Here is a 275,694-nt window from a genome sequence, read left to right on the forward strand (position 1 = left end):
TGTGCCTTCTTCTAGATGAATCCTGCTATTTCTATGCCACCTAGTCCAGTATTGTCCAGTTAGTTAGTCAGTCAGTTCAGTCACTCAGTTGTGTCCGACTCTTTGCGACCCCATGAATCGCAGCGTGCCAGGCCTCCCTGTCCATCACAAACTCCCGGAGTTTACTCAAACTCATGCCCATCGAGTCGGTGATGCCATCCAGCCGTCTCATCCTCTGTCGTCCCCTTCTCCTCCTACCCCCAACCCCTCCCAGCATCAGGGTCTTTTCTAATGAGTCAACTCTTCGCATGAGGTGGCCAGAGTACCGGAGCCCAAAAAAATAAAGTCTGATACTGTTTCCCCATCTATTTCCCATGAGGTGATGGGACCAGATGCCATAATCTTAGTTTTCTGAATGTTAAGCTTTAAGCCAACTTTTTCACTCTCCTCTTTCATTTTCATCAAGAGGCTTTTTAGTTCCTCTTCACTCTCTGCCATAAGGGTGGCGTCATCTGCATATCTGAGGTTATTGATATTTCTCTCGGCAATCTTGATTCCAGCTTGTGCTTCTTCCAGCCCAGCGTTTCTCATGATGTACTCTGCATATAAGTTAAATAAGCAGGGTGACAATATACAGCTTTGATGTACACCTTTTCCTATTTGGAACCAGTCTGTTGTTCCATGTCCAGTTCTAACTGATGCCTCCTGACCTGCATACAGGTTTCTCAAGAGGCAGGTCAGGTGGTCTGGTATTCCCATCTCTTTCAGAATTTCCCACAGTTTATTGTGATCCACACAGTCAAAGGCTTTCGCATGGTCAATAAAGCAGAAATAGATGTTTTTCTGGAACTCTCTTGCTTTTTCAATGATCCAGCGGATATTGGCAATTTGATCTCTGGTTCCTCTGCCTTGTCGAAAACCAGCTTGAACATCTGGAAGTTCATGGTTCACGTATTGCTGAAGCCTGGCTTGGAGAATTTTGAATATTACTTTACTCGCGTGTGAGATGAGTGCAATTGTGTGGTAGTTTGAACATTCTTTGGCATTGCCTTTCTTTGGGATTGGAATGAAAACGGACCTATTCCAGTCCTGTGGCCACTGCTGAGTTTTCCAAATTTGCTGGCATATTGAGTGCAGCACTTCCACAGCATCATCTTTCAGGATTTGAAATAGCTCAACTGGAATTCCACCACCTCCACTAGCTTTGTTCGTAGTGATGCTTTCTAAGGCCCACTTGACTTCACATTCCAGGATGTCTGGCTCTAGGTGAGTGATCACACCATTGTGATTATCTGGGTCATGAAGATCTTTTTTGTACAGTTCTTCTGTGTATTCTTGCCACCTCTTCTTAATATCTTCTGCCTCTGTTAGGTCCATACCATTTCTGTCTTTTATCGAACCCATCTTTGCATGAAATGTTCCCTTGATATCTCTGATTTTCTTGAGGAGATCTCTAGTCTTTCCCATTCTGTTGTTTTCCTCTATTTCTTTGCATGGATCGCTGAGGAAGGCTTTCTTATCTTTCTTGGCTATTCTTTGGAAGTCTGCATTCAAATGGGAATATCTTTCCTTTTCTCCTTTGCTTTTCGCTTCTCTTTGTTTCACAGCTATTTGTAAGGCCTCCTCAGACATTTTGCCTTTTTGCATTTCTTTTCCATGGGGATGGTCTTGATCCTTGTCTCCTGTACAATGTCACGAACCTCCGTCCATAGTTCATCAGGCTCTCTGTCTACCAGATCTAGTCCCTTAAATCTATTTCTCACTTCCCCTGTATAGTCATAAGGGATTTGATTTAGGTCATACCTGAATGGTCTAGTGGTTTTCCCTACTTTCTTCAATTTAAGTCTGAATTTGGCAATAAGGAGTTCATGATCTGAGCCACAGTCAGCTCCTGGTCTTGTTTTTGCTGACTGTATAGAGCTTCTCCATCTTTGGCTGCAAAGAATATAATCAATTTGATTTAGGTGTTGACCATCTGGTTATGTCCATGTGTAGAGTCTTCTCTTGTGTTGTTGGAAGAGGGTGTTTGCTATGACCAGTGCATTCTCTTGGCAAAACTTTATTAGCCTTTGCCCTGCTTCATTCCATACTCCAAGGCCAAATTTGCCTGTTACTCCAGGTGTTTCTTGACATCCTACTTTTGCATTTCAGTCCCCTATAATGAAAAGGACATCTTTTTGGGGTGTTAGTTCTAAAAGGTCTTGTAGGTCTTCATAGAACCACTCAACTTCAGCTTCTTCAGCATTACTGGTTGGGGCATAGACTTGGATTACCATGATATTGAATGGTTTGCCTTATAAACAAACGGAGATCTTTCTGTCATTTTTGAGATTGCATCCAAGTACTGCATTTCGGACTCTTTTGCTGACTATGATGGCTACTCCATTTCTTCTAAGGGATTTCTGCCCACAGTAGTAGATATAATGGTCATCTGAGTTAAATTCACCCATTCCAGTCCATTTTAGTTCGCTGATTCTTAGAAGGTCGACATTCACTTTTGCCATCTCCCGTTTGACCACTTCCAATTTGCCTTGATTCATGGACCTAACATTCCAGGTTCCTATGCAATATTGCTCTTTACAGCATCAGACCTTGCTTCTATCACCAGTCACATCCACAACTGGGCATTGTTTTTGCTTTGGCCCCATCCCTTCTTTCTTTCTGGAGTTATTTCTCCGCTGATCTCCAGTAGCATTTTGGGCACCTACTGACCTGGGGAGTTCCTCTTTCAGTATCCTATCATTTTGCCTTTTCATACTGTTCATGGGGTTCTCAAGGCAAGAATACTGAAGTGGTTTCCCATTCCCTTCTCCAGTGGACCACATTCTGTCAGTCCAAGGAGCTGCAAAAAACCTTACAGATCGAGCCTCATGAATCCGCCAGAGATTAACCAACTCCTGGCAGTCATGGTTAACAGATTGGAATTGGATGTATTGTTTTACCCCTTCTCGGACTATTCATTTTTATCATCCTCCTACTCACCTTTGGGTCATGTTTGCTTAATCTTTTTCGGGGATTCCTCCAAGACCAAATCCAAGCCATTTCACAAGACCAAATCAAGAGTGTTCTTTTGCTTTAGACCCTGATGGTTAGAATAGAAAATCAACACTACAGGCCTTAGACTTCCTTCCTCCCAGACCACAAACCCCTGACCCTCATTTATCAGCAGGAAGAAGCCCTGAACATTACTGATGCTTGCTCTCTCTTTCTCTTTTTATATATATTCCTTAGGGTCTAGAATGAAAGAAAGTTACAAGTCTCAAAATAGCTTGGAGTTTAAACTCCCCTCCAGGTCCTCCCCACCATTCTATGCAAAACAAAGAACTCTCTCACCTGAAGAAAAAAATGGACACTAAGTTTGATTACGCCCAGTTCCCTGCCAGTCCCAGCCTCTGGCCAATCTCCGGAATTCCTTACCCCAGCCTTTTAAGAGATAAACTAATCCAAACAACCTTGGAGAAGAAAAGGCCCCCTTAAGACAGTAGATTTCCGCATATATGCCTGTATGTACTTCCTCTTTTCTTGGGTTAGTGCAGCAGCTCACTAATCTGACTGCTGCCTCTTCTCGCCTCATTAAAGGTGATCTGTTCCTGTAAAGTGCTGGTCTCATTCTTTTTCGGAACCTCACCTTCTCTAACTCCCTTACCCTATACTTCCTGAGTGCTCTTCTAGGGCAATTTTCTACGTGCATAGTACTGTTCTTTCCTGGGCCTTCAATTACTGCAGCTACATGGACTCTGTGACTGGTGTGGGTCGCCATTTCCTTCTCCCTGTATTCAGACAGCTGCACTCAAACCCATAGATCTTTGTCTAATGGTCTATTACATCACAGCATCCCTTGGGCAATCTAAATTTAGGTTTCCAAGTCTGAATCCATCATCTGTCTTTAAAAGCTTGTTCTTGACATAATCCCCATCGGGAGAAAACCATCCTCTCTCTCAACCCCATTAATCACTTCCCAAATCCTATCGTCTTCACCTCTTAAACTAGTGAAACTTTGGGGTCTCCAAATCCTTTTAACCTCTTAAAAAAATCATCAAGGAGCCCCAAAAGTCCTATATATATGAGCTGTATTTAGAGATATTTACTGTGTTAGAAATGAAAACTAAGAAATTTCAAAATATTTATTTAAAATAATAGTAGACCCATAACATTTTAACATGAATAAAACATTTTTATGAAAATAACTCCATTTTCTGAAACAAACAATAAAACAATGAGAAGAGTTGTATTGTTTTAAATTCTTGCAAAACTCTTTAACGTCTGGCTTAACAGAAGACAGCTGGATTCTCATATCTGTTTCTGTTTTTGATCCATTGCAATATGTTATTTTGGCTGAAGTATGTGGGAAAATCTAGCTTCACACTGATAGGTAGTTGGAAAAACGAGGGGTGTTTTAACAGCTTTTTTCAGATAATTGTAAATAATTTTTTTTGATATGATGCCAAAGCATAAGTATTATTTTCTTTTTTAAAAATTAAAAAGATTTTAAAAATTTGTTAATTCAACTGTACCACGTGGCATGTGGGATCTTAGTTCCTCAACCAAGGAATGAACTCACAGTACCTGCATTGGAAGCTCGGGAATCAGCTACTGTACCATCAGGCAAGTCCCAGTATTAGTTCCTTAAAGATTAGCTGCAATGTGGATTCTGAAAACTTATAATGAACTTTTTGCTTTGTTTTATATGAAAATCTATTGGTTATTTTATACTTTGTGTGGATCTTCTGCCCATCCATGATTTTGTGACACTATACATCAGATTTTAGGAAATATTCCTTCACTGAACTATGCACATCTTTCAAATGTTGATACTTTTCCTCCACAATATCAAATAATCACACGTGATGTTATCACCATTGTGTTAGTTTCCTAGGGCTGCTGTAACAAAGTATGGCAAACTGGCAGCATAACAGACATTTCTCAGTTGGTTGTTGCATCATTTTAATCTCTCCTTCCATCTTCACATGTCCTATTTTCATGTGTGTATCTGTCTATTTATCCCAATCTCTATTAACTTAAGGATGCCAGTCATTGGATTTAGGGCTCATCTTAATCCAGTATGACTTCTTAACTTGATGACATGTGCAAGGTCCCTCTTTCCAAATAAGGTCATGTTCACAGTTACCAGGAGTTAGAACTTCAATGTGTATTTTTTGGGGGGAAACAATTCAACCCAGAGCAACCACCTCATCAGAAAAATCTTTAAGGGCTTCTGTGGTGTCTCAGTGGTAAAGAGTCAGTCTGCCAGTGCAGGAGACATGGGTTTGATCCCTGGTTTGGGAAGATTCCACGGGCTGTGGAGCAACTAAGTCTGTGTACCACAACTACTGAGCCTGTGTTCTAGAGCTCGGGAGCTGCAACTAATGAAGCCCCCATGCCCTAGAGCCCATGTGTGGCAACAGAGAAGCCATACAATGAGAAGCTACTCCACAACCGGAGAGTAGCCCTTGCTTGCCACTACTAAAGGAAAAAAAAAACAAAAAAACATGCAACAATGAAGACTCAGCACAGCCAAAAATAAATAAATAAATGTTATTTAAAAAAAGAGAAAAATCTTTAAGAATTGGGAGGCTGTCACTTTCGCAGATGTGGAAGCAAGTTTTCCAAAATTCTAAATTTTGTTCAAAAACTCAAATTTCTCCATCAGTGACAAGTACACATAGTAATGAAAACCACAACAAAACAAGGAAAAGTTGTTTTCCCTGAAGTGGTAGGTTCATTTTATTCATTTTTAAGAAAATGTCTCCCAAATTCTCAAGTCTGAATAACCTGAGTTTGTTGGTCTTTTTTTTTTTTCAGGTGAAACTGGCGTCCCAGGAAAAAAGCAATCAGTCCACCTCCCAATTAATTTGTCAGAGTATTTTTCTTTGAGAAAATTATTGTATTTCTCTCTGCAACTGAAGTGCTTTATGTGTCTTTCCTCTTGCATCATACAGAGTATTAGTTAAAAAGGGGTATAGTGAAGATGAAGAATTAATGAAATGGATAATTTTTATTGCTTCATCAAGGATACTGAAAAGAGAAATTGACTTGTTTTTCTCTGTGACTGCATGGTGGTGAAGAATGCAGGACTCTTACTAGACTTCAGTGCCTTCTTGATGGTGTGAAGACACCAGCAGTTTTATCCATAATTGTTATATCAGTGCAAACATAAGCACAGAGAACAAGGCAAATATTGCCTTAATATTATTGTGAAAATAGTTTTGACCTTACAGCTCCCCATTTGAAAGGGTTTCAGGGACTCCTACTGGTCTGTGGATCACATTCAGGAAGCACTGTCTTGGCTAGCTCTCTGACTCTGCCCCTTCATTAGGGCCAATTAGTTCTGAAGGGGACTATTGCCATAACCATAACTAGTTTCCATCTCTAGTAGTGTATCTTGTCTCCACATGGCAGCCAGTGAACTCTTAGAAAGGCGCGTGTCATTGGGACATTCTTCTCCTTCGAGCCTTTCAGTGGGTTTCCGTGTATTTTAAGTTCAAATTCCTTAGCACAGCATGGCCTAGAAGGTCATCTCTGGTCTAACAACGACTTACCTTTCTCAGCTCTTCTCCAGCTGCATTTCCACATGCTGTTCAACCTAGTCCCAGTGGTTATTTTAAGGTATCATGCTGTTTCCCTGCCTGGAATGCCCTATTCTTCTCACTTCTTACCTGGCTAAGTCTTGCTCTTTAAAAGTCATCTTCTGGGGACTTCCCTGGTAGCCCAGTGATTAAGAATCTGCCTTGCATTACAGAGGACATGGGTTTGATCCCTGGATTGGGGAGCTAAGATCCCACATGCCTCAGAACAACTAAGCCTGTGAGCTGCAACTAGTGAAGCCTGTGCACCACAACTAGAGTCAGTGCACCACAACTAAAGATCGCATGCACCACAGCTAAGACCCAATGCAGCCAAATTTAAAAAAAGTCACCTTCTGTAACCTTTTCTAGGAAGCGTTCCTTGACTACCTTTTTGGATTAGCAGGTTTTTCTCCCCTGTTTACCTGCTATCACATACTCATTCGATTACAGCATTTCTAATAACGTACTTGACTGAAGTGACTTAGCATGTGCATCAGTGAATAATAATATTATAGTTAATGTTATCATAACCATGAACATTTAATTACTACTTATTATTTGCTGGACATGTTACCAAGCACTTCAAAAATGTGCCATCAATTCTAGCATATTTATCTATTACTTGCATTAAAACTTCAAGTTCCACAGCAGAAGCTAACACAACATTATAAAGCAATTAGATGTGTGTGTGTGTGTGCGCTCAGTCGCTTCTGCTGTGTCCGACTCTGTGCGACCCTGTGCGTTGTAGCCTGCCAGGCTCCTCTGTCCTTGGGATTCTCCAGGCAAGAATACTGGAATCGGTTGGCATGCCCTCCTCTAGGGGATCTTCCCAACAGAGGGATCAAACCTGCGACTCTTATGTATCCTGCATTGGCAGACTAATTCTTTACCACTAGTGTCACCTGGGAAGCCCAAAGCAATTATACTCACAATTTAAAAAAAATTATGTAAAGGGTTAAAAAAAGAAAGACTTCAAGTTCCTTAACTCCACGGTGCAGGAGGTAGGATAAAATGATTAAGTGCATGGTTCTTAAAGTCTAGGAGACCACTAGTGATCTCCTAAACCACTGTATTTTAATTTTGGCTATCACCAACTGATGGCCTACTAGAAAATATGAGACCAGCACTATTATACTTCTTACCACTTCTTACTCCCCTCCTACTGTTTTTCACTGGTCAGTATTATTTCTTTGTAATAGTTATGACAATTTCAGTTCATTCTGTCTCATGACTTCCTCTGTTACTCAAATTTACTTTGATATTTACATGGATTTGGTGCTCGATACTATGGTTTTTGCCCCAGCATTTCTATTTCTGGGTGTGTTATTCTGATTCAACTCTTGATCAGGTAGAGCTTATGTTTTCAAGAAGGGTTCATGTGTGCATGCTCTATTTCTTGCATATATGAGAATGTGTGCCTTTTGATTTATACTTGAATGACATTTTGATAGGATGTAATATTTTGGGGTCACTTTTTCTTACCCTTGGAACTTTGTGAACATTGCTGCACTATCCTCTGTGCTGAACATTGCAACAGAAAATCTGATTTTCTTCATCTTTACAGGTGATTGGAATTTTCTTCCTGAATACCTAAAGAAATCTTTTTAAAAAATCCCTTAATATAATGTCTCTTTTTTCCTATTATTGGAAAACAGTATATATTTTGGATTAAAAGTTTGAATTCTTACATTTTAGAGAAATTTTCCTCTATTACATTTCTACACAGTTTCTCAACTTAATTACTATAGCGTTTCATTTCCAGAACAACAAAAATTCTTATGTTAGATAGTCCTTGTCATCTATTCTTTACCTGTTTACTTTTCTAAGTTATTTGTCTGATCTGAAGTAAGATTTTGCTATACTTTGTCCCTTTGACATTTTAATCACCCTCTTTATTTTGTGCTATTTGATTATTTTGTCTTTGGGATCTCATCTTATTGAAGTCATATTTCTTATTTGAATATGTATGTCCTAAGAGTGATGTATTCATGATGAATATTCTTCTCTTTCCTGGTTTGGGCTATATTTTCTGAATTGATTTTTTTTTTTCTCTATACAGAGCACTTAAAGTTTTTACTCATGATTAACATGGATTACTTAGTTTTATATAGAATCTAGGTGACTTCTTGAAACTCATCCTATCTTATCTAAAACTCAATTGTCTTCCCATCAGAACTATACCTTGAGAATGTGAGTTGCTTATTGTCCACTTTTCTGTGGTTTTAGGGCATGGGAAAGGCTAGGGCTGCATGCAGTCTTTCCCGGAACCTGTACTTTTCTGAGATCCTATTAAAATGCATAGTTCTAGGCCCCATGCCACCCAGCTGGGTGTGTATACCACTCCTGTGGGTTTGCCCCACCCACCACAGTGATCCAGAAACTGTCAAACCCTCCTTCACCACAGTCCCTGGTGTTCAGTGCTGCTGCTTCCAAGGGTATTCTCTTAACTTCTTCCAACTTGCCTTTTCACCTTCTCAATCATATTCTTTCCCAATTGGAATAGGGAGTGTTGCAATTCCTGAAAATTATCAAGCATTTTCCATTTCACCTATTTTCTTCTACACTGCTTCTCAGAAAGGTAAGTACGAGATTATGAAGTATGGCCTTTCCACTGTGAGATATATAATTTTCCCCATCTCTGGCTGCTTTCAAAACTTTTCCTTATTATAGTTTCCAACAGTTTGACTGTGATACGCCCATGTGTGTCTTTATATTTATGCTGCTTGGGGTTCACTAAACTTCTTGAATCTATAAATTTATGCTGTGTTGTGCTAAGTTGCTTCAGTCCTGTCCGACTCTTTGCAACCGTATGGACTGTAGCCCTCCAGGCTCCTCTGTCCATGGGATTCTCTAGGCAAGAATACTGGAGTGGGTTATTGTGTCCTCCTCCAGGGGATCTTCCCGATCCAGGGATTGAACCCAGGTCTCTTACGTCTCCTAAATTGGCAGGTGGGTTCTTCACCACTAGCACCACCTGGGAAGCCCCTATACATTTATATCTTTCAATAAATTGGGAAAAATTAAGCCATTATTTCTTCAAAAACAATTTTTGGCTTCATTTTCTCTTTTTTCCACAGTTAGGATTCAAATTACATGCATGTAGGTGTTTTTATATTGTCCCACAGGTTCCTGAGATTCTATTCATATTTTCAATGTTTCTTTTCCATTCTGTTTTTCAGGTAGAAAAATCTGTCTTCAACTTTTTTGACTTTTTTTTTTTTGGTCAAGTCCATCCAGAGAATTTTAAATATCAGATAGTTTGTTTTCTTATTCTAGAATTTCCATCCATTCTTTAAAAAAATATAATTTATACTTCTCATTTGAGATTTCCTGCCTTTCATTCATTTAAAGTATTTTTTCTTTGACTTCCTTAAACATAATTGTAATAGCCACTTGGCAGTCCTTGGGTTAATTCCAACATCTGGATTATCTTGGGCTTGGACTCTTGATAGTTTTTTCTCTTAAGCCTGGCTCATATCCTCTGATTCTCTGTAGGTTCAGTAGTTATGAATTACATTTTAGACCTTAAGCATTTGATGTTATGGAGATTCTCCATTCTATTACAGTCCTTTGCAGTGTTTGGTTTTAGCAAGTAAATGCACTTGGTCTGGATTCAGACTCAACACTGCCTTTTGGGGAGCAGCTCAGGTCTCTGGTCATTTCCTCTACCTTCAGCTCTGCTGTTTTGAGTCTGCCTTATGGTTCAGAATCCAAAAGAACCTCAGTCAGTTTATACGCAGAATTTGTGGGCTTTCTCTTTAATTATTTAAATTTACTTTTTTCTTTTGAAATTTTTGTTTCCTCTGCTTTTTTTTTTTTTTTTTTTCATTCATTCTTTCTTTTCTCCCTCTGTTTTTATTTTGGGCTTTCTCTTTAGATCATTCCTTTGCAATATCTTCCCTCTTCCCCTACTTTCCAGCATACTCTGTTCTTTGGTTCTTTAGACAAGAAGGACTATGAATCTTTTAGCAGAGTTTTAGCTGCTGCACATGGTGCTGACCTCAGCCTGTTCCTAGGCTAAAAACTACAAAAGTAGGTAAATCACTACTTGTCATTATCTTCTTTCAGGATGTGACTGCCCTCCAGATTCTGTCTGCTTTTATTTATTCTCAGTGAGCCTGCAGACTGCTGGTTTTTGGTTCTGTCTAGAGTTTATAGCTATATTCTGCTGGCCGCGCAGGATCTGGTAGGTGCTCATTTGTCCATGCCAAGAGTGGAAATTGCTGGTAGGTTTTTTTTTTTTTTTTTTCTGTTTTGTTGTTTTTTCTTTTACCATTTATTGTGTAAAGTCTTGGGTGTTGAGTGAGACAGACTCTCTGATGTAGAGACGCTTTGTCATTTTTACCCAGAAGCTCTCTTCTGAGAATGCCTTATCTCTCTTGAACCTCAGCCTTGTAATCTATAAAATGGAGGAGACAGTTCCTTCTTTGTAGAGTTTTGTGTTAAGTGAAATAGTGTAGAGGGAGCTTTTTAGCACAGTGCTGGAAGTTAATAGATTATTTCTGTTATTTTTGGTGTCTATATCTCATTCCTAACATACTGCCTGGGGTATAAGTGAAAGTCACTCAGTTGTGTCTGACTCTTTGTGACCCCATGGACTGTATAGCCCATGGAATTCTCCAGGCCAGAATACTGGAGTGGGTAGCCTTTCTATTCTCCAGGGGATCTTCCCAACCCAGGGATCGAACCCAGGTCTTCCGTACTGCAGGTGGATTCTTTACCAGCCCAGCCACAAGGGAAGCCCAAGAATACTGGAGTGGGAAGCCTATCCCTTCTCCAGGGGATCTTCCTGATCCATGAATAGAACCAGGATCTTCTGCATTGCAGGCAGAGTCTTTACCAACTGAGCTATGAGGGAAGCCTGCCTAGGTATAGTAAGAGGTAAATAACGATTGTTGAATACATGAATCATAATGTAAACATGGAGAAGGAAGAGAATGGATATAAGAAATGGTGTAATCACAGGTAAACGGAGGAGCACTGCAAGCCCGGCACTTTTCCCTTGGATCTGGGCACATAGCAGACACACAGGCCTGTGGCTAGGCTACTCTGCCTTCTGGCCAGGCTTCTGTCACACCAAGTGTTCTCTCGATCTTATGTGTTGATTCATTGTGTAAGCTGCAGCACGAGGCCAAGCTGTCAGACTAGGTAAAGAGTCTCCACATTCCTGCTTTTTACACTTTTAGCAGGTACAAGGGAATTCTGGAGCCAGAGGGGGACCCCCTGCCCTGGATTGGTCAGCATTGGAGGCAATGCCTGAAAATCGCATTTGTGTGGAGCACAATCAGAGACAAAATGAAAAAGCTTAGTGATGGGGGAGGCCCGGCATTGCCCAGACACGACAAGCCTGACTTTAGGGAGGAATTATCCCCCACGCTGGAAGGCTGAAGTGCCAACTCTAAGCAGGCAGTTACATGCTCCAAAATCGTAATGGTGTTCAGCCGGGCAGAGGGGTAGGGGCATTTGGGTGCTAGCAGTGGCCATGCTTCCATTCAGAAATGGCTTGGGCCATCCTGAAAACATGGCAGTGTCAACCCTGTTCTGAGTCTGGGAACCTTTATCTGAGAAAAACACAAAAAGACTTTAAAGAGTATTATTAATTGAACTGTATACTTGAACAAACAAAAAAATAGGGCTTCCAAAGTGGCTCAGTGGTAAAGAGTCTATCTGCCAATGCAGGAGACGAAGGAGATGAAGGTTTGATCCCTGGGTCAGGAAGATCCCGTGAAGGAAGAAATGGCAACCCACTCCAGTATTGTAGCCTGAAAAATTTTGTGGACAGAGGAGCCTGGCAGGCTACAGTCCATGGGATCCCAAACAGTTGGACATGACTGAGCAACTGAGCACACCTAAAAATGGTCAAAATGGAAGATTTTATGTTATATATTACCACAGTTAGAAACAAACAAAATTATTAAAATAATATATGCCCTTTATAGATAATTTGAAAAATTAAGAAAGATTGAAAGAAACAAAATGATCCCTAGTCCTTCCTTCTAACATTTTGGTAATTTCCTTTTCTTCTTTTTACATACAAATTGTCTATAATGAGTGCATTTTTTGGGTAATTTATTATAATCTGAGCATATTTGTCATTAAGTATTGCTTGAAAATATCACTTTAATTGATTTAAAGTAATTCATTGTATAAATTCATCAAGCTATTTGATTGTCTCAGTGCTATGTAGGCTATCAACAGTATTTGCAGAAAAAATAACAAACACTACAATTGTCATCTTTCAACATGAGTCTGCAGTAGATCCTTTGAAAGTGTAAAAAATTTTCTTTTCTCCCTCTTTCACCTACTCACATTCTACAATTCCTTAAATGCCCAGCTCAGGTTTGGCCTCTATAAGGAAACTCCCTGAACACTTCAGCCTGCAAAACTTCCTTCCTTCTCTGACGCCAGTTGCATTTATTAATTCATCAAATATCATTTGATGGCATACAAATGTTCATCAAATACTTAATTTTTCCTCTAATAATGTGATTAGTTACATAATAATTATGGCTAAGGTCCATTGGGCTTTCCTTGTGGCTCAGACAGTGAAGAATCCACCTGCAGTGCAGGAAACCCAGGTTTGATCCCTGGGTCAGGGAGATCCCCTAGAGGAGGAAATGGCGCACACTCCAGTATTCTTGCCTGGAGAATTCCATGGACAGAGGAGCCTCAGGGGCTACAGTCCACGGGATACGACTGAACACACATGCACACTAGTGGTTATTGAGTACTTACTTTGTGCAGATATTTTTAAAAATCACTTTCCCTTGGATTATCTCATGTCCTCTTTACAATACTATCTATGCTTTACCTATGGGAAAGTTGAGGCACAGAGAGACTGAGTAACTTGCCCAAGGTTGTTCAGCTATTCCTTGGTGATGCGGAATTCAACTCCAGCCACTCTGGCACCAGAGTCCATAACTGCATTAATAATTACATGCGCTGCTGCAGCTGGACTGCTTTAGGGACCGTCAGTGAACAAAGCAAGTATACCCCCGGCAGTGTGGACATGCTTAGAGCTTGGGTGACCCACTGAGCTCTGGATTGTGAAGATTTGGAGCTGTTCCTTCATGGCTGTCTGTGGGTAACTCTTAATTCTGCAACCTGTGAACTCTTGTAGGACTGGGGCCCTGTTTCCTCCTGCCTTCCACCTGCAAGAAGCCCACAGCTAGTGCCCAAGGGTCACCTCAGTAATGTCTTTAGACCAATGGATGGGAGGCGGCAGACAGAGATCTAAGCAGCTGGAGTCTAGGTTTTGCTTTGGGCTCCATCATCATGCAGGCAGCATTTCTCTACCCACCTGGTGTCTATTTCTTCATGAGGGACATGAGATAATCTTCGACATCTTATGAGTGTAGAAAAGTCTCCCAGGAATGCCTTGTGCTTTTCTCACATGGTGATGAGCAACCACTAGCAAAAGACCCTCCTGTGGTCTCCAGCTCTCTGATTTAGTCCGAGGCTTATCATTTCAGAGTTAAACATGAGGAAGTTGTCTCCATGTTGCTTCTTTTTCAATATGCCTCAATGTGAATAGGCATCTTTGGAAGCCAAAAAGCAGTGCTAATTTTCTCATGGACATTTGTCTATTTCATGAAGTAGACATCTTAGTCTGTTTGGGTTCCTTAACAAAATGCCATAAATTGGGTGACTTATTAAGAGTAAAGGCTTATTTTTCTAGTTCTGGGGGCTAAGTCCACAATGAAGATACCGGCAGATTCAGTGTCTGGTGGAGGGCTTGCTTCCTGCTCATCTTTTCTCTGTGTCCTCACATGGTGGAAAGGGGTAAGGGGATTTTCCCAGGCAGTTTTTATAAGGGCCCTAATCCCTTTCACGAGGGTTCTACCTTCATGACCTAATCACCTCCCAAAGACCCCACTTCGTAATACCATTGCCTTGGGTGTTAGTTTCTTTTCTCCTTTTTTTTTGGCCACACTGTGCAACATGCAGCATCTTAGTTCTTCAGCCTAGGGATCGAAACTGTGCCCCCTGCACTGGAAGAGTAGAATCTTAACCACTGGGCCACCAGGGGATTTCCCAGGTTTTTTCTTAACATAAGAATTTTAGAGCAACATAAGCATTCAGTCTACAATAGTGGATGACCATAATTACAATGTTTACTTTTTAATGGGATTAAAAGAAGAAAGAAAAAAAAATGAAAAGGAGTAGAAGGCTTCTTACACAAGGGCATTTACATTTGTGTGTGTGTGTGACTGGCCAGTTAGTTTTCACCTTTTTTTTTTTTTTCAATCCGGTTCGTATCTGATAGTTGTAATAACTTCCACTTCTGAGTACCTTTTAGATGCCTAGTACAGCACATAACAGCATTATTGCTGATACCTACTGTGGACCTTCAAGGACTACAGTACCCCCATTTCATAGGCTCAGAGGGTTTAATGGCCTTTCTCAAAGGCACCTGCCTAGCAAAAATCGAGGCAGCAATCAAATTCTGTTTTGCTGGAACTTAAAGCCTACCAGTCAGCCATTACAACAAAGTTAGCTCCCATCTCATTAGTTATTTAGTGAGCAAGCTGTGTTACCAACATGATGGAGAGGCACACCGCAGAGGTATGATCTTTTTGGAATTTTATGAAAGACCTTGGAGGGGATCAGAGAGGAAACTGTCAGCTAAGAGGAGCAAGTCTGTTTCCTGGCCATGGATGGAGTCATGAGGGACTCCCACTTCTTTTACCCCTGTGATCCAAGTTTGCAGAATGGCTGAGGAGACAAAATCCTGAACTTATTTGAATCACCTCTCTGAATCTGTTACAGAAAAATTTGTCCTGATTTGTGGATTTATTCATATAAGACAAAGAGTGCTTCTGTGAAATATCTAACGCATTTTATTTGAAAGTACTAAGTTATACATTTAATGAATTAAAAAAAAATGGCTTCAGGAAATTCTGCAGGTGTTAATAAGACTTTGGAGAATGAATATTCCCTTTTGGATTCAAGGCTTCCAGGAGAAGCTTTAAGGTTGAACTAGACCTCAGAGGACAGGTTGTATTCTTGCAGGCAGGGTGAGATGAAGAGGGGTATGTCAGAGGAATGAAAAGTAGAAGCAAGTCCTAGTGGAAAGATAATAGGGAGACGTGTCAGGTCATCCTCACAACACTTTGCCTCCAAGGGAAAACTGATGAACAGAGTGGTTCAAGAGCAGCTTTGAAGTCATACACATGTTGGCTCAGTCCCCAGCTCTGCCAATTACAAGATGGGGCCTCTGGCCAATTACTTAAACTCCCGAAGCCTCAGTTATCTTGCCTCCAAATGCAGTTAATGACACACCAGGCTCAGGGGCTTTGTGAAGGTTCACTACCACAGAGTTTAGTTCCTGGTTCAGTAACTGGAGGAAGTTATTATCTCTCAGATCATGCTGGAATATGCAGATCCTTATCTTAACATGTTCTATTTCACCTCAGTAATCAATAACTACAAATTACGATTTTGTCTGTTCCCTGAGGTCTAAGAAACAGTAAAGCCGTCTCCCTCTCTGTGCCAAAATCCTGCATGAAGGAAATGTATTGTCAGAGGTTCAGCTTCACACAAAGCTATCTTAGCTCAGGAACTTGCTTCTTCCCAGCAACGACAACAGCATTCCACCAGGCTTCTGGCCATTTCCTACAATCTCTGCTTATCACTTTCTATGTTTTCTTAGCTCTTTGAAGAGACAGGCTGAAAAGCCAGCCTGATGATTTCTGACCACTAAGAAAAGTCGGAAGAAAATGAGCAGGTTTCCGATTCCTCTCAGGGACCTCATTGAAGAAGGGTGGCCCACAGTGATTTCTGCCTTTTCTCAAGTCTTTGGTTCTCTCTCTATTTTCTGGGCTGCCCAGTGGCCCCTTATTAGCATCTACAAAGCGTCAGATATGACCCTAGTCCAGCCTCTGCCTTTTATTAGCTAGGTGTTCTTTGACAAGTCATGTGAGTCTTGTGACCTCAGTTAATTTACCTATAAAACAGAGATCAACTGAAAGGTGTATTGGAATGCTATTGCATATCAACTGTTTTGGGGGAAGAGACATGTAAAATACATATGGGTGAAGTGCAATAAACATGGCATAATCCTTTGAATGTCAAAGTCACCAGAACATAACACTGGCTATTAACTTACTGTAAGGAATCAAATGCCTCAATTAAGAATACAGCTTCACCACTTATTGCTTAGATGACTTGGTTAAGTCACTTAACCTCTTAGTTTCCTCATCTACAAATATGAATAATCACGTCAATAGTGTCTACCTAATTGGGTTGCCACAAGGGTTCAGTGACAGAATGTCTGAAAAGTGCTTGACATCAGGCACGTGGGAAGTGTTCAGTAGCTGTTAGCTTTATTTTTTAGCATTTACTATGTGCCAACACTGGACTAAGAGCTTGTTGGCTGCTGCTATTCTCAAGGTCCAACCCTTCTGTGAAACTGGCATTCTCCATCAAGCCTTCCTTTATCAACTGTGTCAACTGGGAAGCTCTCCATCAAGTCTTCCTGATGAGCAGATGGTGCGGTGGGGGACTGATTGAGCTTCATTGGTCATTTGAAATCCGGCATATGGTACTGGCGCAAAGACAGAAATATAGATCAATGGAACAAAATAGAAAGCCCAGAGATGAATCCACGCACCTATGGACACCTTATCTTCGACAAAGGAGGCAAGAATATACAATGGAGAAAAGACAATCTCTTTAACAAGTGGTGCTGGGAAAACTGGTCAACCACTTGTAAAAGAATGAAACTAGAACAATTTCTAACACCATACACAAAAATAAACTCAAAATGGGTTAAAAATCTAAATGTAAGACCAGAAACTAGAAAACTCCTAGAAGAAAACATAGGCAAAACACTCTCCAACATAAACCACAGCAGGATCCTCTATGACCCACCTCCCAGAATATTGGAAGTAAAAGCAAAAATAAACAAATGGACATAATTAAAATTAAAAGCTTCTGCACAACAAAGGAAACTATAAGCAAGGTGAAAAGACAGCCCTCAGATTGGGAGAAAATAATAGCAAATGAAGCAATGGACAAAGAATTAATCTCAAAAGTAAACAAGCAACTCCTGCAGCTCAATTCCAGAAAAATAAATGACCCAATCAAAAAGTGGGCCAAAGAACTAAACAGACATTTCTCCAAAGAAGACATACAGATGGCTAACAAACACATGAAAAGATGCTCAACATCACTCATTATCAGAGAAATGCAAATCAAAACCACAATGAGGTACCATTTCACGTCAGTCAGAATGGCCGCTATCCAAAAGTCTACAAGCAATAAATGCTGGAGAGGGTGTGGAGAAAAGGGAACCTTCTTACACTGTTGGTGGGAATGCAAACTAGTACAGCCGCTATGGAAAACAGTGTGGAGATTTCTTAAAAAACTGGAAACAGAACTGCCATACGACCCAGCAATCCCACTGCTGGGCAAACACACTGAGGAAACCAGATCTGAAAGAGACACGTGCATCCCAATGTTCATTGCAGCACTGTTTATAATAGCCAGGACATGGAAGCAACCTAGATGCCCATCAGCAGATGAATGGATAAGGAAGCTGTGGTACATATACACCATGGAATATTACTCAGCCATTAAAAAGAATTCATTTGAATCAGTTCTAATGAGGTGGATGAAACTGGAGCCTATTATACAGTGTGAAGTAAGTCAGAAAGAAAAACACCAATACAGTATACTAACGTATATATATGGAATTTAGAAAGATGGTAACGATAACCCTGTATGCGAGACAGCAAAAGAGACACAGATGTACAGAACAGTCTTTTGGACTCTGTGGGAGAGGGCGAGGGTGGGATGATTTGGGAGAATGGCACTGAAACATGTATATTATCATATGTGAAACGAATTGCCAGTCCAGGTTCGATGCATGATACAGGGTGCTCGGGGCTGGTGCACTGGGATGACCCAGAGGGATGGGATGGGGAGGGAGGTGGGAGGAGGGTTCAGGATGGGGAACACATGTACACCCGTGGCTGAATCATGTTAATGTATGGCAAAACCAATACAATATTGTAAAGTAAAAAAAAAAAAAAAAAAGAAAGAAAGCCGGCATTCTTAATCTTTGTCCACGTAGGTGATACATAGAAATATGTCATGGTGAAAATATCCTCTTGGGGGTAACAATTGTGAAATTTTTGTAACTCTGACTAAAGCTCTTTGAGGATGGAGCCTGTCCTTTGTTCACTTTGGTATCTTCTATTTATCTTTTCTTTAAAAAATAATTTATTTATTTTTGGCTCTGCTGAGTCTTTGTTGCTGCACAAGTTTTGTCTAGTTGCAGTGAGTGGGGGCTACTCTCTAGTTGGGGTTTGAAGGCTTATCCTTGTGGTGGTTTCTCTTGTTACGGAGCATGGGCTCTAGAGCACCTGGGCTTCAGTAGTTGTGGTGCATGGGCTTGGTTGTTCTAGGGCATTTGGGACCCTCTGGGACCAGGGATCAAACCCACATCTCCTGCATTGGCAGGCAGATTCTTCACCACTGAGCCACCAAGGAAGCCCCTCTTCTATTCATCTTAATGTTCCCTGACCTAGTCTATACCCTTTGTTGGCCATAGTGCTCAATAAATATTTGTCAAGTAGAATTAATTATCATCCCTTCAAGTTAATCAGATGCCACCTCCCAAGGAATATTCTTCTCCTGGGTCATTTATCCTGACTTTAATTCTCATGCCTTATCTTGGCATGCCTTCACAATGGACATTCAATCCACTTTTCTTCCTGTCATGCATGCTGTAAATGGTTTATTGCAGAACTATTTATAATAGTGGAAAATTGAAAATGACCTAATGTCCAGCTGCAGGAAAATGGTTTAATAATTTATGATGCACTTATATATTGATAATAGCTATCACTTATCTGTGCTTATGATGCCATGTATTGTTCTAAGTGCTTTTCATATAATTAACTCTTTTAATCTTTAGAACCACTTTGTGAGGTAGATATTATTATTCTTATTTTACAGGTAAGGAAATAGAGCTAGAGAAGTTAATTAATTTGTCCAAGGTCACACAGTTAGGAAGTAGCAGTCAGGATTCAAACTCAGGCAGCCTGAATTCAGAGTCAGTATTCTCAGTCACTAAGCTAAACTGTCCCTCATACAGACAACAAACAGAGCAATAAACCACTAATAACTTGCCTAAGAATATTTGCCTTTCATCTACTAAGGGCTGATATGAGTGAATACATTTATTGCTCAATATACAAAGGAGATATACTCTAAGTGGGGTAGAAAAGCAGCATATTGCTTATACGCATGATGATCTCAGCTATGGAAAGAACGCTATACAGGAAATACCTGGGAGAAAATAGTTCTAAAGTTTCATTCTGCTTGTGGTTGATGGGATTATGATTTTCCCCACTTGCTTCTTATATATATATATATATATATATAATTTTATTTATTTTTTATGGCTGTGCTGGGTCGTCGTTGCTGTGCATGGGCCTTCTCTACTTGCAGTGAGCGGGGACTACTCTGTAGTTGCAGCACATGGGATTCTCATTTGGTGGCTTCTCTTGTTGCTGAGCATCAATTCTAGGGGTACAGGGGCTTCAGTAGTTGCATCTCCTGGGCTCTCGAGCACAGGCTCAATAGTTGTGGTGCATGGACTTAGTTGCTCCCAAAGTGAGGGATCTTCCTGATCCAGGGATTGACCCATGTCTCTTGCATTGGCAGGCAGATTCTTTACCACTGAGCTGCCAGGGAAGCCCCCTTCCTGCTTGCTTCTTTACACTTGTCTCACTTTTCTAAATTTCCGAAAGCAAATTTATCTGTAAAATGAGGGGGAAAATACTACTAAAAATCAGTGTTTAAAAACATGAGGCCATATAGAGGCAGCTTTGGGACGGATCACCAATAGGTATCAAACACTTGCTTTTCTTTTTCTCACCAAAACCATTTGTTAATTTCAAAAAAAAAAAAAAAGTTTCATTAACCCCCACACAAGCTCCCTTCTTCAAAGCCTGCCCATTCCTGCAGGCTATCCTGACAGTCATCCTCGAGTCATAAATACACAGGAGGCAGCTTCCACTTTGGGGCTGGTAGAAGTCTCTTGGGAAAAGCCAATTTCCTTAATCTTTTTGAGGGAATTTATTACAAGCATCTGTGATTCTTTACCGCTCCTTTGCCCCTATATTTCCTGCCATTGCTGGTGCATCTAGTCTCCTGGGCATAGCTTTTGTATCTTGCCCCCAGGGCAGCAGGGCAACGGTTTGGGCTGCTGCAGCCAGTGACATGTCAGTAGTGGTTTGCTGGGTTTGTCTGGTCTTTGGTCTTTTGCAGCTCTGGGGACAGATGCAATATGAAGGACAGAGGCTTTACTCTCAAGGCACAGCTCAATACTCACTAGCGGGCTTTAACAACTCACTTTATTCCAGAGCCTCAGTGTTCTCATCTCTAAATGGGGACGATAAAGAGGCAAGTCTCTCTCACAGGTTACTGTGAATCTGAAGAGGGCTCAAGTGCGAGAATGTCTATGAAAGCCATTTGCAAATATAGTGGTTCATAGTCATGTGAATTTTTCTTTTTTCCTTCTTTCCTTCCCTGCCTCCTAAGGTCATGGAGCCACTAAGCCACTGCTGGCTCTACCAGCCATTTCCCTGTCTTGTGGCTGCAGTCTTCCCATGAGGCTTGTCTCTGGTGTTCAGCCTTTGCTCTCTAGTGTTCTCCCCCGGCCCACTCCATGTTCCACTAACCCTTTCCTGTAGGGACAGTAGGAAGTCCCTGGGAGATTAGAGTGCTGTTACTCTATTTGTGATTGGGTTTCGGAGACTTAGCTGTGTCTGGGTATCTTCATCTTTGAAGCTGGTAGCACCGAGGCTCAAGGTAGGGGGTGCAGACAGACCACAGAGCAGTTCTTTGGCCTTGAGCCTACCTTTATAATGGACAATAGGTGCTGAAAGCATTGAGGAGGGAGGACTATGTAAGAGTCTTGATGAGCATCTACAGCAGGGTGAGGAAGAAGGGTTTAGAAGGGCATTTTGAGGTGCCCGTGTCTCCTCCCCTCACAAGTCTTTGTAATAACATCAACCCCCAGTTGAAGAGTGCTATGAGAATACTGTGTGTGAGTGGATCATTGTAGATGAATGTTAAAAGCAGGGGATGCATTATTTACATTAGCCAGTAAGTTGCCTAAACTTAATGACTGAGAAAGGCATGACCTAAAATATTATTCATGAGCAAAGGCTGACATCAGTAGGGGGCAGGGAGCTGAGATGGTGTCCAGACAGAAAGTAGGTATTTATACTTCTAAGGAATACACTTCCAAGAAAAAAGAAGGCAGAACGCCAAAGAATTGATGCTGTTGAACTGTGGTGCTGGAGAAGACTCCTGAAAGTCCCTTGGACAACAAGGAGATCAATTTTAAGAGAGATCAACCCTGAATATTCACTGAAAGGACTGATCCTGAAGCTGAAGTTCCAGTATTTTGGTCATCTGATGCACACAGATGACTCATTGGAAAAGTCCCTGATGCTGGGAAAGATTGAGGGCAGAAGGAGAAGAGGGTGTCATAGGATGAGATGGCTGGATGGTATCACCAGTGCAATAAGCATGAACTTGGGCAAACTCTGGGAGATGGTGAGGGACAGGGAGGCCTGGCATGCTGCAGGCCCTGGAGTTGCAAAGAGTTGGACACGAATGGGCGACTGAACAACAACAACAAAGGAAAACACATTGTCAAAACAGGAGCCCCAGAGACAATGAGTGGGAAAGCCTCATAACTAGATTGGGGAGGACTGGATCACCTCCCATCCAATGGTCCAGCCTCTTGCCTCTCACTTCTGGGTGTGAAGGTCCCAAGTGAAGACACAGCAACCTTGAGAGAGCAGTTCCCAAAGGGAATAACCAACTGCTCGCAGTCTAGAAATTTGTCAGAGTACTCCTTCTTGCCTGCTCATCTGCTCAGAGTTCCAGGATCTTCTTGGGCTTCTTATGTCATCTGTGGTCATTCCAGTCCTGCAAACCAAGAAGCCAGAGTGAGTCTGTCCCTTGATTTTTTGATAACTTGGCTAGAGTTCTTCTGGTGAAGAGAACTTTCTGGAAAAGTCTCTCACCTGTTTCTTGTTCTTGGTTTCTAAATAGTATTGACAAAAAAGTGATGCTGAGGACAGAAATGGTGAAGGCTTTCAATGAGTTTGGAAGAGGGTTCAAATTCTGGCTCTGCCATTTCCAAGTGACTTCAATTTCCTTATCCATAAAATAGGGCTAAGGCCACCACATATCTTACGATGAGGAGAGATAATCTAGTAAGCAGAGTGCTTTTGCTCCCCAAATGGTAGCTATTGTTTGCGTATCTTTTTCTCATTCCCTCTGTCATTGCCCTTATGGCAGAAAGCAAAGAGGAACTAAAGAGCCTTTGGATGAAAGTGAAAGAGGAGAGTGAAAAAGCTGGTTTAAAACTCAGCATTCAAAAAAACGATCATGGCATCTGGTCCTGTCACTTCATGGCAAATAGATGGGGAAACAATGGGAACAGTGAGAGACTTTATTTTCTTGGGCTCCAAAATCACTGCAGATGGTGATTGCAGCCATGAAATTAACAGACACTTGCTCCTTGGAAGAAAAGCTATGACAAACCTAGTTGTTGTTCAGTTGCCCAGTTGTGTCCAACTCTTTGCAATCCCATGAATTGCAGTATCCCAGGTCTCTTTGTCCCTCAACATCTCTGGAAGTTTGCCCAAGTTCACATCCACTGTATCAGTGATGCCATCCAGCCATCTCATCCTGACTCCCTCTTCTCCTTCTGCCCTCAATCTTAGATAGCGTATTAAACCTAGACACCATATTAAATACCTAGACAGTGTATTAAAGAGCAGTGACATTACCTTGCTGACAAAGGTCCATATAGTCAAAGCTATGGTTTTTCCAGTAGAGACGGATGGATGTGAGTTGGACCATAAAGAAGGCTGAGTGCCGAAGAATGCTCAGATGCTTTCAAATGTGTTGGAGAAGACCCTTGGACTGCAGGGAGATCAAACCAGTCAATCCTAAAGGAAATGAGTCCTGAATATTCATTGGAAGGACTAATGCTGAAGCTGTAATACTTTGGTCATTTGATTCGAAGAGCCAACTCATTGGAAAAGACCCCGATGCTGGGAAAGATAGAAGGCAGGAGGAGAAGGGGACAACCAAGGACGAGATGATTGAATGGCATCACTGACTCAATGGACATGAGTTTGAGCAAGCTTCGGGAATGGTGGAAGGACAGGGAAGCCTGGCACGCTGCAGTCCACGTGCTCTCAAAGAGTCGGACACGACCGAGTGACTGAACAATAACTGTCATTGTCACAGCTCCTATTATATCTCCAGCATCCAAGCTGGTCTCCATGCTCCACACTTTCGTCTCTGATCCTGCCATCCATTTTCCAGGATGTTCACTGGGAGAGAAATCAGTGTAAAATACAAAGAGGTATGTCATCCTCCTGCACAAAAATTTCAGGTTTCCAATTATTTCAGAATAAAGTCAAATGTAGCAGCCTTCCAGATATAGGTGTAAGAGTTTCTCTGTTTCTACTCATTAACTCATACTATGATGAGTATCTTCTCAATGCCAGATGAAAACAGACTAAGGTGCTTACTCAAGAGTGCTGGCTAGTTGGTCATAGAGATTTGAATTCACTCTGCTTGTCATCCCCTCCAACTGGAGCTCTTTGTACTGAGCAATATTGCATCCTTGGCAGATGGGAAGGGACGGCAGTGATAGCAGAAGGGGTCCAGTATCTGGGCTGGGAAAAGTAGTGTTTGGAAGGATGCTGGGGATGAGATGACTACCCCCTCTTTCCCAGGATGGTGGTGGGGAGAGGACCACCGATTTGGAGAGAAGGTTCTGGGCCTGGGCTTCAAGCACTCTAGTGTGTACCTGACTTCTTTTCCCCAGAGGACAGGGACTACCTTCCACGATCTGTCTCCCCTCCCCCTCCACACTCCTTCCCTCCCCATACAGAGCCTGGAGCCAAGTGGGACCTCCATAGACCCTGGGGAGATATTAAAAAAAAAATTATTTTATATTGGAGTAAGTGTCTGCACAGGACTAAGCAACTAACACTTTCACTATAGCCGATTAGCAATGTTGTGATAGTTTCAGGCAGCCAGCAAGGGACAGCATCCATACACACCGATGTATCCATTCGATGGGGAGATTATGGCCTCTGGTAGTCACATCTTTTCTATGGGGACTGCAGTGGTGGCCGCAGGCCGCTTCTGCCCTTCTACAGGGCGGAGTTCTGTTTTAGGCAAGTGGGCCCCTGGGGTGGTCAGTGTGGGGCAACGACATTTGCTCAACAAGTGGTCTTCTCTCGCCTTCTCCCAGCAGCCCCAGCTCAGCTCCAGTGCAGGAAGGATCCTCACTCCCTTTTCCACCCTACTGGAGTCCTCCTGCCCACCAGCCTGCAGACGGCTTGACGTGGATATGGCCAGGGGCAGGGACTCACCGACCCTCCTGTTCTGTACCTGCAGTGAGTGGGAGGTTCTTGCCATACCCTGTGAAATAGATTTTGTTGTTTCATATTCTACATGAGGCTTCAGAGCAGTTGAAGGACTTGCTCAGGGTAACACAACCTGTCAGTAGCAGAGGCGGGATTTATAGTCTCTGCCTGCTCGGAGAGTGCTGGCTTCAACCATGCAGGACCAGACTTTTGGGGACCTTGCTCCTCCGCGTTGCCCCTCCCCCTCGGCCCGCCCTTGCCGTGGGAGGGGGAGGGGAGCAGGATCCCAGCATCACTCCGGGGTTCGGTGCACCACCTAACCAAGCACCCCTAATCCCGCAGCCCGCTCGCTAGCGACCTCTGAAGGGCTTGGCGGATTTGGGGCGCGGTGTGGCGAGGGGCCCACCCCGTCTTCCCGACTATTTGCATAACGGAGACTGCTCGTTTCCCCCGCCCCTTCGCCGCACTCTTCTTCCCTCCTTCCCGCGTACCCGCCACCCCTCATCTCCCGGCCCCCCTCTACTCCTCCCCAACAGACCCTCCTTCAGGGACTCCCAGCTCCCGGGCTCTCAGGCCGCCGCCGAGCGCGGAGTCCGGAGGCATCCCAGGGAGGGGGGGTCCTAGGCAGGGCCGGGCTGGGGAAGCCGCCTGGGGCACTACGCGGTGCTAACAAAAGGAACCAGCTGCCTACCGGCTGGGGCGCAGAGCGGGCGGAGCAACCGCAGCTTCCGCGGCTGAGAACGCAGCGAGTGAGTAAGACTGCTGCGGGGCGGTGGCGGGACCCAAGCCCCCCGGGAGGAGTGGAGCGAAGGGGCGCAGGAGGGGAGCGGAGCGGCGGGGCCCGTGGCGAGCCGAGGGCGCAGGGAATCGATGTTCAGCACTCCTCAGTCATCTTCACTGCGCGGACCCGCCGCCTTTTGCTGGGGGTGTCTGTGGATTAATCAAGGCCGAGGGGGCAGCCCTGGCTTTTCTCCCCGGCTCCGCGAGACTGCGGACCCACAACAAACCCACGTGCACGCGGCCCCAGGGAGCCCCGCTTTCTCCACTGCACCGGCAACATGGGAGGGAGAAGTAAAGTCCAGGTTCCTTTGGATCTCGCCTGCCGGATGTACGGGAGGAGAAACCCGGGCTCTCAGCAGGGGTGGGGGCGCAGGTACCATAACAAACGCACGTGCGTCCTGCCCAGGGTGCGGGGTGCACCGCCAGCCCTCCGGAGCCGCCCTGCGGAACCCGGCCTTTGTCTCAGCTATCGGGAGGGAACGGCGCTGGGGGCGCCACTTGCTGGAGGGGAAAGACTGACACATTTAAAAGGAACCGCTTGGGTATCAGACCAAACCACCAGATTTAAAAAATAGGAAACACGAAGGGAGAAAGAAGCAAAGAAAAGATTACTCCAGGCCGAGAGTGTGTTCCCGGCCGTGGTGCAGACTTGAGATGACCCAGGCCACCCCTCACTTTCACCTCACGGTGGTTTCTTAGAGACAGGGGGGTGAATTAAGGGTCTGCGAGTCCCCCTTCCCCCAGAAAAGACTGTGCCTAGCGCACCATTGTCCTTGCACTCTCTGTAGGGGACGGTGCAGACTTGAGATGACCCAGGCCACCCCTCACTTTCACCTCACGGTGGTTTCTTAGAGACAGGGGGATGAATTAAGGGTCTGCGAGTCCCCCTTCCCCCAGAAAAGACTGTGCCTAGCGCACCATTGTCCTTGCACTCTCTGTAGGGGACGGCGAGCGCCGCCTCAGTCCGATTTAAACTACGCCCAGCACTGTCTTGGCTTTCGCTTGCGCTTTGCCGTGTAGGTCCCTGCGTCTAGCCAGCCCCATTGTCATTGGCCTCTTTCGGCTTGTCGTGTCTCTTTATAAGGAAGGCTAGCCGAGGTCTCTTGTTCTAGGTGGGGACGCCCTTATTTTCAGTTCTATCCGAGTTTATTTGCGAGAAATTCCGAGGTCGGGAAGGAGAGGCCTCTTGTTTGTTTTGCTTTTTCTTTGCCTATGAATGCTCAGCTCAGCTTTGCGGATTTTAGTTCAATAGACCTGTTCTGGCAGCAGTGGGATGGTTTAGGGGATGCACTGGCCTCGTAGGTAATGGTGTGGGTGCAGAAGGCAGCCAGACAGGTTGTGGAGTGGGTGGTGTGTGCGCCAACCTCTTCTTGCTGAGGTCGGGCAGCGGCTTCACCTGGCCAGCAGCGCTGGAGATTAACTTGTCCCTCGGGGACTGGCGGGCCTCCAGCCCTGCGCCACGGTCTCGGGGAGTCTAGAGAGCATCCAGCGAACCCTCCTATTTTACAGGAGGGGAAACGGAAGCCGGTAGAGTTCAGTTCCTTGTACCAAGTTTCAACCCAAGTGAAGTTGGCCACCTAGAGAGGACAAGAGCCTGAGTCTCCTGACTCCCTCGTGGCGCATTGCCGAGCAGCGACTGAAGACGGAACCCTGGAATCTGTGGTTGGCTGAAAAGGCAGTGGCCTTAGGCACAACAGAGTTAAACAAAGAACGTAATTCAGATTGAAAGCTGCGCCCTTCCATTATGCCTTTGAAGAGTTCTATCCATTTGAGAGAAGATAGATTTAGTAATTCCTCACTCTCCTTCTAGCCTTTCATAAGCCTAGTTAGTTTTCTCTTCTGGCTGCCCCTTCTCCTCACGCTGGAGCCCAGCCTGCTGTGGAGACTTAGATGTTTTGCCTCTCATTCTTGTGCCAGGAGGCCTTTGTTTGGGCATAAGCACACAGGGTAGAAATGTGTCCTAGGGCGCTACTCCTGAGTCACTTGTGGGAGAACAAAGCCTTGTTTTCACTGCTTTTATTTAATTAAGTTTTTACAGATGAGAGTCTCATGGAAGTAGCTACTTAGTTTTGTATTTGGCAGGGGAAACATTGGAAAACCAAAGACATCACTTTGAGTCTGGATTTCCCCAGAGTGCTGTTTCCCCCTGTTCCTCTTACCTCCTAACCACACTGGTTTCTCTTCTTAAGATTTCCAGGGTGTTTCATTTTTGTGGTCATTCCACTTGACACTTGAGTATAGTTCGCATCAGAACGCTCACCCTGTAAGGAACTTAGAAATCAGCTGGCCTGTTTTTCTAAATGAAAAAACTGAAGCTCAGTGAGACATCCCTTGCCCAGGGACACACAGCAATGTGTCTGCTCTTAGTTAGCCCTTTTTGCACTTTAGCGAAACTTGTGTTGAGTGAGTTTTTTGTTGGTACCCCAGTGTACAAAGTTATGATTGTTGTTATAACAACACCTTTTAAGTCAGAGAGTGGATTCCTTAAGGACTTCCATAGGTTTTGGTTATGAAACAAAACCATGGATCCCAGTGGTAGATACAGTGAGGAGTATTATATTAATAGTTTTCATTGGGGATTGGTTTTCTTTAGTGTTTACTAAGTGTTTCTCTTTACTCTTGCCCTGGGTTTCCCCACATTCCTCTGCCTCCTGTTCCTCCAGTAGGGAAGTGCTTTAAAGTATGATCACAGAATGAAAGGCAGCAGGAAGTCAGAAGAGAGACCCTCCTTAGCTCTTCATGCTACTTAACTTCTTGGGTTCCAGTGTTCCTTGTGCAGTGAGAGTCCTTCCTGCCCATTCAGTCTCTGCACAGGCTGTTTGGATGGATTGGAAGTTGCTCAGCCTTTAGAGGTAGAGGGTCCAGTTGGGTCAACCCTCCGCTCCTGTGTTCCTTGTGGACTGCATCCACACAGTGTCAAGGGAAGAACACGTCTGCATCTCCTAGGGGTGTGGTGGGTACTAAATCTTGTGATGCATGCTTATTCAGACCTTCCAGCAGGGTTGAGTGCTCATCAGCTTTTTAGTGGTAGAGAATGATAATGGGAAGATAACCCCATTGGGTGAGCCCTGTGCTCAAATGAAGAGGCCCAGCCCCGTCACAAACAAGGGGGATTGTCTGCCAGACTGTTTAAAGGGCCTTTGGGTGGTTGTGAAGTGTGTGTGACTTTAATGTAAATAAACCTAGTTAAAAAAAAAAAAATTCAGCAATTTCATGCCCAGGTGAGTGCAATCTTGTCTTTCCATCCATTTGTCCCATACTTATTGACAAGCAGGCAGGTGGAGGCAGGGGTGGTTCCTATGCTGGGCCTGGAGTTACAAAGAACCAGATCTACTTGTTGGCCCCCCACCATCCTTGCTTGGAATGCATTTGGAAAACTGCCCTCAGGAACCCACAGAAAATAAATCTAATTTATCTCAAAATTGACCTCTGCAGGGGTGAGATTGTCTCTTTTCATCATAGTCAAACCAAGAGCAGTTGGTAAATGAGAGAGTGGAAAAGGGAAGGCTTCCAAGAGAAGGTGGATCTCCACAAGTATGGGGACGTGGTTGCATTACAGAGTGTCGGGAAATTAGTGAAATTTGCAATAAGCTTCTGGAACATAGACTCTTGAGAATTTGCTTAGGTTTGGTGTCAGTGACTTATTCAGTAAGAACCAAATTGGGGAAAAGATACATTTTTCTTGCTTGTCTGCATTGTATACTGCAGTATCCTGACTTGAATAGATGTGCTTTGTATAGTTGTACATGAAACAGTAACATAGTAAGCAATGGAGTGTCATCACATTGGAATACTGGGCTGATTTTCTGAGTCATGACTAGAAGGGTCAGGTTAGCCTTTAGAATCAGTTTAGTGATTAAATTTTGTTTATCATGCTGATTATAAAAATACAGCATGTCCATTGAGGACAATTTGGAAACTACAAAAATGTATAGAGAAATAGAAAAAAAATTCCATTATTCAAAGGCAACCACTGTTAACGTTTGGCAACTTTCCTTCTTGTCTGTTTTTTTTTGTTTTTTTTTTTTTAGTGGATTTGTTTTCTCTAAATGGTAGAGAACTTACTGCTTGTACAGTTACTCTTGGCTTTTTTGCTTAGTCTTTTCATATACCCATGTCACAGTTTATATTCACATTAAACCTGCACCTTTTCATTCATCAACATATCAGCATCTCCAAGGTCATGTGGTCCTATGGGCTCCAATCACTCCAGTGATCATCTCAGTGAAGGCCTGCAGAGGAAAGAGTCTCCAGCTTCTTCTTTTCTAAGCTGTGCCTCAAGCATCCAGATACCAGCTGTTTAAAAAATACATATCTTTTTCATGTAAGAAGACAGCTAAAGTCTAGTGAAGAGAGAAGGACCCTGTGTATGGCCTTGGGTTCTAGTCTTGCCCTTGTGACAACTTGCTTTAACAGCTTAGTTTTCTGTTTCTGTATGCATTAAAATAAGCAACCCCAGGGTCATTTGTTAACTCATTCCTTACATCTTTGAGTGCCCATTCTAAACCAAAGCTGTATAAGAAGAGCTCAGATCCAGCAGAGGAGTTGGAGTAACAAGACACCAGTGCAAGGTGCCCTGGGAATGCAGAAGAGGGGCAGCCACCCCAGACTGGAACGGTGGGGAGGCTTCCTGGATAAGGGCTGTCATGGGCTTGTTCAACTACTTCAGATCCTTTATTGAGTTACCACTGAGATTAACATGTTTGTGATAAATCTCTGTCCACATTCCAGATAATTCCCATAGGATACAATCCTAAACTTGGAATTACTGGGTCATACTTAAGACTATCATCATTTTAAAAAACTTCGTAGATTCAGTCCCAGTTGCCTACGAAGTCTTAAAGTACCTAAGTATTTTGTATTGTGGAAACGGTAGAAATTGAGAGCAAGTAACTCAGGATTTGAATTCTTGTTTACCAATTATCACCAATATAGACTTCTACAAGCTACTTAAGCTCATGAAGCTTGAATTTCCTTCTCTGTAAAATGGACATAACTGCCCTTACCTCACTGGATCATTGTAAGGATTTTTAGAAAGAATTTTATTTATTTTTTTATATTTTAATTTTTATTTGCTTATTTTTTAAATGTTTATTTTTTTATTTTTGGCTGTGCTGAGTCTTTGTTGCTGCATGGACTTTTTTCTAGTTGCGGCGAGTGTGGGCTACTCTCTAGTCGCAGTGCACAGGCTTCTCACTGCGGTGGCTTCTTCTTGCTGAGTGGGGCTTTAGATGTATGTTGCGGCTCCCAGGCTCGAGAGCACAACAGTTGAGGTGCACAGCCTTAGTTATCCCAAAGCATGTGGGATCGTCCTAGATCAGAGATCGAACCTGTGTCTCCTGCATTGGCAGGTGGATTCGTTACCTCTGAGCCACTAGGGAAGCCCCCATTATAAATCCTAGATAAAGGGTCCAGGTTTACAGGAAGCACTCCATAAGTGATGTCTGTTATTGTTATAATTGAAATTTTTGCAAGCTGCAGAGACTGTGGTCCTAATATTTTTTCTTACCATGATAGCAGGTACGAAATTAATTAAGGTGGCATCTCCTACCAGGTGACAAATCGAGAGAGAAATGATCACTTGTGTGATGCATTACAAGTCTTCTTATGGAAAAGTTCAAATACACAAACATAGAAAGAATGGTGTAATTACCCCCCTTCCCCCATTTATAATCACTTATCTTGAATACTTATCAAAACTCATAGGGTCTTCAACCTCTTATTTAACCCTACATGACTTTGAAATAAGTCCCAGACATTTTTTTCAGCTCAGCCATAAATATTTCACTGAGTTGCATGATGCATATTTGAGGCGTTGGGTGAAATGCCATATTTGAGGCTCTTGAAGCCTGTGTCTGCTGTCCGTGTTACAGATGGAACCCTGTGTGTGTGAGAGAGAGAGTGAGGAAGAGAGAGAGAAAGTTTTAGTGCTCAAGTGAATTTTCCTGCCATGTCCTGTGTCTCAAAGTGAAAGTTGCTCAGCCATGTCCGACTCTTTGCGACCCCATGGACTAGACAGTCCATGGAATTCCCCAGGTCAGACTACAGGAGTGGGTAGACTTTCCTTTCTCCAGGGGGACAAAGACACAGGGTAAAAGGAGCGCTGAATTTAGTCAGGAGACCTGATTTTGCATAAGGGCACCACCCTTTACCGGTTGTATATTTTGTCAAGTGACTTCTGAGTTTCTTTGAATACATTTATAAAAATTTGATGAGTAGCAAATGAGGTAATCCACATACAGCTCTAGCAACTCAGTACCCAGCCTTACGGTTCCCGAGAGGCAGAGTTTTCATATGGAATGAAGATCAGAGCCTGATGGCCTGACAGTACTGGGGTTTCTTCAAGTAGAGTTGCTTCCTGTCTCATTCTGAAGATGTGGTCGTTGCTCAGATGAGCACCTGGCACACTATGCTTGTGAATCTCCCGTCTAACACTCAACCCCTTCCCTCTGATTTGTGAATGAGGTCAGGAAGCCTAGGGAAGGTAGGGCCCTGCCACTGTGCCTGAGAAACAGGTCTTCTCTGATGCCTCCTTTTCTCTATGGGAAGACACCCGGATCCCTTTTTCCCTCCAATTTTGCTGAGAGTCTTGGTCTTTCCTAAGTCACTGTTGCTCCCAAGTAGGAATTTTTGACTCAACTAAAAGGGGAAAATTGATTTGATATTGTCATTCAAGTCCTGTCTTTAATCCACTGGGACTCCCATTATGTTCGGGCCTGCCCTGTGACTTGTGGTCTCTGGCTGTCTCGAGCTTGCTGTGTGGCCTTAGCTGAGATAAATGCCACCTTGGGCATGTCACCACAGGATTCAACTCCCAGCTCTCTAGGCCCCTTCCAGCTCTGAGATCATCAGTTGGGGAACAGGTATAAAAATGGGGAAACTACACATAGAGTTAGGGGCTTCTTCACACAAATAATAAATGTAATATGTTTTCTTTTCAAATGTTCAAATAGGGTAAGCAATTAACTCCCTTACCTTTGCTCACTTACCCCAATTCCACTTTTCTGCAAAGTGACTACTGTTTGCAGTTTGTTTTGGGTCCTTAAGCTCTGTCTAGTCAAGGCTATGGTTTTTCCAGTGGTCATGTATGGATGTGAGAGTTGGACTGTAAAGAAAGCTGAGCGCAGAAGAATTGATGCTTTTGAACTGTGGTGTTGGAGAAGACTCTTGAGAGTCCCTTGGACTGCAAGGAGATCCAACCAGTCCATCCTAAAGGAGATCATTTCTGGATGTTCATTGGAAGGACTGATGTTGAAGCTGAAACTCCAATACTTTGGCCACCTGATGTGAAGAGCTGACTCATTTGAAAAGACCCTGATGCTGGGAAAGATTAGGGCAGGACGAGAAGGGGACGACAGAGGATGGGATGGCTGGATGGCATCACTGACTCAATGGACATGGGTTTGGGTGAACTCCGGGAGTTGGTGATGGACAGGGGGGCCTGGCCTGCTGCGGTTCATGGGGTCACAGAGAATCGGACACAACTGAGTGACTGAACTGAACTGAATTGAACTGAAGCTCCCTTTGGATCTATATATGTATGTATTCATGGGTATATGCAGATACATTTTAAAAGCTCAGTAAATAGATTACATTATAACTACAACTTTACAGGCTTGCCCTTTTCACTTTTTGTATTGGTGGTCTTTCCATATCAGCATATACAGATTATTTTTTCATGGCTGCATCACATCCTATATCATGGATGTGTTTATTTAACCAGTCCTCTGTTGATGGATATTTATTTCCATTAAAATATATTTCTAAGTGTATTTGGGGAATCCCCAGTGTCACAGTGGTAGAGAATCCACCTGCCAGTGCAAAAGTTGCTGGTTCAATGCCTGGGTCGGGAAGATCCCCTCGAGGAGGAAATGGCAACCCACTCCAGTATCCTTGCCTGGGAGATCTAATGGGCAGAGGAGCCTGGTAGGCTTTATAATTCATGGGGTCACAAGAGAGTTGGACATGACTTAGTGACTAAACAGTAACAACACAACAACATATGGAACGTTGGTTGTAAATGTCTCGGTTAAATGAGGTCAGCCGATTGAGCTCTGGAAAGGGTGGCTAGAGAATGGGCACAGGGACCCTGAGAACCACGCCCTAGAAAGCTGGAGTGAAGAGCTCCCTGGAAGTTACAAGGAGCTGACTGTTTGGATGGAAGGTTATTTTGGGAGATGGCCTGCCTGGTTGGGTGCCCTAGGCTGCAAGTGCAAGAAACGGAGCTGCCTCATCACCTTCTCTTCCTCATTCCACCATCACTGGCTCTTCCAAATTTATTTCTGTTTTCAGAGTCAGTGGCATCTGATGGCAGGACTTCAGCTTGAGTGATGGGAGGGAGGAGAAAGAAGTGAAGAAGAGGAGGGATTGATATCATTCTCCGGAGGAGGGAACGTGCCAGTTCTGTCTACTCTTCCTTGTTGTTGTTCAGACCCATCGGAATGCTGTGTTCCCCTGGGTTCTCTACAAATCATGATAAAATGAAACAAGCCCAGAGTTGCACTTACTTGGAAGATGGAGGTTAAGGATGCTGTCTTGGAGGGAGAATAAATGTGGAAACTGAGGTGTTCTAACCTGCAGAAGCTAAAATAAGAAGCACTTTCTTCACGTGAAAGAATGATTAGACTTATACTGTGTGGATGCTGGAAAGAGGCAAAACAATACAGAGTCGCATAATGGCAGACAAGGAAGAACTTACTTAGCAGAACTGCCCAACCACGAGAGAGGCTGCTGGGTCACATGGCAGAGAACTCCCTGTCATGGGAGTCTCTATGCAAAAGATCCAAGTGAACGTGTTTGCCATCAAAGGATTTCTGCTTGCCAGAGAGGTTGATTTAAATGCCTGGTAAGGCCCCTTCCAACTCTAAAAGTCTGTGAATGTGGGGCAAGAAGCAGAAAGATGCAAAATAGGACTCAGGGGATGGGACAAGTTACAGACAACCTTCCTGGAACTGTTTTCACCTGCTCTCAAAAGATGGAGTAAAATGGAAGCCTTCAAAATGTGACTTAGACAGTTGTTTCCCTCTGGATCTTGGCAACCCTCCTCCTGTTCTGTCCTTGGCTCCAGCTCTGCTTGACTTTATATTCATAAATTATTTCTACAGGAATAAATATATCACATACACTTTAGATGACCAGGAAATCTGGCAACCAGAAAAGAACTACATGTCCCAGGAGGATGATTGTAATTTTTTTTTTTTTATTACAGTCTTTCTAAATTTGCATCCATCTCTTGGTTTCCCTAGCACAGGCCTGAGACATCATTCAGCTTTAATTTTAGAACATTATGCCCTTTGCAACCTCTCAAAGGTCCTCTGAGCTGGAGTTAACAGCACTCGCCAGGTTTCATGCTTATTCCTTTCCTGCAGTTGAGGAAGAACCTCTTGAACTTACGTCTTAGCCGAATTCTTAGTGAGGGAAACATGGCAAGTTTACCATCATCTGGGCTCTTGCTCTGCTCCTGACCTCGATGAGGCACTATTTATTCCCTTATCTAGTCCCCATAGCCTTGGTGTCTTGGTGTCACAAGCTCCTTTGCAGGTGAGAAAGCTGACCTTCAGAGAGGGCTAGAGAACCACCCCCAGATTCACTGCTATTAAGTAGCGATGCTGGCATTGGTTGTAGTTGTTTCCCTACATCATGTTACAGGTTTTTCCACTGCTAATCATTCCCAGTCCTTTGGGGCTGAGAAGTGCTTCGTCCTTGTGTTTCACTGGGAGCTTGGCTGAATTTATTCCTATGGGGCTGTTGAAAGCTTTCTGCCATTCCCCTAAGAACAGATGAATGAAAGAACTCATGGGACAGTTATGTGTGAATAGCTTGATATTTGGATTCAACATACATTTGCTTTTTCCCCTTTTTGGTAAGAGTTGTTTTCATCAAGCCTGGTTTGCCTTTCCCCCCTGTCTTGCCTGCCATTTAAAGTACCTGCCCTCATTTTCTGATCATGACTGGAATAAACACACTTATGGTGGAGCATGGCTGTAGATTAATGGGTACCATTGCTCAGCCAACTTCGATATCTTTAGGTGGTGAAAAGAACTCATTATTGGGATTGTTAAGGGCTTGTTTTGCAGCTGTGCTTGTAGGCTCTTGAATAATTTCTTCTCTTGTAAAGTTTATTCAATATTATTTTGTTCATCAAATATTTGAGTGCCTATTGTGTGGTAGCCATTGTGGGAGGCATTGGGAGTTTCTACCTAAAGAACATGCATTGTAGATAGGCACACATAAATTCAGTGTAACTAGTAGGGCCTTAGAAGTTGGTGGCAGACAAACTTTCTGTATCACCCTCTTCCTCTTTTCTCAGAGTCTTTGCTTTGTCCATTCATTCATTAGGTGCCTGCTGTAGCCCATGCACAATGCTCATTTTTAGAACAGAGACCCAAATGGTCCCATAGTTCTCTTCCTTTAAAAGCTTAGTTGGAGGTGAACATGCAGATATTAATATAATGTGATATATGGCTTCCCTGGTGGCTCAGTGGTAAAAAAAATCTCCCTGCATTGCAGGCGATGCAACAGATGGGTTGGGAAGATCCCCTGGAGGAGAGCATGGCAACCCATCCCAATGTTCTTGCCTGGAGAATTCCATGGACAGGGGAGCCTGCAGGCTACAGTCCATAGGGCTGCAAAAGAATCAGACATGACTGAAGTGACTGGGCACGCACCAGGTGATAAATATTATGATTTTCAAGTATATCAGTTCAGTTCAGTTCAGTCACTCAGTTGTGTCCGACTCTTTGTGACCCCATGAACTGCAGCACACCAGGCTCCCCTGTCCATCACCAACTCCCGAAGTTTACCCAAACTCATGTCATTGAGTCCGTGATGCCATCCAACCATCTCATGCTCTGTCATCCCCTTCTCTTCCAGCCTTCAATCTTTCCCAGCATCAGGGTCTTTTCAAATGAGTCAGTTCTTCTCATCAGGTGGCCAAAGTATTGGAGTTTCAGCCTCAACATCAGTCCTTCCAGTGAACACTCAGGACTGATCTCCTTTAGGATGGACTGGTCGGATCTCCTTGCTGTCGAAGGGACCCTCAAGAGTCTTCTCCAACACCACAGTTCAAAAGCATCAATTCTTCAGCGCTCAGCTTTCTCTCACATACATACATGACTACTGGAAAAACCATAGCTTTAATTCGACAGACTTTTGTTGGCAAAGTAATGTCTCTGCTTTTTAATATGCTGTCTAGATTGGTCATAACTTTCCTTCCAAGGAGTAAGTGTCTTTTAATTTCATGGCTGCAATCACTATCTGCAGTGATTTTGGAGCCCTCCAAAATAAAGTCTGCCACTGTTTCCCCATCTATTTGCCATGAAGTGATGGGACCGGATGCCATGATCTTAGTTTTCTGAATGTTGAGCTTTAAGCCAACTTTTTCTCCCTCCTCTTTCACTTTCATCAAGAGGCTCTTTAGTTCTTCTTTGCTTTCTGCCATAAGGGTGGTGTCATCTGCATATCTGAGGTTATTGATATTTCTCCTGGCAATCTTGATTCCAGCTTGTGCTTCATCCAGTCCACCATTTCTCATGATGTACTCTGCATATAAGTTAAATAAGCAGGGTGACAATATATAGCCTTGACGTACTCCTTTCCTGATTTGGAACCAGTCTGTTGTTCCATGTCCAGTTCTAACTGTTGCTTCCTGACCAGCATGCAGATTTCTCAAGAGGCAGGTCAGGTGGTCTGGTATTCCCATCTCTTTCAGAATTTTCCACAGTTTATTGTGATCCACACAGTCGAAAGCTTTGGCCTAGTCAATAAAGCAGAAATAGATGTTTTTCTGGAACTCTTTTGCCTTTTCAATGATCCAGCGGATGTTGGCAGTTTGATCTCTGGTTCCTCTGCCTTTTCGAAAACCAGCTTGAACATCTGGAAGTTCATGCTTCAGGTATTGTTGAAGCCTGGCTTGGAGAATTTTGAGCGTTACTTTACTAGTGTGTGAGATAAGTGCAACTGTGTGGTAGTTTGAGCATTCTTTGGCATTGCCTTTCTTAGGGACTGGAATGAAAACTGACCTTTTCCAGTCCTGTGGCCACTGCTGAATTTTCCAAATTTGCTGGCATATTGAGTGCAGCACTTTCACAGCGTCATCTTTTAGGATTTGAAATAGCTCAACTGGAATTCCACCACCTCCACTAGCTTTGTTCATAGTGTTGCTTCCTAAGGCCCACTTTTCACATTCAAGGATGTCTGGCTCTAGGTGAGTGATCACCTAGATTATCACCTAGATAATCATCGTGATTATCTGGGTTGTGAAGATCTTTTTTGTACAGTTCTTCTGTGTATTCTTGCCACCTCTTCTTAATATCTTCTGCTTCTGTTAGGTCCATACCATTTCTGTCCTTTATTGAGCCCATCATTGCATGAAATGTTCCCTTGGTATCTCTAATTTTCTTGAAGAGATCTCTAGTCTTTCCCATTCTATTGTTTTCCTCTGTTTCTTTGCATTGATCACTGAGGAAGGCTTTCTTATCTCTCCTTGCTATTCTTTGGAACTCTGCATTCAAATGGGTATATCTTATAGAGGTTGGGAAAATTGTATAGCGTGTTTGGGAAAGCTTTCTGGAGGACCTGTGACTTACCAAGACTGAATTGTAGAGGGGAGTAGCTGTGAGCCTCTGGGAAAAGAGTATTTGAAGAAGAAAAGGGAGTGTAGGAGCAATGGTGTGGGGTGAAGAATGGTTTGTTGCTGGTGTGGGGGAGCTGTTAGAGGTTGATGTTCCCAAAAGGGAACCTCTGAGGCAGGAAGTGCAGGGAGATGAAGCTAGAACTTTACACCCATTATCAAACATAACTTTCATAACTTCCTTACTGTGGCATATACTATTATCATCTCTTCTTAATAGATGAGAAAACAAATGCTGGGGGAGATTTGGTGACTTGTTCAAAGTCAGAAGTAGGTGAGTTGAAGTACTTGAACTTGAATGCAGGCCTTCTCGGCCCTCATAGCATTGCCTGCACGGGCAGGCTAAGAAGGTCTGCCTTGAAAACTAAGGTGCTTATTTCCTCTCTATTAATCTTTCAAAGGTCATACCCTTGGTGAATCCTCTTTCTCCACTCACCTCATGACGTTCCTAACTTGTAACTGAGCTGGGACTAGTGAATCAAGATTACAGGGAGAAATATCAATAACCTCAGATATGCAGATGACACCACCCTTATGGCAGAGAGTGAAGAGGAAATAAAAAGCCTCTTGATGAAAGTGAAAGAGGAGAGTGAAAAAGTTGGCTTAAAACTCAACATTCAGAAAACTAAGATCATGGCATCTGGTCCCATCACTTCATGGGAAATAGATGGGGAAACAGTGGAAACAGAGTCAGACTTTTTTTTTTTGGCTCCAGAATCACTGCAGATGGTGATTGCAGCCATGAAATTACTTACTCTTTGCAAGGAAAGTTATGACCAAACTAGATAGCATATTAAAAAGCAGAGACATTACTTTGCCAACAAAGGTCCGTCTAGTCAAGGCTATGGTTTTTCCAGTGGTCATGTATGGATGTGAGAGTTGGACTGTGAAGAAAGCTGAGCACCGAAAAATTGATGCTTTTGAACTGTGGTGTTGGAGAAGCCTTTTGAGAGTCCCTTGGACTGCAAGGAGATCCAACCAGTCCATCCTAAAGGAGATCAATCCTGGGTGTTCATTGGAAGGACTGATGCTGAAGCTGAAACTCCAATACTTTGGCCACCTGATGTGAAGAGCTGACTCATTGGAAAAGACCCTGATGCTGGGAGGGATTGGGGGCAGGAGGAGAAGGGGACAACAGAGGATGAGATGGCTGGATGGCATCACCAGCTCGATGGTCATGAGTTTGAGTAGACTCTGGGAGCTGGTGATGGACAGGGAGGCCTGGCGTGATGTGATTCATGGGGTCGCAAAGAGTCAGACACGGCTGAGTGACTAAACTGAACTGAAGTGAGTGAATCTGATGTTGAGCCCTCTTCTGAGTCTTCGTTATAATTTTTGTCTTCCCTTTCATTCAGAGAATCAGTAGCCCAGAAATCTTCAAAGAAAATCTCTATTTGCCCAACCAGATGTTACAAGGGAGAAGGAGAAGCTTTATCCCTTTTCTAAAAAGGTCCAAGTTCATTAAGTAGCCCAGGTATTACCTTTAATTCAGGGAAGCCCTCTGGGTCTGGAGAGGGAGCAATCTATGTGGGCTGGAAAAGTCTAGAGCAGATGAGCTTTGAGCTCTCCCTTGAGGATGGGTAGGATCAGGAAGGTGGAAGGTATGGCATGTGAGTAATATTATTCTGCCTTACTCAGTCATAAATGGGCTATTCCTCCCATCCACCAAGATAATTTCTGGGTTGGAGCTGGCTTTTGGGCTGAAAACGCAGAAGTGGGATTCATTCATTTATTCATTCAAAATAAAGCTTATTGAAAACTAATCAGTTGAGAGTTCAAAGACAAGATGATGAAACTATGTAATGAAATGAAAAGCACAATTACAGAGCTAAGGAAAAAATTGAGGCTACAAACAACATCATTAGAGGGAAGGTTAGTAAAGGAACAAAGTTTATTTATTTTTATTTTATTTTATTTTTTTTATTAGTTGGAGGCTAATTACTTCACAACATTTCAGTGGGTTTTGTCATACATTGATATGAATCAGCCATAGATTTACACGTATTCCCTATCCTGATCCCCCCTCCCACCTCCCTCTCCACCCAATTCCTCTGGGTCTTCCCAGTGCACCAGGCCCGAGCACTTGTCTCATGCATCCCACCTGGGCTGGTGATCTGTTTCACCATAGATAATATACATACTGTTCTTTCGAATAATCCCACCCTCACCTTCTCCCACAGAGTTCAAAAGTCTGTTCTGTACTTCTGTGTCTCTTTTTCTGTTTGGCATATAGGGTTATCGTTACCATCTTTCTAAATTCCATATATATGTGTTAGTATGCTGTAATGTTCTTTATCTTTCTGGCTTACTTCACTGTGTATAATGGGCTCCAGTTTCATCCATCTTATTAGAACTGACTCGAATGAATTCTTTTTAACGGCTGAGTAATATTCCATGGTGTATATGTACCACAGCTTCCTTATCCATTCATCTGCTGATAGGCATCTAGGTTGCTTCCATGTCCTGGCTATTAGAATCCGCTGAAAACTAAATTACTAACAGAGAGGGAAGGGTTAGGAAAACCACAGTATGTGCTTAGAAAAGAGAAACGAATCAGAGAAATTCAGAGATCTAAAGTTTGTAAAAAGATGATCTCTCAGAAGGGTAATTGGGCTATCTGGAGTCACAGCTTACTTCTCATGCTGCCTTGACCAAAACATAGTCACATGGACATGCCTGGCTGCAAAGGAGCCCCAGAAAACATCTCTATCTGGGTGGCTGTGTACCCTCTTAAAACTCAGATTTGGAGAAGGCCTTTTATTACCCAAAGTGGGATGAGGGAAATGGATATTGGGAGCAATTCATCTCTGCCTCATGGAAGAAGTCATGTTAGTCTTAGACTTGATTTGCAGCAGAAGGAAAACTTGAGAACATGGAGAGGAAATATTTACAGAGTTCTGAGGGAAAGATCATAAAACTGAAGATTTTTACATTCAGATCACTCCTCAAGGATAAGACAGGTAGGCATTATCTCCTGTGTGCAAAGACTCAGGGAATACAAGCCCCTCTTGAGAAAACCTGCTTGATGATGAAAATGATTAGTTAATAGCACCCTTTGTAAGAAGTGGTGAAAGGCCATTTGGTGAGCCTCTCATCCACTCAAATAGAGAAAACCTTGGCAAGGGTGGGCTATAAAGATAAGGAAAGAAGTGAGAGGAAGTAAAAAGAAAGAATGTAATGGAAATGGAGAGCTGGGGGACAGGGTGGAGGACGGTAAGTGCTAACTTTCCCTCTCTCACACGGCCTTTGGAGGGTATTAGTGTCATGGCTCCAACCTTTCAATTAATTTTTTTAACCCTTTATTTAAATTTTTTTTATTTTATTGGAGAAAAGAGTCTAAAATAGAATGACTGTATGTACACGTATAACTGAATCACTTTGTTATATACCCGAAACTGATACAACATTATAAGTCAATTAATGTTTTTCTTTTAAACTTGGGGGGATTTTTAAGGAAATAATAGCTATTTTGATGTAGAAACTTTTGTTAAAATTTTATCTTTCCTTCTGTTTTACTTTTATGTAGAATTAAATTTAAATCTAAAAAGTTAAAAAATAACTATTTTATTAAGCAGTCCTGTCTATTCTTCTTTCATGTATTCTTCCATCCTCCACACTCTGTCCAAATATAAATGTAGAGACATGTGATGAAGGGTGTTAATTTATTAATTTATTTATTTTTCTTGGGTGGAGAGATCTTGGATGACTTTTAGTTCTATAAATTTATACATTGATTTAAAGAATAATGAGCTGGTATTACTTGTTTTCAGTTTTTTTTACTTCTTTAATTTTTTTTCTTTTCTTAATACAAGTATAGTTGATTTACAATGTTTCAGGTATACAGCAAAGTGATTCAGTTATATATATATACACATATATATATTTACATATATTCTTTTTCAGATTCTTTTCCACTGTAGGCTATAATCAGGTACTGAATATAGTTCCCTATGTTATACAGGAGGACCTTGTTCATCTATTTTCTGTATAGTAATGTGTATCTGTTAATCCCAAATTTCTAATTTATCCCACCCTCTGAGCTGGTCTTATTTGAATCAAACCACTCAAGCTAATTTAAGAGGCATCATTAAATACTAATGCTTAAGGTGTGGGGAGTGGGATGGGAGATACAAAGAGATGAACAAGACCTTGTCTTTTCATGGAGAAGGTGGTGAATCAGTTATGTGAACACCAGGCTCTAGGCATAACAAAACCCTTTGTAAATCAGGCGGACTATTGGGGTGTTGAGGCCCGAGGACAATGGGGAAGGTTTCATGAAGGAGACAGCATTTGAACTGGATGTTGAGGGAAGAGCAGAGTCCTGATGGGTGGAGAATGGGAGGCAGGGCATTTCCAGCCTGGAGGCAGCAGGAGAACCAGCCCAGAGGAGTGAGAGTCCGAGGTGTGTCTGAATAACCCTGAGTAATCTGTTGTGGCTAGAGAACAAAGGATGAATGAACAAAGCTGTTCATTAAGTGCCCACAGTGTTTCAGGTGTGACACACAGCTCTCTACAGGCTGCCTGACAGCCCATACAGAGTGGCTTTAATTATCCCTACTGTGCAGATGGGGGCTTCCCTGGTGGCTCAGTGGTAAACAATCTGCCCGCCAATGCAGGAGACATGAGTTTGATCCCTGGGTTGGGGAGATCTCCTGGAGAAGGAAACTTAGGCTTTTATACTTACCTAAAAGCTTACATGCAAAATATATGAATATGTCACGGGTCTATGTGTATATAAATATATAAAATATATTTACCTGTACAAATTTTTTGATATTTATTTATACCTGTATGTTATGTTTCACAAACGTGGCTACTTCAGGCCTTCTGAGCGCTGCAGATCACAAGCACAGGAGAGAGAGAGTGGACTTTGAGGTATAGACACTCCAGTATTCTTGCCTGGGAAATCCCATGGACAGAGGTACCTGGCGGGCTGCAGTCCCTGGGGTGGCAAAAGAGTCAGACACGCCTTAGCGACTAAATAACAACTGTGCAGATGAAGACACTGAAGCTGAGGGAGACTTATCTGCCAAGTCGTTTAGTGGTGAAACTGGTTGACTCCCCTGAGCTGTCTGTACTCAAAGCCCACCATCTCTCTCCTGTGCTGTGATCTGCAGTGCTCAGAAGGCCTGAATTAGCCACCTTTGTGAAACATAACATATACAGGTACAAATAAATATCAAAACATTTTTACAGGTAGATGTATTTTATATATTTATATGCACACAGACTCATGACACATCCATATATTTTGCATGTAAATTTCTAGGTAAGTATAAAAGCCTAAATTACGGTTTGGACTCTGCCATCCAGCGGCTGTGTGGCCCTGGGCAATTCAGTTTGAACTCTAATTTCCTTATCCATAAAAGGGGATGATTCTGATGCTGCCTGCCTGCAGATTTGTTTTTGTGTTCCAATTAGCTCATAGATGTGAAAAGATGAGAAAGTATAAAAGAGCCACACAGAAGGGCTTGTTATTGCTGACACACCCCTTACTCTTCTGAGAGCTTACAGACATCTGTTAGAGAACCTACAGGTGTCTGTAAAAACTCCCACAGTCACGGACACGGCCCCTCAGGCTTGCAACGACCAGTCAGAGGCTGTGCTCTCCTGGCTCAGGTAACCAACTGGGGGCTATGGTGGGAGATGTGGGGGTGATGAGGGGTGGGGGTGTCAGGGAGGGAGGCATGCAGTTCGTCTGGCTGTCCCACTGCAGGGCAGGGGAAGACTCTGGCCTCCCTTCCTGTTCGCTGAGAAAGTCTGGGCCAGAGAGTGGAGGCTGGATGGCTGTTGACAGCTTGGTGATTTATACGGGGCAGAGGAGGGTGTTTCAGACATGCCAGGCTGCAGGAAGGCATATCGGAGCTGCCAGGCGAGCAGGCCTCCGCCACGTCTGTCCGGTAGAGGCTCGTGGTCTGGACAAGGGACTCTGGAGCAGTCTATAGGAGTCGTAGGAGTATTGATCAGGATGAAGCAGGGCCCTGGCCCCAGAGAAACTGGGCCCTGATGCAGCACATCAGAGTGGACGGGCAGCAGCCCTTGGCATGGGACCGGAGGGGCCCAAGGCAGCTTACACCTGCTCCAGGAAGGGTTGGGAGTGTTCCAGGGTCTACACTGGGGCCTGGCATGCCCCTGGGGGTCCAAAAGTCCTGTTGTGTGTTATGTGTGGGGCGGTGGTCATGGTGGTTTCAGAGACATAGTCAAGCTGCTCCTTACTGACAAAGAGATCGGTTCCTTGCTCACCCCACTGGTCTCTGCTCTGCCCAGACAGGTGTTATAGCTCAGCCTAAGCTCTGGGTGAGTCCTTCAAATTCAGGGCACCCAAAGTGAAGAGAAGACCTTTGATCACCTACACTGTACGTACTGTGTTATGTGAAGTTAGTTACGTTAGACAGTGTCTTCCAGAGGGCAGGGACACTGAGGGGATTCTCTGCATAGTACCCTGCCCTCAGGAGGCCGAGTGGACTGGGCTCAGCCCTCCCTAAGCTCCCCGCCCCCACCCCTTTGCTGAAGCCAGGATGTGTCTGCCCCCAGTGGGCATGCGCAGGTGCTCTCTAGGTAAGGCCAACGTCTGAGAGCACATAGCAGCTGCAGGAGCCTTTTTTGGGGAGCATCCTGGGGCTCTGGTGGGCCCTCCTGCCCCACCAAACAATCCTTTTTCTGCCTGTCACCCCTGGTCATGGGAGTGAGAGACAAACAACAAGATAAAATGGGGAATGCTTTCTGGGCTGATCCTTGGAGCTGAGCCCTGGCAGGGAATCAGGTGTGGGACCTTGCTCTTCTTTTTCTTATGCTGTTGGGAACCAGGGTCATAGGAGTGTATCCCAGGGGAGAGAGGGAGGAAGGCGGCAAGAGGGCTCTGACAAAGGCACCAAGGCGAATCATCTTGTATCTGAGCGGCCAGCAGGATTGCCTTTGTCAATTGTGTGCTGTTGGGAGGATGCTGGCCCAGGGCTGGAGCCGGGGGTGGTTAATGATGGTGTCAGGAATAAATCCTCAGAAGATGCTTCCTGCTGGAGGGCTTGTGGCGGTTCCTTTTTTTTTTTTTTCTCTACACAATGAACAGCTTATTCTGGCCTGGAGATTTGGAAAAGGGGAAATAACAGGTAGGAAAAAAACAGATGAAAGCTGCCTCCCAGGGAAATGCTCTTGGGCTCGGAGGGTCCCACCCTTGTCTCCCAGCCAGTCCCGGGGACTCATAGTGGGAGGGCTGAGAGGCCACTCCATCACCATCCTTAGGGTCACCTTTCCCGGAAAACCCTGATGTTGGGAAAAAATCTCAGGCTCTGCAGCCAGGCAGACTTGGGTTTAACTCCAGATGTGCCACTTCTCAGCTGTGTAAACTTGGGAACTTAACTTCTCCGACCCTCAGTTTCTCATCTGTAATCTGTGTTCTTCATTCCTGCCTTATAGCGTCGATGTGAGTACTGTGTAGTGCTTAACCTAGGGCAGCATGTGATTAGTGATAAATACATGGTGTGCTCAGCCGCTCAGTCATGACTGACTCTGCAGCCCCATGAACTGTAGACCACCAGGCTCCTCTCCCCATGGAATTTTGCAGGCAAGAATACTGGAGTTGGATGCCATTTCCTACTCTAGAGGATCTCCCTGACCCAGGGATTGAACCTGCATCTCTTTCGTCTTCTGCACTGGGAGGCAGGTTTTTTTTTTTTTTTTGCCACCAGTGCCGCCTGGAAAGCCCTGAATACATTGTAGCTCTTTTTAATATCGTGGCACTTATTAATAGTTAGTCTCAGTTATTGATCACTTAATAGGCAATTAAATGATCAGGCACTCTACTAGGCCCTGTGGATATGGGGATACATGAGACCCAGTCTCTCCCTGGAGGAGCCTCCAGGTAGGAGAACAGAGCACATGGGATCAGGGATTAGATGAATGGGAACAGCATGATGTGCTGTACCAGCAGGAGGCAGGATGGGGAAAAGGAGGAAGAGGCGAGACCCCAGCAGCAGGAGTTTGCTGGGCAATTAGAATGTTCTCCCCAGAATAGCAGACAGAGGGAGGTTTACAACTGGGATTTGGTGGTAGATCCACCCATAAGTGGGCTTCCCTGGTGGCTTAGATAGTAAAGAATCTGCCTGCAATTCAGGAGACCAAGGTTTGATCGTTGCGTTCGGAATATTCCCTGGAGAAGGGAATGGCAACCCACTCCAGTATTCTTGCCTGGGAAATCCCAGGACAGAGGAGCCTGACGGGCTACAGTCCATGGGGTCACAAAGAGTCAGACACGACTGAGTGACTAACAATTTCACTTTCACATTTTCACCAATATGTGGGGGACAGGAGCCCACAGTATGGTCTCCCTTAGCCCACAATAGGGTCTCCCCACAGGGCTTCTGCCCTCTGTTGACATTCGAGACCATGCAGTTTGACTCAGGATAGAGTCTGAAGTCTTTGTTTTCCGGTGGTGGGGTGAACATGGACAGGGACCCCGCCAGGTTGGACTGGGGTAGACAGTGTTGAGTGACAGCTGTCATCAGAGAGATTTCTCCAGGCTCAGAGCTAGGATCAAGGGTGGACGTCCCTGGAGGGAGAAGAGCAGCTTACCAGATAGAAAATTGCAAATGTGCAACCCTCTAAAATATAGGTTCCAGGTGGTATGGACTGGAGGGGTTTCATGAAACTGTTGTTATCAACAGTGGGTCATTGGAGGATGGGGAGGAGGGGTGACCTGGAATTTTTGTAGTTGTTGGAAAGCCCATTCACCCCATGTGCAGTGCTCAATGTCACATAGAAAGAACCAGAGGACACCTCCTTGAATTTCAATGGTGTACATTTGTGGTTTTAGTTATTTACAAATGTCTTCAAAACCCTATGATGTATACCAGTTGGGTGAATCATTTGGATGAGATAAAAGCTAAATTATATTTGCTATGAGGATGGTTATATCACTTGGCCAGTGATATAATAAACACAGCAGCTTTCATATACTGAACTCATACCACCATCCCGACTGGTCCCACTCTAATTCACAACGATGACCCTTAAGTAGACTTTGGTGTTGTCAGGTCATCTTACTCTGTCCAGTGGGTCTCAACGCTGGCTGCCATTAGTACTACCTGGGGAAGGTTATAAAGAGTACTGCTGCCTGACTTCCACCCCACACTAATGAAATCTAATTTTTTATGGGGTGGATCTGGGCATGAGTATCCTGTTTTAAAGCTCTGCATTTATTCCAGTGGGCAGCCTTGGATGCAACCCATTGCAATTCTCTCCAATCTCCATGACTGTTTCATGCTTTTCTCCCTCTCTTTAAACCTTTAACAACTCCTTTCCATTCCCTATTTTCAGTCGAGAAACTTACTTCTCACTTACCTGAGAAAATAATGGCAAAGGATCACTTTCACACTTTTCCATCACCAGATTGATGCCTGTATATTGTACTTTCTGCCTGTTGCTATGGATGATGAAGTGTTTCTGTTCCTTTTTAAGACCAACCCCTCCACTTGTGTATTGCATCCTGTTCCTTTCCTTAGCTACTGGACAGGGCTCCAGCAATTCTTCCTTCTCTTTGCATTGTTCCTCTATTTATAGACCACTCCCACCTGCCCCTCCCCCTGCCCCATCTGTCTGTCTGTGGCTGTTTCTCCCACTGAAAACCACATAAGCACATACATATCTTCCCCTGACCACACCTACTCTAGCTACTGCCTCATTTCTCTGCTCCTTGAAAGTCACCTGTACTCACTCCCTGAAGTTTCTCTTTTCTCATTTTCATTCAAACCCAGTCCAACCAGTGTTTTGCCTCCATTAGTCCACAAAAACTACACCTATCAGGTTCTCCAGTGACCTCTGGAGACGTCAGTTCGGTCAATTCAGTATTGCTGAATCCAATGGTCAAGTCTCAGTCCTCATCTTGTCAGAGGTGTTTTGTATAGTTGATCACTCTGCCCCCTGGAGTTTCTTCTCTTAGTTCTGGAACATCACTCTCTTTGGTTCTCCTTTTCTGTCACTGACTTCTCCTTCTCAGTTCCTTGTGTTGGTATATCTTTGCTTGTTCACTTTGGAGCGCTCCAGGGAGCAGCCCTTGAACTTGGCCTCTTCTCTGTCCCCTCAATCCCTGGGAATCTCTTAGCATCCAAATGCAGACAACTCTCAATGTATAGCTTCATCCCGGACTTCATCCCGCCTGGAATTCCACACTCACATTTAACTGTCTACTCAACAAGGCCTTCCTCTGATGTCAGCGATGACAAGTCCATGACCCAACTGCTGCCATTCTCTTCCCCACTTCAGTAAATGATGGCTCCATCTTTGCAGTTGCTACAGCTTAAAACTCAGGAGTTGCCCTTGACTCTGATACTCTTATACTGCACCCCGTCTGTCAGTAAACCACGTAACCATATTTGCAAAATACGTCAAGAAACTAACTGCTTATTTGATCCACCAAATTCATGTTGGTTCAGGACAGATCAATCTCTACTTCTAAATTTCAGAACAGTTTCATAACTGGGCTGCCAGAGGCAGTGTGTCATTTTCCATTTAAAACCAGCAAAGGCTTCCCATTGCACTTCGCAAGCCAAAGCTCCTAGAAGGGCCTCCAGGGTTCTGCATGAGCCAGCCCTCAAGTCCTCCCAGACTTCATTTCCTGCTTTTTTCCACCTCTTCATTCCACTTCAGTTCACTGACCTGGTTCCTTAAACATAAAGCACATTTTTACCTCAGAGCCTGTTCCCTCCAGTTGGAACACCATTCCTTCATACAGGACTTCCCTCGTGGCTTAGAAGGCAAAGAATCCGCCTGCAATTCAGGAGACCTGCGTTCGATCCCTGGGTTGGGAAGATCCCTTGGAGAAGGGAATGGCAACCCACTCCAGTATTCTTGCCTGGAGAATCCCATGGAGAGAGGAGCCTGGTGGGCTACAGTCATGGGGTTGCAGAGAGTCCGACACGACTAAGTGACTAAAACTTTCACTTTTTTCCCCCATTTATTCCCATTGTTTTCTCTGTCTCTTTCTTTAGGTTCTCTTTAAATGTCACCTCACTAGAAAGGTTATTCTGATCACCTTACATAAGATAGTAATCTGGGTGTCTCCTCCCCCATCATACTTGGTTCTTTTTTTCCCTTTTATCTTTCTTTGTGGTTCTTCTATGGCATAGATGATCATCTGACTTATTTATTCTGTGTCTCTTCTCACTAGGAAGTTGTTTTTGTGAGGGCAGGGACTTATCTCTTTTGGTTATTCCCCTAGGACCTAGAGCAGATGCCTCAGGAATTATAGACACAAGAGATAACTGTTGTCTGAATTCAACTAAATTCACACAACAGCACTTCAAAATTAGTTGGAATAACCCACAACTTATAAATGAGGAAACTGAAGCTCAGACAGGTTAAGTAACTTTTTCAAAATAACACAGCTTGCCAACATGTTTTGAGTTAAGACTCAAGTGCCTTTGTCATCAGACTGTCTCCCAGCATCCACATCTCAGCTTGCCTTATTTTTTCCACATCTCACTGCAAGCAGGCAGCCCTGCAGAGTGATAGAATCCCTGTGAAAATGCCCCAAATGTGTCTGGAGGTGTAGGAGGTGTATAGGAAATGCATACACAATCCCTTATTTGCAATTCCCAAATCCCAAATCTGTGAAAAACCACATTTTATTCTTAACTCAGTTGGTGGCAAAACCTGATCCAGAGTAATGTGAGGCTATTTATAAATTCTTATTTAACCTCCTTAGTTAAAATATTTATTTGTTTTGTTGCAGAAATATTAATCCATATAATTATGGAGAGTTACAGTGCCCCTACTGCTGGTGTTCCGTTGTTGGTCCTTTATTGGACCGGAACCTGGTGGTCTGGAGTCGACGATGAGAGAGTGAAAGAAGGAGAGAGGCTAATATTCCCTGGGTTATGCAGCCGGCTTTCGCGCTCCAGGGAGTCAGCCAGAAAGAGAGAGAGAGAGAGAAAGAAAGAAAAAGACACGGGGATCCAAGCTCTGATGGAGCAAAGGTGTTTTAATCAACATGGTGTGGGCATATATACTGTCTTACAAGGTAGTTTTTCTCAGCAAAGATAAAGATTAAAATTCCAGACTTACAAAACATAAGGCGATCCTTATCAAAGACAGAGTCGTAAACAATCACTTTTACCGTATGGTTCATAAGAAGGAAGAGGGTACTTATCACCATATTGAAAAACTAAAGAAGGAAATGCCTGGATTCCTCAGCCCTGGGAAAGGCGTGCCTCTCCTCTTAATTCCTGAATATTCAGGAATTAATAAGGACCAGAGGATTCCTGACAGATCCAAAACAGCACACAGGAAGCCTCCTGTTAAATGCTTCCTGACAATTCCCCTTATTTTATTATATTTGTAAAAAAGGTCCTGACCAAATGAGTTTGGTTAGTATTAACCAACCTTATAGAAAGGCAATGATAAACAACAAATACAATTATCAAGACAATCACCAAAGTTACAGTTCCAGACCCGATGCTGTGGGTAATACTTTGAAACCATCCTCGTGGGTCTAGCCCGGATAATTTGTTCAGCTAAAGTTTCCAAATTAGTGGAAAAGGGGAGACGTTTAGAAAAAGTTTTAAAGATTTCCTTTTGCAGTAATTGTACATTCAGAGAGGCATTATCAAGTAAATGAAATTTGATTTGTTCCCGGTTTTAGGTAATATGATAGAAATGAACAGGAATAACACAAAATTGGCAATTAATACAAGTTACAGAATGTAAAGTCTTATTAAATTGTAAATTTCTTATGGCTATAACAAAATGAAGTGGGATACAGGCCTGTATAAAATATGACTGATTATAGTGAAAGAAATAATTACTATGACCATGACTGGTCCTGTGAAATGTCCAGTCTAAGTCCCAAGTTCTTCTGTGCTGGCAGCAAGTTTCCATATGTCCCATTGTTTAGGCCCAATTTGTTTATCAAGGATGATTCGAAGAGGAGGAGGGGATGCCATTCCACTGTCAAGCCAGCCAAGAAGTCCTTTGTCATAGTAATATTTTAACATAGTGTTAGTAACCTTTTACATGTTTTTTGTTCTTTCTCTAACTCTTTCCCTAAAGTTTCAGTAGTAAACATGGTTCACAGACAGAGAAAGGGCAGCAATGTCCAAAAGTCTTTTGGAGGCAGGACGAAAGCCCAAGTTTGTCGGCTGATGTTTATGCATAATTTTCCTGGGCCTAGGCAAGAAGGAATTCATAGCCTAAAGAAATGTTAATTAGTTTCCCCTTTTCCCCAGGGTGTGAGGGTTCCAGGGAGGGGGCATATGGGTGGAGCCATTGGTTGATATGATCGGTCTTTTCTCCATCTATTTTATGACCTATAATAAAGGGGGGTTGGGTAAGAAAGCCCAGTTAAGTTTGGGAGGCACAGGCTAGCAGGAAAATGTATTGAAGACTCCGAGGCATTCCCTGTTGAGAGACCAAATTTTTAGCTTTATTAGTAAGGGTTTTTATCTGTCCCCAAGAGGGGAGGTCATAGGGTTGATGCTGGCGAGGGCGGTGCTTTCTGAAGATCTTTAGAGCCTCCATGGCCCATATTGGAATTTCTTTCTCCTGGGGTTCTTGTTGTTTCGTCTCCATTTTGAATGCTGGGGGCCCCCTTGGGTAGAATTTTCTGAGGAAAAAGTTTGTTGGATCCATCTGGGGAAATACAAGCATATCCCTTTCCTGTAAGATTAATTTCCCAGATTTCTATTGTTTATAGAACCCGTCTTGGTACCAAATGGGCAGAGGAAGAGAAATGTCCTTCAGTTCCTCGAAATGTCTTTCTGCTCTTGTTAAAATATTTCCCTGTGGTAAGTTTAAAAAATTTAAAACAAATAAAGCTGTATTAACAATAGTTATAGGTTTAGAAAATATCTTATGTTGGAATCTAGTAAAGTCTGCTTTAGATAAGGAAGACAGTCGTGTACCTGTGTATCCCCCCTTCTTTCATTTTTTTATTTGTAACTTTAGTGTGTGATGTGTTCATTTGACTATGTCTTGTGTCTGTGGATTATAAGGAATACCTGTAATATGTTTAATAGAAAAAGGTTGTAAAAATTGTTTAAAGTGTCTAGAAATATAGGCAGGCCCATTGTCTGTTTTAATAGAACTGGGAGTTTATGGTGGAGGTTTTTTATTAACTTTCTTAGGGCAGTCCCTTTTTAAATGGTTTTTATCTCCACATGTAAAGCATCCTTTATATTCTTTCCTTAAGGCAGCAACCATTGTTTCAGCTAGCATTTACATCTTTTGAGTTTCTGATTTTATATGGCTACAAGCCTTCAAATAATCAAAATTAGTCCCTATCTCAAGAATTGGAGCTATAGCTTTTTGACATACTTGATTTGCATTTTCATAAGCAAGTAATTTTTTTAGTTGTCTTTTAGCTTTTTTTCTCTTTTTTCCTTATCTTTTTTTTTCAAATACAGTATGGGAAATACCAGTTTCTAGAGACTTTGGGATTTGGGCCCACTGGCAGGGGAGGAGCGCTTGGAGCAACCGGGGCAGGGTTACTAGGAAAATTCTGAAATATCTTATGTTGTTCTAATTGGGCCTTTTGTAAGGCTTCATTGCCTAATTCATATTCACGTAATAAGTGTTCTGCGTGTCGCTGAATATCAGGAGGGCTAGAATTACCTTGAAATGGCAGAATCACAGCTTCAATGAGAGCCCATAGGGGCCAGAAATCTATTGGGATATTTTTTCCCTGTCTGATGGCTCATTCAACATTCTCTTTGACCTGATGCCAAATTTCTAAATCAAAACTACCTTCATCAGGGAACCAAGGGTTACATTCAACCACTGTCTGAAGGCAAGCCTCTATTCGCTGGCATGAAACCGAAAATCCCTGAACTTTAAATAAGTGGTAAAGTAAAGTAGAAAAGTGAGGGGGCTTTCCAGCTGATTGACCTATGTCTTAGTACTTACTGGCCTCAACAGGCCCTCTGGGGTCACTCCGTTCGAATCTGCCATGTGTACCAGGCCCTGTTCTGGGCGCCACTTGTTGGTCCTTTATTGGACCGGAACCTGGTGGTCCGGAGTCAACGATAAGAAAGTGAAAGAAGGAGTGAGGCTAATATTCCCTGGGTTATGCAGCCGGCTTTCGCACTCCAGGGAGTCAGCCAGAAATAGAGAGATAGAGGAAAAAAAAAATAAAGAAAAGAAAAGAGAAAGAGAGAGAGAGAAAGAAAGAAAGAAAGACACGGGACCCAAGCTCTGATGGAGCAAAGGGGTCTTAATCAACATGGTGTGGGCATATATACTGTCTTACAAGGTAGTTATTCTCAGCAAAGATAAAGATTAAAATTCCAGACTTACAAAACATAAGGCGATCCTTATCAAAGACAGAGTCGTAAACAATCACTTTTACCGTATGGTTCATAAGAAGGAAGAGGGTACTTATCACCGTATTGAAAAACTAAGAAGGAAATGCCTGGATTCCTCAGCCCGGGGAAAGGCGTACCTCTCCTCTTAATTCCTGAATATTCAGGAATTAATAAGGACCAGAGGATTCCTGACAGATCCAAAACAGTACACAGGAAGCCTCCTGTTAAATGCTTCCTGACATTCTGTAATATATGGGTGAGGCAACATATTGCTTTTCTGAAATATGAAGAATTCTGAATTCTGACGCTTATTAGGCCCCCCGAATTCCTGATATGTGGTTGTGAACCTGTGTTCATGGTTTCCTAAATGTCTGGCATTTGAAATTATGTCTTAAAAATTTTCTTTTTTTCTTAATAACCACAGTTTCTTTTAAGGATTTTACAAAGAACAGACTCAATTTTACAATCTGATTAAGATCAAGCACAGCAGGCCAAGCTGAGCGGGAGCATGCATGAGATGCCATTCTAAAACAGGGTATGAATAAAAGTCTACATACTGAATAGTGGGACCACCTCTTCCCCAGCCTTCTGGTTTTTTGTTGTTTCCAACAGTGCTGGCAATTTCCAGTTTAGTCATGAGATTAGTTTCTCTGATTAAATTTAACAGCTTAAGAGAAAATATTGATATTTATGTTTCTTTAGATAAGATGGACAGATTATTTTCAATCTCCCTTTGGTAAGACCCACCAGTTCAGTAGCCTTGCCCATGTACACAGAGCTTCTTAATAACTTTTTAGTGTTTCACTTTTCTTTCTCTTTTGGCCACATGGCTTGTGAGATCTTAGTTCCCTGACTGGGGATTAAACCCAGTGCTCTTGCCAGTGAAAGTGTGGAGTCCTAATCATGGGACTGCCAGGGAGTTCCCAGTGTCTCACTGTTAAATTTAAGCTAAAAGATCACCCAAATATTTGAGAAAGCTTGAAACATGAAAGAAACCAAAAGAGACAAATAAAAACAACAAGAACATAAAAAGACTTATAAGAAACAGTGTAGGGAGTAGAAGAAAACTTCACAAAAATAATTATGAGTATTACAGAGGCAGGTGAAGCTATCCCATTAATAAAAATAAAGACTAAAAAAAAAAGGGAGTATTCAGAGAATAAGAAGGAACTCTTGGAAACTAAAAGTATGGTAGCAGAAATAAATGAATTGAGACAGGGTTTGGAATATAAAGTTGAAGAAATCTTGTAAGAAGTAAGAAGAAAGGCTGTGAAGTGAAAAATAAGAAAGGATCATTCTAAGAAGTTCAACATCTGAACAGTAGGACTTATACAAAAAGAGAATAGAGCTAATAGAAGGGAAGAGTCATCAAAGAAACAATGGGGAAAAAAAATTCCCAGAACTGAAGGGCATGGGCTTCTCGATTAAAAAACTCATTTGAGTATCCAGAGCTAAGAATGAAAAAGGACACATACCCAAAGCATATCATTGTTGTGGGGGTGGGGGAAAGAAGAAAAGCCTGTTGGCACAGGAAAACAAAAATAAAACCAACCTCAAACTGATTATAAGAATATATATAAGTATCTTAGTCTATGCTAGAAGCCAGAAGAGAATGAAGCCGCACCTTTAAAATTCTGAGATGAATTTGTTTCCAACTGAGGATTTACATCCAGACAAATTATCAATCAAATGTAAGGGTGGGACAATGGCATTTTCATGTATGAGAAGTCTCAATTATTTTACTTCCCTTTCTGAAGGAAGCTATTATGGATATGTTCCTTCACATTTAGAGAGTAAATTAAGACAGAAATAAATGAATTCTTCCTTTCAGCTCCAAGAGCAACCAGCTCAGGTTGGAGTAGGAGAACAGAAATTTCCAGAGGGGAGAGCTTCAAGAAACTAAAAAACAACAAAAAAAGAATTGTTGAAAAGTCGAGGCCTAAATTAGTCATAGCTATCCAGAAAATTCAGCAAATTAACAGAAGAGACAATAGTGGCCTCCAGGAATGACAACTAAGAAATGTACACAAAAGGGATTAATCATAACATACCACATGACTCCATGGCTCGGCTTGGCTGTGAACAATCATTTATCTGGTCATAATGATGAAGCTTCTAGTGCTGACTTAATTAATAAAAAAAAAAAAAAACATGGCATAAAGCTGTTAGGAGAATGTGGGAAGGAGAAGAGGTCTGTAGGATGTGGTTAAAAGAAGAGCTAAATCCTCATTTTCTGTAGTAGGAAGTCAGTGGAGAATATCTAACACTGAAAAAAAAAAATACAGCCATATAAGCAGGCTATTTAGATACACGGATGTAACCAGAAGTAAATAAAAGGGTTGGAAAAAAAAAAATAAAAGGGTTGAGAGTCGTTGTGTTTGGGCAGCAGAAATTAGGGGTGTGTAGGAGTGGGGCAAGGCCTGAAATCATGTATTTGGAGGGCTTAGTGTCCCGTCATGTATCCAGATTGGCACCTGAAATAAGCAGAGAATACCGTAACAACACAGTCGAAGTTCTGAGCAGGAGCACCCTCCTTTGGATAGTGTGCATATGGCACTAGCAGAAGAGCTTCCCTTTGCTGGTTCTTGGAAAATCACTTTTCACTCCATTTCTCTTTTTATTGGGGCCTGTATATGCTGTGCTCAACTCAATTTTCATTTCAGCTCTTTTACTGAAAGAGCTTGGCCTTGCTCTCCCCAAATGCTGGAGGGGAAGGCAGGCCCTGGTTTAGTCACTCACCAGCTTTTGCCTGGGCTAGATCCTTAAGCTCTGACTCCTCATTTGAAAATAGAGAAAACATTCCTTGTCTCATAGGAGTGTGTGAGGAATAAAGGAATAATTTAGTACATACAGTGTCTGGTACATAGTCATTGCTGATATATTTAAACAAAAGAAGAGGCACACTGGATAACCCTTAGTCTAGGGCGGGCACCCCATAATGTAGGGGCCAGGCCCCAAAGATGAACCATCCAGTAGGGGCAAGAGCTCTGGGAGGGGGTAGTTTGGGGTGGTGGTGGTGCAAATAATCCACTGTTTGCTGATTGTAGCAAGAGTTCTTACTGTATTTTTCTGAGTGTAGTGTCTTTTGATTAGACTGCAGGGTTCAGCAACCTTGTGGAGACCCAGATCCTGGAATGTTTTAGGCCTAAGGATCGATAAAGTGCTTAGCTTGCTGAGCTTCCAAGTCTAAACACAGAACAATTGCTCCCATCCCAGATAATGTGGAATAATGAATCCAGGGTCAATAGGATTATCTTTCATCCCAAGGCTCCTTCGTGCCTTGTGGTGATTGTTCATTTAAGCCAGGGACCTGGGATCAGGGCTCTAACTCTGTGACTAACTCTCATTCTCTGACTCAAAACTGAGCTCTTTACTAATGATCTTGCCAGGAGGATGCTCACCTGTGGGGATGCTGGGGTGTGAATTTCTTAGGCTGTATTCTTGGCTCATTTTATGAACTTCTTTAGTTCTGGTTGGGATCTCTAAATCCTGGAGTTGGCCTGGAGTCAGGGCCTCATACAGTGAGGGTTACATTTGCCTCACACTTACTGGGAGCATGTGGGAGTTCATGAGGTCTAGGCAGACTCTCATTTGCTAGAGTTTTTGTTAGAGTTTGGTTTGAGTGCTTCTGTGTCTGACTTTGCACAGAGGAGCAAGGGGATTAGTTGCCAGAGACTATAAGGTATGGGGCCTGGGCGGGCAGGAATGATGGCAGAAAGAGATCATGTGGAGAACAGACCCTGAGGAAGAGGAAGGAGGTGGGTTGGCTCGGGAAGAGAAGTGAAACTACGTCTTGATGTCAAGCCAATGACCCTTGTGGGCTAGGAGGGGGTTCCAGGAGCAGAAGATGCAGATCACAGTGGTGTCCTGCTTTAAATGGGCACTGTACTGAAACTGCAGGGAAGCACATAAGTATACAGGGGGCTCAGGGACAAGGGGGCTGCAAGGAGACCCTGGGATCAGCTGAATGTATGATACTCATAGGGTGATAGGAAGAGTTGGTTTAAGCCACTTAATAGAAAATTCTTATAAAGAAAAATCCAAAGTCTCTATTGTTGTTTATAAACAACAAGCTCTGTTGTTTATTTTTCATGTTTCTGCAAAGTACACTTGCAATCCAGAGCTGTCCTTTCCCATTGCCTCATCTGTCAAAAGCCCAGTCACAGTCACAGTGTTTGGAAGGAAGTTAAAAAAAAAAAAGGCTTCTGAGCAGCCACAGTGGATGGCTACAGCCCTATCACACAGCTGAGGCCCTCTGGTCTCACAGCCCTGTAAGGCTGTAGTAGGTCAGAGGCAGCTGGGATCCCTAGGGCCGGTCTAAACCGAGCTCTTCAGGGGTCCATTGAAGGGATTACAGGAAGGAAAATAGAAAGTACAGACGAGCCTTGCAGCCACTAAAAAGTTTCCAAGCATCTACCTTCTCTGGGAATGCAGGGTTTCCTGTCTCTCTCTGTGGGCCTCTGCCCTCTTCTCTTTGTCATCCAGCTTCCTTTCCCTCTGCAGGGCCCCACAGGCCTGTCACCTGATCTCATGCATGGCATTTGCTTCTCATCTTGTGCTCACTACCTTTCCTTTAAGCTCTGAGTCTACCACCAACTGACTGTAGTCTTTTTTCATAGTTGCAATGTTGAAAGCATCTGATTGATCCAACTCCCTTGTTTATGGGAGAGTTGCTTTTGTTTGTTTATTAATTAATTAATTTATATTGGTGTATAGTTGCTTTACGATTTTGTGTTGTTTCTGGTATATTGCAAAGTGATTCATATATATATATATATATATATATATATATATTTTCCTTTTTCATATTCTTTTCCATTATGGTTTCTTAGAGGATACTGAATATAGTCTTCAGTGCTACACAGTAGGACCTTGTTATTTATCCATTTTATTTATAGTAATTTGTGTCTGCCAATCCCAAACTCCTAATTTATCCCTCCCTCCCTCACCCCTTTTTCCTCTTTGTTAACAATTTTGTTTGCCTTTGTGTCTGTGAGTCTTTCTCTATTTTGTAAATAAGTTCATTTGTATCATGTTTTTAGATACCACATGTAAGTGATATCATGTGATATTTGTCTTTCTCTGTCTGACTTACTTTACTTGGTATGATAACCTCTGGGTCTATCCATGTTGCTACAGATGGCATTATTTCATTCTTTTTGATGGCTGAGTAACATAGTGTTGTTTTGAACACTGGGGTGCCTATATTTTTTCAAATTAGATATATGACTAGGAATGGGATTGCTGGATTATATGGTAACTCTACTTCTAGATTTTCAAGGAACCTTCATACTTCTTTCTATAGTGGCTCCACCAGTTTACATTCCTGTAATAGGGAAGAACCTTTGTATTCCATTACAAGTTAGTTATTAAAGGGATGTTGCCTATAGGCTTAAATTATGCACAATGGCTCATCTCAGGGAACCTTGCCTCCCAGATAATGAGTCTTAGGCTAAAATACTTTTGTCTAGCTCATAGGATACATTCTGATGAGGCCCATCTGTGAATGACTTCAGGAAGGAAGAAATGAACACATTCCCTTTGGAGGCTGACTGGGATCCAGAAGTGACCAGGAAATGATTGACTTTACTCTCTCCCCTTTTAGTGTAAAAGAAGCCTAAATTCTAACTCAGGCAAGATGGTTCTTTGGGACATGAGTCTACCATCTTCTCTGTCTGCTAGCTTTCTGAATGAAGTTGTTATTCTTTGCCACAACAACTTATCTCTTGATTAATTGGCCTGTCCTGTGGTGAGCAGCATGAGCTTGGATTCAGTAACATTCCCACCCACTCGCAGAGTAGGAGGGCTCCCTTTTCTCCACAGTCTCTCCAGCATTCGTTATTTGTGGACTTTTTGATGATGGCCATTTTGACTCGTGTAGGTGATACCTCATTGTAGTTTTGATTTGCATTTCTCTAATAATTAGCAGTGTTGAACATCTTTTCATGTGCCCATTGGCCACCTGTATATCTTCTTTAGAGAAATGTCTGTTTGGGTCTTCTGCCTTTTCGATTGGGTTGTGTGTTTGTTTTTTTATTTTGTTTTGTTATTGAGTTGTATGAACTGTTTGTATATTTTGGAAATTAAGCCCTTGTTGGTTACATCATTAGCAAATATTTTCTCCCTGAAGGTTGTTTTTTCCTTTCATTTATGGTTTTCTTTGCTGTACAAAAGTATATAAGTTTGATTAGGTCCCATATGTTTATCTTTGCTTTTTTTTTTTTTTTTCTATTGCTTTGGAAGACTGACCTCAGAAAACACTGGTACTATGTATATCAGAGAATGTTTTGCCTGTGTTCTCTTCTAGGAGTTTTATAGTGTCATGTCTTACGTTTAAGTCTTTAAGCCATTTTGAGTTTATTTTTGTGTATGGTGTGAGGGTTTGTCTAACTTCATTGATTTATATCAATGTGGCTGTCCAACATCCCCAGTGCCACTTGTTGAAGAGACTTATCTTTGCTCCATAGTATAGTGAGCTGCTTTAAAGTCAAAGTTCTACCCTTTGTCCATAAGCAGAGGCCCAAGTGTTGTAAGTGGGTAGCAGTAGGGTAGGCAGATAGAATGACTTGCCTATTTGAGTAACACGGGAGGTCTGCAAGCCATCTTCCAAAGGATTTAAAAAACAATAAAGGGACCTCACATTTCCTCACTAGTCTGCAGAATGCTGTGGCCAGAGTGCACCGTGCATGGGGTGGAAAGACAGCAAGGCTGGTCTTTGCCTGGGTCACGGGGACACAGAAACCCATTCAGTCTCTTTAGACAGATTACTTGGTGTATTAACCATTCATCATGGAAGGTTTGGCCTAGAGCAAAAGACAAGTTATGAGAGGCTGGCCAGAGAGAGGTGGAGAGTAGGGGCCTCCTTCATGTAAATTAGGCAGGTGGGTAAGCAGTTCCATGGTTCTCTGGCCCTGGGGGCACTTCGCTCCTCTTTCCTGGAGAAGGTTCCTTATTGGCAGGCTCCCAGATAGCCACCAGCTCAGCTGTGTTTGCAGGCAGTAACTCTTCCTGGCTTGGCTCACTTTCCCCACAGTGACTCTGGCTCTTGGTGTTTTGTTGGTATTAATTATAGACAGCAGCAAAGTGCACAGATGCCACAAGTGATTTTTTGTTTTTCTATCTTGCCTGATTCCTTTGTTGTTTGCTCTGTTCTGTCATGAATGTTTGTGAGATTTTGACATTTGTACCCCCTCAAATGGCCTCACTTCAACTTCAGTTTCATCTGATGTCAGTTCCCAGCATCTGTGCTTCCATCTGTGCTTCCTCTTATTTCTCTTAGCATCTCAGTGTCTCTTTCTTCTGGACAATATCCTTGTGTACTACCATTCCTCTCTTCATTGGGTTTTTCACTTTCCCCCTTTTTACCAACTCTTATTCACGTATCTCCCCCCTCCCCAAAGCTTGATTAGGGGAACTCATTTTCTCATCCTGGTTCTTGTTTTAGCCTTGGCCTGAGCTGAGTGTGAATATGAAATGTGAAAAACCTGAGTGCCCCAAACTCTCCACTTCTTACCACTAGAAATGTTACATGTGATGAACAAGAATGTGGGTGAGGGAAGGACTGGGGTAGGAGAGGAGTGTTAGAGGAATGGGCAGAGTTCTCCACTCCTGGGAGTTTGTGTGGTATGATAGTTCTGCAGAGAGCCCGCCAAGACTGTTCAAAAGCCTGAGAAATTTGGAAACTCTTTGACTCTACAATTTGACTTCTAAGACTGTGTCTTATGGAAATAACTGGATTTCCCCCATAGTTTTAAGGAGATGGGAATACCAGCTTAGTGGTAAGCTTACGTGCCTCCTGAGAAACCTGTATGCAGATCAAGAAGCAACAGTTAGAACCAGACGTGGAACAACAGACTGGTTCAAAATTGGGAAAGGAGTATGTCAAAGCTGTATATTGTCACCCTGCTTATTTAACTTCTATGCCGAGTACACTGTGCGAAATGCTGGACTGGATGAAGCACAAGCTGGAATCAAGATTGTAGGGAGAAATATCAATAACCTCAGATATGAAGATGATACCACCCTTATGACTGAAAGGGAAGAGGAACTAAAGAGCCTCTTGATGAAGGTGAAAGAGGAGAGTGAAAAAGGTGGCTTAAAACTCAAAAAATTAAAAAAATGAAGATCATGGCATCTGGTCCCATCACTTCATGGCAAATAGATGGGAAACAATGGAAACAGTGACAGACTTCATTTTCCTGGGCTTCAAAATCACTGCAGATGGTGACTGCAGCCACGAAATACGCTTGCTCCTTGGAAGAAAAGCTATGACAAAACTAGACAGCGTATTAAAAAGCAGAGACATTACTTTGCTGACAAAGGTCAATATAGTCAAAGCTATGGTTTTTCCAGTGGTCATGTATGGATGTAAGAGTTGAACCAAAAAGAAGGATGAACGCTGAAGAATTGATGCTTTTGAGCTGTGGTGTTGAAGAAGACTCTTGAGAGTCCTTTGGACTGCAAGGAGATCAAACCAGTTAATCCTAAAGGAAATCAACCCTGAATATTCATTGGAAGGACTGATGCTGAAGCTGAAGCTCCAATACTTTGGCTACCTAATGTGAAGAGCTGACTCATTGGAAAAGACCCTGATGCTGGGAAAGATTGAAGGCAGGAGGAGAAGGGGACAATAGAGGATGAGATGGTTGGATGGCATCACCGACTCAATGGATGTGAGTTTGAGCATACTCTGGGAGTTGGTGAAGGACAGGGAAGCCTGGTGTGCTGCAGTCCATGGGGACACAAAGAGTCGGACATGACTGAGCGACTGAACAACAACAAATCTGTAATTTGCAAAAAAAAGAGTTGAAGATGACTTAATTGTTTAGCTTTTGGGTACAGAGGCATATACTTTTAATATGATTGCTAAACCATGACTTTATTGGATCTTTGTAAAAAATCCAGATAACAAAATAAAATCAGGAAGGGTGTGTTATCTGTAGTTATCTTGGCTGGAGAAGAGAGGGTAACTTTTTTCCCTTCTTTTGACAGCTATATCTTCTAAAATTTCAAGGTTAAACATACATTTCTTTGGCACTAAGAAAAACAACAGTTACTTTAAAAAACAAACACTATCCACCCAGACACAATAATAACATACAGGTTGAAACTTTAGATTCAGTTAAAAATGTTCCCCAATAAGTTTAGGAATTGAATTCACATTTGTAACATCATAAAGAATTTGCTATAGGTCAAAGGGAGACTGTGAGCCAATTGGATGTATTTGTTGATGGAACTCGGTTGTCCACAAACCTTAGCTAAACATAAGACTCGGGGCCAGAACTAATGCTTTCTTACTCTTGCTTTTCTTACCAATAATAGCAAGTAGCATGAGGATTAAGTGATTGTAGAAGAGTTTGCTTTGCTTAATCTGCAGCTCACTCTGAAATTGCTCAGCTCCAGAAGGGGTAGGTCTGGGTGAACAGATGGCCAGGTTGAACCCTGGGAAGGAGGCTGGAGTTCTGGAACGGGCTCTGAAGTGGCCGGAGTGATTGGCGGTGGGAGGAGCAAGGGTGTTTCTCCTCCTGTGTGTATTAACATGTGTGCCTCTGATGCTCAGCCACTAACTTGGCTTTGTTTTTTTCCCCTTCCTGCAGGCAGTGTAGAGTGAATTGTGCTGAGATCTGCAGAGAGCAGCCCAGAGAGAAGCAGTGAAGTAGACTGCAGCTGAAATGAATTGGCCCACGTGAGCCTGCCCAAGCTCCGGGGCAAGGCCTGTGTCCCATTGCTGAGGTAAGAGCCCTCGAATCCTAGCCTGGGGACCAAGAAGGTAAAATACCTCTTGCGGTGCTGGGGTGGGCTGTTGGACACTTCATCCTTGCAAGCCCAGGAGATAAAGGCCACTTATTTCTGGTTCAAACCATCAGCTTCTATTTCAGCCCAACCGGGGGCAAGGTCATTTGGTGGTCTAAGAGGTTTTGATTTTTTAAGGCAGGTCTTCTGGACTCTTAACAGAAAGTTGTGTTTTCTCAATTGCGGGTGAAATTTGAACTCCCAAGGGAATGAATTTATCCTTCAGGTAAGACTGCACCAAGCTCAGGGAATGCTTAACATTGGTGCACCAGCTCTGTTCTGCTTGGGGAAGTGGAGTTTTTAGGAAAGAACTCCCTCACTCCCCCCAAGGAATATAGTGACAGAAATTACCTGGGGAGGTTATTGCAAAACAGTCCACTAAGCTTACTAAAAAATGACTTAAATTACCTAGATATGTTCTGATTATTAAAGTAAAATGGAGAAATAATGACGAGGAAGAAAAGAAAACACACCTGAAATCTTACCCCTGTTAACGGACCTTCAGGTAGTTTTCATTAAAATTACTCTTCAGGCCTCCAGCGCATGTTGGCTCCTCCTGCTTGGAGGCAGAGAGCCTGCCTGGAGGCAGAGAGGGGAGGCAGAGGGAATACTCAGGAGCTAGGAGAACTCACCTCTCTTCTGGAGGCTATCCTGAGCTGATTTTAAATATTCAGGAATTTTGCAAATTGGTTGTTAAAAATTGTTGGCGACTTGAAATGGTCTGTAGTGGGAAAACGGACACCACTGAAATTAGCCAGGGCTGCAAACCGGGGATGTTTTGCTTTGGAGAGTCTGATGGGCCTCCCCCGCCCCCACTCCTGCCCCCCACGCTGGGAGGCACAGGACAGGTCACTTCACTTGTGTGTCCCTCCGCTTCCTCCCCTGTGAACTCTAAGTGCTCTATAATCATTAATTGAATAAATGAATGAGTTTCTGTTCTTATTATCCCATAAAGTGAGTCCCGTTAAGAGTGAAAATGCAATGTTTTGCATGTTGTAAATTTTTCTGCTCGTGGAGGGGAGGGGCTTTAATTGATTGGTAAGCCTTTGGTTTATTGATGCAGACAAACTGGCTGGCACTTCTCCGTTTGGCTCTTGGTTTGGGGGAAATCTGTGAATTACTGACACCCTTTCATAAGGGCCGATGAAAGCTCTCCATTTATGGACCGACATCTGGGGGAGATTTCCTTCCTGGAAAAATCAAGAAATCAAGAGAAGTGTGAAAAGGAAGCCCGGGCGCTGCTGGACGTGAGAGCCAGGGTTGAAATCAGAGCTTTGGACTCACAAGCTCTGATTGGGGGGGAGGATGGGGGGTTGGGGTTAGAGAGGAGCAGGGGCACTTCCTGCCAAATGTGAAATTTAAACAAAAGCTCTTTCTTCCAGGCCCTGCTGTCGGCAGATTAGAACTAATTAAATTAGCATAATGGAACCCCAACCTCTGCCCTCTCCCTCACTTTCTGAACCTTCTGGCTGCTTTTCGCCACCTCCTTTAAGTAGCCTGCAAGAGGGGATGGGGAGAAAGAAGGCAGGGCATCAGGGGACTGTGTAGAACTATAGTTTGGAAAATTACAAAAGTGGAAAGGACTATAGAGGTCATCTGGTCCCACGCTTTCATTTTAAGAAGCCTGGTCCCACAGCTGCGGTTAGCAGTTGCAGTTGCTGAGGAGAAGGTGTGTGCTCCAGGGAAGGGAGGGATATGGCTGGGGAGAGGGTACTGCTCCGGAGGCCATGTGCTGGCTGAGCCTTGTCTGCGCCTGGCAAGGGCACAGGCGGGTGTCCTCCAGGTGCCAGCCCTGCCTCCCCCACCCCCCAGCCCCTCCTCTGTATCTGACATGCCCTTCTGGTATGCTTGGAGTTAAGTCCTCTTCCTTCATCAGGAGCTTGGCTTTCTAGGTCAGTGAAACAAGCTGAGAAGATATCTGAGGACCTTTAAAGGTACATGTATATGCTTGGAAGGATAGAGAAGGGCGTTGATTGAGCTCATGGTGGCTTCAGGTGCCCTGCTTCCGCTTTGGAGACACTTGATTTGGGTTTGAGCCAGGCTTCACAGTAAAGCTGCATGATTACCTTGTCTTTCTGACTCAGTTTCCTCATTTGTAAACTGGGCTGAATAATACCTACCCTGAGTGAAGGTTAATAATTATAATTTTTTTCCCCTTTTGCTTGCTTAGTCTCTATGCCATGTCTGATTCCTCTGAGATCCCGTGGACTGTAGTCTGCCAAGCTTCTCTGTCCGTGGGTTTTCCCAGGTAAGAAGACTGGAGGGGGTTGCCATTTCCTTCTCCAGGGGATCTTCCCAACCCAGGGATGGAACCTGGGTCTCCTGCATTGCAGGCAGATTCTTCACCACTGAGCCACCAGGGAAGCCCAGATTAATGATTATTTTTATAATGTTCTGCCCACAAGGTAGCTGCTTATTAGATGATATCCACCACTTTTTTCCCATGCAACTTTATTGAGATATAATTGAGAGACAAAAACCTGCATATATTTAAGTCACAAGACTTAGTGAGTTTTGACATATGCATAAACCTATGAAATTTTCAACGCAAATCAATGAACATAACCGTTATCCTCCCAAGTTTCTTCCTTCACCTAATTCTTCCCTTCTGCTCCCTCTGTCTTCTGCCTCCCATCTCTAGGCAACCACTAATCTGCTTTATTGCTATAGATTGGTTTGCATTTTCTAGAACTTTACATAAATTGCATAATACAGCATATTTTCATCTTTCACTCAGCATAATTATTTTGATATTCATCTGTGTTTGTGCATCAGTAGTTCATTCCTTTATTGCTGAATAGTGTCCCAAGGTATGGAAATGCCAAGATTTGTTTATCCATTCATCTGTTGACAGAGTTTTGGGGTTGTTATCAATTTTGGGCTGTTAAAATAAAGCCAATATATTTGCAGTGACATGGATGGATCTGGAGATTATCATACTAAGTGAAATAAGTCAAGCAGAGAAAGAAATATCATATGATATCCCCCCAAAAATGATACAAATGAACTAATTTACAAAATAGACTCACAGACTTAGGAAACAAACTTATGGTTACCAAAGGGAAAAGGGTGTAGGCAGGGATTAAATAGGAATTTGAGATTAGCAGATACAAACTACTGTATATATAATAGATAAACAGTAAGGACCTATATTCAATATATTGTAATAACCTATAATGGAAAAGAACCTGAAGAAGAAGATATGTATATATATAACTGAATCACTTTGCTGGACACCTGAAACTAATACAACATTGTAAATCAACTATATTTCAATAACAAGTTGTTTTGGGAAAAAAAGCCACTATAAGCATTTGTGAAACAAGTTTTGTGGAGGTTTATGCATTCTTTTTGGGTAAATACCTAGGAGTAATATGTCTGGATCATATGGTAGGTGTATATTTAACTTAAGGAGCTGCCAAATTTTCAACTAGTTGTACTAGTTTATATGCCCACGAGCAATGTATGAACGTTCCAAGTCTCCACTTTGTCAACACTTGGTGTGGTCAGTCTTTTTAATTTTAGTTATTCTAATAGGTTGGTGGTGATATTGTTGCAGGAAGGAGGACCCCCTTCCAGGGCCCGAAACTGGGCTCTTGTCTAACACTCGGAAATGAATTGTCCAGGGAGACACATGTGCTGACAAAGCAAGAGATTTTATTGGAAAGGGCACCCGGGTGGAGAGCAGGAGGGTAAGGGAACCCCGGAGAACTGCTCACAGTCTTGGGTTTTATGGTCATGGGGTTAGTTTCTGGGTGGTCTTTGGTCAATCATTCTAATTCAGTCTTTCCTGGTGGTGCACGCATCGCTTGGCCAAGATGAATGCTAGCAAGAGGGATTCTGGGAAGTGGATGGACACGCAGTGTCTCCTTTTGACCTTTCCCGAACTCTTCCTGTTGGTGGTGGTTTATTAGTTCTGTGTTCCTTATCAGGATCTCCTGTCATAAAACAACTCATGCAAATAGTTACTGTGATGCCTGGCCAGGGTGGGCGGTTTCAATCAGTGTGCTTCCCCTAACAATATCTCATGGTTTTATGTGCATTTCTTTGAAGATTAATGATGTTGACTATTTTTTCATGTGCTTATTTAGCATCTGCATATTTCCTTTGGTGAAATGTCTATTCATATCTTTTGTTCGTTAAATGAAATTGAACTGTCTTCTTATGGTTGGATCATAAAAGTTCTTTATATATTCTACAGACCAGTTTTTTTTAATTAGAGACTGCAAATCTATTTTCTAATTCTGTGACTTGCTTTTGGTGGGAAACAGTAACACATTAGCAATTACAATTCAGATGAATGAATGGTGCTGTGCTCGGGGAGTACAAACGAAGATCAGTAATCTTAGGATGCGAAGTTCAGGGAATCTTTCAGGAGGTAAAGGGATCTGAACTGGGGCTTAAAGGAAATGATATGTTAGCTAGGCAGGGGAAGGGCAGTGTAGGTAGGAATTTGTATGTGCAAAGGCATGGAAATATGTAACATCATGGTGCATGCCCAATTGTAAGTCATTTGATTGGAGCCCTGGGATTTGGGGAGTGGAAGGATGTGGTGTGGGCTGGAATCCCAGATGCTCAGCTACTGGCTGTATTTATTTTTAACTTTTAATTTTGAAACAATTATAGATTCAGTTGTAGTTGCAAAGAGTACAGAGAGGTCTAGTGTATCCTTTAGTTTCTTCCCCTGGTTTCATCTTACACAATTATAGTACAGTATCAAAACCAGGAACTTGAGTTTGGGTACAGCTGTGCGTGGAACTCTGTCTCATTTTCTCACATGTTTAGATTAGTGGAGCCACCACTGCAATCAAGGTATAGAACTATTCCTCCACACAGAGGTCTCCCTCACGCCACCCATTCATTGTCATGCTGGATTGGCCCTTTCTCATCCCTATAATTTTGTCATTTTCAGAGTGTTCTGTAAATAGACTCATATAATATGCAACCTTCTGAGACTGGTTTGTTTTCACTCATCAGAATGTACTTCAGGTCCCTCCAGGTTGTTGAGAGTACCAATAGTTAGCTCTTTTTTTTTTTTTGAACTGATGGGTGTTATTCCATTGTATGAATGTATCAGTTTCACTGTTGACTCATTGAAGGACATTTGGGTTGTTTCTAGTTGTTGACTATAACAGATTCAACTGCTGTGAGCAATTTTGCACAAGTTTTTATGTGAACATCAAATTTTATTTTTCAAAAAAAAGAAGCCCCCCCAATTTTTTTTTTGTGTGTATTTTTCCAGGATAAATGCTCAGGAGGGCAATTGCTGAGTTGTATGGCAAGTATGTTTTTAATTTTTTAAGAAACTGCCTAAGTATTTTCTAGAGTGACTGTATGGTTTTCTGTCTCCGCCAGCAATGTAGGGAAGATCTACTTTTCCACCTCCTCATCAGCATTTGCAGCATCCTCTGATTTATTTTATTTTTCATTGGAAAAAAGCACTCTAATTTACCAATTTGAACACAAACATTTCTTCAAAAACTAAGGAAAAAAAGCTTTTTATTTTACATTGGAGTATAACCAATTAACAATGTGACAGTTTCAGGTGAACGGCAAAGGTACTCAGTCATAGATGTATGCATTCTCTCTCCAAGTCCCCTCCCATCCAGGCTGCCACATAATATCGAGCAGAGTTCCATGCATGATACAGTAAATCCTTGTTGATTATCTATTTTAAATATAGCAGTGTGTACTTGTCCATCCCAAACTCCCTACTGAATGAAGTAAATCAGACAGAGAAAGAGCAGTATCATATGACAGCCCTTATATGTGGAATCTAAAAAGAAATGATACAAATGAACTTAGAGGAGATTCTCAGGCTTCAAGAATGAACTTATGATTGCCAAGGGAGGGAGTGGCAGGGAAGGATGGGAGAAGGATAGTTAGTGGTGTCTTCTTTTTAATATCATTGTTCTAATAGATGTGCAGTGGTAGTTCATTGTGGTCTTCATCTGCATTTCTCTAGTGGCTCTCTTTCCCTTTCTGCTCTCTGGTTGGCTGTGTTAATCTCGACCTCAGCCTGTATTTTTTAAATGTGAGAAGCAAAAGGAAGCTGACGGTCCCCTCCCACCGTTTCTAGAGCTGCCCTGGAAGTCTGGCTTTGCTTGTTTTCTGATCCAGTTAGCTGGCTATAGGATCTTTCTTCATTGTCCTGGGTGGCTCCAGGAAAGTGGTAGTTTATAGACTTGGGTGTTTTTTTCAGGAGAGGTTTTTTTTTTTTTTTTTTCTTGTTTCCCACAGATGAGCAAACAATTTGTGTTGATTTTTTAATAGGCTCTGGGGTAAGGTCTCCTCCACCCCTTCCTTCCCTGGTCCGCATGTGCCAGAATATGTACTTCCTGGCAGCAGGGATGAAGAAACCTCTGGGGTCTGACTCTGGGTGGCTTATCTCAGTGCTTGGAGGTCTGAGGTGCCAAGGGAGGCTGCCCTGGCCTCAGGCCCTTCCTGTGCTCGGGGTCGTCTCTGCTTTTTACTTAAGGGTGGGGAGGCAGCTTCAATGTGCTGGGAAAAATAATAATGGTAGCTAAGCATTATATAGCACTCATACTGGATAACAAGTGCTTTGTGTATATTTTCTGATTTAATTCCCATGACAAACTGACAGATGCAGAGCCTCGGATTCCTTACCTGTAAATAGGGCAGTAACCATACCTAGTGGGTAGATTGGGAAGGATAAGTAGGGGTGGTGTAGTGACTTACCCTAGAGAATGCTGGTTCCCTCTCCTCTATAGAAGCCCTTAAGAATTATGAATACCCAGCTGCACTGCAGTAATGCCCTGAAAGAAAATGAGGTGTCTGTATACCTTGTCCCGCTTTAATCAAAGATGAGTGTCCACTCACTCACTCAGCGTCCAATCAACTTTAAGAATGTAAGGTGTGCTTGCTTCTGTACTAGGCACCGTGAGCCCTAGAGCTACAGTCCTTGACCTCATACAGCATGTGGTCTACAGAGAGAAATATGAATTAATTAATAACACAACCAAGTGTACACTCATGGACTCTGGATTTCTGTAAAGGAAATTCTGTTGGTGCTGGGTGAGTTAACCAGTCTGAGGTCGGAGGATGCCTCCTTGGGGGAGTGATTCTGCTTGGAGTCTGATATCTTAGCCTTGATCTACTGCAGAGGACCTTGTGGAACATTCTACAAGATCAGTTTACTTTCTGCTGCATCCTGACTATAGACTGACCCAATGCATGGTCATCCTAGTGCTCTCCCCACCCCAACAACCCAGGCTGTTTTGTGAGGTTACTCATCCCTAACCATTTACAGCTGCTGCTGCTGATTCCATGGGGATGGAGACTACGCTCAGGGTCACACCTCACAGGACTGGGTCATCATTTTTTGTTGTTTCTTTGTTTTTGAATGTTCTCATGACTCAACCAACTTATTACTCAACCAAACACAGTGAGCCACCATGGTAGATTTATTTATCACACAGGCTTCTTAAAAAGCATCTTTATTGAGATAGGATTTGTATTTCATGAAATTAACTTGCTTTAAGTATAAATTCAGTGATTTTTAGTAAATTTACTGGGTTGCACAACCATCACTAAAATCCACTTTTAGAACATTTCCATCATTGGTTGGGTCATCTTCAAATGGAAAGATCATTTGATCATTTTTCATGGAAAGATCATTTTTCATGGAAACAGCTCCGTAATTATTTTGTATGGAATTAATTCTGTGCTCCCAGTAGAAGGATCTCATTAATTAATTCAATTAGTATTTACTGAGAGCCTGCTGGAGACCACAACTGGGTTAGGTGCAAAAGGCAATAAAGAGAGAAACAAGTGGAGACGGAGGCTGACAAGCTTCCTGTTGAAGATACATTGTTAAATGTAATTTACCTGCGGGTTGGGCTTCCTTGGCAACTCAGACAGTAAAGAATCTGCCTGACAATGCAGGAGATACAGGTTTGATTGCTGGTTCAGGAAGACCCCCTGGAGAAGGAAATGGCAACCCACTCCAGTATTCTTGTCTGGGAAATCCTGTAGCCAGGGGAGCTGGTGGGCTCCAGTCCATGGGGTCGCACAGAGTTGGACAGGACTTAGCGACTAAACAATAGCCTGCAGGTTATAGATGGCTGCTGCGGGGCAGGTGATAGTTTTCTATCTTGTGACTCCTAATTGATGAGGCAAGGGCCATGCTTTTGCAAAACCTGCTGATTGCACTGAAATTACTGGCCAAGCTGGAGGGAAGCATACTCTCCAATATCTGCACACAGCTGTAAGCTTTGGCAAGAGTGGTTGCAGGATCTGGGAAGGGAGGAGATTGGGGGTGCTGTTTGCAGTGTGAAGATTCCACAGGTGGACTTGGGGTGAGTGGTGAGGTGTACTGAAGGAGGAAAAGAGTGCCAGGAAAGTCAGGGATGCTTGGCTCTTCAGGTGGCCAACAGCCTAGGGGCGCATCTGCATACAGTGCGGTGGTGATGGGGGCAAGGTGGGAGGTTTGGATGCTAGACTGAGGAATTTGGACTGGCTGGAGCAAACAGGGAAGTTGCTGTTTCAAGTCTCCAAGGTAGGGGCGTGACTATTCAGAGCTGGGCTTGGGAGAATAAACTCGTGTGATATGAGGGATGAGAAGTGGGCACGGGTTAGGTGATGTGGACTTGGTGTGAACAGGGGAAGTGGGGAAAGGAAGGAAGAAGTGGATGGGAGAGAAGATTCTGCCAGGTAGGGGAGAAAACCTCTCTATCCCAACTTCTTCTCTTAGGGTCCATACCTGACTTACCCATCTGCCTGTTGTACTTCAACCAACCCCTCAGATTCAGCCTGTCCAGAGCCAGGCTCCACAGCCTCCTCCCCGTCAGGCTTTCCCCTTGCCTGATATGCTTTCCCCTCCATTGCCTCTCCTTGTCCTCCTCCTCTCACCCAGGAGGAAGGAGAGGAACCAGAAAGAAGTGGAACACTTATCCTGGTGGAAGGTAGAGCCACTGAAGGTAGTAGTGAGAGATTTCCAGGGAGGGAAGTGCCAGAAGTCAATGAGGTGAGTGAGTGCAGACTCTGAAGAAGAGCTGGGGACTCAGGGCTGGTAGTCGAGGTGAGTGAGGTCCCTTGGGCGCAAAATTTAAGGAGGCCCTGACAGTGAACCCTGTGTTGCATAACCCTAAGAGCCAGGGTCCTAGACTAGATTCCTGCAGAGAACTGGTGGTTGGGAGGATGCCAGCAATTTTGCAGAAAGCATTAGCTTTCAGAAAGTTAAGGACCAAGGGTGGAACTGTTTCTTCAGAAGATCACCTTTGGTAGGAAGCTTCCTGAAGCTGCTGGGGGCCTGCCTGTCTACTTCCTCCTTACTGGAAGATAGCCCCTTAGGGTCTCCACAGATTCTCTAGGCTTCCTGGAGCACAATGTGAAGACCACTGCTTAGATCTAGCCCCCCTTCTTATCAGAGAATTCTGAGAGCCAGAGAAATATGTGACTTGTCTAGGGCCACACATGGAGGGGTGACCACAGGGGTCTTCTTTATCTTCCTTTGATGTGTGACCTTTAGTTGGTTTATCTTCTCTTTTCACTGTTCCTCCCAATCTTCTTCTCCCTCCTCCACCAATGAGAATTGGTAACAGCTGATACTCAAGGCTGTGAAAAGAAGAGGAGCAAAAAGCAAAGGAGAAGAGGAAAGATATACCCATTTGAATGCAGAGTTCCAAAGAATAGCAAGGAGAGTTAAGAAAGCCTTCCTCAGCGATCAATGCAAAGAAATAGAGGAAAACAGTAGAACAGGAAAGACTAGAGATCTCTTCAAGAAAATTAGAGATACCAAGGAAACATTTCATGCAATGATGGGCTCAATAAAGGACAGAAATGGTCTGGACATAGCAGAAGATATTAAGAAGAGGTGGCAAGAATATACAGAAAAACTGTACAAAAAAGATCTTCACGACCCAGATAATCACGATGGTGTGATTACTCACCTAGAGCCAGACATCCTGGAATGTGGAGTCAAGTGGGCCTTAGAAAGCATCACTATGAACAAAGCTAGTGGAGGTGATGGAATTCCAGTTGAGCTATTTCAAATCCTGAAAGATGATGCTGTGAAAGTGCTGCACTCAATATGCCAGCAAATTTGGAAAACTCAGCAATGGCCACAGGACTGGAAAAGGTCCGTTTTTATTCCAATCCCAAAGAAAGGCAATGCCAAAGAATGCTCAAACTACCACACAATTGCACTCATCTCACCTGCTAGTAAAGTAGTGCTCAAAATTCTCCAAGCCAGGCTTCAGCAATACGTGAACCGAGAACTTCCAGATGTTCAAACTGGTTTTTGAAAAGGCAGAGGAACGAGAGATCATTGTCAACATCCTCTGGATCATCAAAAAAGCAAGAGAGTTCCAGAAAAACATCTATTTCAGCTTTATTGACCATGCGAAAGCCTTTGACTGTGTGGATCACAATAAACTGTGGAAAATTCTGAAAGAGATGGGAATACCAGACCACCTGACCTGCCTCTCGAGAAACCTGTATGCAGGTCAGGAAGCAACAGTTAGAACTGGACATAGAACAACAGACTGGTTCCAGATAGGAAAAGGAGTATGTCAAGGCTGTATATTGTCACCCTGCTTATTTAACTTACATGCAGAGGACATCATGAGAAACGCTCGGCTGGAGGAAGCACAAGCTGGAATCAAGATTGCCGGGAGAAATATCAATAACCTCAGATATGCAGATGACATTGCCTGTATGGCAGAGAGTGAAGAGGAACTAAAGAGCCTCTTGATGAAAGTGAAAGAGGAGAGTGAAAATGTTGGCTTAAAGCCCAACATTCAGAAAACTAAGATCACGGCATCTGGTCCCATCACTTCATGGCAAATAGATGGGGAAACAGTGTCAGACTTTATTTTTCTGGGCTCCAAAATCACTGCAGATGGTGATTGCAGCCATGAAATTAAAAGACGCTTACTCCTTGGAAGGTAAGTTATGACCAACCTAGACAGCATAGTAAAAAGCAGAGACTTTACTTTGCCAACAAAGGTCCGTCTGGTCAAGGCTATGGTTTTTCCAGTAATCAGGTATGGATGTGAGAGTTGGACTATAAAGAAAGCTGAGCACTGTAAGAATTGATGCTTTTGAACTGTGGTGTTGGAGAAGACTCTTGAGAGTCCCTTGGACTGCAAGGAGATCCAACCAGTCCATCCTAAAGGAGATCAGTCCTGGGTGTTCATTAGAAGGACTGATGCTGAAGCTGAAACTCCAATACTTTGGCCACCTGATGCGAAGAGCTGACTCATTTGAAAAGACTCGGATGCTGGGAAAGATCGAAGGCGGGAGGAGAAGGGGACGACAGAGGATGAGATGGTTGGATGATATCATCGATTCAGTGGACATGGGTTTGGGTGGACTCTGGGAGTTGGTGATGGACAGGGAGGCCTGGCGTGCTGCAGTTCAAGAGTTGGACACGCCTTAGCAGCTGAACTGAACTGATACTCAAGGACTCTGTTGGAAGACCAAGAGCTAATTCTAAGGAGTTAATTTCTAGAGTGCCTGCTACTTAGCATTCTTTTTAGGGCTATTCCATTCATTATTCTTATAAGAACCTTTCAAAGTAGTTGTCATTGTCCCATTTTTTTGATGAGAAGTCTGAGGTTCAGAGAGGATAAAGGGCTGGCTTAGATTTGCATGGTTACTAGCTCATGCTGCCTGATCCCCACTATGTATTTCTTTATTCATACAACTGAGTGCCTGGAAGCCAGGCGCTGGTATGGTGCTGATATGGTACAACCAAGGGCTTCCCTGGTGGCTCAGTGGTAAAGAATCTGCCTGTGATGTGGGAGACAAAGGTGCGATCCCTGAGTCAGAAAGATCTCCTGGAGAAGGAAATGGCATGCTGCTTCAGTATTCTTGCCTGGAAATTTCCATGGACAGAGGAGCCTGGTGGGCTACAGTCCATGGGGTTACAAAAGAGTCAGACGCAACTTAACAACTGAACAATAACAACAGCAAAGCAATGGTACACACAAGGAGACAAAAATCCTGCTGAAACCTACTCTGCTTGTCCTCCTGCTCCTGGAGGAAATTAGCTTGAGCTTCCTCAGTTCTCCTACCTCAGGCTCTCTGGGCCGCCTGTGGTAGCTGCTATGTTTTGGGCTGTTGCTGAGATGCTGTCCACAGCTAAATTCATTCCTCAACCAATACGTCTCACGGCCTCCTTTCTCTGTGCCTCTGGGTCGAGGAAACTTTCCACTTGAATCATTCAGAGGCAAGGCAGGCAGTTTATTCCTCAAGGAACACGGTTTTGCTTCAATTCTTAGCTTTATCATCAGCCATTTCATTTGGCCACCACCCCTGCACAGAACTGTGACTCAGCCCCATGATTTAGCCCTGATAGGCAAGTTATTTTGGCCTCCTCAGCCCCCGTGAGAATTTGGACTCAATGTTTTCACTTGTCACTGTAGACTGTTTGCCAGAGTTTGTGGAAAAAGGCGTGTATTATTAATGCCTTTGCTGGGAATGGCTGCGCCTTGCCAGGTTGTCATGTGAGCCCTCTGAAAAGTCATGGGCTGCAAGGCCCCCAGCTCTCCTAGGCCCAGGGGCTCAGGTGGGAAATGTGATCCTGTCCTACAGAAACTGCAAACAGCCACGGAGGGCGGAGAGAAACTTGGAAGGGGTGGATCAGGGTCTCACCTAGGAGTTCACAACTGCCTAGTGAGTGTCTCAGGGGGCTGACTCCATTCTGGTGCTTCAGGGGGACCTGCCGTTCTTTGAACACCCTTTAGTCTGGTGGCCTCCTCCCCCTGGGACAAAAATGAGCGTATTAAAATCAGTTTAGTATTATTTAGAGAACCATTTTACAGTGGACGCTATGCTGGCTACTTGAAATAAGTGATGTAGTTTTAATCTTTAGAACAAATCTTTGAGGTAGAGCTTGTTAGCTCTGTGTAAAGGATGAGAAAACAGCCTCTGAGAGGTGGAGTGAATTACACAAGGTTGTGTAAGTAGTAAAGAGTGGAGATGGGATTCTAATCCAGAGTCATCTGGCTTTGAGGATGCCTTTGAGGACACCATGAGCCACTGGACACAAAATAATTCCTCCTCTTCCCTTTGGTTTGTTCCTACAGTTGGTCCCAGCTCCTCTGTGTCTCATTTTGTGACTTCTTATCACTCTGTAAACGGGGACTTGACTAGAGTTCAGTGTCAGCTGGGTCAAGGTTTGGTGGAGTAGATGGTGGGCCTGCAGACCAGCCTAGGGCTGAGGATAAGTGGTCTCTGGCTTCTTCCCCTCTGTCAGCTGAAATGACCCCTCTTCATGCTCTACCAAAGCTCCTTTTTAGTGCCAGGAGCTCAACTCTGAGTTTAGAGAAAATAATCTAGCAACATCACTTGCTTGCTTGGAAAGCCTCCTTAATGTCTGCACAGATAATCCTGTTGAACCCCGTTTCTCATCTCTGCAGCTCTCATACCTTTACCCTTCACAGCTTAATATTTCTTAAGTACAACAGGCCCACTTTCGTGACTGTTTCACTTTCGTAAACTAAAGATTAAACTTTGCACTGTGTTTCCCCGCTGCTGTTGGACATACCTTTTGCTGCCTCGTAAACTCCTATTCATCCTTCAAAACCCAGAGTGAACATTACCTTTTCTGACTTCTGACTTCTGAGTTGACACCACCCCCAGCCCTTAGTTCTTGATACCTTACATGGTCTTTCCACCTATCAGTTTATGGATCTTCCCCTTTCTCTAAGGCCTCAGGAATAGGGACTGAACCCTATTTATTTCTATATCACCTGTACTTGGGTGATATATTTATGTGAACAAATGAATGAGGGCTTATAGGTTAAACTATTAAATATGAGTCACAGGTGGCCCCACTAACTGAAAATCCAAGGGACTTTAGAGAAAGAGAAGTGATAGGCTGAAGCAGTGGGGCTCTTGATTCATTGACAGGTGAACCAGATTGTGTGCTAGGAGCATTCCTGCAAATGGGCCTCACTGCAGAAAGAGAGGGTCCCAGAGGAATGAAGCGAAGCCTCACAGTTAGGGAGCAAAGCACCCAGCCTGCAGCCTGCAGTCTCAAACTCTCCCCAGCCTGCCTCCCAGGAAAGCTGGGTGCACACCGGGAGATAAATTGGGCATTCTGAATATTCCCTAAAGGAAGGGGAGGTAGGTGACATGTAGGGGAGGAACAGAAGCAGAGGCAGGAGGAAGTTCAGGGTAACCTTTCTTTCCTTAACTGTGGTGCTGGGGGTGTCCTGCTGGCCAGGGTTTCTGCCCCATGGTGGCGCCTGAGGATGCAATATGAGCTGAGTCTGAGTGAATTTGGAGCTAGGACCTGGATATGTAGGCCATTCTGTGCCACTGGGCCTCCTGTGCATTTAATTCCGCCTTCTCCTACTGTTGCAAGTAGGCACTTAGACTTTAGACGTGGTCAGGATCAGGATGTCAGGATCAGTGATCACTATCTACAGGCTTTCTGCTAAGTGGTTTAGTTTAAAGTTTAGTTGCTCAGTCGTGTCCAACTCTTTGCGACCCCATGGACTGTAGCCTACCAGGCTCCTCTGTCCGTGGGATTTTCCAAGCAAGAGTAATGGAGCGGGTTGCCATTTCCTTTTCCAGAGGGTCTTCCTGACCCAGGAATCGAACCCAGGTCTCCACATTGTAGGCAGACGCTTTACCATCTGAGCCCACCAGGGAAGTATAAGGGGTTTATGGCGTACTCTAAAGATAGGTGCTGTCATCATTCTGACGTCACACATGCATGACTAAGGTTCAGAGAGGCTAAATACGTTGCCTAAGGTCATGCAGTGAGTAAATGATACAATTGGGTAGTGGACCCATGTTTGCCACACTTGATCCACTGGGCCACCAGCCTCTAGGTTGTGTGATCTTAGTCACCTGGGGCTCACTGATTCAGTCCGGTTGGGGTGGGGTCTGGGGAGCAATGTGTATAGCAGGTACTCCAGATGGTATTAAGATCTAGAAAGTTCAGGAAATACTGTATGGTACTTTCCTGCCTGTAAGGTGTGACTCATGGCTGGCCTGCAATAAATATTAGCTGTGACTGTTGTGACATGAATTAACTGAAAGGATATTTTATCATAGGGGCTTCCTGGGTGGCTCAGTGGTAAAGTCTGTCTGCCATGCAGGAGATGCAGGTTCGATCCCTGAGTTGGGAAGATCCCCTGGAGGAGGGCATGGCAACCCACTCCAGTGGGTTGCCTGGAGAATTCCATGGATAGAGGAGTCTGGCAGGCTGTTGTCCGTAGGGTCTCAAAGAGTCGGGTACGACTGAAGCAACTTAGCGTGCAGTGTATTTTATCATGCAAAGACTTTCATCTTTTAAAAATTCATTGGTCTTAGAACTAGAACTTAGAAGTCAAGAGAAGTAGATACTGGATTGTGAATCTACAATCTAAAACTGTATACTCAGAACTATCTGTACATGAAATGAGCTGCCTTCAGAGATCGCTGTTCCTCCGGTTCAAGAAATCGGCCATCCCACAAAGCCGGTGTGCTTTAAGGACCTCGGGCCAGGTTGGTGACTGCCCTCTGCACGCACATGCTGGGGAGGATTTGGGTGTGTGAAGGTTCCAACAGAGGTGAAAGTTGAGGAGCTATGCAAAGTCAGAACGGATTCCAACCCTGGGAGGGAAAGCAGGAAGGAGGAGTGGCAGAAGCCAAAGCGAGTAGATATTCTGGGGCCATTGCTTCCTGCAATGTGTCCTGGGCAACCTGCACTGTCTCTTCCATAGCTTCTGGGTTGCCAGAACCCCAGTCCTGCCATCAGGGCTCTGAGCACTTCATGTTTCACAGGGAATGCTGGTGGGCACATGTCTTTCTATCTCTCCCCAGGATTCCCAGGTCTTCCTGTCTTTGTTTTTAAGTTCTCTAGGCCTATCCTGTGAGCACAAACGTTACAGATCATACTCAGGAAATCTTGTCTCATCAGAGCCTGAAGGAAGGCTCGACCCCCTACCCTGGCCATTGACCTTTTGTTTCCAACCCCAACCTTGATGATAAAACTCAGCATAGGGATTCCTCTGGTAGTCCAGTGGCTAAGACTTCACCTTCCAATGCAGGAGGGTGCAGGTTCAATTCCTGATCAGGGAGCTAAGATCCCACATGCCTCGTGGCCAAGAAACCAAAACATAAAGCAGGAGCAATTAAAACACAAAGAAACTCAGCATAAGCTTTCTCACAGACTAAGAGCAGTCATTAAGACCCTGCTAGAAGGAAACCAGTTGAATGATTGCCTACACTAGATTCTAAGATCCATGACGTTATTAATAGCTGCCACCTTGAACACTGTTTGTGTGCTGGGTGTTTCTTTTGTCATTTAATTCTCCCCACAACACGATGATAGAGGTAGCACTACCCATGTTGTACCAATGAATAAACTGAGGCCCAAAAATTCAGCTAAATTGCCCTAGGTGACAGAGCTAGTAAGCAATGGACTTGAACTTCAAACCTATCTCTCTGTGAATCACAAGTTAGAACTCATTATGCATATATAATTTTGCCTTACTGGAGTAATAGGAAGTTTTGCTTCTCTTGATGAGGAAGCTTAGGGATTGGTTACCCTGACAACTGATAGAAAGCAAAGCTGTGTAAAGAGTGTATCACAGGGATGGCAGATCCTTATACTCACATTTGAACTCCTCTCTAACCTTTATTAATATGGACAGCCATGACCTTCCCAAAGACATCTTTTGATGACTTTGGCAGACAGAGATTTCTGGTTGCTAGTGACTCTCAGTGAGGCACTATTAATGCTAAGGATGGTGGCTGACTATGTTGGGGACTGTTGGGCTCTGAGGCAACTATGTTGAGGGCCAGGAATTTGTTCATGAGGAATGAAAACAGGTGGGGAAGATTCAGTGAGAGGAAGGGAGTGTGAGATGTGCATCATTTCATCAACCTTGAAATAAAAGGGCACCTGTGTGTATTAACTTTGAAAAGGAGACCATCTGGCCCCATCTTGGTTGGCCAACACAAAGAGATTGTCTTCTGATACATAGATCTGTTCTGTTAGAGGAACAAAAATCATCCAAGAGAGGTAAAGAAGTTTGAGGGCTTTCTCCAACTCAAACTTTATTTTCTGTAACTGTGAACAGATCTTGTTTTTGGTTTAACATTATTTGAGTACTCAAGATGGCGGGTCATCACCATCCTCTCCTTTCTGATTGCCTGTCTGCCATCTTTTCTTCCAGAAGCTCCTTTGGGCTCCAATTTGAGCTGGGTGCTCTTACATACCACCATTTCTCCTTTTCAGGGGAAAGGAGAGAAGCAGGGAAAGAAAGGGAAAAAGTGGGTAGCAGCACCTTTCTTCATTTCTAACTCTAGCCACAGTATCTTTCTTGGGACTCTTTGTGTAAATATGGCCAATATTATACATTTTACTCTGTTGTCAATTTCATTACGTTTGTTCAGCTATTTTGTTTTCTGCCTTAGGTGCTAAGTTTGTCTCTCAGAACTCTTTGAGGGCAGGAAATGTAGTTTATGTGGAGGTGGTGATGACTGTATTTTAATTTCGGTGTCTAGCAGGTAGCCAATAAAAACTTTTTACAGTTTGTTTCACTGATGTTTATTGGATGCTTTCCTTGGTGTGGGCACTGGACACAGAGGCACTAGAGTTACGGAGCTAATTATTACTTGATTGAGATGCTTAATTTTAAGGGAAGACAGACATGTAAGCAAATTAAAATTTTAATTTTATTTGAGCTATAATTGAGGTTTGAGTAAATTTATTGGGCGCTCAGATGAGAAATGATGAGACAAGAGAGATGGAGACAGATGTAAGAAATGTTTTGAGAGCAGTAATAATAGAACTTTGTTTCCTGTTGCGTTTGATTCAATACCTTTATGGGCTTGTGTTAGGGGCAGTGGGGTACCAGGATGAATATGCAATCTAGGAGCACCCTGAGTGAAGGGAGGGTTGAATATGGGATAAGAAAGAAGGAAAATTGTTTAACATGATATTAAGTGATGGAGAGACTGAGGGAGAGGATTATAATTCCGAACACATTCTGAATGCTTATTACCATGTGCGAGGTAATTAACATGAACTGCCTCCTTTCCCCTTCATTATATCTTATGAGGTAGGTACTGTTTTCTCCATCTTTACAGATGAGGACACATCTTGAGAGTAGTCAAGTAGCCTCTTAAGATCACATAGTTGAGAAGTGGTAAAGTCAGGTTTAAACCCAGGAACTCTTGTTCCAGAGTAAACACCCATGTGATTGGGTAGAGAAAAACTCCACCAGCTGATGAGGTATCTCCAGAGGGCCCTCAGTGCTGATACATGCTGTGTGCTCTGCCTTGTTGCTGAGTGGTGTCTGACTCTTTGCGATCCCATAGACTGTAACCCACCAGGCTCCTCTGTCCATGGGGATTCTCCAGGCAAGAATACTGGAGTGCTGATAACCCCCACATTAATACCTGTGGCCCGGACCTTCCTACCACCCTCTGTAATCTTCTATCAGACTTCCTGGTCGCACTCCACTTGAGAATCTGATCTCAAACTCAGGATACCCAGAGCTGAACTGATGTGCTCTTGCCTAAGCTTCTCTTCCCTCATCTTCTTCTGTTCTGTTGAAAGCAGCACCATTCCCAGATACTAAGTAATTCACTCATTACACTTATGGTTTTCTGTGTCTCACTCTGCTAGAATGTAAAGCTCTAAGGGCAGTGATCTTCATCTGGTTAAGCATCTTAAGCCTTCAGAATTATGCTGAGCACATAGTTAGTGGTTAATACATTTAAAAATGAGTAAATGAAGGTGTAAATTTCCGGTACAGGTGTCTGGTTTAAATTTTGTTTTTAAATGTGGTCTGGAGTCTAGTGGAGAGGTCCATGGGTGTGTGTAAGGGGGTACAGAGTGAGGGGAGCCCATGAGGTTGAGGCTGGACTCCTGGGATTGTGGACACTAAAGGGCCAGCAGGAATCTAGTCACCAGAGGAGGTTGGCATGGGGAGGGAGGAGGGAAGCTGGGAGGATGCCTGTTAGAGGGAGGGAGTTTGAAGAAAAGGAACCAGAGAGGCCTCACTGAGGAGGGTGCTGAGGAGATTTTGCAATTAGAGACACAATTTCAGTGGAATGATGTGGGCTGACTCCAGTTATTTGGGGAACAAGTGGAAAGTGGAGAAGTGTAAGCATCTCAAGAGGCCCTGCTGTGAGGAAGGAGAGGTTAGGTTGTTCTTTGAGGAAGTGATTTGTTTGAGGATTAAAAAAAATTGTTTATTTTTTAATTGAAGGCTAATTGCTTTACAGAATTTTGTTTTCTGTTAAACATCAACAGGAATCAGCCGTAGGTACACATATGTCCCCTCTGAGGGTTTTTTTTTTTTTTTTTAAATCTGTTAAAAAAAGAAACCCCAACCTTTTGGGTATGGGTGGGTGAAGAGGAGTGAGGAAGTGACACAAGAGGGGGTTGGGAGGTGACAAGTAAGCTAATAACATCCAGATTGGCAAAGGAGACATTGAGCAAATTCTGTCTGGTCCTTGCCAAAGAATTGCTGCTGAGTCCAAGCCTGTAGCTCAATGCCTGGCACATAGTGGGTCCATAGTATTTATTGAGTACAATGTAAAATACTATAGAATTGAGTGACAGGTCACTATCAACTACAATACAGTAACATGTCTGATGTAGGGAGTTTGCTTTTCAAACCACTGACTGTAGGCGAGTGGCATTTATCTCCCCTTAGCAGCATATTCGTGAGTGTTTTGAGCAATTGAATGTGGTTATAATTTGGTTTCCTCTTTTCTGCACCATGGTTATGCTTTTAGAAGATAAATTTGCAGCTGACCCACTTGGGTGACTAGAATGACTTGTTACCCAAGAGTTCTGTGTGCATATAATGGTGACTTAGTCAGTCTGGGCTGCTTATGAGCAACAGACATTTATTTCTCACTGTTTAGGAGGCTGGAAAGTCTTAGGTCAAGGAGCCAGTGTACTGGCATTCTGGTGACGGCCCACTTCCTGGTTCATACCTGGCACCTTTTGCTGTGTCCTCACACAGTGGAAGCAGTGATGGGGCTTTCTTTCTTTTTTTTTTTTAATAAGAGTGCTTTTTTTAATAAGAGGACTCCATCCTCATGACCTAATCATGTCCCAAAGGTTCCACCTCATACCTTCATGTCTGGGGATTAGGATATCAATACTTGAATTTTCAGGGGACACAAACAGTCAGCCCATAGCAAGTGGTAAGTCCAAGGAAACAAAAGTGTTGGCCAAGGGTGGCAGAAAGACCATTTGACTCTCAATTATAGCCTGGCACTGAACCAGTTCCATTTCATACCAAGTGGTACCACCTCTGGGAGTTGGATTTAGATGATCTAAGTTTGTTTTCTTTGGATTTTATAAATAGAATAGTGTCAGGAAAGGGAAGAAATAAAAGGAACTATGATTTATAAAATGTATTAAGAACTACAGTCTATCTGTTTCCTTCTTTAAAAAATGACATGCAAAGAATGCAGGTTTAATTCCCTGATGGTGGCAAATGACAAAGTTTACAGATGTCCAGGGAGAAGGCAGAAGATTAGACTCCTATTTTAATCCCACCTTTTCTGGGAAGACATTGGCAGACTGCATAGGAAAGAATGAAAGAAAAAAACCCTTACTATTTATGAAATATCCTGTGTGCCTGAAATAATGCAAATGCACATGATACTCATCCACACTAGGGAAAGGGCAGTTTATCAGTGTTCAGTGTAACCTACCCAAGGCCACACAGCCAACAAAGGGGAGAGGGGATTGACCCCCATGGCTAAAGAAGGACGCATCTAAGAAATGTAGCTACTTGAAGTCAGCCAGATTCCTTAGCACCTAGCACAGTGCCTTTTAATCAGGAAAATCTTGAGAAATATTTATCAAAGGAATAGTGTGTTAATTGAATGAATTACCAGAGCCCTGGGAAAACTTGCAAATAGGTTTGCTGAAGTGGTGTTGGAGGTCTTTACACTTTCTAGAGAGTGAGAGAAACCCAGGGAGAGAAACACATTTAAATTTTCGAAAGGAGTAATTACAAACCATCAGCATCAGGTCATCACTAAGATGACTTATGTAAATTGCCTGCACATGGTAGCTCTCAGTAAGTAATAACTAATGCATAAGGTAATTATTAAATCAATACATCCCCATTGCTTCTCCTCACTCTGGGACACAAGATATAGGGTTCCATGACCTGACACTTTTGGGGTTCGTATTGGAAAACACTATAGCTTTTCTCTATCCCTGATGTCTCATTATATAATATATCTTTCCCTGTTGGCAGTCCTAGCCTCTTGCCCCTCGGTTTAGCAACTCTTTGTGGTTTCTGCACAAGGGATCTTGTATGCTGTCTCAGCTCCTATATTTTAAAGACCATCCCAAGTATTCCCTCAATGGCCAGACATTTTTGTGTGATACCAAAGCATAGAGACACTTTATGTTGATTATGATAATAGTGAATTTAAAACTCTTCTGTCAGTCAATGAACATATTTGTATCCTTAATAACTGAGGCCTCAGTTGGTAAAGAATCTGCCTGCTGTTTGGGAGACCTGGGTTCGATCCCTGGGTCACGAAGATCCCCTGGAGAAGGGAGTGGCAACCCATTCCAGTATTCTTGCCTGGAGAAGTCCATGGACAGAGGAGCCTGGCAGGCTACAGTCTGGGATCACAAAGAGTCGGACACAACTGAGTACCTAACACTTTCACTTTCAAATAAGTTGGAAAATGGGGACTGGATGGTGGTTGGTTCACTACTTCAATGTAGTGCTTTTATAACTATCACTAAAGGATACTAATTTGTGTCTTTTGGGAAGATAGCACTTATTTAACCCATGATTTCGAGCAGTATATATGTTGCAGGAAGGGGGACCCCTTCCAGGGCCCGAAACTGGGCTCTTGTCTAACACTCGGAAATGAATTGTCCGAGGAAACACATGTGCTGACAAAGCAAGAGATTTTACTGGGAAGGGCACCCGGGTGGAGAGCAGTAGGGCAAGGGAACCCGGGAGAACTGCTCTGCAGTTTTATGGTGATGGGATTAGTTTCCGGGTGGTCTTTGGCCAATCATTCTGATTCAGTCTTTCCTGGTGGTGCACGCATCGCTCAGCCAAGATGAATGCTAGCAAGAGGGATTCTGGGAAGTGGACGGACACGCGGGTGTCTCCTTTTGACCTTTCCCAAACTCTTCCTGTTAGTGGTGGCTTATTAGTTCTGTATTCCTCATCAGGATCTCCTGTCATAAAGCAACTCATGCAAATGGTTACTATGGTGCCTGGCCAGGGTGGATGGTTTTAATCAGCGTGCTTCCCCTAACATATAGACAGGGCTTGCTGATCCCATTTATGGATTATTTAAAGATAGGAAGGGTAGTGAATGTTGTGTGTGCCAGGGTCAAAGTTCTCTGTAAGCTTCACAGGCTAGAAGAGGAACAGAGTGTAGAAAGATAAAGTGTAGCACCAGGATAAATAGAGGATAAAAGGTGAGCTCCAAATACCAATGGCACACTCAGACAGCCCAGCCGGGAGGTGTAGTTAGGGAGAAAGGCTTATAAGAAAGGCTAGTAAACTTGAGTTCAGTTAACGCTTGACTAACTGAGGATCATTAGCATGAGGCTGCTAAAAACTAACCAGAAACTCTCCATATTTGCATGGTAGGAGTGTAGTTGGTCTCCTGTTCCCTACTAGTCAGGTCACACCTGGACCCTGTGGAGTTCAGAAAATGTGTTATTTAAGGAATGGCTCAAACAATGAGAATGTTTAGCTTGAAAAAGAGAAGGTTTGAGGTGGGATGTGTCTAATAGTTTTGGGCTTCCCAGGTGGTACTTCCCAGTGGTAAAGAAGATACCTGCAAACACAGGAGACATAAGAGACATGGGTTTGATTCCTGGGTTGGAAAGATCCCCTGGAGGAGAGCATGGCAACCCACTCCAGTATTCTTGCCTGGAGAATCCCATGGACAGAGGAGCCGGGTGGGCCACAGTCCATGGGGTTGCAAAGAGTAAGACATGACTGAAACGACTTAGCATGCACATAATAGTTTTAAAGGATTGTTTCATGGAAAAAAGAATAGATGTTTGTTTTCTTCTAGAGGGTGATCTTAGAACCAGCAGGTACAAGCTAAAGGGTTTGGGAGGAGATGAGTCCAATGTTTTGGGTTGACCTAAAAGTTCATTTGGGTTTTTCTATAACATCTTGCAGAAAAACCGGAATGAACTTTTTGGCCTACCCAATAAATAAAAGGCTTTTCAGAACTAATATTTAGCTGTCTGCAGATGGGCTGCCTTGGAAGGAGAGTTATCATTATTACAGGTGTGAAAGCAGATGCTGGCAGGGTGGCCATTTTTTTGTTGCTGTTGAATGGGGAATTCATTCATCAGGTGGTTAGGTTGACCACCTGACTGTGCCCTGAGGTCATTTCTAACTGTGATGGGGCTGCCAGGCCTCAGAGAGCACCCAGGCCCCCCACTTCACGTACAAGGGGACCCAATAACCAGATACCCGATGGAGAGGCTGATGTGGAAGGCTTGGGCTTTGGATAAAGAGCTGATGATGGAAATCTTCCTCTGTTTGACTTTTTCTGCAATTAATGAATGATTTGAAGTCTAAAGCTCCCACAGGTAGCATTTGTTATTTAAAAAACAGAGGTATAACAATAGGGCACTGGGATTTGAGTCTCCCATAGGATTCCATAGGACCTCAGGGACCTTCAGGACCTCCTCATGTTCTTCCAGCCCTGTTCAGCTGCCCACATCCTACACAGCCTCCTAGGTCTAGGACCTGGTCCAGGTCAAATCTATTTCTTCACTGGAAGCCTCCCTTACCCACCCTTATCTGCAGGGCTGGTCTTAGCTCTGGGTATGGTAGACATGGGCTTTGGAGAGTTAGTTCATTGGGTTTGAATCCTGGCACTGTCCTAACTGCATGACCTTGAACAAGGGACTTCGCTCTCCATGTAAAGCATACTCGTCTTTATCTATAAAATGTAGGTGAGTTGTATCTACCTTGCAATGTTATTAAGATAACTGGAGAGAGATAAAATGTTTATTAGCACAGTGCCTGGCCCATGTTTCATGTTCAGCCAATAGGATTCATCTTTTTTTTTTTTTTTTAATTTTTTTATTAGTTGGAGGCTAATTACTTCACAACATTTCAGTGGGTTTTGTCATACATTGATATGAATCAGCCATAGATTTACACGTATTCCCCATCCCGATCATGATGCTAACTGATAGGCATTAGCCTTGACATCTGTATTCAACCTATCCCCAGGATGGTTACCTGCCAAGAAGAATTCCCTGGCTGGAAACTGCTGCCGCTGGGGTGAGGTTTTTCCAGCATTACCCTTTCCGGTCCCTCTCTCATAGACCATTGCAGTCCTTTTCCACAGCTTGGTCTTTTTTGATTTCCTCTGAAAAATTTCAGTAAATAATGTAAACTAGATGCTGGTGTTATTCAGGTTCAGCTAACTCAGATACTAGTTTCGGTCAGTTCTCCATCATTGGTTGTCATGGTTGCCTGCCTCCTGCCTCCTCCACCCATTTCCAGATCACTTGCAAATAGCTACGCAGAGTTTCCAGTAAAGGCATCATCTTGCCAAATTCCTACCCTGTGTGCCTGCTGGTAACTAATGAACTGGTTCTTTTTCATTTTTATTTTTTATTGAAGTATGGGTTGATTTGCAATGTGGTATTAGTTTCAGATGTACAGCAAAGTAATACATATACATATGTCTACTCTTTTTAAGATTATTTTCCCATATAGGTCATTGCAGAGTATTGAGTAGAGTTCCCTGTGTTATACAGTATGTTCTTATTAGTTTTCTATTTTCTGTACAGTGGTGTGTATATGTCAATCCCAGTCTTTCCGTGTATCCCTCCCCTCCCCTTATACTCTGGTAACCATAAGCTTGTTTTCTAAATCTGTAACCCTATTTCTGTTTTGTGGATAAGTTCATTTGTACCCCTACTTTAGATTCCACATATAACGATATATGATGTTTGTCTTTCTCTGACTTACTTCACTCAGCTGACTGATTCTTATTTTTCCTTTCGTGGGGAGGACCTTTCCATTGAAGCTTTTAGTTTATACTATGGGGGAGGCAGGTAGGACTTAACCAGTTGCTTTCTTGTGGACTTTGCTGACTGGACTCTTCAGGGAGGCCAGGCGTTTCTTTTCTCTTGGGTGGAGTGTGATTCTCGTACAGGCATCTCATTCATGACTCTTTCCTTCAGGGCATGCAGAAGTCTTGGCTGAGGACCCAGTCCTAGATAGACCTAGCAGGCCTCAGAGAGACTGGAATGCTTTCTGCAGTCTGGAAGGTCACCCCCTCGTAGAGAGACAGACATAGACACTGTGAAAGGGTGCTCTGGGAGCACAGCTGAGGAGCTCCTAGCTCTGACTGGGGGGGCAGAGAGACTTGGGCTCCTATGCTGATTTACCTCCCAGTCAACACACTCTTAAGAACCAATCAGACCCACTGGTTCCCTCCACATGTTCAGTCAAAGGATGCCTGTGACCCCTCCCTGGATGGCCCCATGTAGACTGTTCACAGTTGTCCCAAGTGAAGACTCTCTCCTCCAGCCTCCCCAGGCTTCCCTGGTGAAGCCTGTGCTTTTGTGACCTGAGTTCATTGGAAACCTGGGTTAGTCGTCTGCTGGTCTCATGCCAAACTGGGAGTGGGAGGAGGTATGAGATGCTGTGGTGCCCTCTGTGATCATCCGTATTCATTTTGCTTTCTTTGTTCCTATAAATCCACTGCTGGGGGTGAGGAGGGCCTTGAGCACGTGGGCAGAGGCGGGGTCCACCGAGTTACAGAGCGAGTTACAGAGCTTGGCCTCTGCTCACCTTCCCATAGTAGCAGTCAGCATGGGCTTGTGTTCCCCAGCCACCTCCCTCCTTTCTGAGGACAGAGGGTCATCTACCTAAAATCTTTTGGGCTATCAATTTGAGAGGCTTCTCTGTACCATTGTGCCATTTCCTTCCTCTCCATCTGACCTCCCATTTGGCCAAATGGGGTCTGAGGACAGGAATTCAGTTCCTCAAACTGAGCCTTTCAGATACTCCTGTGGCCCCTGAGAGTGGTTTCGGTATTCAACCATAAATATCTTTTAAAAGTGTAAATTTAGTACATGACCACGACCAAAAATACCCACAACAAATATCTCAGGCCTACTGTTCTGGGAATACAAAAACAAATTAGATATGGTCTTTGCCCTCAAGGCATTCACAGCCCACTGTCCTATCCAGATCAGATGGGCACCATTACTGGTCAGCACTTAGGAGGAGAACTGTTTACTGACTCCTCCACCACCACCTGTGTCCTCAAATCCTTCTGGGGATGGTAGGGTTTGAGGAGATGGGCTCGTGTGACAGAAGGTGGCTCTTTTCCCCTGTACCCCTCCCATGATGCTTGGAGCTACCTATGGACTGGGATTCTGATTTGAGTGTCCTTGTCCCCACAGCACCCAGCCTAGAATGGGGGCTTCTTTTGTAGGCACTTGATAAACACTTGAGTGAAGAGTTGAAACATCAAGTTCATAAAGGAATCTCTTTCAAGGTCATGCTCCTTGTGGGGTCCCTGTGGTCACTGCTTGGCTGGCTCTTGCCTGAACACATCCTTTGTCCGTTCTCTTTCATGAATGGCCAGTCTGAGTCAGTTATTAAGTTGCCATAAATAACCCAGTGGACTTGAGATTTAAAGGAAAAAAAATGTCTTACAGGGCCTGTTTTATTTTTGGGGGGATTTTACGAGGTCACCAAGACTTTTGTCATTCCAAACAAAAAAAAGGTCATATCCTGTTCTGTTCTTTCAAGTATGTCAGATGGAACCAAGAGGTGCTGAAATAGCAAAAGGAATGCCAGGGGAATTGGAAGTAAAGCTCAACAGGCTCGCAGTCTTGCAGAAGTCACCCTGTGGAATCATGGAGTGGGGTTTTTGTCTGCTTTTCAGTTAGGCAACTCAACATTTTTTTTTTTTTAATTTTTAGATTTATTATTTTAAAAATGTTTTTTAAAAAATCAAGGGGCCTTGTTAAATAACTGTGCCTTAAAGACCTCATTTGTAGGCATGGGTAGCTGTGTGCTAGACTTGGGGAGTGAGATCTGAATCTTGGTTTTGTCCCTTTCTAGCTGGGTGGCCTTTGGAAAATCACTCAGTTACTCTGAACTTCAGCTTTCTCACCTGTAAAATAACCCACTGAATTGTTCAGAAGACTTAAAAACAGAGAGTGCCTAAGAACAGGGACTCAGGAAGTGAACCTTATAATAATGCTGATGCGTCTAGGTAGACATAGCGATGCTTCCTCATCAAAGATGGTCTCTGTGACCTGAACCACTCTGCAGGCTCCTTATCACCCATATATTCCTATGTGTTAAGATGTGATTATCTTTTTCTCCTAAATATCAACTCTAATACTAGAAGCTTGGTATAGCTTCCTCTCAGGCAAGGCAGCAAATGAGCACACAATGGCATGTCAGTTCTACTCGGCACATTTTTTAAAAGGGAGGCCTTGGGGAAGAAAGAGTAATGGAAATAGTGCACACAGTTCTGACAGCCAGTCAGCTTAATTTAAGGCTTGACCAAGTGCAGGTGGGGGACATGAACCAGGGGTTTCCCAGTCTCTGTAGGCTGAGCATATTATGCCGGATATGATCCCAATGTCAAAATAGTTGTCTTTTTCATGCTGCTGCTGCTGCTAAGTCGCTTCAGTCGTGTCTGACTCTGTGCGACCCCATAGACGGCAGCCCACCAGGCTCCCTGGTCCCTGGGACTCTCCAGGCAAGAACACTGGAGTGGGTTGCCAGTTCCTTCTCCAATGCGTGAAAGTGAAAAGTGAAAGTGAAGTTGATCAGTCGTGTCCGACTCTTAGCGACCCCATGGACTGCAGCCTACCAGGCTCCTCCGTCCATGGGATTTTCCAGGCAAGAGTACTGGAGTGGGTTGCCATTGCCTTCTCCTCAAGATAATTATTTCTTCAGGTCCCCAGAAGAAGAAATCATAATCTCCTCTTGGATTGGAGGATAGCCCATTCCATGCTGGATTCACTGAGTGAACTTGTTTATATGAGTGTTCCAGGGTTGTATAAACAGACTATGTATTCTGTATTTTATGAGTGATTTAAGGTAGGGCTTTTTTGGCTGTTTCTTTACTGCACATGAACATCCTTTTGAAATAAGGATTTATTTTAATTGACTTCTACTTCTGATTTATTAACTTAAGTTTATTTTTTCATTTTATCTATAAATATTTCAATATGTACTTTTAAAAGATAAAGCTACTTAATAGGCTGTTATCACATTTAAATAATGAACAAATTCCTTTGTATCATCAGATATGGAGTCAATATGCAAATTTCTCCAACTGTTGTATGTATGTGGATGTGTGTGTACTCAGATGTATGTATTAGTATGTTTGTATGTGTGTATATGTACATATATGTAATTTTAAAAACTATTTATTCAAATCAGGATCCAAATAAATTTACGACATTGCAGTAGGTTAATATGACTTTTAAAATTCCTAACATGCTTTTAATCAAAAGTTTCCCAGGAGAGAGGGATTTTCGAGCCCCAGCACTGATTTTGCAACTAACTGTTGGGTGAGGTGTGGCTCCATATCTGTGGACAAGGGCCCACAGACGACATCTCTGCTTAGCTGCCTATTTACTTGTACTGCTCAGCGGTCCCTTTCAGAAACACCCACTTCCTGATCTTTTATTCATACTTAAAAGATCTTCCTGATCTTTTATTCATACTTAAAAGACAATCTTCTTCTCTAAACATTTTAATACCGATCCAAAGGACAATTTAGCTGCCAAAATTGCAGCTTCCAGATCTTCACCCAAGAAGCTTTGTATATTTGCTTTTCCTGGCCATGCAGGTAAAACACTGAGTTTTTGATGAAATGAAATTTTGCAATTTAACTAGAAATAATCTGGATCTCACCTTGGAATTGGGAAGAGGCATGTTATGACGTAGAGAGGTCAGCTTGACCTCCCAAACGATGGTGTATCTTTGTGCTTTTGACACTTGTTGACCTCTGAAGGAAGTATTTTCTGGGTTAAAAATAAGAACAAGATGTTTTGAAATAGGGCTCCTGTTAAAATAGCTGGGGTTTATGCATTTGCCACAGGTGAAACTTAAGCTCCTAAGATCATGGCACACCTTCCTGAGTGGCCTGTGGGGTGAGCTGGGTGAGCCTGAAGGAGCTGAGTAAGGAGGGCAATCGTGTTTCCACCTGTAGGCAGGACCTGTCAGCCTCATGTGGTTAGGGGGCCCATTGTACACTCTATGTTGACCTTTGCTTTGGATTAAATGCTGTAGCTTTCCATGCTTATTCATATCTTTATGCCCTTCTGTTTTGCTAAATGCCTTTAAGAGTCCTTCCTAATGGCCATTTTATACAACTTTCCCACCCCCACTCTTCTCTGTTTCTCTCAAGTAAAGTGCACCCCACTCTTGGTACCTAGTGCCCTTACACTTATTCGATTCCTCCATTTCACGCACGTCCCATGTTGTGTTGCCAGTTTCTTTCTCTGCCAGGCCATCTGCACCGTTGCGCTCTGAGTGCCCTAAGCTTATTGCCCAGTACACAGGATGTGCTCAGCTTTTGTGGGGTTTTGAGGTGGGAGGGGGTTTGTCTGCCTGTAGCACTCTGCTTGGGTTGTGTTGGGGGCATGTGAGAAGGAGGAGTTGTGTTCTTGGGGAAATTGGTTTGCAGAGATATGAGACAAAAAATGTTTAATAATTGTACAGAATGGAAGGCAGAGAATATCAGAGTGGCCAGACAGGACTGCCCAACTTCCTTCCTGTGTGAATTATCCTACTTATTCCTGGCCTCTGCAGTCCTTTACAGTTTATCCAGCACCTTCACGTGCGTTTTCTCATGCCATGAACAGGAGATTGTTGCCCTTTGTTTTATGATTCCAAAACTGTGACTCAGAGGAGTGAGATGATGTGCTGAGGGCCACCCAGTTAGTAAAGGTAGAACCAGAACTGGAGCCCAGTCTTCTGATTCTAAATCAGGTTTCCTTTCTACTCCTGGTCTCTGGTAAATTGGAGCCTAGAAAGGAGAGGGGACTCACCTGGTACTGTAGTTGTGATGCAAGACTTTAGACAGTGAGATGCCAAGCGCTCTATGCGGTCAATGAATGGGGAGGGAAACATAGGGAAAGAACATTGAGCAGTTACCGTGTTCAGTGAAAATCAAGTCACAGATGTGGGCCACATAGGTAATTTTAACTTTTATAATAATCACACCAAAAAATACACAGGTGAAATTAATTTTAATAGTGTATTATATGTAACCCAGTATATGCCCCAAATATGTACTTTATCATGTAATCTATATACAAATTACTAATCCAACATCTTGCATTCTTTTTTTCCCCATGTGAGGTCTTCAGATTCTGCTATGTATTTTACATTTATCACTCATCTCCACTGGGATTAACCATACTTCCAGGGCTCAGTAGACACATGTGGCTTAGGACTGCTATATTGGGCAGGTCAGTATTTTTTACATATTTCAAGCATTTCAGGAATCACATGAAGAATTTATTGTAGTCCTGCATAAGAACTGAGGAAATGAAACCAGGAGAGACTAGGGAGCTTTCCTGGGGTAACAAAGCTGGAGAGTGATAAAGCTGACCCAGGTCTGTCCCTTGGTTTCCAGCTCTGGCTGGTGGCCTATCAATCCTCAGGCAAGGAGGAAAGGAGGGATTCTTGACCCCTGGTCTGGAAGGATGGTGGAATTGAATAGGTGGAAGTGAGCAGTGTTTTCCGTGTTGTAATGTTATCCCCAAATGTTTGAGCTGCTGCTGGTGTGGATGGTGATGAGTGTGGGGGGAAGGGGCCCCAGGTGCAGAGGCAGAAGTAGCCCATTTCCAAACCATTGTTAAATAAGCTTCTGTGGAGGTGGCTGAGAGAGCCCAGGGAAGTGAAGGGAACCATTGTCTTCAAGTATATTTGCTGGAGTTAAGGGAGTCCTTTCAGTAGGTGGAGTGTCTCTCTCTCAGGACAAGGGGGTCATTAAGGACACTTACCTTTCAAAGTTATATGAAGAGTCTGTTATAACACACAGAGAGAGCTCAGCTAGCCAGGGCTGGGTCATCAGGTGCTAAGTGAATGTATTTGCCCTGCTCTGTGCTAAGGTAGGTGTTTCTGTGAAGTCCCAGTTTTATCTTTTTTCAGGAAGACTGTGATATCCCAATGTGGGAGAAACTGAATTGGGAGGGTCACGAGCTTCTCCTGTGGGCAACCAAGTTGGTGCTAAGCTTTTCTTGTTTTATTCACAAAGATTGCAACCGCAGTGAAGATACACTTTGAAAACCCTGGCATCCTGACATATTACTATTCATTTTGCACTATTCCCTTGCAATCATTGTCCTTTTGTGGAAAAATAAGTTTTTAATATAATTTTAATGTTGACAAGGTTTATTTCTCCTGTTCTCATAAACATTTTCCCTATCTTTATAATGCATGTAGTATGTTAATGGCTTCAAAGAATATCACTCAATTCTACATCACAGTTTGCTTGTTCCTTTGGTTAGATATTTGGGTTGTTTAAAAATTTCTTGACATTATATTTGATGCTACTGCCTGCAGCCTCATGCTTATTTTCTTTTATATCTTTTATAATTAATTATAAAATTATAAATTTATAGTTGTCATTATATCTTATTTATAAACATAATTATAAATTTAAAACTATTTGTAAGAAATTACTCGGCCTTTGAATTCCAAGCTAGAAGGGTTAGAAACATTTTAAAATGTATTGGTTGTTCTGGCACAACACTTCTGTTTTCTTGAAGTGTGGCTTCTGTCCCCACCTCCATTGTATTGAAATGTAATTGACATATAGCACTGGGTAAGTTTTCCATCATAAGCTTTGTTTTCTCAACAGTGGGTGACATGTGAGCTCACCAGTTTCGCCACAAAATGACCAAGACTGGATACAAAAATTTGCCCAAAGTTTTGCTAAATTTCAGAAAGGTCAAAATGTGTCAAGTGTTTGTCTGTCCTTCCCCACATGCCTCTTAGAATACCACTGATGTAAGTGACCAGAGGAACAGGTGACCACTATGTTCCTAGGGTGCTTCCCTGGGGAAACTTTTTAAAATTTGTTTGCAGACTGATGGTGAGGGCTAAACCCAAATACCCACGGCACTTCCCCAGAGCTCAGCCTCAGCCTTTCACAGCAGCACAGATGCATGGAGTACAGAGTCTGCAGGAAAGGGATGACCTTCATGTTTCCTTCCACATCCTCATTGCACTTGGATCTGTCACAGGCTTTGGAGCAGGAAGATGTGTACAGCTGGGCGTGTTATTTAATCCCTCTTTCATGTAAAGGGGACGACAGCAGTAGTTCCCTATAAGTTTTCTGGGAGGATCAAGTACCAAGAACATAATTAGTACTCAATAAAATGTTGTAAATGTGGGTTTGAATCTTACTTTCAATATATTCTAGATGCCTTCTTCAGGCAAATTACTTAACCTTTCTGGCCTTGTGCATTCTCATCTGTAAAATGGGATTATAGCATCAGCCTCACAAAGACATGAAGGGATTTTAATGAGATAACATATAGAGAACATTTTGCTGAGTCCTGCACATAAATGCTCTCCATAAGTGTAATGAAAAGAAAAACTGCTTTTTAGTTTTATTTTCTGCCCTTATATTGATCTAAGCAGCAGTTCTATTGTAATTAGCTCAGATTTTGACATATTTGTCCTCACTGTGTGTTTTTACTGTCCACATTGTTTGGAATCATCCTGAAGCAAATGGGAGGCAAATCGACATTGTCATGTCCCTGAAGCTTTTAACAGGTTTTAATGAAATCTTGTTTTTAAGGTTAGAGCATAATTTTACAGAGAAAGGATGATACTTCATATACTTATTAATTTTGTGGCTTTACCCTATGGTTGGCATCAAAGGAAACTGTCAGGTTTATGGAAAGGTATCCAGTGTTTCTTTATGCTCAGCAACACAAATCAAGTCTGTCTAAATGATAAGGTAAAAACCCAGTCTTAGGGAATGCAAAAAATGACCAATGAAGTGCTTGAACATAGCTCATCTCACACCCCCTCCTCTCATCTGTTCTGACTCCTCCTCCTCTTCATGTTTCAGTTCAGTTCAGTCAGTTCAGTTGCTCAATCATGTCTGACTCTTTGTGACCCCATGGACTGCAGCACGCCAGGTTTCTCTGTCCATCACCAGCTCCCAGAGCTTGCTGAAACTCATGTTCATCATCTCATTCTCTGTCGCCTCCTTGTCCTCCTCCTTTCAATCTTTCCCAGCATCAGAGTCAGCTCTTCACATTAGGTGGCCCAAGTATTGGAGCTTCAACGTCGTCCTTTCAGTGAATAGTCAGGACTGATTTCCTTTATGATCGACTGGTTTAATCTCCTTGCAGTCCATCTGCAGTGATTTTGGAGTCCAAGAAAATAAAATTTCTCACTGTTTCCATTATTTTCCTACCTATTTGCCACGAAGTGATGAAACCAGATGCCATGACCTTAGTTTTTTGAATGTCGAGTTTTAAGCCAGCTTTTTCATTCTCCTCTTTCACTTTCATCAGGAAACTCATTAGTTCATGTTTGAGTTACTCAAGTGTGTTGATCCCTAAGCTCCTCAAACCATACACACTGGGTGACTGACTTCTCCACATGGCACACGCTCTGTGGCTGATATTCCTTCTTACCTGTTTCTCTCCCTCTGGAGGCAGAGTCCTCCACAGTCACCCTCATGTTCTCATTGCCTAGCTCTGGTCCTGAGCAACATAGCACTCCATCAGTATATATTGGCTGAATGGAGAAACTTGCAAAAATCTGCATGTGAAGTTAGAAGGTGTGAGTAGAGTAAAGACAGGTGCATCTGCAAAGTGAAGCAAGTGGGCTGAGAAAAAGAAAGACAATAATATTTATGTTTGGAAAATGCAAAGACTTTCCTTTGCCTCTACTTTCTTGGGCCCTGTGAGGCATCGGTGTTCCCTCATCCCAGCTGCTTCTTGCCCCTAAGCCATGTTTCTCTATTAACATCTTGCCATCTCCCATCTGTTCCATTCACCCTTGCCGAGGGTTTGGGGTGAGGATAGTCCTGTGGTGTGTTCATGTCCAGTTTGTAGCCTTCTGATTTTGGGAGTAAAACCTGGACTCTGGGCATATCAGCAGGAAGGAGGAGTGTTTTCTTTTTCAATCCTCATGCCCTATAGGTTTGAGAAGGGCCAGGGTCTCTCTGGCCTTCCTTGGATGGTAGTCACTGGTGGCATGGGGTGCTAGGCAGGTGGAGGAATAATCTTGGTATGAAATGAGTCTTTGCCATTCAAATGTTGGCTTCAGGGCCTTCTGCATTATCACTGCTCATCTGGGAAGTTGAATCTAACTCAGTAATAGTATTCTTGACTGAGCACCTACAGTATGTTGGACAGTATACTGAGAGCTTCACAAATGCTGGCTCAGGTACTTACATCTGTAGTACGATTGTGAGACATCTTCTGAGAAACCTGGCCAGACCCTGAAGCCAGGAGCATAATAACAACTTGGTGATAGAAGGAGAATGTGTCAGGGAGCCAAGAAATCTGAGTTCCACTTTGGCTCTGTCATAAAGTGATCATGTAGTGCTCTCTGTGGCAGTGGACCTCAGGTTTTCCATCTATGAAAATGGGATGAGGAGAGTTTGATCAGATGCTTTTAAATTTCCTTCTGTTTCTTGCCATCATTGTGTTGAATACTGTCCAGCCTGCTCTCTTCTTTGCCTGAGTGACTTTTTGGATTGCAGGTCGGAACTATGTATTCTGAGCAGACTGAGTGAATCTATCTCCTGGTGATACTCTGACCTCCTGGTGATACTCTGACCTCCCAGTGACAAAAATCTTGTTTTCTTAGATGCTTCCTAACCCTGGGCCTACCATGTTGGTGAGATAAGAGGCAACATTGTGTAAGGTCCTGAAACATCTTGACTGTATGTGTTTATTCTGGGACACTTGCTGCCAAGCCTGAACGTAGTGTTTCTCACACTAAAAACTGAAATGAGTTGTTAGGACTGCTTTTAAATAACTTGGCCTTTAAATGTGTTGAAGTTCCTGTTATTTTCTCTTTTATTATTAGTGCCTTTTGTGTCTGGTCTAAGAATCTTCTCCTACCCCAAGATCATGAAGATACTTGAATATGTTTTCTCCTAGAAAGTCTGTAGCTTGATTTTTCACATATAGGTCTAGGATCTGCTTCACATTAATTATTTAGATAGAGTGTGAAAAACAATTCAAGATTCATTTTTTTCCCTATATAGATGTCCAGATACTCCAGAGCAATTTATTAAGAAGACCTTTTGTTCTCCACTGAATTTCACTGATACCACTGTAAAAAAAAATATTACTGTTAAAAAAAATTAAGTTACTGTTACTTTTGGATTCTGTTCTTTTTCATTGATCTATTTGTCCCTGCTTAATCACTGTCTTGATTACTGTGGTTTTATAACAAGTCTGGTAATTTACCTTTTTAAAAAACTTTTTATTTTGTGTTGGGGTGACGCCTATTAACAATGTTGTGATAGTTTCAGATGAACAGTGAAGGGACTCAGCCACATATAGTAATTTATGTTTTTTTTTTTAATTCTGTTTTTTAAGTCCTCTGTATTTTTTTAAAATAAATTTTTAGTTATCTTGTTAATTTCTACAAATTGCCTGTTGGAATTTTGATTGAGAATGGACTGGAGTTATAGATCAATGTAACAGTCAAGATTCTTCAGAGAAACAGAACTAATAGAACATGTGCATGTTTATCTTATCAATACTCTTACAGAATTACCTGGAGTAATGTTTGACCAAATATCCGGGCACCTGTGGTTCCAACTGACACATTAAATTTATCATCATAGTCTGTTTGGGGGAAAATGAACATTTTAACAAAACTAAACCTTTCAATTCATAAACATGATATATGTTCCCATTTCTTTAAGTCTTCCTTAACTTCTCTCAGTAAGAACAATTTTATAGTTTTTCAATAAGAAGTCTTGGCTATCTTTAATTTGCTTCTTGGCATTTGATGTTTTGTTATTATAAATTGTATCTAAGGTGTATTTTCCAATTATTTGTGTGTTCATACTTTTAAAGAATGCAGAGTGTTTTGCAAGAAATGTAATTCCCAATTTGTCAGAGAGCAGTGATGTTTAGGAACTACTGTTCTGGAGGTAACCATAAATCATCACTAAAACATCCTTTTCATCTGTGTGCTACTTTACCATTGCTAAAGCATTTCCTTTCTTTGGACCTGACAAGGGCTCTCAGAGACAGGGGAGCTATTATTATTCCTAATATCATATAAGAAAATTTGGCCTCAGAGATATTATGTGAAAGTCCTGTGACTGGCAAGTGACCATGGCAGTCCCAGGTGGTCAGAACTCAGGGCTTTCCTAAGACAGACGGTCTGCTTCTGATACCACAGTCTGTGTTTATCAAGGTGGACTTTTATTGAGAACGCACAGCAAAGACATCTGGCTTTATGGTGAATGTTCAGCCTCTGGCCTCTGTGGTCAGCATAGAAGGCAGGGAAGAACGCAGCAGAGGGAGAAAGGCGGACCGAGGTAACTACAAGTCGCCGGAGCGCAGAGGAAGGACCGGCTCACCGTCAGCCCATTAAGCGTACTGTCTGTTGGGAAAGATCCCCGCGCCCCACCGAAGCTCGAATGTGAGCACTGTACGCAGTGCATACCTTGCATAATCATGTGCCGCATCCCAGAGGGAAAACAGCAAGCACAGAATCCTTAATTACTCAAGAATCATTTAAAGTTGAGGAACTTAATTTACTGAGTGTTTTGTTTCTTTTTCTTTTGAGAACTTCAGTAGAAGTTGATTCAAATCTAAAAGACTTGATTTAAAGGAAGAGACTCTCTTCCTGTAAGTTTCCTTCTCCAGCCTTTTCAGTTTCCATCCTTTCTCTCTTCTCCTTTTCCCTCTATTACTGAGCACTGCGTGCCAGGTCCTGCAAATGTAGAGATAAATGAGGGGACTTTTCCCCTGGGAAACTTAAAGTCTTACAAACTTTTTGGACTGTCACCAACAATAAGGAATGTAGTTTACGGTATTATAGTTGCGTTTTAAAAAAGTTTTTATTTTTTAGAAATACATACTGAAATATTTACAAATGAATGTCATGCTATTTGCTATTTGTTTAAAAATTACCTAGGGGGGTACAGGAGTAGGTAGAAATATAAACAAATTAAGATTGGACATTGTTAATGATTACTGAATCTGAGTCATGGGTCCATGAGAGTTCATTATTTGTCATCCATCTATAGCCACCTTGCTAATGATCTATTTCAGATAAAAGTTTCATGAAGCACGGTTATTACATGCAGTGAATTTTGATACTTTCAAATCTAGTTTGCTCTGTTTTATAAGCCGGTAGTGATGTTTTAAATTGTTTTTGACTCATTAATGTAAAATAATACGTATTTTTAAAAACACTGGTATAGTGTGGGAGAGAAGGACCTGTAAAATAAGTGATTAACACCCACCCCAAAGTGCTACTCAGGTGTGAGCTGAGGGACACAAAGGAGAGAGAGGGACTGAGCAAACAGAGTCCCGGAGAGTCTGGAAGAGCCTCACAGATGTCCTTGAGCAGTTTGGGTGGAAGAAGAAACATTTACGTGTTGGCAAGATGGTAAGGAGGGATATTTGAGCTCAAGGATGAAGGCTCTGGTGCAACTGGGAATCAGTGAGGTGGACTAGGTGAGCCTTCGTTAGGTCAGTGCAGCTAGAATCTCAGAGATGAGATTACAGATAGCAGCAAAAACCACAAAAGGTCTGCAAGACAGCTCAAGAAATTGGGAATTTTTTCTCTGTGTTTCAGGAATGCATTTTGATGGTAAACCTAGAAATGACCCTATAACATTTGCTTTTTCTCAAGATTGCTATCAGCTACAAGGAGGTAGATGAGCTTATTCTATGCAGCAATGGTTTATAACAGAAAACACAGACCCAGAGGAGACCTGATCTTGGAACTCAGATCCCCCAACCCATCTCATCTCCCACCCTGCCACATGCTTCTCTGAAGACCCACATAGATACACATATTGAGCTCCTACAATTTTTACTAAAGCAAAAATTACAGTCATTTCAGGACATAGTAAGAGCAGAGAATAGAGTAAGCCCTGTCCTTTCTTCTTCCTGCTGCAGGGTTCTCTCATCTGCAGAGTGAAGTTATGGTAACTATGAGAAATTGATAATAATCACTTACACTTACAACATGGTATTTCTTTAGGTGCTTTACAACTATTATCTCACTTAATGTTCACAACAATTCTATGTGGTAATTATTTTTTCCATTTCACAGATGAGAAAACTGATGGATATACATAAAAGTAAGTGATGTGCCTAAGGTCCCATATCTAGCAGTTAGCAGAGCTTGAATTTAGGTGAAGTCCAGTCTCTTAACCACCATGATGCTTCTTAGTTAGGTTTGATTTCATTGAATCCAGATGTTTGAACAAAGATAGTCAATGAAAAGACTTGGCTCTCAGCTTGATTCTCAATATTGCTGAATCTGAATCTTCCCTAATTCAGAGGAAGGAGAATGTTTTTCCAGCTAAGAGAGGAAGGATGACTTCTTGCAAGGAAGTGGTATTTTAACAGAGCTTTGAGAGATGGGTAAAATTTTGAGAAGTAAAAATTGCTGAGAACAAGGGGCAGAGTACCAGCCAAAATGAAATAATCCAGCTACAGCTTCTCCTCACCAGTATTTATAACAAAAAATTGGATAGAATGCAAAAACCAACTACATGAAAACTTGGAAAAGGCAGATAGGATACTGTAGTCAAAACTTTGAATAATGACCCTTGCCATGTGGAATTGTGCAGTTGTTTGGGAGGCTAGAACTCTGAGATAACCCCATCTTTCCAGCCAGAGGAACCAGGAAAATGAGCCAGTGAAAGCCAGAGACTCCAAGGAAATTCCTGAGAAGAAAGAGTTGAAAGGGGGACTATGTGTATACCACTATGTGTATGGTTTGGCACAAGTCCTGGGCATTGTACAAGGTGTGCTACAAGATGTGGGATGGATCCTATGACACATAGCAAAAGTTTTGAGAACTTAATCTGTGGTATTAACCACTATCTGAGTCCCAGATAAACCCTTGAGTTGCCTATGTGACTGGCACACCCAGTTGGCACAGAAGAGTCTTTGAAAATTGAATTGACGTCAGAGATACTAGTCATAAAAGATGAGGGAGAATTTTCTATTTGAACCAAAGTGGGCTAAATGCCTGCTAAAGCAAATAAACAGAAGTATCAACATTTTTTTCAGAAGAATTTAACAGAGTTTAGAGTCCCATGACCCAACATTCAAAAGTCCAGGATGCAATCCAAATTTACTCACTATGAAAAGGACCAGGAAAAGCTGAACTCAAAGGGAAAGATTTTCAACAGGTGCTAACCCTATGATATCTTAGCTGGGAGAATTCTCAAAGATATAAAGTAGCTGTTAAAACCATACTCCACTCTTAAAAGACATTAAAAGAGAGAGGTTTTCAGCAGAAAAATGCAAACTATACAGAATAACCAGATGGAAATTTTAGAACTGTTGAAGAGACAACATCTGAGGGAATGAATCCACTAGATGGGCTCAGTGGCAAAATAGAGATGACAGAGAAAGGAGTCAATGCACTTGAATATAGAGCAATAGAAATTATATAACACTTTAAATATATTTGTAAATTTTTTTTATTGGAAAAAAATGGATAGAGTCTTATGATACTGTGTGTGTATGTATGTGCTCGGTTGCTCAGTCATGTCCAACTCTTTGTAGTCCCATGGACTGTAGCTCATCAGATTCCTCTGTCCATTGGATTCTCCAGGCAAGAATACTGGAGTGGGTTGCCATTTCCTCCTCCCGCAGATATTCCTGACCCAGAGATTGAACCTGTGTCTCCTGCATAGGCAAGTGGATTCATTACCACTGAGCCACCAGGGAATTATCTAGCCACAAATGTCAGTGGTGCCAAGTTTGAGAAACCATGCTCCAGACTAATCTAAGTTTTCTCCCTAATGATATTTCCAGCATTTTCTTTGTGTTCTAATTCTGAACATATACTTATCTTGCATCCGGTTTTGTATTGTTCTCTTTTTTGTTTCCATCATTGAGTGAATGTGAATTTTGATACCAGCTTTTTCGTTTATCCAGTTGTGTAATTTTGGTCAGGTCACTAAACTATGCTATGCTTCAACATCCGTATCTGTAACATGAGATCAAAGTCAATACGCATAGATAACGCACTGATTGACATTTTCTGTGTTTGTCATGGGCCAAGGACCATGCTAAGTGCCTTAGGTTTGTTATGTTTCACTTCTGCAAAACAGCTCTGTATGGTTAGTGTAGGGGCTTCCCTGGTGGCTCAGCAGTAAAGACTCTGCCTGCAATGCAGAAGACGCAGGTTTGATTCCTGGGTGGGGAAGATCCCCTGGAGAAGGAAATGGCAACACACCACCAGTATTCTTGCCTGGGAAATCCTCTGGACAGAGGAGCCTGGCGGGCTACAGTTTATGGGGTCGCAAAGAGTTGGGTGTAACTGAGCACGCAGCACACATGGAATCACAGTGAATCCCAGAGTAAACCCAAATGACAGCCACTCAGTCACATCACAATCAAACTGCTGAAAAACAAAATAAAAAGAAAATATTGAGAGCAGCCAGAGATGATACATTATATGAAAGGGAAACCTATTCAAGTACTGCAGACTTCTCATCTAAATCCATGTAGATCAAAGACAGTGGAACAACACCTTTGAAACAGTAGAAAAACAAAACTGTCAACCCAGAATTTTTTGTGTAGAAAAAAATCCTTCATGATTGAAGACAAAATATTCTCAGATGTAGGAGATCTAGGAAACCCATTTTAAATCATATTGGAGGGAAACTTTGAATGTGAGCAATAAAAGAAGAGCAGGAGAAATAATAACTATCCAACACAGTAGATTCCCCAGTAGTGAAGATACACTCAAAAATACAAAAGTGAGCAAAAATAATCTACTCCCATGACACAAGGGTAATTATAGATTACTGGCAATATTTTGAATTTATTTCTTGCAAGTCATTTTCCTTTGTGAATAATTTTTCCCTTTTCTTCCTCCCCCTCTTTTTCTCTCTTTCAACTTTTTTTTATAGTTTTATAATATTCTTTATCAGTTTGCATTAAATTATGAATCCATTGCTATTTTGTTGAGAGACCTAATCTAAATTTTTTTGTTTGATAATGCTGATTTGGTTATATTTATAAAAAGAGTGCTTTTTAGAGATCCATAGTGACATGATGGATGCAATGATACAATGTCTGAGATTTACTTAAAATAGTCAAGATGGAGGATTGTGTTCTTATGTCAAAGAAATGAAAGTTGCCTTAAATCAGTAATTGTTGATGCTGGGTAGGGAGTACATGGTGACTCATTCTATTACTTTCTCAGCCGTGTCTGACTCTTCTGTGATCCCATGGATTGTAGACTGCCAGCCTCCTCTGCCCATAGGGTTTTCCAGGCAAGAATACTGGAGTGGGTAGCCATTCCCTCCTCCAGGGGATCTTCCCAACCCAGGGGTTGAACCCTCCAGGTCTTTTGCATTGTAGGTAGATTCTTTACTATCTGAGCCACCAAGGAAGCCCATACTACTTTCTATAGTTTTCTAAATGTGTTTTTTAAATTAGAAAGCTTTAAGAAGTCTTCATAAGTGTGATTTTAATTGTTTAATCACACCCTGTCCTGCAGACATTCCATAAAATTCAATTCTCCTATTATTGTTGTGAATTGAGGCTGTTTCAGGTTATGTGTGGGCTGAGATTGAATCAGACAGCTTTTCTGATTATTTCCTTTTGGGAGATGTAATTACTGAGTTAAAAGAGAATGGTCATTTTTTTTTTTTTAATTTTTTTTTTTTGAGAATGGTCATTTTTAATGCTTTGATACATTTTGCCAAATTGCCCTTCAGAAGAGATGTTCCATGTTATTTTTGTTTAAGAGACACATGAGAGTGCTCTTTTCAGCTCTGTATTATATATATTTTTAACCGCTAGTAATTGTTTTCTTTTTGTTTTTTTACAATGACTGGACTTTATTTGGACCTTAATTCAAACAAACTCTTTAAAAAAAATCAGCTCTATAAACAAACACACGTATTTGAACTTCTGGCTAGATATCTGATGGTGTTAAAATTTTATCATTTATGTTTGTGTTTATTTATATTTACTGGGTTTGGGGGTTATTTTTTGTGTTTCTGTGGTTACTTTTTTTTAAAATTAATTTTTATTGAAGGATAATTGTTTTAAAACTGCTATTAATTTGATAGGGGGAAGGTGGCATCTTGTTATTTTAATGTATATTTCTTTGAATTTTCAATAACACTGAACCTTCAACCTGCCACTGGATTGGTCCCCATCCTTGTAGGGAGAAGGCACGGGAGACAAGTAGAAGGAAAAAGATTTACAGCCCCACCTCATTTCTCCCTTTGAGGATGAGAAGCAAATGCAGATCCAGAGCCCTGGGTTCAAATCCTCTCTGCAACTTCTAGCTACTGACTTTGTACGGCCTTCAGCTCTCGGAACCTCAGATTTTTCCACTGAAGAAATAGAGCATCCTTACAGGCCTCTGCAAGGATGAGGTGATAGAGATTTATAGAGAAATATCCTGGTGTGCAGAGGTCAGTCTAAAGATGGTAGCTTTTTGTCTTTATGGGGCTGAAGTTCAGGATATAAAAGCGCTACCTGGTGCGCGGCAGGAACCCAGAGCCAGCTCTCTTGCCTGGGACGGCCCTGTGGGGACTGCGGCTCGTGTTTGGTGTTTGGGTCAACGCCTCTTTACCTTTCATTCTTTACAACCTCCCCACATGGCAGTCTTCCAGTCACCGCTAGGTGATGGAGGCAGCTATCCCGAGCCAGGAAATTAATCCTGGGGAGTGAATGCCAACACCTAATGTATTTATCTGATTCTGTGGGAATGCAGCTTTCAAACCTCAGCTCTGGATCAAGGTGCACTTCAGGTGGGTTTCCTTGGCAGTGTCTTTCCTTCTTCTTTGGAGCAGAATTCAGAGTAGGAATCTGCTCTTTCCGGGGCAGCCCAGCCAAGCTGGGGTCTCAGACTAAATTCATTGTCCCTCCCTGACCGCTCCCCTTCCTACTGCTCCCTCTCTGCCCAGGCCCAGAATTTCTAAATTGGACATATTCTTGCTCCACACCTAGAAGTTAAGAGCGGCCGAGACAGAGTTGGGGCCTGGGACTCTGAATAACCTGTCTGCTCACAGCTCAAGAGACAACCTGACGTATTTTTCTTGTTTTTTTTTTTTTCATATTTTTCTATTTACTGCTTTGGATTGGTGGTGGGGGGTGGGGGTTACTCTTTAGGTCTTTAGAACACCAAATGAGAAATGTGTGTGCATGCATGCTAAGTTGCTTCAGTTGTGTCTGACTCTGTGTGACCTAATGGACTATAGCCTGCTGGGCTTCTCTGTTCATGGATTCTCCAGGCAAGAATACTGGAGTGAATTGCCATGCTCTCCTCCAGGGGAATCTTTCCAACCTAGGGATGGAACCTGTGTCTCTTATGTCTCCTGCATTAGCAGGTGGATTCTTTACCACTGGTGCCACCTGGGAAGCCCCCAAATGAGAAATACTTCTCCTGAAATCAAGGCTGGGTGCCCAGACCCTGGTGCTATCAGCCTAGCCCAGTTTTGCTCTGGAATCACCTCACTGATTTCCCGTTTTCTTCCCCGGACACAGTCTACTTGCAAAAGACCAAAGGGTGGAGCTGGGAGATAGAGCAAGTTTGGCTTATTTTCTAAGTTGAAGGAAAATTCAGAGGCAAAGTCAGCAGGCTTTCTTGTGAGAATCTGGGTCTATCGACTTCTGTCTTGGGCGGCAAGCCAGCCAACTCCTGTGGGGCTGTGTGGGCAGAGCTTCTCTAGTTGTTTGTCTGAGAAGACTCTCAGGTATGTCCATGCTCTGAGAGAACTGAATGATTTTGTGTTTGCCTTGTGATGATCATTGAAAAATGATTCTTATACCAGTTACTCACCCCAATTCATAGCTAAATGATCCTTTAGTAAAATAAACTATTGGTGTCTTCAGTAAACCTTTGTCAAATAGCAAGCATTTCTTTTTCCTCTTTCAAATGCAAGGGTGCATGATGAAGCACAAACTTTATTTCCTATTGCTTTATGGAGGTGGTGAACTCATGCCATTGTCTTGGAGCTTTAAGGTTCCTTCTCCTCTATTATTTCTCTAGTGTTTCCACCACAACCCTGTGAAGTAAGAATTATTACGCCCCTTTGATCGTAAGGAAACAGAGACTCAGAGATGATGAGTGGTTTCCAAGGATACACAGCGATTTGACCTGAAGACTGGGGGTCCTCACATGTATACCATGGTATCAGGCTTTTCCATGAGTTCGGCCCTCCTAGTAACAGCCCCTTGTCTCTAACTCCTTTGAGAGTTCCAGATTCTGGTTCTCATTGGATCAGTGTTTGAAATGGTTAACATTGAAAGTGGCCAATATTGATTTTGTTGAGATAGACATCTAGGTCCCATATTTAACCAGGCAAATATTGAGTCATGTACTTCTGGAACATTCATCTCTTCTCAGAAATGAAGACTTCCTCCCTCTTCAGTAGATAAGCCTTCTGCTCCTGGCAGGCTCAAGTTCACAAGGCACCATTTATTAAGCACCTGCCATGTTCCAAGGCATGGTAGGATCCTTTCTTCTAACCTTACAGTAATCCTGTGAGGTAGGTGGTTTTGTACACATTTTACAGATAAGGAAGCTGACACCCAGAGTGTTCATGTAATTTGCCTAGAGTCATACTGATGGCTGATGAAGCTGGGATCTGGATTCCTCTGATTCCAAGGCTGTGTTTGCAGGAAATTTAGCTCCACTCTTCCAAATGGGGCCTTGTGTGTAGGCCTTCACCATCTTAATCCTGATCCTCATCTCATGAGTGTGTGGAGGTGGGTAGAGAGTGGGGCTGCACCTAGGTTGACTAGACCTCTGGACCCTGAATCAAACCTGAGTTTGGGATTCCGGCTCTGTCTGTTAATAGCAGAATGACTGTGGAGAAATCCACAGCCTCTCTGAGCCTGTTTCCTCAGTTGTAAAATAAATTAGACAATTATAGCATTGTTTTGAATGTTAATCAAGTACTTGGCACAGTGCCTGGCATGTAATAGTTGCCCAAGAAGCAGTGACTACTATTTGTTTGTTGGTCACATACTCTCAGGGAGTGGAGATGAGGGTTTTGGGGATGGGCAGGTCTGCCGCCCCCCCACCTACCCCCCCACATGGCTGAACGGGCACAGCACCATGCCGGCTTGGTAGCTCCCATCCCTGTTCTGAAGCTCTTGATCTGCTGTCCACTGCACCCCTGGTGAAAGCCAGACTCTCCTACCTGATGCCGTGCCTCACAGTGAGGCCTGAGGCTCCCTTTCAGCTTCACCTCCTGACACTCAGCTTTGTCCCCCTGCTTGGGCTTGTTGCAAGAAGGGGGACCCCTTCCAGGGCCCGAAACTGGGCTCTTGTCTAACACTTGGAAATGAATTGTCCGGGGAGACACATGTGCTGACAAAGCAAGAGATTTTATTGGGAAGGGAACCCAGGAGAACTGCTCTGCCACGTGGCTCACAGTCTGGGGTTTTATGGTGATGGGATTAGTTTCCGGGTAGTCTTTGGCCAATCATTCTAATTCAGAGTCTTTTGTGGTGGTGAATGCATCGCTCGGCCAAGATGGATGCTAGCGAGAGGGATTCTGGGAAGTGGACGGACACGTGGTGTCTCCTTTCGAACTTTCCGGAACTCTTCCTGTTGGTGGTGGCTGATTAGTTCTGTATTCCTTATCAGGATCTCCTGTCATAAACCAACTCATGCAAATGGTTACTATGATGCCTGGCCAGGGTGGGCGGTTTCAATCAGCATGCTTCCCCTAACAACTCCCCCCTCAGAGACTTCATACTCAAGATACTTCTTGGGAATTGGGGCGGAGGTCTCTCTCTTCTGTAACTTCTTCCTGCTGTGCATGGACGTAGGCCTGCCTGGCAGAGCAGATGTCTCTCTCTACCTGATATAAGTCAAGGTATTTTTTTTTTTTTTGCCTGAAACCAGCATTCACCCTTGTAATAACAGCAATTTAGTTTGAAACTGTTGGCTCCTCTCAGAGATGAAATAGAAAGGGGCCAAACAGGAAACCTAACAGGATGGTCATCACTGGTCCCCAGAAACAGGAGGCAACATTTGGGGTGAGGGCTGCAGGATTTGTGACCATTTTTTTGATTGGTTGGTGGTGAAGCAACAGAGCTGTGTTCCAGGAATCTTGTGTTTAGTCTGAAGTTACCATCCTCCACCTGGGTGGGGTCTCCAGTTCTGTGGAAGAACTCAAAGACATTGTTATGCATATTTCTTTGAGTAGGAACCAGGACCCTGTCTCAAGGCTGTACCACCATTTGATTGTTTCTCCTCTATTTCTGTATCCCTTCCCTTCTTTGATTAGCAACTATTTGAACCCACCCTTTGGAACTCAGGGAAGATCAAGGAGGCTGAATGAAGCCTATATCCTACAGATAAGAAATGGAGAACACACAGCAGACCTGTACTCCAGAGCCCCACAGAGTCCTGCTCAGTTTTAATTTAGGGAACAGGGCAACTATGACTCTGATAACTTCTTGTCAAAATGGGGCATAGGACTGCCTCAGCTTGGAGAAGAGACACTGAATTGGAAGTATTCCTGAGTTCCAAGACCTAGATCTGAGCCTTGTATGATTTATAATCTCAATCCCTTGGTCTACAGTTTTGTTGTAACAGACCCAATTAGTAGCTGGAGGAGGGATAACTGGAATTTTAATATACAAAATAAATCTCATTTCTTTTTAGAAGGATAGGCCTAAAATCCAGTCTGGACCTGGCACTTTGGGGAGACTTGTAGCCAGGTAGCCAGTTGCCTAGTTTTATAAAAAGTAAGGTGGCAGTTACTAGCATCCAGCAGACATTGTTTTGAGAATGGTGGCAGCTAAGTCTGACACGACTCAGAAAACTCAAGTGTTTAGCAATACAACGTCTAATCTGAAATTACACCCATAGTAACACTTGGTTATTTCCCAGGATGTCTGAACCATAGCTACTCTATTTTGACTTTTAATTGTAAAATTTTCCTTAATAGTCAAAGCAGATGTTACCATTAATGACATCAGTGTTTCTCTAGGTATGAGAAGATGCAAGAATTAGGACTCTTAAAATCTTCTCCTGAAAAGATCTAACTATCTGAAGGCCTGTTCTGCCAGTTTTTCTCAGAGCACAGAGTGCCTCATTTCTGATTTTCACCCTGAACTCATTTCAGGGTCATTGAAAGTCAGCAGTTGCAGTGGCCATGATTTAATCTCTGTAGATGTAGATGGCAAGTGTCAGTCTTCAGTTGGCAGAGCCCCTTTTTGCTCATAAACTTGACCGTGATTTTGAAGGGGGCATTTCATGACCATTTTATCCCATGGTGCTGAGAATGTCCATTCTCAGGTTTGGCAAAGATTTTGTTGACAGGCCACTCAATGTGCTGTTACTGGACTAGGCCATAAAACAGTATCCAAAATTCTCTGTACCACCTGTATTACTAGCCTCTTGGTCCAGGAAAACATTCCCTCTTGTTGCCTCTTCCCATATCTAGAGTTACACTGTTACCATCATCAATCTCATGTGGAACTACATATTATCCTATCAGAGGCCTCAGTCATACATTTGGCAGTGTAAGAAACAGCACTTTTATAAAACAGGTGAAATACAAATAACATAGCTAGCAGTATTAGCAAAGTCACAAGTAAGACTTAAGAGCTTCCATTAGATGTAGCCCAGTATATCTCAGGTCATCTGACTTAGTCTACTCTGTAGAATCTTTATCTTCCGGGGAAATTATATATTGGCACCACTGTCTATTAGGCACATAGCCCAGTTTTCTAGTGTTACTAGACTGATTATCCTTAGTATGATTTAGTTGTTTCCAACACAGAGGAGACTTTAAACCTAAATTACCATAGCCTGGTGTTATCTATATAAGTCTATCCCATAATTGTGGGAGATTTTTTTCCTCCTTTGCTGAAACTTTTCTTGTTGCTCTGATTGAGCTTGAGTAATAGAAAAAAGCTCAAATTTATGGCCAGAGTTAGAGTAGGCATTATTAATTGGCCCAGTGAGGGGATCCCATCTAGTAATATCACAGTGACGTGAATATGACTATAATTTTATTATTTTAAGTAAATTTTCTCAGGGCCAACCAGTTAGAGCTTTGTAGTAGAGAAATTTACTACGGTAACCCAGAACTAGACACAGGTAATTGGCCACAAACCCAACAATTGGATTGATTTCTAAAACTAACATAGGATCAGGCCTATGGTAGGAAAGCATTTGATTTATATTCAAAGGTCTAAGAAGTCAAAACATTATAAATGACCATGCAAATCAGGTCCAGCATCTTGGGCAAGCTGTCTATCTCTGATGCCATCATCTTCTCATCCTGGTGTAGTGTAGTTTCTCCTCTGAGCATCATTTTAAGGTGAGATCAGGTCAGCTGTCTTCTCTATAGACCAATCCAGTGTAGGGGCCTCTGGAAGTAGGAATTAATCTAAAAGTTAATTTCCCTTCAGTTTCGTGCGTGAGCTAGTTAAGAGTACCTGATAAAAAAGTCCTTCCATCCAGGTTGGAGATAGTCCCTTAAATTATGTCTTTTTCCAGTTCTGGTTGCAGCTCACAAGGCATCTGATCTTCATCCAAAGATAGATTACTGAGATAAGCTTCAGAAACAAACTTAGGGTGTTCTTTAAGAATTCAATTAAATTTTACATTAATATCATATAACAGAGAAGAACTATCCAAGAAATGAGTCTTACTACATGCAGACCTCCATTAACAAACTGGGATTTAACATTTATTGAAACATCTTTTTCTCCCTAAAATTACCCTCATTTTTATCAAATATAACCAAATTAAGGCTAGCTTGTTTGCAAAATAGGTCTGTTCTCACTAAATTTGTTCTGATGATTTAGATAAGCATAATTGATCATAGAATTTTTATTTTGCTGAAACATTTATAGAATCTCAGACTGAACTTTTAAAATAAAACAGGGCTGAGAAACTCACACCAAAGGCTTATCACAGATGTTGCCTAACAAATCTAGGTGAATTCTTCCCTTTTTAAGGTCTCAAAAATTCTTTGAGATTTTTGTACCTGTTAGTAAGATAACCTTCCTAGCTCATTTGATAAATTTACTGGAAACCTAAGAGTTTCAAATTTCTGGAGGAGTCAGATGGAGAGAAAATATAATTGTTTTGTTTATAACATGTAATTTTACCAAATTATTTTCATAATTAGTTTGACAGGAAGGTTTTCCCTACTCCCAGAAAACACAAGATTCAAACCTGTAATTTTTCAGATAGAAACCATAAAAGTTATAAGCATATTCGCTGGTTCATTCAGTCCTTTGTTAACTTTTGTGAAGTCATCAGGTTTTTCATTAGAATACCAGGACATATCAAGATGTTAAGAACTCCATATAATTTCTAGGATATCTGTATTAGTAATTTTACCATATATTATAACATGAGCGGATTTCTTACTCATTTGATAATCTTTTTCATGTAATTTAACCAACCAAATAAACACGGTTTAATATCTCTCTTTGGGATGTTTCAGGGGCCCTCTGAAGCACCCCAAAGTTAGCTAGAGGTCAAAGGAACTTCAAAAGAATTCAATTTAGGAAGTTTTCTCAAAAAGATCAATTAAAAGCATTTAGAACATTTGGTCAGATTTAGTCAATGTTGATGGGTGTATCATTTAGCTTGTTGATATGTCACAATGGGCGTAAATACCAAGTATCAAGGTCTAGTGAAAGTCAGTTCCGCCATCTTGGATCTAGTTGGCTCTAACCAGTTTTCTTATGGCGGTGTCATTCCTAACAAAATCCATTTATCTAATTAATTATAATCCAATTTTAGAAAATCCTGATCATGCATAACTCTTTTTAGTATTTTTTCATACCTTTTTTTTTTTTTTTTACTGAAAGCACACTTCCTGCTTTCCTTTAGCAACCAAGAACTAACTTTTATATTAGCATTTTATAGATTGGTGAGCATAAATACCAGTGATAATTTCTAAAATCCTTGCTTTCTCAAAACATTTTAGGATCGCACCAAACATTCATTTATAGTCCCAAATCTCTTTAGTTTTTCTGCAAAAGGAAATCAGTGTTTAGTAGTAAATGTTTCAAAATCTTATTTTATTTGGAAATGACCTAATTATTCAATAGACTTCCAACACTTAGTTTAGCACAACCCTTAGAAATTCAAGTTATGCCAATCTGGAGAGACTATTTTAGATATTCCTAAAGAATAATTATTCTTAATAGAGTTTATATACAAACTCATATCTCATTTACAATTTTTTAGAAGTTTCTTCACTTGAGGTAATTTCCTTGTTGACACACTTGTAACAGATATAATATTTAACTTATATTAAACCTAGGTACAATGAAAATATTCTACTTAATGTTAATTACTCTAAGACATGTCTATATTAGATAGGTCAACAAACAAATGTTAATATCAGGTATTTAATACTGAATATTTCCCAGTTCACATGAACCTGGAATTTATTGTTTAATTTAGAATTATTTGATTTGTAAGTGCTTACCTTTCTTTAAGCCAATTAAATAGAGCTCATTTACAAATTAACCTCAAAAATATTACCCAGAGACAGACATACCAAGACATATTTAGACAGACACAGTGCGAGATCTAGCTTCATTTTCTAAGTTTAGTCATGAATTAGATATTACAATATAAAATTTACTAGTTTATAAAAAAAGTTGAAATAAATATAAGCTTTAAAAGCTTTTTCCCTTTTCCCCCTCAGTCTCAGGAGTTAGAAATGGTCTAGATAAGTGTTCCTGAGAGCCCTGGTCTCAAGGCACAGGGAAGAAAGTTATAACAAAATGGCAGCAGGTCTAAACCAAATGGTGGCCAGACAAAGCAAAATGGCCATCAAAAATCACAACACAGAACACAGAGTTAAAACACACATATATAAACCTGGCAGTCCTCATCAGACACTCCCTTAAATACAAGAATACAGTCTCTCAGAAAACCTTCTATAGAGACACAGAACTTCAGATGTCTTCAAAGATTTCAAAGGGAGGAAAGAAAGCCAGGTTGAAAGAAGAAGGGAGAGGAGGCGGGAAAGGGGGCAAAAGGGGTGGTCTTTTAGACGTCTCCTGCCACCTTCAGATACCCAGGCATTACGGGACTTTACCCTGGGCCTCCAGAGAAGGGAGGACTGGAACTCGGCCCTACCAGAAATCAGAACCAGAATTCGAGTTCTATGCCAAGAGGAGGTGATCAGTCTCCAATCCTCAGCTCAAGCTGAGGCCCTTCGACCAGATTCCTGCATCCAGGACCAGGGGACTAGAAAAACGGGGAAGGATAGGAAGGGTTAAGGAGAGGAAAGAGAGAGGGAAGGGGAGAGAGGTCAATAAAGTCTCTTGTTCCTTACCGGTTGGGGCACTCTGGCCAGTTGTCCGCGTCAGGAGGAGACCAGGGGCAAAAGGGTCCCAGTTGTGGCCGCTGGGTCTGGTCCATTGGCAGGCAAGCTGGCCCCTGAGTACCCCGAGTGGTCAGGATGTCAGTCTCAGCAAAGAAGAGTCCCACCAGAGTCGCCATTTGTTGCAGGAAGGGGGACCCCTTCCAGGGCCCGAAACTGGGCTCTTGTCTAACACTCAAAAATGAAGTGTCCGAGGAGACACATGCTGACAAAGCAAGAGATTTTATTGGGAAAGGGCATCCGGGTGGAGAGCAGGAGGTAAGGGACCCCAAGAGAACTGCTCTGCCGGTGGCTCGCAATCTCGGGTTTTATGGTGATGGGATTAGTTTCCGGGTGGTCTTTCGCCAATTGTTCTAATTTAGAGTCTTTCCTGGTGGCACACGCATTGCTCAGCCAAAATGGATGCTAGCGAGAGGGATTTTGGGAAGTGGACGGACACGCGGTGTCTCCTTTCGACCTTTCCCGAACTCTTCCTGTTGGTGGTGGCTGATTAGTTCCATATTCCTTATCAGGATCTCCTGTCATAAACCAACTCATGTAAACGGTTACTATGATGCCTGGCCAGGGTGGGCGGTTTCAATCAGTGTGCTTCCCTAACAGGCTGACTTGAGCCTCTCTGTGACCAGCACCCTGCCCTTGTCCACCTCCAGGCCATTTCCCTCCCAATCCACGGGTCTTTCCCATCCGCCAAGGCTTCTTTGATCCCAGGCTGGATTTGAATCCCTCCTCCTGGGCTAAGATCCTTGAACACCTTCTTTTCAAGAAGAAAACACTCACTTATTTGGTAAAAGAAGTTGAACCATAGGCCCTGACCCAGAGGTAACTGGGCCACAGGCTTTGGCAACAGAGAGGTAACTAGATGGTTCAGGTGCTCACTCTCTAGTGAGAGGAACAAAGTAAATAGTGCCTTAAATATTTTGTCTTTGACTTCTCATGGTATTTAGGATGATTAGCATCTTGAGGGCAGAAAGAGTGAGTACCAGTTACCTCTGGGTTGCTGTTCTGAGCTCACAGTTACCAGTGTCTGGGTTGAATTGATTGATCTGAACAGATGTGATCAAAGGTAAGCTCAGAGTTCTGGCACCCCCAGGCCAGCACTGTTGGGGGGGTTAGAGGGAGAGTGGGAAGCCCAAGGGCAGCTCTCTCTCTTCTGTGGCCCTCTCTTTTACCCCTCCATCTTGCTAAGTCACATTCTATGACTGAGTCAGCATGCAGGGTTTGGCACTTTTTTGATGATTTGCTATTGGCTTCTAGGGAGGGAAGCACCCTGGGCTTAGAGCCAGACATTCCTGGGCCAATCATATGACCTCCTCCAGCCTTGGTTTCCTCTTGTATAAAATGTTCAAACAGTAGACCAGACATTCATATGAGAGTTCTCCGGAGATCTTTGAAAATGCTCCACATCACCTTCATCGTTCTTACCAAGTTCTCATTTATTGACAGTAGTCCTAAGGTGAGGTGTTCTGCTCTAACTTGATGGGGAAGGATATCAAGCATATGCCAGAGCACAGAGTTGCCCCCATTTATGCAGTCAGGCTTAAGCGATCTGTGTCCTGAGCAACTTAAGTGATCTGTGTGCTCTATTGATTTCTTGAATATGAGCTGTAGGCATTTGTAAGTCTATTAAAGGAAATTCATCATTGGGTATAAACTTTCCTTAACACAGACTAGCAGTCTGGTTTCTTCGGGAGCCGTAGCTCACAAAGTGAAAGTCGCTCAGTTGTGTCCAACTCTTTGTGACCCCATGGACTATACAGTCCGTGGAATTCTCCAGGCCAGAATACTGGAGTGGGTAGCCTTTCCCTTCTCCAGGGGATCTTCTCAACCCAGGAATTGAACTGGGGTCTCTTGCTTCAAAGGCGAATTCTTTACAAACTGAGCTATCAGGGAAGCCCTACAAGCAAGCAGTTACTTCTATTGTGACCTGAAGGGTACCCTCTGTGCCCTGAGTTGTGGTCTGGGGGCAAGCTCTCTTGCAGACTAAGGGACTCAATTAGTCAAAATCCCATTTGATAGTCAAATGTTGACTCTGTAAATGCCAAAGATCAAGTGTCAGGACAACAGCCATCCAGGGCTGCTGATGGATTCAGTGAGGTGGTAAGTGTCCAGCCCCTGAGTGTGCCCTGGGCTCAGAACTGTGGCACAGTTACTTTCCTTTTTCACTGAGATCATTTGCTTCTGTGGTTAGTGGGCTCTGCTGTGGCTGAGAGAGTGTAAGTCAAACAAGATGAACATCTGAGTACAGGAATTAGGAGCATGGTCAGACAGTTCTGGATTTACACCTTGACGCTGCCCCTCGCTACCAGAAGCCCTCTAACTTCTTTAAGATTCAGCTTCCTTATCTGTGAAATGGAAATGATAGCAGTGCCAGCCTCAGAGTACTGTGAAAGGAGGGAAATCTGGGGGTGGGATTAAGCAGTGAGTGCTGATATCTCATCTCTAAAGTAAAAGATCCAAACCCTCCATCTGCCAACACAGGCACAGATATCAGGTGATCTGTGTGTATGTGACGTGGGCAGGGAGGCAGAGTGAAAACCCCCAGAAAACCAGCTCTTGCCTTCTAGAAGGGACTGACCATGGGCCAACAGCAGAGTGGAGTGTGAGCCTTCCTCTGGGACCACTCTTTGTCCAGGAGATGAATTTTCACACCACTGCTGCCTGTGTCATCTGGAAATCACACTCACGGTCATAGATGGGAGGAGAGAAACTTGAAAGGTCCACTTTGATACAAGGGTTCATAACAGATATGAGTTATTCACATCTACACTTTGGTCAGGGAGCCCAGAGTTAATGACATTTGGCCTGAAAGTCTTGGAGATTTGGATTGAAGCCGAGGCCCTGTCGCCCCACCTCCTCAGTAACTCTGGCCCATCACAGGCAGCCAGTTCCCTGGGCTATGGAAAAGCCTGTGCTAAGTAGGGACTTAAAATGACTGAGCTCCTGTGTTGACCCATCAACCATGTCCACTTTTGCTGAACTGGCAGAACCCCTGCCTCACCCTGAAAGGCCTGGACCTTCTCCTGTTCCACCCAAGGACCTACCCATGTGAATGTCACGTTCTTCAGGGCTTCAGTCAATGTTTATTGGTTCAGACCAGTTAATTAAGAATCTACTGAAGAGAATATTAAGCATCTAACTATATTTTTACTGAAATATAGTTAATTTACAAGATTGTATTGGTTTCAGGTATGTAATAAAGCAATTCAGTTAGACATATATATCTACATATGTATATACATTTTTTCCATTATAGGTTATTATAAGATATTGAATGTAGTTTCCTATGTTATGTAGTAAGTTCTTATGACTTATCTATTTTATAGACAGTAGTGTACATCGGTTAATCACATCCTCTCAATTTATCTCTCTCTGCATCGTCCCCTTTGGTAACCATTAGTTTGTTTTCTGTGTCTGTGAGTCTGTTTTGTAAATAAGTTCATCTGTACTATTTTTTAGGTTCCACATATAAGTGATATTATATATTTGTCTTTCTCTGACTTTCTTCACTTAGTATGATAATCTCTAGGTCCATGTGATGCGTTGTTGCTACAAATGGTAATATTTTATTTTTTTATGGCTGAGTAATATTCCTTTGTGTGTATGTGTGTGTGTGTGTGCACATAAATACACACCACATCTTTATCCAGTCATCTGTTGATGAACACTTAGGTTACTTCCATGTCTTGGCTATTGTAAATAGTGCCACTCTGAACATTAGGGTACATGTATCTTTTTGAGTTATAGTTTTGTTTGGATATATGCCCAAAAATGGGATTGTTGGGTCATATAACTATTTTTATTGTAGTTTTTACAATTTTCAATAGTGGCTGCATCAAGTTACATTCCTACCAACAGTATTACCTTCTCTCTACAACCTCTTCAACATTTATTATTTGTAGGCTTCATGATGATGGCCATTCTGACTGGTATGAGGTGATATCTCATTTTAGTTTTAACTTGCATTTCTCTAATAATTAGTGATGTTGAGCAGTTTTTCATGTGCCTGTTGGCCATCTGTATTTCTTCTTTGGAGAAATGCTCATCTTCTACCCATTTTTTGATTGGATCATTTGTTACTGAGTTATATGAGTTATTTGTATATTTTTGAAATTAAGCCCTTATTGGTTGCATTGTTTGTAAATATTCTCTCCTATAGGTTGTCTTTTTTTTTCTATTTTTTTTTTTTTTTATGGTTTCCTTTGCTGTGCAAAAGCTTATCAGTTTGATTAGGTCCCATTTGTTTATTTTTGCTTTTATTATATTTGTCTTGGGATACTGATCTAGGAAAACATTGCTATGATTTATGTCAGAGACTATTTTGCCTATGTTTTCTTCTAAAAGCTTTATGATATCATGTCTTGTCTTTAAGTATTTTTGTGTATGGCATAGAGGTGTGTTCTAACTTCATTGATTTACATGAGGTCATCCAACTTTCCCAATATTACTTGCTGAAGAGATTGTCTTTGCCCCATTATATATTTGTGTCTTCTTTGTTGAAGATTACTTGACGTTAGGTGTGTGAGTTTTTTTCTGAGCTCTCTATTCTGTTCCATTGATCCATACGTCTGTTTTTGTGCCAGTACCATACTATTTTGATTACTGTAGCTTTGTAATATTGTCTGAAGTCTGGAAGGGTTATGCCTCTACTTCAGTTCTTTTTCCTCAGCATTGCTTTGGCAATTCTGGATCTTTAGTGTTCCCATATAAATTTTATTTGTTCCAGTTCTGTGAAAAATGTCATGGTTAAGGCATCTGTACTTTTAAAATGCTTCCTAAGTGCTGTTAATGCTCAGGCAAGAGCAGCAGTCTTCTAAGGAGTTCCCTTCACCCACATTGAACTTCATGGCTATGGGATTTAGAAGTGAGGAGCACTTCCAAGGACAGACTTGGATCAAACTCTTTCTCTTCTATATTCTCTTCGCTTTTCTCTTTGCATGGTGGCCCATTTGGCCTTGAGATCAATTTGCTAAGATGAGAGGGGGTAAACAGTCATCACCTTGGTGATGTTAAGGAGAAGCCGATCACCTCAGTGATTCTGGTATTTAGGAAATGTTAAGGAACTCTAGCCCTGAATTCCTCCTGTCCAACAGGTAAAACTACATGGGGGTGGGGGGTGGGGTGGGGAATTGGAGATGGCCCTTGACACAATCCCCAGTGGAGGGGTTTCTGGAGGAAATTATGTTTAAGACAACATTAGCAGACATCATTGTTCTCACTAAAGACACACTTAAACTGGGGTTTGAAGAGCAAGATGTAGGTCATCACACTTTGTTACCAAGATTTAAGACAATATTCTTAAACTTTGTGATCTAGGTCATCAGACCTTGTTACCAAGATTTAAGAGAAAATTCTTAAGCTCTGTTTTTTTTGGTAGTACTCTTTCCTTCCTGTGTTGTTGCCATTTAGTCCTCCTTTGCTCTTTAGTGCGTGAAAATTCTGGGCAGCTAATTACCGTGCCCAGCTATCACAGCACTGCTATTCTGTCCCCAGGGAGCATCTTTCTGATATAACTGTTGCTGTGCATTCAACTGCTGAGAGCTGAGGTGATGAGGAGGGAGACTTGTGTCTGTTTGATCTGTGAGTAAGTGAAGTTGCTCAGTCGTGTCTGACTCTTTGTGACCCCATGGACTGTAGCCTGCCAGGCTCCTCCATCCATGGGATTTTCAAGGCAAGAATACTGGAGTGGGTTGCCATTTCCTTCTCCAGGGGATCTTCCCCACCCAGGGATTGAACCCTGGTCTCCCACATTGCAGGCAGACTCATTACCGTCTGAAGCACCAGGGAAGAACAAAGTGAAAGTTGCTCAGTTGTGTCCGACTCTTTGTGACCCGATGGACTATATGGAATTCTCCAGGCCAGAGTACTGGGGAGGGTAGCCTTTCCCTTCTCCGGTGGATCTTCCCAACCCAGGAATCGAACTGGGGTCTCCTGTATTACAGGCGGATTCTTTACCAACTGAGCTATCAGGGAAGCCCTGTTTGATCTGATAGTCACTAAAATTCTGATTTTACATTGCTATTTTCCTTATTTTTAAGCACTTAGGAGCCAGATTCTTCCAGATAAACTTTGCCTTAATTTTGCACAGTTGGGTGCAGATGGGGGTAGTTTTTTAAAAAGCACTCTTCCATATCTAGTCAACTGGCAGAACCTGTTTTTTTAGGAGGCCAGCTGAGATCAGAAAGTTATGATCTTATGGGGGTCAGTTTCAGGTCATGGACAAACCAGAATTCCTTGCCCAGGGTTTCATGAGACCCATCAGACACTTCAGGGTTTCAAAAAGTCAAATGGGAGAAGCACATTGGTCCCAAAAACCTGCTCAGACCAAGGAAATCATCAAGATACTTTGTTTCAAGCTCAACTTGTGTCATCTGATTTGATAGTAACAACAGTCTCATGCTGGTCAGAACCTCTTTTTGAAAAAAAATTTATTTTTAATTGAAGGATAGTTGGTTTACAGTATTGCTTTGGCTTTTGCCATACATCCACATGAGTTAGCCATAGGTATACACATATTCCCCTCCCTCTTGAATCTCCCTCCCACCCTTTCCCACCCCTCTAGGTTGTTACAGAGCCTCTGATTGGCAGCAACATCCTGGTCCATTTGATGAAAATTTTGTGAAAGTGAAAGTCGCTCAGCTGTGTCCAACTCTTTACAACCCCATGGACTATATAGTCCATGGAATTCTCCAGGCTGGAATACTGGAGTGGGTAGCCTTTCCCTTCTCCAGGGCATCTTCCCAACCCAGGGATCGAACCCAGGTCTCCTGCATTACAGGCAGATTCTTTACCAAGTGAGCCACAAGGGAAGCCCTGTCCATTTGATAACAGACAAGAATGCAAATTATTAGTTAAATTTGGCTGAGAACAGTTTTCAAAATTTGGGGGTCATGGCAGGGGTAAACAAATAAAAAGGCACTAGATATAGAAGAATTTAGAAACTGGTGGCTTTGGCTAGATTAAGGAGAACTGTTATTTTACTGTGCTAATGAAATGCTGGGATGAAGAGAGAATTGTGTGGACGATGAAAAATCTATAGCTAAGAATTCTAATGAATTCTCAGAATTCTACTTAGACTAGTAGAAATAAATATATAAAGTCTGGTGGGTTACAGTCCATGGGGTCGCAAAGAGTCGGACACTACTACACAACGAAGCAGACATGCACACACACACACTCTATTTAGTAGCTCATTCAGTTACAGTAACAAATAGACAATCAGAACAAATAGATTCAATTCTTACTCACCTTGCCCAGAAGTGACACGTGTTATTTTGTTATCACATTTTATTGCTGATAACTAGTCAAACAGCCCCAGTTCCACCTAGATGCAGGATGTGTGTGTGTGTATGTGCATGCATACACACTTCCTGAAAAATATCAATATAATCCCTGGTTGGGCCACCACTTTAAGCAGCAACTCTATATGGCAGAAAGAGCACATCTTTGGTAGGGTGGCCAGCTATCACTGACATGAAGAAACAGGAAAATGAGTCATTGCAGAGTTGAGTGGTAACTGAAGTGACCCAAATTAAGAGTTTGAGACTTCCCTGGCAGTTCAGTGGTTAAGACTTCACACTTCCAATCCAGAGGCTGTGGGTTCCATCTCTGGTCTGGGAAGTTAGATCCCACATGCTGTGTGGCACAACCAAAAAGTGAAAAAAAAAAAAAAAAGAAAGGAGTTCCTGATCTGAAGGAAATGGGAGCCCATTGGAGGTTTCTGGAGCCCAGGACATAGAGACTCCTTCTTGGAGGTATTGTGGTTAGCTGAAGACAGTATGGTATCAAGGATTCTAGTCTGGGGACAGAAAGTTTGTGTCCTGAAGTACAGATGAGGGTGAAGTTTGCACACTGAGAAATTAAAGAGGTGGGGATCAGTGCAAAGTATAAAGAAGTGTCAACAGAAGTTTCCAAAATGGTCACTGGCAACTCTAGTTGACCTGGTAAAGCGGAGGCGTTCCAGTAATTTAGAGGGACATATGTTGGATAGCAGAACCAGGCTTACAAGTTAGACCAGTGACTCACACCCCAGCTTGATTGCCCATTTACAATATCTGAAGCAAATGGCTTAAACTCTTTGAGCCTCAGTTTCTTCACTCATAAAAGAAAATTGTTAATACCCACCCCACTGGGTGGTTGCAAGAATTAAATTTGGCAACGCACAATGTGAGCGCCTGGGAAGAACTCTGGTTAACAGGATCCTGGGTTTTCCTCCCCTGGCTTGTTGCAGTAGCCTTTTAAAAGGTCTTTCTTTTTTTTTTTTTTTTTGACCTTTCCCAACCTGCCACCCACTACAGTTGATTCTCAATGTAGCAGCCAGAATGATCCCTTTCAAATCTTAAGTCAGCCAAGTCTTAATGTACAGTGAATTCGAGTTCTTAGCTAGAGTTCTTACACCAGTGGAAACCCCTCTATAATCTGTAGCCACCATTTCCCTGCCCCCTCCTGCACTGTTCTACTCCTCGTCCTCTCTCCCCAGGCTTCTATGCTGGTGTTCAAGCAGGTCAAGTGTATCTCTGCCTAACAGTTTGTTGGTCCTCCATCTGGAACTCTCTTCCCTCAAAAATCTGCCTGAGCCCTCCTTCACTCCCTCCAATATTTGCTCAAATGCCTTTTCAATGAGGCTCTCTCTGAATATCTAATTTACAAGGGATCCTCTGCCCCCCAGCCCCTGCTATCCCTCTCCATCTTCCCTGCTTTAATTTTCTATCCACTTACAAAGCACACTGTATGTCTTTATTTTGTCTTACTCTCCACTTACCCTCTCACTGGGAGGCATATTCTGGGGTGTGAGATTTCTGGCTGGTTTCTGCACTGTCATATCTCTACTTTGGCTCACAGTAGAAAATGATTACTTGCTGAATGAGTGAACCTATTATGAGTATTGGAGTATGTTCTTATAAGCTCTGGGACCACTGCAATGTAGAGACATCCCTGTTCATTTCCCCACCCCAAACTCCTTTAGATGATCAGGGTTTAGCCCCTCTTAGAATATCAAAACAGTGGGAGGACCATTGAACTTGAAACCACTGCATCTCAAGAAGCCTTGGAATCTAACACTAGGTTTACAGGAAACACAGAAAAAAGGGGAGTAAGTTGATACCCCAAGGAGGTCTCAACCAGATTCAGTGTGTGGCATATTCCACAGGACAAATGACTTAAGTTTTTTCAACAAATGTATATCATGGAAAAGAAAAAAAAAAAAAAAAATAAAGGAGTAGGGAACTGTTATAGATTAGAAGAGAGTTGAGAGTGGTGTATCATCCAAACAAGATGTCCCCACCTTGATGGGATCCTCATTCAAGGAATTTAGTGTAAAAGACATTTTTGGGAGAATTGGCAAAAATTTGAAAGTGAAATGGCTATTGGATGATAATGACATCGTGGTCATGTATGTACATACACAGAACCTAACACGTAGTGGGTGGGGTGGGTAATATTATACAGAATTCAGCTCCACAGAAAATGATCTTGAGGGCCTATGTTCTCAGTTCTCCTGAGGAGGGTAATAGCTAATTTTCTTCTAGATGCCAAAGTGTGCTCTGCTAAGTTGCTTTAGTCACGTCCATGAACTATAGCCCGCCAGGCTTCTCCATCCAAGGGATTCTCCAGGCAAAAATACTGGAGTGGATTGCCATTTCTTTCTCCCAAGATGCCAAGGAGGTAAGTTAATTCATTACGTAAATGGATGTCTTAAGATATTAAGACTTAATTTTCTCATGGGACCCTAGTTAAGAAGAGCCAGTGTGGGGAACTGACATGAAGTCTGGCATTTGCTTTAAGTTACTGGAGTGTGAGATGGATAAAACAAGGTTGGCAAAATACTGGTAATCTTTGGATCTGGGTTATGAAAACATGGAGGTTCTTTATGGTGTTTTCTGTCTATTTTTGTATGTGTAAAAGCTTCCATAATAGTCACTACAAACTTAGTTTTCTAAGATGAGGAGGAGGTGAAACAGTTCTTTCTCAGGAGGAAAGAGGCCTATTTTTTTTCCCCCTCTGTGTCTCTGTGGGGTGTGAGTTGGGGTGTGAAGGAAGAGAGGTGGGTCCCTTGCTTGGGAGGAGCGTTGTGTCTGTTCAGCCCTCCTTGCAGGCCCTTTTGTTCCTTCCTCCTCGGCTCACCACTGACTGATGGATGGGAGCAGACTTGTCTTAGCTGGTAAGAGTGGGGAGATGGCTTTTGGGGCTGGGGCTTCTGCCGCTGGTACTGGGAGGTGGGCATTATACACAAGGAAAGCTGATGGGGTGTGAAGCACTTACTTTCTACCAGGCACCTATTGAATTGGAAGAAAAAAATTTCTACAAATATGTGTCCACTAAAGACACAAGACTGAAGACGAATCACAAGCAAATGGCCTGGGATTTTTTTTTTTTTTCCCCTTTGTCTACTCCCTTAGTCCTGAGTTCAGAGCTCCCCTCACCTGTTCTGAGAGGCTGGCTCTGGCCTGGTACCATGGAGCAGCTGCCCTCTCTGTGGTGGGGACTTAACACCCCTCACAGATAAAGCTCTGTTCTCCATGTTTTAGGAAACCTCAGGGAAATGTACTCAGCCATTTCACAATCTTCTCCATTAGTGCCTGCCTGGCTGGGAAAAGATCTCATCTCTGTTAAGAGACCATTTTGTTTGTTTGTTTGTTTGCAGTCTGGGTCTTAAACAGGCAGGATTGAAGGCCCATTTATCTTTAGGGCTCTGATCTGGCAAGATTCCCCCCTCCCCACCAGGCAAACACTTGTCAGTGCAGCCACTCAGGTACTTGGTGAGTCTCTACGAGTGATAGTTTGGTTTCCATTGCTTATCACGTTTCTGATTTTTTCTGTCCTTCTGAGTAAAACTGTGACTTGTCAGAAGTGTTTTGACTCAGTGACTAAGATTCTGACCTCTGCTGGCTCCCATACAGTGGAGTTCGGTGGTCGGGACCTGACACACTGTGTCTGACAGCAGCCTGGACCAGCTCTGCTGGGGACCGTGGGAGGTGAACCAGCTGCACCCACCTCCAGCACTATTGATGCTGCTGAGTTTAAATGATCTTCACTCAATTACAGGAACTCTGCATTTTGTATTGATGAAATATTTAGCACATGGTAAAAGTACAATAATTATTAGCCAGAATACAGTGATAAACTCTATCGGTAGCTTGTCAACACAACCCTGTGGAGGCAGATTTTAAAGTATTATTATCCGTACTTCACAGATGAAGACACAAGGCTTACAGATGATGGCAAAACTGGTCTAACATCCTGCAACATCTAACAGATAGAAAAGCCAGGATTTGAATCTGGGCTTTTGAGATGCCAGAGCCTGATCTCTTTCTCCAAAGTTGGGGCTTCTCAAACTAGTGGTGGTGAAGGACAAGATTTCTGCCCTAACCTCTCCCACATCCATAGTTTTAAAAATACAATAAAAAGGAGTTACTAGAATAATGAAATGAAAAAGACATTTAAAATAATAAGCCATATTTTAAAACAGGCATAAAATTACTCTTTCAAATTACTGTAAAAGTTGATTACACTCAATTTCTATGCTTTTCCCATCCTGGATCTTGATAAAGCTTTCTTAGACTGACACTTCTGTTGGCATCAGAATCACCTGGGGTGCTTGCTAAATGCAGTTTTCCTAGCCCCATCTCTACTTGGATCAGAATGACTGAGGGTAGAATTCAGGAATCTACATTTTAACAACTAATTTCAATAATGTGTTCTAAATCTGATCATCATTGTTCTCTGCAGTGCTGCCTGCTCTCTACAGATTATAGAGGGTACAGTAACAAGTGAAGTGAATATAATGTTTATTTTAGTCTCCCAACCCAAGCCCTATTCTTCTTTTTCGTTTGTCTTTAAGTATTAGAGATATCCTTTCTGTAGAAGCTCACCAACAGAACCTGTTTCTGAACTCATTTTAGTGCATGTCGGTGTCAACAAAAAGGTATAATCACAACCTGAAAGTAGAGAGTTATTTTATTTAGTGGGAATGTTTAAGACTCCGAGCCTGGGAGACAGCATCTCAGTAGCTTTGAGAAAACTGCTCCAAGGAGGCAGGGGGGACGTCAGGCTATATAAGTTTGCAACAAAGGGAGCAGCAGTCTAAACATCAAAGATCAGGAATCAAGTTAAGGAATTTAACATTCTACCTATGGTAAGATGCAAGCCTCTGGACTCACTGAATTCATTCCTTTCATATGCACCTCAGCTATTTGGGGCCAATCCTGTCTCCTTGTTCACCTTGCTTCTTGCATTCCCCCAGCTCCTCAGCAATCACTATGAGGGGTGGCAGCATCCACTGGGTGGCTGTTTGGGGAGCCCTCATTCACATTGGGAGGCCAGAAATCGCTGATGGCTGTGACATTTCTTGTTGATTAATATGGCAGGAAATATTTTCATTTCACATCAGCAAATATGTTTTGGGTGCAAACTACAGACTGGGTAGATGGGGAACAGGCCACAAGGTGCCCACATCCAGGAGAGAGGGAGTATCACTAGAACAAAGTCCAGAAACTGGGGCACTTCTGTGTATAGAGGTGGGGGAAAGGAGGGGGAACCAGTGTCAGAGACAACTGAGGAGGAGTGAACAGTAAGGGGAGAAAAAAAATGTGGGTTTTGGAAGCCAGAAAGGGGATGTGACCAACTGTGTAAAGTACGGCTGATGGGCTGAATAAGACAAAGACAGCCCTGAGCATCTGTTGGTAGCATGGAGTCATGGAGGTGTTTGGGATGTGGCAAGAGCAGTCTTACAGAGATGAGGGCGGCTTGATGGAGGGGCTGCAGGTGAGAAGGGGAAGAGGGAAATTGGAAACAGTGAGTCCGGATATTTCGTTCAAGCAGTTTTACTGTAAAGGGGAGAAAAAGGTCTAGAGCTTTCATTGGAGGGACCAGGAAAAGGAGGTTATTTAGACCTCATGTAGTGGCTAAATAGGTGACTTCTGTATTGTCCTGTATCTTTTTTCAGTTAACTCCTCCAGTAAAACAGAAACACTGTTGACCATAACTTTTTTGTTTTCAAGCTCTTTGAAACTCTCCTTAATCTCAAATGATGTTGTCTAAGAAGAGTCTACAAATCACCCTCATTCCTTACATAGCTTAATTTGAATATATTTGAACAAAACAACATTGCATTTTTTTCATATTTGCTTTATTTTTGGCTGAATTATTTTAAAGTAAATTTCATTTCTACTTCAAACACATAGTTTTTTTTCTAACTTAATCACATATATAATCATGATAATCCTATTATTATACCTAGCAAAATTAACAATGATTTCTTAATATGATACCTAATCTATATTCAGATAACCCAGTTTGTTGCCAGTGTTGCTCTGTTCAAGCCAAAGGTCTACAGACTGCATGTGATTGTTGTCTTTTTTTAAGCTATTTAGTTTTTGTGTGTGTGTGTGTGTGTGCCCATTGACTTGATGAAACTAGTTCGGTTGTTCTATAGAGTGTCCCACTTTCTGGATATATCTGATAAATTAGGGTATCTTTTAACTTGTTCTTCTTTCTCTTGTATTTCCTAAAAAACTAGAATTGCATATACAGATTAAACATCTTGGATAAGAATTTTTCATAGGTGGTGCTATGTGCTTCACATTGTCTCATTTCAGAAGGCACAAACTATTGAGGTGTTCTGTTGTTAGTGATGCTAAGACTGATCTGGGTCAGGTGGTGGTTGCTTCAATTAGGAGAGTGTTTTTTTTGAAGATAGGAGAAATAATAGCATGCCTATATGCTGATGATCTTTGACAGAAGGCTATCTATTGATGCAGAAGAAAAAAAGAGGGATTTTTAAGAATATCCTTAAGTAGACAGGAGTGTGTAGAATCTATGGGAAAAGTTGGACATTGCAAGTGTTGAATGCAGCCAATTTATTCATAGTAATGAGATCATTTGGGCATAAGTGCAGATAAGGTGAGCAGCTGTTGTACAAAGGCATGTGTGTGAAAGTTTGTTCTGTGAATAAGTAGCAAGTTCATCAGGTGAGGGTAAGATGAATTTCTAGGGGAGGAAGTCATACAGTCCTCTAGGAGAGTGGCAGATGAATTGACTGGAAATGTAGCATCTCATTGCTGTGAAGCATCAAGGAACTACTTGCAGTTAGTAGTGATGAACCTCAAGTGAAATCAGTAAACATCGTTGTGTGATTTTCTTTAACCACGTTCAGCTGCATACTTGCAGGTTGCAATAGCCCAGAGAGTTGAATTTAACCAGACTTGGGGTTTATCCAGCCATGCATGATGCAAGAGGTCAGTTGAATGACTGACCAGGGAATCTGAGGTGGATAGAAAGGAAAGGGAGGGCAGGGAGGAGGTGAGAGGCAGTGAGAAGGTGGTTGGATCAAACCCAGAAGACTGTTGGAGTTAGGTACTGGTTGGACTAAGCTGCAGAGATGAGAGTGGTGATGAGAGAGAGGATACCTGAAATCGAGACTATGAAGGGAGCATATTTTTTGGAAATGACAAGATCAAAGATATAACCTTGGACTGCGTTGCTGAGGTCACAGCCTTTGGAACTGAGGAGATCAAAAAACGGAGAGACCAGTTGTTGTTGTTCAGTCATGCGCTTGTGTCCAACTCTCTGCAGCCCCATGGACTGCAGCACGGCAGGCTTCCCTGTCCTTCACTGTCTTCCAGAGTTTGCTCAAACCCATGTCCATTGAGTTTATGAGGCCATCCAACCATCTCATCTTTTGTTGTCCCCTTCTTTTGCCTTCAATCTTCTCAGCATCAGGGTCTTTTTCAAAGAGTTGGCTCTTCACATCAGGTGGCCACAGTATTGGCGCTTCAGCTTCAGCACCAGTACTTCCAATGAATATTCAGGGTTGATTTCCTTTAGGATTGACTGGTTTGATCTCCTTGCTGTCCAAGGGACTCTCAAGAGTCTTCTCCAGCACTGCAGTTCAAAAGCATTAATTCTTTGGTGCTCAGCCTTCTTTATGGTCCAACTCTCACATGCATACATGACTCCTGGAAAGACCGTAGCTTTGACTGTGTGGACCTTTATTGGCAAAGTAATGTCTCTGCTGTTTAATGCACTGCATAGGTTTTCATTGCTTTTTTTTTCCAAGGAGCAAGTATCTTTTAATTTCATGACTGTAGTCACTCTCCATGGTGATTTTGAAGTCCAAGAAAAGAAAGAGACCAGGGGACTAGAATAATTCTATAAGTGGATATTAATGCTATGAACAGTTATGATAGAAATAGTATTGGAAAGAATTATAGTAAGCCAGGAGCTGGCATATTCAAGGAATGAGGAAGAGTATCCTGGGTGGAGGAGAAGGTGGGCAGCAAGGTGGGCAGTAGGCAGTGTGGCCTTCACAGGGTTGTCATGAGGATGAAATGAGTGGGTGCATGTGTTGGAGTTCCCAGCACTGAGCATAGGCTCAGCAAGCATTACTGGTTTTCATTTTGAGTCTGTATGAATCTAGAGATCAAAGCTTATACCACCGAGTTTATTTTTGCAAGTAGGTTGATTGCTCTTCATTTTAAGACCTTTCTAAGAGGCAAAGCTGCTCACACAGCCACATTCGACCTGGGGAAGTGGTGAATTTCCTGTCATTCAGCACGTTCAGCAGGCAGAATGAACATCTGCCAATGACAGTGCTGCAAAGGGGACTCCAGCAATTGAAGGTGATGGGTAGGGAGATGGTGGGGGTGATTTTAAAAATTGAAGGGCTTGGGGAGTGGGGAGGAGAGGTGTCAGAGCTAGATTCTTTCTGTCACTCAAACATGACTGAGCACTTCTCAGTAATGGCGCAGAGCCTGGCTAGGTGCAGGGGGCCAGAGATAGATCTTACGGGCTGGGACAGAGCTGCAAACATGTGGTCTGGTGAGAGCCAGCACAGGCACGGCAGAGCTGTGACGATCTCTGTGGTGTCAAGAAAGGCTTCAAAGTCCAGGGGCACTTGAGCTAGTAGAGGAGGTTCGGGGGGAGGATGTGGTCCCATGTGAACAGGGTAGGAAAGCACATTTCAAGCAGAAGGAGCTCTCTGGGCAGGACTGCAAATGTATGGAAGAGCATGAGGCATTTGGAGTGCTACAACTGAGTTACTCTGGGCAAATCACTCTTCTTTCTTGTCTCAGTCTCCCCACTTATAAAATGGGGATAGCAGTGGTATCCTCTCAACCATGGGATGGTGAGGAGGGCGGGATGGTGAGGAGTAAATGAAGTAATGTGATAATTTTTGTCATAGTTCCTATTGCAATCCCTTTGGGTGTTTTATCTAACTTGATTATTTAAATAATCCCATGATAGGGGCTCTGTTATTATTATTACCATTTTACAGATTTAAAAAACTGCTTCCTAGGGGGTTGAACAGCTTGTCCAAGGTCATATAAACTGGTGAGAGGCAGTTTGAACTCTTTCCCAGCTCAGTCTAATTCCAGAGTCCTTACTCTTAACTCTTAAGCTACAGTCAGGGCTTTGCATATAGCTAGTATTACACACTTGGTAACTATTATTGTCATGAGTGCTAAAGTGTCTCTCCCAGAGAGTTGAGGATTCTATTACTGACTGCTTCTGTAGCTGGTTGACGATCACCACTGCTAGTATCTCATGACCAGCAGTGACTAATTTTGGAAGGCCCTCACCATTTATGGTACATATAGATCAACAGTTATACCACTTGCTTCAATTTGTTGATTTTTAGAAATCAAGAATCAAGAGTGATTTTTAATTTCCTTAAAGGGCAAGTTGTTCCAAGTAAATGTGATGTGAGGGAGGAAGAACTGGGTTTGCTGTACTCCTCTGATGTCTGTGCAACGAACCCAAACACAGGTCTCATGCCCCAGCATTGAGGGGGTGGCAGTGAAGTGGCAAATACAGGTGAGAGTGGCATCCTAAGTGCCGTGACTGCCCAGAGTGTTGTCTTTGAGGCCGCTGAGCAGGAACCCTGTCCATCAGTGGTGCCTGTGGTAATCATAGACCTCTAAAGGACGGGCAACACTTCCCTCACTCACTCATTCATTCATTCAACAAATAGTCCTTGTTTGTTGTTGTCTAATCACTAAATCATGTCCGACTCTTTGTGATCCCATGGACCACAGCCTGCCAGGTTCCTCTATTCATGGTGTCGGGGGAGTTTGAAATTTCCTTGGTTCTGTCTTGTCACAACAAAAATTTGAAGCAACAAACTGCCCAGTGTTACAGCCCCTTGTAATTTCCTCAGATGGACCAGTGTTACAGCTCTGTGTTAGAGCTCAGTTTTATTTCTAAAGCAAAGGAAAATACATCCTCAAGGCATGAGGGCGGGTCGACCCAAGAGACACGAAGAGAAGAGAAGCCCCCAGCCCAATTTTGGCTCCTCTTTTTATATGTTTTTTCTCCTCCCCTTTTTATATGTTTTTCTTCCTCCCTCTGGGCCTGCCCTATGTAAATTGGGCTAGCCAGGAATGCTGTTTGTTTTACCTGAGGTCCTCACTTGGTCCTGGACTTTCCTTTGTTCTATTTTTGTGGGCTTTTCCCTTGTCTTTTAGCCACTGCCATTCTGGACTCCTTTTTCCTATTCTAACTACCTAACAATGGGATTTCCTAGGCAAGAATATTGGAGTGGGTTGCCATTTCCTCCTCCAGGGGATCTTCCCGACCCAGGGATCGAACCCATGTCTCATTGAGTATCTCCCATATGCCAGACATGCATCTGTGCACCGAGGGTAGTAGTGAAGAACCAGCACCTTACAGGGTTCACGTTTTTAGTAGAAGGAGACAAATGGTAATCCAATAATAATATGAATGCTTGCATAATCACAAACCCCTCTCCCTCACCTCAGAGGAAACTTGTATGACTTGAAAAGAAGGCTAGCTATCAGAGGCAATTTTTGGACTGTACCAGGAGGCTGCTAGGGAGCCAGTGCTTCGCTAAATGGATAAGGGGAGCCCTGACTGTTTTTTGACAAAGAGCAGAATGGCACTTCTCACTTCTGTCCTGTCAATCACACCCAGGCTCTGCTTGCCTGCCTCCTGGTCATGAAAAGCTCAGACACCCCCAGCCTAGATATTCGAATATGTAGAACTTTTAGTCACACTGATGTATGTACAGGTAACATTTTGTTTCACTTTCTTTGTTATAATATTTTAAGCATTTTATTTCATGTTGCTACATAAAATTCATACACCATTATGTATATATTCTATCTGATTGTAAGTACCATAGTTTAATTATTTCGCTATTGTTGTAAGCTTAATTATTAATTTTAGATTTTTTGCACCATTATAAATCTCTTTGAAACTGAAATCTATTTTTTCTTTTTGCACATGCAAATTGCTTCATAAAATTCATTCTTTGTCTCATGAATCTTCTTCCAATTCTCACCAAAGCTGTGTAAGGTAGGGAATTATCTTATATGTGAGGAAACAGAAATATACAACTTTTTCCCCTTGAAATTATTTATTCAATATTATTTCCTGGCAGTACAATAACTTGGTTCATAGTCATAAGCTCTTAATTCTTTGGTGTGATTACTTTCTAAAAAAGTTAAATTAATTTCTACTGCTCTCTTGAAATATACCAATTTCATTATAATCTGCCTCTCAATGAGTATTATCATTTTGAAAACTACTGGTTAAAGTTAATTTTATAAACTAGTATCTTAATGTCCCAGTTACCTCTTTTGGGTTTCTCCCAAGAGTAATCATAATTTCATATGTTCATTAATGGTATTTTCTGTTTTGTGATTTGTTTGCTCATGTTGATTGCCTGTTCATTTTTAAAGGCATTTACGGTGAAAATTTCATACACCTTGAGCCTTATTTTCCTTTTTATTACAATATTTTTATTGTATAGAAGTTGGAATTTTCATGCAACTATTAAGTTTTCCTTTGTTATTTTTCTACATTCCATCAGAAGGAAGAAAGCTAACAAGTATAGAGTTCTATTTTTAGCTTCTAAAACATATTTTTATAATTTTTTCTAACTCTTAAGAGTAATGATGTATACTTCAGAAATTTTTTGATATACAGAAATTTATAAAAAATGAAAATGCTCATTACTCCTTATTCTACCTTCCAGGTCTGTGTGTGTGTTGGTGTATACATTGGTGTAGTCTTTCCTCTTTCTCAGATTTGAATTTAAAATTTTTTTTCTGAATTTCAGTTAACATTATACTGATAGAACTTTCATATATCATATATCATTAAATATTCTTTGATAATAAATAACTTTTAAAAGGTCTGTTTAGAGTTCATTTTGGATGAACTGAATCCTGTCTTCCCAAAACTGCTATTTATGCATGCACAAACCAGCGACCAGACAATTCTTTCTTCCCAGGCTGGGAATGGTGTATGGTGCTTGCTTCATCTTTCTGTCATGTGCTTATTAGTATTGGACTATTTCTAGGATTTCTGTGCTGTTTATGAACCCAGAACATTGCATCTGTAATTGACTTTTGTCTCTCTCTCTCTCTCTTTTTTTTTCTGAGCCCTTGGGCCTTCCTGGATTGAGCCATACCAGGGCCCACATTGGGGTTTAGCAGAGGTCCCTGACTATCTTTTTAATCTTTAACCTTGCTTCTCTTGAAAACTGGTGCTTAACTCTGTTTTACCCTCCTCTTTGTAGATGATTTTTGATCATCCTGAGAAGAACGAGCCTTGGCCTCCAGACCCAGTAAAACAGACATCCATGGAGAACAGTGCTCGTTCCTGAGGGCCTGGAGGGCTTGCAGCCCAGGAGGATTAGCTAGAAGCAGGTAAGGAACACCTGGAGGAGTGGGATGTGGAAGCAGCACAGGGGTCCATACTCTGTTTAGGAGAGGCACAGTGCAGTGCACTGGAAAAGAAGCCACAGGGGCTCAATGTCTGGCTACAGCTTTGCATTTTTCTTCATATTTTTTATTTATTTATTTTCAGTCCCTAGTTTTGATAGGTGATTTGCCTACTTCTATAAACTATAAATATAAGATTTAAAGTTATTCTGTAATTTAATCTACCTTTTTAAAGCACCTACTCTGGCCAAGCCCTGCATGTGATATCCGGCATGTAGTGATATAGTGATATAGATGGGGAGCCCTCCTTTGGGATTTTCTTTCTGTTGGTTCAGTGTTGGCTTATTCTCTGTAGGTGATAATGTGAGTTGTTACTTATTCTTTTAGAAGCCAAGTGGGGGTTGTTAGTGTTCAATGATAAGTCCAGTCAACTCAAGAATCCTTTATTGAATACCCACTGTGTTCCAGGCGTGAGGGGTCACTGGAATTTCAGAAATGAGCCAGGAGGAGTCTCCCTCTAGCAGGGGGTCAGCATGAAAAGCAAACATTACTGGGACTTCTCTGGTGATCCAATGGCTAAGACTTCATGCTCCCAGTGCAGGGGGCAGGGGTTTGATTCCTGGTCTGGGAACTAAGATCCCACACGTTGTAGGGCATGGCCTAAAAAAGAAAATCAAAAGCAAGCATTACTAAACATTAGAGACAAATAGCAGGGAGCAAGAAACAGTAGGGAAGGGGAGGTGGCCTCCACAGGAGCCCAGAAACGGAAAGGCTATTTGGTTGCCAGGCAAATGGACAAGGGGAGAGATTCCAGCAGTGCAAAGTACTAGAGAAGTAAGAAGGCAATCAGAGAAATGATTGAGAAATTAAAAACTTGGACTATTTTCCCAAAGAATTTGGGGGAAAATATTTACTATTCCTTTCCTTCAATTTGGGCTGTTTAGATTAAACTGCTTCAGTCCGTGTCTCTCTGTAGCAGCTTGAGAGATGAGATTGATGCTCTAAGTCCCTCTGACCAGAGGGTCTAGCCAGTGATGGACTGGGAGCCTCAAAAGAGGATGATGTTCAAGAGACCTGGGAGCCCTGACATGAGGTTTCAGATGAGTGCCCATGGCACTCATGACAGAGCACTGACCTTGAAGGCTGAGGTGCTCTTGAAGTTGTAAGACTGTATGGTTGAAGGTTTGGAGAAGTCTTCTTTCCTGGGAAACTCGACCTTTGAGGGCAGGATTTGGCAGGAAGCCGAACATAAGCCCTTCTGAGTCTCGTCCCAGTGAGATAGTGAACCAGGTTCCACATCCCTGCCTCCTGTCTTATTTCACTTATACACATAAAAGTTAAGTCCAAACTCCATCATTACCAAATCACTTACGCAACTTTGAAAATTATTTATGTTTACAAAATCATAGTTTCTTTAGTTATAAATGAAACTAATAAAAAAAGCTTATCTCACAGGGTTGTACTGGGTCTCATAAATCCAATTGCTGGGTCACCTTAATGGTAAAATAGTGCACAATAGCAGTGTCAGCACTGATAGTGAGGGTGTTTATTTTGTGATTGTCCAGCAGTTGTCTCGTTAGAGACCCTGAATTCTGAGTCTTAAGTCAACACTGACTTTTCATTGTACTTTTTCACAATGCCTGTCCATTAGTGCAAAAACCATGGACTTTTAGTCAGACAGATCTGGGTTGGAATTCTTAGTTATAAGTATGCTCACCAAACTCAGGAGAAGAATAGAGGAAATAAGGACTGGCAAGGGTGTGGAGAACAGGAACCCTCATACACTGTTGGTGGGGGTGTAAATTTGTGTATCCACTGTGGAAAACAGTATGGAGTTAGCTTAAAAAATTAAAAATAGGACTACCATATAATCACAGCAGTTCCACCCCTGGGTATTTGTCCTGGAAAACAAAAAGCTAATTCAAAAGATTTATGCATGCCAATGTTCATTGCAGAATTACCTATAATTTATAATTGCCAAGATATGGAAGTATCCTGAGTGTCCATCAACAGATGAGTGAATAAAGAGTATGTGATATATACATGTATATACACAAACACAATGGAATATTACTCAGCCATTAAAAAGAATAAAGCCGTACCATAAAACCTTGCATTTTGTGATATGGATGGACCCGAGGAGTATTACACTAAGTGAAGTAAGTCAGAGAGAGACACACACACAAATACTGTATGTTTTCACTTACATGTGGAATCTATAAAAACAAAAAACAGAAACAGACTTATAGATACAGAGAACAAACTAATTGTTGCCAGAGAGAAGGGTGATGGGGGAAGTGTGAAAGAGGTAAAGGGGGTTTGAGGTATAAATTACCAGTTATACTTCAGTGTGTTGGTGTGGTCTTGGCTGGCTGGCTAGAGTATCAGTTATAAATAAGTCACAGGGATGTAATGTACCGCATAGAGACTATCGTCAAAAATGTTATAATGGTACATAATCTATAAAAATATCAAATCACTGCTTTACACCTGTAACTAACATTATAAGTGAACTGTACTTCAGTTACACACGACGAGGACCTGAAGTTCAGGTTGATGAGTCCTGGCCAGTGTTCCACTCCGCTGTTGTTTGCTGTCCCACATTGCCTCCACATGGCTGTCATGCCGGCAGGGCCTGGGGGCTGTGCTAACCTGTGCCTTTATATTTATCTAGTTCAAAGTCCGTGAATGCCCTTCTCCTTTGGTGTTCCCAGGACCAGTGAATGAGACAGGGCAGAGATGATTACTTCACAGAAACTGGTGCACAGAGGTCAAGAGACTTGCCTAAGGCCACCAAGAGTGGGGACAAGAAGCCAGGTTCTGTGATACCCACTTCAGTACTCCTACCACCTTATCTCTGATATCCTTAGGAACAGGCTTCCTGGAAGTGGACTATAGATCTGTTTCTTTTTTTTTCTGAATTTTTAAAAATTATAGTATGGTTGATCACAATGTTGTGTTAACTACTACTGTATAGATTCTTAATCAGTTAGCAAAATCCTGGGGGTAGTTGCTTTGACTTATCATGGTAAATAAACCTAGTTACTTAGGGAATAAGTTAATGTTTTCCAGAAGATACAGACATTATTTGAACTCAAAGTTCTTCAATTTTCCGTTCAGTTTGACAATAAATTCTGGGAAAGCAAAGTAGGTCTTTACTCAGATATAAAGGGGCCTATTCAGGCTCTATTTAATTTGTGAAGTCCATTTTCTAGAACTTTCAGCATCCTGGACATGATGCAGTAAAAGGGTCATGGGTTAGGAAAGCAAGTGCACTTGGATTTGAATCTCAATGCTACTATTTAAGCAGTTCTGTGATCCTAAGCATTTCTCTTAATTTCTCAGAGCCTCAGGTGGTTAATCTATAAAAACGGAGATTATGGCACCATCATGGTTGGTGATGGTCAGGGCTTTTCTGCACAGTTCTGGAGATGCCCTTCATGTTAGGTTATTATTAACATGGTGCTCACTGATATTCTGTATCATGATGCCCCCTGGTTTATGATGAAATTAAATGAAATAACCTCCTATGTGCTTAATGCATTTTTGTTTTCATTTCCTTAACTGGTCACATATCTGCTATCTTATTAGGAGAGCCCATCTTCTGCTGTGAGGAGAGTCAATTTCCTGCCACGTGCAGAACTCCATAAACCTGAATGTTCTATTGCGAAGCTAACCCTTGGCTTTCTTCTCGCACAGGAATCTAGCACCAGAGCCCTTAGAGAGATGCACCATGCACCTACCACACTTTATGGTGAGAGGTCTCTTCCTGGCAATTTTAAAAGGAGGCCAGGCCTTTTTATGGAGTTTGGCTTCCTGTGCCAGACACGTCAGCCTGCTCTGCTGTTTTCTTTTAGTTTTTCAAGCATGTATGCCTTCCTTGAACAAATAGTGTGAGGCCCTAGGAACTGAATGTGTAAGTTGTGGTTCCCAACCTCAGGAAGCTCAGAGAGCAATCAGGAAGCCAGACTGAGACAACAGGAAACTAAGATTCAGGGAGTACAAGGGTGTGGTGGGCAAGTCCATAGAGCACTCATGGCTCAGAGAGGAAGATGAGAGTGTCTGAGCATGAATTTCTACATTTCAAGCCCAAACTGAGGGTGATTTTTTTTTTTTTTTTTTTTGAGACTTGCTTAACATGGGAGATAGGCATGGGCTGGAATTCAGTCCTCATCACTCTAAAGCCATTTCTCAGCTCATCATCACTTTTGGCTGTTCTTTACATCACTTTCTGCCTTGTCTCACTTTTTTTTAGGCATATTTTCCTGCTCAGAACAGCACGGTGTCCTCGAACACATCTTTCATTATGACTCGCACCAGCTTGAAGAAAAAATTCTTCAGCTGCTGTGTGCTCATCTTTCTCCTGTTTGCAATCATCTGTGTGTGGAAGGAAAAGAAGAAAGGGAATTTCTATGAGTTCCTTAAACTGCAGAACAAGGAATTCCAGCTGTTGCAGGGCCTGGAGAAACTGGCTGTGAGCTCTAGTTCCCAACCTGTGTCCTCGAGCAGCACCCACAACCCCCAGAGGAGCAGCCAGGCACTCGGCGGTCCCAAGGCCAAGTTGGAGACTACCTTCCAGGTGTGGGACAAGGACAGCTCCTCCAAAAACCTTATCCCCAGGCTGCAGACTATCCGAAAGAATTATCTGAGCATGAACAAGTACAAAGTGACGTACAAGGGGCCAGGGCCCGGGGTCAAGTACAGTGCAGAGGCCCTGCTTTGCCACCTCCGGGACCACGTGAACATTTCGATGATAGAGACCACAGATTTTCCCTTCAACACCTCTGACTGGGAGGGCTACCTGCCTCAGGAGGACATTAGGACCAAGGCGGGGCCATGGGGCAGGTGTGCTGTTGTCTCTTCAGCAGGATCCCTGAAGTCCTCCCGGCTGGGTCGAGAAATAGGTGGGTTCTGCCGTGTGGAGACTGTTATCTGAGTGGCCAGGGCTCATTTGGACCATCTGGGCACGTGGACAGGAGTGGGGACTAGCAGTCCCAGTATGGCTCGTGGACTGGGGCAGCGGCCCAGTCGGGGTTCTCAGATGTGCTTCATGAGTCAGAGGCGGCCAGGGGGCAGTGGAGAGAATGGGGATCCAGTCTTCCAGCAGCCTTATTAATTCGAATAGCTCTATTTTGATCCATCTTAAATTCTGGTGTCTTACAGAAAATTTTGTTTGAAAAGAAAGTTCCTTTGCTACCAAGAAGCAAAACACTGCATTAACATTTAAAAATATTTAAAACATAGATCTCTACTTTATCTTCAGGTCCTGAAATTCTATAATTTACAGATTAATTAGCAACTAATTATCTCTTTTGGCCTCAATGACCTAACTAATTTTTAGTTTTTCTCTTTGAAAGGAATTAATTGGGGATTCTGGACCAACTTCAGGAGGTTCACAAATCCCTAAAATCATATGAAAAATATGTGCTGTTTATGTGTGTTTAACATGTGTATTTGTATAATTCAGCCTGCATTTTTCCGAAGAGAGAGTCCATAGCTTTCTGTTCTATCTCAAAGGGGTCTGTGACCCCCAAAATGGTTAAAAATCACTGATGAGAATATATAAATTTGCTTTTCCCGAAATTTTTCATAGTTAATAAGGATAGACAAATTAGGGTTAACATATACACTATATGAAAGAGATAAACCAACAAGAACCTGCTGTATAACATCGGGAACTATTCTCAATATTTTATAATAACCTATAAGGGAAAAGAATCTGAAAAAAATTATATATTTTGTGGGCTTCCCAGGAGGTGCTAAAGAACCTGCCTGCCAGTACAGGAGGAATAAGATACTGGGGTTTGATCCCTGGATTGGGAAGATCCCCTGGAGGAGGAAATGGCAACCTACTTCGGTATTCTTGCCTAGAGAATCCCTTGGACAGAGGACCCTGGTGGGCTATGGTCCATAGGGTCACACAGATTTGGACATGACTGAAGTGATGTAGCATGCATATATATGTATATGGTGTGTGTGTGTATATATATGATTCACTGTGCAATGCACCTGAAGCTGATGCAACATTGTAAATCAGCTATACTGCAGAGGCTCAAGAGGGAGGGGATATATATATATATATATATATATATATAATTATGACTGATTTGTGCTGTTGCACAGCAGAGACCAACACAACACTATAAAGCAATTATCCTCTAATGAAAAAATAAAAAACTATACTTAAATAGAAATAAACTTAAGAAAGTAGGAAGTTTATCCAGATTTGTAAACATGTATACAGCACAGAGCTGTGGATTTGCTTAACATTCCTTAGTTCGATTGTCCTGAGAGAATGTGTTTTCCATGATTGTGAAATGAATTAGGCTAAAGAAAGCAAAGCACAGGAGGCCTAGCTCTTCTGTCAGGCCCTGGAAGGTACTGGAGCAGGTGAGGTCATACGTCTCCTTTTTTATTTCCTTCATATGACTGCCAGGAAAAATGGTCTAAAACTGAGCACAGGCTCTCAAAAGAAGTAAAGTAGACCCAAATTAGATTCTCTAGAGCAGAAAGAAGTGATGAGATCATATTTTATACTTCCCCAAATGGGCAACACTTAGGAATAAAAGCTGCCAAGATAACCAACCCCACCCCAACTTTGGCTTTTGCTTTTTTTGGTTTCTTTTGGATTTCGTTTTCTAGAAGCTAAATGTAATTGGTTTTTATTTCATCTCTAATGGAACTAGATTTCTTTCTTCCTTCCCCAATTTTTCTCTTTAATGGTAATGTTTAGAATATTCCAGGTGTTAGCTGATCCTCTTCTTCAAGTCACCATTGCCTGCCTGGCTGGAATTGTGTTGAAGTTTCAGGTGGAACCTAATACTTCCATGAATTGGAACTATAATCTTTATTTTTATGTACTTCATAAAACATTGGAGGGGTTTAACTAAACTTTAAAATAATCTTTTTCTATAGATTGCAGTTATCATTTCAACTGTGTGATTCCATGGAAGGACTTAGATCCTGAGATCTAACAAAAATCGTGTGCTAGACTTCAAATGTTCTGCCTTTTATTGGGTATTTCCTTTGGGCATTTAGTCTAACAAATACTTTAAGAAATTAATTCATGTATTCTTTTATTCCCACGGATTCATCAACAGTACCAAATAGGAACTTAGAATACAAAGAGGAAAGCAAGAGGAAAGGCCTTATGTTAAAGGCCTCTGAGCTTGCCAGGCCCACAGCCTTCCCATCACACCTGGATGTCCAGCTTATTCCCAACTGTTGAACATATCAGATAGTTTCAAATTGTTTGCTCTTAAAAATAGTACTGCTAATGAGTTTTTTGTGAAGATAAATTAAGTGACTACTACTGCCCTCCAAAGGGGAAATACCCTTAGGAGTGGGGCTAGAAGACCAAAATAACATGTTTTAGGGGTCTTTTTCTGGTGCATTACCAAACTGCTTATCAGAGGAACTGTAACAAGCTGTTGTGTCTCTGGCAGTCCCACAAACCAGCCAACGGTGGGCATAGTCACTTTTAATTGTTTTTGATACATACACATGTAAAGTATCTTAGATTTGTTTGAATATTCATTTCAAGCAGTAGCACACTTAACAAATATAACTAATAGGAGTAACACGTATGGCGCACCTGCTGTGTGAGTGACAAGCCTTGCTCTTTTAATCCTCCCAGTAATCCCACGAGGTAGGTACAATTATTGTCCCCATTTTACTGATGAACTAAGTGTTAACACTCAGAAAGCTTACACAGCTGGTTGATAGTAGACTGGGACTTGAAACTGGGATGTTTGACTCCAAGGCCCCCACACTTAGCCTAACCTCTTCTTTTGTGCCCCATGGTGATTGTAATTTTATAATAATGAATGAATCCCTTGTCAGGTTAAAATAATCACTTCATATTCTTCCTGATTTTCTCTCCTAGAAGAGAGGAGAAGAACATTCTGAGACAAAAGTAAGAAGCAAAGGCTGCCTGGAAAAAAAAAAAAGGGCAGAGCATGTTTAAGCATCACAAATAACCCTGTTTGGCTGGGAGGTAGGGTCTCACAGGGTGAAGAGGGCTGAGAAATGAGGTTGGAAGGGTAGTTAGGGTTCAGTTCTTAGAGGAAGTTGACTGTCATAATAAGGACTTAGAATTTGGTTCTTTAAGCCATGGAGAGGCCTGGGAGGTTTTAAGCTAGCAAGTGATGGGATCATGTGTGTTTCAGAGAGGTTTCATATGTCTCTGAGTCTCCTTGTCTTGGGATTGCAATCTAATCTCTCTGCTGTTAGGGGCTATTGCCACATCCAATGAGAAGTGCCAGGCCTGTTGAGGAGTGGTAGTGGTGGCAGGAAGAGAAGGTTTGACTTGAGAGGCATGGTGAGGTAGAAGAGACAGAACTTGGTTCTAATTAGACATGACCTTGAGTGAGTGGTAGAAGCCAGGGTCTCTGGCCTGGGAGCAGGCTCTATCATATCACCAGGAAGCATTCTTCTGGAGGAAGATAGGTTCCATTTTGGATGTTCTAAGTCTGAAGTGTTTGTGGGTATCTATGCAGTTGGGTATTTGCTTGCAGGGAAGTGTAAGGGTGGGAGATTAAAGAGTCATTTGTTTCAAGGTGATAGTTATAATCCAGAAAAGAAGACTGATGAGAAAACCTAAAGCAAAGTTTACATTTGAAGGGCAAGGAAATAACAGGGACAAGCCAAAAAAAAAAAAAAAAAAGGAAAAAAGAAAAAATCAGAAGGACCAGTAGGAAGGGCTGAAGTGAAGCAGGTGTATTGCATGATGGAAGGCAAAAGTAGGTGGAGTTTGGGCACATTTTGGGGCAGGTGGAGTTCCTGGGCAAAGTGATGACTGGGAAGACACCCTTGGATATTGAGTAGCTCAGACAGCATGATTATTTATATCAGGGTTCAGCAAACTTTCCCTATAAAGGGCCAGATGGCAAATATTTTTGAAGACATACAGTGTCTCTTAAAATGACTGTGCTATTTTAGTGCAAAATCAACCACATGCATGCATACATGCTCATTTTCTCAGTCATGTCTGATTCTTTGTGACCCTGTGGACTGTAGATGGCCAGGCTCCTCTATCCATGGGATTCTCCAGGCAAGAATACTGGAGTGCGTTGGCCATTCCCTTCTCCAGGGAATCTTCCTGACCCAGGGATCGAACCCATGTCTCCTACATTGCAGGCGGATTCTTTACCATCTGAAAATCAACCACAGACAGTAATAAATGAATGTATCTGGTTATGTTCCAATAAAACTTTATTTACAAAGATGAGACAGGTCAGATTTGTGCTGTGGGCCATAGTTTGCCAATCCCGATCTGTGTCATATCTAGTTTTCCTAGTCGGAATCAAAATGTGGTCTTCCATACATGGTTATATGATTCATTAAGCTCATTGGAAAATATAAAAAAATATTTGGTCCAAGTAGTGGTAAAATTTCTTTCACCATAACTTCTAGCAATTTGGAGTTATTATACCTGGACACAGTAGATTTTGATATATTTATGAATTTACTGACAAACTGATTCTGTTGAATTTTCTAAGCATGTAGTATGTCACATGCATATCATGGTGTACTTCTTCCTTTTCTAATTTGCATCTTTTTCTGTGTTCTAATTCTAAGTTAAAGAGAAGTGGATTCCCTTGTTTTCTACAGCCTTCCTCCTTCAAGACTTATTTGCTGGGAGCCCAGTAGCTGTGGATTTCTCCTGGTGATTTCCTGAAGACCTATTTGAGACTGAACGTTTTTAGGACAGTTTGGCAAATAAGAATCTAATCCCTTTTTTTATGAGCTTAAATTTAGTGGTCTGTTTTAAAGTTTTCTTCTTTGATTTTTTTTTTTAATCTTAGAGTAAAATTCAAACTTCATACCTTCATACCACAGCCTGCATGATTTGCTTTCTTCCAGCCTCTTCCACTGCATCTTTTATTTTTTTCTTTCCCTCACTTACTTGTTCCCAGTTAAGTCCTTACCCTCTTTAGGGTCTTGACACTGCTTTGTCCTCTGGCTGGAATTTACTTTCCTGGACCCTTCCCATATATATGTATATTTTTTCAGATTCTTTTCCGTTATAGGTTACTATTTTGTGCCACAGTACTAATCACAATCTGTAGTTATCTTGAATATAGGTTGTTGTGCTTATTCATTGTCTTTCTCTTTACAGTGGCTTTCAAGGTCTCTAAGGGCAAGGACCTTGATTTCTTGCTCACAACCATTGTCTCTAGTGCCAGGCAGAGCATAGGTGCTTAATCAGTATTTATTGAAAGAACAAAAACATTTTCCTTTTTCATGGTCAGCCAACGACCTATCCCAAGCCTCCTGTGATGGATGTTCTCTATCTGCCACTCCAAATCCATTCTCCACCCTTTCCTGGGAAGTAGAAATATAGACTGTGTCACCTGGGCATTCTTGCCCTTTTGGCTTTCATTTGGAACTAGACAGTGGAAGCGGGCTTCCTAGGTGGTGCTAGTGATAAAGAATCTGCCTGCTAAGCAGGAGATACAAGAGATGTGGGTTCAGTCCCTGGGTTGGGAAGATCCCCCGGAGAAGAGCATGACAACACACTCCAGTATTCTTGACTGGGAAATCCCATGGACAGAGGAGCCTCATGGCTATAATAGTCCAAGGGGCTGCAGAGAGTTGGACACAACTGAATGACTAAGCATACAGATAGTGGAAGCACTGGCGCAAATCTAAGACTAAGAAGAAGGAGAGTGAGGCAGAGTATCTGTCTCCTCTCCCCAACCCCCTCCCCGTCCCATCTCTCCTCTTAGAGTGAGTGCAGACTGCTCCTCTTCCTTGACTAAAAGTTTCAGTCCCTTTCAGGTTCTCTGAGTCCTGCTTGCTTCCTTTTCCTTCCAGGCCTGGAGGTCAGAGGAGAGGAGGAAAGAGAGGTTGTGGTAATGATTCCCTCTGAGGTTGCCACCAGGTGGCCTCCTGCTGCCTTCAGTGTAGAGGTGGGGTTCCCTGCCGCATCCAGCCCCGGGGTATGGCCCCATTCCTTGTTTGATTTCTACCTCGTTAAACTCCACCCACAACTCTGTAAATAGTCCTTTCATTTGATTCTCAATGGCTGCAATTGAGCTTGCCATTCTTATCTACTGGGACTCTCAGATTAATGATTTATTCACCTGTGAAATGGGAAAGTTGACTGAAGTTTCTAATGCATCAGCATTTCTAGCATGGTTATTGCTGCTCACTTTTGAAATCAGTTGTTAATTTCAGCAAAACTGATTGCAATCTGAGTTGTGTAGAGATAAATTTACTGCTCCATTTGTGGTTCTCTGTGCCTGTCCTGTTACTTGATAATGTCTAGACTATGAACATCTTATGTAACTTTTTAAAAAATTTATTTTTAATTGGAGAATAATTGCCTTACAATGTTGTATTGGTTTCTGCTGTAAAAGAATGTGAATCAGTTTTTTTATACGTATATCTCCTTCCTCTTGTGCTTCCATCCTATCCCCAACCCCCATCCCACCCATCTAGATTGTTATAGAGCACTGGGCTGAATTCCTTGTGTTATACAGCTAGCTAGCTATTTTACACATAATTGTGTGTGTATATATATATACATACATATGTGTATATATATGTGCCAATGTAACTTTTAAACTTTTTAAACTTTTAAACCATTTTGATAAAATTTTTTCCCTAGGATTGAGGATAGGGTTGTTTTTGTGAAAGAGATATCTAGATTGCTGAGGTGTAGGGATACAAAAAGAGGGAGGCTTTCATCCCTTAATTCTGTGGATATTCTCCTTTAGACCCTCTTATATTGAGCCAAAATCCACTCCTACCCTTCTCCTGATGCCACCTTTGTGCATGAAGAATCATCCAAAATCAACCCCTCACAGAAGGAAACTCAATAGAGTTTTGGGCTGACCTCTAAGTCCTGTGCAGATTTCAGTGGTGAACTGAAGCTTGTTTGATCACGTAACCTTGAAAGGAGCTCTCATAGGATCAGAGAGGCTCCAGGTTAAAATGGATCTTAGACGTCATCAGTTCCTTCCCCCATCAGATTGGTCATTGCAGGTAGAGAATCTTCTCCAAGTCTTCCAAACACTGCTTGAACAGCTACAAGGACAGAGAATGAGAGCCGGGGAGTGAGTAGATTTTTTAAAAAATGATTTATTTGATCTTGGCTGGATTTAAGATTTTGTTCCTGACAAAGAGCCTTTTTTTTTTTTTTTAAATAGAAAACGTGGGGTTTAGTTTAGCTCTATGACTTCTCATTCCACCTCTTCCAGCACCCAGGTTTGTGACCCCTCCAGGGCCTTGGATTCCTAACAGGAACACTTAGGGAGCTGTCTCACATGTCACAGTGCACTGCTGTGCTATGCCCAGCCGGCTTCTCAGAGTGCCATGGGGATACTCTGCACTTGTGGGTTAAGCCAAGCTTATGGTAGGATCTTTGATTTTCTGATAAGGATAGAAGTATGACCTACGGGTATTACCAAGAGAATGTCTGGTTTGCTCCTTTGGTAACTGGAATAGTGATTCACTGGGAGTAATGCACTGGCCCTGTCCACGTGGCCCCTGTGCATCATTGAATGGGTTTCAGGAACACCAATGTATGGACCTGTTTAGCCTTCGCAGTGGCTGGGCAGACAGCTGGTGATCTCTGTCTGTGAACCTGACCTGACTGTGCCATACAAATACGGTCACTGTCCCCTGTGTATCATGAGGACATAAAGATCAGGAAGTATTATTCCCTTGCCCTCCTCTTCCTTCTGCCCTCCCTCCCTCCAGACCTTCTCTCTCTTTGCATATTGCTGATGTTCACACTGTCATCACTGCTGATGTGTTGTTTCCTTGTGGTTTCTAGATGATCACGATGCAGTGCTGAGGTTTAATGGGGCACCCACAGTCAAATTCCAACAAGACGTGGGCACGAAAACCACCATCCGTCTGGTAAACTCTCAGGTAAAACTTCTTCTGTGCAGAAATGCATCCTTCCACAAACATGGGTGGTGCTGAGTAGAGTGCCGCCATCAGTACAGAGACTCTGCAGGTAGCCTGTCTGCCATCGAAACCAGCGCTGCCTCTTGTGAGCTAAAGAATCGTGCATATGTTACTGCTGCCTCTCTGAAGAGGGGAGAATGATCGTGCCTCCACAGGGTTGTTGTGAGGAAGGAGTGAGAAGACCCACACGAAGCACGCAGTGGCGGGCACTTATGTGTCAATGTTATCTACTCTGATATTTACGTGTGCAGAACTGAGGTGGCTCTGGAGGGTACATTGGTGAGTGAATCAGACTCAGCCCTGCTCTCATGTAACTTACAGATACAGTCCAGCAGTCATACAGACGAATATAAAGTTACAACAGACAACTACAAGGAAGAGGGTCAAGGTGCCACCAGAACCCAGAAAGGGGAGTTGTCCCTAGACAGGGAAGTCAGGAGGAGCAAGGAGGTGTCTTCACTGTGTGGAGGAGTAAGGGGTCATGGTGAGAAGTGTGGGAAGAGGCAATGGCCTGGGGAAGGTCCTGTGTGGAAGAGGACAGGGGGGCACCAGGACCCAGAAAGAGGTGAGAGTCTCGGGGGGTGTGGTGGGGGACATGTAAAGGGGGACGGGGCTGAAGATAAGAAGGAGCTTGGCCATGGTGCTTGTCTTCTTCTTTGATGCATGCCCACACTTGCATTTTGTAAACATCCCTGGCTTCCAGTGGTCACTGCAGTGGATGCAGTGGGTCCAGTGGATGGCAAAACACATTTAAGAGGCTCTTGCAACCATGCGGACTAGAAATGCTGGCATTTGTACCAGAGTGGACATGCAAGTGACTGTGAGGAATGATGGATTTGAGAGCTATTACATGTGTGCAGATGACAGGCTCTGTGTGGGGCTGAGTGTGACAGGTGAAGGGAGGAGGCCCCAGATGCACCTGGGCTTCTGGTTTGTGTAACTGGCCAGCTAGAGTCTCTGAGACTGGAAAGAGTACTTGGAGATGTTTTGGGTTGTGAGGGGCTTGGTCAGAGAGGGGGCAGAGATAAAAAAAATATATATATATCTTCTGGATATGATTGATCTGAGCTGCCTTTTATGTATCTGTGAAGAGAGGTCAAGTTGTGCAAATGAGACTGGAGGTCAGTGGGAAGGTTTGGACTGCAGATGAGGATTTGCAAACCATCTCTTTCTATGTGGCAACAAACAGTGGGGCCAAATGAGAGCATTGAAGAGAGTGTAAAGAGAAGAAAAGTCCATGCTGGAGCTTTGGGCAATGAGAGCAGTAAGAAAGAGGTCAGCGCCATTAGATTCTGCTTAAAGGCCAATTTAGATGAAGATTGAAAAGCATCATTCTCTCCTTAGCAAAATGGAGGCCACTGTTGACCTCAGCAATAGCTAGGTGATGAAGGGAGAGTGATAAAAGCCAGAAGCCAGACTGGAGTATGAGGAGAAGTGAGATGGGTGGAGGATGGCAAATATGGAGGGTTCCTTCAAGAATTCTGGTTCTGAAGGGCAGAGAGAAATAGAGCAATAGTTGTAGAGAGAGTTGAGGGTTCCAGGGCTCGTTTTTGTTCTTTTCATGTTTTACATTAGAGAGAATTGAGCATGTTTAAAAATCAGTGGAAAGACAGTCACAAAAGGACAAATACTGTATGCTTCCACATACATGTGGTCCCTGGAGTAGTCAAACTCATAGAGACAGGAAGTAGAATGGTGGTTGCCAGGGCCTGGCAGGAAAGAGGAATTTTTGTTTAATGGATATAGAGTTCCAGTTTGGGAAGATGAAATAATTCTAGAGATGGGTGGTGGTACAAACCCAGGTTGTACAACAGTGTGAATGGACTTAATGCCACTGAGCTGTGCACTCAGAAATGCTCAGAAGGGTCTGTCTTCAGTCAGTTCAGTTATTCAGTCACGTCCGACTCTTTGCGACTCCATGGACTGCAGCATGCCAGGCTTCTCTGTCCATCACCGACTCCCAGAGCTTGCTCAAACACATGTCCATCGAGTCGGCGATGCCATCCAATCATCTCATCCTTTGTCATCCCCTTCTCCTCCTGCCTTCAATCTTTCCCAGCATCAGGGTCTTTTCCAGTGAATCAGTTCTTTGCATCGGGTGGCCAAAGTATTGGAGCCTCAGCTTCAGCATCAGTTCTTCCAATGAATATTCAGGGTTGATTTCCTTTAGGATTGACTGGCTTGATCTTGCAGTCCAAGTTTCTCTCAAGAGTCTTCTCTAACACCAGGGTTCAAAAGCATCAGTTCTTTGGCACTGAGCATTCTTTATGGTCCAATTCTCATATCCATACATGACTACTAGAAAAACCATAGCTTTAACTATATGGACCTTTGTTGGAAAAGTAATATCTCTGCTTTTTAATATGCTGTCTAGGTTGCTCACAGCATTTCTTATGTTACATATATTTTATCACATACATACAAATTTAAGTTAATGAGGAAAAAAACAGTTGATCCAGAAATTGAATATACTAAAAAGAGGTGACAATGAAGTCAATGGGAGGAGTGGTTGGTCCAAAACCTAGCGGAGGATTAACCCCAGCAGGAGCAGGTCAGAAAGGAAGAAGGACTGGGGAGGGGGAGTAGCTGGAGGTAGTCTGTAGTGGAAGGCTGAAGGGGCTTCTGTTTTCTCTGCAAAGTTAGGATACAGAGAAAAGGAGGCATTTTGTAGGGAGGTGAGGGGAAGAGAGGTTTTAGTAGAGGAGGTTTGAAATTGTCAATGAGGATGGAGTAAACCAGAGGAATGGATCAGGATCTCTAGATATGCTGACCACTTTGAGGTTGGGAGTGTGAATTCAGAGAGAAATTCTGTTGTGTTTTCTCATAGGTGGTATGACCCACAGGTCAGCAGGCAGCTGCATGTGAGGAAGCATAGTGGAGGCCTGAAAATTCTCTTGGATTTGGAAGGCGACCCCATTCTCGGGCATCTCTTCTAGGTGTTGGAAAGTCACTCAGCTGTGTCCGACTCTTTGTAACCTCATGGACTATAGAGTCCATGGAATTCTCCAGGACAGAATACTGGAGTGGTTAGCCATTCCCTTCTCTAGGGAATCTTCCCAACCCAGGGATCAAACCCAGGTCTCCCACACTGCAGGTGGATTCTTTACCATCTGAGCCACCAGGGAAGTCCTCTAGGTGTTTAGTGATGAATTAAACCTCAATCATCAAAGATTCTGAAATTTTAATTTCTAGCAATTGCTCTCCTGGGTATATATGCAAAGAAAACCAAAACAACGCTGTGAGATGATACATGCATCCCAACATTCTCTGCAGCACTATTTACAATAGCCAAGACATGGAAGCAACCTAAATGTCCACTGACAGAGACATGAATTAAGAAGATGTGGTATATATACAATTGAATATTACACAGCCATAAAAAAGAATGAGAATTTTGCCATTTGCAACAACATGGATGGACTTGGATGATATGATGCTAAGTGAAATAAGTCACACAGAGAAAGACAAATACTGTGATATCCCTTATATGTGGAATCTAAAAAATAAAACAAGTGAATATAACAACAACAACAAAACGGACTCACAATATGGAGAGCTGGTGGTTACCAGTGGGGAGAGGGAAGTGCGACAGGGGATTAAGAGGTAGAAACTACTAGGTACAGAATAAAAAGCTACAAGGATATATTGTATAGTGCAGGGAATATAGCCACTATTTAATAGTAACTTTAAACATAGTTGCTATGCTGGGATCGAAACAGTATATAATATTGTTTATCAACTATACCTCAATAAAAGAAAATAAATAAAGTCAAGGTAAGTTTGCCTGGGAATTACAAGATAGACCTTGATCAGGTTTCTCCCTCAGCACTTCCTGCATGAGTGACTTGAGCAAGTTGCTTTATCTTTCTGAGCCTCAGTTCCCGTATTTGTAATGGGGAATAAGAAAAGTTACTGTTCAGGGCCTTTGTAGGATCCAGGGAGACTGCTTAGAGTGGGGCAGGTCACTCGGAGGCCCGCATGCTGCAGTGAGGACTCAAAAAAGGGTGGCTGTGGTCACTAATGCAGAGGAAAGCCCTGCCCATGTCTGTTGGGCAGTCACCGTGTCCTCTCATTTCCTAGGCGAGTGGCTTTCTTAGCTCCTAGTAGGGATGCCAGCCAGCTTGGGGTTGCTTCAGAGGTGCCCAGCAGAAGGGAGAAAGTTAAAGGATAATTTTTAGGAAAAAGTAAACTCATGACTCTCATAGAGATAGTGTCTATTTTATTCATATGAGGAGGGAACCAGACACATGTTATAACTTCTTCAGAGAAAAAGTCAAAACATTACCAAAATTTGAATAAAAGGAAAAAAAAAAAAAAACCCTCTTTTTTTTTTTTTTTTTCTTTTTCTTTTTTCTCATGAGGTAGGCAGGAAGAAGAGTGAATCTAACTGAAATTCTACTGGGCAAGTTTGAATAAGCATGTCTGTAGTTTGCTACAACTTACTAAGAGCTGTAAGACAGCTCCTCTGTGGTCAGAATCTGATAAAGAAAAAGGGCCTGCTGCAGACCATGCATAGTTTTCCTCTGAGGTACAGCATTTGTCCTGCACTTCCGGATCGCTGTGCTCCCTCTGCCAGGGCTGACAAGGGGGTGGCTGACTTCCCAGGGTGCCCTGACGACTCTTAACAGAAGCCTTTCCCGTCCTCCTCAGACACGCTGACCCTACTTCCTGTCCTGCTGTAAGTGGCTCTAAACATCCAGGCTGTTCCTTTAGCCCTGATCACAGGTAGCTGCGTGATCTCACTCCTTGTGATACTGACATGTGACTGATGCCCTTCTGTTATTGTCCTTTCTCATCTTGCTTTCCTAGGAAGCTGGCAGTCAGTCTCCTTTACCTTTTGTCCGGGTTGGTTATCCCAGCTGTTTCGTGCCTGCTGCTGAGCAGACTGAGTCCCCATGTCACACGCAGACAGCACCTGGCACCCCACAGTTCCTGGGGCCATAGCTGTGAGCTATGGGCTTGGTAAATTATGCCTTTGAGCTGCTCATTCTCTTCCCAGAGGGAGAGCTCCTCCGGATGGCAGCTGGGCCCAGGTTTGTTTGCTCAGCACCCAGCCTCCTCCCCTGCAGAGGACAGCCTTTTGTGCCTCTGGCCTGTGACAAGGCCATGGAAGACAAAGAGGTGGTTCCTTACTGAGAAGATGGCTTTTTGTAAGAGAATGGTGTCACACCGTGAAGTTTTTCAGGAGATCCATTCTGGCAAGTATATGCCAGGTATTGTTATGAGGTTCAACAGGAAAGCCAGAGAAAGCTAAATGTGAGTCTTGAAATAAATTCAATTGTGACTCTTAAGTGTAAAGGTTTTGTGAGGCTGGGCTGAGCCTCTGCTGGGCCCAGTGGCTTCCTTAGAGACACCTGTACAGGTCGGGGAATAGAAAAGCATGCACAGTGGGACATATGCTGCTGGACTTCACCCAGGGTGTTTCCAGATCACTTATCTTGAGATGAGGTAGTGCCCCTTACAAACACGTCCATAATCTAAGGGCCATATTCGTCTCATCATATTTGATCTTCATGATAACCCTATGAGGTGTGGTCACCAAACACCATCTTACATGAGGACACTAGCTTCAAAGAGTTGAAGTGAGTTGCTCGGGTTGGGTAGGAAATGAGCAGTAGAGGTGGATTGGATCTAGGTTTGTTTGCTGGTGGTATTTTAACTCCCCTGAACTTTCTTTTAAGCTTTTCTAGGTCGTTGGTATTTTTTAGAGCCAGAGAAGGAGATCGACTTGATGATATTGGACTCAGGGTACCTTCTTACTCCAAACCTCTGGGTCATAAGTGGTTTTCAACATGTCAGAGCTGCCCTTGGTCTTCTTTTCCTTGTGTAGCCCATCTGTTGTGGTGTGTGGCCAGCTACCCCAATTCCATTCAGTCAATCAAGTAAGTTCCCACAAGATCCTGCCTAGTGTGAGGGAAGAGCAGAAGAAAACAGTGGTCATAAGGACTTCCCTTTGGATGAAGAGAAAAGGACACCCCACGCCCAACATGTTGTTATTACTCAGTTGCTAAGTCATGTCCAACTCTTTGTGATCCCATGGACTGCAGCACGCCAGGCTTCCCTGTCCTTCAGTATCTCTCAGAATTTGCTGAAATTCATGTCCATTGAGTCAGTGATGCCATCCAACTATCTCATCCTCTGTCATCCCCTTCTCCTGCCCTCAATCTTTCCCAGCATCAGCGTCTTTTCCAGTGAGTCAGCTCTTCACATCAAAGGGGCCAAAGCATTAGAGATTCAGCTTCAGCATCAGTCTTTCTAGTGAATATTCAGGGTTGATTTCCTTTAGGATTGACTGGTTTGATCCATGCCATCCAAGGGACTCTCGAGAGTCTTCTCCAACACACACATGCACAAGGCCAGTAAAGGTGAAGTGCAAAAACAGAGTATATTCTTTTTCTATGAGTCTATTTTTAGATACTTCATATAAATGGAATCATGCAGTTTTATTTCCCTCAGTATAATGTCCTCCAGGTTCATTCATATTGTCGTATTTGGTACAATTTCCTTTTTTTCTGAAGCTAATATTCTATAGAAACAGACTGTTAAGTGGTGGTTTCCAGGGGCTGAGGTGAGGGGCAGATGGGGAATTGCTTTTCATTGGGTATAAAGTTTCAATTGTGCAAGATTAAAAAGTTTTAGAGATCTGCTGTACATTGTGTCTATAGTTAATAATACTGTATTTTGCACTTAACAATTTGTTAAGAGGGTAGATCTCATTTTGTGTTCTTACTGCAATGAAAAACAGAGGGGGGTACTCCAGTGTGGGGCTGCTAGTTTAGACAAGGCAAATCTTTGGCATGGAGTTCTTTCTGTGCGGGCATTACTGAATTGAGAAGGGGACATTCAAAACCTGTATTTAATTTGTGGAAAATAGTTATGTTTAAAATAACCTCTATCTGACCTCACATCCCATTTCAGCCCAGTTACCACCTACAGCTAGTGCTTACACCTCACTCAACCTTAAAAAGTTTTTGTCTACACTTTGAGGTCATTTGCTAGGAATTTTTGCATCTATGTTCATGAGGGATGTGAGTTTGTAACTTTCCTTTCTTATAACATCTGTCGGTGTTTTTGATATCAGAGTAATGCTGCCATTGTAGAGTGAGATGGGAATTGTTCCTCCAAAATTTTTCTGGAAGGGTTTCTGTAGAATTAGTGTTACTGTTTTCTTGACTGTTTGGTAGAATTCACCAGTAAAGTCATCTGGGCCTAGAATTTACCTTGTGGGAAAGTTTTTAGCTACAAATTCAGTTTCTTTAATAGACACATAATAGATAGTTATTCATGTTACTTGTTTCTTCTTGACTTCTTGAGTTTTGGTAGTCTATATCTTTCAAGAAAGTTGTTCATTTCTTCTAGGTTATTGACTTTTTTAGCATAAAGTTGTTCACAATATTCCCTCATTATCCTTCTAAGATCTGTGGAATCAGATGTGATGTCTGAGGTGATACGACATCCTTCAAGGTGAGTCAAATAGTATTGGAAATCCTAGAACTAAAAATGACTTTGGCGATCAACTAGCCATTCATTCATTCCGGAATGAGTTACTGATCACCTGCTCCATGCCAGACTTTGTGAACAGAGCTAGAACTCAGCCGCCAAGAACAGCAGAACAGAAACAGACATGCTCCCGGCCCTTGCGAAGCCCAGCGTCTTGCTTCATCACTTCATTTTACAAATGGGATAACTGAGGCCTGAGAAGAGAAGGTGGCCGGTACAGATGCACACAGGGCAATGGCAGCCCACGTAGACTGAAGCTTTCCTAACACTTGGCCCAGGACTCTTTCCTGGTTCTCTGATGACACCTTCCAAGTCCATGTTTTCTCACTCCCATCATCTTATTTATCCAACTCATTTATTACCTAGCTCTCCCATTAGGAGAGGAGGCATTTTGGTCTGTTTTGTTCACAGATGCCCAGTGCCCAACTGCCAGAATAGTGCCTATTACATATCTACATTACATAGTAGATGTGCAGAAATATCTGTCTAGTGAAATATATAGTCCAGGGAACCTTCTCATTCAATGGATTGCCTCCAAACTTCCTCCATTTTTTTTTTTTTGAACTTTTTACTTGGAAAAACTTGAAAACTTCTAGAAAAGTTGCAGTAATATGATGAATACAAAGAATGCCTATATACCATTTATCTAGATTCACTTATTATTATTTTTTCATTTAATCCCATTGCTGTATCATATGCCCTATCTATCTTTCATATCTTTTTTTTTTTTCATTTGAGAGTGCTAGTGGTAAAGAATCCACCTGCCAATGCAGGAGACATGAGATGCAGGTTTGATCCCTGGGTTGGAAAGATCCCCTGGAGAATGTAATGACAACCCACTCCAGTATGCTTGCTTGGAAAATCCCATGGACAGAGGAGCCTGGTGGGCTACATGGGACTGATGCCCCACCATGTCCATAATGCATAGCATCAAACCAAAGAAGATTGTTCTCCAGCCTTAAGATACAATGGTATTTACTTTGCTAGGCTTGGACCTTCTTGAAACCTGTCATTTCTTCATTCATTCCAAGTTCTCCCTTTTGGAATGAGAATCTCTATCCTATGCCTGTTCCATCATTGTATTTCAGAAGCATATAATTTATCCAGTTTCACAGGTTCACAGCAGGAGAAGGTTTTACTTCAGGTTGAATTATTTCGTTCTTTTCTGGTTTAGATAATATTTAGATAAGACTTTGGACTTCAGCCTTTAGAATAGATGCTAGAATGAGTTAAAACTTTGGGAGATGCTGAAGTGGAATTAAATATACTTGCATGTGAGAAGGACATGATTTTGGGGGATCCAAGGGTAGAATGTTATAGACTGAACATTTCTCCCCCAAATTCATACCTTGAAGTCCTCAAGATATAAAGAAGGTCTTGAGGGTGAGGCTTCCGTGATGGGATTGGTGTCATAAACAGAGAGAGATACCAGAACTTTCTCTCTCTCTGCTGGGGGAGGACACAGGAAGAAGGCAACCATATGCAAGCCAGGAAGTGGGCCCTCACATGGGAACTGAATCTGCTGGTACCTTGATCTTGGACTTCCCAGCCTCCAGAGCTGCGAGAAATAAATGTCTGTTGTTTAAGGCATTCAGCCTGTGGTCTATTTGTTGTAGTGGCCTGAACTAAGATATTAGTTTAATGGGTATTTCCTAAGGATAAGAATATTGCCTCAGGTAAGCAAGACATAGTTATCAACTTCATACATTTACATTGATACCATACTTTAATCTGGCTGCATTGCAGTTTTGTTAATTTCTCCAGTAATGTCTTTTATAATTTTTCTTCTAGTACAGAATCCAGTTCAGGATCAGGTGCTGCATCTAGTTGTCATGCCTCTTCAGTCTCCTTTAACCTGGAATATTTCCATAGCCTTTGTCTTTTAAGACATTAACATTTTTTTTTTTTTTTAATGAATCATATGGTTTATTTTTTAGTTGTTCATTAAATGGTTTATAAAGTCAGATAAGGATATTGGTCTATTCCTTCACACAGTCCCACAAATAAGGAGTGATGGGATTATATCAGATGTTAAAACATTCCTTTTTCAACTTATTCATGACAGTATACAATGAAAGTGGAAGGCAGATCCTTGCATGTTAGAGAAGTTGTGTTACAGAATGGTGGGGAAATTGGTGGAGGCCATGAGTGATACCTAGGACATTGACATTTTTGAAAAATTAAGTCCTTTAAATTTTCTTTTTTAGAGTTTACCTGATGCTTCCTCAAGAGTAAATTCAGTTTCTGCACTCTTGGCTGGAAAACTGCACAAATGATGTTGTGTCCCTCTTAGAACATCACATCAGGAGGCATCCATGTCCATCTGCCCTTCAGCTGATTTTTATTTTGAGCACCTAAATGTGGTGTTGTCTGATGAGACCACTATATAATTACATTTTCCCTTGAAATCTATGAGTGAACACTTTAATACTATGCCATTACTCTGCTCTGCATCAAAATTTTCTGCTACATTTAACATGCAGCGATCACTTTTGCCTGAACTAATCTTTACTATGATGGTTGCAAAATGATGGCTTTTAACTCCAGCTCCCCCTCCTCCATGTCATCTAGTTAGCACTCAGAATTTTTCTATAAGCAAGAAGCCTCCCTTCTCATCCTCCATTTATTTCCTTCCTCCCTCTTTTCCTCCCTCCCTTCCTTCTTTACTTTCTGTATTTGTTATTGGTAGAAACTCATAGATTGATATATTTTCAATGGTTTATAGTTCATTTTATAGTTCCAAACTACCTAGGTGTTCAATTTTTCCCAGGTTTGACAAAGGAACTCCTAGTGGGAGTTCCCTTAAACTGGCTCTTGTTGTTCTGTGACATGCATGCCCTCATCATTTCTTTAAAATACTCCTATACTTTTTGGTATAACAAGATGTTCTAGTTCATTAGTACCTATCTGTTGGGTTTTTAATATTTCATATTTATTAATTTTATCCTGAATGTACACACAAAGTGTTCTAGATCAGTGATGGATTTCTTATTTAAATGTGTGTGCTCAGTTGCATCTGACTCCTCTGAGACGCTATGGACTGTAGCCTGCCAGGCTTCTCTGTCCATGGGGTTTTCCAGACAAGAATACTGGAGCAGGTTGCCATTTCCTACTCCAGGGGATCTTCCTGACCTAGGAATCTCTTACATCTCCTGCATTGGCAGGCAGATTCTTTATCACTTGGGCCAGCTGGGAAGCCCTTTATTTAATCCCTTACCTTAAATAATAAATGCATTAATCTCTCTCTGCCTTAGTTCTTATTCCTAGGGCAATGCATAAGAGCCAGGCCAATTATCTTACATGAGTAGCCAGTACCCCATAAGCAATGAACAAAAAAGAAGTGATTTTTTTCCCTTGCTTATAAAAGGCAGGATACAGCTGTCCTCTTTTCCTCCTAAAGAGAGTCCCCTTCTTACTCCAGCCCTTTGAAATATAAATAAACATATCTAGAGCTCTCTCTGAGTTCCTAGGTCTCTTTCTTCCTACTCCAGAATATCTCTTAGAATATCTCTCTATTAATCTTGAGTTATAGTCTGAGTTATAACCATTTAGCTTCTGGGGGAGATAAGCAAAGTTCCATTATGTTTGGAGTCAGAGAAGAGCAGTTAACTAGACAAATTAGCTATAGATTTTATTATCATGATTTATAAAGTCTCAGGAGTCTAGGGCTTTTTGCAAGACTGCTGAGACAGCCTCCCCATACTATTTTACCCTAGTTCTGGGATATGCCATTTCTTCTCAAGGAGCTCTAATTCCTTTAAGTGAAAAATGACATTAGAAACTAAGACCTAGGTACTAGGTATGTTCATGCCTAATATTCATGTCTTCGCTTCTTGGCCCTTTCAGTAGGTAGAGGAAATATATGCTGGTACACACACAATACACATACATGTGTATTTGTTCATTTATATAGCTGCATGTGAAAGTCACTCAGTCATGTCCGACTCTTTGACCCTATGGACTATACAGTCCATGGAATTCTCCAGGCCAGAGTACTGGAGTGGGTAGCTGTTCTCTTCTCCAGCGGATTTTCCGAACCCAGGCATTGAGCCCAAGTCTCCTGCATTGCAGGAGGATTCTTTACCATCTGAGCCACCAGGGAAGCCCATATATATCCATGCTGCTGCTGTTGCTGCTAAGTCACTTCAGTCGTGTCTGAACAGAGTGTGTGACCCCATAGACAGCAGCCCACCAGGCTTCTCTGTCCCTGGGATTCTCCAGGCAAGAATACTGGAGTGGGTTGCCATTTCCTTCTCCATATATATGCATACCTTTAGGTATATGTACACATCCATATAGACACATGCACATACATGCATATATGCCTGTTTTAGAAATGATAGACTCTAGTTGATAGCTCAGTCTATCCAGATAGAGGTACTTGCTTTTCCATTGTGTATCTGTACCCCCTCTTCTTCCACAGTGAGAATCCTCCTTCTAACAACATCAGCACGTTGATTTATTTGGTTATATCTATAATACATCTAGAGTAATTTGAAAATTGTTTTGTGTATCTCTACATAAAGCAAACCTATTTAAAGTTCAGGATTTGTTTGCAGTTCTCTTTCACACCCTGCCCAAGATTAAGGGTTCATGGCCAAATAATTTGCACCTAAGTTACCTTGATTAGTTCTTCTGTTTCTCTTCACTTTGATTATGAATTCATTTGAAATTCAATTGTACTCATTTTGTTTCAATTCTAGGTTTTTCTTCTTCTTTTAAAAAAAATATGCAGAATGTTAACATGCTGTTAGAATTTAAAACTATCCAAAAAGGTATACTCAGAAAAGCATTACTTCCTACTGAATTCCTTCCACCCTGTTTCACTACCACCCTTTGTATATAACTGACTACTGTTTTGTGATTTCTTCTATCTGTAAAGACAGTTGTGTATATATATATATATATATATATTTAATTCCCGTATTCCTTACAAAAATACAGTGGACTGTATATGCTCTTCTGTACTCTGCTTTTTCCCAGGGCTTTCTGGAAATCACTCCATATTAGTTCACAGAAATCTTCCTCATTCTTTGTTGCATCTGCATAGTACTCCTTTGTGGGTAAATTTCACAGCTTATTCTATCAATCTCCTTTGCTCGAACATTTAAGTACTTTCCAACATTTATTTCCACTATTACTTTATGGTTCTTTGAATGACTTTTCCTGTGATTCCAGGTTGAATGACAGGACCCTCGGATTTTGGGTTTGTGGTAAGTTTCAATTTGTGGTGCCCTTCTGTTTAGCACTTCCCTGTCTCGATCCAGCTTGCAAAGGTCAGGTCTTCCCTTAAGACCCACAGACTCCATATCATTTTTCAGATCTCCTCAAGAGCCTGAAGATCCTTTTGTCTTTCTAGAGCATTAACTAGCTTTGCAACTGTGGCAAATTTGCAAATCTAAACAGCCAGAATACAAACTTTATTTTATCATCCCTTAACATTTTTGAAAGAAGATTGCTTAGTCTAATGAGAGGTTAGGCAGACCTTGCTTTGTACTGTAGCTCCATCCCTTCCTAGCTCTGTGATTGTGGGCCAGGCACATAATCTCTTAGAGCTTCCTTTTCAAGCCCTGTTTGGGGCTTGGAAATATTGTGAGGAGTAAATGAAAAGACCTCAAACTGGACTGTTGTGTGAGTTTAACAAAACTGTTAAGTCTAGACTCTCTAGTTAAGATATATCAGTATCTACACCCACACCCACACAGAAGGTGTATTAATTTCCGAGGCCCACAAGGACAAAACACCACAGATGGCGTGGCCAAAACAACAGTAATTTGTTTTCTCACGGTTCTGGGGGCCGGAAGTACTAGGTCAAGGTGCTGTCAAGGTTGGTTTCTGACGAGGGCTCTTCCTGGCTTGAGGATGGCCACCTTCTATGCCACCACGTGTGCATGTGAGTTGAGGGGAGAGAGAAATCTCTGCTATCTCTTCCCTGTCTTATTATGATGTCAGTTTTATTAGACTAGGGCCCCATCTTTATGACCTTATTTAATCTTAATTACCTCCCCAAAGCCTTATCTCCAATATAATTACATAGGCGGTTAGGGCTTCAACATATGAATTTGGAAGGGACACAATTCAGTTTGTAAGAGAGGGAAAGAAAGATTTGGTAAGAAAAAAGACCCACATACTCACAGTGGGAATATCTGGAGAATGCAATTATATATGATTACTTTCTTCTATATATGTATATAGATAGATGGATGTGTGTGCGCGCACATGCATTCTTGTATTCTCTTAACTTTCTGCAGTGACTGTTTCTAACTTTCTGACTAGAAAGGCTACTTTAAATGGGTTTCTAAATAGCAACAACCCACCTCCCCAGTGTAGTCTTTCCCTGGCACATTCTCCTTGGGGGTCCGTTGCTCTGAAAATGACTATTGTGAGGCCCTGGGGATCCCTGAACTCAGGTCAGACTCTGCATGAGGGTGAGTATAGGAGCATTTGAGAACAGCTTTATTTTTAAGTCCCTTGTGTTGCAATTGGACAAAGGACTGAGATGTTGTCCAGACATGTCTAGTCTCCCAGGCAGGGCCTTACAAGATGGTCATGTCTTATAAATAAGGCACCCGGGGCCCAGAAAGGGCAATGACCCTCCTAAGACCACGAGTGAGTTAGACACAAAGTAGTCTCCCAATTCTCCAAGCACTCTTAAGGCTTTTTTTTTTTTTGAGGAAATCTTTGACTCTCATATAAAGGGGTACCAAAATTAATATGATAAGTCCAGAGCTATGTTCTTCTAAGGCTGAAGGGTGCTTGCTGGTTTCTCCTCTTTCCTTCCACCAGATCCCAGCCTCAGTCACTTTCTTTTCCTTCTGTCCAGATAAAACAAGAATTTATCTTCACTTCTTCTCAGTTTTCTAGGTTACTTTCTCACTTGTCTCAAGTGGCTCAAGTGAATGACCGTTTCCTCACTGTGTACAGTGAGAACTGAGATCAATCTGATCCTCAGAGTGTGCTGGTTTATTTGAATAACAACAGTCTGCTAAGAGCCAGGCTCTGAAATCTGGTCCTGGTTCTGCCTTATACTCAGCTTGAAGTCTCAGACAAGTCTCTCTCCTCTTCAGACCTCAGTTTACCCTTCTGAAAATCATGGGTTTGGATTCAGTCTTTTGAGGATTTTCCTGTATGACACATGAAAACTTAGACAGGAAGCAAAATTCTTGTGACACGTTTTTTAAAAATATTTATTTAGCTGTGTCAGGTCTTAGCTGTGGTATGCAAGCTTAATTCCCCGACAGCGTGTGGGATCTTAGTTCCCTGACCAGGGATGGAACCCATGACCCCTGCATTGCAAGGTGGATTCATAACCGCTGACCACCAGGGAACTCCCTCATGACACTTTCACACCCCTCATCAAGTGCTTTCTTTGACGTTTTCTGCCACGGGTGTTCCACCCTATCTTCTTGGCAGTGAAGTAGGCAGATCAGAAGTGTAGAATCTAGAACCAGACAAAAGGGATCCCATTCAGACTCCCCGAGTTACTAGCCATATGGTTTGGGTAAACTACTAATACTTAGCATCTCTGAGTCTACTCCCTTATTTATAAAATGGGTATATTAAGAATTGCTACCTAAGATTGTTGTAAAAATGAACTTAAGTAACATATAAAAGTATCTGGCTTAGAATAAACATCATTTAAGCAGCATCTGCTATCATCATAGTTATCATTTATCATAAAGGAGAAAACCGTGCATCTCTCTTGGATTTGTGAGGACAGTAACACCACAGACCCTGGGAGAGTATCAAGGTGCAGGAAGTACTACTGCTCCTGGCCTCCGGCTTTGTGTACTAAAAAGACATGCTTGAGAGAAACATTTTTTAAAAATCCCAGTCGCTAATCCTCATGAGTTAGGGATAAATCACTTGGTGTCAGTCCTCTACATAGAAAGAAGCATAGCTGAAGAAAGGACACTTTCAGTATCCCAGCAGTTTTTGGTGGTGGTGGGGGCGGTGCAGAGTGGGGTGGGGACAGGGAGTGAAATTGCAGAGTTCAGTCTTGAAAGTCATGTATAAAATAGTGGGTGTCCCTCTGCCCATCCCTTACGTCTATCTTGCAAAGCCCTGTCTGCCAGGATGCCCACTCTGCCTTTGGACTATAACACTGAATGCCTGTGCTGTGAGTTACCATGTTTCCCACAGAAAGGGGACAGTGCTTAATGTTGGAAGATGTGGGTCCCACTTCTGGTTCCTATGGCTTCTCGCCTATGGAACTCTAGGCCAGTTGCCTCATCCTTGAACTTCAAAACTATTCTATCCCCACATACCAGCAGCTGTTCTTGCCATGTTCTAGTTTTAGGAAAATGGCCTGAGGTCCAGGACTCACCTTGACCTCTTTTTCCTTCACTTTCAACATCCAGTTAGTCTTCAAGTCTACAAGACATTCTTTGAACCTTCGCAGCAACCCTAGTAGGTAGATACTGTTGACTTGATTATTCATATTTGTACATGAATTATTCATACAGCTGACGGTTGTAACTTTTTAATTTCCCGATCATTTTCACTTATGCTACAGTAGCATCTTCTATCTGAGGTTCCTTTTCTGTAAAAACTCTAGTCCAGAACACTGGTCTGTTTGGATCCTTCTCACGAGCCTTCATTGGTCCTGTAATCTACTGAGGAAACCCTGAGCTCTCCTGTGTGGCACTTACCTACATTTCTCTGACCCCTTCAAGTCTCCCTTTGTGTCTAAGCCACACTGGACAACCTGCAATTCCTAAACAAGTTATTCACTTTACTAACTAGAATTAGGTTTGTCTGCAAGTGACAAGAATTCTCTGCCCACCTCTCAATACTAGTTTAACAAAATTAAGATATATTTCTCATGTAAAAGAAGTCTAGAGCTGGAATAGTGTTCCAGAGAGTCAGGAACCCAGACTCGTACTCCCTCGTGCCTCTGCCATTCTACCATGTGACTTCCACTTCATGGTCCAAGGTGGCTGCTCAAGCTACAGCTATTACACCCACCTTTTGCAGCAGGAAGGAGGAAGGAACAAGGAAGGTCATAACCCTGCCTCTAAGAACAGTTTCTGGGACTCACGCTTGCTCACACACCATTGGCCAACATTTTGTCCCACAGCCACACCTAGCTGTTAGGCTAGGAAATTTTTACTTTGGCTAGTCTTTATTTTAGATAGCCATGTGCTGAGGTGGATGTTGTTTCCAAGGAAGGAGAGAATGGGTATGGGGTGGCACCTAGCAGCCTGCCGTGTGGTCTCACATCTGGGGGTGTGCACGTTGTTCCTTCTGTCCAGGTCCTCTTCCCTCTCCCGTCTCAGTCCCTTGGCTTGGCCTGGCCTTATCTGTCCCTTAGCAATGGTACCTCGCACCCCTCCTCACTCTGGTGCCCTGTGGTTGCCTGGGGCTACTCAGCACCCTGTACACCTGCACAGTCTCTGGCCAAGGTGGGCCCACCACCAGTATTTCTTCTTTCAAAGATACACTGAAGAAATGGGATTATGTTCTTCAGGTTCCCAGGACCTTCCTACATCTGGGGGAAGGTTTGGGGATGGGGTAGCTGAGTGATCTAAGGGCTTGCGGCAGATTGCCGCTCTTGGTTTACAGACCACCCATCCTCCCACAGTGGGACACTGTTCAGGTCTCAGCCTTCGTGATGGTGAGTGATCGATGTGGAGCGGGGTTACTGTTGTGATTCTTGCTTTCAATTCCAGTCAGTTCTTGATTTCTGCCATCTGTTCCTCTCATTTTAAACCTGGGCAGTATCTCCCACATGCTTTTTAAGGTGACTGACAGCTGGTCTCATGTATCAGCTTTGTCCCTTAAGAGGGACACAGCTTCTTTCATTGCTAAGCCTTCAGGCCCCTCCTTGGTCTTTCTCACTTGCTGCAGTGCTCCCACTGGATCCTCAGGACAGCTCCTGAGATAGGAGGGCAGTGTTACCTGCACTCAGACATGAGACATTTGCCCAGGCTAGCCCAAGAGCCGGGGAGCCTGAGAGTGTGGGGAGGAGAGGGGCTGGCTGGTTCCTCAGCAAGGTGCATGTGAGCCTTCCCCCAGCCTGGGGGGATTCTCATGTTTAAGCGTATGCCATGGCCCCTCCACATGGGCCAACTACTTTGGTGCTCAAGCACAGATTCTGCCATCCGGTCCAATGTGGCAGAAACCAGTGCCTGTATTGGACTCTCAGATGTCCTGGGTCTGTCTCCAGCATGCTTTGTAATAGTAACTACTATATGCTGGGCTTGATAGGTGATTGAAGGGCTTTTCAAAGATCATTTTGGTTATATGTGATTATGACTCTAAACCTCAGCCCCCTGATCTCCATACGAGGCATGACCGCAGGGGACTCTACCCCAAGCCATGTTCACTGTGCCCTTTCTCCAATAATCTCAAAAGTCTGAGTGGAACCCTTTCTGCTATGTGGCTGATGGGTTATGACAAAATGTCCTTTAAGGTCCACACAGTTCCAGCTGTCATCTTTGCCTTCTCACAAGTGCTGCACCAAAACTTAGACACTTCACTGGGCTCTGGGGCCTCAGGTGGCACTTACGATGTGTCAGGTACTACTACAAGCCAACACTCACATGTAAACGTCCAGGTGACAGCCTATCTGTTTCTTCCTGCAGTTGGTTACCACAGAAGCAGGCTTCCTCAAAGACAGTTTGTACAATGAAGGAATCCTAATTGTGTGGGACCCATCTATTTACCATTCAGATATCCCAAAGGTAAGTGGATGTCTATGGGAAATTGGGATTCAGTCACCTGTTTTCTATACATTTCCCTGATGTACTGGGTTTTTAAAGTTGTGGTTGAACTGGGCCACCCTGAGGGCTGACTGGTTCCATTTCAGGGCACCTCATTTTTGGATTAGTTGTTCAGGAGGATTCCTGTCCTATACCAATGCTCTCCATGGCCACCCTGCATTGCCATGTATTTGTCTCCCAATTAGGGTCTGTATCAGGAGTGGTAGTGGCTGGATTTCCCACCATCTGGCGTGGGTTGTGTTCATGGAATACAGTTATTTCTGATGAGCAGCAGCAGGCATAGACAGTTGTTATTATCTCTCCTCTACACAATGTTACCATAATATTACTTGTCCCACACTTAAGTTTCCAGATACTTTTCATTTTACTCTTATAGCAACAGAAAGAAGTAGGCAGAAGCGTGGTTATTCCCATTTTACAGATGAGGAAAACAGAAGGTGGTGGTGGTGGTAGGGTTATCTGCCTGGGACTTGATTTGCTAAGCAGAAGGCCCAGATCTGCAACATCAGCTTTTCCAGGGCAGGAGACAGAGTCGCAGTCCTGCTGGGTTCTAGCTTCTCTGGCCTCTCACTGTTTGTCACACAAATCAGCTGGCCTCTCCCTGGCATGGGCTGCAGGGGCCACAGGAGAAAGGCTTTAAGGAAGAGGGACAGAGAACACTGTCTTTGGGAGACTCAATTCTCATTCTGGACACACGGGTAGCTGACAGGCTCTGATGATCCCTGGCACCCTCCTCTAACTACCTCAGTTTACAGTTTTGCACTGATCTCACAACTGAAATTTGCCTGGGTCAGGTCAAGGACTGTGAGTCACAGCTGTGGCAATCTGGGTCCCAGTTTTCACCCCTTTAAAAAAGAGAGGTGGGGTTAGATAGGGCCAAGAGCCCCTCTCAGCTCTGATATCTTTCCCAGTCTGTGATCCTGAGGTCTGAAGCTATTCCATGGTCACCAAGCTCAAATGTCCCTGTGAGCACAGGCTATGTGCTGGGTGCCCTGCTATCAAGTGAGAGCTGTGATATGGAGGAGAAGCCTGGAGTCTATCTTAATGAAGGGTTGTCTCTCAGGAGTCTGCCTTGGTCCCTCCCCACCTCCCCTAGTCCTCAGAGGAGGATGACCGCCAGGGGCGGCAGCAGACCAACCCATTGCTCTCCTTGAGGAGACTTCTTCCTTCTTTTTCAGTGGTACAGGAATCCCGACTACAGTTTCTTCAATAACTTCAAGAGCTATCGTAAGCTGCATCCTGATCAGCCCTTTTACATCCTCAAGCCCCAGATGCCTTGGGAGCTGTGGGACATCATTCAAGAAATCTCCTCAGAGCAGATCCAGCCAAACCCCCCATCCTCTGGGATGCTCGGTGAGTCCATGTCTGAGAAAGAACTCTGGGGCTTGTCTCCAGAATAGAGTAGCTTTCTTCTGGGGTCTCATTCATTTGTTCGTTTACCAAACAGTTGCTAGTTTTTTGCTCTATTTTTATGCAGAGGCAAATTCCAACTAAGACACAGAGATCAATATGATAGAATCTTCTTCCTTAACTTCAGGGTGTCCAGTGGGAGCGTTCAGTCAGGTGTCTGAGGCAACATTCAGTTTGTGCCAGGAAAGCGTGATCAGCTCGGTGCCATAGGAGAGAGGACCCCTTCGAGGGAGACAGCCTGAGAACTTTGTGGAGAATAGGACCAGGCCCGGGAAAGGGGAGGATCTGGCAAGTGGAGATGGAGTAAAAAGGGAAGCACAGAAAAGATGAGGCAGGAGGAGTAGGGCTGGGACTTGGGTGAGGCCAGCCAGGCACCTACTTCAGATGTACAATTTAAGGAGCTGCCATGAAATTCAGAAACAAATGATATCTTAATAGTGTCTTTAAAAAAATCACAGTGAAAAATTTCATGATAGACAAAATATTAAAATTTTAAATAAAGGATCAAGAATAATGTCATTATTGTCCTGAGCCATATTAGAATCTGAAGAAAACGGAACAATTGATAATATTCAGAATTTCACCTAGTGACCACCCTGTCTGTGGCCCTGAGAGGACTGGGTGGTGAGGCTGCACTTGGTTTGGGGGTCACAGAAGGAGTTGTGGGTGCCGATGTGGGGGTGGGCCGGGGTCAGAGTGCTGAGGGCCCTGAGTGCTGGCGGCAGACTTTCTTATTCCACAGCTCTCTGCCCTCGTGGCCTGTCTGCCCCTCGCTCCCTCCCACTCTGAGTGCAGCTAGAGCACAGGCACTTTCTGCCAGATGCCCCCTGGCACTCACTGTCATCCGCCCACCTGCCTTCCCTATTAGACTGCAGCTCCCTCAGGGCGGAACTGTGTTTGCCTCATCCTTGTGGGTCTGGCACAGGACAGGCCTGAGGTAAATGTTGAGTAAATGAACAAATGCTTTATTATCAGAGGCATTTCCTGATAGAGATGAAGGTGCTTTCAGTATCCCGTCTGCTTTCTGCCTTTCTCTTCCACTTGTGCATAGGTGCCCTGGGGGTACTCCCTGGACCCCTTTGGAGCAGAAATAGATGGAGAGCATCCTAGGGACACTCTCCTGTTGCCCTACTGCCTGCCTTTGCTTGTGCTGTCCCCTCCACCAGCAGCCCTTCCCCCTTGCCCGTCCCTCATGGCCAGAGCCCTTGCCAGCCCCCACAGCCATGCTCCGGGCGCTCATGAGAGCCCGCTGTCATAGAAGCCCTCCTCCCCTCATCTGGAAGCACGACTGCTGTGCCGTCATCGCTTAGTTGCAGATGTCTTTTCTCGCCCGTCACATAGGGTGGGGGACAGCCAGAGGGGGTTAACAGGGCTTTCCCCAGGTCTAATTCTTCCGGAACAGAGCTGCTGTTAGCACTTTACAAGTCTGCTGTTAGTAAGAACTGTTCATCATAAAAGTTCCCTATATTGATGGTTGACAAGAGCAGTCTTAGAGCCATGATGTTATTGCATCTGAACAGTAGCCCGTGTGGTAGGGAGAGTGGGTAGATCGCCCCCTTGACACAGGTGGAGAACCTGAGGCCCCGAGAGGGACGTGTCCTACAGGAGATGGCTGAGCCAGGTGGAGATGGGAGATGGGAGGGATGGGATGGGAGGCATCCCCCATCTCTTGTTGGGTCTCCACCTTTGTGTTCTGTACCCCTCCCTGAGTGCACCACCCACCACACTCTCTCAACTCCTCTCTCCTGCCTGACTGAGCCCATCAATACAGACCAGCACATGCTCCTGTAACAGCTGTCCCCCTCCCACCTGAGGCACGAAGCCTTCCTTCCCCACACTGTTTCGCTAGGTATGAGTGTAAGAAACACCTCCCAAATAACCAGCTACGAGACTCATCCAAGATACAGACATGAGAGAAAGTAATATCTGCATGGAATGGTTCTGTCTCCTCGGTCACCTTGGTCCTCTCTCTTCATAGAGCTTATTGACAGTGATCAGTTCATTGGCTGATGGTGGAGCCCTTCAATTCATCAATGTTTAGGGAGGACCTGCTGGGCACCGGGCTCTGACATGGGTGCTGAGCATACGAAGGTTCGTGAGCCCTGCAACCTGAGGAGCGGCCTGTTGGATGGGCTTACCAGAGCTACTCAGACTGGGAATCACTCTCAGACAGACATTCTAGCAGACACCTCTCCAGCTTTCGGAGCATGAGCTGTGGGGCTCCCTGGGCAGAACTCCGGGGAGCCAGGGTGGGCTGTTGCATAGGACTCACCTCTGCTCTCCTCTCCAGGCATCGTCATTATGATGTCGCTGTGTGACCAGGTGGATATTTACGAGTTCCTCCCATCCAAGCGCAAGACTGACGTGTGCTACTACTATCAGAAGTATTTCGACAGTGCCTGCACCATGGGTGCCTACCACCCACTCCTCTTTGAGAAGAACATGGTGAAGCACCTCAACCTCGGCACGGATGAGGACATCTACCTGCTTGGAAAAGCCACGCTGCCTGGCTTCCGGACAATTCGCTGCGGAGCATAAGCTCCCCAGCCAGGCCCCCTCACCCTTGTCCATCAGCATTTTACAGCCGGTCTTCTGGCCACCCCAGGCCTGGGAAGGAAGACTGTGTTCCTGAATAATCACAGCCCACACTCCAGGCAGCAAGAGCCCTGGGGCTTCAGAAACTCAAGGGCAGGGCCCCCAGCCCAGCCGGCCCTGTTGTCACGGGGGTGTGTGAACCCAGAGCCTCCTGTCTCACTCGTGTATACCCGTTTAGCATTCCTTCCAGAGAGGGTCCTCCCACCCCCAACCCAGGTAAATGCAAGATCCACCTTTCCCACCAGGGCTGCCAAAGCTGGTCTGCTTTCCTCACCAGAATGATGATGTTGTTGCGAACCAGGGAAACAGGAAAAAAGGTACAGTCTCCATCCTCAAGTTGCATATAGATCAATGCAAGGGACCAGATTGATTCAGTGTGCTTGATGCACTGGGGCTTGTGGGTGTGGGCTTGCTGTGTGGCTGTTATTGCACCCAGGAGGAACCATACTCTTCCCGTGTCAGTGGGCCATAGAGGGCTTCACAGAGCTGGGGGCTGTGCAGTGGATTTTAGAAGAGGAGAAACATGTTAAGCAGATTTTGTCTAAGTCATCTGAGATGTGTTTTCCTATCTGCCTTTATTACCTGTATTTAAGATCTGCCTGAGTTTACAGGCCAAGGCACTTTTTGAGGAAACCCCCTCCTCATGTCTGAGGCATCAACTGAAGCCCCATACAGATGCCAGGCAAGCCAGATGCCAATCCTGATTTTCCCAGGCTCACCTGGCCTGAGCCTAGCCTAGCCTACCAACTGGGTGTGCACAGCCCATCCAAGTCTTCCTTTCTGATGCCTACCCCCAAACCTCCTTCTGCCATCCTGTTTTTCCCTTTAGTCTTACCCCTCCCAAATTACTTTCATGCATTTTCCATTTTAAAATTTCCTGACTTTTTTTTTTACCTTCATGGGCCTTTTATGAAAGGCCTCTCAGGGAGTGGGAACATGGTTTCCTAGAACTTAAGAGTCGCTCTCAGAGGTCAGAACCTTGGAGATCATGACTAATTCTCACCAGGTGTATCAAAGTGCTGTGCCCTCATCCCCGCCTGCAAGGGAGTAACATCAAAGTCTCCAGACAGAGGTCTATCTGCTGTGGTCTGTCCACACAGACATTCTGGACCATTGTGCTAAGTCCCCTACCCTGATGGGGAGCCACACTAGACTGGGCCAGGCTTCTGGACTCCTGAGCTAGCCCCATGTGCTCATGGGTCTTGAGTGTTTGAGGTCCAGACCAGCTGTTGTGGAACTGGAGTACTCATTCATGGTCAGACCGCTGGCTTGTGCAGGCAGTAGAAAGAGCTCTGGAGTGAGAAGCCCTGGGTTTTCAAAGTGATGCTCCCATCCAAGCACAAGAATTTGCTACCATGGGCAAATTCTCCTCTCTGAGCCTATTTCCACATCTGTAAAATGGGTGGTGATCCTGCCTCACAGGTGCCATGAGGGTTACCTGGGAGAAGGCAGGTGCTCAGTGCACGCTGGATTCCTCCCTTCCTTTACTAAGATCCTGCCCTGTGCCCACACCTGGCAGCATCCTACTGTGAAGCAGGCCAGAGAGTGGGCTTTGTTCTCAGGGAATGTAATGTCCTATTGGGAGACAATAATACCTACCCTGCTTGGAACACCCTGGCAACCATCTGAGGGAGCGGAGTGTGCAGAACGTGTCCCTGCTCAGGCCTGATCCGCTCTGGGATGGGCAGAGCACTTGGGCCACTGGCCACTGTGACCCTGGGCTTTTCCCACATCTCTGGGCTCAAGAATGCCTGGCAGTCGTTGAATCATGAGCATGGAGTGCAGAGGGAAGTGGCATTGCATTGCCAGGAAAGATACGTTGATGTGGACACTGAGACTACACTGGGTAGATGCTAGCTTTTATGTGTTATTATTAAGAGATCAAGTTAATTTAATTGTGCTTTCTCAACCTGGAAACGGGTAGAATGCAAATAAGATGTGGATACTCTCGTTAGTCTGATTAAATGTTTTATATTTGTGACAGGCAATTTAAAAATTATGACTGTGTCCTGTAGGAAAGCCACTGTCTCTAAGCTGTTCTGTTTTATTCAGTAGCCGTCTGTTCATTCTATATCATGAAGTCCTCAAATCTTTCCATCTCAATCAAATAAGCTATTAATATTGGCCTGGAGTTGAGCTATCAATCTCAGAAACTTCTGAATCATGTCCTAAGCTATTTCTGAATTATCCAAAGATTATGTAAAATTTTAAAATAAATGATTGTTCAGAAATGGTATCCCTCTTTTCTTGTTAAGGGGACAACTCCTCATTGTCAATTCTTGTCTCTGAAGAGGACACAACAGGAATCCTGAACCCCCAAACCCTCCCCCATGAGCTCCTCTGCCTTAGCCTCTTGTCACTTCTACAGGAAAAGAACTCCTGTTTACACAGCAGGATATCATCTGTGAGATAGCGACTGGTTTGTTTTCTTCCTTTTGCTCTTGCTTGGGTTCAAATGACAAAACTGTTGTTCATCCAACACCTCAAGGAAGGGCTGCAGGAGGACAGAAAGCAGAATGAAAGGAAGTTCTCGCCTTGGTTTCCAAAAGTCTAAAACCCTTAAAGGAACGATGTCCCAAGGGGATAGCCAAGTTGTTTAGATACAGAAATTTCTGCCCAAACTTCAGGAGAATGGGAGTTCAAAAGAGGAGTGACAGACAAAGAGATTTCAATTAGTTTGGAAATTGAGATCTGTGCTTGCCAAATTTACAATAGCCTTAGGTCTCTGTTAGGTCCTTTTAACTGGTGAGCTGGGTTTTGGGGGCACCAGGCTTCTCTGTTTGGACCTTGTGGGAGCTTCTGCCACCTCCACAGGTTGCCTTTCCCCTTGGGTCCTACTCTGGTACCTGCTGCTTATTTTAAGGCGTGTATGTTAGGGGTGAGGGAGGAACAATGAGAACCCGGCTTCTTCTATACCCTATCAGCCATTTAAGCAGAAGAAAGACACAAATCACAAAGAGAAAGACTAAGAGAGAGAGGTACTCACCTACAACCTCCATGCCCACCCCACCAATAGCGCCCTTGAAGCCCAACTCCAGGCTCTCTGTTCTTATAGAATGCTTCACACCCTGGCAAGTGCTTTACTCACACCAGTAATGGCTCCACAGCTAGAAGCAAGAGGCGGAGAAGGGGTACTGTGGGACTGCCGCCTCACCTATTCCCAGCTCCTCACCCCCTGTGTGGCTTTGGTTTCTACTTCCCGTTGTGACCCTCGGGGCAGCCTTTGAGGAATGTTCTGTGATGTATGGGGAGTGCATTATGGCCCCAGGGACACTTACCACTCTAACTGGGACAGAAACACCCTAACCCAGAAAATTCATCCCTATGAGCTGGTGTAATATCATCAGTTTCAGGAGAGAAGGAAAGGCCTTACCTGCACCCATGACATCCCATCACCTGGTGCATTTATGCCACCATCCAGTCCTTCTCAGGTCAGGATTGACTGGAAACAAGTTTATCATGGGAAGAGGAATTCTATTCAGCCCAGCAAGTGCACAGTGAGCACCCACTGTGAGAGGCACTGGGAGACAATGACGAAGACCCCCAATACCTGCCCTCCAAGAAATCGGAGCCCAAGGGACTGGATCTGCCCTGTGTATAGTATTATCAGGTTCAAGTGAGATAAGAGAGCTGCCATTTTCTGAAAATGAAAGTATGGTTATTGTTGTTAGGCTTGCATTTATAACTGCATAGAAGAAAAATACTATGCAAATGCCAAATATGAAGGAATATGATCATATAAGGTAAAAGCACAATAATGAAGTTGTAGAAGAAAGATTCATTTTGGCTGGAATTTGTGGAATCTTAGTGGGTGACAGTCTTGAGATTGTCTTGACAGGCAGGATTCCTCCTTATTTCTTTAAGGAAAATGCTTTTCTGATTATAAAAGTTACAACTACTTACTGTCAAAATACTAAATCATGAAGGGGAAAAAGTTCATCTTTTCCAAATATAATCCCTATTAGCAGTTCCCAAAGCTGCAGTAATCAAAACAGTATGGTACCAGCACAGAAACAGAAAAATAGATCAATGGAACATCACAAGAGATGACTCTACACATGGACATCACCAGATGGTCAACACTGAATCAGATTGATTATATTTTTTGCAGCCAAAGATGGAGAAGCTCTATATAGTCAGCAAAAACAAGATCAGGGGCTGACTGTGGCTCAGATCATGAACTCATTGCCAAATTCAAACTTAAATTGAAGAAAGTAGGGGAAAACGCGAGGCTATTGAGGTATGACCTAAATCGAATCACTTACAATTATACAGTTGAAGTGACAAATAGATTCAAAGGATTAGATCTGATAGTGCCTGAAGAACTATGGACTAAGGTTTGTGACATTGTACAGGAGGCAGTGATCAAGAGCATCCCCAAGAAAAAGAAATACAAAAAGGCAAAAATGGTTGTCTAAGGAGGCCTCACAAATAGCTGAGAAAAGACGCGAAAGGCAAAGGAGAAAAGGAAAGATATACCCATCTGAATGCAGAGTTCCAAAGAATAGCAAGGAGAGATAAGAAAGCCTTCCTCAGTGATCAATGCAAAGAAACAGAGGAAAACAATAGCATGGGAAAGACTAGAGATCTCTTCAAGAAAATTAGAGATACCAAGGGAACATTTCATGTAAAGATAGGCACAATAAAGGACAGAAATGGTATGGACGTAACAGAAGCAGAAGATATTAAGAGGTGGCAAGAATACACAGAAGAACTATACAAAAAGATCTCATGACCCAGATAACCGTGATAGTGTGATCACTCACCTAGAGCCAGACATCCTAGAGTCCAAAGACAAGTGGGCTTTAGGAAGCATCACTATGAACAAAGCTAGTGGAGGTGATGGAATTCCAGGTGAGCCATTTCAAATCCTAAAAGATAATGCTGTGAAAGTGCTGCACTCAATATGCCAGCAAATTTGGAAAACTCAGCAGTGGCCACAGGACTGGAAAAGGTCAATTTTCTTTCCAATCCCAAAGAAAGGCAATGCCAAGGAATGCTCAAATTACTGCACAGTTGCACTTATCTCACACGCTAGCAAAGTAATGCTCAAAATTCTCCAAGCCAGGCTTCAACAGTACATGAACTGAGAACTTTCAGATGTTCAAACTGGATTTAGAAAAGGCAAAGGAACCAGAGATCAAATTGCCAACGTCAGTTAGATCATAGAAAAATCAGGAGAGTTCCACAAAAACATCTATTTCTGCTTTATTGACTATGCCAAAGCCTTTGTGTGGATCACAACAAACTGTGGAAAATTTTTAAAGACATGGGAATACCAGATCACCTGAACTGTCTCCTGAGAAATCTGTATGCAGGTCAAGAAGCAACAGTTAGAACCAGACATGGAATAACAGACTGGTTCCAAATTGGGAAAGGAGTACGTCAAGGCTGTATATTGTCACCCTGCTTGTTTAACTTATATGCAGAGTACATCATGCAAAATGCCGGGCTGGATGAAGCACAAGCTGGAATCAAGATTGCCAGGAGAAATATCAATAACCTCAGATATGCAGATGATACCACCCTTATGGCAGAAATCGAAGAGAAACTGAAGAGCCTCTTGATGAAAGTGAAAAAGGAGAATGAAAAAGCTGGTTTGAAACTCAACATTCAAAAAACTAAGATCATGGCATCTGGTCCCACTTCATGGCAAACAGATGGAGAAACAATAGAAATAGTGACAGACTTTACTTTCCTGGGCTCCAAAATCACTGTGGATGATGACTGTAGTCATGAAATTAAAAGACACCTGCTCCTTGGAAGAAAAGCTATGACCAACCTAGACAGCATATTAAAAAACCAAAGACATTACTTTGCCAACAAAAGTCCATCTAGTCAAAGCTATGGTTTTTCCAGTAGTCATGTATGGATGTGAGAGTTGGACTATAAAGAAAGCTCAGCACTAAAGTATTGATGGTTTTGAACTGTGGTGTTGGAGAAGACTCTTGAGAGTCCCTGGGAGTGCAAGGAGATCTAACCTGTCCATCCTGTAGGAAATTGGTCCTGAATATTCATTGGAAGGACTGATGCTGAAGCTGAAGCTCCAATACTTTGGCCACCTGATGCAAAGAACTGACACATTTGAAAAGACCCTGATGCTGGGAAAGATTGAAGGTGGGAGGAGAAGGGGATGACAGAGGATGAGATGCCTGGATGGCATCACTGAATTGATGGACATGAGTTTGAGCAAGCTCTGGGAGTTGGTGATGGACAGGGAGGCCTGGCATGCTTTGCTCTGCAGTCCATGGGGTCAGAAAGAGTCAGACACGACTGAGTAACTGAACTGAACTGTAACACTATAGAAAGTCCAGAGATAAACCCACAAACCTATGGCCAATTAATCTACAACAAAGGAGGCAAGAATATACAATAGAGAAAAGACAGTCTCTTCAATAAATAGTACTGGGAAAAGTGAACAGCTGCAGGTTAAAGAAGGAAATTAGAACATTCTCTAATACTGTACACAAAAATAAACTCAAAATGGATCAAAGACCAAAAGGTAAGACTGGACACTATAAAACTCTTAGAAGAAAGCACAGGAAGAATGCTCTTTGACATAAATCACAGCAAAATCTTTTTTGATCCACCTCCTAGAGTAATGAAAATAAAAACAAAAATAAATGGAACCTAATTAAACTTAAAAGCTCTTGTATAGTAAAGGAAACCATAAGCAAAATGAAAAGACATCCCACAGAATGGGAAAAAACATTTATCTGCAAGTGAAGTGACCAAGAAGGGATTATTCTCCCAGATATACAAACAGCTTTTGCATCTCTGTGTCAAAAGGCAAATAAACAATCCAATCAAAAAATGAGCATAAGATCTAAATAGACATTTCTGCAAAAGACACATGTACACATGAAATGATGCTCAACACTACCAATTATCAGAGAAATGCAAATCAAAACTACAATGAAGTATCCCCTTATACCAGTTAGAATGGCCACCATCAAAAAGTCCACAAACAATTAATGCTGAAAAGGATGTGGATAAAAATGAATTCTCCTCCACTGTTGGTGGAAATGTAAATTGATATAGCCACTATGGAGAACAGCATGGAGGTTCCTTGAAAAACTAAAAATAGAGCTACCATATGATCTAGGAATTCCACTCCTAGGCATATATCCAGAGAAAACCATAATCCCAAAAGACACATGCATCACAGTGTTAACTGCAGCACTTGACAACAGTCAAGACATGGAAGCAACCTAAATGTCCATCGACAGAGGAATGCATAAAGAAGATGTGGTACATTACACAATGGAATATTACTCAGCCCCCTAAAATAATGAAATAATGCCATCTGCAGCAACATGGATGAACCTAGAGATTACATACTAAGTGAAGTATGTCAGATAGAAAAAGACAAATATCATATGATCTCTCATATGTAGGATTTAATTAAAAATGATACAAATGCACTTATTTACACAACAGAAACAGACTTGCAGATATCAAAAACAAACTTATGGTTACAAAAAGGGAAACATGGTTGGGAGGGATAAGTCAGAAGCTAAAGATGAACATATGCACACTACAATATATAAGATGGATCACCAACAAGGACATACTATATAGCACAGGGAACTCTACTCAATATTCTGTGATAGCCTATATGAGAAAAGAATCTAAAGAAGAATCAATATGTGTATAACTGAATCACTTTGCTGTACACCTGAAACTAACACAACACTGTAAATCAACTATAATTGAAATACACATACACATACATATAGTGTGTGCACACACACACATATATAGCATGCAAAGAAGAACATACCCTGCTTTTTTTTAATTAAAAGTATATTATAAAAATGTTTCCAAATCATTAAGGCAGGCAGCTATGTCAGGAACCAGCCCCCTCCACCAGCAGACAGTAGCTCCAGAAACCCCAGCTCTGCAACCACCTACCCCAGAACCTGGCTCTGCCCACTACTGGGCCAGAACTAGCCCTGGGACCCCCTGGGGTCCTGCAACCAGTGAACTCAGGACCTGGTCCCGTCCACCAGTGGCCGGCAGCCATGGCACAAGGCAGGGCCTGGCAATCAACTGGAAAGGAAGCCAGATACACCTACCAGATAACCCACAGTAGTCAGCTTTCTTTATGTTTCCTATGCTTGGGGTTATCTGAGCTTCTTGGATAAGTATGTGCATTGTTGTGTTGTTGTTGTGTTAGTCACTCAGTCATGTCTGATTCTTTGTGACCTCATGGACTGTAGCCCACCAGGCTCCTCTGTCCATGGGATTCTCCTGGCAAGAATACTGGAGTGGATTGTCATTCCCTTCTCCAGGGGATCTTCCCAACCCAGGGATTAAACCCTGGTCTCCTGCATTGCGGGTGGATTCTTGACCATCTGAGCCACTAGGGAAGTCCAAGTATGTGTATAGTTTTAATCAAATTTGGAAAAGTTTTGACCATTATTTCCGCAAGCATTTTTTCTCTTCCCCTCTCTTTTCCCCTTGGAAACTTTAATAACATGAATGGTAGGTTGCTTAATGCTGTCCCATACTCACTGATTCTCTTTCCATTTTTCACAATTCTTATTTTTTCTGTTTGACTTTATATAGTGCCTGGCGTTACATCTTCAGGTTCACTAATCTTTTCTTCTGCAATGTCAAATCTGCCATTAATCCTATGCAGAGTATTTTTCATCTGAGATAATTGCAATTTCATCTGTCTTCGACTTTCTTGAAAACATAAAAAATAGCAAAGATCAACAACCCCAGATATGCAGCTGATACCACTCTAATGGCAGAAAGCAAAGAGAAACTAAAGAGCCTCTTGATGGGGGTGAAGGAGGAGAGTGAAAGAGCCACCTTAAGACTAAATATTAAAAAAACTAAGATCATGGCATCCGCCTCCATTACTGCATGGCAAATGAAGGGGAAAAAGTGGAAGTAGTGACAGATTTCCTCTCCTTGGGCTTCAAAATCACTGCAGATGGTGACTCCAGCCATGAACTCAGAAGATGATTGCTTCTTGGCAGGAAAGTGATGACAAACTAAGACAGTGTGTTGAAAGCAGAGACATTACTCTGCTGACAAAGGTCCATATAGTCAGGGCTATGGTCTTCCCAGTGATCACATATGGTTGTGAGAGCTGGACCTTAAAGAAGGCAGAACACCATAGAACTGATGCCTTCAAACTGTAGTGCTGGAGAAGAGTCCTGAAAGTCTCTTGGACATCAATGAGATCAAACCAGTCAATCTTAAGGGAGATCAACCCTGAATATTTACTGGAAGGCCAGATGGTGAAGCTGAAGCTCTAGTATTTTGGTCATCTGATGCGAACAGATGATTCATTGGAAAAGTCCCTGATGCCAGGAAAGATTGAGAGCAAAAGGATAAGAGGGCGTCAGAGGATGAGATGGCTGGATGGCATCACCAATGCAATGAACATGAACCTGGACAAACTCCAGGAGATGGTGAGGGACAGGGAGGCCTGGTATGCTGTAGTCCGTGGGGTCACAAAGAGTCAGACATGACTGGGTGACTGAACAAAACAAAACAAACAAAGAAAACTCTACCAATATTTCTGGGTCAGTTTTGATAGATTTTGCTCCTCATCATGGATAGCTTTTTTCTGCTTTATTTGCATGTCCTCGTGATTTTAGATTGAATGCCATATATAAATATTTTCTTTTTGGATGCTAGATACTTTTTTAGTCCAATAAATATTCTTGAGTTTTGTTCTGGGAGGCAAGTAAGCTTCCTGGAAACCACTGGTTCTTTTTAGGTACTCCTCCTAAGCTCTTTTATTTCTCATTTCTCAAGGGATCACTGCTGTTACTTGATCCATTCATTACCTGTTGCTACATTTCCAACATCTTCAAAACTACATTTTACTTTTTTTTATAGTTCTTTAGGTGTTTAATGCAGAGGATGAAGTATTTAATCATTAAACACTGCAGTGAATAAGTGTTATAAGAGTTTACTGGAATCTGGCTCATTCAATCATTTGGCTCTGTCTCAGAGACCAGGGGCAGGCAGGTTGGCAGCTAAAGATGGTAAAGGATCTGCCTGCAATGTGAGAGACCTGGGTTCAGTCAAGATCCCCTGGATAAGGGAATGGCAATCCACTCCAGTATTCTTGCCTGGAGAATCCCATGGACAGAGGAGCATGGTGGGCTACAGTCCATGCATGGGGTCACAAAGAGTTGAACACAACTGAGCTACTAACACTTTTACTTTCTGAGACTGGAGAAGGGATCCCATGAGCCTTTATTTTCCTAATTGGTAAAGAGCCTCCAGAAAAGAGCCTCATCCAAAGGGGAGGGGACAAAGCTGAGGTGAACCTGGCTGGCTTAAGGTCAGGGGGTCACAGGAGGAAGGATGAATGCCGATTGTTCTGTAGCCCTGTTCCATGGAATAGGAAGAGAGGTCTCTAGTGAAAGTACGAGAAGAACTTCTGAGTTCACAGTCCCCTAAAAATACATTGGATATGGAAAACAGTGTGCCACGAGCAATCTGCAGCTCCAGTAACAGTGAATTTGGTAGTAAGGAGAGGCAGCAAGAAAGGCTGGTACCAGGCACTGGTACTGGTGCTCACAGAAGAAAAAGAGGAAAGTGATGGCTGTTATGAAGACAGATTCACTTATACCAATGCCTCTCAGCCCTATTTCAGTAGACTTGTGGGTGCTGGAGCTTTAGTTAAAGGGCCAAGGTCACAGCTTGAAGTGACATTTGGGGAAGCAAAAATGGCCTCTGACAGAAGAGTTCCCTGAGTCAGAGGGGACTGAGGTCATACAGAGGTCAACCAGGAGGGGGTGGTAGGGGCAACAGGATAGTGGGGGCCACAAAGCAGTGTGGTGGCTTTGAGTAACTGAATTTTCAGACTGTGGCTACAAAAGTGACCCACTCTTTTCAGACGTGAGATCTGGTCTGTCTTTCTGTGGTAATGAGATCCCTTTGTCTCTAATGACTACATCTTCCTCTTGGGCAGCCTACAGGTGGGCCTGTCCAGCTGAATAAACAGGGTCAGGGCTGAAAGCCCAGAGCTCTCACTGTGCTTCCTCAGATATTTGCTTTTACCATTTGCCAAAGAAAGATTGAGGGAGTCTTAAAATAGGTGGAAAAAAGTTACATAAAGTTCTTTATTGGGAGGCTCTGAAACCCACTTGTCAAAGGTCTACCCCAAGGCATGAACAAATAAATGGAGAAGAACCAGTCTTAGGCACAGCATGAAAATAGCTGAAAGTCTGTTAAAATCTGTGGCTTAGGTTGAGACAAAGGCTATGAACCTTCTTGAATCTTCGTGGAAGTAGACTGAAAGAAAAACATCTGCTAGGTCTTTACATGAACACCTTTTTTTCCAAATAGAAAATATCCCATTCTTGAAACATATTGTACAGAGAAAGTGGGTGGCCCTGGGCAGCATTGAGTCATAAAGTACTATTCAACAGGGAATTCCAGGTGAAAGTAAAAACTTAGAGAAACCCTGAGTAGCCACTTTTACAGTAAAACAATCCAACTAGAGGAGATTCTAATACTCCAGGCAGTGCTTACCAAGAGGAGGGAGTTAGTGGTTTGGCCTGTGATGGTGCTGATCTCACTGTCTGCTATACTTGGCTAGCAGTGAGTAATCTCAGCTTTTTTCTCTTCAGTTTCACTCATGTGAGTTTTTTCTCATCAGACATTGTAAATTCCATTAGAAGCCAGACAGCAGTATTTCATGTTTACTAGCTGGAAGAACACCAACAGTGCCAGCCCACTACTCAAGAGTGGTAACACTTTCTAAAGTTATCCTTGCACTGAAGTTTTTACTATGGCCTAACCTAGAAACCTTCATTTAGGACACTCAGTTTTAAGTTCACTTAAAACTCTTTGAATCTAGTGCCACCAATCCTTCCAGCTATCTCGTTGCATCCTCTTTTAGAACTTAAAAAAGTATTAAGTTTGTTCCTTCATCCATCTATCCATCCACCATTCACTCTTCCATTTAACTGATATACACTGGTGTACACACTGTGTAATGGAGTTACAACGATGACACTGATGATAAGTGACAAGGAGAGTGATGGCATCAATATGGCAACACAGGAGACCCTAGGCTCTGTCCGTGCACAAAGACCAACAATTAGACAGCCAGTTGTAAAACAAAATAGCTCTGGGAGAGCTCTGGATTCCACCTAAGAAATTTTAACACACGGTGGAACAAAAACTCTGAGAATAAATGCACAAGAAGAGAAGACAATTAGTTTCATTTTGCCTGCATTGTTCCATTCCTCAAGCTGGCACTTCTTAGTGCCAAGAGAACTTCCCAGCTAGAAAGAAGTCTCCTTTCTAGGACAGAAACAGTGGGCCAAGCAGCTTCTCCACCCTTCCTGGGTACCATACAGAGGATCTGCTTAGGTTTTGCTCCACAGACAGAAAAAACTGAGATATACAGAGATGGCTAGGAACGAAAAGAAACCAGTCATATAGTGGGAGCAATTGCAGTTCACATTGACCTGCTCTAGAGACAAACCCTTTGCCACCGAAGAAGAATCAGTGGCCAACACAGCTGCCACAGACTCCCTGCAGATTTCCCTGGATTTTGCCCTATAGGTATTTGTGTTCACTGATGCCAACTGCCTGAGTCCCTCCCTGCTCCATCACCTTCCCCACTCCCACCCGCTGTATCCTCTTGCCAGAGCCTGGGAACAGCACTGGTAGCTAACTCAAGGCCCTGGTGCTGCACCAGAGCAAAACAGCAGCTTAGACCCTGTGGATGACCCCTACTTCTGTACATGCACTCAGAGTTAGGCCCTTCAGCTCGCTTTTATGCTGCTAGCCTGACATCTATCACTAGCTTTCACCCAGCTGCACACCTAGGGGGAGCCTGTACAGCCACTGAGAGACCATGCTAACTGCCAGGGCTCCCATAGCCAATTGTGGGCCTAGATCAGGCCCTGCCCTATGTCACTGGCCTGAACGACTGTGCTTACCTTAGCTGGAATTCTTCCAGCTGTACACCTGCACGCCCCCAGCCCAATCCCCTTTACTGGCCTCTACTGAAGTTCACACACCCAGGGGAGGATTGTGCAGTCATGGGAGAGCATGCTGATAGTCAGGGCTCCAGTGGCGGCCAGCTTACAGCTTATAGCTTTCCCTGGCCCCTGCTGCCTGCACCGGCCCTCACCGAGTTCTGTGTACCTACACCTGGCTCCTGCCATGACTTGGGCACCTGCAGCTGGCCCCCACAGCCAAGTGTGTTCACACTGTCAGCAATTCCTGCCGTGGTCCCTAGCTGCTGGACTTGCAGGCACCACTCAGGGCCCCAGCGGCTCTTGCAACCACCGCAGACTCCCTGCAGTCCTCACCAAGGACATGCAGCTGTTGATTCTGGGCACTGCAGTGGCCAGAGCTGAAGAGACATTATGCGTCTGATGGACTCTGTGCTGCCACATGCTGCCATACTTGGCACCGCCAACACCAGACCTGACATCACAGCTTGCTCCAGTGTACACCCACCCACGTGGTAAAGGTCTTCTCTTACTAAAGTCAGTCCCCAGGGTTTGGAAGGGGCAACTGCTTCTTTTTTTTTCATTTATTTTTATTAGTTGGAGGCTAATTACTTTACAATATTGTAGTGGTCAGCACTGTTTATAATAGCCAGGACATGGAAGCAACCTAGATGCCCATCCACAGACGAATGGATAAGGAAGCTGTGGTACATATACACCATGGAATATTACTCAGCCATTAAAAAGAATTCATTTGAATCAGTTCTAATGAGATGGATGAAACTGGAGCCCATTATACAGAGTGAAGTAAGCCAGAAAGATAAAGACCATTACAGCAACTGCTTCTTTAAATGCACAGATACTTAAACAAGGCTACCAGAATCATGAGGAGGCAGAGAAACATGACTCCATCAAAGTAATATAGTAAACCTACAGTAACTGGCCCCAAAGAAATGGAGATCCAGGAAAGTGGGCTGATGAAGAATTCAAAGCAATTTTTCTAAAGATGCTCAGTGAGCCAAAAGAGAACACAAGTTAAAAATTTAATGATAACAGGAAAACAATATGAGAAAAAATAAGTTCAACAAAAAGAAAACATAAAAAAGACCCAAACAAATTTTGGAGCTGAAGAATACCATAGCTTAACTGAAGAATTCAACGAGAGCTTCAACAGCAGCCTGACAAAGCAGAAGACAGAATCAGTGAGTTAAAAACAGACTAACTGAAATTATCCAATCACTTGAGCAAAAATAGAAAAGAATGAAGAGAGCCTGTGGGACTTATGGGACATGATCAAGAGAAATAATGTACAATTACTGGAGTCCCAGAAGGAGAAGAGGAGGGGAAAAGGGATAGAAAGCTCCAAGACCCATTGTAACAAAACTGTTTAAAATCAAAGAGAGAATTTTAAAGGAAGCAAGAGAAAAAACCTCTCAGTAGAGGTCTTGCAGGCCAGGAGAGAATGGGATAATATATTCAAAGTGCTGAAAGAAAGAAACTGCCAACCAAGAATACCTAGCAAAGCTGTTTCAGAAATCAAGGTAAAATAATGACTTTCTTTAATAAACAAAAGCTGAAAAAATTCATCACCACTAGAAATACTTTATAAGAAGTCCTTCAAGCTGAAATGAAGGGATGTTAATTAGTAATTTTAAAACATGGAAGCATACAACACACTGGGATAAAGATAAACTTATGGCCAGATTCAAAATACTTGAATACTGAGATATGGTAGTGTGTTAACTATTTAACTCTGATATAGTATAACAGATAAAAGACAAAGTATTACAAATAGATGTAACTACAACAATTAGTTAATGGATACACAATATAAAAAGATGTAAAATTGTGCCATCAAAAACATAAAAGTGAGAGTAAAAGAGTAGTTTCTGTATGAGATTGAAGTTAAAATTCTTATGCATAAAAAATTGTTACACATATAAAATGTTTTGTGTAAGCCTCACAGAAACCATAAAGGAAAAACCTACACAAAGGAAAATCACAAAAATAAAGAGAGTCAAAGCATACCACGAAGGAAAAGCATCAATTCACAAAGGGAGGGAGCAAGAGAGGAAGAAGGGAATAAGAGAATGACAGAACAGTCAGAAAACAATAAATAAGGCAGCATTATTAAGTCCTTACCTGTCAATGATTACTCTAAACATAAATGGTGAATTCTTCAATCAAAAGACATTAAGTGTTTGGATGAGTAAAAAACAAAACAAAACAAAACAAGAACCAGCTACATGCTGCCTAAAAGATACTCAACAGGGGAAATGTCATCTCTTCAAAAGATGGGAAAACTATTCTCTTCACATGCAGAAGAAAGAAAATGGGACCTCTATCTTACACCACTCACAAAAGTTAACTCGAAGTGGATTACAGATTTAAACATAAGAACTGATGCTATAAAACTCTTAGAAGAACATATAGTTTCTTGACAATAATCTTGGCAACAAATTTTTGGATATGACACCAAAAGCACAAGTGACAAAAACAATACTTAGTAAGAAGGACAATGTAAAACTAGAAAGCTTTTACAGAGCAAAAGAAAAAAATGAACAAAATGTAAAAGCAACCCAGGGAACGGTGGAAAACATCTGCAAATCATATATTTGGTAATGGGTTAATATTCTAAAATATATTAAGAACTCATACAACTCAATAGCAAAAGTCAATCTGACTAAAAAATGGGCAGAAGAGGAAAAAACTGAATAGACATTTTCTCAAAGAAAATGTACGAACTGTCAATGGAATCATGAAAAGGTGCCCAGTAACACTAATCATCAATGAGATATTAGTGATGTCTCACTGTGGCAAATCAAAGCCATAATGAGACATCAACTCATACCTGTTAGAATGACTTTTCATAAAAAAAAAAGACATAATTTGGATTGGTAAAGATGTAGAGAAAGGGAACTTTTGTTCACTGTTCGTAAGAATATAAATTGGTGCAGTCATTGTGGAAAACAGTATGGAGATTTCTCAAAAACTGAAAGTAGAACTACCATTGATACAACAATTTCACTTCTGAGACTGGGAAAAAAATGAAAACAGTATTTTGAAAAGATATCTGCACCCCCCATTATCAATGCATCATTAATTATAAAAGCCAAAATATGATTCAACCCAAGTGTCTGTCAATAGATGAATTATTAAAGGTGTAAATATATATAAAATGGGATATTATTCAGCCATGGGAAAGAAAAAAATTCTTGCCATTTGTGACAACATGGATGAATCTTAAGGGCATTATTCTAAGTGAACTAAGTCAGACAGAGAAAGGTAGATACTATATGATACATGGGATCTGAAAAACCTGAACTCAGAAACATAGACGAGAGTGGTAGTTACCAGGGGCTGCGGAGCGGGAGAGGGTCTTCCCTGGTGGCTCAGTGGTAAAGAATTCGCCTGCAATGCAAGAGCCTCAGGAGACTCGGGTTTGAATCCTGGGTCAGGAAGACCCCTTGGAGGAGGGCATGGCCACCCACTCCAGTATTCTTGCCTGGACAATCCCCTGGACAGAGGAGCCTGGCGGGCTACAGTCTATAGTGTCGCAGAGTTGGACATGACTGAAGCGACTTAGTACGCATGGGGAGCGGGAGAAATGAGGAGGTGTTAGTCAAAGGGTTAAAAACTTCCAGTTATAAGTTCTGGGATCTAATGCACAGCATGGTGATTATAGTTAACAACAATGTACTGCATTCTTGAAAGTTGCTAAGAGAGTACATCTTAAATGTTCTTACCACAAAGAAGAAATAATTATGTGATACAATGGAAATTTTAGTTAAGGATGTGGTGCTAATTATCTTGCATCATATAAGTGTCTTATTATTTTTTTCATTTTATTTTATTCTTTTTTTTCATTTATTTTTATTAGTTGGAGGCCATATAAGTGTATTAAATCAATAGTATACACCTTAAATTTACACAATGTTACACATCAATTATATCTCAGTAAAGCTGAGGAAAAAATCAACAATGACAAACTCTTGTGTATCTGTTAAATGCCAGGAACACTTCTACATACTTAATATTTTTAATATTAATCCCAACAATAACTTTATGAGAAGGTGCTATTATTATGCCCATTATACAGGAAATAAGATTAATAAAACAAGATCCCTGCTTTCAAAGGCATTCATTGAGTAGTTAAGGAGTTGAATTATATATTCACAAAAGAGTGAAGTTAACATTGCTAGGCCTAAATATCAACCCAAGCTCACAAAAATGATGAGAGTTTCATATATGACAAGGGAGTGTATCTTACGTCACTTAGGTTCTCCTTAAGTCACTGAACCAAGGTGGGTGGTAGTGACTAAGAAAGTACACTGGAGAGTCCACTTCTTTCTCTATACAAGGCAGATGACCAGATACAATGTCCAAACTCAATCCACTTGGAGAATTTCCCTTCAACACTATCTTCAGAACCACTGCCAAGTGTAGACATGGTTGATTTTTGGCTTAAACCAACATATTCAACAACCCATGAATCAGGTTTGATTATTTTTCTCCTCTGTCAGTTGATCAAAGTCAGGTCCTCTATGAGCCACAGTTGTTAGCAGAGAAGTACTGGTGATGAATAATGAGTGAGAACTGGGCCACCTATTCGTGCGGATCACTTGTGCCCTGTGGACCAGCTCCAGCTGCACCTGGAACATACTGCTTCTGTCATATGATGGCCTGCTGCTGGGCCTGCCTGACATTATGAGTTGGTAGTTCGCACAGCTCTCAGCTTAAGAGGGACAGCGCTTGTTCCAGAATTACTTGATTTACTAAGGTCAGATGCTCCTTTCTGTCAGGGTTCAGATGCCGGGAGCTATTCTTTTTTTTTTTTTTTTTGAATGGTAAAGTAAGCAGCCCTACTGCCTAGGAGAGAAAACATCTGATTGTCACAAGTGTTGACAGTTAGCTGCAAAGCTTGGAGAAGCTGGGGGATGAAGACACACACTGGTTATGGGCATCTGAGGAGGGCACCCTTATGCTTGTCCCAAAGTGAGACAGGAAGAAGTGCTCTGATTTCAGAGATTCAAGAGATCAGGAGAGAGATGGAGTGGTCAGAGAAAGTTCCCTGTACAAAGTCAGACTTTAGACAGATTCACTGAGAGGCAGTGAACGTGCGACTTCAATTGTATTAACAAGGGCATCATAATTATGTTTAGCGGGGCTGTCAGTAGTGACTGGGCACAAGAGGGTCTGAATTACCACACGAGGTGACACTGAGATTGTTTAATGCTTTCTCTATATTATCCATTGTTGTTTAGTCAGTATGTCCAACTCTTTGTGATCCCATGGACTACAGCCCACTAGGCTCCTCTGTCCATGGGATTTCCCAGGCAAGAATACTGGAGTGAGTTGCCAATTCCTTCTCTAGGGAATCTTCTGGACCCAGGGATTGAACCCGTGTCTCCTGCTTTGCCATGATGATTCTTTACTGCTGAGCCATCAGGCTAAAAAAAAAAAAAAAAAAAAAATACAAAGCAAAACCCCAAATATCTTTTAACATCTACCTCTGCTCAATAATCTCTCCTTCATATTTGTTGCAAGGTCCTCTAGGAAGCATCTTTTAAAAAAGTAAGTTCTGAGCACAGTTGCCCAATTCCCCTGCTCCCCATTTCATTCCCAGCCTCTTTCCTTTCCCACCTCTCACTCTCCTCTATGTACTGGGTGCTGGTCACCCAGCAAGGACTTTGAAGTGAGGCACTGCGTCCTCTCTCGGGACGTATCTGTATCAGTTTAACATTTACAGTTTCCCTGCCTTTACTGCAAGTTGCAAATCACTGCTATCTAATAATATAAAATAAAATATGACGAGAAACAAACAGAAAAGAATACTAGATAATGAATATGAGAGCTCAGAGACCAAAGTTTTGAAATGATAAGAGATAATACAAGTTACATTTATGGTAAATTTAAGACATCAGAATGTGGAAAGCTATCATTGTTGAGAATTCACTGTGTATCTGACCCTATGCTTAGGGCTTTATGTATATTATCTGAGTTTTAATCTAATGAAATCAAATGATGTCCCAGTCCATCCTTCCAAAGGGAGAATTCAGGCCCAGAGAGACTGAATTGCAAGTCCAGGATCTCATTAGTGGGAGGTAGAAGAGCTACAGCCCAACCCAGGAATCAGAGACAATTTTGTTCAAGCAAATATGGAAGACTTTCAGAAGACAGTAGGACTTGAGTATTAGAATATGATAAGCTGTAGAGAAGGTGGAGGGGAATTGCCTCCACAGTAGCTGAAGTGTCTGTGCATGTGTGTGGAGGCATCTGGTACAGAGAAGAGACAGGAGAATACTACATCAGTGCTTATCAAACTCTATCCTCAGATCACCACATCAGTACCATAACAAAGGCACTCATTTTCCTTTTGTTCTCTCCCACCCCATCTCTCTATTCTTGTTCCCCAGAGGCAACAACTTTCAAAATTTTCAGGTATTTACACAGCATTTACTTCCATCTTTCTAAAAAATATGATTATAAATTTTCAGTTTTAGAAATTATTTACTGAACACGATAATTTAGCTATTATACAATTCACCCCTCACCAATACATAATTACCCTGTACCCTGCTCCTAAGGTGATTCCCTGGTAGTTCAGCTGGTAAAGAATCCGCCTGCAATGCAGGAGATCCCGGTCTGATTCCTGGGTTGGGAAGATCCCCCGGAGAAGGGATAGGCTACCCACTCCAGTCTTCTGCCCAGGAGAATTCCATGGGCTGTACAATCCATGGGGTCACAAAAAGTCAGACACGACTGAGTGGCTTTCACTTTGGTCTTTTGGCTACTCCTAAGATGGTCTTAATAGTATCCTACTTGGTTAAGTCAATATTTAACGATTACATTCTTGGCTATGTAAGTGTTACCTGTTATTTGTGGCTGATCTATAGTTCATGGTGACATTTCCTTTGTTTAAAATCTATTCCCCTCCCAAGAGTTAATGATTACATTTTTGCTTGATTTTTTTTTTCTTTTTTCTTTTTCTTTTGCTTTTTTGGTAATACAACCATCAGGAGATGGTGAGGGACAGGAAGGCCTCGTATGCTGCAGTCCGTGGGGTCACAAAGAGTAGGACACAACTGGGTGACTGAACAATAACAACCAGTTTATCCCCGAATCCTGACCAAACTATGTAACATTTCTCAGTCTATTTATAAATATCAGACATTTCATTACCTTACATTTCTGAGAAATGGCTGTGAGGAGTCATCTCTGCTGAGCTGGTGGTCCCTAATCCTACATTAAACAGAGTTTCATTCCACCATCATCTCAGGAATTCCCCTTGCCTTTCTTCTCTGTTGACTCTGTCCCTTTTCCTCTACAACTGCTTTATTGTTGGCTTAAACCTCCATGCTTTTGTGAGATATACCTCAACTGTGGTTTCCAGAGAAGGGATACATGGATGGAGAGAGGAAGCAGGGAGTAAAGCTGGGGATGGCTCAGAGAAAGCACCTTCATAAAGAAATGTGCAGATATCATTCTGGGGTAATCCAAGAATACTGTGAGCTTCTGCCCTTCCTGAGGCAGCAACAAGCTTCAGTCATACTGAACTAGAAAGGTGAGGGTCATAAGATAAATCTTTATATTCTTCCATGATGTAACAGGATTAGAACTCAAATATAGAACATACATAAAACAAGCATTAAAGAAGCTGTACTTTGCCATATTGACAGAAGAGGGCACCATTAAACTAAGAATATTGTTCAGTTCAGCCGCTCTGTCCAACTCTTTGAGACCCCATGAATCGCAGCACGCCAGGCCTCCCTGTCCATCACAAACTCCTGGAGTTTATCCAAACTCATGTCCATTAGTCGGTGATGCCATCCAGCCATCTCATCCTCTGATGTCCCCTTCTCCTCCCGCCCCCAATCCCTCCCAGCATCAGGGTCTTTCCCAATGAGTCAGCTCTTCACATCAGGTGGCCAAAATATTGGAGTTTCAGCTTCAGCATCTTCCAATGAACACCCAGGACTGATTTCCTTTACGATGGACTGGTTGGATCTCCTTGCAGTCCAAGGGACTCTCAAGAGTCTTCTCCAACACCACAGTTCAAAAGCATCAATACTTTGGCACTCAGCTTTCTTCACAGTCCAACTCTCACATCCATACATGACCACTGGAAAAACCATAGCCTTGACCAGACAGACCTTTGTTGGCAAAGTAATGTCTCTGCTTTTAATATGCTATCTAGGTTGGTCATAACTTTTCTTCCAAGGAGTAAGCATCTTTTAATTTCACGGCTGCAATCACCATCTGCAGTGATTTTGGAGCCCCCCAAAATAAAGTCTGACACTGTTTCCACTGTTTCCCAATCTATTTCCCATGAGGTGATGGGACCAGATGCCATGACCTTAGTTTTCTAAATGTTGAGCCAACTTTTTCACTCTCCTCTTTCACTTTCATCAAGAGCCTTTTTATTTCCTCTTCACTCTCTGCCATAAGGGTGGTGTCATCTGCATATCTGAGGTTATTGATATTTCTCTCGGCAATCTTGATTCCAGCTTGTGCTTCATCCAGCTCAGCATTTCTCATGATGTACTCTGCATATAAGTTAAATAAACAGGGTGACAAAATACAGCCTTGACGTACTCCTTTCTCGATTTGGAACCAGTCTGTTGTTCCATGTCCAGTTCTAACTGTTGCTTTCTGACCTGCATATAGGTTTCTCAAGAGGCAAGTCAGGTGGTCTGGTATTCCCATCTCTTTCAGAATTTTCCACAGTTTATTGTGATCCACACAGTCGAAGGCTTTGGTATAGTCAATAAAGCAGAAATAGATGTTTTTCTGGAACTCTCTTGCTTTTTCGATGATCCAGCAGATATTGGCAATTTGATCTCTGGTTCCTCTGCCTTTTCTAAAACCAGCTTGAACATCTGGAAGTTCACAGTTCACGTATTGCTGAAGCCTGGCTTGGAGAATTTTGAGCATTACTTCACTAGCATGTGAGATGAATGCAATTGTGCGGTAGTTTGAGCATTCTTTGAGACTGGAATGAAAACTCACCTTTTCTAGTCCTGTGGCCACTGCTGAGTTTCCCAAATTTGCTGGCATATTGAGTGCAGCACTTCCACAGCATCATCTTTCAGGATTTGAAATAGCTCAACTGGAATTCCACCACCTCCACTAGCTTTGTTCGCAGTGATGCTTCCTAAAGCCCACTTGACTTCACATTCCAGGATGTCTGGCTCTGGGTGAGTGACTGATCACAGCATCCTGATTATCTGGGTCATGAAGATCTTTTTTGTACAGTTCTTCTGTGTATTCTTGCCACCTCTTCTTAATATCTTCTGCTTCTGTTAGGTCCATACCCTTTTTGTCCTTTATTGTGCCTATCTTTACATGAAATGTTCCCTTGGTATCTCTAATTTTCTTGACGAGATCTCTAGTCTTTCCCATTCTGTTGTTTCCCTCTATTTCTTTGCACTGATCACTGAGGAAGGTGTTCTTATCTCTCCTTGCTATTCTTTGGAACTCTGCATTCAAATGGGAATATATTTCCTTTTCTCCTTTGCTTTTCACTTCTCTTCTTTTCACAGCTATTTGTAAGGCCTCCTTAGACAGCCATTTAGCTTTTTTGCATTTCTTTTCCATGGGGATGGTCTTGATCCCTGTCTCCTGTACAATGTCACGAGCCTCCGTCCATAGTTCATCAGGCACTCTGTCTATCAGATCTAGTCCCTGAAATCTATTTCTCACTTCCACTGCATAATCATAAGGGATTTGATTTAGGTCATACCTGAATGGTCTAGTGGTTTTCCCTACTTTCTTCAGTTTAAGTCTGAATTTGGCAATAAGGAGTTCATGATCTGAGCCATAGTCAGCTCCCGGTCTTGTTTTTGCTGACTGTATAGAGCTTCTCCATCTTTGGCTGCAAAGAATATAATCAATCTGAATTCGGTGTTGACCATCTGGTGATGTCCATGTGTAGAGTCTTCTCTTGTGTTGTTGGAAGAGGGTGTTAGCTATGACCAGTGCATTCTCTTAGCAAGACTCTATTAACTTTTGCCCTGCTTCATTCCATACTCGAAGGCCAAATTTGCCTGTTACTCCAGGTGTTTCTTGACTTCCTACTTTTGCATTCCAGTCCCCTATAATGAAAAGGACATCTTTTTTGGGTGTTAGTTCTAAAAGGTCTTGTAGGTCTGCATAGAACTGTTCAACATCAGCTTCTTCGGCGTTACTGGTTGGGGCATAGGCTTGGATTACCGTGATATTTATTGAATGGTTTGCCTTGGAAACAAACAGAGATCATTCTGTCGTTTTTGGGATTGCATCTAAGTACTGCACTTCAGACTCTTTTGTTGACCATGATGGCTACTCCATTTCTTCTAAGGGATTCCTGCCCACAGTAGTAGATATAATGGTCATCTGAGTTAAATTCACCCATTCCTGTCCATTTTAGTTTGCTGATTCCTAGAATGTTGACGTTCACTCTTGCCATCTCCTGTTTGACCACTTCCAATTTGCCTTGATTCATGGACCTAACATTCCAGATTCCTATGCAATATTGCTCTTTACAGTATTGGACCTTTCTTCTATCACCAGTCACATTCACAACTGGGTGCTGTTTTTGCTTTGGCTCCATCCCTTCACTCTTTCTGGAGTTATTTCTCCACTGATCTCCAGTAGCATATTGGGCACCTACCAACCTGGGGAGTTCCTCTTTCAGTATCCTATCATTTTGCCTTTTCATACTGTTCATGGAGTTCTCAAGGCAAGAATACTGAAGTGGTTTGCCATTCCCTTCTCCAGTGGACCACATTCTGTCAGAATCTTGTTCAGTTCAGTTCAGTTCAGTAGCTCAGTTGAGTCCGACTCTTTGCGACCCCATGAATCGCAGCACGCCAGGCCTCTCTGTCCATCACCAACTCCCGGAGTTTACCCAAACTCAGGTCATTGAGTCGGTGATGCCATACAGCCATCTCATCCTCTGTCGTCCCCTTCTCCTCCTGCCCCCAATCCCTCCCAGCATCAGGGTCTTTTCCAATGAGTCAACTCTTCACATGAGGTGGCCAAAGCATTGGAGTTTCAGCTTCAGCATCAGTCCTTCCAATGAACAACCAGGACTGATCTTGTAAACCATCATAAATCCACAAAAAGAACTGAAGGGAATAAATCTATAAAAACTACCTGGGGGGTGGGGGCAGAGAAATAAACATTTCAAGTGATGAAACTCCACCATTACAAGGGAGATAAAAAACAAAAAACACAAAAAAACCCCAAGCAACCATGAAGTGAAAGAAAATTGCAACACCACGTTACTAGGCTGAATTAAAAAACCTCAAATAAGTATTTGGAAATATCAAGTCATCTTCAATCAGAAATTAAAAACATAAATGGTTATGGGAAAAAACGGAAGTATTTTCAAAAGAGCTGGTTGAACTCAAGGAATAACTAGAACAAAAAGAAAAATTATCTCAGAATTGAAAAGTAAATTTTAAGTATTTGTTTCCTAGGGCTGCCTTAAGAAGTCACCACAAACTGAGTCATTTAAAACAATAGATATTGGTTCCCTTAGGGTTCTGGAGGCCAGAAGCCTGCAATCAAGGTGTCAGCAGGGCTGGTTTCTTCTGGAGGAGCTCTCCTAGTCTTCAGCCCTCGCTCCTAGCTTCTGGGGACATCCAGCAATCCTTGATCTTTTTTGTTTATATATGCAGTGCTTCAATCTCCACCTCCATCTTCACACTGCCCTCTTTTCTAAATGTCTTCTCTGCTTCTCATCTAAGGACACTTGCCACTGAAGTTCGGCCACACCTACCTAATATAGACTGATCTCATCTCAAGATCCTAAACTTAATTAGGTCTGCAAAACCTCTTTTTCCAAATAAAGTCACATTAATGGGTTGGAAGTGGACTTACCTTTTGGGAGGTCAACATTCAACTCTATATAGCACCTAAGGAAGAATGAACTCATGTGGAAATTTAATAAGCAGCACCAGAAAAGGACAAGCAATCAGCCAAGAAAATGAAATAAGATAGAGTAATAAGAGCCAGGAAGGAAATGATTGACACAGAAGACAGGCAATGCAGCTTAGAAATAATTGGAGCCCTTGAAGAATTATTATAAAACAATGGAACTTTAAAAGTTATAGTTGAAGAAAGTATCCCAGAAATAAAACATGTATCTACACATTGAAAGGATTTGCTAAAATAGATGAAAAAAAAATTAATCTGAAATGGTCAGCTCCAAGATAATCTAATAAAATGATTTGATCCCTTCATTGTACCTGTCTATTTTTTCAACAAGTCCACTCTGACTTGATTACTGTAGCTTTATAATAAGTATCAAAATCAGGTAGGACTAAGTCCTTCAACATTGCTGTCCTTTTCCATTGCTGTTGTTTTCATTATTCTAGGTCCTTTGTATTTCCATATAAATTTTAGAATCAACTTGTCTATTTCTATCAGAAAGTCTACTATGTTTCTGATTGGAATTGTATTGAAATTATAGATCAATTTGGAAATGACAATTTAAGAATACTGAATTTTCTAATCTATGAACATGGTGTATCTCTCCATTTATTTAGAGCTTCGCTTTCTTTCATTGGTGGTTTGTAACTTTCAGCACACAATCCTACAGATATTTTGTTAAGGTTTATACTTCAGTTTTTCATGTTTTGGTGTTTTGTAATTGGTTCTATTTTAATATTTAATTTCTAATCATTAATTTCTATAAAATGTTTATCCAATTTATTTTTGTATACTATGTATCTTGTGGCTTTACAACTTCTCTTATTAGTTCTAGTATTTGTTTTGTACAGTATTTTATAGAATCTTTGGGATTTTCTATATGAAAAATCATTTCATTCATGAATAGAAACATTTTGTAAGTAGATTTGCTTATCTTTACTTCAGTTAGTTCTTTTTCTGGGGTTTTACTTGTATGGAAAAGTATAGAAAAAGCAAGGGAATTACACAAAAACATCTACTTCTGCTTCATTGATTATGCTAAAGCCTTTGACTGTGTGGATCACAACAAATTGTGGAAAATTCTTAAACAGATGGGAATACCAGACCATCTGACCTGCCTCCTGAGATAGCTGTATGCAGGTCCAGAAGCAACAGTTAGAACTGGACATGGAACAACAAACTGGTTCCAAATTGGGAAAGGCAGTATATTGTCACCCTGCTCATTTAACTTATATGCAGAGTACATCATGTGAAATGTTAGGCTGGATGAAGCACAAGCTGGAATCAAGATTGCCAGGAGAAATACCAATAACCTCAGATATGCAGATAACACCACCCTTATGGCAGAAAGCGAAGAAGAACTAAAGAGCCTCTTTATGAAAATGAAAGAGAAGAGTGAAAAAAGTTGGCTTAAAACTCAACATTCAGAAACCTAAGATCATGGCATCCTGTCCCATCACTTCATGGCAAATAGATGGGGAAACAATGGAAACTGTGACAGACTATTTTCTTGGACTCCAGAATCACTGGAGATGGTGACTGTAGCCATGAAATTAAAAGACGCTTGCTCCTTGGAAAAAAAGCTATGACAAACCTAGACAGTGTATTAGAAAGCAGAGACATCACTTTGCTGACAAAGGTCCACATAGTCAAACCTATGATTTTTCCAGTAGTTATGTATGGATGTGAGAGTTGGACCAGAAAGAAGGTTGAGCAATGAGGAATTGATGCTTTGGAACTGTGGTGCTGGAGTAGACTCTTGAGAGTCCTTTGGACAGCAAGAAGATCCAACCAGTCCATCCTAAAGGAAATCAGTCCTGAATATTCATTGGAAGGACTGATGTTGAAGCTGAAACTCCAATACTTTGGCCACCAGATGTGAAGAACTGGCTTACTGGAAAAGACCCTGATGCTGGGAAAGATTGAGGGCAAGAGGAGAAGTGGGTGACAGAGGATAAGATGGTTGGATGGCATCACTGACTCAATGGACATGAGTTTCAGCAAACTCCAGGAGATAGTGAAGGACAGAGAAGTTTGGCATGCTGCAGCCCATGGGGTTGCAAAGAGTTCAACATGACTGAGCAAATGAACAACAACTGGCTTGGAACATATTCCTCTATCTAATTTTGCTTAATTCTCTGTTTTTATTTCTATGTATTAGGTAGGTCAGTTACATTTCCTGATCTTGCAGAAGTAGACTTATGTAGGAGACAACCTATGGTGCCTAGCAGCACACTCCCTTCTGGTCACCAGAGCTAAATGTCCATCCAATTTCCTCAATACAATAGATGAGAAATAGTAATTCATTTTAATTTTAATTTGCATTTCTCTTAGATATCTTTTTATATGTTTTAAGAGCCATTTTTATATCTTTCTTGTGTGTATATGTGGCCTGTTAAAACCTTTTGCCCATTTTTCTGTCATATGTGTGTTCTGGGCATCAGAACAGTCCATCAAAATGAGAAACTTAGGATCTGATACAGGATCAGGTCTCCAAAAAATGGAGAAATCTGCCATTCATGCGAAGCAAAACTATTTTTAATAAGAGAAGGAAATCTCCCAATGGGTCTTCATAAAAACATCTTAGACATATTTATGAATATATAAACAAAGCTAGTGAACAAAGCTAATGGAGGTGATGGAATACCGTTGAACCATTTCAAATCTTAAAAGATGATGTGAAAGTGCTGCACTCAATATGCCAGCGAATTTGGAAAACTCAGCAGTGACCACAGGACTGGAAAAGGTCAGTTTTCATTCCAACCTCAAAGAAAGGCAATGCCAAAGAATGTTCAAACTACCACACAATTGCACTCATCTCACACACTAGCAAAGTAATGCTCGAAATTCTCCAAGCCATGCTTCGACAGTACGTGAACTGTGAACTTCCAGATGTTCAAGCTGGTTTTAGAAAAGGCAGAGGAACCAGAGATCAAATTGCCAACATCCATTGGATCACAAAAAAGCAAGAGAGTTCCAGAAAAACCTTTACTTCTGCTTTATTGACTACACCAATGCCTTTGACTGTGTGGATCACAACAAACTGTGGAAAATTCTTAAAGAGATGGGTATACCTGACCACCTGACCTGCCTCCTGAGAAATCTGTATGCAGGTCAACAAGCAGCAGTTAGAACTGGACATGGAACAACAGACTGGTTCCAAATTGGGAAAGGAGTAGATCAAGGCTGTATATTGTCACTCTGCTTATTTAACTTATATGCAGAGTACATCATGAGAAATGCTGGGCTGGATGAAGCACAAGCTGGAATCAAGATTGCCAGGAGAAATATCAATAACCTCAGATATGCAGATGACACCACCCTTATGGCAGAAAGTGAAGAAGAATTAAGGAGCTTCTTGATGAAAATCAAAGAGGAGAGTGAAAAAGCTGGCTTAAAACTCAACATTCAGAAAACTAAGATCATGGCATCTGGTCCAATCATTTCATGGCAAAGAGAGGGGGAAAAATGGAAACAGTGACAGACTGTATTTTGGGGGGCTCCAGAATCACTGGAGATGGTGACTGCAGCCATGAAATTAAAAGATGCTTGCTCCTTGGAAGAAAAGCATGACTAACCTAGATAGCACATTAAAAAGCAGAGACATTACTTTGCCAACAAAGGTCCGTTAAATCAAAGGTATGATTTCTTCCAGTAGTCATGTATGGATGTGATTGGACTATAAAGAAAGCTGAGTGTTGAAGAATTGCTGCTTTTGAACTGTGGTGTTGGAGAAGACTCTTGAGAGTCCCTTGGACAGCAAGGAGATCCAACCAGTCCATCCTAAAGGAAATCAGTCCTGAATATTCATTGGAAGGACTGATGCTGAAGCTGGCCACCTGATGCAAAGAACTGACTCATTGGAAAAGACCCTGATGTTAGGAAAGACTGAAGGCAGGAGGAGAAGGGGACAAGGGAGGATGAGATGGTTGGATGGCATTACTGACTTGATGAATGTGAGTTTGAATAAGCTCCGGGAGTTGGTGATGGACAGGGAAGTCTGGCGTGCTGCAGTCCATGGGGTTGGAAAGAGTCGGACAAGACTGAGCAACTGAACTGATGAATATATATTTATATACATAAATTATATTAATTTGTCAATATGTTGATATATAACATATACATTGTTGTTTAGTCAGTAAGTCATGTCCAACTCTTTGGGACCCCATGGACTGCTAGCCTGTTAGGCTCCTCTGTCCATGTGATTTCCCAGACAAGAATACTGGAGCTGGTTGCCATTTCTTTCTCCAGGGAATCTTCCTGACCCAGGAATCAAACCTGCACTTCCTGCTTGGCAGGCAGATACTTCTTCACTAAGCCACCAGGTAAGCCCAGGTCATCAAATCCCAATTCCTCACCCCAGGAATAGGAACTCTATCATGACATCCAAAAATGGCTCCCACCTCTGCTTATATATTGCATTATATGAGGTGAAATGTGGACTTAAGAATCCCTATCATTTGGCCTAGAGTCCTGCCCCAAGACCCAGCAGATCTCTCACTAGACCAAATCATCAGCTCTAATATATACATACACATACTTATTTTAGCATTTCCTAATGGGAATGATAATCACCTTAGTTGTTCAGTCATCCAGTCGTGTCTGACTCTTTGTGACCCCATGGACTGTAGCAAGGGAATTTCAGAAAAACATGTTTCACTGACTACATTAAAGCCTTGTGCTATGTGGATCATGACAAACTGTGGAAAACTCTTAGAGAGATGGGAATATCAGACCAACTTACCTGTCTCCTAAGAAACCTGCATGCAGGTCAAGAAGCAACAGTTAGAACCCTGTATGGAACAACTGATTGGTTCAAGATCGAGAAGGGAGTATGACAGGGAGGTTGGCTGTCATCCTGTTTGTTTAACCTATACTCTGAGCACATCATGAGAAATGCTGAGCTGGAATCAAGATAGGCCGGAGAAATATCAACAACCTCAGATATGCAGATGATACCACTCTAATGGCAGAAAGCAAAGAGGAACCAAAGAGCTTCTTGACGAGGGTGAAGGAGAAGAGTGAAAGAGCTGGTTTAAGACTAAATATTGAAAAAAATACGATCATGGCATCCGGTCCCACTACTGCATGGCAAATAAAGGGGGAAAGGTGGAAAGTGGAAATAGTGACAGATTTCCTCCTCTTGGGCTTCAAAATTACTGTGGACAACCATGAAATCAGAAGACAATTGCTTCTTGGCAGGAAAGTTATGACAAACCTAGTGTGTTGAAAAGCAGAGACATTACCCTGCTGACAAAGGTCCGTATAGTAAAGTCTACAGTCTTCCCAGTGGTCACGTACGGTTGTGAGAGCTGGACAGTAAAGAAGGCAGAACACCAGAGTGGATAACCACCTTACTATAGTGAATATCTACACAAAATAAGCTTTCTCCTGCTGCACTTGTTCAACGTGGATGACAAATCTTCCTATCACCTGGACCACCTTGTCAATCTGATGACCTTTGTAGTGCCCTCACACAAACTGAACTTCAATATTCTTTCAGATGGCATAGATTCAGCATTGTACTTCTGTCTCAGCAACTTGGAAGGGGAAGGGAATCTTCCTACAAATGTATGAAGGTGCCTTAAAATGCCTTTCAGGGTTCTTGCTCTAGTAACAAGTTACACAGGGATTAAACTTCATTTTGACAAGGGCAGGAGGGAAGCTGATAGATGCTTTTACTTTTCTTGCCACTCTATGCTCTTCATTAGCTGAAAATATGTCAAGACAAAGAAGGCAAGTGAGGGATTGAGCCTGAGGAGCAGTGGACCAGTCCTGTGCAGGTTGCAGATGCCCAAAAAACCAGCAGCCGAGAAGGGAGCTCTCTAGGGCTTCTGTTAAGGTTGGCAGTGGTGCATGAGTTACCTGATTTTATGGGCCTCTTCAAAAGGAGAGAAGATCCTAAACCACAGATGCCATTAAAAGGCATATGGCCTATGCTCAAAACATAACCTGAGTCAAGCAACTTACTGTTCTGAATCTGTATGACTAAAATTGTGTTTCAGTTGTCAATCCCAGAGTGTAGTCAAAGCCTCTGGTCCACCCAGACCTCCACTCAGAAACAGACCATCGTTCCAAAGTAGAGATTCTGCCCACTCAGCCAACTAAACCCAGCTCAGAGCCAGGCCACTGAAACTCAGCATTTAATGAAAAACTTATCCTCCTTACTGCCCCAGTTTACAGAGTATCTCAATACCTTTCAAGATTCACAACCCACCAAGAAAAGTAGCCTCTAATTTTCAGATGAAATACTAAGGGTCTGAGAGGGCTGCTCCAGTTGTCCAAAATGATACAACTGTTGGGAGAAACCATGACTTCAAGGTACCAGTCTCCTTGTTCTTTGCTCTTTGTTTCTGGATTTATTCTGGCAAGATTCTTCCCAGAAGCAGGAACATTCCCACAAACTGAGTCCATGATTTCAGAATGGAGTCTAACATTTTAAAATTTGGGAGCAAAACAAAGATTTGTTCAATTAGCCAGGCTCAGGACACAGAGATACCTAACATTTTCTTCTTTCCAGCACCACAGCTTTTCCCAGTGTGATGCCTGTAGGTTCATTCAACCCAGTAGCAATCACTGCTGTAATGCACAGTCCAGCTCTTTACTCCACTGTCTTTACCTACTTTGTGTTAGGTCTTTGATATTGCTCTAAGTCCTACAGACGTAGGATCCATTTTTCAAAAAACATTGTCTTAAAAATATCAGTGTCTTAGGGCTTTTTATTTTCCATTTTTTTCTGTCTACCCACTCACACCTTTTACATTCACCTCATATACATTTCTGTGCTTGAGGCAGGCACACACTTACAAGGCCGAGCCTCTCATTCAATTTTGAGAAGAGGGAATTCCCTCCTAATATTACATAAAGAGATGTTACTGACACCTTCGCAGGAAGAAAAACATACCCCTCCTTTTGAAAAGATGTAGCCCTGCAGAGGGCATGGCTTGGCAAGGGAAATTCTGAGAGCTTTTGTCCCCACTAACCTCCTTGGCCAGGCATCTTTGTGTGACACTCCAATTGCACAATCATATCAGATAGCCCTCAGTGTGGGATCCATGATGTTTGTTTAGCAATTGACAAGGCAAGTAGACATGGTCATCTCCCAGTCTGTAATTACATTTGCAAGAATATTCTCCCCATTCTATTTAGTTAGTTCCACGAGTTTGTGTGTGTGTGTGCTAAGTCACTTTAGTCGTGTCGGACTTTTTGTGACCCTATGGGCTGTGGGCCACCAGACTCCTCTGCCCATGGGATTCTCCAGGCGAGAACACTGGAGTGGGTAGCCATGCCCTCCTCCAGGGGATTGTGTTGATCCAGGGATCATACTGGCAATTCTCACATCACCTGCTTTGGCAGACAGGTTCTTTACCACTAGCACCTCCTGGGAAGCCCATGAGGGTAGGAACTCTGTTTTTACACACTCCATTATGTCACTGCCTACTATAGTGTCTGGTACCTACTAAGTGCTCATTATTTCTCTGATCCTTTTTATAACTGTGGTTTTAGTTCTTTGGATAAAGCAAAAAGTTTCCAACTCAGACATGACCATTGTCCCAAAATTTATCTATGGCAAACATGGGGACCCTTACAGAGAAGAGTGAGATGGACAGCCAATTCCAAAGCAGAGACTGCTAATGCTAATAGTTAGCCAAGGATATAAATTTTGGGTCAGCATCTACAATTGCTTCTGAATACTGTCTCATTTAACTAGAGTAGCAATATAAATGATCGAATCTGTGGCTGGGCCTTAACTGACAGCTGTGATATTTACACATTATCAGTTACCTGTTTTTTTCTTTTTTTAATCCCATTCTTGTCTCTTCTTCCAATCTATCTGCTGCACCACAGCCATTATGAAAACTAACCTGATTAAGGTATTCTTCACTTCAAAACCTACCAGTGGTTTTACTGCTTAGGAAAAAATGGTAAAATTTTATCATAATTTACAATGCCCTGTGTGAGTTTGCATCTACTTACCTCTGCAGGCTCCTCTGAGTCCCTCTCTTTACTTTCTATGCTCTCGCCACCCACTTCCTTAGGTTCCTGAGGTTCACTGCTGCTCAGGCATTCATACGTGCTGTTTCCTCTATCTAAAACACTTCCTCCCCCCACCAGAATAGCCACTTACCTGACTTTTGTCCTTGCTACAGTTCTCAACTTAAACTGAGTTCTGACTGGCATATTGACTGCATAATGTGAGTCTCCCCTCTTGCCCAATAATTCTATCTCCTTGCAGCTTGTTCTTTTCTTCCATAGTCCTTGTCCCATTCTATCCCAATCTATACACTTGTATGTTCTGGTTAGCATCCCCCCCCCCCCCCCCCCCAACTATCAACATTAATTCCATGAAGCTCTGTTTGGCTCATTGGTATATTCTCAGCATTATTTAGGGGTCTGGCATATAATCTGGATTCTAGTGTTTATTAAATAAATGAAAGTACAGTTTTGAAGGATCAGAGAGGCATGTTAACATGGGATGGGAGAAGGTAACATGAAGAAGTAAAAACAGACAAGAAGGAGCATCCCTGGCATTACAGCCAGGGCTCATCTCCTTGCCACACAGATCCCACGGCAACTCAGGAGCGGTTCTTGAGCCTCAGCAATCTGAGTCATCGCAGCTCTTATGCTGTCTCAGCAACAGAAGTAAATGCCCCTCGGTTCCTGCAGTTTCTGATTTCTTCCTGCTCTTCATTTCTCAGCAACATTCTTCTGCTTCTCTTGTTAACTATCTATCATGAGGAAGCTTTCCTTATCTTAAAAAAATTGTTCTTATGAAAAAAGTAAACTTACTACAGAAAAATTGGATAACACTAAAAAGCTATCATCTTATTTATCTAGAAAGAAACTAACAACTTGATACAATATCTTCCTAGAGAACATACATGTACACACAGAAATTATCTTTCTACAAACTGAAACATTTATAGATACAATTTTATAACTACAATTCTTAATACACAAATTTTGGGGGAACTTTAAGTTGTCACAATAACTTTTTATATTTGGAGATCTTAAATCTGTTCTAATGTTCCACTATTAAAAATATGAAACACAAACAGCTGGTTGATAACACATAGGAATCTAAAAGGAAAGTAATTTACCTCCATAAAACTTAAAATACAAATATATACATTTAAAACTGGTAATGTGTTGTAGGACCACCTCATGGTATGTTTATATTACCATTTTAAAACCCAGTACCTATGGATATTAACCTTCTTTTGAAAATCTAATTGTCAAAATCGACTAACTTTCTATCTATTGAACTTCTTTCAAACTGTGTGCTACCACTCCATTGGAGCATCTTAGACCTCCCACTAATAAATGTTATCTTCTGAACTTGGGTTTAAGAGGCCAAATAATTACTTTTAATGGATTTAGATGCAAAAGAAGTCTAGGTCTCAGATGGTGGGAGTAAATTATGGCAACACAGTCTTACTGTAAATGATGTTAGAGATATGTGAGCTTTATGGATATGTTGTGACATAAGGACCTTTCTCCCCAACCCTAAGGTGGCAAGTGTGGTGGCAGGGCACAGAAATTATGAAGTCTGTCCAAATTCACACATAAGACCTATCTGCTTGTTAATCCAGCCTTTTCAGATGTGACCCCAAGTTATTTGCTTGGCTTTCCTCCTATGGTCATCTTGTTGCTAGATGTCTGTTCTATGTCCAGCATCTCCTCTAAGATGCAGGTAGAAAGAAGGGGAAGAAATTAGGGCAATAGGGCGAATGTCTAAGGCCATGTCTTAAAGCTCTCTTTTAAGGAGCTTTACTAGAAACCTTGCCCTACCTTTAGTTATACCTCATGACAAGAACTGCGTCACCCTGTCATCCTTATCAGTGGTGGAGGGTGGACAATGTAATTTTTTAGCCGAGCACATTGTCACCACCATGCAAATCAGGATTCTGTTAATAAAGAAGAAAAAAAAAATAAAGGAGTAGTTAACTAGCAGTCTCTCCTATACAGTTTTAGAAAAGATGGCTTAGGAATACTTCTGGGAATTTCAGTTGCCAAAATAACCAAAGGAAAATGGAGGGAAATGTAAAAAAGAAAAAGTAGTAGTTTTCAGTAGAAAGAAAGATGTATTGTTCTGGCTATTAAAAGGTAGGGTACACCAAAAAAAAAGAAAACAAAAGGTAGGGTACAAAAAGCCCAAGTTGATGGGCAATCTATGAATGCCGTGGTAAGGAAATACCAAGAAAAGGAATAGAGATTGCCAACCTCACTGTCTGCTCTTCAACCCTAATACCCAAACTTCAGACAAGTCTGAGAAAAATGCCTTAGTGGGGAGGCCAACATCCTCAGACCGAATACTTTCCGCACTGAGAACACTTGGGAACAGGAGGTTTTGTGTTCAGGTAACAGACTTGCAGGTACATAGGGTGGGGTATAGAGTGGGGTTGGTTGAAACACAAATGTTTCATGGAAAACAAGTCACAGGGACCCCTCCAGGAGTCTACAAGCTAACAGACGTAACAACAAACAGGCCTGGAAACTCTGTTGTTCAGTTGCTCAGTCGTGTCCAACTCCTTCAACCCTGTGGACTGCAGCATGCCAGGCTTCCCTGTCCTTCACCATCTCCTGAAGCTTGTTCAAACTCATGTCTACTGAGTCGGTGATGCCATCCAACTATCTTGTCCTCTGTCATCCCCTTCTCCTCCTGCTTTCTATCTTTCCCAGCATCAGGGTCTTTTCCAATAAGTTGGCTCTTCACATCAGGTGGCCAAAGTTTTGGAGCCTCAACATCAGTCGTTCCAATTAATATTCAGGGTTGATTTCCTTTAGGATTGACTGGTTTGATTTCCCTGCAGTCCAAGGGACTCTCAAGTCTTCTCCAAAACCATGGTTCAAAAGCATCAATTCTTTGGTACTCAGCCCTCTTTATAATAGGACTCTCACATCCTCACATCACATGACTACTGGAAAAACCTTAGCTTTAACTAGATGGACTAAAAAGCAACTATCTTTGCTTTTTAATATGCTGTTTAGGTTTGTCATAGCTTTTCTTTCAAGGAGCAAGCATCTTTTAATGTCATGACTTCAGTCACCATCTGCAGTGATTCTGGAGCCCAAGAAAATAGTCTGTCACTGTTTTCATTGTTTCCCCATCTATAGGCCATGAAGTGAAGGGACTGAATGTTATGATCTTTGCTTTTTGAATGTTGAATTTCAAGCCAGCTTTTTCACTCTATTTCACTTTCATTAAGAGTCTCTTTAGTTCCTTTTCACTTTCTGCCATTGGGTGGTGTCCTCTGCATATCTGAGGTTATTGATATTTCTCCTGGCAATCTTGATTCCAGCTTGTGCTTCATCCAGTCCAGTATTTCACATGATATACTCTGCATATAAGTTAAATAAACAGGGTGACAATATACAGCCTTGACACACTCCTTTTGCAATTTTGAACCAGTCTGTTGTTTCATGTTCAGTTCTAACTGTTGCTTCTTGACCTACATACAGGTTTCTCAGGAGGCAAGTAAGGTGGTCTGGTATTCCCATCTCTTTAAGAATTTTCCACACCACACAGTCAAAGGTTTTGGCATAGTCAATAAAATAGATGTTCTTCTGGAATTCTCTTGCTTTTTCGATGATCCAATGGATGTTGGCAATTTGATCTCTGGTTCTTCTGCCTTTTCTAAATCCAGCTGGAATCTGGAAGTTCTCAGTTCACATACTGTTGAAGCCAAGCTTAGAGGATTTTGAGCATGATCTTCTTAGGATGTGAAATGAGTGCAACTGTATGGTAGTTGGAACATTCTTTGGCACTGCCCTTCTTTGGGATTGGAATGAAAACTGACCTTTTTCAGTCCTGTGACCACTGCCGAGTTTTCCAAATTTGCTGGCATGTTGAAAGCAGCACTTTAACATCATCATCTTTTAGAATTTGAAATAGCTCAGCTGGAATTCCGTCACCTCTACTAGCTTTGTAATGATGCAAACAAAGACCCATTTGATTTCACACTCCAAGATGTCTGGCTCTAGGCGAGTGATCTCACCATCATGGTTATCCAGGTCATTAAGATCTTTTTTGTATAGTTCTCCTGTGTATTCTTGCCATCTTTCCTTAGTATCTTCTGCTTCTGTTAGCTCCATACTGTTTCTGTCCTTTATTGTGCCCATCTTTGCATGAAATGTTCCCTTGGTATCTCTAATTTCCTTGAAGAGATCTCTAGTCTTTTCCATTCTATTGTTTTCCTCTATTTCTTTGCATTGTTCACTTAGGAAGGCTTTCTTATCTCTCCTTGCTATTTGGAACTCTGCATTCAGATGGGTGTATCTTTCCTTTTCTCCTTAGCTTTTCACTTCTCTTCTTTCCTCAGCTATTTATAAGGCCTCTTCAGACCTTTTGTCTTTTTGCATTTCTTTTTCTTCGGGATGGTTTTGATCATTGCCTCCTGTACAATGTTATGAACTTCCATCCATAGTTCTTCAGGCACTCTATCAGATCTAATCCCTTAAATCTGTTTGTTACTTCCACTGTATAGTCGTAAGGGATTTGATTTTGGTCATAACTGAACGGCCTAGTGGTTTTCCCTACCTTCTTCAACTTAAGTCTGAATTTTGCATTAAGGAGTTCATTATCTGAGCTCCAGTGTTCAGCTCCCAGTCTCGTTTTTGCTGACCATATAGAGCTTCTCCATCTTTGGCTGCAAAGAATATAATCAATCTGATTTTGGTGTTGACCATCTGGTGATGTCTATATGTAGAGTCATCTCTTGTGTTGTTGGAAGTGGGTGTTTGCTATGACCTGTGTATTTTCCTGGCAAAACTCATATGCCCTGTGCTTCATTTGCACCTGTTAGTCCAGGTATCTCTTGACTTCCTCCTTTTGCATTCCAGTCCTCTATGATGAAAAGGACATATTTTTTTGGGTGTTGGGTCTAGAAGATCTTGTCGGTCTTCATAGAACCATTCAACTTCAGCTTCTTCAGCATTACTGGTTAGGGTATATACTTGGATTATTGTGATTTCAGGTTTGCCTTGGAAATGAACCAAGATCATTTGGTAGTTTTTAAGACTGAACCCAAGTACTACATTTTGGACTTCTGCTGACTATGAGGGCTACTCCATTTCCTCTTAAGGGATCCTTGCCTACAGTAGTAGATATAGAGGTCATCTGAATTAAATCTGCCCATTCCCGTCCATTTTAGTTCACTGATTCCTAAAATGTCAATGTTCACTCTTGCCATCTCCTGTTTGATCAATTCTAATTTACCTTGATTCATGGACCTAAAATTCCAGGTCCATGAAATATTGTTCTTTGCAGAATTGGACTTTACTTTCTCCACCAGACACATCCACAGGTGGGCACTGTTTCTGCTTTAGCTTAGTTTTTTCATTCCTTCTGGAGCTATTTTGCTGTTTTTCTCCAGTAGCATATTGGGCACCTACTGACGGGGAGTTTATCTTTCAGTGTCATTATCTTTTTGCCTTTTCATACTGTTTATGGGGTTCTCAAGCTAAGAATGCTGAAGTGGTTTGCCATTCCTTTTACAGTGGACCACGTTTTGCCAGAACTCTCCACCATGACCTGTATGTCTACTGAATGGGTAGTAAAGAAAGAAGAGACTTACTACTGTATTTACTCCACCCTCTCCTTTTCTCCATATACAAAAGAGCATCTTCAACCGCCTATCACAGTTCACTCTTGGCTACCAAGTGATGAGGTTGGACAGCTATAGAAAGCATCTAACTGACTCAGATATACTCTTTGGATGATTTTACCATTCCTTCCATAACAATTTGTACCATTGGCTAATCCTCTCTAGCCATTCAGAAAAAGCTTAGAAGGATGTGAGAGAAGAAATCAGCTGGATGGCCACCAAAACCAATGAGAGGGTCACTCCCTTCCTTGAGAACACTGGTTGTGCTTCCTAGGGTTCTTTTATATTTTGTCCTACCTCCTTTCGAAGACAATGGGCTGCTTTTCTGGGCGCCTGATGACCTCAGCTAGCGATCAGAAGTTGTTTTGCTAAGTTTGCTCTGCGTTCAGTTATTCTTTTGATGAATTTGTAGGAGAGAAAGTGGTCTCCCCGTCCTACTCCTCCGCCATCTTGGCTCCTCCTCTTCCTAGGGTTCTTGAGATCATCCTCAGTTGAAAGTCTTCTCAATGAAAACTTCACTGTAGTTACACAAAGATGTGCAGTAGGACAAATGTATTTATTGTATTATTCCATGTAGTAGTCCCTAGTAAAGTGGATGAGCACCAAGAGTCTGGGGACTCTTGAACTAGAAGCCCTGGCCTCATGTTGCCAAAAGTTCAATATCAGTAACACACAGCTGTTAGCTGGAGCTAACGCTTTATGGAAAAAATTCAAAGAGATTATCTGTAACCCACATTAAGATAGGAGATAGTAAAGATAAATTCTAGAAGGTCTGGCTATAATACCAATTTAAATAAGGTTATAGCCATAAGCTAGAGGTCCTAATTCTAATACAATAGCACTGGTTATGACAGCAGCTCTGTCTTGAAGGAATGATCACACTAGACATCTTATGTAATTCAGAACACCTGTGATAACTGACTTTCCTCAAAAGACTAAATTGCATATTATCTGTCAATATGCCAAGTTATCTAATTAGTGTAGAGGCTGCATATATAGAATAATACAGATCTCAACTGTGAAGATCCATACTTCATATCAGAACAAATGAAGGACGGGAAATCATATCATGCCAAGTAAAAACCCAGGCAAATTTCAGAACCTGTATAGCTTATGTAAAGGCTAAATTTAAAAGTGATCATGAAGGCCCTACTGTAGTTAAAAGAGAAGACACAAGTGAGGATGGGGGCACACTAGACTTATGAAATCTCTATCAGCTGGAACAGGGTTAACTGTAGTTGGTCATTTAACTGGAGCTGTTACAGAAATGATACATTCCCCAAACCCTGAGGACACTTCCTGGTCCCTGCTGTCCCTGTCTTAGGCATAGTCCCCAACCCTAACTATATACTCTTTTCTTGAGTCTGAGCTGAAGGGGATATGCACTAGCACTTATAACATCAAGGATGTTTATAAAGATCTTTTCCTATAACACCCATATTAAGTACCAAAAACTGGACTCTGGGTTTTGGCAAAAAGTGTAGTCCCACTCCTAATTCTCCTACCTGTTGGATATGAGGACCAATCCAACAGCTGCCTGTGAAATACAGTAGGAGTTGCTATGCGGGACTCACTAGACCAGCATTGGGAGCAACTAGGTGGCTCCCCCAAATCCTTATTAGGATCCAAAACAGACAGAATTTATAATTTCCAAAGTTTAGATTAACAAAGCAATAGAGATTTGTGATAAAGCTACACACACACACACATATACATACACACACACACACACACACATATATATACAGACACACATACATATATAACCCTAATGCCGAAGACTTGCATCAAGGCATCACTTACTCAATGGACATGAGTTTGAGCAAGCTCCAGGAGTTGGTGATGGACAGGCAGGCCTGGTGTGCTGCAGTCCACGGGATCGCAAAGAGTCAGACATGACTGAGTGACTGAACTGGACTGAATGCTGAAGAAATGGTAGCCATAAGATATATAGAGGTCTAAAACCACATCTTCTTAATATTATATTCTAGTTAGGAAGGAAGAAGGACCATGTGCTATTAAACAGGGAAAATACCTAAACCCCAGACAATTCCCAAAACACATGGGATTCAATAAGATATATCCATAAGGAAATGGCTAAAGTAAGTGAATTTCGTGTGGTCCTGGCTCTCCATTCCTTGTAATAAACTGGGGATTTATATTAAGGAAATTTATTATTTGTGAAATAAATATTTCTATTTTTAAGTGATGAGTTCTATGAAAGCAACGGCAGCATATTGATCTGGAGTCACTGTATTGGTCTAGAGAAAAGTTATCAACTAAGGGGTGGATCATGACTTGTAATTTAAGAAGTCCATGGCTACAAAAGCCCTCTGGAAAGACCCCTTGTTATGTGTAGCTCTGAACTGGAGAGTTTCTATATTATTTGGTTCAGTTTGAAGGTCGGTATTCAAAACATAAACTTTGGGTCCCGTAACAAGGTAGCTAGAGTACAGATTTACTGGTTTATCTATTAATGACATCACCCTCTAAAATGACAAAGAAACAAATTGAAGAGACTCAGTGCCCCTGTAATCTGGTGGGATTCCCATCCTGCATTAGTCCCATAAACCCACAGATTCAGGGCACATCTCAAGGAGAGAAAAGAAAGGCACTGGGTAGCAGCACCTGTCCTACTACCTTAAGGCATTCTCTGTTCTAGCTAGTTGAGTTATAGCCTTCATCTGAGATAAGCTAATTCTTGCTACTGTCAGGTTTAAGTTCTGACACTTATCCTGACTCACAATCTTCCAGGGGTCATGGGTTCTTACCACAGTCAATCATTACTGCTTTCAGGGAATCCTGGAATTAATCAAGTGACTGTCAAGCATCCTTGAAGGACTCTAGAAATAACTGTCAGAGTTTGTTCATTCCTGCCCCAAGCCTAGCCTACAGGGATGATTATAAATCCTAACTACTACACACTAACTAGAGTACTCAAGTCGGAGAAGGCAATGGTGACCCACTCCAGTACTCTTGCCTGGAAAAACTCCATGAACGGAGGAGCCTGGTAGGCTGCAGTCCATAGGGTCGTGAAGAGTCAGACACGACTGAGCGACTTCACTTTCATTTTTCACTTTCATGCATTGGAGAAGGAAATGGCAACCTGCTCCAGTGTTCTTGCCTTGAGAATCCCAGGGACAGCGGAGCCTGGTGGGCTGCCGTCTATGGGGTCGCACAGAGTCAGACACGACTGAAGCGACTTAGCAGCAGCACAGTACTCAAGTATCTCACCAAATTATAACAACCTCTGACCTCTGAAAAGCCTACCAGCTTAGCTTCCAAAGGTCAAGGAACAGGATTAACTATAGTCAGGTCATTTAACTGGAGCTGTTACAGAAATGATCCATTCCCTAAGTCTTGAAGACACTTCCTGGTCCCTGCTGTCCCTGCCCTAACCATAGTCCCCAATCCTACCTATATATGCTTCTCTTGAGTCTGAGCTGAAGGGAACAGGCACTAGCACTTGGTCAAATGCAGGAGTAGTGTATTTCTATTTCCAGTCTCCTTCAAAAGATATCTAAAGATAAATATAACAGACTCATCCTTGCCCAGAAAGGAGGTGTTCTGAGTCATCAGGAACAGGTTGGGAAGAGGTATTTTCTCATTGAGAATCTTGTCTACCTCAAGGGATCAACCTGACATAGGAAAAAGAGACGATGTGACATATTTTTGGAGGGGGTAGGGAGGTGGTTAAAATATTATCTATCAAATTATTAGAACTTGACAGTAAATAGTTTGGGACACTCCATGTGCTATCACAAACAGAAACTTTCCTAGGGATAAGAGTGTAAACCATTTATGCTTCCCAAAATGTCTCCAGACTTGTTAAAGCTATGGAAAAATCAAACCTCAAAGAAAGTGCCATGAACTGTGAAATAGATCCTGTATTAGGCACATCTCTGCATTTTGTGAGGCTTTCTGAATTGTGGGAAGCATTCCTTGGAACCCACTAGTAAAAATAAGAGCAGTTTGGAGTGGTTAATGGTTATAAATATGAAACCCTGGGAATCTTTTCACAAGAAGAGTTTCTGTATCAAATCATCTTGTGTGTCCCATGTCTGGATAAAGGTATAAGCTAAAAACAGAAGCCTTTTCTTAAGGGCCTCAACATCCATGTATTTTTTAATGTTTTGAAAAACCACAGTATTTTGATAAACTGCTGTGCATTACGAATGTATTTTCCAGATTTCCCGTTTCTGCTAATGATGGTTCAGGCTGTTTGAATCAGGCCTACAGCTGAAAACAACTAAAAAGCTGGATAAAATATATTTGAAATAATCTTTTTAAAAACATCAAAGAGATTAAAAAATAGTAAGGAATTATCAGGGAAAAGTAAAGAGAAGTCAACAATCTAGAGAAGTAAACACTCCTGAAGATAATCCCAGAAAACTAGAACCTCTACTCTGACAGCCTTGCAGGATGTAGAAGGGGATAGAAAACTAAACTCTGAGTCCATGCAAGTAGGAAAGCCTGACAAGAGACCTTCCCCTACAACAATCTGGGTTCCAGGATCTCAGAGTGAAGGTGAACAAAAATGGAATTAATTTGAAGGGAATTGAAACAAAGTGAGAATTAAAACAAAGCAACAATCCCTTGAGTTATCCAGGAAACAGCAAACTTTGAACAGGTGGTCCCAGACAGGTAATGCCCCTAGGTGCCTGGCAGAAGTAAACACAAATACTCAATTTGGAGCAAAGTATTTTCATTACAAGTCTCACCGTTCTTCCTAGAAAATAACCTTTCAAGTGCAATGACTAGCGCAGAGTCAAATATATCCAGCACATAGGAAAATTAAAATCGGTGAATAAAACAGAAAGAGATCATCAGAAACTTTAAGTGTAGGACCCAAGATCTGTGTCTTAATGGGCCACCCAGGTTATTCTGATTTATGCTCAAGTTTGAGAATCAATGCTTCATACTTTAATCATATTAAATATACATTCTACAAAAATGTTTAAGTGTATTAGGTCTGGAAAAGAGCCCAAGAATTTGCATCTCTAACAAATTCCAAGATGATGTGGATGCCAGACCATACTATGAGAACCACTGGCATTAAAAAGTGAATTATTACACAGGTCAGCATAGTGGTCACCTATGGGGAGGAGAATGGCTGTAATTTGGAAGCAACATGCAGAAATTTCCTACAAGTTCCTGGCAATTCTCTAATTCTTGATATCAGTGGGGATTACATGGTGTTATCACTATACATTTATATTCGAATGCAGTGATATCACTGTCTGTCCTTCTTCCATTGACTCACATACATCAAATGCCACTGCACTAAGTTTACCCACCATGATTGTGCCACTATCATTTAAAGTCAATTCCCAAAGTAGAAAGTGCAAAACGTTATAAAGCTATAAGATGTAACTTCTTCAACTTTAGTTCCTAATGTAATTAGCTCACAAAATGAAATAGCTTTCAGAGTTAAGAAAAACTGCTTAAGTTTCTGAAAACCCTAGAGATATGCCAGACACAGCCCAATGTAAAAATACCCGCAAAGCTGAAAAACAACCATCTTAAATTTTAACAAGAAAAAGTGTACAATATAAAAAGTTACTGCTTTTTTCCCGAATTTAAAAGAAAGGGGAAACTTCCTACTTCAACAAGGAAAAGATGCAAATACAACCACTTTTTGCCCTTGTGAGGATACCAGGTTCATATGAGTGTCACTTAAGAGCTGTATAAAGTCATCTAGGTCACCCTGTAGGTATATAGAGGATATTAGTGATTACTCTCAGGCTAGGTTAAGACTTCATCCCATCCACAGTTATAAACTATACTTTGTTATAATAATCACTTGGCTTGAAAACCAATCACAAGTTCTCAAAGCGTCCTACTCTTGTAAGAAAGTCAGAGTCTCTGCTATAGACTCATAAAAAGTTGTAGATATACCTGTGGACTCTCCAATTCACCTGTGTGTCCTCTGGATTACCAGAACTGGTTTGGAAGGTTGTGAGATTTTCTAGTCATTTGCAAATCTTACTGTGCTTCATATGTGAGTTGATAATGTCCTTTGTCACTCTCAAACCAAAGTTCTTTATACATACCATTCACTGGTTTTATTCTCACTTTATCATAAATAGGACTGGTAAAACTTTTCAGCATCATTTTTTTTTTTCTGTATGGCAAAAAGCTTCTGAGTAATCTTCAATTTTGAAACTGAAAGTATTCAAGTATTTTATGCAGAAAATACTTGACACAGAAGTAGTAATCTTCCTGTAAGTTGTTTTTCCCACATTTCCATCATTACCAGGTTATCTGCATCAGGAAGTTTCCATCAAATATTTGATCACACTTGTCTGTGTAATTCACACTCCACTGACTCGTACAAAGTTCAAGGCATCACTGTACAATTTTCTGAATCCTTTTCCTTAGCATGTCCTCTTTCCGTTTCTGCACGTCTTTGTTTGGTACATAATCTAAAATCAAAGTGTTTTTTTTAAATCTTTTTTTCACATACACATACATCCCGTTCCCATACACCCCCCTGCAGGTTGAAATGTTTACCTCTTCTGTGTCTTTTTAAAAAATAATTATAAATATTATTGAGGTAACATAGTTTATAATACTGATACAATGTAGGCTTCATGCATACAAAATTATAATTCAACTTCTGTACAATCATCAGCTTGCTCACCATCAAAAGTTCAGTTTCTATTTGTCACCATACAGTTGACCCCTTTAGCCCATTCACCCTTTCCCCCTTTCCCTTCCTTTCGTGTAAATACTACTCTGTTTTCTGCATCTGTGCCCTTGTTTTTCTTCAGTTTGGTTTATTTTATGGTTCTTTTGTTTTTTATGTGTCTTTGACCACTGTCAGAGTGGTTAAAAGAACGCTGGAAATGGAATGCACAGGCTCAAGTCCCAATACCACTACTTGTTATCAGTGTGACCTTGAACACACTATAAATCCTGTTGTTCATTTTACTAATCTGTAATATGTGGACAGTAATAGCTGGCATCATACTTATGAAGTTATTATTATGGATTTTGTCTATGTATGGATTCACTGTGTTAATGAATGTAAAACTCTCAGAAAAATGCCTGACATATAATAAACATTACACACATCTTAGCTATTATTATTAAAATATTTCTATCTATAGCCATATAAACCTCATAGCTGTTGAGATTATATATGTTCCTGATCTTATGATTTCTGTGCTGTTTTTATTATATAATCAAACTATCTTGACCATTTAATAGGAAGATAACACATATACAGCTTATAAGTTCATCAAGAGGTCCTAAGTATCTCTCCTGGATACTCAAGAATATGTATATTTCTCCATCTATTTGTGTCATCCTTGATTTCTTTCATCAGTGTTTTATAGTTTTCTATATATAGGTCTTTTGTTTCTTTAGGTAGATTTATTCCTAAGTATCTTATTCTTTTCATTCCAATGGTGAATGGAATTGTTTCCTTAATTTCTCTTTCTGTTCTCTCATTGTTAGTATATAGGAATGCAAGGGATTTCTGTGTATTAATTTTATATCCCACAACTTTACTATATTCACTGATTAGCTCTAGTAATTTTCTGGTGGTCTTTAGGGTTTCCCATGTAGAGGATCATGTCATCTGCAAACAGAGTTTTACTTCTTCTTTTCCAATATGGATTCCTTTTATTTCTTTTTTGTCCTCTGATTGCTGTGGCTAAAACTTCCAAAACTATGTTGAACAGTATGTGAGAGTGGGCACCCTTGTCTTGTCCCTGACTTTAAGGGAAATGCTTCAATTCACCATTGAGGATAATGTTTCCTGTGGGCTTATCATATATGGCTTTTATTATGTTGAGGTTTGTTCCATCTATGCCTGCTTTCTGGAGGGTTTTTATCATAAATGGATGTTGAATTTTGTCAAAGGCTATCTCTGCATCTATTGAGATAATCATATGGTTTTTATCTTTCAATTTGTTAATGTGATGTATCACTGCAGGCGGATTCTTCACCAACTGAGCTATCAGAAAAGCCCCTAAGCTACTCAAGAAATGGTAGCTAATATATTTAACTTGAGGTTTCAACAAACTTACAGCGTTTTTTTTTTTTTTTTAATTCATTTATGATTTATTTTACTTTATAACATTGTATTGGTTTTGCCATACATTGACTTGAATCCACCATGGGTGTACATGTGTTCCCCATCCTGAACCCCTCTCCCACCTCCCTCCCCATCCCATCCCTCTGCATCATCCCAGTGCACCAGCCCCGAGCATCCTGTATAATGCATCGAACCTGGACTGGTGATTCGTTTCACATATGATAATTTACATGTTTCAATGCTATTCTCCCATTATCATTCCATCCTTGCCCTCTCCCACAGAGTCCAAAAGACTGTTCAATACATCTGTGGCTCTTTTGCTGTCTCGCATATAGGGTTATCATTACCGTCTTTCTAAATTCCATATATAAGCATTAGTATACTGTATTGGTGTTTTTCTTTCTGACTCACTCCACTCTGTATAATAGGCTCCAGTTTCATCCACCTCATTTGAACTGATTCAAATGTATTCTTTTTAATGGCTGAGTAATATTCCATTGTGTATACGTACCACGATTTTCTTAGCCATTTGTCTGCTGGTGGACATCTAGGTTGCTTCCATGTCCTGGCTATTGTAAACAGCAGTTTGATGAACACTGGGGGTACATGGGTCTCTTTCACTTCTGGTTTCCTCAGTGTGTATGTCCAGCAGTGGCATTGCTGGGTCATATGGCAGTTCTGTTTCCAGTTTTTTAAGGACTCTCCACACTGTTCTCCATAGCAGCTATACTAGTTTGCATTCCCACCAACAGTATAAGAAGGTTCCCTTTCCTCCGCACCCTCTCCAGCATTTATTGTTTGTAGATTTTTTGATAGCAGCTATTCTGACCGGTGTGAGATGGCACCTCATTGTGGTTTTGATTTGCATTTCTCTGATAATGAGTGATGTTGAGCATCTTTTCATGTATTTGTTAGCCATCTGTATGTCTTCTTTGGAGAAATGTTTGTTTAGTTCTTTGGCCCACTTTTTGATTGGGTCATTTATTTTTCTGGAATTGAGCTTCAGAGTTGCTTATATATTTTTGAGATTAATTCTTTGTCCATTGCTTCATTTGCTATTATTTTCTCCCATTCTGCAGGCTGTCTTTTCACCTTGCTTATAGTTTCCTTTGTTGTGCAGAAGCTTTTAAGTTTAATTAGGTCCCATTTGTTTATTTTTGCTTTTATTTCCAATATTCTGGGAGGTGGGTCATAGAGGATCCTGCTGTGATTTATGTTGGAGAGTGTTTTGCCTATGTTTTCCTCTAGAAGTTTTGTAGTTTCTGGTCTTACATTTAGATCTTTAATCCATTTTGAGTTTATTTTGGGGAAATATACCATGTTCATGGATTGGAAGAATCAATACAGTGAAAGTGAGTATACTACCCAAAGCAATCTATAGATTCAATGCAATCCCTATCAAGCTACCAACAGTATTTTTCAGAGAACTAGAACAAATAATTTCACAATTTGTATGGAAATACAAAAAAATCTCGAATAGCCAAAACAATCTTGAGAAAGAAGAATGGAACTGGAGGAATCAACCTGCCTGACTTCAGACTATACTACAAAGCTACAGTCATCAAGACAGTATGATACTGGCACAAAGATAGAAATATAGATCAATGGAACAAAATAGAAAGCCCAGAGATAAATCCATACATCTATGGACACCTTATCTTTGACAAAGGAGGCAAGAATATACAATTGAGAAAAGACAATCTCTTTAACAAGTGGTGCTGGGAAAACTGGTCAACCACCTGTAAATGAATGAACTAGAACACTTTCTAACACTATACATAAAAATAAACTCAAAATGGATTAAAGATCTAAACATAAGACCAGAAACTATAAAACTCTTAGGGGAAAACATAGGCAAAACACTCTCTGACATAAATCACAGCAGGATCCTCTATGACTCACCTCCCAGAGTAATGGAAATAAAAGCAAAAATAATTAAACTTAAAAGCTTCTGCACAACAAAGGAAACTATAAGCAAGGTGAAAAGACAGCCTGCAGAATGGGAGAAAATAATAGCAAATGAAGCAATGGACAAAGAATTAATCTCAAAAATACATAAGTAACTCCTGCAGCTCAATTCCTGAAAAATAAATGACCCAATCAAAAAGTGGGCCAAAGAACTAAACAGACATTTCTCCAAAGAAGACATACAGATGGCTAACAAACACATGAAAAGATGCTCAACATCACTCATTATCAGAGAAATGCAAATCAAAACCACAATGAGGTACCATCTCACACCGGTCAGAATAGCTGCTATCAAAAAATCTACAAACAATAAATGCTGGAGAGGGTATGGAGGAAAGGGAACCTTCTTATACTGTTGGTGGGAATGCAAACTAGTATAGCTGCTATGGAGAACAGTGTGGAGAGTCCTTAAAAAACTGGAAACAGAACTGCCATATGACCCAGCAATGCCACTGCTGGACATACACACTGAGGAAACCAGAAGTGAAAGAGACCCATGTACCCCCAGTGTTCATCAAACTGCTGTTTACAATAGCCAGGACATGGAAGCAACCTAGATGTCCACCAGCAGACAAATGGCTAAGAAAATCGTGGTACGTATACACAATGGAATATTACTCAGCTATTAAAAAAGAATGCATTTGAGTCAGTTCAAATGAGGTGGATGAAACTGGAGCCTATTATACAGAGTGGAGTGAGTCAGAAAGAAAAACACCAATACAGTATACTAATGCTTATATATGGAATTTAGAAAGATGGTAACAATGACCCTGTATGTGAGATAACAAAAGAGCCACAGATGTATTGAACAGACTTTTGGACTCTGTGGGAGAAGGCAAGGATGGGATGATTTGAGAGAACAGCATTGAAACATGTATATTATCACATGTGAAATAGATCGCCAGTCCACGTTTGAGGCATGAGACAGGGTGCTTAGGGCTGGTGCACTGGGATGACCCTGAGGGATGGGATTGGGAGGGGGGTTCAGGATGGGGAACACATATACATCCATGGCGGATTCATGTCAATGTATGGCAAAAACCACTACAATTCTGTGAGGTAATTAGTCTCCAATTAAAATAAATAAATTTTTAAAAATTTTAAATTTTCATAAAAAATAAGAATATTTAAAAGAGTAACTGAGAAAATGATAGAGCCTTTCTTATCTCACAAAATACAGAGCATTGCCTTGATGCTGTGTGCTTCACAACCATTAATGAAGGCTGCAGGGGTCATAAACACTCTTGGCTTCCATACCTGAAACAAAACAAAACAAAACAAAAAATGCCAAGACCAGATGTACCACCCATAGCAGTATAAATCAAATGTCTCCAGACATTTGATAGCAAAGTTACACATGCATGTGCATGAATACTTACACATCTACCCAGATATGGTCAGTATTCTTGTTGTAGATAGCTTATAGCTACACTCCGCTTTCTTCCTCATCCACAAAAGACCATAAACTTTTAAGTTTCACTCAGAAATCTATAGGAAGATGCTTGCCTGCAGGGGAGTAAAGTCCAAACCTGGTGCTAGCTAAATGACCCAAGAGTTTTGGAAAGAACAGGTATGAATCCAGCTCTTCAACTAGAGTTCGTTTAAGTAATGAGATAAATCTGCTCCTGACAAGCAAAAAAATAGTGAGACAAGTCACTTTTCTTATTCTCTATTTTAGGAAAGATTTCACAAGAACCCCTTTGCCTTAGTAAGAAACAGATGTTTCCCCATATGGCTTCTTACTACCTCAAGAACCATCTTTGTTCAGATTCAATACATATAAATATTTCAGTAATTTGGCTTTTGCTGAAGATGCAGAAATCTAGAAAGAGCATTGCTCTCAGCTTAAAAACTAGAAAAACTACAAAATAACTTTTCTTGAACCTATCAGAGATCTAAGCTTAGGATGACCAAGTGAACTTTCTTGGGTTCAGTACTGAAAATCTCCCATCCTGGGAAACTTCTCAGTCCCAGGCAATCAGGGATGGTTGGTCTCCCTATCTATAGCTGCAGACTAGTCAAGTAGCCTAAAATTCATGGAAAGACTGTACCCATCAAGGATAGATAGGATGTGGGCACAAAAGAGACATCAAATACAACACAAAATGATAAGAATTCAGCTAAAATTGTTAATTGCTAAAGGCCAAGTGTGGGCTAGCATGAGAGTACCAAACCCTTGGGAGCCTCAGACAAAAAATGAATTTGCCCTCAATTTCAGTCTCTTCTCCATGCTGTACTGGGTACTGATGAGAAAAAACAAGAGACCAGAGAGAGACTCTTTTGGTGGTGAAGGCCTGTTGGAGGGGAGTAAGCTCCCATTGTAGGGAAGGGTCCTGCGCAGACCCTTCTTCACCTATAATATATAGCTTCAAGTAGCTGGAGAAGGGACAGCAAACTCTATTGCCTCCAGGGGTCATTGATACTGAGTAAAGATAGAAGTAGGGGAGGATAGACAATTCCTACACTTCTGGGTAGGGTAGGGAAGGGCAGGAAACTGTCTCAGCCCAGGATCCCATGTTATTACAATTAGAGGGCTCCTACACTGTAAGAGGGGCTTCCCCGCTGGCACTAGTGGTAAAAAAAAACCCTGCCTGCTAATGCAGGAAACGTTAAGAGATGTGGGTTCAATCCCTAGGTCAGGAAGATCCCCTGGAGGAGGAAGTGGCAACCTACTCCAGTATTCTTGCCTGGAGAAAATCCCATGGACAGAGGAGCCTGGCAGGCTACAGTCTATAGGGTCACAGAGAGTTGGACACAACTGAAGTGACTTAGCACACATGCATGCACACTGGAAGAGGGTCAGAAGACTCATCTTCTCAAGAAACACTAAGGATACAGGCAGAAATTTTGTCTGCCACAGCGAGACTGAAGGTCTAAGAAAGTTCCACTCTCCAGGCCTAAGAATACAAGGCTTGCCTAAGAGAGGCTGGGCCAGAATGACTAAGAACCCTCCAGTCCCCACTCCCAAGCTAGCGAGCACCAGATGACAAGCAAAAGGAAGGCAAAAGTGAGGAGAGAGATCCCTTTGAGATGCAGTTTCAGAGGGAAGGTTGGAAGCTACCAGAGCAACAGGAATATTAAGAAGATACCTCTACTTCTCCAGCCCATACCCTAAGCATACGGTAACACTAGAGAAAAATCAAAACTAGTTGTGTATTGAAGGTGGAACAATAAAACCCAAGCCCACCTTAACTAGTGATTAGATTAACTCAACACATTGCTGACCCAACAGGGAAAAAAATGCTCATTTTGAGGTATAGGTTCTCTTTATCATAAACTCTGTTTTCCTATAAAAGATGCCTGACATATGAGACATGTATTAATAAAATGGAAGAAAAAAACAGAACACCCAGATTCAGAGAGAACTTTAAGTGTTGGAACTATGAGAGAGGAAATTTAAAGTAACTTTGACTAATATATCAATAATCATAATACTAAAGGTTCCAGTGGAAAACATGACTTAGCAGATAGAAAATTTCAGCAGGCATTTGGAATTCCAGAAGAAGAGAGAGAATAGCAGAAGAAATATTTGAAGAAATAATGGCTGAATCTTCAAAAAAAAAAAACAACTATACCAAATCACAGATCCAAGAAACTCAAAGATTTTTCAAGCAGGATTAATATTAAAAAATATACACCCTGACACATCATATTCAACCTGCTGCAAAGTTAAAATTATAGAGAAAATACTGAAGATGGTCACAGAAAAAAGATACAATACAGAGAAACAAAATTAAAAATTACAGGGGGGTACTTAGAAACCATACAACCCAGAATACAATGGATACATGTCTAAAATACTGAAGGAAAAATACTGTTAACCCAGAATACTACATCAGGGAAAATGTCTTTCAGATATGAAGGGAAAATTTACCTTTTAAGACAGATAAAAAAAAAGAGAGAGAGAGAAAAATTATTATCAGCAGACCTGCACTAAAATAAAGGTTAAAATACTTTCTCAACAGAAAGACTATAATACCATCCATATTTGCATGTACACACACACACAAAATGAAGATTTATAGATATAATTAAATTTAAAGCAAAATATAAAAGATATATTTTCATCTTCTTTTTAATTGCTCTAAAAGACAACTGGTCGTCTAAAGCAGGGTTCTCAACAAGAAGCAATTTTGGAAATATTTGGCAATGTCAAGACATTTTTGGTTGTCACAACGGGGTCAGGATTAGGGATGGGAGGACAGTGCTATTGGCATCAGCAAGTAGTGGCCAGGAATGCTGTTAAATATACTACATCTTAAAAAGGCAAGCCCCATACTACAAGGAATTATTCAGCCCAAGATATCAAATATGTCAGACTGCTTGAGCCTGACTAATAAGAAAGAAAAGAAAAAAAGACACTATTTACCAATGTGTGGAATGAAAAGGGCGACATCACTACAGGTCCCAAGACATTAAAAGAGTAAGACAATATCACAAACAATGCATGCCTATAAATTTTAAAACTTGGATGAAATAAATTCCTTACAAGGTGGAAACTACCAAAGCTCACTTAAGCACTTAACCTATATAGTCCTACGTCTATTGAAAACATTGTTAGAAATCCTTAACTACAAATTCAAAGCAGTCTGTAGGCCAAGATCCCTCCACCACCAAAAGAAGATCAGGACAAGACTAGCTCTTCTTACTCACATCTATTTGACAGACATCTCTTTTAGTGCCATCTGTCAATGCTCAGGCTTCAACCTCCTACAAATTACAAAAACTCCAGAATTTCAAGTTATTTTCTCCAAGGCACCATTTCAGGGACCTAAATATTTCACATTCCTTGATGAAGACACCTTAGTGCTATCTTGCGGTGCTGACTTGATCATGGCTGAAAGGTGCACTTGGCCTTTGCAAGTTGAATGAAATCATGGAAGCCTCTGAAATTCAGCAGTATTTTGAGCGAGATTCTCTACAACTCAACTTGCCAAGAATTTTCTGCTTAAAGCTTTATCTCATGTCTGGATACATCCATGTGCTGGTAGGTCTTTCCACACTTCATGGGGCAGTCTCATTTCAGTAATCCGCAAGTGTGGATTACTGAAGGGTGTGGAGATCTAAGGGTCTAAGATCTAAGAGTCTAAGGGTGTGGAGATACAGGTTGTCAACTACAAATTGTCTCCTGCCATGGGCATTTGCCATCTACCTGTATCCTGTGCTGCAGTCCTCATGGTGCCCCAAATAAAACTTGACTTGCAACTCTCATGTTGTGTTTTTTTTTTTTTTTTTAAGTTGACAAGCTTCTGGGCTTTGGCCAGATAGTGTAGCTCATGAGGCAAAGCTCTTTAAGACCACAGCTGAGAGTGAGCCTCATGGTTGAAGGGGTAAGCAGTGGGTGGGCAAAGCAAACTCTTGGGTCAAGTAGCTCACAAACAAAGCCAAATCATTCTAGTGGGAGACACAAACCTAAAACTGAATCACATTCTAGTGGGAGACACAAACCTAAAACTGGAAAATGTGGGCAATAAGAAAACAAACTGAACCATGCCACAGAATGCAGCCCAAAGGCTGGGAGAATCGCAGCAAATGCCATGGCTGCAGCCACAGCAGCTGGGTGGATCCCTTTCACAGTAGTCTGAGGTAATCCAGTGACATGGAGAATCTCAATACTGGCTGACGCTGGGCCTCATCTCTCTTACATACACTTCTAGAGCTACTTTCTAGTGAACAAGAGGCTCTAGGAGGACTGGGTTAAGACCAGCATCAAATGCACATTGGTTTAGAGCTAACATCTTTACTCAGCATACTGCTTTTAAGAGCCATTCAAAACACTGGAGATTAAGATATTCAAGTCCACCCATTGAGCATTTCATAATTAAAGGAAGTTTAATTAAGCTCAAGTGAGAGCTTAAATTTACAGATAACCTTCCGTTCTTATCTATACTTCAGACCAGGGCACCAAAAGCAATTTCTTCACCAAAGCCAGTTGCTTTTTGAGGTGGTATGACAAACAAAAAGAAGTCAGGCCAAGGCTGCTAAATCCCATAATTTGTAACAACATAATGATTTGCAGTAAAAGTTGGTGAGGTGACCACCTTCCCCCTCTTCTTCCTTTTGCCAGTTTTTCAATAATTTGCTTTTGCCAATCTCAATAAAGAGCCAAAGTAGTACAAATAGCTTTACAAGCAATTGAATTCAGTCTAGTGGCAACAGCTGACAGAAGTTTCAGCCTTCTCTGTAAAAGTGACTATAATTTTGAAACTCTACAGCATGGTTAGGCTGCAGTTCTTTAAGTGCTGAGGCCTTCAGTTTGAAGTTACTGGGTTAGTAAGGTTGTGGGTGATAGGACAATGGTACGTAGGGTACTTTCTGGGAAATGTGAGTTTTTTGAGGAGAGGCAACATTTTCTGAACTTTTGAAGTAAGCAGTTTCCAATACTCCAAAATTTTTAGAATAGAGCTCTCCAAAAGAAATGTGAGCACACATATAAAATTTTCCAGTAGTCACATTAAAGAGTAAAAATGAACTGAAATTAATTTTAACATTTAATATATCCAAAATGTAATTTCAACAAGCAATTCATTTTTTAAAATAGAATATTTTACTCTAAAAAGTGAGACTTTGAAATCTGGAGGGCTTTGTACATGTAGAGCACACCATATTTCAGACAGCCACACTTCAAATGTTCAGGAACCACCTGTAGTTTGTTGCTACAGAATTGGAGGGCATAGCTTTAGAACTTCCTTCTCCAAGTCTCTCTCTTCCTCTGAAGGATATCAAACAAGGCAGCCTCCATTCTCTGAATCCCCCACACCCACCTGCACCAGCCCTTCCAAAGCACCTGTGAAAACACTCCCAGGATACCCATTAATACGTGATTAGCCAGTTCCTTACCTGGTTCTCTCCTTAGGCAAGCAGCCAAGCATTGTTGCCTTCAGAGATGTGGCATTTCCAGATTTTGCACATTCTTCAAAGGCCCTAGAATATGAGGCAGTGGGGGATGAACACTGGATCACAAAGGTCTCAAGATCCCAACAACTCTCAGTTTAGTCAGTAAAATCACCCCTCCTCTGCCTCTTGAGGTGTCAGTAGCTCAGAGGTCTATAGTAGAAACCTTGTAATTATATTTTTGTATAATTAAATGTCATCAATGAAGGCCTCTGTAAAAAGAGGAGAGTTGGCACATAATTTGCTGGGCCCAGTGAAAAATGAAAACACAGACTCTTTGCTCAAAAATGAAGAACTTTAAGATTTTGACTACAGAGCATTAAAGCAAGCACAGGGCTGTCTGAGAACTGTGTCTTTCTGAGCCTGGAGTCCTGGAACTGCACAGGCTGACCCTCTACAAAACTGGTCCCCGTTGGGCTTATGTCTTTGAATGAAGCAAGCAAGTGGTAAGATTCCCTAGACTATCCTTGAGGATCTAGACCTTAAAGAAGAGTCCAAAATCATATCTACTGGAATTCACTGGGGAAGAGAAGTTTTTGAACCAAAGAAAAACCTTGGAAAGAGGAAGTAATGAGATTAAGGAGGCAGATAAGAGAGGTGCCTTCGTTGATTTAAACCACTGATTAATCAGGGTCATTCACACGTCGGATGTTCATAAGGTCAAGGTTGGGCAACAACAGACTGACATCTACGAAGGTGACTTGCTGACCTGAGCAGGAATCCCTTTAAAGCTACTTTTACTCAACTTCCCACCTCTCCTAGCCAGGAACAGGTGGCGATGATGAGTGACCTCCAGAAGGTCTGTGAAGCCCTGCAGAAGTCTAAACTGTGGCGTGGTTTGTAGCCACTGACGGTGCTTGGGCGGCCGAGGGTGAGGAGGGAAATTTCTTACCCACGGCCAGCATCGGCTTTTTCTGGCGTTTACACTTCTGCTTCTCCAGGACGAGGGGCACGCAGACCTCGAGACCAGATTAGGGCCGGGCCTAGTCAGCCCCTTGACCGAGGCACTACCAGGTCTGGGAACAACCAACCCGAACCACCTCTACTGTTCCTGAAACCCGTGGTGGCGTCGCAAAAGGCAGCTGGGGCCACCGTGGACCTGCGCCTCAGAGTCCTTCTTCCTCCACTGGCGTCCGGGGGCCTCAACCGCTCACGGCGTCCACCTGCAGCGGTTCAACGGAAATTGGCGTCCGGAAGCAAGCAAGGGGAGGGCCAGCCCGGGGGTTTCCTGGGCAACAGGCCCCGCCCTGCCCTCGCGCCCGGCCACGCCCCTCTGAGGAGTAGCCCAAGGGCAGGAGGGATTCTGGGGTGTGCTGCGCTTTGGGATGCTGTGGGGTTCCTACTGTTTATTTGTTCTGTGTCTGCCACCCGACAAGGGCGCTTGGCACACTACATGCACTAATAATTCTCATATGTCAGATAAACTAGTGAAAGATTTTCACACCTTGGCAGGTGAGGATGCGCCGAGGCCTCAAGGATGTGCCCCCGGTCCACCGAGCAACCTCCAGCCTCTCAGACATCAGCACCACCACTCAACTCCGAGTCTTCCTCCGTCCCTCTTGGCTCCTCTCCCTACTGGAAGTCTTAGCAGTGCGCTAGTGGTAAAGAACCCACCTACCATTGCAGATTAGATGTAAAAGATGCAGGTTCAATCTCTGGGTGGGGAAGATAGCCTGGAGAAGGAAACAGCAACCCACTCCAGTATTCTTGCCTGGAGAATACCATGGACAAAGGAGCCTGGCAGGCTACAGTCCATAGGGTCCCATAGAGTTGGACATGTCTGAAGCAACTTAGCACGGAGTCACTACTGGCCTTCAAAATAGTATGCTCACATCACAGATTTCTTAGGCAACTAAAATTTAAACTGCTTTATTTAAAAATAATAGTGACAAAATTAGTAAGATTCCTGCTAATGCAATATCTATATTAATTTAGTTCTAAATTTAAAGGAATGCAAAATCTGTTACATGCTAGCAGTTTACTGCTTATTCATCTTTGCAGGAACTGCAATGGTACATCAAAACCTTTCTCAGACAAATTTGCAGTTGGAGATGCTATTATAAGAAGTGTATATTCTTTCCAAACAACTAGATATAAAAGTTTGAACTGAAGATATAAAACCCTTCCTAATTACACGAATTAAGTCATACAACAGTAGAATAGGTATCCTGCAAATAGTCTGATGTTGCTTTTACATAGTAACACTTGGATTAATCACATAGATCTTTTTTACCATACTCAGAAGTTGGTACCTTTTCAAATCTCAAAGAAAAAGATGGATCCAGGATAAACACCAACCATCCCAGGCACCAACCAAAGTGCTTAGTCAAATGAGTCCTTCTGCCATCTGTGTTCAGATACTTCTGCAGAGAATTTACAGTCATTATGCTATTAATTTCTATAGGACATCTTTCAAGAGGAAGTACCAGGCAGCTTCTTCAAGTGAGAGTATGGGTGTGGCTTGGTTCTCAGCTTCAGCCCACCCACTGGCAGCCTTGGACATGTCATTTCAAAGTCACTTTCCAATACTGGCTCATCAATTGTAACAAATGTACAATGCTAATACATGATGTTAATGATAGAGGAAACTGGATATAGGGACATTTTACCCTCAGTTTTTTTCTGTAAAGTTAGAATTTCTATATAGTCTTTTAATTTTTAAAAAGTCAATTTCATATTGATTAAGAAGATATGGTTAATAATGACATTTCCAACTTGACTCATAAAAGAATTGTGAGCCCAATCCAATACATAACGGTTGAATTTTACTGAACTATATTTCTTTAAAAAGCTTACATCACTTTATCAAAATCCTCTAGGATAGTTATTAAAAAAAGAAAACCAAACCAAAAAACCCATGACTCTGAATCTCAGGGATGAACTGGGTGCCTAAGAATGTGCATTTTAGTAATCACCCAATTACTCACCCAATTCTGAGCTTGAGGATATCACTTTAGGTTGTCACAATTCATCAGATTGAAAAAAAAAAAAGTATATCCTTATTTAACTAATGCAAAGATGGAAATTTTGAAGGTGTTGGTAAATGAAATTAACATAACATGACTTAAATTTGTTGATAAATCTCACCTTAATTTCTTTCATTTAATGAGACCTTATTTTCTTACAGTTTGAGTTTTAACTTTGAAATATATTTAAAAGATATGTCAGTCTTCTACTTTTTACTTTTTTGGATTGTAACAAAACATCCTAGTCATTTCAAATAGTGAACAAAATATTTTAAAAAGTTTTTCTTTATAGACAAGATTTCCTTATGCAGGCTAAGACATTCAAACTCTTATCTGTTGTTAATGTGAGATTTAAAAATACCATTGAAAGTAGTTCTCTTAGTTTTGGTAATTAATTCTATAATGCTCCTGGGTTGTGATGTTTTTCTAAGAGTACTGTTGATAAATGATGTGACCAGCTAAACCTACTAACCAACTGCAGCTGATACTCAAAAAAATGCCATCAAAATGTGTTTTTTTTAATTGTTCTGAAACAATTTGCATACCAAATGTTAACAATTCCATTGTATCCATTTTCAGTAATTTTATAAAAAAATTACCCTCTATCAGCTTTTTAAAAATTGAATTTCGTATTTTGAGGTAATTGCACGTACATTCATGTGCAATTGTAAGAAACAATTACACAGAGATCCTCTGTGCCTTTTACCCAGTTTTCCCCAAAGGTAACATCTTACAAAAGTATACTACAATATCACAACCAGGATGTTGAGATTGAAGTAGTCAAGATACAGAACATTTCATCACCAGAAGAATCCCTTCTGTTGCTCCTTAATGGTCACACCCACTTTCTACCTGTCCCCACTCCCATCTTTAATCCATGAAAACTACTACAACTAATCTGTTCTCTATTTCTATAATCATGTAATTTCAGGATTGTAATATAAATGGAAACAGTTTATAACCTTTGGGGACTGGCATTTTTTAAGCAGTATAATTCTCTGGAGATTCATCCCCATTGTTTCCTGTATCAATAGTTTGTGCCTTTTTGTTGCTGAGTAGTATTCCATGATGGATATACCACAATGTACCTAGCCAGTTGAAGGACATCTGGGCTGATTCCAGTTTTTGGTCTTTACAAATGAAGTTACTATATACATTTGTGTACAGGTTTCTGTGTGATAAATGCCCAGAAATGCAATTGCTGAATTGTATAGTAAATACATGTTCAGTTTTTCAGAAACTGCCAAAGTGCTTCCCAGGATGGCCATACCATTTATAGTCCCATCAGCAAGTCATCCAATTGAGTCACCCAATTTCTCTGCATTCTCACCAGCAGTTGGTGTTGAACATTTTTAATTTTAGTTATTCTGATAGGTAGTGATATCTCATTGTGGTTTAAATGTACATTTCTCAATAATGTTGAACATCTTTTCATGTACTGATTTGCAATCTGTGTGTCCTATTCAGTGAACTGTCTCTCCATTGGATTTTTTTCATTGTTGGGTTTTTCCCTCCAGCTTTATTAAGTGAAATTGACAAATGAAATTGTAAGATATTTAAAATATACCACAAAAGGGCTTAATATTTCATTGTGAAAGGTTTCCTCCCATTGAATTAATTAATGCATCCATCACATATTTACCTTTTTGGGGGGGTAAGGGGGTGGTAATATTTAAGTTATACTCTCTGAGCAAATTTCAATGATACAACACAGTGTTATCAACTGTAGACACCATGCTATACCTCAGATCCTTATTCATTAACTGAAAGTTTGTTCCCATTTACCAACCTGTCTCTCTTTTACTGTTGCATTTTGAGAGTTTTTAAAATACATTCTAAGTAGTAGCTCTTTGTCAGATATGTGTCATGCAAATATTTTTTTCCCATTCTGTAGCTGTTTTTTCATCCTCTTACAAAGTCTTTCACAGAGTGTACATTTTAGCTTAGTTCTGTCACATAATTTAATTTTATGTTTTAGTATTTTAACATCTACCATGCAATGTGTTTTGTAATTTTTTGAATGTATATGTTTATTCTAATACCTTGAACATTATTTATTTTTGATCTAACAATTATTGTTATAACTGTAACTTAAAACCTTTAATCCTATGTCTGTTTAGACAGAATCTAACTCCACACTGTGAGTAATCACAAAGTAATATATTTCCTTTTGCTTCACTTTTACCCCTCCATTCAACATTAGTTACCATTTTTCTTAGCATTTACCTTTGTATTGCTAAATAAACTTCCTTTAATTTCACTTATTAGTTTCCAATGATATCTTTTGAAGACTTGCTATAAAGTGTGAGTGAATGCAGCAAATATTAATACCTACTTATTCTCCCAAATTTTTTTCTCAAATCTGTTATATATGTTGTTCCCATACAGTCAGGATTATTACATTTACATTTTGCATTATTACCATAATCCCTGCACTTGCTTTCATCTTTGTCCTACAGTAAAGTAGATCAATCTCAATGCCAGTCCTATTGTTTTTCTCACTTATCTCCTGGCTGACTGAAGTTCATCTAGTATTTTCTACAAGAAAGGCTCATCAGACGTTCCAAATGTTTATTTCTTGCCTTTGCACTCAGAGACATTTTGAGTGTGTTAGTCTTTGCTTACAATTTCTCTCGAGGATGTATAAGCATTGCTCCACTATTTTCTGGTATGGAAATTTGCTCTTGGGAAATCTGAGATCAGCCTTATTTTTCTCCTTTGAAAGTGACTTAGTTATTTTGCATAGCTCCCCAAAGAATTCTTTGTCTTTGAAGTTCAGTAGCTTAGCTTTGCAGTATGTATCTGTGTTACTTTTCCTGGGACATTGTGTGTCCTTGCAATTTTGCAATCAAATTTGTATTTTTTTAAAAAAAATATCATGGTGAAATAGTCACAGTTTTCAAGTTGTCTAAAACAGAATTTTTCCCCTGGTAAATGTCCTTCAGATCCTGTTTGTTTTCTTTTTCTTCTCCTCACTTGTTTTTAATAAGATATTTGCAGATTTGGTGATCTCTTGGTGGCCTCATTTTTGACAGAGGTGAGTTTTTTCTGCATCAGATATTTACAATATTTCCAGGAGATTCCACATGGAGGTGGGGCCAGGCCTACATTTTAAGTTAGCAGAAGTTTTCTTTTGGTTCTGGATATTAAGAGGGTTTTAATGAATTTTTACAGCCTTTAGTTCTTACTGATGATGGGAAAAGGCAGCTACAGGGGTTTTCACTTAAGTCTCTGTTCTCCCCCCACCACACAAGGTAGACTGTTACCTGAAATTATGTCTTGTTGGTGTAATTCAGTTTTACCTTCTCCACTTTTTACCTCAAAACTCAGTCCAGGGAACCTGCCATTGTATACTATATCCCTTCAGTTAAAAAAAAAAAAAGTTAGATTTTTGCAACTCAGAGTGTGCACCTGTCCTTAGAAGGTGTGCTTTATGTACTTCCTGATCTATTTCTGATCATGTAGGCATTCTCTCTTTCACTCTTTCATATACTCCTCTTGGAATTTCAGCGTTCTCTGCAATCCTTCCTGTTTCCTCTAATTTTGTGAATAGAGGTTTCAGCAATCTCCTACTTTCTTTGAAGGAAGAGTTTGCATTTCTGCCTGTCATCCTACTGGTTGCTTTAGATTCCTTTCCAAGGAAAGGAAGAAATGGAAACTTTATGCCCCATCTTGAAACCAGAGGTCCTTAAATTAAATTCTTACCTGGCTGAAGTTTAGTCAGTTGTAGCTTCCAGCCATAATAACTTTCTGGAGACATTCTGGACGTACAAAGAAACAGGAGTGTGCAAGGAAAATGTGGCCAGTGAGAAATTTCCAGTGATGGATATTTCTCTTACTGCATGTGTCCTTCTGAATATCTATACGGTGGCTCTTCCCTGATCTTTGCCCTTTTCTGATGAGATAAATGGTCCTAGTTCATAACATACATAGATGAAGGATGGTTTTTTAAGGTCCCCCATTACCTGTGTGATATGTGGTATCTCAGCCTTTGTTGTCTCTTCGGTTCTCATTTCATTTGTGAGCCACCTGAAAATACCCTGCCGTCAGCAACGAATCTGCTGTACCTCATATCTTCTTCCAATAGTGTACTTAATGTTTCCTACCTCCTAGAAACATGTGAAAGGAAACCACACAAAGACACTTTATGACACTGGAGGCAAAGCCTTACAATCTGGTCTTTATGAAGGGATTTCTCCTCTTTGGAATCCTTCCTTGGCTGCTTTTTTAGGGCAACAGATTTCCCCTAAATCATCAAACTAAAAATTCCCTTACTCCTAGTATCTTGCATGAGAGAAAAAGAATTTTTCAAGGCATCATATGTCTGAAAACATCTTTATTCCTCCCTCATTTTAATTAAGAAATTGGTTGGGTATAAGCTTCTAGGTTGAATACAATTTTATCTCAGAATGTTGGAGGTGTTACTTCATTTGCTAGCTTCAAAGACTGTGGAGAAATCCAGTGTCTGATTCTTGAACTTGTGAACTTCCCCATCTCTGGGAAATTTTAGGATATTTTCTTTATTACTACTATTTGGAAATGTCATCATAATGTCTTACTGTGGTTCCTTTTATTGTTAATGTGCCACACTTCTGTTGGTTCTCTTAAATCAACAAATCTGTGGTTTTCAGCTTTGGAAAATTATTCCTTTCCATAATTTTCTTTTTCTGGGAATTTTACTGTTCAAATGTTGAATCTTAGATATAAAAAATTATTTTACTATGGTCAGGACACAACATGAGAGCTACCCTCTTAACAAATTTTTAAGGATACAAGTCATTGTTGTTGACTATAGGTACAGTGCTGTAGAGCAATCTCTTGCTTAACTGAAACTTTCTGCCCATTGATGAGTAACTCCCCATCTCCCCCTCCTCTTAGCCCCTGGCAACCACAATTCTCCTCTTTGATTTTGTGAATTTGCTTATTTCAGATACCTCAAATGAGTAGAACTGATCTCAGAGACTCAACAGTGAGCACTGGCGTGAAGCAAGATCTTAATTCCCTGTTTAGAAGTGAACCTGGGGAGCCTGGATGAAAACCTGAAAGCCTAGCCATCAGGCCAGCAAGAGCTAGAGGCTAGAAGCTATTTTTCCCTGGATCTTTGCCCCTAGTGAAAAATGCATTTCTTATGGAGGCAAAATGGAGAAGGAAATGGTAACCTACTCCAGTATTCTTGCCTAGAGAATCCTGTGGGTGGAGGAGCCTGGTGGGCTGCTGTCCATAGCGTCACACAGAGCTGGATACGACCGAAGCGACTTAGCATGCATACATGCATTGGAGAAGGAAATGGCAACCCACTCCAGTGTTCTTGCCTGGAGAATCCCAGGGACAGCGGAGCCTGGTGGGCTGCCGTCTATGGGGTCGCACAGAGTTGGACACAACTGAAGCGACTTAGAAGCAGCAGCAGCAGCATGGAGGGAAAAACTATGAAAGCAGGTACCAAGTTTATTATTAGAGACACAGCACAACAATAAGTGGGAGAACACACAGGAAACAGGTAAGATTGAAACAAGACAGAGATGCACACCTGGAGAGAAAGGGTGTGGCCTCCCCCTAGATGAGGAGGAGCATGGAAAAGAGGCAGTTAAATCACTTACATAGGGCAGTTCTTCCAGGTCTTTGTTCACCTTTGGCCAGTTATCTAGTTTCTTTCTCCACACCTGATCTGCCCTAGGACCTCCCTCCCACCACACGTATGCACAGCTTTTGTCCAGGATAGATCCTAGCCCAGAGGCCTATGGGATGACATATTAGCATCACATATTATGGGGTGGTGCCTCCTGCTTTTGACTCTGAAGGAGGCTTTCTGAGCATGTGAAATGTCTCTCTTATTCCAAGGATGGGAAATACATGACCTCCTGATCCATTACTAAAACAAGGTTTAGCCCCTCTCTGTTCTTTGCCATGATTGCTATCTTAAGGTGTCCATAGGAGACAAAGCCTGGCTATTTACCTTATTTTAGTCATTACTTCCATTTCAGAGAGCAAACAGGAGGCTGGCTGTAAATATATAATCTGGAGCTCACCTATCCCCTGTTTCATGAAATGTAAACAGGAGGCTAGTTCTAAGTGTCTGACCCGAGGCCCATCTTTTTCTTGCTCCAATGTAAACAGGTGGCCAGTTGCAAATGTCTAGCCTGGGGCCCATCTATCTCCTGCTTCAGAATCATTTCTATGACTGGCTTATTTCCATGACTGGCTTATTTCCATGACTGGCTTATTTACATTAGCATACTGTTCTCAATGTCTCTCTGTCTGACCATAAAAAAGGCTGAGCACCGAAGAATTGATGCTTTTGAATTGTGGTGCGGGAGAAAACTCTTGAGAGTCCCTTGGACTTCAAGGAGATCAAACCAGTCAATTCTAAAGGAAATCAATGCTGAATATTCATTGGAAGGACTGATGCTGAAGTTGCAGCTCTAATACTTTGGCCACCTGATGCAAAGAGCTGACTCACTGGAAAAGACTCTGATGCTGGGAAAGATTGAGGGCAGGAGGAAAAGGGGATGATAGAGGATGAGATGTTTGGATGGCATCATTGACTTAACGGACATGAGTCTGAGCAAACTCTGGGAGATAGTGAAGGACAGGGAAGCGTGGAGTGCTGTAGTCCATGGGGTCGCAAAGAGTTGGACACGACTGAGCGACTGAACAACAATTCTTGCTTGGGCCCCAGTCCTGCCTTTCATAGCTCTGTCTGTGAAAGCCCACAGGTAAATACCTCTCTCCTGACACCAAATGTCTCTTGATTTCTTTCTTTTCCACTGTTATATTCTAGCTGCAGCCCACTGTAAGACTGAGCCCTTCCAAAGTCTCAGGGCTGACTGCCCAACCCTTCAATTCCCCTGGCCAAAGGCAATTCCCCTTGTTCTTCTAGATTTGCTATTTCATATTTCTTCCTAGGAACTCTGTGGTTTCCTCTTTTACACTCTTGCCTTCAACCCTCTTCAACTCTTTCTGTTACTCCCTTCATCTTTTCTCCCTTCTTTCTTTTTTTCCCTCTTGACTACTGACCTTAGGAGGTCAGTACTTACTCTAACACTACTTCCTTTAAACCTTTCTTTCTGGACTTTCCTGGTTCTTTCTCTTTTTATCCCCTCTTTCAGTCTCTTTCTTTCTTCTATAACTTCAAACTTCTCTTTGCTACTTTATTTCTTAGTCTCTATTTCTTTCTGCCTGTCTCTGTGTGTTTCTTTCTTGCTCATTCTTAACCTCTTTCCTTTTCCTTTTGCTGGAAAAAACCTTAATGTGAAACATAAACATATGTAAAAGAAAGGCACAAACCATTAACCATTTGTGGTTAAAGGGGCATAAACCATTAAAGTTTGGCAAGTAATTATAAATTGGGCACCTATGTAACTTTTGCAAAGGTGGCAAATAGATTAATGCTAGGATTCATAGCCTTTAGTATGTACCATCCTGACCACAAATACTTCAATCCTCACAAGCCTCAGTTTTGTATATCAGTTTCTTGCTTTTCTTTATGGTGTGATCACTTCTGTGTGTCTCCTAAACAGTATAGTTTAGTTTCGCCTATTTTTGAATGTTATCCCTATGGAATCATACCATATATATATTCTTTCATGTCTTTCTTCTTTCACATTATGTTTGTAAGATTTATCAGTATTGCTGCTTGTAGCTATAATTCATTCATTTTCATTGATTCTCATTATTCATTGGATGGACATGCTGAGATTTATTCCACTGCTGCTGCTGCTGCTAAGTCGTTTCAGTCGTGTTCGACTCTGTGTGACCCCATAGACAGCAGCCCACCAGGCTCCCCCATCCCTGGGATTCTCCAGGCAAGAACACTGGAGTGGGTTGCCATTTCCTTCTCCAATGCATGAAAGTGAAAAGTGAAAGTGCAGTCGCTCAGTCGTGTCCAACCCCTAGCGACCCCATGGACTGCAGCCCACCAGGCTCCTCCGTCCATGGGATTTTCCAGGCAACAGTACCGGAGTGGGGTGCCATTGTCTTCTCCGTTTATTCAACTATCTGACATCAAATTGTAGTTTTCAGACGACTTGGTTGCCTTTAAAAATAAGGGCTGGATTTGCTGCCCCCTTGTGTCTTTCAACAGCTATAACAACATCATTATTTAGATTCTTACTCTTGGGCAAAGAGCGCCCCCAAATCAGAGCTTCACCAGGCCAGTTTGCTCGAATTACACCTGGGGGCTGAGAAGGCCACACCTTTCAGCTGCAAAGAGCTCTATGAGGGAGAGGCCTTTATTACCAGCACAAAGCTCAGTGCTAACTCTATTGAGGTTTGAGTTACCAGGTCTGAAAAGAATTTAGCATCAACAGATCTGCCAAATACAGTGGGGAGGTGCCCAGGTGCCTAAAAGAATGTTTTTCAAAAAGATATCTTTTACAATGTTATTAACTCAGATATCAAGTCTTACTCTGAAAGCAGACTGGGGAAATTCACTTCAACAGGCATTTTATTCTTTTATTCACCTGATGTTTATTGAGTACCAAACATTGTTCTAGGCATTAGAATACAAAACTAAACAAATACAGTAAACAAATAGGCACATAACTTTGTAAGTTATTTTTTATCACAAGTTAGTGATAAGTATTAAAAAGAAAGCAAATTAATGGCAAAGAGATAGAGGATAACCAGGTGGTTCTTGGAATGCCATTCAGAGAAAGTGACATGCAGAAAGGTGAATGATGTAACAGAGCAAGCCACGTGAGGATCCAGGGGAAGAGCATAGGTAAAGAGAACTGCAAAGGCAAAAGCACTGAGGAGGGAAAGAACTAATTATGCTTGCAGAATAGTGAGAAGGTTAGTTTGATGAAAGCAGAGGAGGGATTAGCAGGAGACGAGGTGGAGAGATAGGCAGAACATTGCAGGTATGGTAACAAAATTGGATTTTACTCCGAGAGTTGAAGTGGGGAGTGATGTGGTTTAATTTATGTTTTGAAATTACCTCTCTGGCTCCTGGGTAGAAAATTGATTTAAAGGGTACAAAAGTATAAACAGAGTGGTAAAAGAGAAAACTATTGCAAAAAATCCTAGCCAGAAATGAGATAGCTTTTGGACTAGGTGAAATGGTGGAGGTTGTGAGAAGTGGTCATATGAAGGGTGTATCTTGAAGATTGAGCCCACATGACATGCTGATGAGCTGGTTGTGGCGAATGAGGAAAACAGGAGTTCAGGATGATTTCTGGTTTGGGCTTAGCAGGTGGTAGAGGGGTGGAGATTGGAGTGGTTAGGGGAAGAGATGCATCTCAAGTTCTAGTGGGAGCGCATTAACTTTGAGATACTTATTGTGTTGTAGCCATCTGTTCCGGGAAACAAACTCACTCAAAAGGACAATGCAGATAGTGGAGTGCAGTTTATTACACTGGTGGGCCCAAGGCAGAGTCTCCTCTTAGCCAAGGACCCCGAACAGTTTTTGTGAAAACCTTATATAACCTAAGTGTATAAGGTTCCCTGAAACTAGTCTGAACAAAGGAAAAAGAAAGATACAATCAAAGTTAACCCGTGATCATATGCCTTAAGCCTAGGTAGTTAACAGTGGACAATTATCAATAGGCCTGTGGTCATAACCCAATGAGCATAATAGAATGTATGATTCTATTTGGTTACACAGATAATTAGGGTATTCTTTTAGGCAAGGGAGAGCCCTGGGGCTCTTCCTTCCGGGGGCCTGTTTTCCAGTTGGTATACCATTTCCATAGATACTGGGCATATAGCTCAAAGTCCACAGTCTGGCCCAAGATCGAGTCCCGCTTTCAAGATGGAGCCTGTTCTGTCTGTTTCCTCCTTCAGTTACACATCCAAGGGGGCATGTCCAGTAGATGAGTGGCACGTAAGTCTTGGATAGAGACTAGGACTAGAGGTATACACGTGGGAACCACCGTGGAACTGAATGAGATCACTAAGGAGTGAGAGTAGGAGAGAACATGGCTGAGGACTAAACTCTGGGATGCTCAACGTTTAGACAGCCGGAAGAAGGTGGGGCCAGCAAAGGAATCTAAGCAGGAATGGGCAGGGAGGAGGAAGGAGAAGCAGGAGAGTTTAGTATCCCAGAAGCCAATTTCTTAAAGTGGTTTAAAAAAGGAAAGTATAAACTGCTCTCCCCTTCAAAATGCTATTGAAAGGTCAAGTAAAATGAGAATTGAGAATTGACAACTGATTTTCTGGGAGGAAGTCACTGGTGACTCTTACAAGGAACGACGTTAGTAGGGCTGATGGGCTGGAAGCTTGATTGGAAAGAATTGAGTTACAACTAGAAAGGAGAGATGAGACATTGTGTGAAGACATTCAAGAAGTTTTTAAGAAATGCAATTCATGCTCATAAGAAGTTGAGTTTATAAAGATTAATGAATATTTCAGAGGGCTTCTGTATCATGTGAATTTATATCTGTTACACTATAGGCAGGCAAAGAAAAAAAAAGTAAAAAAAAAAAAATGCCTTCATGGTTTGCTGACAGGAAAACAATGGAAACATTTTAAAGAAATCCCTTTCGCATTTAAGTGGCGTAAAAGTGAAGTAGAAACACAAAGTCACCCTAGATTAGGCATTAGCAGAAGACAGTGCACCAACTAGATACGTGACATCATCATGGTGATGGTGTGGATCAGGAGGGCATACCAATCAGTGGCTGAGATTTTGTACATGATCTCCTTTAAAACACAAATTTAATAACCTTATATATTTGTTTCCTGTTATTTTTTCATTCTTAATTTCTCTTTAACCATCTATTTCTAACCTATTTAATGTAACTTTTTTACTATTTAACTATCGAATTCTTTATTTTTAAAAGCTGCTCTAACTTTTTTTTTTATTTTAAATCAGGGAAGTGATAATTTTTTAGTTGACCCATGTAGTTACTGATGTGTTTGTAATTCTGGAACATAAGGTGAGAGGAAGGCATAACAACCCCCCCTGCTGGCAGCACCACTAAACTACAAACCTCAGTCCTAGGAGTAAATAGCCTGGAGAATTCTGGTCTTGCAGCCAGAGCATACAAAGGCCCATCCCTAGTCTTGGGGTTGACTATGGAGCAAAGGTTGGAGACAAAAGGGAAAGACTTGACTGTGGCCCAGCCAGCTGTGAAGACTGTTGTATGTATTGTATAAGAATCTGCCTGCAATGCAGGAGACACAGGTTCAATTCCTGGATCAGGAAGATCACCTGGAGAAGGAAATGACTATCCACTCCAGTATGCTTGCCTGGAGAATTCCATGGACAGAGAAGCCTGACGGGACTGTAGTCCATGGGGTCACAAAGAGTCAGACATGACTGAGCCACTATTTTTAAATATATTGTATATATATATTAGCATCCCTCCATTCCCTTTTTGACTGCAGTCATGCTGTTCTAGCTGGGTTGACATCTCTTATCTTTCATAGCTCCAGTGTGGGCCATGATTGGGCCAGACCAGTGATGCAATTTCAGCCCCTCTGCACAGTGATTGGACCAATAAGTGATTGCCTTAGCTGGTCCAATCAAAGGTGAGAGGCAGGATACCATTCTTTCAAGATTAGGGGAAATAAGCTCTTCTTCTTCCACTGGATGTGAAAAGAGAAAACATATATTGTCTGGCTCATGTTGACAGCCATCTTGCAGCTACCAGGGAAGCCAGACTTAGTTTAAGTTCCTGTCTCAAAAAGTTAGAACAGAAAGATGAAAGGGGGAAACAGAATAAAATGGATTTCAGTGATTCTGTTGAGCCACTTGATAAGGCGTCTTGAAACTCAACCTATCCCTGATTGAGGGTATCTAAAAGGTTGACTTTTAAGCAGATGCCTTTAATTGTTTATACTATTTGATTTAGAATTTCTTTTACTTGAAGTAATATAGAAGCCTCTGTAAATCTACTGCCCCAAATTGGCCTCCAAAAGGGCAAAAGATTGATTCTAGAAGCAGAGGCAGGACTGGATGTCCAGTTGGTGAGTGAAGGGGCCCAGCTACAGGATAGATTGCAAGTTGCTGAGCAAGACATTAAAGGGCAGAGGGGCCATGTCTGGAAACCATGAAAGAGGGAGTCCCCAGTGTTTGGATGGGGCAGGAAGGAGTTCTCAGAAAGCCTGACTGGCACCAGAAAAGACCTGGCTGTAGTCTTTGGAAAGCAGACAGGACAAATGGAGGTTGTCCAGGCTTCCCTCTCTATCCTCCAGAGCCCCCAGCCCACTATAGAGACTAGGAAAACTCTGAGTCAATTTTGTGGGGGCAGATATATCAAAGCTCCAACCCATCAGCTCCATCTTGTCCATCCTAGCAGAATACCAATGAAAGGTGAACTCAAGAATTGATATGCAGAAAAAGGTGGACAAGGGAGGTGACATCATTGGGTCGCCTTAGGGAGTGGGAGTAACCTTGTGTTACTCTTTTCTTCAACCCTTGTTGCTACCCCCTCAGGAAACATCCTTGATTCTGACTCACGGGGAATGCTGCCAAGGCTTTTTCATAATGTGGGACTCGGCAAAATAGTGGATGCCCTTCAACTCTCTCTCCAGTCTCCTCTTCTACCTTGTACAGTATTTCTCATCCTGTCCTCATTCTGCTTCAAGCCCTCTCCTTCCAGAATCGCTTTGATTTTGTGCAAAGAGTGATGTTCTCAAGGTCAGGTGATCTAGGGTCTGAATCCTAGTTCTGCCCGGTAGTAGGTCTGTGACCTTGGTTAGTCACTTGCCCTCTGAGGATGCCAACATCCTCATCGAAGGAAAAGCTGGGCTGAAAGAAGAGCACAATCAAATGCATGTTGTGGGTTTGTATATTCCGGAAGTGAAGAGTTTGGATCTGACTGACCTGCCCAGCTTTCCCTGGAAATATTATCAATCATCCTGAAGTAAATACATCTTTGCTTCCAAATTACTGTTGTATTTCTGAGTGACGCGAATGTTTTCTCTGTGCATAGTCTTTGTATGCACAGCGTGCTTCTCCAGATTAGTGTTCATCATGACCTTTTATCATACTTCTGTTTCAGCCATCCTGAAATATAATTGTTTCTTCCCGCTGTCACTCAGCAACCTTCATAACTGTTATACATACCACACAGTCTCTAATTTAGATCAAACTATTTCAAATACAGCATCCAAGTTTGGTGAAAATTTGTCCACTTAGATTTGAATTTTGTAGTATCTCTTAAGAGACAGAACCTTAATTGCAATTTTAAAGATAGAAAATATGGCTGGACATGTTATTCCAGGTAAAAGAGCATGTTCAGAGTATTTCAAACAGGGCTCAGTTTGGAAACCATTGAAAAATGAATAGCTTGGAGCATGTGAGCCTTGAGGAGGCTTCTTAATAACCCAGTTCTCATTTTTTCATTCCAAGAGTGTTACTGATACAAACGGCTAACTCCCACCTTCACAGAGACTTCCCAAAGGGGAAGAGCAGAGAGCCATCCTCAGTCCAGAACGTTTTAGAGAAAACAGTGTGTGAGTGTGTGATAATGTCTACTCTGCTTCCTTGACCTGAGCTCTCGGCATTTCTGAGGGTCACCATCTCACAGTACTAACAGACCTCAGTGGTGAAGTGCAGTGCAGCCAGGGAGGTCAGTCACAGCCCCAGGGAAGCTTTCCTGGGTTTGTTTTGAACATGTTGTTGAGGACGGTGCTCTTCACGCACCTCTCAGTGGCTCCTTAATGAAGACCCATAGGAGAGGATTTGCTTAGGACTCAGCGGCGGGGAGGGTGCTCTGCCTAACACCTCGTTTGTTTCTGCTATGTAGACATGGAGAATCATCTTACTCTGTTGACTTTTTCACATTGTTGGCTACAAACATTGAGCCAGGTTTATATGGAGTGTGTAGGAGTACATGAAATTCATTTGTGCACCAACTCCAGTCCTGGATCCATCTTTTAGTTTGCTCTCTTTTACCCTCTCTTTTGTATTTACTGATTTTAAAAATGTTTCAGTATGAAATTTCCAAATGTACTCAAGAGTAGAGAGAACAGTATAATAAGCTTCCACATATCTATCCCCCAGACTAAAGTTATCAACAGCAACAATATCCACCCCCAGACTAAAGTTATCAAGATTTTGCCACGTTTGCATTATTGGTTCCTTTTTCTTTTGGTTCATGCTTGGAGAATTTTGAAGCAAGTACCAAGGACCTTGTCATTTTGAGCTTAAGTACTTCAGTATGTATCTCTAAAAATTTTGGACAGGTTCTTAAAAATCCACAATGACATATGAAGTGAAGTAAAAGTTGTTCAGTCATGTCTGACTCTTTGTGACCCCATGGACTATACAGTCTATGGAATTCTCCCAGGCCAGAATACTGTAGTGGGTAGCTTTTCCCTTCTTCAGGGGATCTTCCCAACCCCGAGATTGAACTTAGGTCTCCCACATTGCAGGTGGATTCTTTACCAGCTGAGATGCTAGGGAAGCCCACAATGACATATGACACCCAACAAAATTAAGAATTTCTGATTAGACTAGAGGCCTGATTAGATTCAGATTTAGTTTTCTGACATGAATATTTCAGGATTAGTATTATACAATTCCTCCAGTGTTATATCAAGAGGCACATAACACCTGGTTGTATTTCTTTTCATGATTGATTCACCCTTTCCTATTTGTTTCCCTGAGAGGAAAGAACTTTAGTTGGTTATTTGTTTATTATTCCATTTATTTTTATTGTATACAAATATTTATCTCTCATCTTTAGATCAAAGCTGTGCATGCTCATTTGCTTAGTCGTGTCCAACTCTGCAACCCCATGGATAGGCTCCTCTGTCCATGGAATTTTCCAGGTAAGAATACTGGAGCAAGTTGCCATTTCCTACTCCAGGGGATCTTCCTAACCCAGGGATTGAACCTGGTGTCTTGCATTTCCTGCATTAGCAAGTGGATTCTTTACCACTGCACCACCAGATCAAAGGTAGCGATATCTATATATAGTTCTGCCCCTTGATTTTTTCTTTTCTTCTCTTTTTAAGTCAAGAGTATATCCTGGAGACTATAATAGTCTATAGAGACAATCCTTATTCTTTTGTTCAACTCCACAGTTCTCCATTCGGTGGGTGTTCCATATTTATTCATCTAGCACCCTACTGGTAAGCATTTAGGTTGTTTTCAATCTTTAGATACTAAAAATAACATTGCAATGAATAACTTTTGGTGTATATAATTTTCTATTTTTGCCAGTGTATTATAGGCCAATATTTCTAAACTTGGGATGGCTGAGTTGAAGGGAAATTATTCTGTCATATATTTTTGGGTATTTTAAGATATAGAAAATATTGTCATATTTTGTGCCTTTTTGAATGCTATTTTAAACTTTTTTCCAAGAAACTTGGGGCATGAATTAATTTTTATTTTTATTATTATAATAATACTTTTTGATGCAACAAATAAATTTATGATTGCATGTATATCTATTATCTATAATCATAATTTTCTGTTGTGAAGATTAATATTAACCAGGGATATCCATATACTTCCCTTTTTCCCCAGTCCACCAAAACCAACACCATCATTGCCAGATCAACCTTTTCTATTTCTAAAGGCTTTTCCCATCCTTTGTACTCTAAACTTGTCATTGCCAGTCTAGTTTCCAGATCTCATGACAGAGAGAAATGACCTCGAGAGAAAAGTAGAGGACTGGGAGATGAGAAAACTGAGGTTACAGAGGCTGGAGATGGGCAATGTAGTGGAAAGGTGGGGGCAGTAAATGAGAGGTGCTGGGGACACAGGAGATAAAGAAGGGGAGGGGAATATGTGAAATGTTGCTAAGTTGGTGTATTTGATCACTTTGTCTCATTTTGGAAAAGCAAGTAAATAAAAGTCTTCTGTAATTACTTATTTGGCTTTCATAATATGCATCTTGAACACAATACCATGTAGAGATGAAACTTTATGGACTATGACATTGTCTTCATCATATAAACACCTAATGTGTCTGCAGATAATACCAGGTTGAGATTTAAGTTGGCTGTCAGCATGCAATCAGTTATGTGAAATAATATATATGTACCAACTATGTGCTAACTGAAACCCATCCACATACTTGGGTGCACCACATGCAATGTAGCTATGTCTCTTTCTAGTCATGAGCAGACCTAGAAAGCAAGGCTGGGTCCTACCAGATACCACGTGTCCACTTACATTCTAGTGCTTGAATCCAGGTCTTCTGGAATGAAACTATGTGAATCCCTGGCAAAGTTTCTAAAAAGAAGAAAAAAATGTATCAGTAGGAAATAAAGCCTGACTCTAAGCACAGCCAACATATTAACTAAACAGGATGGGCCAAGTTGTCAAGACGTTGGCAAGTGTGGCTGTCACATAAAAAACTCCTGCAGTCAGGTTTTCCATGATCAGTGCCCGAGGAGCTGCCACATCTGTCCTGCACAGGATTCTTTCATGGGAAAGGAGCCTTCTGGGCCTGTCCCTGGTGACCTTGAGGGCTGATTGGAACCCATTCCCCAAGGGTAGCATTCTTATAATCCTCTACTTAGCTGATCTCCATCTGTGGAAGACCTGGGGCCTGAATTCTTTTTCCAGAGAGTTTAGCTTTTATTTTTTAATTTTATTTATTTTTTTCATTTAGTTTTATTAGTTGGAGGCTAATTACTTTACAATATTGTAAAGGTTTGTAGTGGTTTTTGTCATACATTGACATGAATCAGCCATGGATTTACATGTATTCCCCATCCCGATCCCCCCTCCCACCTCCCTCTCCACCTGATCCCTCTGGGTCTTCCCAGTGCACCAGGCCTGAGCACTTGTCTCATGCATCCAGCCTGGGCTGGTGATCTGTTTCACCCTAGATAATATACATGTTTCGATGCTGTTCTCTCAAAACATCCCACCCTCGCCTTCTCCCACAGAGTCCAAAATTCTGTTCTGTACATCTGTTTTGCATATAGGGTTATCGTTACCATCTTTCTAAATTCCATATATATGCGTTAGTATACTGTATTGGTCTTTATCTTTCTGGCTTACTTCACTCTGTATAATGGGCTCCAGTTTTTTAAACTTCTATTTGCAGCAGCCTGGGAAAGTCACAGACCTGTGACTGCTTTAGCCTCTTTCCTTGTCCCAGGCTCCATCTGGGAACCTAGGGTTGATTCTGCTTTCCTTCTGCTCAGAGTTTATCTCTGGATTACTGTACTGATACACATTGGTAAATTGCCAATGAGGCGACTCTCTCTTTTTCTGCCTACCACTAGTTTAAGCTCGATGTTTTAAAGGTAAATGCAAACTTTCCATATACTTAACTAATTTATGCTCACGAACATTCTGTGAGGTTATTATCCTGGCCACTACCATGACCCCCCAAATCAGCCAAATGAGGCTACAAATTTAGAGGATATAAATTCTTTCAAAATTACACTCATAGTAAGTGGCAGAGCTGTGGGTTTCAGTCCTGTTTGTTTGACTACAAAGTGCATGCTCGAAACCACCATGCTTCCTGCCAACTCCTCCCAGGGGTAGACTATGACCTTGGACTTCAAATGGCCACTCTGTTGTTTTTCTTCATGTCAGCCCACCCTTTGTGCTGCTATCCAGCTGTCCCTTTTTGAACATGGCTGTCTAAGATAGCACAAGTCTAACCATCCTTAATATGCCATCCCCCTACTTGCCACCAAAATGTGCAAAAATACACGAAGGACACAATTGCAAAAGCACTGAAAATTAAGGATGGTACTGGACTATTTGCTAGTGTCTGAGAAATTTTCCCACTAAGTGAGATGTGGAGGGGCTTACAATGACAAACTTTCCCTTTGACCTGTGACACAGAACAGCAGGACTAGCCATGACGATGCTACAAAACAGATCTGACACTCCCTTCCCCGGGGTCCTGTCTCCAGGCCATAGCAACCTTTCATCTCTAAGTTATCACATCTACTGGACAGCAGTTCCCTGAATGGAGGGAGAATGGAGGAAGTGTCTGTGTTAGTTTCTTCCTGGCACAAAATCTAGAGCCTTGGGGCATGCCTTCAGGGGCTTTGTTTCCTGAGACAGCATTGCCCTGCCTCACCCTCCCTTTCTTGTGCCAAGAGAAGTAATAGAGGGGCATAGGGTCGCTTGGGAAGGAGGCCAAGAGATCTCGCTGGGGTGGCGGGAGGGTGATTTAACAGCTTTTGTTGAGGGAGGCACTCAGGAGAGGCAGTAAGTGTTAGGTTTATATGATGCTTTGAAGAAAGGAAAAGAAAAAGATTTTAGAGGAATATGCTATGGTAAACAAGAGAGGCATACGTGAAAAGAACATTTAGGACATGTTGCTTTGTGTTACACAATATAATTCACTACCTGGCAACTCTCTGAGTAATGTCAATAAAAATATAAACTATTTTTCATTGCCTTTTTTGGACTGTGCTTCTTTTGCTTGTAGCACTGTGTAATGAATGATGTGTGGTGGTCCAAAGTTACCTTCCCTTCATAGTCAGACAAATGGACAGTGTAAGAATCAAAAGATTCCTTCTTAGTCAGAATGGGTCACTCCTGATGCCTAATTTTCTACAGGACAATCACCTCCCTCCTGGTTGTGACCTGAATAAGGGGAACTCAGGGCAGGCAGGTGGTAAAGAGGGTATCCATACCAACAATTTTCTGGAAAACACTGAACCTTCATGGATCTTCTTTCAGATTTGAGCAAAGAGAAAAACAAGCCTCAAATAAAGCCAAATAAAAATAAGAACACAATCCAAGTGGAATCTATAAAACAATTAAGCCACAAAAAAGCATAGTAATGCTCTACAGTTGCAAAGTAAATACAAATTTAAAAGAAATTACTATAGGAGACAAAAGCTTGCTTTAGAGTAATCTGCTTTCCCTTATTTCCTCTCCAACTTCTGTTTCTCTCTTCCTGTGACTCACTTGTTTCTCCTAATCTTTCACTGTTCCATATTCTTTTTCTTCTCTTCCTCTGTGTCCACATGATCTCTCTTTCTTCCTCCCTCTCTAATTTTCCCTGTTTTCCCATTATCCTTTTAAGTTTCCATAGTCCTTGCTAAGGATGACAAGGCAGACATCTTTAAATATTCCCTCCATTCTCTATCCGGTGTCATAGGGGGCATGTGGGATCTGAAGTCCCAGGTCATCTCAGCCCCTGAGACACCTGGGGTTGGGGGGGAATCTCTCTTCCTGTGGTTGCCTCCTTTTCAGTTTAAGTTCATGTCTTACATCAGATTCCCTTGGCTCTATGTTCACTTGTTGAGGCTTGTTAGGGGAGGCAAGTTCACCAGGTGTGTGTGGCGGTAGTGATGCCCTATGTGGAGTCCAAGGGTGCCTTGGACTGAGTTTCCTGGAAACAAGCTCAGAGATGGAGAGTTGCATGCAGAGTTTATTGGGAAGTGCTCTCGGGAGTTATACCTGTAGGGAGGTGAGGAAGACAGGATTGGATAGATAAGAAAGGAACGTGCAATATGGTTGAAACTGAGCAATAGTCTATCCTATGTGGGGCTCTGGCAGTAAGATAGTCCTTTAGAGTTGTCTCGAATCAGGCTGGGGGTGGGGCAGGACTTTGGATCCTCGAATCAGCCAGTCATTGCCCTTTGGGAGCCTACTGTGAAGGGCAATTCCCAATAAGCCATCAGCAGCCCCAGTATTCCTAGGTGAGGGGTGCCTGGGGCATTGGCAGAGAGGAGGGCATCTGGGTGGAGAGCTGGAGTAATATCTTAGGGATGGGCATAATATATATTCACTCATCCAATACACTTCTGCAGCCACAGTGATGACTGAGATGTAGGGTAATCAGGCAGGGCTTTAGCCTTTCATTCAAGGTACAAAAAGATAATGACCAAACTAACAAAGATGCAAGAAAAAGCCTGCAAAAGGGACATATCATCTTTGGGGGATGATGTGAGAAGGGTCCCGGGGGAGGTAGCATTGAATTGGGCCTGAGAAAAAGGCCAGATTTTGATAGGTAGAGATGAGGGGTAGTTAGGAAGAATGTAGGCAGAGAGTTATCTGGAAGGACTTTAAGTCTTTGCAGGTCTTCAAGTCCCAGATTATTGTGAATAAAGAGGATCTAATTTCTCAAAGATAATGTCCTTTAAAGACACTTTGGGTAAAGCATAGAATGGATAGAATGGAATGGAAGAGAAGCCCAAGAGACCTTGCCCTGGAGGTGTTTTCATATATTAATACTTCAGATATGGCAGGAAGATGCAGATGTTTTCCAAAGGCTTCTAGCAGCTTTTATTTAATATAAGTTTATTCACAGAGCCATTTCTGAGGCTTGTGTCTTAAAGTGAGTGTTAGGAAAGTTCCAAGGGTCATAACTGCAGCTGCCTTTAAATATCTGAAGGGTGCCTTGAAGAGGAGGGAGTGGGTTTCATTTATTCAGTGTGAGTTCACAGGCAAACCTAAGATCACCGATGGATGAAACAGGAAAACAGATGGTTCACTGCATTGAAAGGAAGAGTTTAAAGGAAGACTGTTTTTTCAGAATTAGGTAGGTTTTGAAGTAGTGAGTTGACTATAGGAGGAGATATTCAAGAAGAAGTTAGAGATAATATGAGAGAGAAGATTCTTTCTTTGGAATTGGCAGTTGACCTAAATAAATCTTAAAGCCCATTCCAGCTCAGAGGGGCTTCCCAGGTGGCACAGTGGTAAAGAATCCACCTGCCAATGCAGGAGACATTAAGAGACATGGGTTCGATCCCTGGGTTGGGAAGATTCCCTGGAGAAGGAAATGGCAACCCACTCCAGTATTCTTGCCTGGGGAATCTCATGGGCAGAGGAGCCTGGTGGGCTGCAGTCTGTGGGGTTGCAAAGAGTCAGACACGACTGAGCAACTGAGCAGACACAGATTCCAGCTCAGAGATGATATAAGAATGACAAACATTTATTCAACATTTGCTATATACCAAATACTATTCCAAGCACTCTGAATGTATCACCTAATTTAATCCTCAAAAGTTCATAAAGTGGGCACTATTGTTCATTTTATAGATAGGAAATTGAAACTAGGGAGATCTAAACAAGTCATTTAGCCAATTGTCACACAACTAGGAAGAGGTAATGCCAAGATTCAAATGCAGAAGGCTGACTCTAGGATCTGTTTTTCATGTCTGAGCCTTTGGCATCATTGACCACCCCACATCAGTAGGAAAAGCCCAGAAATAACAGTGATAGACTCCGATGAGTTAGTAAATGTCCTCTCCACTCAGTGAGCTACTTAGCTCAGTCATCTATAAAGTGTCCACAAATAATGGTACCTAGGGAACATATCACTGCCACTTACCTGAGGCAGGAATAAGATAATCAAGCCCTTGACAGTCTCTAAGTGATGGATGTTATTCAGCAAGTGGAGAGTAAGTTTGCAGATGTGTTTCTTTGCTTCTCTTGCAAGGTTAGAAGAAGACCAAGAATATAAGACCCAGTTGTCCTATCTGAGTGGAGGTCCTTGAGGGCAGGAAGTGTAGCCATATTTCTTGAGGCCCAGCGTTATTTCTTGGGGCCTCGCCTCTTGTGAGTCAGCCTGGGTTCCCAGACAGGAGCACTGAACCTGGGTAGTTCTGGCAGACACAACCCTACCCTTAAAGGGCTTGTGAACTATTAGAATCTCTGTCGCAGTCATAAGTCACTCACACTCAAGATAACATAGCAAGTGTAATAGAGGCATCAGAAAAGAGTTTGCAGTGGCTTAGAAGACAGAGGGCGTATTCTCAAAGGGCACAGTGGGGAAACTTCCCAGCGCAAGCAGGACTTTAACTCATTCATTCAACTTTCTTTGATGCTATGCCTTACACATCAGTGAGTTAAGCTGGAGGAGGAACTTGTTCTCAGAGAGCTCAGCTTTTCTTGGAGAAGATGGATTATCCTGCCATCACCCAGCACAGTGGTTAAGAGAGTGGGCGCTGCCATCAGATTTCAAATCCCTCCTTCACCACCTGCTGACAGTGACCCAGGGCAAAATGCTGAACCATTTCAAGGTTTCAGTCATCCATGAAAGGCAGAAAAGCAAGAGCTTACTTTATAGGGTTGATATGAGAGTAAAACATGAACCTTTAGCAGGGTGCCTGCTTGGCATATAGTAAGTGCTCCATAAATACTAGCAATCTTTATAAATGTGGCAGTATGGAATATGTGGGCTGCTACAGAGAACGTATGCACTCCCTCCCCTTCCATCATCTAGGGGAACAAGCATACCAGGCTGGGTAAACTGGTGCTCTATGAAAATGGCAACAAAGCATGTCAGGTAGAAGAACCAGAAAGAACAAAAGAGGAGGTGGATTCCAGGTCCTGTTCTGGAGAAAGAAGTACTGGCAAGGTGGGTTGAGAAGGGATGATGTGGTGGGAGCTGTGCTTCGTGAATTAGACTGAGAGCAGGTGATGGGAGAACGTGAGTCCCATGGCGACTTATTTCCATACTTGTACATTCATCCTTCTTTGCAGATTCTGCTGAGTTTACTTGGAAGAGAAAAGACCTGGAGGATATACTGATTCAGGTAAAGACATAACCTTGAATTATCTGGATGAGAGGTTAGTTATTTCATAACTTTGGCCATTTAAAAATCTGAGGAGTTTTCTAAATAATCACCAGTTCTTATTTATTCAGAAAATATTTCACGAAGAAAACTAAGGGCATAGCAATGTCTATTCATTGGGAAAATAGAAAGTAGCTCCTTATATGTTTCTGAGTATCTAACTGGTTTTTAAAAATTAATTAATTTTTTATTGAAGGATAATTGAATTACAGAATTTTGTTGTTTTTTTGTCAAACCGCAACATGAATCAGCCCTAGGTATACATATATCCCCTTCCTTTTGAACCTCCCACCCATCTCCCTCCCCATCCCACCCTCTAGGTTGATACAGAGCCCCTGTTTGAGTTTCCTGAGACATACTGCAAATTCCCATTGGCCATCTATTTTACATACAGTAATGTGTTTCCATCTTACTCTTTCCGTACATCTCACCCTCTCTTTCCCTCTCCCCATGTCCATAAGTCTATTCTCTATGTCTGTTTCTCCATTGCTGCCTTGTAAATAAATTCTTCAGTACCATTTTTCTAGATTCTGTATATATGCATTAGAATACAATATTTATCTTTCTCTTTCTGACTTACTTCACTCTGTGTAATAGGTTCTAGGTTCATCCACCTTATTAGAATGGACTCAGATGTGTTCCTTTTATGACTAAGCAATAATCCATTGTGTATATGTACCACAACTTCTTTATCCATTCACCTGTCAATGGACATCTAGGTTGCTTCCATGTTCTAGCTATTGTAAATAGTGCTGCAATGAATGATGGGACACATGTGTCTTTTTCAATTTTGGTTTCCTCAGGGTATATGCCTAGGAGTGGGATTGCTGGGTCATATGGTGGTTTTATTCCTAGATTTTTAAGGAATCTCCATATCATCTTCTATAGTGGCTGCATCAATTTACATTCCCACCAACAGTGCAAGAGTGTCCCCTTTTCTCCATACCCTCTCCAGCATTTATTATTTGTAGACTTTTTGATGATGGCCATTCTGACTGGTGTGAGGTGATATCTCATTATAGTTTTGATTTGCATTTCTCTAATAATGAGCAATGTTGAGCATCTTTCCATGTGTTTGTTAGCCATCTGTATGTCTTCTTTAGAGAAATGTTTGTTTAGGTCTTTTCCCCACTTTTTGATTGGGTTGTTGGTTTTTCAGGTATTGAGTTGTATGAGCTGCTTGAATATCTTGGAAATTAATCCTTTGTCAGTTGTTTCATTTGCTATTATTTTCTCCCATTCTGAAGGTTGTCTTTTCGCATTGCTTACAGTTTCCTTTGCTGGGCAAAAGCTTTTAAGTTTAATCGGGTACCACTTGTTTACTTTTGTTTTTATTTTTGTTACTCTATAAGGTGGGCCATAGAGGATCTTGCTTTGATTTAAGTAATCAAGTGTCTGCCTAAGTTTTCCTCTAAGAGTTTTATAGTTTCTGGTCTTATGTTTAGGTCTTTAATCCATATTGAGTTTATCTTTGTGTGTGGTGTTAGGAAGTGTTCTAATTTCATTCTTTCACATGTCACTGTCCAGTTTTCCCAGCACTATTTATTGAAGAGGCTATCTTTGCTCCATTGTATATTCTTGCCTCCTTTGTCAAAAATAAGATAGCCATAGGTGGATGGGTTTATTTCTGGGCTTTCTATCTTGTTCCATTGGTCTATGTTTCTGTTTTTGTGCCAGTACCATACTGTCTTGATGACTGTAGCTTTGTAGTATAATCTGAAGTCAGGAAGGTTCATTCCTCCAGCTCCATTCTTCTTTCTCAAGACTGCTTTGGCTATTCAGGGTCTTTTGTGTTTCCACATGAATTGTGAAATTTTTTGTTCTAGTTCTGAGGAAAATGCCATTGATAATTTAATAGGGATAGCATTGAATCTGTAGATTGCATTTGGTAGTATAGTCATTTTCACAATTTTGATTCTTCCTACCCAGGAACATGGAATATCTCTCCATCAGTTTATGTCATCTTTGATTTCTTTCATTAGTGTCTTATAATTTTCCGTGTACAGTTCCTTTGCCTCCTTAGGTAAGTTTATTCCTAGATATTTAATTCTTTTTGTTGCAATGGTGAATGGGATTGATTCCTTAATTTCTCTTTCTGATTTTTCATTGTTAGTATATAGAAATGCAAGTGATTTCTGTGTATTGATTTTGTATCCTGAAACTTTGCTAAATTCACTGATTAGCTCTAGTAGTTTTTTGATACTATCTTTAGGGTTTTCTATGTACAGTATCATTTGATCTGCAAACAGTGAGAGCTTTACTTCTTTTCTGATCTGGATTCATTTTATTTCTTTTTCTTCTCTGATTGCTATAGCTAGGACTCCCAGAACTATGTTGAATAATAGTGGTGAAAGTGGACACCCTTTGTATTGTTTCTGATCTTAGGGGGAATGCTTTCAATTTTTCACCATTGAGAATAATGTTTGCTGTAGGCTTATCGTATATGGCCTTTATTATGTTGAGGTAGGTTCCTTCTATGCCCATTTTTTGAAGAGTTTTAATCATAAAAACTGAATTTTGGGTGCTGAATTTTGTCAAAGGCTTTTTCTGCATCTATTGAGATTATTATATGGTTTTTATATTTCAATTTGTTAATATGGTGTATCACATTGATTTATTTGCATATATTGAAGAATCCTTGCATCCCTGGAATAAACCCAACTAGGGATCATGGTGTATGAGCTTTTTGATAAGTTGCTGAATTCTGTTTGCTAAAATTTTGCTGAGAATTTTTGCATCTATGTTCATCAGTGATATTGGCCTGTAGTTTCCTTTTTTGTGTTGTCTTTGTCTGGTTTTGGTATCAGGGTGATAGTGGCCTCACAGAATGAGTTTGGAAGTGTTCCTTCCTCTGTAATTTTTTGAAAGAGTTTTAGAAGGATAGGCAGTAGCTCTTCTCTAGATGTTTGATAGAATTCTCCTGAGAAGCTATCTGGTCCTGGGCTTTTGTTTTTTGGGAGATTTTTTATCACAGCTTCAATTTTAGTGCTTGTAATTGGGTGATTCATAATTTTTATTTCTTCCTGGCTCAGTCTTAGAAGATTGAACTTTTCTAAGAATCGGTCCATTTCTTTGCGTTATCCATTTTATTGCCATATAGTTGTTCATAACAGTCTCTTACAATCCTTTGTATTTCTGTATTGTCTGTTGCAGCCTCTCCTTTTTCATTTCTAATTTTGTTGATTTGATTCTTCTCTCTTTTTTTTCTTGATGAGTCTGGCTAAAGGTTTGTCAATTTTGTTTATCTTCTCAAAGAACCAGTGTTTAGTTTTATTAATCTTTACTATTGTTTCTTTTATTTCTTTTTCAGTTATTTCTTCTCTGATCTTTATGATTTCTTTACTTCTACTAATTTTTTTTTGGTGTTCTTTTTCCAGTTTTTTTAGGTTTCCTGTAACTTCAGGTTTATACAACCTAAAATTAGGTTGTCTATTCAATGTTTTTCTTGTTTCTTGAGGTAGGATTGCATTGCTATAAACTTCCCTTTTAGAACTGCTTTTGCTGCATCCCATAGGTTTTGAGATGTGTTTTTATTGTCATTTGTTTCTATAAATTTTTTGATTCCCTTTTTGATTTCTTCAGTAACCTGTTGTTTATTTTAAAATGTATTGTTTAATCTCCATGTGTTTGCATTTTTTTTTTTTTTTTACAGTTTTTTTCTTGTAATTGATTGTCTCATAGCATTGTGGTTGGGGAAGATGCTTGATATGATTTCAATTTTCTTAAATTTACTGAGGTTTGATTTGTGACCCAAGATGTGGTCTATCCTGGGGAATGTTCCATGTGCACTTGAGAAGAAGGTGTATTCTTCTGCATTTGGATGGAATGTCCTGAAGATATCGATGAGATCCATCTCATCTAATGTATCATTTAAGACTTGTGTTTCCTTATTAATTTTCTGTTTTAATTATCTGTCCATTGGGGTGAGTAGGGTGTTAAAGTCTCTTACTATTATTGTGCTACTGTCAATTTCTCCTTTTATGTCTGTTAGTGTTTGTCTCATGTACTGAGGTGCCCCTCTGTTGGGGGCATTGATATTTACAATTGCTACGCCTTCCTCTTGGATTGATGCCTTGATGATTATGTAGTGTCCTTCCTTATCTCCTGTAATCTTCTTTATTTTAAGATGTATTTTGTCTGACATGAGGATTGCTACTCCAGCTTTCTTTTGCTTCCCATTTGCATGGAATATATTTTTCCATCCTCTCAATTTCAGTCTATATGTGTCTTTAGGTCTGAAGTGTGTTTCTTGTAGACAGCATGTATATGGGTCTTGTTTTTGTATCCATTCAGCCAGCCTGTGCTTTTTGTTGGAGCATGTAACCCATTTACATTTAAAGTAATTATTGATATAAATGTTCCTATTGCCATTTTCTTAATTGTTTGGGGTTGATTTTGTAGGTATTTTTCTTCTCTTGTATTTCTTGATTACATACGTCTGTTTAACATTTGTTGTAAAGCTGGTTTGATGGTACTGAATTTTCTTAACTTTTGCTTGCCTGAAAAGCTTTTTATTTCTCCATCAATTTTGAATGAGATCCTTCCTGGGTACAGTAATCTTGGGTATAGACTTTTCCTTTTTAGTACTTTAAATATATCCTGCCATTCCCTTCTGGCCTGCAGAGTTTCTGCTGAAAGATCAGCTGTTAAGCATATGGGATTTCTTGTTGCTTTTCCCTTGCTGCTTTTAATACACTTTCTTTGTGTTTAGTCTTTGTTAGTTTGATTTGTATGTGTCTTGGCATATTTCTCCTTGGGTTTATCCTGTATGGGACTCTTTGCACCTCTTGGACCTGATTGACTGTTTCCTTTTCCATGCTGGGGAAATTTTCAACTATAATCTCTTCAAAATTTTTCGCATATCCTTTCTTTTTCTCTTCTTCTTCTGGGAGGCCTATAATTTGAATGGTGGTGTGTTTGATATTGTCCCAGCAGTCTCTGAGACTATCCTCAGTTCTTTTCTTTCTTTTTACTTTATTCTGGTCTTCAGTAGTTATTTCCACCATTTTATCTTCCAGCTCACTGATTCTTTCTTTTGCTTCAGATATTCTGCCATTGATTCCTTCTAGAGTATTTGTAATTTCAGTAATCAGGTTGTTTTTCTTTGTATGTTTATTCTTTAATTCTTCTAGGTCTTTGTTAACTGATTCTTGCACTTTTCTCCATTTTGTTTTCAAGGTTTTTGATCATCTTTACTGTCATTATTCTGAATTCTTTTTCAGGTAGCTTGCCTATTTTCTCCTCATTTATTTGGACTTCTGCATTTCTAATTTCTTCCTTAATTTGTATAGTATTTCTCTGCCTTTTCTTTCTTTATTTATTTATTTTTTTGTTGTTGTTGAACTTATTGTGTTTGAGGTCCCCTTTTCCTGGGCTTCAAGGTTGAATTATTTCTTTTACTAAGGTTGGTCCAGTGGCTTGTGTAAGCTTCGTATAGGGTGAGATTTGTGCTGAGTTTGTTTGTTTGTTTTTCCTCTGATGGGCAAAGGTGAGTGAGGTGGTAATCCTGTCTGCTGATGATTTGGTTTGTATTTTTGTTTTGCTTGTCATTTAGATGAGGTGTCCTGCACAGGGTGCTACTGGTGGTTGGGTGATGCCCTGTCTTGTATTCAAGTGGTTTCCTTTGTGTGAGTTCTCACTGTTTGATACTCCCTAGGGTTAGTTTTCTGGTAGTCTAGGGTCTTGGAGTCAGTGCTCCCACTCTAAAGGCTCAGGGCTTGATCTCTGAGATTCTACAAGTGGTTTGTTATGACATTAAGTGAGATTAAAACAAATACCCCAAAATGAACACCAGACAAATGACAGTTACAAAATCAGACAAATAATAATTAAAATAATGGAATATACACATATGCACCCATAAGCAAAATCAGAAGAGTCCAACAAAAATAAAGTACTATAGACTGACCAGGTGAATAAAGGAAATAAAAAATTATATTTACCAGTTAAGAACAAAACTGACTAAAGCACAAACTGGAAAACAAAAGTAAAGCAAGGTCCCAAGTGGGGAAAAAAGCAATGAAAACAAAATTCACAAAAATGCTGAGAGGAAAGGAAAGAAAGAAAAGAAAGAAAGACTAGCTATGTGAAGTTAAATAGAGGCAGATAAAGAAGATTTATATGCATTAAAGATTAAATGCAAGCAGAGAAGAACAGTAGGAAAGGCAAACAAAGGAACAAATGTAGAGAAAATATCATGGGTTTTAAAAAATTAAAAATTGAAACTTTAAAAAATTAAAAATTAAAAAGGACAAAAGAAAAAAAAGGAAGAGAGAAAAAAAAAAAAAGGAAAACTCCACAGAACTGCAAAAGCCCAATGTAGAGGCAGAGGTTTATAACAACAGTAAAAAGTGTGACTGAATATTCACATATACATATACATCCATAAGCAAAATCAAAACAGTCAAACAAAAATAAAGTACAATAGATTGACCTGGCAAACAAAGAAAACTAAAATTACATCTACCAGATAAAAACAAAAATAACTAAAGCAAAAAGGTCAGTTTTCATTCCAATCCCAAAGAAAGGCAATGCCAAAGAATGTTCAAACTACTGCACAATTGCACTCATCTCACACGCTAGTAAAGTAATGCTCAAAATTCTCCAAGCCAGGCTTCAACAGTACATGAACCATGAATTTCCAGATGTTCAAGCTAGATTTAGAAAAGGCAGAGGAACCAGGGATCAAATTGCCAACATCCATTGGGTTATCGAAAAAGCAAGAGAGTTCCAGTAAAACATCTACTTCTGCTTTATTGACTATGTCAAAGCCTTTGACTGTGTGGATCATGACAAACTGTACAAAATTCTTCAAGAGATGGGAATACCAGACTACCTGACCTGCCTCCTGAGAAATCTGTATGCAGGTCAAGAAGCAACAGTTAGAACTGGACATGGAACAATAGACTGGTTCCAAATAGGGAAAGGAGTATGTCAAGGCTGTATTTTGTCACCCTGCTTATTTAACTTCTGTGCAGAGTACATCATGAGAAGTGCTGGACTGGATGAAGCACAAGCTGGAATCAAGATTGCTGGGAGAAATATCAATAACCTCAGATATGTAGATGACACCACCCTTATGGCAGAAAGTGAAGAAGAACTACAGAGCCTCTTGATGAAAGTGAAAGAGGAGAGTGAAAAAGTTGGCTTAAAGTTCAACATTCAGAAAGCTAAGATCATGGCATCTGGTCCCATCACTTCATGACAAATAGATGGGGAAACAGTGGAAACAGTGACGGACTCTCTTTTGGGGGGCTCCAAAATCACTGCAGATGGTGACTGCAGCCATGAAATTAAAAGATGCTTGCTCCTTGGAAGAAAATTTATGACCAACCTAGACAGCTTATTAAAAAGCAGAGATATTACTTCTCCAACAAAGGTCCGTTTAATCAAAGGTATGGTTTTTCCACTAGTCATGTATGAATGTGAGAGCTGGACTATAAAGAAAGCTGACCACTGAAGAACTGATGGTTTTGAACTGTGGTGTTGGAGAAGACTCTTGAGAGTCCCTTGGACAGAAAGGTGATCCAACCAGTCCATCCTAAAGGAAATCAGTCCTGAGTGTTCATTGGAAGGACTGATGTTGAAGCTGAATTTCCACTACTTTGGCCACCTGATGTGAAGAACTGACTCATTGGAAAAGACCCTAATGCTGGGAAAGATTGAAGGTGGGAAGAGAAGGGGACGACAGAGGATGAGACAGTTGGATGGCATCACTGACTCAATGGACATGAGTTTGAGTAAACTCCAGGAGTTGATGATGGATAGTAAGGCCTGGCGTGCTGCAGCCCATGGGGTTACAAAGAGTCGGACACTACTCAGCAACTGAATGGAACTAAGGCACAAATTGGAAAACAAAACTAAAGCAAGGTGCCAACTGGGGAGTAAAGCAGTGAAAATAAAACTAACAAACATGTTGAGAGAAAAGGAAAGTAAGAAATAATAGATATGCAAAGTTAAATAGAGGTGGATAAAGAAGATTTATATGCATTAAAGATTAACTGCAATGAGGAAAGAACAGTAGGAAAAGCAAACAAAGGAATAAATGTAGAAAAAGATAACAATAGGTTTAAAAAAAATTAAAATTAATAAAAAAAGAGGAAGGGGCAGGGGGGAAAGGGAAGAAGAAAAGAAAAAAAAAATAAGGAAAACTCCACAGAACTGCAAAAGCTCAACATAGAGGCAGAGGCTTATAACAACCATAAAAAATGTGACTGAGGAGAAAGAAAACTCAAAAGCTTAGTTAGATTTCATAGTGCCAATAAAAGAGACAACTACAACAGAGGAGGGGACCAAAAAAAGGAAAAAAAAATTTATATCAAAGAATTTATAGAACAAGTAGAAACTTAAGAATAATAAATGTTATTCTTGAGTCACTGCTGTCAGAGTCCTTTCCCTCACTGGGTGTCACAGTCCACCTCACCTCCCTAGGATGCCCTCCTACACTGTGCTGATCTCTGGACCTGCTGTGGGGGCAGCTCAGATTCTAATCTGATTCTACTCCAGTGTGTTCTTGTCTCCAAAGTCCACAGGTATCAGAATTAGTGTGTTTTCTTTTGTGGGAGCTCCCAGTGGCCTTTTATATATTCCATAGACACAGAGTCTGCCCAGTTGATTGTGTGGATTTAATCTGCAGCTTGTTCAGCTGGTGGGAAGGTTTTGGATCTTCTTCCTTAATCACACTGCCCCTGGGTTTCAATTGTGGTTTTATTTCCACCTCTGCTTGTGGGCCATCCACTGGGGTTTGCTCCTGAGGCTGCCCTGGGGGACTTGTGTCTCTCCCAGTGAGGGCCAGGTGTGGAGGTGGTGCAACTGCTTGGGTTTCAGGGGTTCTGGCAGCACGAGGTACTCAGGGGAGTTGGCAGCTAGGTCAGCAGGAAATATAGTGCTCTAGAAGAGTATGGGAACCAGTATTGGCCAATACGCTCCAGTATTCTTGCCTGGAGAACCCCCCTGACAGAGAAGCCTGAAATGACTTGGATGCACAGATGCACGACTGAAATGACTTGGATGCACAGATGCAAGACTTTATTTGCCTGTGGCAGCTCTGCCCCAGTGAGGGTTGACCATGAAGGTGGTGCAGCTGCTTGGTTTGTGGGGACCCTGGCAGTGCCAAGTGTGCAGGGACATGGACTGTCTCCACAGCAGGAGTTATGGCCCTATTAGAGTCTTGTTTTGAGCCTCTTGGAGCTGGCAATCAGAAGGCCTCTTTGGCCAGTCTTTCTCCATAGCTTCACCTGTTCAGGCATTTAGAGGGCACCCTTGCCTGGGTTCCTTCTCTGTTGTCTGGTGCATCAGACACATAGAGGGGACCCCCTGGCTGGGGTCCTACTCTGTAGATCAGAGTGTCAGGCACTTAAACGGGCACCCTGGGTGGGGTTCTACTCTGTAGTTCAGTGCGTCAGGTGTTTGATGGTCCAGCCTCTCTATTGTTCAGCTGCTGATGCTGGCCTGTGGGGGGAGAGAGGCTACGGTGAAGGTTCCAACCACAAAGCGTGACTCAGCAGTATTGCCTTGCTTCCATGGCTGCCCAGCTTTCCTCCACAGGCATTTCCCACCACAACCTCCTCTCTCATATCCCCTCGATCCGTCTCTCTATAGTCAACAGCAGCCCTCACCTTGGGATTGCTTCACAATCCCCAAACTCCAGCCCCTAACCACTGCACCTTCCAGGGCAGCTACATCCCTGTTCGGGGTATGTATGGCTGCGGCAAGGACTGTCTGATTCTCATTCCATTTAGGCTGTCACAGATCAGCTGCTTCACTCTCAGCCTTAAATGTTTCTCCTCTGACTCAGACAATTGCCCCAATGTGCGGATCAGACCCCTGCTTCAGTTCCCCTACCCACTGAGGGCAGGTCCAGTCCTGCTGACACTCCTGTTTTTCCCCCTAGTTCTTTCATCCTACTGAGTTTTGTGTGGTTCTATATATTCTTTTCTGCTCATCAGGTACTCCTATCCATTCTCAGCTGGTGTTCTGCAGGCACCTCTGTGTCGGAAGGTATATTTCTGAAGTATCCATGGAGAGAGATGTACCCCACATCCACCTACTCCTCTGCCATCTTGTTCTCCTAGGTGGGGTTTGAAGAGAGAAATCCTACGTTTGCCAGAGCTCTAGGTGTTTCATATAACTGTGGGCCCATAAATTGTTAGGACAAAGAAGACTCTTACAGACACGTGGTACGATTCTATTAACCTTAGGGTCACAGAAATGTGGGACCAGAGAGGTCAGCTTCTCTGGGTCACATAGCAAGTCAGCGACAGAACAGAGACTCCCCCTGCCTCGGTTTTTCTTGCTCTCATTCATTCCACAGTCCTTTCTACTTCTTTCTCTCCTTGTACTTTCTGAGAGTTTATATATGTAGATACGTACTGAATATCATATTATATATAATATGCAGGGGTATGTGGCACCACTTAGTCAGACAAGGGGCCAGTTGCTTCCAGAAGCAGCTGAGGTGTCCCAGATGATAAAAATGCAATTCAGTCAAACAATGGCAAAGAGTCCAAAGAAAATAGTCAAGGTAACACTTACATTGAAAAGGCTATGGATGCCCAAATCCTAAGACTAGTCAGGCACAAGTGGTCTGGGTGATGCCTGGGTTACTATAACCCATGAGCTCACTCTGGGGCAGACTTGGCTAGTTCAGGGCTAGTGTGTTAATCTGTTTGAGCCTTCTAGACTTGTTCCCCATGGGCATTCAGATAAGGGGCTGAGAAAGGGATAATTTAGGAGTTTGGGATTAACAGATACATACTACTATATATAAAGTAGGTAAACAACAAGGACCTATGTATAGCACAGGGAACTATATTCAATATCCTGTAATAACCTATGGTGGAAAAGAATCTGAAAATTTACAGATATATATGTATAACTGAATCATTTTGCTATACAGCTGAAACTAACATGACATTGTAAATCAATGATACTTCAATTTTAAAAAGAAGTGGAGTTCATCTTCCATCTCCTTCACTCTGGCCCTGTGATTGCTTTGACCAACAGAATATGATAGGAATGATATTCTGGGATTTCTTATCTCAGCCTTAAGAAGACTGGCAGCTTCCATTTCCTTCCTCTTAGAATTCTCCTTCCTGGAAACCATCCACCATGTAATGAGGAAGCTGAGGAAATAAGTAGCTGAGGAAAGCCACAACAGTGAATAAGGAATTCTGAGAGTCCACAAATGCCAGAGCATTATGAAGAAGGAAGAGAAACCTATATCCATAGTAATTGTCTATTTCGGTTAAAAACAAAGTTCTGCCCATTTCCCTGATGGAAATGGTCAAGTATAATCAAATTGCCACCAGGTGGTTAGCTGGTTCCCCATGGGATTGTGGCCCCAGTCAAGGGTTCAGTGTTGACCTCTGCTCTTGTCATTTGGACACTCAGCAGTGAACCTAGAGAATACCTTATTTGCCACTACGATATTCTTCATAGCATTGCTTGGGTTCATGGGTTCATGCTCATAGAATTCATTTGTGTTACTATATCTCGCATCATTCTAAAGTAACTGACCTGAATGAACAGAGGGAGGCCTTCGGAAGACTCAGTTATAGAGCCATCTAGGTGACCTTGTAGGGCTTCCCTGGTGGCTCAGATAGTAAAGAATCTGGCTGCAATGCAGGAGAACTGAGCTTGATACCTGGGTGGGGAATATCCCCTGGAGAAGGGAGTGACAACCTACTCCAGTATTATTGCCTGAGAAATTCCATGGACAGAGGAGCCTGGTGGGCTACAATACATGGGGTCGCTAGGAGTTGGACACAACTGAGCGACTAACACACAGGTGACCTTGCAGGACTGGGGTATTGTTCTCCAGGATGTGGCATATACACTTTGAATTAGCAACCAAGGTTTGGGGCTCTTTTCCTCAGCCCCAAGTATTAAGAGGTGGAAAAGCTCTCCCAAAATTACCTCTGATGGTACACTAGTGATTTTAGTTCAGGTCAGTTGCTCAGTCATGTCCAATTCTTTGTGACCTCATGGACTGCAGCACACCAGGTCTCCCTGTCCATCATTGACTCTCAGAGTTTACTCAAACTCATGTCCATTGAGTTGGTGATGCCATCCAACTGTCTCATCCTCTGTCTTCCTCTTTTCCTCCTGCCTTCAATCTTTCCCAGCATCAGGGTCTTTCCCAATGAGCCAGTTCTTCACATCTGGTGGCCAAAGTAGTGGAAATTCAGCTTCAACATCAGTCCTTCCAATGAATATTCAGGACTGATTACGTTTAGGATGGACTGGTTGGATCTCCTTGCAGTCCAAGGGACTCTCAAGAGTATTCTCCAACACCATAGTTCAAAAGCATCAATGCTTTGGTGCTTTCTTTATAGTCCAACTCTCACATCCATACATGACTAGTGGAAAAACCATACCTTTGACTAAATGCACCTTTGTTGGCAAAGTAATGTCTCTGCTTTTTAATAAGCTGTCTAGGTTGGTCATAACTTTTCTTCCAAGGAGCAAGCATCTTTTAATTTCATGGCTGCAGTCACCATCTGCAGTGATTTTGGAGCCCCAAAAGATAGAGTCCGTCACTGTTTCCACTGGTTCCCCTTCTATTTATCATGAAGTGATGGGACTGGATGCCATGATCTTAGCTTTCTGAATGTTGAGTTTTAAGCCAACTTTTTCACTCTCCTCTTTCACTTTCATCAAGAGGCTCTGTAGTTCTTCTTCACTTTCTGCCATAAGGGTGGTGTCATCTACATATCTGAGGTTATTGATATTTCTCCCAGCAATCTTGATTCCAGCTTGTGCTTCCTCCAGCCCAGCGTAAGCAGGGTGACAGTATACAGCCTTGACATACTCCTTTCCCTATTTGGAACCAGTCTATTGTTCCATGTCCAGTTCTAACTCTTGCTTCCTGACCTGCATACAGACTTCTCAGGAGGCAGGTCAGGTGGTATGGTATTCCCATCTCTTTCAGAATTTTCCAGTTTGTTGTGATCCACACAGTCAAAGGCTTTGGTGCAGTCAATAAAGCAGAAATAGATGTTCTTCTGGAACTCTCTTGCTTTTTCAATAATCCAATGGATGTTGGCAATTTGACCTCTGGTTCCTCTGCTGTTTCTAAAACTAACTTGAACATCTGGAAGTTCATGGTTCATGTACTGTTGAAGCCTGGCTTGGAGAATTTTGAGCATTACTTTACTAGCATGTGAGATGAGTGCAATTGTGTGGTAGTTTGAGCATTCTTTGGCATTGCCTTTCTTTGGGATTGGAATGAAAATTGACCTTTTCTAGTCCTGTGGCCACTGCTGAGTTTCCCAAATTTGCTGGCATATTGAGTGCAGCACTTTCACAGCATCATCTTTTAGGATTTGAAATAGCTCAGGTGGAATTCCATCACCTCCACTAGCTTTGTTCATAGTAAAGCTTCCTAAGGCCCACTTGACTTCGCATTCCAGGATGTTTGGCTCTAGGTGAGTGATCATACCATCGTGATTATCTGGGTCATGAAGATCTTTTTTGTATAGTTCTTCTGTGTATTCTTGCCACCTCTTCTTAAGATCTTCTGCTTCTGTCAGGTCCATACCATTTCTGTCCTTTATTGAGCCCATCTTTGCATGAAATGTTCCCTTGGTATCTCTAATTTTCTTGAAAAGATCTCTAGTCTTTCCCATTCTATTGTTTTCCTCTATTTCTTTGCACTGATCATTGAAGAAGGCTTTCTTATCTCTCCTTGTTATTTTTCGGAACCCTGCATTCAAATATATATTTCCTTTTCTCTGTTGCTTTTCACTTCTCTTCTTTTCACAGCTATTTATTTGTAAGGTCTCCTCAGACAGCCATTTTGCTTTTTGCATTTGTTTTTCTTGGGGATGGTGTTGATCCCTGGCTCCTGAACAATGTCATGAACCTCCGTCCATAGTTCATCAGGCACTCTGTCTATTAGATCTAATCCCTTGAATCTATTTCTCACTTCCACTGTACGATTGTAAGGGATTTGATTTAGGTCATACCTGAGGGGTCTAGTGGTTTTCCCTACTTTCTTCAATTTAAGTCTGAATTTGGCAAGAAGGAGTCCATGATCTGAGCCACAGTCTTCTCCTGGTCTTGTTTTTGCTGACTATATAGAGCTTCTCCATCTTTGACTGCAAAGAATATAATCTATCTGATTACGGTGTTGGCTATCTGGTGATGTCCATGTGTAGAGTCTTCTTTTGTGTTATTGGAAGAGGGTGTTTGCTATGACCAGCACGTTCTCTTGGCAGAACTCTATTAGCCTTTGCCCTATTTCATTCTGTACTCCAAGGCCAACTTTACCTGTTACTCCAGGTGTTTCTTGACTTCCTACTTTTGCATTCCAGTCCCCTATAATGAAAAGGACATCTTTTTTGGGTGTTAGTTCTGGAAGGTCTTGTAGGTCTTCATGAAACCATTAAACTTCAGCTTTTTCTGCATTACTGGTCAGGGCATAGACTTGGATTACCATGATATTGAATGGTTTGCCTTGGAAATGAACAGAGATCATTCTGTGGTTTTTGAGATTTTAGTTAGTTATTAGTTAGTGATTTTAGTTAGTTAGAGTTTTTTTGTTTGTTTGTTTTTGGTTTACTCTTTGCTTCCTATCCCCCACAACTTTGGACTCTGCTGGTTCAGAGATCTTGGTTTCCAAGGGAGGAATGTTTCCATCAAGGAAGAAAAAAATGGTTTAATTAGGTTGGAAGTTGACATTACCACCTAGGCTCTTTATACCAGCAAATCAACAGCTCATGGAGGGACTTACTATTTGGATTTAGGAAAGGTAGGTCATTTTAGGAAGGACAATTCTTTGTTGTGGAACTGTCAGGTATATTTAGATCCTTGGTCTCCAGGCACTGTGTGCCAACAGAAACGTCTAGTCATTGATCCAACCAGCAAATATATCCCCGTCCTTCCCATATGCCTTTTAGGGATATGGAATTGTTCATGGTTGAGAATCACTTGGCATTAGTGTATTATTTTAAGAGTGAGGATGTTTATTTTTATAACATTTTGATAAGCAATAATAGAATAATAAACTTCAGGAAATATTTCTTATTGAGCCAAATAACAAATTAGAGACATAGCTTTCTTCCTTTTTTCTCTCCCCCCACCCACCACACTCTATTTTCTACTTGGGGATTTAGCTTTAAACCATTTAATGGATTTAAATTGTGATCACAAACTTTAAGAAATTGGTCAAGGTGAGGCCATTGGCTTTAAAGACATCTATATTTGAGACAGGCTGGGACAAGGGCCCCTTTGCTGCATTGCTTGCATCTGGACAAACATCCCCTCAAGCAAAAAAAAAAAAAAAAAAAAAAAGACACTATAAGGGGCTAAAAACAACTGCAGGGATGTGCAATTATGGCAAATTATGAACACCAGGATATGAAAAGACCAAAAGCCCACTGCCACTTCAGACGGGTCCAAAGCAAAAGCAAGGAACTGTGTGCCCCTTGCCCTCAGTACAAGGGTCAAACCACCTAAGCTACCCCTCTGGCACCACCCCTGGACCCACCTCTACCCTCACCCCATATAAGCAACTAGCTTGCTGCTCCCTTCAGGGATGAGCAAGAGAACCTGATCCTTGTTTCCACCCCTTCCTGCTGCAGCACGAGTCCCAGCAAAGCCTTGCCTGAATTTTTCCTCTGGCCTCTTATCAATTTGTATTGATTAGAGTCCAAGAATCCTGATTGCTAAAAGACTGGCAATCTCTAAATTGTGGATTTCATGGCATCAGAGTTCATTTGATAGAGAGCAAGTTACAATACCATAGGGTTACCTGCCTTGATAGAAATATTATTATATTAGAGAAAATATTCTCCTATACAGAAGGATGTATTACATAGACCTCTGCGATAGTAAGCTCAGGTTCTAAATTAAACTTAATTTGTGCCAACGGGAATTGCATCAGCTGGTTACACACACACATGTGGACACACACACACACACACACACACACACACAACTCTGGTGATTCTTACCTTCTCTGTTCTTGTCTTTCATCATAATGTTTATTGTAGCAACAACTGCAAAAATACTTCTAGAGAATTTGTTCCTGGTGTCAGATAATACACTTTGGTTTCACGAGTTCACAGAAGCTTCTCTCAGCTTCACATACTTCCTGGAAATATCCTCAGTTTCCACTCTCTCCTTGGCCTGTGGCTGCAATGTAAGACAGCTCCCATCACGCCTCTGAGGCTAGTCAGTTTATGTACTTCTCTGGGTATCAACTGCCTTAACTCAGAGGCAAGAATACTGACTTGAAAGATAAAAGTTTAATGAGCCTAAAAATCCTTTCCAGCATGAATGTTCAGTGACTCTGATTTAATTTCTGTCCTTCTTATTATGTCCTGTACAAAGCTAGTAGATTGACACCTCCCCAGAGATCTTTAACTATGTAGCAGCCCCTAAAGAGACAGACCCTGGCCCCAGGCACTGCCTGCAATGCCTCATGAGAAGCATCCTTCTTCCATCCAATGGCCTCCATCCTACCTCTTGCCCTCCAAGGATTCAGGTATCTAAGTATAAAGTTCCTTGAATTTATATGTGGCTACAGTCGGAGGGGACCTTAGCCTTGCCCTCTACTCTAATTCTTCATTGAACAGATGAAGAAACTGAGGCTAAGAGAAGTGACTTGACCGTGGTCACAAAGTCAGCCAGTAAAAGGGCTGAGGATATATGTTGATATCTCCACTTCCAGTTCAGTGTTCTCTCCACTGAACCTGGGTGCCTCTCAGCAAATGACTATGGCATCACAGGAATGGTGAAGCTGCTGATATTACCTCTGTATAGAGATTATTATTAAGATGAAATAAATTAATACATATACAGCACTTAGGAAAATGCCTGATACCTCACTTAAGTGCTACATAGTGATTGCTGTTACTATGCAAATTAAAAATGTATTCACATAAAACATCAACACACATTTTGAAATGATATATATAAATATATTAGGATACCCAAGAGGATATAAGAGCATTCCAAAAAAAAAAAAGAAAGAAAAAAACCACCTAGGCAAGTAATTTCAGAGCTCCCACTTTTAATCACCAGAGACACTGCTTTGTTATTATCCCACTGCCTATCTGAATAAACTGAGGCTAAAATAAAGGATGCCAAAGCATCCAGCATTCATGCAAAGGCAGGAGAGTCACTTGGAAGACAGGCTCGAGTATCAGATAGGAGATTGAGGCCCTTCATTTTCATCCCTAAGCTTCAGAATCTGTAGGCTGTCTACAAGTTATACTGTTGAAAGAGTCTGCTCATGTTCTAGCCACATCAAGCTTCTACAGGGAGTAGAGCCACAAGTGTGTTTTCCAGCTGCAGGAAGCATCATCTCTCGTGCCTGAAATGCAGGCCCATGAGCTTCAGCATAAGCTTTATCCAAATAGGAAGTGACTGTAACTGTGAAGTGTTGGGAAAAAATTAATGCCCCCAAATAGAGGGTTTCCTAAATAAATTATGCTCAACCATATAACAGCTTATAGGCAGCCTCCAAGATGGAATAATATTAATGATGTATGTGTGTATCATGCATACATATGCACACACACACATATATATATACACATGTACATGTACAGAAAAATAACAGGCAGGGTTTGCATATCATAATATTAACAGTGACTATCTTGAGTATGGGTATGAGGAAGAATCTTATCTTCGCCTTGTTTGATCTATATTTTCCAATTTTTCTATAAAAAACCTGTATGACTTTTATAAAGGAAAATGTATTAAAGATTAGCCAAAGAGACACCAATAGTAAAGGTTATTTTCCCCATGGGTATTATGTTCCTCTTATATAATCAAGTTGAAAATTATCTTTTCTGCTTCTGCCAGGCTGATGCAATGGTCCCACCTTTGTGCACAGGTGGCTGCTCTTCTACATGGCTGTCACAGCACAGATCCTGTTGCATTCTGGTTACTGAGGACATACCCAGTTAGAACTGTGTGGCATACACAGAGCCTGGCATGTGGATATGTTTGACAAACGAATTGATGGACTGGTACAGGCTCAATAACTTGGATTTGGCCAGGAGCTCTGCCATTTATATGCTAGGTGAGTCCCAGTCTCCTGATCTATATAGTGGCAATAACAGTTGTGGGTCAAGAGACCTCCAATTGTTTTTGTAAATGGCAAAGTGCTGGTTGCAAGACAGGTGAGGGTGCAGAGAGAGGGTTTATTATTATTGCTGCATCTATTAACAGGTCTGCATCTTCCCATCCCTTATTTCTCTTTGGCTCCCAAAGGCATCGTGGTTACCACAGCAGCCAGATGCTGATGATACCTCCAGGGGCAGCAAGGTAAAGCTGAGCCAGTTCCCAGGTCCTTGCTTCTGCATGTCCTTGGCAGGCCAGAGTGAGATGGTCTGAAGCTCACGCTCCTTTCAGGCCCCCCACACTGTCTAAGGTCGCTTAGATTCACAAACTCTGCCTCCGCAGCCTCAGTTTGGGGCCCTGAAACACCCCTTCAGAGACTCCCTCCTTCCCAACCTCTGTCTCTTGGCTCCCTGCCTGGTTGCCGTGGAAACAGGTTCCACTGCGGACAAAGGAGGGAGCTGGGTCCCGCTTCCTCCCGGTCCTACTGATGAGGATTTTTAGACCGTGGAGACTGCGCTGCCCTGCCCTGCACCTGCCCTCACTCCCCGTGTTCTCACTCAAGTGGAGCTTGCCCTCCCTCGCCCCTGACGAGACCATGTGTAAAAGTGTGACCACAGGTGAATGGAAGAAAATCTTCTACGAGAAGATGGAGGAGGCAAAGCCAGCGGACAGCTGGGACCTCATCATCGATCCCAACCTCAAGCACAACGTGCTGGCTCCAGGCTGGAAGCAGTACCTGGAGTTGCATGCTTCGGGCAGGTGAGTAGCCTTTCCAGAAGAGACAGAAAAGTGGAGAACCCATGTGCTAAGGGTCAGCTTTGCTGTGAGGCCACTGTAGAGTGGGAGGCAGAGGAAGAGGAGCTAACTGGGAGTTGGGACATGTGAGTTTGATCCCAGTTCTTCCGCTCAGCACCTGGTAACTTTCCCTCTCTGAGTCATAGCTCTAAGTGCTGATATTTTATCTATTTTTATATGTTAATAACCTCTTTGATAGCTCAGTTTTAAAGAATCTACCTGCAATGCAGGAGACTCCGGTTCGATTCCTGGGTTGGGAAGATTCACTGGAGAAGGGATAGGCTACCCACCCCAGTATTCTTGGGCTTCCCTTGTGGCTCAGTTGGTAAAGACTCTGCAATGCAGGAGACCTGGGTTTGATCCCTGGGTTGGTAAGATCTCCTGGAAAAAGGAAAGACTACCCACTCCAATATTCTGGCCTAGAGAATTCCATGGACTATATAGTCCAGGGGGTCGCAAAGAGTTGGAGGACATGACTGAGTGACTTTCACTTTCAACCTCTTAAAAAGGTTGAAAGCCAAGAGAAGGGGGAGGGGCTTGTGGGTCAAGAGATCTGTTTTCTGGTCCTGGAACAATTCAGTTTCAGTCTATTTAATTCAGCTTGACTTAATATAAAATACTGAACACATGAAGTATGTTGGAAACTAACTCTACTCTTCATGGCCTTTGAACAATCCAGTTTCCTTCTTGGACCTCTTTCCCCACTTGGCGGAAGAAAGGGTTAGAATAGCTCCTTGTTCCTCAGGGAACAGTAGTATCGGCATCACCTGGAACTTGTTAAAGATGCAGAATATTGGGTCCCATTCTAGACCTACTGAATCAGAACCTGCATTTCAGCAAGGTTCCTAGGTGATTCGTACTTACAATAATGTCCGAGATGACTTTACAGCATTCTTGTCCGTGGGTGGATTATGTAAAGACTTACCTCTGGGACACAAGGTTTGGATGCTGAGTGGTGCAGCCTGGAGGTCAGAAGCAAGGCCTTCCTTCTTTCCCTGGTTCAAGTCACTCAATTTATTTCAAGAAACATCTACTGTGCATCTGTTATATGTTGGATACCAGCTCTGCCTCTAACTCATTGTGTGTTCTGCTTTCTTACTCTCTGGGCCTCAGAGTAAAACAAAGGGCTAACTAGGTGACTACTGAGGTCCCGCTAGTTCTGACATTTTCCATTCCAAGTTTTGTAGTTTGGTTTTGGAGAGGGGAAACAGTCCCCAAAGGATGTGAGTCAAAGAAAAGAGATAAAAAATGAAAATGTGGAACCCCTTACCCAGCTGACAGGACAGATGCAAAAGGACCGGACACTTGTTGACAGGGCCCAGGAGCTGCTCAAGGGCCTGGAAGGCTTGTGGGGCTGGGTGGGAAGGGCAGGTGTCTCCTCCGGACTCAGCTGATGGCCTGAGAGCCCCAGCTGGCTCCAGTTAGCTCACTCTGGGTGTAGATTGCCTCCACATCCAGGACTTCAGACACAGTAATCTTGGCACTGGCCCAGAGGCTAAGAGGCGATAATGGTGTCATTTGCTCCTGATTTGGATCTGGCCTGTTCACAGTCATTGTTGACAGGTAAGAGCGTGTGGATGGATTTTGCATTTTCTAGGTGATGTGGGCCATCCCTGCTATCAGACTCAAAGGATATTTGAGCAGGAAGAACTCTTTCGTGCAACGTGCACGTTTTATATGTGAGGAAAAGTGCCCAGAGCCAATATCCCAGAGGCAAGGCCCTTGGGCATAGAGAGGGAGGTCACTGAGGCTTCTGCAAGGGCACAGAGAAGGGCTGAGCACTGCTGGATGTCAAGTGCATCCGGAGGCGCAGGCTCTGGTCCTAGCAGAGCACACACCTGGGGAGAGCTAATGAACTCAGGGAGCCGTAAACACACCGCCTCCACCTCCGGGCTCTGCCTGCTGCCCTATCCCTCCTTCGGGCAGTCTGTTTCCACCGTCTCCACTCTGTCCTCTCCTCTCGCCTCTCCTCGTCCCCGCAGGTTCCACTGCTCCTGGTGCTGGCACACCTGGTCATCGCCCCACGTGGTCATCCTCTTCCACATGTACCTGGACCGCGCCCAGCGGGCCGGCTCGGTGCGCATGCGCGTCTTCAAGCAGCTGTGCTACGAGTGTGGCACGGCGCGGCTGGACGAGTCGAGCATGCTGGAGGAGAACATCGAGAGCCTGGTGGACAACCTCATCACCAGCCTGCGTGAGCAGTGCTACGGCGAGGACGGCGGCCAGTACCGCATCCACGTGGCCAGCCGCCAAGACACCCGGCGGCACCGCGGCGAGTTCTGCGAGGCCTGCCAGGAGGGCATCGTGCACTGGAAGCCCAGCGAGAAGCTGCTGGAGGAGGAGGCGACCACCTACACCTTCTCTCGGGCGCCCAGCCCCACCAAGCCACCGGCCGAGGAGGGTTCTGGCTGCAATTTCTTCTCCATCCCCTGGTGTTTGTTTTGGGCCACGGTCCTCCTGCTGATCATCTACCTGCAGTTCTCCTTCCGCAGCTCCGTCTAAGATTCCCTTGTTGGGCCCAGGGAGACGCTGGGGGCCCAAAGCCCGAGGGGCCAGCCAGCTGGTGGGAGGGGGTGAAGAGAGACCTGGGTTGGGAGTGGGGTTAAGTTCTAGCGCTGGTGCCACCACTCACTCCACAGGGACCCTGCACAAATCACCCAGCTTTAAAATCTATAAAGTTAAGGGTTTGGGTTAAATCATTGGCTCTTCGAAGTGAGACCCAGGGCCCCAGTGCTCTGCATAGTGCCTTAGGGACTTTTGCATTTGGAAGGGAGACTGAGGGAGTGGCTTTCCCACCCTGGTCCTACCTCCCATCCCCAACTCCTACCTCCTCCTCTGGCTTTAATCAGAGCAGCTCCATTTTAGATGGAGTTTTATTTAAGAGTTTTGGATGGAAAAAGGTCCAACTGATTTTAAAAAGTTTGAAAGTTACTGGACTAGGTGATCTTAAAGGGCCTTTCCACAGTGATGAGCTCACCTTTGCCTTCTGGTTCACCCTACCCCTACCCCTCATTGTCACCCACATTGGGAGCTGTGGCCTTAAATTAGCCTCGGCCTAATGTATGAGTCTCTTCCAGAGCTCTGTCTCCACACACACAGCAGAGGTTCCTCTCAAAGAGAGAGAGAGGTGGGGGCACTAGGCTTTCCCCTTTTTCCTGGGTACGTCAGGGTCACACTCCCAGTTTCCAGCTTCCCTCCATTCAGGGAGGACATGGTGGTTGGGGGTAGAGCCCCATAGCGCTTGATTTCCCACCCACTGCATATGAGCCATCAGAGAATTTAGGAGAGGTTTAGAAGGTAGAGTGTTAGAAGTAAAGCACAAAATTCCTAGGAAACAAATCAGTGTCTCTCCATTATAGTGAAGAGTCTTCAAAGTTTAAGGACCAACTCTGACTGATTCTCAGCAGTTCTGATAGTCAGAATACAGGAAATGAGACCTGGCTTCCTGGGCTGTTTGTTGAGAGACTTTCCCATACTGGCCAGGCTTGGTTCCTCTCATCAAAGATCAGCAGTGCACCCAGAACCACAGGGTTGGGGGTTCATTAGTAAGAGAGGGAGCATTAAAGATGCAAAGGGTTTTGCCCATAGAGAAGTGCATAGGTAGGTGTAAGTATCCTGATAGCTTTCAAATGGGATGCAATATGGTTTGGAGAGGGAGGAAAGATGATTTCTGACAGCAGGGGTATAAAATAAGGTATGGGAGGAGGCAGAAAGCAAGAAGCAGGATGCCACCTTCATTTCTGATGGTCCTCATTCACCTCACTTTTGTTAATAACTGACTCCTTCTTCCCTCACCACTCCCCTTTCTAAGGGAAAGTCACCACCATCTGTAGTGGTGGAAGGAGGAGGGCCATTTATATATAGGCAGGGTACTTTAATAAAGATGAGATTTCTTCAATCAGGCTTCGTAGTCATTAATGTGTGCTTGAGATTCACCAATGTCCCTGATCTGTAACGGGCTGTTGGACACCCTGATCCCCTCTCTCCCCTTTCTGGGGTCCTCACATAAACTTGATCTGGCTCCAGCTTCCAGGTCAGGGCCAATCATGTACATAGTCAGGAGGGATGCATGCAGCCCTGGCCAGTCATTCAGGGGACTCAGCATAAGATCAGTCTTATTCTTGGCCTTGCTCTGATTCTAATAACTGGCTGGTGACTTCCTCTGCTTCACGTATACTGTATTCTTTCCTTTATCCAGGAAGCATACCTGAGCACCTTCTGTCTGGCAAGGCCTGATGCAGTGGCCACTCAGGGACGGGCTCTGTCTTTCAGAGATCTCTGCTTACGGCAAATGTTCTCAACCTTGGCTGTAGTTTAGAAATCCTGGAGAGCTTTTAGAGAAATGTCAGTGCTCAGCCACTACCTCAAACCCATAGAATCAGACTTTCTGGGTGGCACTTGAGCATCTGAATTAGAATCAGACCCCCAGGTGACCCACCTGAATTGCCTGGGGTAATGCCACCTACCTGAGGAATAGGTTTTCTTCTGCACCCAGACTTATGATTATAAGCCCTGAGATCTTCCCTGATGACCTCCCTTGGATTCTTTAGGATTTGGGCACAGTTTCCCTACTCACTACCCCTCCCTGCTGGGGACTTGACACTCCCTCAAACCTCCCTGCTCCTGCCTGTCCACCTGTGACCATGGCTTTATCTTGCTCTGAGAGTCTCCATTTTTTAAGCTCTGGCACCCTTGCCAGATGCTTGTCAAACTTTGTTGCAATTATTTAATACTGGTCTAAGCAGGCCAGGGGATCAGCTCACTCTTCTTGGGGCTCAAGAGTCCTGTGGCTCTTGAGGGGGCTCCAGAAGATCACCGACTAAGGACAACTTCTAACATTAGTAAGTCCATAGGCCATCAGAGCTATAAGACACATTAGAGGTATCTTGATTAAATGCCCTTATTTTATGGAGAAGAAACTGAAGCCTAGAGAAAGCACTAAAGTTATAGTGTGGAGTAAGGCAAGATCATGAAATCTGAGGAAGAAACACTTAAGTCCTGGTTCTGCTACTTACTAGCTGTATTGTTGTTGTTCAATTGCCAAGTCTTGTCTGACACCACGGACTGCAGCACGCCAGGCTTCCCTGTCCTTCACTATCTCCTGGAGTTTGCTCAAACTCATGTCATTGAGTTGATGATGCCATCCAACTATCTCATCTTCTGTTGCCCCCTTCTCCTCCTGAATCAGGGTCTTTTCCAGTGAGTCGGCTCTTTGCATCAGGTGGCCAAAGTATTGGAGCTTCAGCTTCAGCATCAGTCTTTCCAATGAATATTCAGGGTCGATTTCCTTTAAGATTTACTGATTTGATCCCTTTGTTGTCCAAGGGACTCAAGAGTTTTCTTCAGGGCCACAGTTAGAAGGTATCAATTCTTCAGTGCTTAGCTTTCTTTATGGTCCAACTCTCACCTTCGTACTTGACATGGCCTTGGGCCAATTAGTTAAGCTCCTTGAGCCCCGTTTTCCTCCTCATCAAAACGGGAATAATAGATTTGCCATGGAGGTCTATTATAAGGAATAAATAATACATTATCTATGACATTCCAGATTCAAAGCCCATATTCATTCTCTTCTTTCTGATGAGACTGAACAGTCATCCTTATCTTTCTTCTCCTTTCCTTTTCAATTGGCAGCCTCCCCTTTGAGTCTTCAAGGGCTCTTCCTCTTGGTGATTTTGGTTATGTTGCTAAATAATTTAGGAAAAAAAGGGTTAACTTCCCAGCCCAAGAGGTAGAACTGGTTTATTTTAATATATGTAGCATGACTTCTTTTCTTTTCCACATATATCTCTCAAAGCAATGACTTCATTTTTCCATCAGCATGGTAGCACTCTTCATTCTTCAAAGATAGCTATTAAAAAAAATCTCCCTAAACAGAAAACATCAGTGATTTCTGGGCTCCATTCCCATTGGCTGAAATACCCAAGAAGGAATTTAGTTCTTTTCCAAGTCCCATTCTGGTTCTCTGTAGGACTCCCAGCTAAGAAATTTCCTTTGGGATCATTTTCGGCATTGCGTGGGTTCTGTTGCATGCATCAGGGGAATGAAATCTGTCTATTTTATGGCTTTGTTGTGACAGGGCCTTGTGAGGGTGGGTGGTGGTATAGAAAACTCATTGACCTGAGAGCCAGAAATCTGGGTTTCAGCCCTGGCTTAGCCATTATCTAGGCATCTAGGCTGCCGACCTTGGGTGACCTAGTCTTTTCCCTACCCTGGCTCTCAGTTTCCTCATTTATCAGGCAAAGAGGTAAGGTGATCTGAAGAGTCCCTGCTGGCTCTGAC

General features: G+C 42.1%; 2 protein-coding genes across 12 annotated transcripts; both read left to right on the forward strand.

Annotated features, from left to right (window-relative positions):
* Positions 1–25,425: 25,425 nt before the first annotated feature.
* ST6GAL1 (ST6 beta-galactoside alpha-2,6-sialyltransferase 1) lies at positions 25,426–172,030 on the forward strand. Of its 11 annotated transcripts, none has more exons than XM_061166782.1 (10): positions 25,426–25,716; positions 52,063–52,153; positions 54,093–54,203; positions 63,265–63,400; positions 134,505–134,634; positions 138,905–139,553; positions 147,434–147,531; positions 165,657–165,755; positions 166,973–167,147; positions 169,495–172,030. In XM_061166782.1, exons 6-10 carry the CDS (start codon positions 138,956–138,958, stop codon positions 169,740–169,742), a joined length of 1,218 nt encoding a protein of 405 aa, XP_061022765.1. In that variant the 5' UTR covers positions 25,426–25,716; positions 52,063–52,153; positions 54,093–54,203; positions 63,265–63,400; positions 134,505–134,634; positions 138,905–138,955; the 3' UTR covers positions 169,743–172,030. The 11 variants fall into 11 exon arrangements, with proteins under 11 accessions (XP_061022765.1, XP_061022771.1, XP_061022769.1 ...); XM_061166788.1 differs by lacking the exons at positions 52,063–52,153; positions 54,093–54,203 and adding exons at positions 65,631–65,708; positions 124,492–124,627; XM_061166786.1 differs by lacking the exon at positions 54,093–54,203.
* Positions 172,031–268,935: 96,905 nt separating this feature from the next.
* Positions 268,936–271,917, forward strand: RTP1 (receptor transporter protein 1). The gene is made up of 2 exons (XM_061167906.1): positions 268,936–269,379; positions 271,398–271,917. The coding sequence occupies exons 1-2, from the start codon at positions 269,108–269,110 to the stop codon at positions 271,915–271,917; spliced, it is 792 nt and encodes a 263-aa protein (XP_061023889.1). The 5' UTR covers positions 268,936–269,107.
* The last annotated feature ends 3,777 nt before the right edge of the window (positions 271,918–275,694 follow it).

The sequence above is a fragment of the Dama dama genome, chromosome 19 (assembly GCF_033118175.1).
Source record: "Dama dama isolate Ldn47 chromosome 19, ASM3311817v1, whole genome shotgun sequence".
NCBI lineage: Eukaryota > Metazoa > Chordata > Mammalia > Artiodactyla > Cervidae > Dama > Dama dama.

Coding starts and splice junctions, on each gene's coding strand:
- ST6GAL1 (XM_061166782.1), top strand. CDS start 138,956: ATGACTCGCACCAGCTTGAAGAAAAAATTCTTCAGCTGCTGTGTGCTC. Junction 139,554..147,433: donor CCGGCTGGGTCGAGAAATAG/GTGGGTTCTGCC, acceptor TGTGGTTTCTAG/ATGATCACGATGCAGTGCTG. Junction 165,756..166,972: donor ACCATTCAGATATCCCAAAG/GTAAGTGGATGT, acceptor CTTCTTTTTCAG/TGGTACAGGAATCCCGACTA.
- RTP1 (XM_061167906.1), top strand. CDS start 269,108: ATGAGGATTTTTAGACCGTGGAGACTGCGCTGCCCTGCCCTGCACCTG. Junction 269,380..271,397: donor GAGTTGCATGCTTCGGGCAG/GTGAGTAGCCTT, acceptor TCGTCCCCGCAG/GTTCCACTGCTCCTGGTGCT.